The sequence below is a fragment of the Ranitomeya variabilis genome, chromosome 2, assembly GCF_051348905.1.
Source record: "Ranitomeya variabilis isolate aRanVar5 chromosome 2, aRanVar5.hap1, whole genome shotgun sequence".
NCBI classification, from domain to species: Eukaryota; Metazoa; Chordata; class Amphibia; order Anura; family Dendrobatidae; genus Ranitomeya; species Ranitomeya variabilis.
In genome coordinates this window covers 496,569,245-496,857,602 of record NC_135233.1, presented here as the reverse complement: position 1 = coordinate 496,857,602, position 288,358 = coordinate 496,569,245, and the positions used below count along the sequence as shown (strand labels likewise).

Sequence of the window (288,358 nt, the reverse complement as noted above, 5' to 3'; positions counted from 1 at the left end):
CACCACTTAGCTTTTTTGGAAGCCAGATGACAGATGTATGTGTAAACCTATGCATGCTGCTCAATAGATCTTCTCTTCTCATAGGACTGTCCCCTCTGTTGTACTGACACTCCCCTACTGCCTGTCCAGAGCTAAGTGCTTAAACTATCAGTATGATACTTACAGTCATGGCTGAAAGTGTTGACACCCTTGAAATTGGAGTAGCACAGCTGAGTTTACCTGTGTCACATTGCAATACCTTCTATCAGCTCTCTGTTGTGAATTCCGTTCTCGGGCTCCCTCCTGTGGTCATGAGTGGTACTTTGTGAGTTCTGTTCTTGGGCTCCCTCTGGTGGCTTTGAGTGTTACGGCTGGTCTGTAGCTGGACTCCAGCTGCCTCGTTTCCTGCTAGGCTTGCTGCCTATTTAACTCCACTTGGACCTTTACTTGTTGCCTGCTGTCGTTGTATTCAGTACTGGTTCAGATCTCTCTGGGACTTCCCTTGTGACCTGTCTCCTCGTGGAGAAGCTAAGTTCATGCTAGTCTATTTTTTCTCATTGCTATTTGAAAATGTTTCTCAGTATATGATGAGTTCAGTCCAGCTTGCTTATATGCTATTTGATTGCTAGCTGGAAGCTCTGGGGTGCGGAGTTGCGCCCCTCACATCGTGAGTCGGTGTGGGGGTCTTTTTGTATTCTCTGCGTGGATAATTTTTTGTAGTATTTTATACTGACCGCACAGATTCCTTGCTATCTTCTGACTATTTAGTTTTTAGCGGGCCTCATTTGCTAAAACCTGTTTTCATTTCTATGTTTGTGTTTTCCTCTTAACTCACCGTTATTATTTGTGGGGGCTGCTCTCACTTTGGGGAAAATTTCTCTGAGGCAAGTGAGGCTTTGTTTCTCTCTAGGGGTAGCTAGTTTCTCAAGCTGTGCAGAGGCGTCTAGGCCGAGTTAGGAACGCTCCACGGCTGCCTATAGTGTGTTTTGATAGGATCAGAATTGCGGTCAGTAAAGTTCCCACATCCCCAGAGCTTGTCCTATGTTTTGGTTTACCTATCAGGTCAGTTCATGTGTTCCTACCACCAGGACCATAACAGTACAGCAGGCCAGTAAAGTGTTAATGCATCGCAAAAGAGGGATAAGAGAAGCTCTGAGGTTTTTTTTTTTCCTCTGCAGTGTGTTTAGCCTCTCTCCTCCCCTTAATCTCTGGGTGGTTCAGGACTCAGCTGCAGATATGGACATGCAAGGTCTGTCCTCTTGTGTGGATCAGCTCGCTACAAGGATGCAAAGCATTCAGGATTATGTAATTCACAGTCCTATATTAGAACCTAAAATACCAATTCCTGAGCTGTTCTCTGGAGATAGGTCTAGGTTTTTGAATTTCAAAAATAATTGCAAATTGTTTCTTTCTCTGAAACCTCGTTCCTCTGGTGACCCTGCTCAGCAAGTTAAAATTATTATTTCTTTGTTACGTGGTGACCCTCAAGATTGGGCATTCTCCCTGGCGCCAGGAGATCCTGCATTGCTAAATGTGGATGCGTTTTTTCTGGCGCTTGGATTGCTTATGAGGAACCTAATCTAGTGGACCAGGCAGAAAAGATTTTGCTGGCTCTCTCTGAGGGTCAGGATGAAGCAGAGGTTTACTGTCAGAAGTTTAGGAAGTGGTCTGTGCTCACTCAATGGAATGAGTGTGCCCTGGCAGCGATTTTCAGAAAGGGTCTTTCTGAAGCCCTTAAGGATGTTATGGTGGGGTTCCCCACGCCTGTGGGTCTGAATGAGTCAATGTCTTTGGCCATTCAGATTGATCGGCGTTTGCGGGAGCGCAAACCTGTGCACCATCTGGCGGTGTTTTCTAAACAGAAGCCTGAGTCTATGCAATGTGACAGGATTCTGACCAGAATTGAACGGCAAAATCACAGACGTCAGAATGGGTTGTGCTTTTACTGTGGTGACCCCACTCATGTTATCTCTGACTGTTCTAAGCGCACAAAAAGGTTCGCTAAGTCTGGTACTGTACAGCCTAAATTAATTTTGTCTGTTACTTTGATTTGCTCTCTGTCATCCTACTCTGTTATGGCTTTTGTGGATTCAGGCGCTGCCCTGAATTTGATGGATTTGTCATTTGCCAGGCGCTGTGGTTTTATCTTGGAGCCATTGCAATTCCCTATTCCACTAAGGGGAATTGATGCTACGCCATTGGCCAAGAATAAGCCTCAGTACTGGACTCAAGTGACTATGTGCATGACTCCTACACATCAGGAGGTTATTCGCTTTCTAGTGTTACATAATTTGCATGATGTTGTCGTGTTGGGTCTGCCATGGCTGCAGGTTCATAATCCAGTCCTGGATTGGAAAGCAATGTCTGTGTCAAATTGGGGTTGTCAAGGGGTACATGGCGATGTTCCTTTGGTGTCAATTGCTTTTTCTACTCCTTCTGAAGTCCCTGAATTTTTGTCGGATTACAAGGATGTATTCGATGAGCCCAAATCCAGTGCCCTACCTCCTCATAGGGATTGTGATTGTGCTATAAATTTGATTCCTGGTAGTAAGTTCCCTAAGGGTCGACTTTTTAATTTATCTGTACCAGAACATACCGCTATGCGGACTTATATAAAGGAGTCTTTGGAGAAAGGGCATATTCGTCCGTCCTCGTCACCTTTGGGTGCAGGGTTCTTTTTTGTGGCCAAGAAGGATGGTTGTCTGAGACCCTGTATAGATTATCGCCTTCTAAATAAAATCACGGTCAAATTTCAGAACCCTTTGCCTCTGCTGTCTGATCTGTTTGCTCGGATTAGGGGGGCTAGTTGGTTCACCAAGATAGATCTTCGAGGAGCTTATAATCTTGTGCGTATAAAGCAGGGCGATGAATGGAAAACAGCATTTAATATGCCCGAAGGTCATTTTGAGTACTTGGTGATGCCTTTTGGGCTTTCTAATGCCCCTTCCGTGTTTCAGTCCTTCATGCACGACATCTTCCGAGAGTATCTGGATAGATTTATGATTGTGTACCTGGATGATATTTTGGTCTTTTCTGATGATTGGGAGTCTCATGTGAAGCAGGTCAGGATGGTGTTTCAGGTCCTGCGTGCCAATGCCTTGTTTGTGAAGGGCTCTAAATGTCTCTTTGGAGTCCAAAAGGTTTCCTTTTTGGGCTTTATTTTTTCCCCTTCTACTATCGAGATGGATCCAGTTAAAGTCCAGGCCATCTATGACTGGACTCAACCTACATCGGTGAAGAGTCTTCAGAAGTTCTTGGGCTTTGCTAATTTTTACCGTCGTTTCATCACTAATTTTTCTAGTGTGGTTAAACCTTTGACGGATTTGACTAGAAAGGGTGCTGATGTGACGAATTGGTCTTCTGCGGCCGTTGAGGCCTTTCAGGAGCTGAAACGTTGGTTTTCTTCGGCTCCTGTCTTGCGTCAGCCTGATGTCTCTCTTCCCTTTCAGGTCGAGGTTGATGCTTCTGAGATTAGAGCAGGGGCTGTCTTGTCACAGAGAAGCTCTGATGGCTCGGTGATGAGACCATGTGCTTTCTTTTCTAGAAAGTTTTCGCCTGCCGAGCGGAATTATGATGTTGGTAATCGGGAGTTGTTGGCAATGAAGTGGGCATTCGAGAAGTGGCGACATTGGCTTGAGGAAGCTAAGCATCGCGTGGTGGTCTTGACGGATCACAAGAATTTGATTTATCTCAAGTCTGCCAAGCGGTTAAATCCTAGACAAGCTCGTTGGTCGCTGTTTTTCTCCCGTTTTGATTTCGTGGTTTCGTACCTTCCGGGCTCAAAGAATGTGAAGGCTGATGCCCTTTCTAGGAGTTTTGTGCCTGACTCTCCGGGAGTTTCTGAGCCGGCTGGTATCCTCAGAGAGGGGGTGATTTTGTCTGCCATCTCCCCTGATTTGCGGCGGGTGCTGCAGGAATTTCAGGCCGATAGACCTGACCGTTGTCCACCGGAGAGACTGTTTGTCCCGGATAGATGGACCAGTAGAGTTATTTCCGAGGTTCATTCTTCTGTGTTGGCGGGTCATCCTGGGATTTTTGGTACCAGGGATCTGGTGGCCAGGTCCTTTTGGTGGCCTTCCTTGTCGCGGGATGTGCGTTCCTTTGTGCAGTCCTGTGGGATTTGTGCTCGGGCCAAGCCTTGCTGTTCTCGTGCCAGTGGATTGCTTTTGCCTTTGCCTGTCCCGAAGAGGCCTTGGACGCATATTTCCATGGATTTTATTTCGGATCTTCCAGTCTCTCAGAGGATGTCTGTCATCTGGGTGGTTTGTGATCGTTTTTCTAAAATGGTCCATTTGGTGCCATTGCCTAAGTTGCCCTCCTCCTCTGATTTTTTCAGAATGTGGTTCGTTTGCATGGTATTCCAGAGAACATTGTGTCTGACAGAGGATCCCAGTTTGTGTTCAGATTTTGGCGGTCCTTTTGTGCTAAGATGGGCATTGAGTTGTCTTTTTCTTCGGCCTTCCATCCTCAGACAAATGGCCAAACCGAACGAACTAATCAGACCTTGGAAGCTTATCTGAGATGTTTTGTTTCTGCTGATCAGGATGATTGGGTGACTTTTTTGCCATTGGCTGAGTTCGCCCTCAATAATCGGGCTAGTTCTGCTACTTTGGTTTCGCCTTTTTTTTGTAATTCTGGTTTTCATCCCCATTTTTCCTCGGGTCAAGTTGAGCCTTCTGACTGTCCTGGGGTGGATTCTGTGGTGGATAGGTTGCAGCAGATTTGGAACCACGTAGTGGACAATTTGACGTTGTCACAGGAGAAGGCTCAGCGCTTTGCTAATCGCCGTCGCTGTGTGGGTCCCCGACTTCCCCCGTGTGGGGGATTTGGTATGGTTGTCATCTCGTTACGTTCCTATGAAGGTTTCCTCTCCTAAGTTTAAACCTCGTTTCATCGGTCCTTATAAGATTTCAGAAATCCTCAATCCTGTGTCATTCCGTTTGGACCTCCCAGCATCTTTTGCCATTCATAATGTGTTCCATAGGTCTTTGTTGCGGAGGTATGTGGTGCCTGTGGTTCCTTCTGTTGATCCTCCTGCTCCGGTGTTGGTCGAGGGAGAATTGGAGTATGTGGTGGAGAAGATCTTGGATTCTCGTATTTCGAGACGGAAGCTTCAGTACTTGGTTAAATGGAAGGGCTATGGTCAGGAGGATAATTCCTGGGTTGTTGCCTCTGATGTCCATGCTGCCGATTTGGTTCGTGCCTTTCATATGGCTCGTCCTGATCGGCCTGGGGGCTCTGGTGAGGGTTTGGTGACCCCTCCTCAAGGGGGGGGTACTGTTGTGAATTCCGTTCTCGGGCTCCCTCCTGTGGTCATGAGTGGTACTTTGTGAGTTCTGTTCTTGGGCTCCCTCTGGTGGCTTTGAGTGTTACGGCTGGTCTGTAGCTGGACTCCAGCTGCCTCGTTTCCTGCTAGGCTTGCTGCCTATTTAACTCCACTTGGACCTTTACTTGTTGCCTGCTGTCGTTGTATTCAGTACTGGTTCAGATCTCTCTGGGACTTCCCTTGTGACCTGTCTCCTTGTGGAGAAGCTAAGTTCATGCTAGTCTATTTTTTCTCATTGCTATTTGAAAATGTTTCTCAGTATATGATGAGTTCAGTCCAGCTTGCTTATATGCTATTTGATTGCTAGCTGGAAGCTCTGGGGTGCGGAGTTGCGCCCCTCACATCGTGAGTCGGTGTGGGAGTCTTTTTGTATTCTCTGCGTAGATAATTTTTTGTAGTATTTTATACTGACCGCACAGATTCCTTGCTATCTTTTGACTATTTAGTTTTTAGCGGGCCTCATTTGCTAAAACCTGTTTTCATTTCTATGTTTGTGTTTTCCTCTTAACTCACCGTTATTATTTGTGGGGGCTGCTCTCACTTTGGGGAAAATTTCTCTGAGGCAAGTGAGGCTTTGTTTCTCTCTAGGGGTAGCTAGTTTCTCAGGCTGTGCAGAGGCGTCTAGGCCGAGTTAGGAACGCTCCACGGCTGCCTATAGTGTGTTTTGATAGGATCAGAATTGCGGTCAGTAAAGTTCCCACATCCCCAGAGCTTGTCCTATGTTTTGGTTTACCTATCAGGTCAGTTCATGTGTTCCTACCACCAGGACCGTAACAGCTCTCCTCCTCTAATAGCACTTTCACTTCTGCTGTGCTGTCCCTCAACCCCACACGCATGTTCAGAAATATGTCAGTATCACACTTATGTCTGCTGTGCTCTGGCAACTTGTAATCGCTCTGCAGTGACATCAGGGCTCACATTACATCTCACTCAAGAGTAGCCTGCCTGTTTTGGACTACTCTTGTGTGAGAAGTAATGACAATTCTGATCTCCCTGCTGAGCAAATACAAGTTGAACACAACAGATAAACAATCATGGCTGAAAGTGTTGGCATCCTTGAAATTGTTCCAGAAAATTAACTGTTTCTTCCAGAAAATTATTGCAATTACACATGTTTTGTTATACACTTGTTTACTTCCTTTGTGTGTATTGGAACAACACAAAAAAACAGAAAAGAGGCAAATTAAACACAATTTCGCACAAACCCCCCAAAATGGACTGGGAAAATTGCTGACCCCCTCAACTTAATATTTGGTTGCATACTCTTTGTAATAAATAACTGCAATGTGACATAGCTAAACTGAGCTATGCTGCCCTTTCCCCAGACTGACTCATACATGAGGTGAAACCAGGAGATCAGAGCTGTATCCTTATGTGAATATCTGAGGGTGTGGGTTGTATTATTCACCTAGGCAGGTTAACGATGGAATTTGTTTTATTTCTTATGACCAAGGTCATACAGCAATTCCAGGTAGACAGCCACCAAGAAATGCCCCAAGTCCACAAGATCCCAACCAAGAACTGGTAGTTCTACTGCCCCAGTACCAGGCGATACCCACTGTCTCATAACTATTGGTTGGTCCACAGCTTTTGTATCTCCCCCTGGTATAGTCTGCAGTCACAGTCTATGCTCCTCCAGATGACGGCTACCATGACCGTAGCATGTGTATCGAGCTCTAGCCAGCAACAACCCCCCATTTCCTCGTCAGTGTCTTAAATGCCTCAAACCGCCTGGTCCTCAGGAAACACTTCCCCCCAAAGCTAATTGTGATTTGGTGGAGGTATTTTCCTGATGCTGAGCCAATCACCTGGGACTGCATGCGAGACCTCCTATGGTGATGGCTCCACTGGGTCTACTATCCCCATCCACATAATGAGACTAGTGCCTGGAAGAGCAATTGCTTGAGGCCTCTGAGACACTAATGAAAGAAATGGAATGATTGCTTTACCTGATTACCAATCTTGTGCCTGGCCTTATGTATGTGGAGCGCCCCCACTGCCGCAGGGCCGAGGGGCACCCGGTACCGGGCCCTTGCATCTCGGTTCTGGGGTTGTCACGGTGGCTGGGCCCGGTCCGTGACCCTGCTGAGGGGCGTCCAGTGAAAGTTGAGAATGTGATGATGTTGCGGTGCGGTGCAGGTCGCAGTGAATAACGGGGACACCAGGTTGCAGTCTCTTTACCTCTTTACTGAAGGTCTCGAGGTGTCCAATCCAGGGCACTGTTAACCGGGCTGTCTGAGACCGGCCAGTCCGAAGGCACATCAGAAGTCCCCTTAACAGGTGGGAATCAGCATCTACCTTCTAGCGCCTGTGTGTTGTAGTTCTTCCCTGCTGAGCACCCCGGGATAGTCCTCACAACTGATTCTGTCTGTCTCTGATGGTCGTTCTCTCCGTCCCCCAGATCATATGGCTAGGACGCACCCGTATGACGGGGTAGGCCTGGAGTTCTTCCGGGACCCTAGAGTCGCCCCTCTCCCACAGCTGCCTCCGTTGTCTGCTTAGGTGTTTTGGGTGAGACAGCCAACCTATAATTGGCTATCCTGCCGTGGTTTGCAGTAATGCTTAGAGTCTCTTACTTGCTCGGCGTTCCGGCCATCGACTGTTTGCGCCTCAGAAGGATGTTGCCTCGATCTTACAGCACGACTCCTTCTGGTCCTATCGCCTCTTTGCTGTATTCCCGTTTTCTCACTTTTTGTCCTTTCTTAGGAATCTGTCAGGATCCCATCCCTGACAGGTCCTCTCTCTAGCTCTTCCCAGCTACTTCTCCCTGTCTTCCTGTCCAACCCCCAGTTTTACCAGAGTGTGAGGAGTGGCCTACTAGATAAACCACTCCCCCAGGTGGCCGGAGTGTGAAATGTAGTATGTGTGTTACCTGGTCAGGTCAACTCCTTTAGTGCAATCAGACGTAACATCACTCCCCTTAGTGGCAGAGCGACGTTACTGCAACAACCAGGACTCTGGGGCGCTGCATATGCATAAGATCCAGCGATCACATCTTCTTCTGTTTGCTGTAACTGAATGGAAACATTGATTCCTGAGGCTGAACACTTTCCAGGAGAGATTTGTGCCCTTAAACTGATGAGCAAGCAAATCTCTAAACAATCAGAGCAAGATCTGTATAACCGGTGCTCCGTGCTTAGAAAAAGTCTGCATCCTTTAGAACCATGGATTCTGCTCTTTGTTCATTGGTCCAATAGTCTTTAGTACAAGGCCAGATCCTCACACCTAACATCTCACGCACTGAGAAACCTGCCCTAAAATATGGTGGGGGAAATGTGTTCTTTCCTTTGAGTGTTACTGCCTACTAATGATTGGTCAGCATCATGCAGTGAGAAGTATAGACACCCAGTGATAACTGTCTGATATAACCCAACTGAACTTAACAAGAATTAACTCAATAAGAGCCAAATACTTTGATTGCTAATATCTCCGCAATAGGAGAAACAAAATTAAAATAAGAGAAATGATTTATTGCACTGTTCAGCCACTATTACATCCTGTATCTAGTTCAGCATGAGAAATGTTGATTGCTTAACAATTCACATTGGTTCCAGATTTACACTGGTGCAGTGTATTAGCAATGGATTCTGGCCAATAGTTGTGCTTGAAAGGACTGTAGGCAATTAGAAAAAAGAACTGATTCCACGGTTGTTCACAATCTGTTTCTGCTAATACAGTGGAGCCCTATGAATGATTCTAATAAGCAGTACTACCAGACATAGCCTGTACCTCATGCACAGGAGTGGCGCTGGCCCAGATACATTCTACTGAACCTCGTGGGTCAGAATGTTCAAATATGACGGATGAGCTCCTTCTACGAGAGCAGTGTAACTTGAGTTATTGATTCCATGGCTCTCCCATGTTATTAATGAGATGGACTTTCCACAATGATTGATTAAGTGATCCCACCAAGTAATGAATTCCCATTTCTTGTTTGCCTGAGGGAAGCTAATGGTGAACTGAAAATCTACATTTGCAGAAGTAAAGAAAGACGTCTTGTTGACCACATACATAAAAACAAAAGATTAATATAAAGATCACCTAGAAAGACTATACTAGGTAAATGCTCCTCTGTGTCTGAAGATTACTAAGTACCACCAGACCACCAGGACCTAACTCTGAAAATCTATACCAGACACCTCCCACACTGTATGCTACTCTATAAAGATGTCACTAGAGATTGCCATACACCGTGCAGTGAGACAACCCGACCAAGAACTGGACCATCCTGTGGAGCCAAAGTATAAGGCCGGAGACACACTGGTGCGAGATACGGCCGAGTCTCGCTGGTTAAAAGCAAGCTGTGGCACCTGCACTCCGGAGCGGAGCGTGCAGCTGCATAGCAATACATGGAACCGCACGCTCCGCTCCGGAGTGCCGGTGCCACAGCTTGCTTTTAACCAGCGAGACTCGGCCGTATCTCGCACCAGTGTGTCTCCGGCCTTACAGTGACTTTCTTCCATCTCATCACAATGCACTTGTTATTTATTTAATTCTCACTTGTATATAACCAATATACTCCATACTTCTGTATAGCATCATATTATTCACAACAATTACATTTCCCTGCAATTCAATTCCCCTATTTCAGACGCCACAGACGCCTTTCAATATGCTTGTAATGTGGAAGAAAACAGCAAAGGAACATAAAGCTCATACGCCCCTGGGGCAAAAGTTACATAAGTTATAATCTAGTCAGTCTTGCAATAAACAAACTTAATTATGCCACGTCTTATCAAATCATGCAGGTGATAATGTTTAACGTCAATGTGTTTGATTCTTGCATTAATTTTCTCAATCCATGACTGGAGCTCTGACTTAGGTAGTATTTTGACAAAGTAGGATAGACTTAGCTGGTATACCCTTGTTTGATCTCGATGATGTCCTGACTTCAGGCTTTACCTGATTTTTCTGTTCCTTCTTCAGTGGTTGCAGAACCTAACCAAACTTCTGCATCATGTTCCTTGTTATTTTGAAATTGTGACTGAAATTGTTGTTGCTTCAGGGGTAGTGATGAGCGAGTGTACTCGTTGCTCAGGTTTTCCCGAGCATGCTCGGGTGACCTCCGAGTATTTGTTAGTGTTCGGAGATTAAGATTTCATCGCCTCAGCTGAATGATTTACAGCTATTAGCCAGGCTGAGTACATGTGGGGGTTGCCTGGTTGCTAGGGAATCCTCACATGTTATCAAGCTGTCTAGTAGCTGTAGATAATTCAGCTGCCGCAAAGAAAACTTAATCTCCGAACACTAACAAATACTCGGAGGTCATGCGAGTGTGCTCGGGAAAATCCAAGCAACGAGTACACTCGCTCATCACTATTCAGCGGACCTTGTTGGTTTTTGGGTGTAGGGTTCTTTATCCTTTTTGGGTTTCACTGTAGCCCACCAGTATACCCTCTTTTGCACAAGATTCACACTTGCTACGTTTTTCTTTGGGAATATGTACAAAGACTTTACCTTTGAATATTCTTATGTGTTGTAGTTCAGGCTTATTTCTGTTCCATTGCTCAAATGGTGTTTTCTCAGTAGCTTTACCTGGTAGTCTGTTTTGAAGACAGCAAGCTGTCATGATTGCTTCATCCCAATATGTTGTTGGCAAATCTACGTCAAATAGCATACTTCTTCAACTTGCACAAAGTGTCCGGTTCCTTCTTTCCACTACACCATTTTGTTCAGGGTGGTATGGAACAGTGGTCTGATACACAATTTAATTTTTCCTTAAACCATTTTGTGTCTTATTACCTGTAAATTCAGTTCCATTATCTGCATGCAGAATTTTTGGCATTCTCTCAAATTTTTATATACTTCAGAAAATATATTTTCTTTCCAGGAGTTTGAGTATTCATTGGATTACAAACATCTGTGTGTATTAAGTCCAGAAGCTGATTACACACATCAACTGTAATACCATCAACAAGTTGTTTTTGAACTAATTTTCTTATTGCTTCTGGGTCTCTATGTGTAAGACGCTTGTGCCATACATGGATACAATTCTTGTGCTATTCATGTTTAGAAAAAATCAAGAGATGCGACGGTATAGTAGATTAACAGGCTAACATGTGTACTAATACCTAAAACCAAATTTTATTTCAACTATTTAAAACATAAAGACAAATTTCACAATTGCCTGCAGCCTGCAGACCCAATGGTTAGATTGTTTTGATAACATGAAAAAACCTACATGTCCCTACCGGACCCTATTGTGCCCTTCCTGACAGCGGAGGTTGGCAACCTAACTTATTTGCAATGTGGCACCTCCGCTCACAGACGGCTAACCCTGGATGCAACCTGGCAATCCCTAGATGTTACATGCAACCAGCAAATTACAAATATCCCAAAATACAAGGAATGATAGTGCCGCGATGATCAGGAGGAGACATAGGGGTGTGAAAAATCAGTGATCCCAACCTTCTCCTCCTCGGGAGCCCAAATCAGACAAATACAATCAATTCAAAACCAAGAAACAAAAAACAATAGGATACCCAAACAAATATTGCATAAAATCAAGGGTAGAGGTCGGGAAATGTGAAAGCCTGCACTGGCTCACCCTCCACTCTCCCTGATTTGATTGTCCCTACCTTGCTGCCAAGGTTGGCTCCCTAGAATATTATGCAAATTGGCGCCCCTGCTCCCTTCGGCTCACCCTCACTTGCCCTTCACACTTACCCTTTTAACTATCCAGACAGAAAGGTAGAAATTGATAGTAGAGAATAAGGGAAACCACGTGTGCAAGGGATATCAAAAAGGTGGGTGTTGGGGACAATCAAAAAGCCCAGATTTCACAGTCATATAGTAGTGCGCTCAAGGGTTAAAATAAAGTGCCATAGTTCTTACTATTCATCCTAAATCAGGGACTCACCATACATTCTTAGAGTGGACTTAGAGTAGACTTATCGCCTTAATAAGTATGGGGTACCACCGCCCCTATATCGGCGTTAGACTATGCCTGATTGCAGGATGTCCTGACTGCCGTATGTCATGCATCTTCTGACATTGGCTAATCCATTTGCCTCCTGATGAACTTGCATTGTGGAAGGGAAATGCGTTGAGGCATTCGTCTATCACCTGGATCCCAGATAAGATTTCACTTGTTATTAGGTACTGCTACGGGTATAGTGCAATAGGCGTATAGTGCAATCTGGGCATGGTGTCCTTTTCAATAGTTTTGGAGAACACATTAAAAGGGATTGTATTAAAGGCACCTATTGTGCTTGCTTCTGAGGCCTAAAAGGTGTCCCTGGTGCTGTTTAAAGTGCATGAATCATTGAGTAGTCTAACGCCGATATAGGGGCGGTGGTACCCCGTACTTTTTAAGGCATTAAGTCTACTCTAAGTCCACTTTAAGAACATATTGTGTGTCCCTGATTTAGGATGGATACTAAGAACTATGGCACTTTATTATAACCCTTGAGCGCACTACTATATGACTGTGAAATCTGGGCTTTTTGATTGTCCCTAACACCCACCTTTTTGCTATCCCTTGAACATGTGGCTTCCCTTATTCTCTTCTATCAATTTCTACCTTTCTGTCTGGAGAGTTAAAAGGGTAAGTGTGAAGGATAAGTGAGGGTGAGGCGACGGGAGCGGGGGCACCAATTTGCGTATTAATCTAGGGTGCCAACCTCGGCAGCAAGGTAGGGACAATCAAATCAGGGAGAGTGGAGGGTGAGCCAGTGCAGGCTTTCACATTTCCCAACCTCTACCCTTGATTTTATGCAATATTTGTTTGGGTATCCTATGGTTTTTTGTTTCTTGGTTTTGAATTGATTGTATTTGTCTAATTTAGGCTCCCGAGGAGGAGAAGGTTGATTTTTGTTTAAAATCTTGAAGGACATAACCTCCTTGGGATCACTGATTTTTCACACCCATATGTCTCCTTATGATCACCTCGGCACTATCATTCCTTGTATTTTGGGATATTTGTAATTTACTGGTTGCATATAACATCCAGGGATTGCCAGGTTCCATTCAGGGTTAGCCATCTGTGAAGGGGGCGCCACATTGCAAACAAGTTAGGGTGCCAACCTCCGCTGTCAGGAAGGGCACAATAGGGTCCGGTAGGGCCATCTAGGTTTTTTTTTTGTATGTTATCAAAACAATCTAACCATTGGGTCTGTGGGCTGCAGGCAATTGTGTTATTTGCCTTTATGCTTTAAATAGTTGAAATAAAATTTGTTTTTTTCTATTCATGTTTACCAGTGTATACATACACTTACCTTACATTTTAGCTGGTACAACTCATCTTTGATTTTTCCTTCTGTTAGTGTGTGACATTATTTTAATGATACAAATGTCATCTTTAAATGTAAGTTCATTTCCTTGTCTTGTGAGTTTCTTCACAGATAACAGATTGCTTTCAAGACTAGAGACATTTGCTTTACTGGAATCTTTCTGCTTTGTGTTGGGGAGACTTGACAATTATTGTAACTATTTCTTATTCCATCTGAATTCACATACTGACCATTAGCCAATGTCACTTTCTCTGACTTACTTTGCACAAAGTTAGAGAAGATGCTTCTGTCATTAGTCATATGACTAGTTGTCTCAGAGTCTATACACCATGCATGCTTTGCTGTACTTCCATTAACATTAAATGAAGCGTCAGTACTTTAAGTGTCATATTCTTCAATAATGACACTTTTAACCCTTTAATTATTTTGCTTTTTTAGCTGATTCATTCTAGCTTTCAAGATTCTGCAATCAGCCTTTAGGTGCCCTGATTTCTTGCAGACAAAACACTCACATGTTTCCTTCAAATGACCTGCAAATTGTCTCTTCAGAGAGGAAGAGGACTAGAACTCTAGTGCCACCTATTGGAAGTAGCAATCCTAACAGTCAATGTCGACCCTTTAATGAGCCTTGTCACATGACTAGGATAAAAGCAAACCAGAATCTCAATTTGCAGACACTGTGTTTCGGGGTACTGCCCCTCGTCAGTGCAAAGTGGAGATCTGGTTTGGCTGATTGAGAGGCATCTGACCGGGATCCAAGAAGTATCGTTTCTCCTTGTGGAGAGTGACATGTTAAGCATGTCTAGGTGAGGAGACTTAAAGCCACAATGCTCCTCTGGGAAATATGAAAATTGTCTCTTCAGAGAGGAAGAGGACTAGAACTCTAGTGCCACCTATTGGAAGGAGCAATTCAAATTACCTATAATTTTTGGGTATATCTTGGGTTTTTAAAGCTGATTCTGCTTTGGATACCTCACTGCTGCTTACTTTTTTTTAACTTTCACTTATACTCACCTACAAGCATTCCTCTGACATACTCCAATGTAAGCTCAGAATCTGGGCCCGCATCTAGTGCAGTTACAAGTGTGTGATAGATTTCTGGTAGATCGCTTAGTAGTAGTGCAGTGACATGAAAATCCATTAGATCTTCCCCAATGCCCTGCAGGCGCTCCACAATTTCTAGAGTATTTCTTATATAATCCTGCAAAGCTTAGCACTTATTTAGCTTAGACTGATACAACTTTCTCATTAAATAGTTTGTTGCTGAGATTTATCCTTTCATGTCCCTTCTGCAGCTGTTCCCACATTTGTTTTGCAGTTTCACTTTTACATACATGCACAATCTGATGATCATCTATACTGAGGGAGATAGTGCTTTGTGCTTTAAGAACTGTATCTGTTACCCAGTCCTCTGGTAGTGGGCCATGTCTAGACTCCTGTATGTATTTCCACCTACCTTCTCTTATCAGCAGCATCTTTAACTCAAATTTGCAGGATTGGCAGTTCTGGTTAGTCAGATTTGGCACTGTGAACTTCAGAGTTGCTTCTGTCGGCCATCTTTGCTTCTTCTTAGTACATTGTTGTTCTCTTTCCTCAGGGCTATTCTCTGAATCTTTGGGATTCTGGGCCCATAATCTTTTGGATTAATCTCTGTACTGTTCAACAGTGAATATACATTCATTCAGGAACAAAGATAACACAGCTTACAACTGGTATTTCTTATAGCTTAGGATCTTATCATCTTGTCTGTCAGCTTTCAAAGTGAAAGAAAAAATGTGCTCCAGCTACACACACCAAGAGTGAACAGGAACTTTACTGGCAATTTAACACTATTGTGGGAGGAAAAAACTCATGCACTATTAACCCCTTCCCGACATTTGACGTACTATCCCGTCGAGGTGGGGTGGGCCCGTATGACCGCCGACGGGATAGTACGTCATCATCGATCAGCGGCGCTCACGGGGGGAGCGCGGCCGATCGCGGCCGGGTGTCAGCTGCATATCGCAGCTGACATCCGGCACTATGTGCCAGGAGCGGTCACGGACCGCCCCCGGCACATTAACCCCCGGCACACCGCGATCAAACATGATCGCAGTGTACCGGCGGTATAGGGAAGCATCGCGCAGGGAGGGGGCTCCCTGCGGGCTTCCCTGAGACCCCCGGAGCAACGCGATGTGATCGCGTTGCTCTGAGGGTCTCCTACCTCCCTCCTCGCCGCAGGTCCCGGATCCAAGATGGCCGCGGCATCCGGGTCCTGCAGGGAGGGAGGTGGCTTACCGAGTGTCTGCTCAGAGCAGACACTTGGAAAGCCTGCAGCCCTGCACAGCAGATCGTCGATCTGGCAGAGTGCTGTGCACACTGCCAGATCAATGATCTGTGATGTCCCCCCCTGGGACAAAGTAAAAAAGTTAAAAAAAAATTTTTCCACATGTGTAAAAAAAAAAAAAAAAAAAATTCCTAAATAAATAATAATAAAAAAAATATATTATTCCCATAAATACATTTCTTTATCTAAATAAAAAAAACAAAACAATAAAAGTACACATATTTAGTATCGCCGCGTCCGTAACGACCCAACCTATAAAACTGCCCCACTAGTTAACCCCTTCAGTAAACACCGTAAGAAAAAAAAAAAAAAAACGAGGCAAAAAACAACGCTTTATTACCATACCGCCGAACAAAAAGTGGAATAACACACGATCAAAAAGACGCATATAAATAACCATGGTACCGCTGAAAACGTCATCTTGTCCCGCAAAAAAAAAGCCGCCATACAGCATCATCAGCAAAAAAATAAAAAAGTTATAGTCCTGAGAATAAAGCGATACCAAAATAATTATTTTTTCTATATTTTAGTTTTTATCGTATAAAAGCGCCAAAACATAAAAAAATGATATAAATGAGATATCGCTGTAATCGTACTGACCCGACGAATAAAACTGCTTTATCAATTTTACCAAACGCGGAACGGTATAAACGCCTCTCCCAAAAGAAATTCATGAATAGCAGGTTTTTGGTCATTCTGCCTCACAAAAATCGGAATAAAAAGCGATCAAAAATGGTCACGTGTCCGAAAATGTTACCAATAAAAACGTCAACTCGTCCCGCAAAAAACAAGACCTCACATGACTCTGTGGAGCAAAATGTGGAAAAATTATAGGTCTCAAAATGTGGAGACGCAAAAACTTTTTTGCTATAAAAAGCGTCGCTGGTTTCACACTTGCGTTTTTGTCTGCAGCGTTTTTTGCACAAAAAAACGCATGCGTTTTTTCCCTATATTTGACATTGAAAACGCATGCGGTTTTTTTGTACGCGTTTGGTCGCGTTTTCAAACGCATGCGGTTTTTTTCTGCATGCGTTCATTTTCAGAAATACAACCTGCAGTATTTTCTTGCGTTTTTAAGCACATGCGTTTGTTTGCGTTAAAAACGCATGCATTTTTATCGAAAAAAAACAGAAAACACACTGAAAAGCCACCCACCACCATCAAGGTGATAAAGGGATCCAAACCCTAACCCTAACTCTACCCCTAACCTCACCCCTAACCGTTTAATGAACATTTTCTGACAGTCATAGTGCCACGTATTTCAGTGCCACGTATTTCAGTGCCACGTATTTCAGTGCCACGTATTTCTGTGCCACGTATCACGTATTTCAGTGCCACGTGTTTCAGTGCCACGTATTTCAGTGCCACGTATCACGTATTTCAGTGCCACATATTTTAGTACCACGTATTTCAGTGCCACGTATTTCAGTGCCACGTATTTCAGTGCCACGTATTTCAGTGCCACGTATTTCAGTGCCACGTATTTCAGTGCCACGTGTTTCAGTGCCACGTGTTTCAGTGCCACGTATCACATATTTCAGTGCCACGTATTTAAGTGCCACGTATTTCAGTGCCACGTATTTCAGTGCCACGTATTTCAGTGCCACGTATTTCAGTGCCACGTATTTCAGTGCCACGTATCACATATTTCAGTGCCACGTATTTAAGTGCCACGTATTTCAGTGCCACATATTTCAGTGCCACGTATCACGTATTTCAGTGCCACGTGTTTCAGTGCCACGTATTTCAGTGCCACATATTTCAGTGCCACATATTTCAGTGCCACGTATTTCAGTGCCACGTATTTCAGTGCCACATATTTCAGTGCCACATATTTCAGTGCCACGTATTTCAGTGCCACGTATTTCAGGGCCACGTATTTCAGTGCCACGTATTTCAGTGCCACGTGTTTCAGTGTCACGTGTTTCAGTGCCACGTGTTTCAGTGCCACGTATTTAAGTGCCACGTATCACATATTTCAGTGCCACGTATTTAAGTGCCACGTATTTCAGTGCCACGTATTTCAGTGCCACATATTTCAGTGCCACATATTTCAGTGCCACGTATTTCAGTGCCACGTATTTCAGGGCCACGTATTTCAGTGCCACGTATTTCAGTGCCACGTGTTTCAGTGTCACGTGTTTCAGTGCCACGTGTTTCAGTGCCACGTATTTAAGTGCCACGTATCACATATTTCAGTGCCACGTATTTAAGTGCCACGTATTTCAGTGCCACGTATTTCAGTGCCACGTATTTCAGTGCCACGTATCACGTATTTCAGTGCCACGTGTTTCAGTGCCACGTATTTAAGTGCCACGTATCACGTATTTCAGTGCCACGTATTTCAGTGCCACGTATTTCAGTGCCACGTATTTCAGTGCCACGTATTTCAGTGCCACGTATTTTAGTGACACGTATTTTAGTGACACGTATTTCAGTCACGTTTAGGGTTAGGGTTAGGGCTAGGGTTGGAGGTAAAGTTAGGGTTAGGGTTTGGATTACATTTACGTTTGGATTAGGGTTGGGATTAGAATTATGGGTGTGTCAGGGCTAGGGGTGTGGTTAGGGTTACCGTTGGGATTAGGGTTAGGGGTGTGTTTGGGTTAGGGTTTCAGGTAGAATTGGGGAGTTTCCACTGTCCAGGCACATCAGGGGCTCTCCAAGCGCGACATGGCGTCCAATCTCAATTCCAGCCAATTCTGCGTTGAAAAAGTAAAACAGTGCTCCTTCCCTTCCGAGCTCTCCCGTGCGCCCAAAAAGGGGTTTACCCCAACATATGTGTTATCAGCGTACTCGGGACAAATTGAACAACAACTTCTGGGGTCCAAGTTCTCTTGTTATCCTTAGGAAAATAAAAATTTGGGGGGCTAAAAATCATTTTTGTGGGAAAAAAAAGATGTTATATTTTCACGGCTCTGCGTTATAAACTGTAGTGAAACACTTGGGGGTTCAAAGTTCTCACAACACATCTAGATAAGTTCCTTGGGAGGTCTAGTTTCCAATATGGGGTCACTTGTGGGGGGTTTGTACTGTTTGGGTACATCAGGGGCTCTGCAAATGCAACGTGACGCCTGCAGACCAATCCATTTAAGGCTGCATTCCAAATGGCGCTCCTTCCCTTCCGAGCTCTGTCATGCACCCAAACAGTGGTTCCCCCCCACATATGGGGTATCAGCGTACTCAGGACAAATTGGACAACAACTTTTGGGGTCTAATTTATCCTGTTACCCTTGTAAAAATACAAAACTGGGGGCTAAAAAATCATTTTTGTGAAAAAAAAAAAGAATTTTTATTTTCACGGCTTTGCGCTATAAACTTTAGTGAAACACTTGGGGGTTCAAAGTTCTCAAAACACATCTAGATAAGTTCCTTGGGAGGTCTAGTTTCCAATATGGGGTCACTTGTGGGGGGTTTGTACTGTTTGGGTACATCAGGGGCTCTGCAAATGCAACGTGACGGCTGCTGACCAATCCATTTAAGTCTGCATTCCAAATGGCGCTCCTTCCCTTCCGAGCTCTGTCATGCGCCCAAACAGTGGTTCCCCCCCACATATGGGGTATCAGCGTACTCAGGACAAATTGGAAAACAAATTTTGGGGTCCAATTTTTTCTGTTACCCTTGTAAAAATACAAAGCTGGGTGCTAAAAAATCATTTTTGAGAAAAAAAATAAAAATTATTTTCACGGCTCTGCGTTATAATCTGTAGTGAAACACTTGGGGGTTCAAAGCTCTCAAAACACATCTAGATAAGATCCTTAGGGGGTCTACTTTCCAAAATGGTGTCACTTGTAGGGAGTTTCAATGTTTAGGCACATCAGGGGCTCTCCAAACGCAACATGGCGTCCCATCTCAATTCCAGTCAATTTTGCATTGAAAAGTCAAATGGCGCTCCTTCCCTTCCAAGCTCTGCCATGCGCCCAAACAATGGTTTACACCCACATATGGGGTATCATCGTACTCAGGACAAATTGGCCAACATTTTTTGGGGTCCAATTTCTTCTCTTACCCTTGGGAAAATAAAAAATTGGGGGCGAAAAGATCATTTTTGTGAAAAAATATGATTTTTTATTTTTACGGCTCTGCATTATAAACTTCTGTGAAGCACTTGGTGGGTCAAAGTGCTCACCACACATCTAGATAAGTTCCTTAGGGGGTCTACTTTCCAAAATGGTGTCACTTGTAGGGAGTTTCAATGTTTAGGCACATCAGGGGCTCTCCAAACGCAACATGGCGTCCCATCTCAATTCCAGTCAATTTTGCATTGAAAAGTCAAATGGCGCTCCTTCCCTTCCAAGCTCTGCCATGCGCCCAAACAATGGTTTACACCCACATATGGGGTATCATCGTACTCAGGACAAATTGGCCAACATTTTTTGGGGTCCAATTTCTTCTCTTACCCTTGGGAAAATAAAAAATTGGGGGCGAAAAGATCATTTTTGTGAAAAAATATGATTTTTTATTTTTACGGCTCTGCATTATAAACTTCTGTGAAGCACTTGGTGGGTCAAAGTGCTCACCACACATCTAGATAAGTTCCTCAGGGGGTCTACTTTCCAAAATGGTGTCACTTGTAGGGAGTTTCAATGTTTAGGCACATCAGGGGCTCTCCAAACGCAACATGGCGTCCCATCTCAATTCCAGTCAATTTTGCATTGAAAAGTCAAATGGCGCTCCTTCCCTTCCAAGCTCTGCCATGCGCCCAAACAATGGTTTACACCCACATATGGGGTATCATCGTACTCAGGACAAATTGGCCAACATTTTTTGGGGTCCAATTTCTTCTCTTACCCTTGGGAAAATAAAAAATTGGGGGCGAAAAGATCATTTTTGTGAAAAAATATGATTTTTTATTTTTACGGCTCTGCATTATAAACTTCTGTGAAGCACTTGGTGGGTCAAAGTGCTCACCACACATCTAGATAAGTTCCTTAGGGGGTCTACTTTCCAAAATGGTGTCACTTGTAGGGAGTTTCAATGTTTAGGCACATCAGGGGCTCTCCAAACGCAACATGGCGTCCCATCTCAATTCCAGTCAATTTTGCATTGAAAAGTCAAATGGCGCTCCTTCCCTTCCAAGCTCTGCCATGCGCCCAAACAATGGTTTACACCCACATATGGGGTATCATCGTACTCAGGACAAATTGCACAACATTTTTTGGGGTCCAATTTCTTCTCTTACCCTTGGGAAAATAAAAAATTGGGGGCGAAAAGATCATTTTTGTGAAACAATATGATTTTTTATTTTTACGGCTCTGCATTATAAACTTCTGTGAAGCACTTGGTGGGTCAAAGTGCTCACCACACATCAAGATAAGTTCCTTAGGGGGTCTACTTTCCAAAATGGTGTCACTTGTAGGGGGTTTCAGTGTTTAGGCACATCAGGGGCTCTCCAAACGCAACATGGCGTCCCATCTCAATTCCAGTCAATTTTGCATTGAAAAGTCAAATGGCGCTCCTTTCCTTCCGAGCTCTGCCATACGCCCAAACAGTGGTTTACCCCCACATATGGGGTATCAGCGTACTCAGGACAAATTGTACAACAACTTTGGGGGTCCATTTTCTCCTGTTACCCTTGGTAAAATAAAACAAATTGGAGCTGAAATAAATTTTGTGTGAAAAAAAGTTAAATGTTCATTTTTATTTAAACATTCCAAAAATTCCTGTGAAACACCTGAAGGGTTAATAAACTTCTTGAATGTGGTTTTGAGCACCTTGAGGGGTGCAGTTTTTAGAATGGTGTCACACTTGGGTATTTTCTATCATATAGACCCCTCAAAATGACTTCAAATGAGATGTGGTCCCTAAAAAAAAATGGTGTTGTAAAAATGAGAAATTGCTGGTCAACTTTTAACCCTTATAACTCCGTCACAAAAAAAAATTTTGGTTCCAAAATTGTACTGATGTAAAGTAGACATGTGGGAAATGTTACTTATTAAGTATTTTGCGTGACATATGTCTGTGATTTAAGGGCATAAAAATTCAAAGTTGGAAAATTGCAAAATTTTCAAAATTTTCGCCAAATTTCCATTTTTTTCACAAATAAACGCAAGTTATATCGAATAAATTTTACCACTAACATGAAGTACAATATGTCACGAGAAAACAATGTCAGAATCGCCAAGATCCGTCAAAGCGTTCCAGAGTTATAGCCTCATAAAGGGACAGTGGTCAGAATTGTAAAAATTGGCCCGGTCATTAACGTGCAAACCACCCTTGGGGGTGAAGGGGTTAAATAGTAGGAACTAGTAGTTGATGTAATATATACAATAATAAGCATTATTCCATTAAATATTAAATTGGCACTTGTGGGTCATTATTACTTTAAAGGGAGCAATGAGGGTATTATAACTTTCAAAGCAGCACACAGGGGGCATTATTACTTTTTAGGGGTCAAAAAGATGGCACTGTTACATGTGATTTTTTAGGGTGCACACATAATGTAATCTGCATTATTGTTTTCTAGCGGGACAATTTTACCATCTGGGGTATACAAAGGGGGCATTGCTACTATGTAAATGTCACTGTGGTGGTCATTATTGATGTGGGGCAGTAAGAAGATATCACTGTTACCTTGCAACACCGAAAGTGCAGTAATAGGGATAAAAAGGGCAACAGCGGGCTCAGCATCGGGATATCAGCTGGATAGAGTGTGTATATGTTGGGTATAGGTGGGGATGGTGCTGGAAATGGGAGAAAAGAACAATGTTTGGGTTGTATGCTCTGCAGACGAGACATGGCTGGAAGAAATGGTCTTGGCTGCCAGATGGAAAAGACTGGAAAAGTGAAAGACTCTTTCTGAACACCTGTAAGTCACTTTATATAAGTGTACTGTAGTCTTATGTTCTGTAAGACTGATATGTACCACTGTATGGTCACTTTATGGCGGTAATATACGCATTAGTCTTTGTATAATGAATTTTATTCCCAATAATACCCACTATGATTAGATTGTACATCAGTACTTGCAAACATGGTGACATAGGCCCACTCGGATGGGTGTTCTCACCCTTCACCGTGCCCTCCCCGTGTTGAACCCCTTGTTATGCTTCTGCTTTCTTGGCTTCATTAATTTAGGTTTTGATGGTGACTGCAGTAAACCTCTTGGGAACATGATACCCTAACTACTAGAATATGTGGAAGAGTAATTTTCTAATTTATTATTATTGTTTTTGCTACAGAGCTCCAAATCCTCCTTCCTAGACAGAGGCTAACATTTTTACTGCTTTCAGCCACCACTAGATGGAGCTTCACAGCTTACTGAACTCTGTTATTATCGAGTTATATACAGTAGGCTCCCACTAGTGGTGTCTGCAGGTGGTGGACTACCCTCAGCAGTTACGTACCATATTACTGCCATCAGGGTCAGTCTGTCCTGGCGGGGAGCCGGGGAAATCCCCAGTGGGCCCTTGCAGTGGACCAGGGAGATGACAGTATGAAGGAGAGGAGAAAAAAAAAAGTCTGTGATTTTTAGGGGCCCAGGCCCTTTAAAAGCGCAGGCATAGTCTGTTCATTACCTGAACCACTGCGGCGCGCGTCCCGATCAACACTGACTAGTGTGGGCCTGTCGTCACCGGCAGTCCTTCACACTCCTTTTTGATAAAGTTTTTTTCACTAGGAATTTTTGGCTATTTCTTGGATGCATTATCCTGTGAAGTGTGATAGCCTCTTCATAACGTGGTGGCTTCCTGGTGTCAATTTTTTGGTTTCCCACTTTTTAATAACATTGTCTTATCTTTTTGGTTCTTTTTTTGTCAATAAAATGTTGTATTTTTATTATGATTAGTTCCTGTTTACATTTTTTCTTTTTCTGATTCTACCATATTGTACTGAACCCTATATATGTCCATTTTTGTTTGGCACTTTATCATTATTTCTTACATATTGTATTTAATGTATTTTGATTTGATGCCCTAATTATTGACCCATCTCCCCCATATAGGAGAAGTGGTAACTTATTGATTGGTTGGGGGGTCTGACTGCTTGGACCCATTCAGCAAAATGTGGAACTTTTTATCCCCATTAGACTGGAGTGGCATGTCCGACTTGACCACTGATCTATTCATTTCCTTAGTGGCTGCTCTTGTTTTTTTTCTTGAAGTCCCAAAGAGAATGAATGGAGCCGCGGTCAGACATCCCACCTGCTGCTCCATTTTAACCCCTTCCCGACATTTGACGTACTATCCCGTCGAGGTGGGGTGGGCCCCCATGACCGCCGACGGGATAGTACGTCATACGCGATCGGCCGCGCTCACGGGGGGAGCGCGGCCGATCGCGGCCGGGTGTCGGCTGCATATCGCAGCTGACATCCGGCACTATGTGCCAGGAGCGGTCACGGACCGCCCCCGGCACATTAACCCCCGGCACACCGCGATCAAACATGATCGCGGTGTACCGGCGGTACAGGGAAGCATCGCGCAGGGAGGGGGCTCCCTGCGTGCTTCCCTGAGACGATCGGTACAAGGTGATGTACTCACCTCGTACCGAACGTCTTCTCCCTGCAGGCCCCGGATCCAAAATGGCCGAGGGGCTGTATCCGGGTCCTGCAGGGAGCACTTCCGGGTCGGAGCAGGCTGCAGATGAAAGCTGCAGCCTGCTCCGATGAAAGGATGATCGCGGATCTCATAGAGTGCTGTGCACACTATCAGATCTGCGATCTGTGATGTCCCCCCCTGGGACAAAGTAAAAAAGTAAAAAAAAAAATTTCCACATGTGTAAAAAAAAAATAAAAAAATTCCTAAATAAATAATAATAAAAAAAAAAATATTATTCCCATAAATACATTTCTTTATCTAAAAAAAACAAACAAAAACAATAAAAGTACACATATTTAGTATCGCCGCGTCCGTAACGACCCGACCTATAAAACTGGCCCACTAGTTAACCCCTTCAGTAAACACCGTAAGAAAAAAAAAAAAAAAACGAGGCAAAAAACAACGCTTTATTACCATACCGCCGAACAAAAAGTGGAATAACACGCGATCAAAAAGACGGATATAAATAACCATGTTACCGCTGAAAACGTCATCTTGTCCCGCAAAAAACGAGCCGCCATACAGCATCATCAGCAAAAAATTAAAAAAGTTATAGTCCTCAGAATAAAGCGATGCCAAAATAATTATTTTTTCTGTAAAATAGTTTTTATCGTATAAAAGCGTCAAAACATAAAAAAATGATATAAATGAGATATCGCTGTAATCGTACTGACCCGACGAATAAAACTGCTTTATCAATTTTACCAAGCGCAGAACGGTATAAACGCCTCTCCCAAAAGAAATTCATGAATAGCTGGTTTTTGGTTATTCTGCCTCACAAAAATCGGAATAAAAAGTGATAAAAAATGGTCACGTGTCCGAAAATGTTACCAATAAAAACGTCAACTCGTCCCGCAAAAAAAAAAAAACCTCACATGACTCTGTGGACCAAAATGTGGAAAAATTATAGGTCTCAAAATGTGGAGACGCAAAAACTTTTTTGCTATAAAAAGCGTCTTTTAGTCTGGTTTCACACTTGCGTTTTTATCTGCATGCGTTTTTTAAAAAAACCACATGTGTGAAAAAATGCATGTAAACGCGGTAAAACGCATGCGTTTTTATAGAAAAACACAAGAAAACAAGAAAAAAACAAAAAACCCTAACCCTACCCCTAACCCTACCCCTAACCTGAAATACGTGGCACTGAAATACGTGGCACTGAAATATACGTTTATATACGTATATAAGTGCCACGATATTTCAGTGGCCACGTATATAAGTGCCACGTATTTAAGTGCCACGTATTTAAGTGCCACGTATTTAAGTGCCACGTATTTCAGTGCCACGTATTTCAGTGCCACGTATTTCAGTGCCACGTATTTCAGTGCCACGTATTTACGTGCCACGTATTTACGTGCCACGTATTTACGTGCCACGTATTTTTCAGTGCCTGAAATACGTGGCACTGAAATACGTGGCACTGAAATATCGTGGCACTGAAATATCGTGGCACTGAAGTATTTACGTGCCACGTATTTTTCAGTGCCTGAAATACGTGGCACTGAAATACGTGGCACTGAAATATCGTGGCACTGAAATACGTGGCACTTAAATACGTGGCACTTAAATACGTGGCACTTAAATACGTGGCTCTTAAATACGTGGCACTTATATACGTGGCACTTATATACGTGGCACTTATGACTGTCAGAAAATGTTCAGTAAACGGTTAGGGGTGAGGTTAGGGGTAGGGTTTCAGGTAGAATTGGGGAGATTCCACTGTTCAGGCACATCAGGGGCTCTCCAAACGCGACATGGCGTCCAATCTCAATTCCAGCCAATTCTGCGTTGAAAAAGTAAAACAGTGCTCCTTCCCTTCCGAGCTCTCCCGTGCGTCCAAAAAGGGGTTTACCCCAACATATGGGGTATCAGCGTACTAGGGACAAATTGAACAACAACTTCTGGGGTCCAAGTTCTCTTGTTATCCTTGGGAAAATAAAAATTTGGGGGGCTAAAAATCATTTTTGTGGGAAAAAAAATATGTTTTATTTTCACGGCTCTGCGTTGTAAACTGTAGTGAAACACTTGGGGGTTCAAAGTTCTCACAACACATCTAGATAAGTTCCTTGGGAGGTCTAGTTTCCAATATGGGGTCACTTGTGGGGGGTTTGTACTATTTGGGTACATCAGGGGCTCTGCAAATGCAACGTGACGCCTGCAGACCAATCCATTTAAGTCTGCATTCCAAATGGCGCTCCTTCCCTTCCGAGCTCTGTCATGCGCCCAAACAGTGGTTCCCCCCCACATAGGGGGTATCAGCGTACTCAGGACAAATTGGACAACAACGTTTAGGGTCCAATTTATCCTGATACCCTTGTGAAAATACAAAACTGGGGGCTAAAAAATCATTTTTGTGAAAAAAAAAAAATAATTTTTATTTTCACGGCTCTGCGTTATAAACTGTAGTGAAACACTTGGGGGTTCAAAGTTCTCACAACACATCTAGATAAGTTCCTTGGGGGGTCTAGTTTCCAATATGGGGTCACTTGTGGGGGGTTTGTACTGTTTGGGTACATCAGGGGCTCTGCAAATGCAACGTGACGCCTGCAGACCAATCCATTTAAGTCTGCATTCCAAATGGCGCTCCTTCCCTTCCGAGCTCTGTCATGCGCCCAAACAGTGGTTCCCCCCCACATAGGGGGTATCAGCGTACTCAGGACAAATTGGACAACAACTTTTAGGGTCCAATTTATCCTGATACCCTTGTGAAAATACAAAACTGGGGGCTAAATTTCATTTTTGTGAAAAAAAAAAAAAAATTATTTTCACGGCTCTGCGTTATAAACTGTAGTGAAACACTTGGTGGTTCAAAGTTCTCACAACACATCTAGATAAGTTCCTTGGGGGGTCTAGTTTCCAATATGGGGTCACTTGTGGGGGGTTTGTACTGTTTGGGTACATCAGGGGCTCTGCAAATGCAACGTGACGCCTGCAGACCAATCCATTTAAGTCTGCATTCCAAATGGCGCTCCTTCCCTTCCGAGCTCTGTCATGCGCCCAAACAGTGGTCCCCCCCCACAAATGGGGTATCAGCGTACTCCAGACAAATTGGACAACAACTTTTGAGGTCCAATTTATCCTGATACCCTTGTAAAAATACAAAACTGGGGGCTAAAAAATCATTTTTGTGAAAAAAAAAATAATTTTTATTTTCACGGCTCTGCGTTATAAACTGTACTGAAATACTTGGGGGTTCAAAGCTCTCAAAACACATCTAGATAAGTTCCTTAGGGGGTCTACTTTCCAAAATGGTGTCACTTGTGGGGGGGTTTAATGTTTAGGCACATCAGGGGCTCTCCAAACGCAACATGGCATCCCATCTTAATTCCAGTCAATTTTGCATTGAAAAGTAAAATAGCGCTTCTTCCCTTCTGAGCTCTGCTATGCGCCCAAACAATGGTTTACACCCACATATGGGGTATCGTCGTACTCAGGACAAATTGCACAACAACTTTTGTGGTCTAATTTCTTCTCTTACCCTTGGGGAAATAAAAAAATGGGGGTTAAAAGATCATTTTTGTGAAAAAATATGATTTTTTATTTTTACGGCTCTGCATTATAAACTTCTGTGAAGCACTTGTTGGGTCAAAGTGCTCAACACACATCTAGATAAGTTCCTTAAGGGGTCTACTTTCCAAAATGGTGTCACTCGTGGGGGGTTTCAATGTTTAGGCACATTAGGGGCTCTCCAAACGCAACATGGCGTCCCATCTCAATTCCAGTCAATTTTGCATTGAAAAGTCAAATGGCGCTCCTTCCCTTCTGAGCTCTGCCCTGCGCCCAAACAATGGTTTACACCCACATATGGGGTATCAGTGTACTCAGGACAAATTGCACAACAATTTTTGGGGTCCAATTTCTTCTCTTACCCTTGGGAAAATAAAAAATTGGGGGTGAAAAGATCATTTTTGTGAAAAAATATGATTTTTTATTTTTACGGCTCTGCATTATAAACTTCTGTGAAGCACTTGGTGGGTCAAAGTGCTCACCACACATCTAGATAAGTTCCTTAGGGGGTCTACTTTCCAAAATGGTGTCACTTGTTAGGGGTTTCAATGTTTAGGCACATCAAGGGCTCTCTAAATGCAACATGGCGTCCCATCTCAATTCCAGTCAATTTTGCATTGAAAAGTCAAATGGCGCTCCTTCCCTTCCGAGCTCTGCCCTGCGCCCAAACAATGGTTTACACCCACATATGGGGTATCAGCGTACTCAGGACAAATTGCACAACAATTTTTGGGGTCCAATTTCTTCTCTCACCCTTGGGAAAATTAAAAAATTGGGGGTGAAAAGATCATTTTTGTGAAAAAATATGATTTTTTATTTTTACGGTTCTGCATTATAAACTTCTGTAAAGCACTTGTTGGGTCAAAGTGCTCACCACACATCTAGATAAGTTCCTTAGGGGGTCTACTTTCCAAAATGGTGTCACTTGTTAGGGGTTTCAATGTTTAGGCACATCAGGGGCTCTCCAAATGCAACATGGCGTCCCATCTCAATTCCAGTCAATTTTGCATTGAAAAGTCAAATGGCGCTCCTTTGCTTCCAAGCTCTGCCATGCGCCCAAACTGTGGTTTACCCCCACATATGGGGTATCAGCGTACTCAGGACAAATTGTACAACAACTTTTGGGATCTATTTTCTCCTGTTACCCTTGGTAAAATAAAACAAATTGGAGCTGAAATAAATTTTGTGTGAAAAAAAGTTAAATGTTCATTTTTATTTAAACATTCCAAAAATTCCTGTGAAACACCTGAAGGGTTAATAAACTTCTTGAAAGTGGTTTTGAGTACCTTGAGGGGTGCAGTTTTTAGAATGGTGTCACACTTGGGTATTTTCTATCATATAGACCCGTCAAAATGACTTCAAATGAGATGTGGTCCCTAAAAAAAAATGGTGTTGTAAAAATGAGAAATTGCTGGTCAACTTTTAACCCTTATAACTCCGTCACAAAAAAAAATTTTGGTTCCAAAATTGTGCTGATGTAAAGTAGACATGTGGGAAATGTTATTTATTAAGTATTTTGTGTGACATATGTCTGTGATTTAAGGGCATAAAAATTCAAAGTTGGAAAATTGCGAAATTTTCAAAATTTTCGCCAAATATTCGTTTTTTTCACAAATAAACGCAAGTTATATCGAAGAAATTTTACCACTAACATGAAGTACAATATGTCACGAGAAAACAATGTCAGAATCGCCAAGATCCGTTGAAGCGTTCCAGAGTTATAACCTCATAAAGGGACAGTGGTCAGAATTGTAAAAATTGGCCCGGTCATTAACGTGCAAACCACCCTTGGGGGTGAAGGGGTTAAAATGGGATAAGTGTCCTATCAATGATAAAACTTCCTCATTTTTCTGATCGGTGCTGTTCCTATTGGTCGGACCTAAGAGATCACCTATTCTGTGGAGCCAAAACCAAAGAACCCCAATAATGTAAACTACCGTAATTATACATCCCAGTTTTGGGGGCGCACAGGAGATGTGCAGGAGCCGCCTGTGCTTTACAGTCGATGCTCCACTATAATGGGGTTAACGACTGACAGATATTTGCATATACAGTGGGGCAAAAAAGTATTTAGTCAGTCAGCAATAGTGCAAGTTCCACCACTTAAAAAGATGAGAGGCGTCTGTAATTTACATCATAGGTAGACCTCAACTATGGGAGACAAACTGAGAAAAAAAAATCCAGAAAATCACATTGTCTGTTTTTTTATCATTTTATTTGCATATTATGGTGGAAAATAAGTATTTGGTCAGAAACAAAATTTCATCTCAATACTTTGTAATATATCCTTTGTTGGCAATGACAGAGGTCAAACGTTTTCTGTAAGTCTTCACAAGGTTGCCACACACTGTTGTTGGTATGTTGGCCCATTCCTCCATGCAGATCTCCTCTAGAGCAGTGATGTTTTTGGCTTTTCGCTTGGCAACACGGACTTTCAACTCCCTCCAAAGGTTTTCTATAGGGTTGAGATCTGGAGACTGGCTGGGCCACTCCAGGACCTTGAAATGCTTCTTACGAAGCCACTCCTTCGTTGCCCTGGCGGTGTGCTTTGGATCATTGTCATGTTGAAAGACCCAGCCACGTTTCATCTTCAATGCCCTTGCTGATGGAAGGAGGTTTGCACTCAAAATCTCACGATACATGGCCCCATTCATTCTTTCATGTACCCGGATCAGTCGTCCTGGCCCCTTTGCAGAGAAACAGCCCCAAAGCATGATGTTTCCACCACCATGCTTTACAGTAGGTATGGTGTTTGATGGATGCAACTCAGTATTCTTTTTCCTCCAAACACGACAAGTTGTGTTTCTACCAAACAGTTCCAGTTTGGTTTCATCAGACCATAGGACATTCTCCCAAAACTCCTCAGGATCATCCAAATGCTCTCTAGCAAACTTCAGATGGGCCCAGACATGTACTGGCTTAAGCAGTGGGACACGTCTGGCACTGCAGGATCTGAGTCCATGGTGGCGTAGTGTGTTACTTATGGTAGGCCTTGTTACATTGGTCCCAGCTCTCTACAGTTCATTCACTAGGTCCCCCCGCGTGGTTCTGGGATTTTTGCTCACCGTTCTTGTGATCATTCTGACCCCACGGGGTGGGATTTTGCGTGGAGCCCCAGATTGAGGGAGATTATCAGTGGTCTTGAATGTCTTTCATTTTCTAATTATTGCTCCCACTGTTGATTTCTTCACTCCAAGCTGGTTGGCTATTGCAGATTCAGTCTTCCCAGCCTGGTGCAGGGCTACAATTTTGTTTCTGGTGTCCTTTGACAGCTCTTTGGTCTTCACCATAGTGGAGTTTGGAGTCAGACTGTTTGAGGGTGTGCACAGGTGTCTTTTTATACTGATAACAAGTTTAAACAGGTGCCATTACTACAGGTAATGAGTGGAGGAAAGAGGAGACTCTTAAAGAAGAAGTTACAGGTCTGTGAGAGCCAGAAATCTTGATTGTTTGTTTCTGACCAAATACTTATTTTCCACCATAATATGCAAATAAAATGATAAAAAAACAGACAATGTGATTTTCTGGATTTTTTTTTCTCAGTTTGTCTCCCATAGTTGAGGTCTACCTATGATGTAAAGTACAGACGCCTCTCATCTTTTTAAGTGGTGGAACTTGCACTATTGCTGACTGACTAAATACTTTTTTGCCCCACTGTAGCTGTAGGGTGGGCCCCTAGAGTCCATTCCCCTGGTGGGCCCCAGACACCCTTGTCGGACCCTGACTGCCATTATTACTGCCAGAGATCACCCACACCCAGGATCTGTCTGCCAGTCGGAAGCTTGTCCAAGAGCATACTTCAGTCTGAATGATTTGTTCACAGTAGTGAATATACAGTATTGCAAAGTTATTTCCATTATTTTTATATATGCTGGATGAAATATTTTTGAATAAATTATGAAGAAAAAAATAACTTGTGCCGTTTTTTGTTTTGCATGGACTACAGTCAGATGATGGGAGCAACTGCTATGCGGCTGTTATAGATGTGGAACTCTAATATTTATTAAGCCATTTTTTTTATTTTTAGTAGCAGCAGACAGAAGCCTCAGTGGTGATGTAAAATATTACTGGTATCATCCAACAGCAAAAAAAAATTGAAAAATTAAGAAGAAAAAAACTTGTGCCATTTTCTGTTTCGCATGGACTGGCTGCATCTGTAATGTGCCAACCACTTGTAAACAAAACAATGGGAGCACCATTGGGGCTTCTGCACCGAATTACCAAGTATAGCTTATTTTGCTATTTATAAATGTCTGTTGCAATTTTGAAAGATATTTCTAGATTGAGCATAAATTGGGTTTAACAGTCAAATAGGCGGGTCTAATCAGTGATCAGCATTCTTCCCTGTATAGCCGTCAATCACAGACTAGGACGTCCCCTTGCACCTAAGCCTAGAATAAGCAGGAATTTCAATGAGCAAAAGACAAGTTGTACCAAATCTTTTTCAATCAATCTATATATCAATGTAATAATATATAATTATGGCACTCCAGCTAGCAGATCAGACTGCACGCTCAATGTGACAGGTTCCCTTTAAATTGGGATCTGGGTAGACTTCTGTGTAAAGTGACATTCTAATAATAGGAGGGAAGGGAACACTTCCCTTCATAAATAATGAATCAGCAGCAGCCCTCGTAAATGTAAAAATATTTGGGGCATAAACTTGCCAGTACTGATTTGAACTCATGATGTTTCTACTGTTGAGCTTTTCCTCCGGAGCTGTGTGATGCATCCATGTTTAATCAGTAGTGACAGACCGTCAGCCGCATGGCGGAGAGATGTCTTTGTAGCTTTGTCAGAGCTGTTATTTTCATTTTAATACTCAGGAAGAGAAAATAGTACAGATTTTTAGGTCTTTTACGGTCATTGGACTGCAGAGTACATCTCCATGAACCTCGTCATCACCGCTAACGCTTTAGTATAGCAGGGGTGTTATTAGATATTGTATATTCATCTAAGCAGAATATTTTTTGATTATGATTTATCAGCTGGTTTGAAAAGAGGGATAAAGGGTGTAAACTAACGCATTTTCTACCTAGGATGAAAAAATACAAAATAGCACCATCAGTTAATACATGGTCAGTAGGGATGAGCGAATTTAAGTCCAAAGTTCGTTCATGTACCAGAATTTGATTCTGGACCTGAACCCCATATAAGTCAATGGGGACCCGAACTATGGTGCGGTAAAATGGCTGTAAAATGGTCATAGTAAGGGCTAGGGCTGTAAAAGGAAGTAAAATGGAGGTAAGAGCAGGGAAAGTGCCCTGTAAACGAATGTGAATAGGGAAGTTACTTAAAATAATGGAGAAAAAGAAATACCGTATTTTCCGGCGTATAAGACGACTTTTTAACCCCTGAAAATCATCTCAAAAGTCGGGGGTCGTCTTATACGCCGGGTACAGCGTGTGCAGGGAGCGGTCCTGTATGGTTCCCAGGATCTGGAGGAGAGGAGACTCTCCTTCAGGCCCTGGGATCCATATTCATGTAAAAAAAAGAATAAAAATAAAAAATATGGGATATACTTAGCGGTGCTAGCGGTGGCCTCCGTTCCTAAGGATGCATTGAGCGAAGGACTTTCGATGACGTCACGGTCACGTGATGAGGGTGCCTGACAGATGCCTCTCCATTACTAACCCCTGGGCTTGATGCCAGCTGATATTACATAACTGACATCAAACCCAAAAACTATTATCCCGATTGCCACTGCACCAAGGCAATCAGGAAGAGCCAAGGCTAAGCACCAGAATTGCAGCATGTAAGGGGGCATCTAATTGGCCATTTCTGGGGCAGTTGAGGGCTGGTCTTATTAAGCTGAAAAAAAGAGCCAATATCCATGGCCCTTCCCAGTCTATCAATATCAGCCCCCATCTGTCTGTTTTGCCTTAGTAGGTTATTAAAAATAGCGAGAATCCCAAGTCATTTTTTGTGCTCCCCCAATTTTTAATAGCCAGTGAAGGAAAAGCAGACAGCTGGGGGCTGATATTAATAGGCCGGGAAGCTCCATGGTTATGTTGCCTTTCTCAGCATAATAATACCATCCTGCAGCTGTCTGCTTTCCCTTGGCTGGGTTATTAAAATAGTGGGGTCACAAGGTGCGACAGCCAATTACAGCCATGCCATTACTTGGCATGACTGTTATGAGGCCTGGAGTGCTCACAGCCTTAAAGCTTGTTAATTGGCTGGGCTGCAGCCTTTCAGCAAGCTTTTTTATGCTGCGGAACCTAACAGTAACAGAGATGTCCAGTAACAAGTCCATGTTCGGGGTTCTGCACTGGACACTAGGTCCAGTGGACACTAGGTGTCCAAATATGAAACCTGAACTTTACTATTTGGGCTTGCTCATACCTAGGGGCCAGAAGATGTCAAGCATGGGATAACACTAGGAGTTACAGGTGCTTCTCCCAAATTAGAATATCATCAAAAAGTTAATTTATTTCAGTTCAATACAAAAAGTGAAACTCATTTATTATACAGAGTCATTACAAACAGAGTGATCTATTTCAAGTGTTTTTTCTGTTTATGTTGATGATTAAGGCTTACAATCAGAAAACCCAAAAGTCATTATCTCAGTAAATTAGATTATTTAACAAAAAACATCTTCAAAGGCTTCCTAAGTGTTTTAAAAGGTCCCTCAGTCTGTTTCAGTAGGCTCCACAATCAAGGGGAAGACTGCTGACTTGACAGATGTCCAGAAGGCAGTCATTGGCACACTCCACAAGGAGGGTAAGCCACAAAAGGTCATAGCTAAAGAAGCTGGCTGTACACAGAGTGCTGTATCCAATCATATTAACCCCTTCATGACCTTGGGATTTTCCGTTTTTCCGTGTTCATTTTTTGCTTCCCTCCTTCCCAGAGCCATAACTTTTTTATTTTTCTGTCAATATGGCTATGTGAGGGCTTATTTTTTTAGAAACAAGTTGTACTTTTGAACGACTTCATTGGTTTTAGCATGTTGTGTACTAGAAAACGGGAAAAAAATTCCAAGTGCGGTGAAATTGCAAAAAAAGTACAATCCCACACTTGTTTTTTGTTTGGCTTTTTTGCTAGGTTCACTAAATGCTAAAACTGACCTGCCATTATGATTCTCCAGGTCATTACGAGTTCACAGACACCTAACATGCCTAGGTTCTCTTTTATCTAGGTGGTGAAAAAAATTCCAAACTTAGCTAAAAAACCCAAACAAACAAAAAAAAAAAACTGCGCCATTTTCCGATACCTGTAGCATCTCCATTTTTTGTGATCTGGGGTCGGGTGGGGGCTTATTTTTTGCGTGCCGAGCTGGCATTTTTAATGATAACATTTTGGTGCAGATACGTTCTTTTGATCGCCCGTTATTGCATTTTAATGCAATATTGCGTCGACCAAAAAAAACGTAATTCTGCCACTTCGATTTTTTTTCTTGCTACGCCGTTTAGCGATCAGGTTAATCCTTTTTTTTATTGATAGATCGGGCGATTCTGAATGCGGCGATACCAAATATATGTAGGTTTGATTTTTTTTTTTATTGATTTATTTTGAATGGGGCGAAAGGGGGGTGATTTAAACTTTGATTTTTTTTATTTTTTTAACTTTTTTTCACTTTGTTTTTTTACTTTTGCCATGCTTCAATAGCCTCCATGGGAGGCTAGAAGCTGGCACAACTCGATCGGCTCTGCTACATCAGATCATCAGATCATCAGATCGCTGCTATGTAGCAGAAATGCAGGCTTGCAATGAGCGCCGACCACAGGGTGGCACTCACAGCTAGCCGGGATCAGTAACCATAGAGGTCTCAAGGACCTCTATGGTTACTCTTCTGATGCATCGCTGACCCCCGATCATGTGACGGGGGTCGGCGATGCGCTCATTTCCGGCCGGATGGCCGGAAGCACCGGTTAAATGCCGCTGTCAGCGTTTGACAGCGGCATTTAACTAGTTAATAGCGGTGGGTGAATTGCGATTTCACCCGCCGCTATTGCGGGCACATGTCAGCTGTTCAAAACAGCTGACATGTCCCGGCTTTGATGTGGGCTCACCGCCGGAGCCCTGCATCAAAGCGGGGGATCTGACCTCGGACGTACTATCCCGTCCGAGGTCAGAAAGGGGTTAAAGGAAAGTTGAGTGGAAGGCAAAAGTGTGGTATAAAAAGGTGAACAAGCAACCAGGATAACCACAGCCTTGAAATGATTGTTAAGAAAAGGCCATTCAAAAATTTGGGGGAGATTCACTAAGAGTGGACTGCTGTGGAGTCAGTGCTTCAAGAGCCACCGCACACAGATGCATCCAGGACACGGGCTACAAGTGTCACATTTCTTGTGAGAAACCAAGGAGAAAAAGAGCTGAACTGTTGCTTAGTGGTCCAAAGTGTTGTTTTCAGATTAAAGCAAATGTTGCATTTCATTTGGAAATCAAGGTCTCAGAGTCTGGAGGAAGAGTGGAGAGGCCACAATCCAAGCTGCTGGAGGTCTAGTGTGAAGTTTCCACAATCAGTGATGGTTTGGGGAGCCATGTCATCTGCTGGTGTAGGTCCACTGTGTTTTACCAAGACCAAAGTCAGTGCAGCTGTTTACCAGGAGATTTTAGAGCACTTCATGCTTCCCTCTGCCGACAAGCGTTTTGGAGATGGAAATCTTATTCTCCAGCAGGACTTGGCACCTGTCCACACTGCCAAAAGTACCAATACCTGGTTTACAAACAGTATCACTGCGCTTGATTGGCAGCAAACTGGTCTGACCTTTACCACATAGAGAATCTATAGGGAATTGTCAAGAGGTGAGCGACACCAGACCCAACAATGCAGATGAGCTGAATGCTGCTATCAAAGCAACCTGGGCTTCCATAACACCTCAGCAGTGCCACAAGCTGGTGGCCTCCATGCCACGCTTCATTGGTGTAGTAATTGATATAAAAGGAGGCCAGACAAGTATTGAGCGCATTTACTGAGCATACATTTCACTAGGTCAACATTTCAGATTTTGAAATCATATTTTCAAGCTGGTGTTATAAGGTATTCTAATTTACTGAGATAATGACTTTTGGGTATTCATTGGCTGTAAGCCATAATCATCAACATTAACAGAAATAAACACATGAAATAGAGCACTCTGTTTGTAATGGCTCTATATATATATTGGAGTTTCACTTTTTGTATTGAAGAACTGAAACAAATTATCTTTTTGGTGATATTCTAATTTTGTGAGAAGCACTTGTATGTGCTGAATTTCTAACTATTTGACATCAGTTTTTCTATATCCTCCATGTCATAGAGATTTGTTATGACTGAACTGAGAATCAAGGCCCTCCTCAAAAACAAACTGGAATTGAGCACAAGGAACATGTTTGTGGTTGCCACTGGACCAATCCCTGATGGTGACTCAAACAAACCAAACATTCCGGGCATGAGCAAATATTTGAAGTCAAGACAAGCTAGGGTAAGATATGAAATATTCAGAATCAAGAGTCAAATCAAGGGTCCATTATAAAAGTAGGATTATAGAATAGTGACAAAATAAAGAACAGAAGATTAAAAAAAAGAAAATAGTTGCTTTACAGAAATGGCTACAATCTCTGTCTCTCTGCTTTCAAGTCCTCACATACAAAGACATCAAGAAGCAGTTGGAAGTTAAAGTTTCAACTGCAAAACCACAGATTTCGGCTATACTTTAAAGGGAATTTGCCACCAAGTTTTTTCTACCCCATCTGAGAGCAGCACAATGATTGTCAGCTTTCTGTGTACACTGTGCATAGGCAGAGCGCTGCCAATCATTGGTGGGGGCATGGTTGGACTACTTGGCAGCAAGCTTTCTAGTCCTCTAATAGTAATATCCCACTTGTAAAACTGTGATATTTTTTAAAAAAAGCTACAGCAAGCAGACCAGTAAATGACACCTCACTGGAATCAGGGTTATTGTCCCTTCATTCATTGCTATCAGATTAGGTAGCAAAAACCTGGTGGTGACAGATTCCCTTTAAAGGACCTATTTAAGATATTGAGGTGCAAGTAAACATCAGTTCATCTGAATGTGTCGGTATTAAAGGCAAACACCTGGATTTCTCTAACTGAGGCTATATATACACAAACGAACTTTCAATCTGAGCACTATAAATGAAAATCCGACGGTACTCTGACTAATGTCACTCAATAGGGCTGTTCAGATGATTGTGTTTTTTCACTGACCAAATGTCCATTAAAAAAATATCAGCATGCACTATTCTCTTCTGTATTTCAGGTAAGACTCGCCTATTTCAGTCTATGGGTGCGCACAAAATATCGGATCCCATGCGGATCATTTGTATAGCTTCTGAGTTTTATGAATACGTTGCAATTTTTTAAAATGAGAAACTGTAGTTGTTCTTGTAATGTTTAATAACTGCTGATATATAAAAATGGATCCTATGTGGATTGCATACTGATGACAATACAAAATCATCAATTTTTTTAAATAAAAATTTGTATGTATGACTATGGGCTGTGCATTATACAACATGGATGACTATGGGCTGTATATTATACTACTATGACTATAGGCTGTGCATTATACTACATGTATGACTATGGGCTGTGCATTATACTACATGTTTGACTGTAGGTTATACATTATACTACATGGATGACTGGGCTGTGCATTATACTACTATGACTATAGGCTGTGCATTATACTACATGGATGATTATGGGCTGTGCATTATACTACTATGACTAAAGGCTGTGCATTATACTACGCGTATGACTATGGGCTGTGCATTATATTACATGGATGACTATGAGCTGTGCACTATACTACTATGACTAAAGGCTGTGCATTATACTACATGTATGACTATGGGCTGTGCATTATACTACACGCATGACTATGGGCTGTGCATTATATTACATGGATGACTATGAGCTGTGCATTATATCACATGGATGACTATGGGCCGCACATTATACTACATGTATGTCTACGGCCTGTGCATTATACTACATGTATGACTATGGGCTGTGCATTATACTACATGTTTGACTATGGGCTGTGCATTATACTACATGTGTGGTGCCCCTGAGGGTCCAGTTGCCATAGAGGTACTGCACCTCAGCCAGAAGTATGGTACCCTGCTCTCGGGGAAGGAGGGGACACTGCCCTGTACCCACATGCTAGCACCCAACACTAGACCTCTCCAGGCCAGGGAGGGACTAGGTCGAAGGTGTGGATGGAGAGAGTGGCAGTTGTGAGGAGCTGTCATGGAAACAAGAGGGAGGAATTAATTTGTAAATTAGTCAGTTGGAGCTGGGGACTTGAGCAGTGAGGAGCTCACCTCAGCACCAGAGGACAGAGAGAGAGAGAGAAGTTCCAGAGAGTGAGAGAAAAAGAAGGGGTCCTAGGGGCACAGGTAGTGAGGAATCCACCTGTGGGGCCCAAATCCACGCCGACCGTAGTTCGGTGGAGGGACCAGGTCACAGTAGGGGACCGACACTAACCTAGTGGAGAAACTGAGGACTCAGTTAGTAAACCGGAGGCTGTGGTAATTGTATGTGCCACAGCTACAACCACACACATTCGCTGAAAAGGCAGCCGCATAGGATCAAGGGGACCAGGACTACGCCGCCCGACAAGACCCAAGGCTGGTGGCTTGGGACACTGTGTGTGAAGGCGCAGGGCAGGAGAGGCGGGAGCCAGCGCAGTGAGACGGTCAGGGAAGGAACATAAGAAGGGGGTTCTGGCAAAGTGTTCTCTGATTTACCTTAGAGCTGACTGGACCACAGACCCGGAGGACACGGAACACGGCTGGGGATTGCATAAAGAACTGTGAGTAAAGTGTGGAAACTGCACCATGCTGTGTCCTCTGAATTATTGCTGCACCACCTGCCCTGCGCTACGACCACACCATCACATTTAACACCATCACTGCCCTGGGGCCTAGCTCTACCCATGGAGAGCTGTACCAACTCTGCTGTGTCACCAACTGCCTCAGTCAGTGGACCTGAACCGCAGCATCGGCCATCCATTGCCTAACACCACGGGTGGCGTCACAAACTCAATCTCCCCATAAACTTTATTCCTTTTTAATTTCATTACTTTTATTGGATGCCCAGGGCCACGGACCGGGTCACTGTTGCTGTGACACACCTCCTTAAGAACCGTTGGACCGGGCCCAAGTACAACACGGCCCTGGCGGGCGCTCCATATGTATGACTAGGGGCTGTGAATTATACCACATGTATGACAATGGGCTGTACATTATACTACTATGTCTGACTATGGGGGATGCATTATAGTATATGGAGTACTATGGGCTGTGCATTATATTACATGTATGACTATATTTTTATATTGGTGTATCAATTCTTTGTTGTAGACAGTAGTATAATTAAAAACAGCTGAGGCATCACATTTAAAAATATTGGATGCTTTTGTTTGCAAGGACTATTCCCTAGCTTTCATATCCATAATAATGTATATAAAGAGACCGTCTGTCCTAAACAGAAAAAGATAATATTAAATCAATATAGATGAACCCAAAATTCAAATAAATTGTCACATAATTAATATGAAATCAACTTGCAACCCCCAAAATCTCACAACTTCGGTGGTAGGTAAGCAAGAGTGAACACTTGAGATAATTTAAATATCAATTTTTATTTAAATGCAACAGGTTAAACAGACAAAAATTAGTAATAGAATAACAAAGATGCCTCAAATGTGAGGGACCGACTGACAAATGAGACTATTTAAGGCCAGCCCATAAATATAAGCAAAATAATAGCTCAAATGTGGTATATGGAAAGAAAGTATATATACTTCACATCAATACACAGTAATGCTGTCACAATAAATAACATACTATATATGCCATCTGCCTTCAAAGGGAAGTGCTTAATAATAAACTTTATTCCACTATCAAATCCATATTGGGGTAGAAGCTATAGAAGGTGCACGTGCATATGAAGTTGACTAAGATATTCCTCTAATATCTGCCTGTGGATAATAAAGGGTCAGTGCATTAGGAGAAATAGCTTGCTGAACAAGAAGATATTGGTGAGAGGTTTTATCTGTGATATGAGCTGGTGCGGGGTAATGGCCAGAGCTGTAAGACGTCCCTCTACCCCAACACACGTTTCGAGCACACTTCTTCAGGGGACGTGTCAGGGAAGGAACACCGGACATTATAAAAGGGTTAAAGTCCAATTAGAGTGAGATATATTTAACCACATGATGTAGGGAGTGGCTTATGCTGGGCTATGGTCAGAATGATGTGGCGAGCGCACACTACTGCCTCAAGTCGCAGCATGAGAAAATTATGGATCTGACTAATAATGGCTTAGTATACTAGGAATGATACAAAAGATATATAAATGTAAAGCGAAAATGAAGATGTGGACTAAAAAAATAGGTGAGATTGTGTATGTGAAGCGAAAAAAAAACTGTAATAACATTAATTTGCAGAGTGGGTTTAGTTAACCCATGTCAAAGCTGGCTAGATGATTAGGATTAAGGAATATGAGTATATAAATAATGATATGTGAGTGTGTATCAGTGGAAAAAATATCAATAAGAGCCATGATGGTATATGAGACTCCGAAAAATATTAGTAAGAATGTTGTGAGCTCTTGTGAGTTACACGTTTCTATCCATCAAAAACATTCTTTTGTTTAATAGATAGGTAATTTTAAGAAAATTTCACTATGAATCCGACCATTCAGACATTTTTTCTATAAAAAAGGGCCAAGAAGTACTTAATGTCTTGGAATCTCTCTTGGAAGAGAATGAAACTCCCACCCAGGTAAGCAATTTTCCAATACATCTACATGGTAAATCCAAAAAATTGACTGTCCTCAGTATTTGCCCTGCGGTGGATATTTTCACTAAGTTGGTCACAAAAGATCTTGACCAATTAACACGTACTAAGAAATGTTCGCATAACTTCAGTAAAAATGAACAAGCAGCAATAAAAGAACTACAAGGCTGGAGTGATGTTGTTTTTAAATTGTCCAATAAAGGGAGCAACTTAGTAATCTGGTCGAATACCATGTATGAAAAACACAAGCTAAAAAATTACTGAATGATGCTAATTGTTATAGGAAGCTGCCCTCTAATCCTATTACTATTTTCCAGGCCTAATTATACTCTATTTTGGAAAAAGCAGTCACTCACTGAAGGAATCATTCCAAAACAAATGCTTGACAGAATCCAGTCTTTAAATCCACGGTTGCCCACATTCTATCCGATTCCGAAGATCCACAAAGACCCTCTGGACCCTCCTGGGAGACCAATAGTAGCAGTCAATGGTGGCCTTTGTGAAATGTGACACCATCAATTACTTTTTTAAGCCACTTGTAACTAGTCTCCCATCATATATCAAAGATACAACGGCTGCACTATACAGGTTGGATAATATGTTCTTTTCAGATAATGATTATGGTTACTGCCAATGTAGAGTCTCTGTATACATCCATCAGGCATTCTGATGGTCTTGCAGCGACTTCCTGGTTCATCAAACTAGCAATATCGAACCTCGCCTTGCTGAACTTCTACTTATTTTGCTTGAATTTGTGCTAACGCACGGCTGCTTTATTTTCAATAAACAGGTGTTCTTGCAATTACAAGGTACCGCCATGGGTGCTTCTTGCTCACCATCCTATGCTAATATGTTTATAGGAGCATAGGAGAGGGAAATCTTCAGAAGTAATCCTGTGCCCAGTATTGAAAATACTCACCACTGGATGCATTACATTAATGATGTCTGGTTCTTGTGGGAGGGATCGGTGATGGATCTAGATCTATTAATGGTAAGGCTGAATAACAATGATTGCAACATCAAATTATCATACAAAAGTGGAAGAAAATGTTAATTTTTAGACATCCAAATTGACACCTTCAGTAAAGGCAATATTTCCACAGATGTCTATCAAAAACCCACTGCCACCAACTCATTATTGCACGCATGCTCCTCAAACCCATCTTCTACTATCCATGGCATACCGATTGGTCAATTTTTAAGAATTAATCATGTATGTTCAGACCAAGAACTCTTTGAAAATCATTCTAAAAATTTGGGTAGGAGGTTTAAAAATAAAGGATATAATCAAAATAAATTCCGGAATAGGTACCATAGAGCTCTAAACATCACCAGAGAAGAGCTCCTATACAACAATGATAGAAACAGCAGGGCTGGAAATACCAACCCAAATTCAGCTTATTGTAAGAGGGTGGTGCTGTTACGGACAGTAACACGCTGCCATTTTAAGAGACAGCACCCCCTTGTCTGGTGTGATGGAATGTCCTGCTTCCCCCTGCTATAGGCTGTGAAGATGAACTGCCCTAGAATTAGGGGAGGAGTTGAGCCTGAACTGTGTGTGAGCTGAAGCTGCTAGAGAGAACATTGTGCTGTTTGCTACAAGGAAGGTCCCACAGCCTGGGACGGAGTGTACGTGTGAAATTTGCAAGACTTTTCCGGGTACAGCAAAGGTGGCTGTTCTGTGCTAGCTCGTGAAGCCACGAAGATACTGAGAAAGGGACTTACAGTTTCCAGGAGCATCCCTAGGATCCAGAAGCAAGGAGAAGACCACGCTTCACAGAGCTGACAGAAAGCCGTGTGCACCACCATATTAGACTTCTGGTGGCCCCCTGGGACTGGACCTGAGTCCCCAACATCACCGTGAGTCTGTTCCTGTTTGGTGCGCCTGTTAGGGCCTAGTGCAGGCTTAAGTAGTCAGTACACGGGAGCCGTGTGGCCTGCTTAGTAAAGGCCAGGGAGGTTATATGTAGAGTAGCATCGTTATTTGTGTATTGTTTAAAGTTGCTTGTGAGACATATTCTGAGTCTGTAATAGTTGGAGCACCATGCTATTTTACGGACAAGCTAAAGTTTATAACTCTTGTAAAGTGTCTCTTGCCATTGCATACCCCTGTTTGCATCTTCCTCACCCACTTCATTCCTTGCCTCCCAATAAATCTACCCTTTGTTGTTTTCACCTTATCTTGTGTACAGTAGTCTTCCTGCACCGTGGTGGTCCCCCGGCCATCGCTTCATTATCACAACTTACAACAACCTGCCATGGGTTTTCCGTGACCGAGAGGAGCCAGAAGACCACAGCGTCTGATTTGTCCTACTACTGCACTGATTCAAAGCACTTCACCTTCATATTAAACAGTGCAGGTTTATTTTAGCAGTTCAGGGGTTGTTCTGCTCAGTTGAGAGCTCTTGGAAGCTTTCCTGCATTAAGGCTCTCTCTGCTGTTCACTGTTAGCCACTCCCATCTCTTATATAATCTGGGCCCTGGCAAGCACTCATTGCCAGAAATAGTTTCATGTTAGTAGATGGTGGTTTGTGGTTGTTGTTTGAGAAGGCATTTGGTTGATTTATCTGAGACAGTTGCTAGATTTTGGGTGTGTAGTATTCCACCTCCTTCTCCTACTTTGGTTTTACCCCATCCTCCATTCCCCGGTGTTTACCTCTGTTGTCTGTGTGAGTATATTTGTAAGATTGGTATTTTCCTTTTCCCTGTTTGTACTATCTTGTTAGTCTGGTTGGTGTATTAAGGTACACTGCTACTCCCCTTTTTCCTGGGTGGGGGAAGGGTACAGACTAACGGCGGATTCAGGAGGAAAGGCAAGGTACCTGGCCCAATGTGTTCACCATCAGAAGTAATTCAGGGTACAGGGCAAGCTAGGGCGCCCCTAGCATTAGGGACAGGGATGGAGCCTCTGGCCAAAACCATTTTTTGATCCATTATGGATTCTATCACTGCTTTGACAGGGCAATTGCAGCAACTCAGCTTTGAGGTGGCAAATCTTCACACTGTCACTTTGCAGCACCCTAAAAGATCAGGTTTGTGGACCATGACTTCCAGGCAACCCTTAGTGGAGCCCAATATCGCTTTGCCTGACAGCTTCACTGGGGGGCATGGCAAATTTGTTGCTTTTATTAAGGCCTGTAAGCTATACTTCAGGTTACGGCCCTGTTCCTCAGGAAGCGAGGAACAACGGGTTGGGATAATGATCTCTCTCCTTCAGAGTGACCACAAGCATGGGCATTCTCTCTCCCTTTTGACTCCCAGTCGCTTCGGACAGTGGAGGAATTTTTCCTGGCACTGGGTAATATATATGATGATCTCAACCCCGTCTTCCTGGCTGAGTCCACACTACATCAGCTTCAGCAGGGAGACTGGCTGGCAGAGGAGTATTTCTTTGATTTTCAGAGGTGGTCTACTGACACCAAGTGGAATGACCCCGCACTCCGTAGCCAGTTCTGTCAAGGGCTATCAGTAAGGGTAAATGATGCATTCACCTTGTATGAGACTCCAGTTTCCCTTGAGGCGGCCATGTCTCTAGCTAACTGGGTGCATCGCCGTCTTCGCCAGAGACATAAAGAGACACCCCAATGTGCGGGACCAGAGGAAACCTAGTCTGAGTCATCTGGGGAACCCATGCAGTTGGGTGGGGTGCCTCATTCTGGGAATCAAACTGTAATTCGGCGTAAAGGTGGAGTGTGTTTTTACTGTAGGAGAAAGGGCCATTTCGTAGGTGCATGTCCTTCCCTACCTCACTGTAAACAGCCGGCGTAAAACTAGGGAGCCCGGGTTGAGGGGAGGTTAGCAACCCGGGTGTACATATGTACTCCGTGGGTAGGACACAATTTTTTCTACCTGCTGAAATCCATCTGGGCAAAAATAAGATGGTTATTCCTGCCTGTCTGGCCGTTGGGGGGGGGGGGAATTTGATCGATGCCAGGTTCGTCCAGGTCCAGGGTCTCAAACCACATACACTGTCCAATACCCATAATAGCTATCGACTCTGCACCCTGGAGACAGGGGTAGTTTACTCAACCCGTCTGAGGGTTACATCTACAGGTAGGAGCCATGGACTCAGAAGGTATTGACTGTTATGTGCTGGAGGATCTGCCCTCTCCTGTGGTTCTTGGACTTCCTTGGCTCACTCTGTGCAACCCTGTGGTAGATTGGCAGACTCGGGAAATGGTAAAGTGGAGTGAGTATTGTCAAGGACACTGCTTGGACACCCGGGTATTTAGGCCATTCTGTGCCTAAATACCTATCTGACTTTGAGGATGTGTTTTCGGAGCAGGGGTGCCAAGAACTTCCTCATCATCATCCTTATGACTGCGCCATTAATCTTGTCCCTGGGGCCAAGCTACCAAATAGCAGACTGTATAATATCTCTGGTCCATAGAGGCAGGCCATGAAGGACTATATATTGTGGAAAGTTTGGAAAGGGTCATATTAGACCATCCTCATCCCCCATTGCAGCGGGGTTTTTGTTTGTAAAGAAGAAAGATGAGGGGTTACTCCCCTTGCCTAGATTTCCACAAACTCAATCAGATCACGGTCCAGGATCCGCATCCGCTCCTTCTCATTCCAGACCTCTTCAATCAGATTGTATGGGCAAAATGGTTCTCTACACTAGATCTCAGGGGGGCATATAATCTCATTCGTATTAAAGAGGTGGATGAGTGGAAAACAGGTTTCAATATGCCTGAGGGACACTATGAGACCATTGTGATGCCATTTGGGTTGTGCTAACCTAATTTAGTTGTGTATATACTTAATTTCCATGACTTAAAAAATCCAGCTGCTGCAGGTCCAATGAATCATCAGACTGGGAAATCACAGATAAAGGGAATTTGGGGATAAACTGCGCTGCTGGTGTCACATCTGTTAGATCCAAGTCCAGGAAGACAGTATTTGCATTTTTTTTCTTCATTCAGTCAACTCATTTTGAAGTACTAAAGACTTCTTGATCAGGACAAGAAAGCCATCTTTGGGTAGGACTGCCTACCTTCCCTGCTAATCACTGGGTACTACTGCCTCCTGGGCTGCTAATCACTGGTACCAGGGGTGGTAGTATGCTGCATCTAGACTAAAAAGCACTGGGCACTTTGTAAGTATACTTATCTACTTTCACTTGAATTATTTCTCCCTGCACCTTCTCTGACAGCATTTTAACACAAAGGTGTCAAAAAAATTACATAAATGGCACTTCAAAGTCAAATGTAATCACAACTTTTGGTACCACATAATGCCAAAAATCATGAAGAGATCCACAGGACAATATTAAAATAATTAAACTTTATTGATAATAAATAAAAAAATTATTAAAATACAGCAGAGCAGGCTCGGACTGGCCCCTAGGGTAACAGGGGAATTCTCCGGTGGCCCCCTGTGCAGATCTGTGCTCCCAACCCCACTGTACGGTCATTCATTAACCAAACTACCCAGTTTATTATTATATAGAGATATAGGTAAATTTGGGAATGACGGCAGTGTAATTCAGGTGAAAAGTGGGCCCCTTCCCCCCCCCAAAGAAAATGTTACTGGTGGGCCTTGGCATCCCAGTCCGAAACTGCAGCATAGTGCCTCATAGGGGAGGTCCACAATAATAAATAAATAAATAGGCTAGATTAGCTCAGGAACCATATGTCACTATGGATCAAGTAAAATGAGAGTGCAGAGGACTATGAAAGATGAGGTCAGTAGAAATTAAAAAGGATGCAAATCCACATAAGGGGGGGATACATGAAACAAATCCTAAAACTCCTCACTATAAATAACCCCAAATCATAGCCATAAAAACCTCAAAGTCATGACACTGCCAAACAGATGTCAATCTCCACAGCCAAACGTATCAATTTAGTCATGATGGAAGTATAAAAATATCAGACAAACGGTGCGAAAGTACAATACCTCAGATAAGTAGAAGCGTGGACTTCCCACACCCCCTTGGGGAGTCCACACTTTGCCTCTATTCTTTACAATTAACCTATGAGCAACCATGCATTTTTTTGTACTGTGACTTGGGTGATAAAATCTTTAGTCAAATTATGTTTAGCCAACTGAATTGAACAATCAACTTTGCCCTATATGAAAGCTCTACACAGGATGCATTCATTTTGATCATGTCAGCATGTTACTTTATGATCTACCTGCTTGACTTTTTATTATTACAGTTTTTAATATAATTCATAAAAAATGTAATCTATCTTTAAAAAATTAATTTTTGCAATGGACCCTCTTTTCTCTAAATAAGTATTTATTTAAGGGTTGTTATCATCACCGGGTAGGACTGCCTCCTTGGCTGCTAAACAGCTGGGTAGGACTGCCTCCTTGTCTGATAATCACTGGATATGACTGCCTCCTTGGCTGATAGTCAATGGGCATGACTACTTCCTTGCCTGATAGTCACTGGGTAGGACTTCCTTCTTGGCTGCTAACCCTTGGGTAGGACTGCCTCCGTGGCTGCTAATCACTGGGTAGGACTACCTCCTTGTCTGCTAATCACTAGGTAGGACTGCCTTCTTTGGATTCTAATCACTGGGTAGGACTTCCTCCTTGTCTGCTAATCACTGGGTAGGACTACCTCCTTGTCTGCTAATCACTGGGTAGGACTACCTCCTTGTCTGCTAATCACTAGGTAGGACTGCCTTCTTTGGATTCTAATCACTGGGTAGGACTGCCTCCTTGGCTGCTAATCACTGGGTAGGACTGCCTCCTTGAGCTCCGATCCTAGGCCGGTGCCTAGCAACACCAGCGTCACCAGGGCCAGCTCTGATTGGTGGGGTCGATGTGATCATCGATCCCACCAATGACAGGTCACAGCAGCGGTATAACCGCTCTGTGACTTGTCTCTGACCTGTGTGTGACCTGTCTGTGACTGCTCTGCAGGTCCTCACACTAGCTGAGGATTCCTGCAGAGCGGTCACACTGCCATATCTCTTCCTGTGCTTGGCCTTGTGGTGCTACAGAGACCTGTAACATCACAATCCCTGCTGAAGAAGACAGAAGAAAGAAGACAGAAGAAAGAAGAGAGAGTACAACCTTAAGTGTTGATCACTGATCCCTGCCCAATCTCTCTTCTTCCACCTTAACTCCCCTTCCCTTTCCCCCTCTTTTTACTCCCCTCCACCCCCCTTTGCGCCACCTCCGTGCACACATTTAGCATCCGCCGAGCGTTGACTGGTGACGCAGTTCACCGATCAACACTCGTGCTCACTTTTCTTTCCCACCCCGATTTGCGCCACCTCCGTGCGCACATCCAGCAGCCACCAAACTTTGATAAGTGACGCAGTTCACTTATCAGAGCTTGTGCCTGCTGTTTTCCATTTTCCTTTTTCACCCCCCCTGCGCCACCCCCGTGCGCACATCCAGCAGCCGCCGAACTTTGATAAGTGATGCAGTTCACTTATCAGAGCTCGTGACTGCTGTTTTCCATTTTTCTTTTTCATCCCCCCCTTGCGCCACCCCCGTGCACACATCCAGCAGCCGCAGAACTTTGATAAGTGACGCAGGTCACTTATCAGAGCTGGTGCCTGCTGTTTTACACTTTTCTTTTCACAGGCATTTTTTTTTATACCTATTTGCTTTTTTTCTTTTAGCTTTTTCTTTTCAGATAAAAGTTTTCACCAAGCACTATCCCTCCCCCCACACATACAGTTATAAATAAAGTACACACAAGCACCATACTCATAAAAAAATGTCCCGCCCGTCACATTCGTCCCAACAGCGCTATTCAGTGAAGGAGGCATATGCTTTCTGTCACGGTCAGCTGCAGCCGCTGAAGCGGCCCAGCCCATAGACGCCCCCACGCCTAACGACCACGAGGGCGTGGGCCGCGCGGCCCCCCACGGACGCAATACGGACCCTTTATACCGCAGAGGGGGACCCGGGCCTACCCAAACTAGGGGAGGGCAGAGACCGGGGTTCTGTGGCAACTGAGCATGTGGACAAGGAAAGAGACACGTAGGACTTGATTACACCGCACAACTTCAGGTGTAGAGAAAGTAAAGTTTACTAAAGTAAAGTCATAAAGAACATAAACGAAACAAGACTATAGCAGGCACCCGATTCCACACCTCCCAGAAGGGTACCACCCAGTGGACCCCAAGGCACCAACGGATCACCAAGGCACACATAGGCGGGACATCAGGACAAAGGCAGGACATCAGGGTACACGAGATCATCAGGACGCAGGCAAGACATCAGGAGACACGAGGACATCAGGACAACAGGGAACACAAGGTCATCAGGACATCAGGGTACACGAAGTCATCAGGATATCAGGGTACACAAGGTCATCAGGATATCAGGGAACACAAGGTCATCAGGACATCAGGGAACACGAGGTCATCAGGACATCAGGAAACACGAGGTCATCAGGACGCAGGCAGGACATCAGGGTACAGACAGGACACCAGGACATCTGGACTCAGGGTCACCGGCAGACATCAGACAGGAGTCGTTTGGTTCCGGACATCCGAAACGACCTACAGGCACCACCACAGTCATCAGGCTCCAAGCTCCAGACAGCGGTCATCAGGTTCCAGACTGCGGTCGTCAGGCTCCGGGCATTGGACCTAGGAAGGAACTCAAGCGGGATGGTGCTAGATCTGCAGGATTGCTGGGCCTGCCAGGAGCTAGCACCGCATGGTATCCAGAGCACAGAGTAGATGCTCAGCAGAAACACCGGTTCCAAGATACTCAAAGTCACTGGGTGCAAGGCTCCAGGCGCAGAGGGATTCCAGGAACGTAACACAGCAGACACAGTTCAGACAGGGTCAGGTACAGGACAGGTACAGGATCAAGGATTCAGGCCTGGATATACTGCCTCCAGGACAGGTGCCAGAACAGGACATAACAGGAATCAAGGCAAGGACTTTGGTACCAAAACATAGATAGGAGAGGTGCAGGAACACAAACACACATAGCAACGTTCAGGAGCTTTGTGAGTAGCTCAGGCCCCGCCCATAGGGCAGGGGAACTTTATATAGGAGCTGTGCCTCAGTAATTGGCTGGGGACAGCATTTCATGTACACACACTAACCCTGATAAAAGCAGGGGAGGTGTGGCCGCGCACGCCCTTAGCACAAACAAAAACCATTACAGCACAATCAGTGCAGGAACTGAGGCTCAGGGCACCTGGCTGTGACTTCACGCACTGACACACGTGGAAAGTCATGCACCAGCTGCAAATGACCTCGCAAACTGCGGACAGCTTCCAAAGCGGCAACCAGGGATCGCACATGCGGATGGTCATGCAGCACGGCAAAGACCTAACCACCCATATACGGCTGCACAGCAGAGCGGGGAACTGGGAAGGCTCCATCCAGGTAACAGCCAACAGTATCCCAGCTCAAATTAGGGGGAAAGGAGTAAAGGGTTAAAGCAAACATATGCATTGTCACACCGAAAACCAGATACAGACAGAATGGCGTGACACTTTCCTTGCCTCCAACACTGATAGAGGGAGAAGATCTCGTATTTCCTTACTTTTTGGATTCTTCATCCTCATCCTCTTCCTCCTCAGGTCCTGTGGAACCGCCATGCAGATGTCCCAGGACAGAAGATGAGGCAGCACCCACTCCTGAAGATGAACCAGCGCACCCCCACTGCGTACCCAGTGTGGACCTCACCCCCTGAAAATTATGAGCTGCTGATTCCTGATTTTGTGGCAGAATCAGGAATCAAGATTGACACCACCGGCCTCACAGAACTAGACTTTTTCAAAGTCTTTTTCGCTGAGGATTTTGTTAACCTCATGGTGGATCAAACTAATTTGTACACGTGTCAATTTTTGGCACAAAACCCCGGTTCATAATATTCTAACTGGTCTCCTGTAGATGCAGTTGAAATGATGCAGTTTTGGGGCCTGGTCTGTTGTGAATTCTGCTTTTGGGCTCCCTCCGGTGGTTGTAGGTGGTAATGCAGTTGCCTCTGAGTTGCAGTCCTGGTCAGGTGTATCTGCTGATTGCAGCTCTGACTGGGGTATTTAGGCGTGCAGGATTCATTAGTCCTTGCCAGTTGTCAATTGTTGTTGGGAGGTGTAGGACCTCTGCCTGGTTCCTCCTGCCTTTCTGCCAAATCAGCAAAGATAAGTGTCTGGTTCTTTTTCTCTGTGGCACACATGTTGTGTGCTTCACAATTCAGTGCTATTCTTTGTGTTTTCTTGTCCAGCTTAGATTGTGTCAGTATTTTCTCAGTCTTGCTGGATTCTCTGGAGTGGCAGATATACTGTACATTCCATGTCTTTAGTTAGATTGTGGAACTTTTTGTATTATCTGCTGTGGATATTTTTGGAAGGGTTTTAATACTGACCGCCTAGTTATCTGTCCTATCCTTTCCTATTTAGCTAGAGTGGCCTCTTTTGCTAAATCCTGTTTTCTACCTGCGTGTGTCTATTCTTCTCCTACTCACAGTCATTATTCGTGGGGGGCTGCCTATCCTTTGGGGGTCTGCTCTGAGGCAAGATAGCATTCCCATTTCCATCTATAGGGGTATTTAGTCCTCCTGTGAAGGAAGAAATTAAGAAAGAATCTCCATTTTGTGCTTTTCGACTCCATTTTGTTGTTTTGATATAAATTTTGTTAGTAGGCTAAAGGTTACAGTTGTTATGAGATTTTGATGAGACCTTGATTGTTGCAACCTCGGTAGAACATGAGACTGAGGGTGTATTGTTCTACAAAACTTTGACGCACAGATTGTTCCTGCATTCTTATAGGCTAAGAACTGTGAGCATGTTCTTATGCTGATTGGTTGAAGTCCTGCATTCTTATAGGCTAAGAACCGTGAGCGTGTTCTTATGCTGATTGGTTGAAGTGTAATTTCTATGACTATGATAAAGTCATACAGAATAAACGGGGGCCAGAGATCTGCTCGATCCCCCATACAGAGACACACGTCTCCGTCTGGTCATTTTCAGTTGCCGGCAACACCTTATATATTAATTTGGAAATCACTGGGTTAACCGTGAAGGATCACTTTAAATCCTCCCTCAACAGTTGGCGCCCATTAACGTGGGGCTCCAAGCAGGAACGCTTCTGCCGCCCGGAGGACAACAAGACAAAGGACCCTCGGACCGGACGCAGGCACTGGAAAATTGGGACTGATCATCCCCCACAACAACCACGGTAAGTTGGCAGTTATACTGTTCAGACTGACCGTTTGATGTGGTTTTCCTGTGTTTGTTGCTGCAAAGAGGATCTGAGGTTTGTCCCCGGAGTGGGATGATTCTTGGGTGGAATCATATAGAGGTGTAGTTCCGTTGGAAGCCCAGTGCTCGAACCGTACCTCATAAGGGACGGACACCCCGGATTAACCAGTGATGTAATTCTCTTTACAGTCAAAATATCCTGAATTCCTGATCACTGTTAGAATCAGGCGCGGTGAGGTGATCGAAGATTGGGTAGGATACGTAACTCAGGTTTATATTGATTTAAATATATCCAGAGGTGTCCGGAGGGTTGAGTCTAAGACGCCCTCCTCCTTTCGCTGAGTACCGCGATTTTGGGTTGTCCCAGCGGGGGACAGGTAAAAACCCTAGTGGAATAGACTATACGGCCGCTCTGGTATCTATACACGACTAAGTAGGGGTATTTCGCTTTAAAGGAGAATCAGTCCGTGGAAGAAGAAGACTTTGAATTGTGTGATGAAAATTTGATATTGTTAGCCCAAAGAAGGGAAAAGAAATCTGTCAGGAATGCAGGGAAAATATTCTCAATTTGGCATGTGAAATGTGTGATGAAGATTTTGTTGAAATTAATTAAGTCTAAGAACTGCTGTATTTTTTGTGTCTGTGTTTGTCTTTGGAATATCCGATGGGAGGGGTTGAGCAGCTGCGCTGTGGTTTTTTTTTTCCTTTCTGCACTGAGGAATGCTGTGATTTTTCTTATCACTGTTTCTGAAAAGGGAGGGCGCGCGCGCGTCGCTGCGCTCTTGAGTCTCTCTGTGTTTTCTTAGTGTTGTACGCGCTGGTAGATCTGTGAAATATTGTAAATTGAAAGTGAAATTTAGTGTTTAGTTTTAGAAGGAAACTTGTAACCCTCAATCCCAAAGCACCAATATATACTGGGTTGTCAAAACTTAGTGCGCCTCCATCCTATGATCCGGCTGCGTGGATCTGTGATGTATGCGGAGTTACTAATTCTCAGTGTAGAGAGGTCTGTTACAATTGTGGAGCGAGGAGATCCGGGGTTGTAGCCCCCACCTTTCCCTTGCTAAACGCTGACGGCACCTATTATCAGCCACCGCCAGCACAAGCTCCTGTTATGCCTAGTATTGCTAGTGATTATGAGTATCCGCCCCCACTTATCTTAGTCACTCGGTCAGAGACGGGATATACAGAGGAGATAGATTTTCAGGAAATGTATTCTAATGTTATTCCTGGACCCCACCGTAATGATGTGCTTTTTAGGATAGGGACAGGGGATCTCACAAAACAATACAGTGGGGCAAAAAAGTATTTAGTCAGTCAGCAATAGTGCAAGTTCCACCACTTAAAAAGATGAGAGGCGTCTGTAATTTACATCATAGGTAGACCTCAACTATGGGAGACAAACTGAGAAAAAAAAATCCAGAAAATCACATTGTCTGTTTTTTTATCATTTTATTTGCATATTATGGTGGAAAATAAGTATTTGGTCAGAATCAAAATTTCATCTCAATACTTTGTAATATATCCTTTGTTGGCAATGACAGAGGTCAAACGTTTTCTGTAAGTCTTCACAAGGTTGCCACACACTGTTGTTGGTATGTTGGCCCATTCCTCCATGCAGATCTCCTCTAGAGCAGTGATGTTTTTGGCTTTTCGCTTGGCAACACAGACTTTCAACTCCCTCCAAAGGTTTTCTATAGGGTTGAGATCTGGAGACTGGCTAGGCCACTCCAGGACCTTGAAATGCTTCTTACGAAGCCACTCCTTCGTTGCCCTGGCGGTGTGCTTTGGATCATTGTCATGTTGAAAGACCCAGCCACGTTTCATCTTCAATGCCCTTGCTGATGGAAGGAGGTTTGCACTCAAAATCTCACGATACATGGCCCCATTCATTCTTTCATGTACCCGGATCAGTCGTCCTGGCCCCTTTGCAGAGAAACAGCCCCAAAGCATGATGTTTCCACCACCATGCTTTACAGTAGGTATGGTGTTTGATGGATGCAACTCAGTATTCTTTTTCCTCCAAACACGACAAGTTGTGTTTCTACCAAACAGTTCCAGTTTGGTTTCATCAGACCATAGGACATTCTCCCAAAACTCCTCTGGATCATCCAAATGCTCTCTAGCAAACTTCAGACGGGCCCGGACATGTACTGGCTTAAGCAGTGGGACACGTCTGGCACTGCAGGATCTGAGTCCATGGTGGCGTAGTGTGTTACTTATGGTAGGCCTTGTTACATTGGTCCCAGCTCTCTGCAGTTCATTCACGAGGTCCCCCCGCGTGGTTCTGGGATTTTTGCTCACCGTTCTTGTGATCATTCTGACCCCACGGGGTGGGATTTTGCGTGGAGCCCCAGATCGAGGGAGATTATCAGTGGTCTTGAATGTCTTCCATTTTCTAATTATTGCTCCCACTGTTGATTTCTTCACTCCAAGCTGGTTGGCTATTGCAGATTCAGTCTTCCCAGCCTGGTGCAGGGCTACAATTTTGTTTCTGGTGTCCTTTGACAGCTCTTTGGTCTTCACCATAGTGGAGTTTGGAGTCAGACTGTTTGAAGGTGTGCACAGGTGTCTTTTTATACTGATAACAAGTTTAAACAGGTGCCATTACTACAGGTAATGAGTGGAGGAAAGAGGAGACTCTTAAAGAAGAAGTTACAGGTCTGTGAGAGCCAGAAATCTTGATTGTTGGTTTCTGACCAAATACTTATTTTCCACCATAATATGCAAATAAAATGATAAAAAAACAGACAATGTGATTTTCTGGATTTTTTTTACTCAGTTTGTCTCCCATAGTTGAGGTCTACCTATGATGTAAATTACAGACGCCTCTCATCTTTTTAAGTGGTGGAACTTGCACTATTGCTGACTGACTAAATACTTTTTTGCCCCACTGTATGTTGGGGCCATAGTAAATGCCGCAGATAACCAGCTCTGCCATGCTGGAGGACTGGCTGCAGTGATTTCACAGAAAGGTGGACCCATGATACAGGAAGAATCTAATTCATATATACAAACTTATGGCCAGGTAGAAACAGGACAGGTCGCAGCAACCAGAGCAGGACAGCTGCCGTGTCAATATGTAATACATGCAGTGGGGCCACGGTATAATCCTACCAACATTCCCAGGTCCAAACAGTTACTTACTGAGGCTGTCCAGAACGCAATTCTGTAATGCTTTAAAAGTTTGGGCACAAGATAGATTAGCGGACCAAGCTACCTCCCTCACAGATGTCACACAGGACAAGGGGGAGACTGCCGAGAAGTTTTATGGGCGTCTTATGGTAGTGTTTAAAGATTTGGGATTCTCATTGTATAATAAAGCCTATTCACACCTTTTTGTAGTAGCTTTAATGTCCGGCCTTAAATCTGAATTGAAGGAGGCAATAATGTCGGTCAGACCCGATATTGAGATTTCCACTCCGGATGATGCATTAAAAGTAATTAAAAGTTTTCAAAAGAATTTAGCACGTTCTGCATCAACAGGAAGATCAAGGGTTAAAACCAGCCACAGCAGTCTCTGCTCCAATTCCAGCCCCCACCCCAGGTACAAGAATGCAGCTGGCTCCTTATCAGTGGCCTGCCCAGCAGCAAATTCCAACTCCAGCCCTCCCACCTTATACAAATTCAGTCCCCTACTCAAATATTTCTTTTAACCCTATGTCTGGAGGTATTGCTCCCCAGCCCCGCCGCACCAGTTCTCACTTGCAGTGTTGGCGCTATGGCCGGCCCGGTGACTTTCAAAGAAATTGTCACACCCCTGCTGACAGATGCTACCCTCAAGTTCCCCTTTCCAGTTACAACCTAGCCATATGTCCATGACCAGACAGCTGTGACTTCGGTGTGCTATTCTCATGCCTACCAATGTGATCTTGAAAAGGTGCACTGGATCCAAAGGGGGAGGAGTAGGTGACATGAAAAAGGACACTCTTTTTCTTTCTAGAATGGATCCAGAGGAACAAGATTAGGTTTCCAAACCACATGATTGTCTAGAATTGATGTCTCAGGAAACGGCTGGTCTCTAGTGTGCCTATTCTAATGCTGATTTTGAGCTTTTTGTAGATGGATCCCGTCACCAAGATGACCAAGGACGCTTCTGTACCAGATATGCTGTGGTCTCAGAACATGAGGTAATCAAGGCAGAGTCAATGCCAGCTCATATGTCTGCACAAGAAGCAGAGCTCATAGAAACGTGCAAACTAGCAGAAGGTAAGACTGTAAATATCTACACTGATTCCAGGTATGCTTTTGGCATTACACACGGTTATGGGCCTATCTGGAGAGCCAGGGCTTTCCTGACAGCAAATGGCCACCCCATTAAACGTGCTGAGGCAGTCCAGCAACTTATGAATGCACTACAGCTTCCCACCCAAGCAGGCATCATAAAGGTAAAGGCACATACCAAAGGCACTGATGGACGGACAAAAGGGTAACGCACTGGCAGACCAGGCTGCCAAGAAAGCAGCAAGCACTCCTGTAGCCTCTCAAGTACATCACCTAGACACCCCACCATCTCCACTTGTGTTGAAAGACATCTTAGCCCGGTTACAAGAACAGGCAAGTAAGGAGGAGAAAAATAGGTGGTAAAAGATAGGGGCTTGCTCTGATACCGTCACTGGACTATGGGGGAGGGGTGAAAAGGTCTGCCTACCACAGGTACTGTACCCAATGATGGCACAGGTTCTGCACGGGAATGTGCACCACTTGAAGACGGCCATGTGTGACACCCTACAGAAACAATGGATTGCCCCCGGGTTTTCCACCTGCGCAGAAAAGCAGGTACAGAGCTGCATGATATGTGCCACACATAATCAGAGTAGGACAGTGAAAACCCCATCCAAGCACACTCCCCGGCCCTTTAACCATTCCAGAGACTGCAGATTGATTATATTCAGTTACCTAGGGTAGGGACGTATGAGTATGTGTTGGTCTGCATTGATTTATTTTCAGGTTGGCCAGAAGCCTACCCAGTTGCCAAAGCTACGGCTAAGACAACGGCGAAGAAACTGATGGCTGAGATCATATGCAGGTATGGAGTTCCTGAAGTCATCAAAAGCGATCGGGGTTCCCATTTTACTGGAGAGATCATGTCAGAGGTAATGGCAGCACTGGGGGTAAGTCAAGCATTGCATACTCCATCCACAGAGCAGTGGAAGAGTGGAGAGATTAAATGGAACTCTTAAGCTTAAAATCCAGAAGGCAATGACAGAGACTGGTAAACCATGGACAGAATGCCTTACTCTAGCTTTGTTTTCAGTAAGATATACCCCAAACAGGAAGACAGGACTGTCACCGTATGAGATTCTGTTTGGCAGGAGCCCCAATATTGAATGTTTCTTTCCACAACAGTTGCAGCTCAAGTACCAGGACTTGACTAGCTATGTGCAGGCCTTACATGGACACCTTGCCAAAGTGCATTTAACTGTCTTCAGTTCTCTTCCAGACCCAGACAAGGTTCCTGGACACCATCCCTTTGTGCCAGGAGACCTGGTGTATGTGAAAAAGTTTGTGCGCAGAGATTGTCTCCAGCCGAGATTTGAAGGACCTCACACGGTGATCCTGGTTACCCCCACTGCAGTAAAACTTGAAGGAAAGAGCACCTGGATCCACGCTTCACACTGTAAAAGAGACCGAACTAGTGTTTAGTCACAGTAGTGACTGAAGGGAAATGTTGCTGTTGTTTTTGATCCTGGAACTGAGGGCCATCCTCGCCCCTACCTCTTCGGCCCCTATTGTAAATAAGAATTCTGGTCCCACTATTCTCTGGGTAAACCTGACAGCCCCGGCGAATATCTGGCGATTTGATTTCTCTAATGTAGTCAAGTGCCCCGAGACTGAACGGGTGGTAGAGGAGATCATCCAGTTTTATATGTGTGTTACCAGAAATGACAACAATAACTGTTATTATTGGTCAGATGCTGCTTGGAATACGGGAGATGATTGGGGATATAAATCTAGTGAAGCCATGTTCCCAAGGATGGGACGGGTAGGAGTCTTCGTGAGAGAATGCATCTAACAGCCCTTCTGCAACCACTTAGGGGCTGTAAATGGGGTAAAAGTTGTCACCCCCTCCTCCTAAATCTCGAAAGCCCCCAATCTGCTGACCTGCAGACATTTGTACTGGGAAGGCATTATAATTATGTATTTAGTAGTGGATACTATGGGAATTTAGGCCATATACAGCTCCAGGATATTAGTTTCAGACCAACCAAGGCCCCTGTTACCAGTACAGCTAAGACAGGCCCAGGTGAGCGTTTGCAAAATGTAGTCAATGAAGTAATCCCCATTCCAGGTCTCAGTTGGCAAGAAGTTTTCTCCATAGAAACACAAACAACCCCAAGGAAAAACCTATGGTTAGAATGGGTGAGATACAATGTAAGAGTCCAGAATATCTCTGTAGGATGTATTGCTTGTGCTGCTGCGAATACACACCTATACACACATGCATTGCTTTTCCCTGATGACAACACCACTGCCTGTGTCATGAATCGTTTGAAATGTCTGAAGTCCACTGATTGTCCAGATTATGTCTTACTAATTCATGAGAAACCCAAACTAAAGGTTCCAGGAGAAGTAACCGTATTAGCTGACAATTATACCTGCTATAATTCCCACGACACCACAGGTACACCAGTAGGGATCTTCGAGACAGGTTTCTGCAAAGGGAACAGTTCTCTAGATACTGATTTGCTAATCAAACATACAGAATATACTGTATGTATGATATTTATTGGTTATGTGGAGATGGTATGCTCCGTCCTAGGTTGCCTAATGCCTGGATAGGCCAATGCACCCCTGTTAAACTAGCTATGCAGTTCAAGATTTTACCTTGAGATCCAAAGACACCTGATGAACCTACCAGAAAGAGAAGTTTTGATCAGCGCCACATGAGTTATGAAGAAGATCCACTAATATATATTGATACCATTGGAGTGCCAAGGGGGGGTGCCTGACCAGTTTAAAGCCCAGAACCAGATTTATGCCGGCTTTGCTTCTATAATCCCACAGGTGCAGATTAATAAAAATGTTGAATGGATCAAATATATATATATATATTACAGTGAACAAAGATCTGTCAATTATAGCTGTGATGCCTTTTAGGGTATAGTTGAGGATTTGGGCCCTAATACTTGTATGACCCGTGCTGCAACCCGACCTAAGAGAATTACACTGAATCCTGTCCAGACAAGATCACATGCAGTGATATAAACAGCTGACACAGGATTGTGGTTGGTGGATAGTGGGGACATTAACTTTTGGGAGTAGGCTGACAGTAATCCTTTTGGGAAGGAGCTGTAGACCAGCATGTCATGTCACTCCCACCACCAGAGAACCAACCACATCAGGTAGGGTAAGACAGATACAGGAGTATTATCCCTGGAGGCCCTCTGACTAGCTAGCTACGCTAAAACAATTGGCTGACCATGAGAACCAACCTTTCTTATTTTACAAACAAATAATGATAATATGATGGACGTATAAGTACACCTGGGCAGGCCTAGGTAGTTAGTGAAAGCAATCCCGACTGGCACCTTCCTCAATCAAGAAGTAGACCCACCAGAGTACGATGGTACTGATCCAAGGGAGATCCCTAAGTATGTCCCCCTCAAGAGAGTAAACAAAACCCCCCTTTCTCAAATGATGTTAAGAGATTTAGTTTAGGGACAGTGGGAGAACTCCATGTGAGGTTAGTGAAGGGTTCAGCTGCCTGGAGACCTTTCGCTAGGGGAGAGTTTCTGAGGTGTCTGGATGAAGAAATCCACCTCCCCTTTCCCATCACATGGACAGTCTCGAAGGATCTTTCTTTAGGGGAAAAACTTAGTATTTAGGGGGAATTGTCAAGGTGAAAATATATATATCATTATAACTTTTTGTACTGCTATACTTATACTGTGAAACAATAAGTTTTTCCTATGCTTGCAGATATAACTGTATTTAAAATGGCTGCCAGTATTCACCTTTATCCTTGTCATGCATGTAATACTAAAACTTGTTTTTTGGTGTATTTCTGTGTGTATTAGGAAATTCTGTACTAGGATAACTACTGATGAAACCAAAAGCGTTGCCACCCCTGCTCTTCTCTACACCGATTTCACAAAGTTACCTGATGAAGATGTTGAAGCCAAGCGCATGGCTATCTTCAAAAGATCCCCACTACTGTTATCAATAGTTGTTATTCGTAAATTCTAGTATACAGGGGGGACGGGTACGCCGCAACAGCCATGGCTGGTAACATGGCACCAGTTATGTGAAGACCAGTATCCCTCGAGCTTATAGCTTGGGATAGTACCTCTGATGCTGGACATTAATTAACAAAATTTATCTAGGGGGGAATGTGAAGGAAGAAATTAAGAAAGAATCTCCATTTTGTGCTTTTCGACTCCATTTTGTTGTTTTGATATAAATTTTGTTAGTAGGCTAAAGGTTACAGCTGTTATGAGATTTTGATGAGACCTTGATTGTTGCAACCTCGGTAGAACATGAGACTGAGGGTGTATTGTTCTACAAAACTTTGACGCACAGATTGTTCCTGCATTCTTATAGGCTAAGAACTGTGAGCATGTTCTTATGCTGATTGGTTGAAGTCCTGCATTCTTATATGCTAAGAACCGTGAGCGTGTTCTTATGCTGATTGGTTGAAGTGTAATTTCTATGACTATGATAAAGTCATACAGAATAAACGGGGGCCAGAGATCTGCTCGATCCCCCATACAGAGACACACGTCTCCGTCTGGTCATTTTCAGTTGCCGGCAACACCTTATATATTAATTTGGAAATCACTGGGTTAACCGTGAAGGATCACTTTAAATCCTCCCTCAACACTCCGGCTGTGTCGAGGTGTCTAGGGAGTGTTAGGCACACCCCATGGCTACTTCTAGTTGCGGTGTTAGTTCAGGATTGCGGTCAGTACAGGTTCCACTGACTCCAGAGAAAGTTTCATGCGGCTCTAAGGTCACCAGATCATAACAGTACAACTGGCCCATAATGAGTTAAATGCATCTCAGAAGAAAGGAAGAAAAGTGTTGAGCCATTTTTTTTTCTGCAGTCTGTTTTGTCTTTTTTTCCCTCTTTATTTATGGGTGGCTGAGGAGTCTTGTGCCAGCATGGATGTTCAGGAATTAGCTTCTCGTTTAGACCAGCTTGCTGCTAGGGTACAGGGTATTTCTGATTATATTGTTCAGACTCCAGCTTTAGAACCGAAGATTCCTACTCCTGATTTGTTTTTTGGTGATAGGTCCAAATTTTTGAGGTTTTAAAATAATTGTAAATTGTTTTTTGCTCTGAGACCGCGATCCTCCGGTGATTCCATTCAGCAGGTTAAAATTGTCATCTCCCTGCTGCGTGGTGATCCACAGGATTGGGCATTTTCCCTGGAATCTGGGAATCCGGCCTTGCTTAATGTAGATTCCTTTTTTTCAGGCTTTGGGTTTATTATATGATGAACCTAATTCTGTGGATCAAGCGGAGAAAACCTTGTTGGCCCTGTCTCAGGGTCAAGAGGCGGCAGAATTGTTTTGTCAAAAATTTAGAAAATGGTCTGTGTTGACTAAATGGAATGATGATGCTTTGGCGGCAATTTTCAGAAAGGGTCTTTCTGAATCCGTTAAAGATGTTATGGTGGGGTTTCCCACGCTTTCCGGTCTGAGTGATTCTATGTCTCTGGCCATTCAGATTGATCGGCGCTTGCGGGAGCGTAGAACTGTGCGCGCTGTGGCGTCGTCCTCAGAGCCAATTCCTGAGCCAATGCAGTGTGATAGGATTTTATCTAGAACGGAACGACAAGGATTCAGACGTCAGAATGGGTTGTGTTATTATTGTGGCGACGCTTCTCATGTCATTTCAGTCTGTCCTAAGCGGACAAAGAGGATCGCTACCATCAGTACTGTACAACCTAAATTTCTGTTATCGGTGTCCTTGATTTGCTCATTGTCATCATTCTCTGTCATGGCGTTTGTGGATTCAGGCGCCGCCTTGAACTTAATGGATTTTGAGTTTGCCAGGCGTTGTGGTTTTCCCTTGCAGCCTTTGCAGAACCCTATTCCTTTAAGGGGGATTGATGCTACACCTTTGGCTAAAAATAAGCCTCAGTTTTGGACACAGGTGACCATGCACATGGCGCCAGCCCATCAGGAAGATTGTCGATTTCTGTTGTTGCATAATTTGCATGATGTTATCGTGCTGGGTTTCCCGTGGTTGCAGGTACATAATCCTGTATTGGATTGGAAATCTATGTCTGTGACTAGTTGGGGTTGTCAGGGGGTTCATAATGATGTTCCTTTGATGTCAATCTCCTCTTCTTCCTCTTCTGAAATTCCAGAGTTTTTGTCTGATTTTCAGGATGTATTCGATGAGCCCAAGTCCAGTTCCCTTCCACCGCACAGGGACTGTGATTTTGCTATTGACTTGATTCCAGGCAGTAAGTTTCCTAAGGGCCGACTTTTCAACCTGTCTGTGCCTGAACATACCGCCATGCGGAGTTATGTTAAGGAGTCTTTGGAGAAAGGGCATATTCGGCCATCTTCTTCACCGTTGGGAGCAGGTTTTTTTTTTGTTGCTAAGAAGGATGGCTCCTTGAGACCTTGTATTGATTATCGCCTCTTGAATAAGATCACGGTCAAGTTTCAATACCCTTTACCTTTGCTTTCCGATTTGTTTGCTAGGATTAAGGGGGCTAGTTGGTTTACGAAGATTGACCTTCGGGGGGCATATAAATTGGTTCGTATTAAGCAGGGTGATGAATGGAAAGCTGCGTTTAATACGCCCGAAGGCCATTTTGAATACCTTGTGATGCCATTCGAGCTCACTAACGCTCCATCTGTTTTTCAATCCTTCATGCATGATATCTTCCGGACTTATATTGATAAATTCTTGATTGTATATTTGGACGATATTTTGATTTTTTCCGATGATTGGAAGTCTCATGTGGAACAGGTCAGGATGGTATTTCAGATCCTTCGTGACAATGCTTTGTTTGTGAAGGGGTCTAAGTGTCTCTTTGGGGTGCAGAAGGTTTCTTTTTTGGGCTTCATTTTTTCTCCCTCATCTATAGAGATGGATCCGGTTAAGGTTCAAGCCATTCATGATTGGATTCAACCCACATCCGTGAAGAGTCTTCAGAAATTTTTGGGTTTTGCAAATTTTTATCGCCGTTTCATTGCTAACTTCTCCAGCGTGGTTAAACCCTTGACTGATTTGACAAAAAAAGGCGCTGATGTGGCGAATTGGTCCTCTGCGGCTGTCTCTGCCTTTCAGGAGCTTAAACGCCGATTTACTTCTGCTCCGGTGTTGCGCCAACCAGATGTTTCTCTTCCGTTTCAGGTTGAGATTGATGCTTCTGAGATTGGGGCAGGGGCTGTTTTGTCTCAGAGGGATTCTGTTGGTTCTTTGATGAAACCGTGTGCCTTCTTCTCCCGCAAGTTTTCGCCTGCTGAACGCAATTATGATGTCGGCAATCGGGAGTTGTTGGCTATGAAGTGGGCGTTTGAGGAGTGGCGACATTGGCTTGAGGGAGCTAAGCACCATATTGTGGTCCTCACCGATCATAAGAATTTGATTTACCTCGAGTCTGCCAAACGGCTGAGTCCTAGACAGACTCGATGGTCCTTGTTTTTTTCCCGTTTTGATTTTGTGGTTTCGTATCTTCCGGGTTCTAAGAATATTAAGGCTGATGCCCTTTCTAGGAGCTTTTTGCCTGATTCTCCTGAGGCCCTTGAACCGGTCGGCATTCTGAAAGAAGGGGTGGTCCTTTTCTGCCATTTCCCCTGATTTACGGCGGGTTCTTCAGGAATTTCAGGCTGATAGACCTGACCACTGTCCTGTGGGGAAATTGTTTGTTCCTGACAGATGGACTAGTAGAGTGATTTCTGAGGTTCACTGTTCTGTGTTGGCTGGTCATCCTGGTATTTTTGGTACCAGAGATTTGGTTGGTAGGTCCTTTTGGTGGCCTTCGTTGTCACGTGATGTGCGTTCTTTTGTGCAGTCCTGTGGGACTTGTGCGCGGGCCAAGCCTTGTTGTTCCCGTGCTAGTGGGTTACTTTTGCCATTGCTGGTCCCTGAGAGGCCCTGGACGCATATTTCTATGGATTTTATTTCTGATCTTCCGGTTTCCCAGAGGATGTCGGTTATCTGGGTTGTTTGTGACCGGTTTTCTAAGATGGTTCATTTGGTGCCTTTGCCTAAATTGCCTTCCTCTTCAGAGTTGGTTCCGTTGTTTTTTCAGCATGTGGTTCATTTGCATGGTATTCCGGAGAATATTGTGTCCGACAGAGGTTCCCAGTTTGTTTCTAGGTTTTGGCGGGCCTTTTGTGCTAGGCTGGGCATTGATTTGTCTTTTTCTTCTGCATTCCATCCTCAGACAAATGGCCAGACCGAGCGAACTAATCAGACTTTGGAGACTTATTTGAGATGCTTTGTGTCTGCCGATCAGGATGATTGGGTGGCCTTTTTGCCATTGGCCGAGTTTGCCCTTAATAATCGGGCTAGTTCGGCTACTTTGGTTTCGCCTTTTTTTTGTAATTTTGGTTTTCATCCTCATTTTTCTTCTGGGCAGGTTGAACCTTCTGACTGTCCTGGTGTGGATTCTGTGGTTGACAGGTTGCAGCAGATTTGGGCTCATGTGGTAGACAATTTGGTGTTGTCTCAGGAGGAGGCTCAACGTTTTGCTAACCGTCATCGGTGTGTTGGTTCCCGGTTTCGGGTTGGGGATTTGTTTTGGTTGTCTTCCCGTCATGTTCCTATGAAGGTCTCTTCCCCTAAGTTTAAGCCTCAGTTTATTGGTCCTTATAGGATTTCTGAGATTATTAATCCGGTGTCTTTTCGATTGGCGCTTCCGGCCTCTTTTGCTATCCATAATATCTTCCATAGATCTTTATTGCGGAAATATGTGGTGCCCGTTGTTCCCTCTGTTGATCCTCCGGCCCCCGTGTTGGTTGATGGGGAGTTAGAGTATGTGGTTGAGAAGATTTTGGATTCTCGTTTTTCGAGGCGGAGGCTTCAGTACCTTGTCAAATGGAAGGGTTATGGCCAGGAGGATAATTCTTGGGTTTTTGCTTCTGATGTCCATGCTGCTGATTTGGTTCATGCTTTTCATCTGGCTCGTCCTGATCGGCCTGGGGGCTCTGGTGAGGGTTCGGTGACCCGTCCTCAAGGGGGGGGGGGGGGTACTGTTGTGAATTCTGCTTTTGGGCTCCCTCCGGTGGTTGTAGGTGGTAATGCAGTTGCCCCTGAGTTGCAGTCCTGGTCAGGTGTATCTGCTGATTGCAGATCTGACTGGGGTATTTAGGCGTGCAGGATTCATTAGTCCTTGCCAGTTGTCAATTGTTGTTGGGAGGTGTAGGACCTCTGCCTGGTTCCTCCTGCCTTTCTGCCAAATCAGCAAAGATAAGTGTCTGGTTCTTTTTCCCTGTGACACACATATTGTGTGCTTCACAATTCAGTGCTATTCTTTGTGTTTTCTTGTCCAGCTTAGATTGTGTCAGTATTTTCTCAGTCTTGCTGGATTCTCTGGAGTGGCAGATATACATTCCATGTCTTTAGTTAGATTGTGGAACTTTTTGTATTATCTGCTGTGGATATTTTTGGAAGGGTTTTAATACTGACCGCCTAGTTATCTGTCCTATCCTTTCCTATTTAGCTAGAGTGGCCTCTTTTGCTAAATCCTGTTTTCTACCTGCGTGTGTCTATTCTTCTCCTACTCACAGTCATTATTCGTGGGGGGCTGCCTATCCTTTGGGGGTCTGCTCTGAGGCAAGATAGCATTCCCATTTCCATCTATAGGGGTATTTAGTCCTCCGGCTGTGTCGAGGTGTCTAGGGAGTGTTAGGCACACCCCACGGCTACTTCTAGTTGCGGTGTTAGTTCAGGATTGCGGTCAGTACAGGTTCCACCGACTCCAGAGAAAGTTTCATGCGGCTCCAAGGTCACCAGATCATAACACTGGTCCTTCACATAGAGATCCTGAAGAAGCCGGAAATTCGGCCAAATTGGAGTGTTGATATATTACGGTATACAATACTCCAGTGTTCAGAATTGGTCATGGCCCGGACGCGTTTTGAGGCCATCCACAAATTCCTGCATTATACCGATAATGCACAGTGTCCCCCATGAGATGACCCAAACTTTGAACGTCTATTCAAAGTTCGGCCGGTCATCAAACACTTCAACAAAAAGTTTGGTGAAGTGTATGTGCCCAAAAGGGACATCTGTGTGAATGAGTCCTTAGTTCATTTTAAGGGAAGGCTCGGATTTCATCAGTTCCTGCCCAGCAAGAGGGCCAGGTACGGACTCAAACTCTATAAGCTGTGTGAGAGTATCTCGGGTACACCTAAAGCTTTAGAGTATACAAAGGAAAGTGGAGCGCCCCAGGGCAGGGTACTCGGAGCCGGGTTCACTCACTATTAAAGGTGATGTCACGGTGGCTGCGACCCGGTCCATGGCCCTGGGACTCAAATAAAGGGATTTGGTATGATGTAGTCTATACATGACGCCACCTGTGGTTTTCGGCCCGTAGTGGGACTGCGCTGCATTAAAGGGGTCCCCCTGGGGGATGTTGAGGCAGCATGGGTGTTACGTTTCCCACAAGTGAAGCGGGGTCCCCAGGGGTCCTATTGTGTGTGGCCGAGACTATGGTATGTGCCGATGAATAAATGGAGGAGACAAGTAGTAAGTCTTTACCTGGTTTACTGTAGTTGGCTGGGCACAGTCCAGGGCACTAGGCACGGGTGGTAGTATGGCCCGGCTGTCATTATTCCCCAATGGCATGGGAACATCAGAAACACAAAATAACAGACTAGCCCTCGGGTGATGGAAACTCAAGCTGACCGTGACCTAAATCTACCACACAACTAACAGTAGCCAGGAAGCATTCCTACGGCTGCCTAGATGCCATGCGCCAGCCGGAGAACTAACTACGCCTGGAAGAGGAAGGAACAGACCTGGCTTACCTCTAGTGAAATTCCCCAAAGATGATAGTAGCCCCCACATATATTAACGGTGAGTTCAGAGGAAAAGACATACACAGTATGAAGGTAGATTTAGCAAAGCGAGGTCCACTTACTAGATAGAGGAAGGATACAAAAGAGGACTTCACGGTCAGCTGAAAAACCCTTTCAAAAACCCATCCTGAAATTACTTTAAGACTCCTGTGTCAACTCATGACACAGGAGTGGCAATTTCAGTCCACAAGAGCTTCCAGTAACAGGAAATGACAAACTGTAAACTGGACAAAAAATACAAAACAAAAAGGACAAGAGTCCACTTAGCTGATCAGCAGACTGGTAGCAGGAACATGCAACTGAAAGACTCAGGTTACAATGATGACCGGCAAGGAAGTGACTGGAGAGCAAGGCTAAATAGGGAACTCCCAAAACTGATGGAAGCAGGTGAGCTGAGGCAGAAAAGAACACACAAGTCTCCAGTACCACCAGCCACCACTAGGGGAGCCCAAAAAGCGGATCACAACACCCGGCCGACCCAGAGGCAATGGAGGGTTCCCTCTTTCCAGTAGAAGTCTGTGAGCCTTTCCAACTAGTGCCGTTAAAGGTGATGTCCCTGCTGCCTGAAGCTTCCTGCAGAGTCCTCTATTCCCCCTGTCCTGAGACAGGTACCTGCATGACGGGCAGCTTGAGCCTTTTTACAGGGACTCTATCATGCCCCGGGCTCCTCAGGTGCTGCTGCGTCTCAGATGTTATGTGGGCAATGTCTGTATGATTTTATGCCCTCTGGTTCTGCCAAGTGTCGTACAGTTCCACTAAGACCTCGGGCTCCCGATACCCGGCTTCTGCGCTATCGCTCGGAGGGTGCCCGGTCACAGTTCCCCTCTGAGCTCTGTTCCTCTCCTTTGCCCCTTTTCTCTTCAGGTACTCCACATCCAACCCTCCAGGTTGTTTCTCCTTTCCCAGAGGCTGCAGCTCCCTTGTGGCTGCCAGGCCTCTCACGTCTGCTCCAGACGTCCTTCCACTTCAGTGTCTCTCAGTAACTCTCTAACTCCTCCTACAGACCAGAATATATATGCATACTTGAGGGAAGCTCCCCTGAATCTGGGTTCTGAGCTCCCCCTCCTGGCCTGGATTCAGAATGTGTTGCATGTGTGTGCCTTACCTGGTGAAGAGAACTCCATTGCCTCTGAGCATGACATTACCCTCCCCGAAGGAAAAGCAACATCACTGCAGCAACCGGTTACCTGGGGTGCTGCTAAAGGACACCAGGATTGAACCCCCTGAATGTCCCCCTGTCCTGGGAGTGAGTGGGAAAATTGTGTGGGATTTTGTGCACCCACTGCTGGATAAAGGTTATCACGTCTACACCGATAACTTTTACTCCAGCATCCCACTCTTCAAATCCCTCTCTGCGCGAGGTACCACAGGCTGTGGTACTGTCCACAAAAATCATAGAGGCCTCCCAAAAACGCTACTTGGGCAGATGCTCAGAAGGGGTGACAGCAGAGCCCAATGTAGCGACCACCTGCTGGTGGTCAAGTACAAGGACAAGAGGGATGTCCTTCTCTTGACCACCATACATGGTGATGGCAGTACCCTCAGCATTGTACGAGGTACCTCTACACAGGTCAGAAAACTGGACTGTGTACTGGGGTACAACAAAAACATGGGGGGCATTGATCATTCTGATCAGGTCAGCATTTCCCAGGGGTGGTCCCGCCAACTGAAAAAGATGCTGAGTGTGTTACACAAGGCGAATACGCAAGGACTCCACTTATCAATGCGCCTGCCCCGACAACACCTCCATGCACTACTAATTTACTTAGATTTACAGGAAACAGTAGATTAGTTCCAAAAAGGGGGAACATTTAGATAAGTTCCTTGGGGGGTCTAGTTTCCAAAATGATGTCACTTGTGGTTTTTTTTTTTTACTGTTTAGGCACACCAGGGGCTCTGCAAACAGAACATGACACCCGCAGACCATTCCATCTAAGGCCTCTTTCACACTTCTGTCGTGGGGCCTCCATTGCAATCCGTTGTTTTGGGCAAAAAAGGCCCATAGACTTTTATTAGCGACGGATGGCCACACGTCGCGTCTATCGTGCAACGGATCCGTCGTGTTTTGGCGAACCGTCACAAAAAAACATTCAATGTAACGTTTTTTTTGTGCGCCGCGTCCGCCATTTTTGACCGCGCATGCTCGGCCGAAACTCCGCCCCCTCCTCCCCGGACTGCAGAATGGGCAGCGGATGCGTTAAAAAACTGTATCCGCTGCCGACGTCATGCAGTAATTTCACAACGTCCGTCGGTACGTCGGCCCGACGCATAGCGACGGACCCGTACCGACGGAAATGTGAAAGAGGCCAAAGTCTGCATTCCAAAACGTCACTACATCCCTTCCATGCCCCGATGTGTGCCCTAACAGTTTTTTTTTCCACATATGGGGTACCAGCATACTCAGGACAATTTGGACAACAACTTTTGTGACCCAAATTCTCCTGTTACCCTTGGGAAAATAAAAAATTGGGGACTAAACGATCATGTTTGTGGAAAAAATGGGATTTTTTATTTTCTCGCCCGGGCGTTATAAACTTTAGTGAAACACTTGGGGTTTTAAAGTGCTCACCACACATCTAGATAAGTTCCTTAGGGGGGTCTAGTTTCCAAAATGGGCTCACTTGTGGGGGGTTTACATTGTTTAGGCCCACCTGGGGCTCGCCAAACGCGACATGGCGTCCGATCTCAATTCCAGACAATTTTGGTTTGAAAAAGTCAAACGATGCTCCTTCCCTTTCAAGCCCTGCCATGCGCCCAAACAGTGGTTTACCCCCACATATGGGGTATCAGCCTACTCAGGAGAAATTGCACAACAACTTTTAGGGTCCATTTTCTCCTTTTACCCTTGTGAAAATAAAAAAATTGTTGCTAAAAATAATTTTTGTGGCTAAAACGCTAAATGTAAATTTTTTCCTTCCACGTTGCTTCTGCTGCTGTGAAACACCTGAAAGGTTAAAATAAACTTCTTGAATGTGGTTTTGATCAGCTTGAGGGGTGCAGTTTTTATAACGGTGTCACTTTTGGGTATGTTCTATCATATAGACCCCTCAAAGTGACTTCAAATGTGATGTGGTCCCTAAAAAAAATGGTTTTGTAAATTTTGTTGGAAAAATGAGAAATCGCTGGTCAACTTTTAACCCTTATAACTTCCTAACAAAAATAATTTTGTTTCCAAAACTGTGCTGATGTAAACTAGACCTGTGGGAAATGTTGGTTATTAACTATTTTGTGTGACATAGTTCTCTGTTTTAAGGGCATAAAAATTAAAAGTTTGAAAATTTTCCAAATTTTTGCAACATTTCTGTTTTTTACACAAATAAACACAAGTTATATTGAACAAATTTTACCACTAATGTGAAGTACAATATGTCACAAAAACAGTCTCAGAATCACCAAGATCTGTCGAAGCGTTCCAGGGTTATTACCTCATAAAGGGACAGTGGTCAGAATTGTAAAAATTGGCCCGTCATTACGTGCAAACTACCCTTGGCGGTAAAGGGGTTATTAGCGTTCTCTCCAGGGATTGCACAACATTTCCAAGCTGGCACGTTGGATGGTGGGGGGCAGCGGATCCGATCCAAGTTATAGATCTATTAATGGCATGCTTTAATAGCATATTACATTGAGATAAGGTATTTTAATGTGTTCATATGATGGTGGTCCCTTTAAATCGCAAGCTATTGTAAAATAAATGTATGCTTTAGATGCAAAACTGCAGTGAAAATACAGGAAATCTGCAGTGTGGGTAATGAGTAAAATCAGTCTGCAGGGCATCCCATAGATGTCTGGATGCTGATCCTTTGTTACCCTGACACAGATAGAGGCTCCACATTCCATATGGTAGCAGCACTCTGCAGTAGTGGTCCCAGTGTGGTTCCCATTGTGCAGCAGTGTGATGGGAATGTCCCTGTACAGTGTTTTCCTGAGGATGCTCCTCTCCTGAGCTTCCCTACATTAGTGCTTTCAGGGGTGGGACTCCTGCAGTCAGTAGGAGGGCTTGAATGAATGCAGTGAGAAGCATCATCATCATCATAGTCTCCAAAATACAAGCATCCTGGTGGATGGACTTTACCATTCAGCCCCAGTCTCCAGGATGCACATATGAGAGCTGGGACCGATCAGGACATCTCTAGCCTCTGCTCCAACATGGGTGTTTACAGGAGAGCAGCTTGTCACTTGGGCAGGGATTACATGTAAGAAGACAAGAGCAGCTCTGTACTTTAATTGTTCCTGCAGCAAACTAAGCAAGGTAACCCCTTCAGTGTCTCTGTGCTCTTTCTGGGTCAGTGTGAACTTGGGCTGTTGTCAGGCTCCTGTGAATATGACTGTTACATACTGTGCAGGGTGCACGACCTGGAGGATGGCAATGACAGACTCGCCTCATGGAGTTAGGTGCTTTTGGTGCAGTGTCATTTAGTTTATATAATGTTTACAAAATATGTATATGATGTAATTAATCAAGGCTGACTGTGCCCTGGATCTGCAGGGGTCCTATATATGCACAGTGCACAGTATAACGTGGAGCATGGTGCTGACAGAGCAAATCTATATATATATATAATATATATATATATATATATATATATATACACATTAATGAAAGGTATGTACACACATATAACATCTGCACATCACTGTGAGTGCGCACCTGTGTGTGTCTCTATACCAGTGTGTGTATGTATACCTGTGTGTGTCTATCTGTGTGTATGTGTATACCTGTGTGTGTATGTGTGTGTATGTATATAGCTGTGTGTGCGTGTGTGTGTGCGTGTGTGTGCATGTGTGTATGTATATACCTGTGTGTGTATGTGTCCCTGTACCTGTGTGTATATTTGTGTATGTTTATACCTGTGTGTGTTGTGTCATTTTTACACTGCATCTGATCATCTTCAATGATTGTCTCTTTAATTAACTTCAATTTGATCATATCCCCTATAGAGGCATTAGGGTGATAATCTCGTTGACTTGGTTAATTGAAGGGTTATCGGCCCCTTTTTACATAATAATTCTACCATGCCACAGGCTTCTTCTGTGGGGGTGTCCAGTTGCACCTTTGTAGTTGTTGGGGGATCCTCAAAGTTATTGCTTTCCCTCTGGAAACCAAAGCATTGCTCTGTGACTGTAGAAATCAATGAGAGTCCATTGATTTTGATGGATGCCTGGAAGCCTCCCAGAGATGAGAACTATCCTTCATGTAGGCTCCAGAATATGGGGCTCTCGAATATGGGGCTCTCCTCTGGTAGCCCAAGATGCCCCCTCCGTGCACTATACTATATATATGTTTATATCAGGATCAATCTAGCTATCTGAATTAATGCAAATTGATTAAATACAAACAGCTGTTATACTATTGCCTATTAACTGTAAACCAGTGATACTAATTAATGCACCGTATATGTCTAGCACAAAGCACCGCACTTTATTTGTCACTAGTACTAAGGGACTTTCACGCATTCCGAATATCTGAATATGCTGTTGTATGTACCTCTATTATTCTCCTTACACACGATTGTAGTTAAATGCTGCTAATCATGTGCACAGCTTAATATCATGTGTGTGCACCATTGTATTGCTTGAGAAAGGTTCCCACTAAGGAACCGAAACATCATCATGTTCGGCCATTAAATAAGAAGCTTTTTTCACTTGAATGGTGTGCTGCCTCCAATCTTTGGATTTATATTAGAGGTTTGGTAATTACTTGGGGGGCTCTGCACCCAAATAGCTCTTATCTGTGCTGTTCTTATTTTGTCTATTATCTATCCATCTATCCATCCAACTCTATCTATCTATCTATCTATCTATCTATCTATCTATCTATCTATCTATCTATTATCTACAGCTGTGGTAAAAATTAAGAGAACACTGCAAAATGTTCAGTTTGTCTGATTTTTCTCTTTATAGGTATATTTTTGAGTAAAATGTAAATTGTTCTTTTATTCTATAAACTTCTGACAACGTCTCCGAATTTCTAAGCAATAAATTTTGTATTTATTTTCTGAAAGTGAGAAATGGTCAAAATAACAAAAAAATGCATTGCTTGCAGACCTCAAATAATGCAAAAAAAAAACAAGTTCATAATCATTTAGAAACAACAATACTAATGTCTTAACTCAGGAAGAGTTCAGAAATCAATATTTTGTGGAATAACCATGATTTTTAATCACAGCTTTCATGCGTCTTGGCATGCTTTCCACCAGTCTTTCACGCTGCTTTTGGGTGACCTTTTTGCCACTCCTGGTACAAACAATTAAGCAGTTCTTTTTTGTTTGATGGCTTGTGACTATAGATCTTCCTCTTGATTACATTCCAGAGGTTTTCAATGAAGTTCAGGTCTGGAGATTGGGCTGCCCATGACAGGGATTTGATGTGGTGGTCCTTCATCCACACCATCATTGACGTAGCTGTGTGGCATGGCGCATTGTCCTCCTGGAAAAACCAGTCCTCAGAGTTGGGGAACATTACTTGAGCAGAAGGAATCAACTGGTTTTTCCAGGATGAGCTTGTATGCGGCTTGATTCATACATCCTTCGTAAAGAACAACCTACCCAATTCCAGCCTTGCTGAAGCATCCCCAGATCATCACCGATCCTCCACCAAATTTCACAGTGGATGCAAGACACTGTGGCTTGTACACCTCTCCAGGTATCCGTCTAACCATTTAATGACCAGGTGTTGATCTGAAGATGCTTCAGCAAGACTGGAATTGGGCAGGTTAATCTTTGCAAAGGACGTATGAATCAAGCCGCATACAAGGTTATCCTGGAAAAATAGTTGATTCCTTCTGCTCAGGCAATGATCCCCAACGTTGAGGACTGATTTTCCAGCAGGACAATGCGCTATGCCACACAGCTAGGTCAATCAAGGCATGGATGAAGGACCACCACATCAAATCCCTGTCATGGCCGCCCAATCTCCAGACCTGAACCCCATTGAAAACCTCTGGAATGTAATCAAGAAGAAGATGGATAGTCACAAGCCATCAAAGAAGAACTGCTTACATTTTTAAATATACATATAAAGAAAAATATCAGACAAACTGAACATTTTGCTGTGGTCTCTTCATTTTTGCCAGAGGTGTGTCTATCTAATCTATCTATCTATCTATCTATCTATCTATCTATCTATCTATCTATCTATCTATCTATCTATCTAATCTAATCTATCTATCATCCATTATCTATCTATCTATCTATCTATCTATCTATCTATCTATCTATCTATCTATCTCTCTATTATCTATCTATCTATCTATCTATCTATCTATCTATCCATGTCTATCTATCTATCTATCTATCTATCTATCTATCTATCTATCTATCTATCATCTATCTATTATGTGTCTATTATGTATCTATCTATTATCTACCTATCTTTTCTATCTCTTATCTATTCTCTATCTATCTGTTTATCTATCTGTCCCATATCTATCTATCTATCTATCTATCTATCTATCTATCTAATTAGAAAAATCCCTATATTTTAACTGTTTTAGGTATATGCTCATTATGTGGGAGAACATGGTCGCAGGAGGACGGAGAATTTTGATATGAAATTAATTGATAATAAATTCATGAAAAAGACCTTCAGAGATTTAAAATTTAAAATTTATTTAAAATTTATTTAGATATGGTGGATTGCTGACACAATTTATTGATATGAAATAAAAAAAAATTTTCCTATTAATTTTGTTGCTTGAATATGTTGGGGCTTGATTTATGAATATCTAATGGAATGAGCAGATAGGGTTGTACTACCTTTAGCTGTCCAGTCTGTAACTGTTGACCCGGAGGGGCTAGCGGGGGCATCTGGACGCTATGTGGCGCCCGGAGACAGCCTGAAAAAGGTGTCGTCCGGGTTGACAGGGTAGTGTAAAACACCCATATAAAGGTAATTGAAATATAGATATCTCCAAAATATGCCCCAGCACAAGTAATGTATAAAATACATAGGACAGTGTGTAGATGATCGAATAGATCACAGATATAATGGATTCGTATGGCCACTAAGTCCAATATATGGGCAAAACAGTGTGTCACAAGCAAGATGATGATTATTAGCGCTTATGCATAAGCGCAGCGCTGTGATACGGAGCTATTAGGCGCTTAAGCGCAAGTGTTACAACACCTAATTGGTCGGCAATCCACTACTTCCAGTATGCGCCTTGACATGCGCAGTAACTATACCGATGACGCGCTTAGACATGCGCAGTAGGTATTAGCAGACGCTGAGTACGGGGAATGGCGTCCTACATGCGGCACATGAGCTCATCACCGTCTAAGTATGTATATATGAAATATGAAGCTGTATTAGCTGGATACACTATGAAAAGTGAATCAAATATGGGGATTTTAAATGTGAAATAATATATGAGCACAGAGCACACAGCACTTTATATATAAGCACTTTATAATATTGGTTCATGATTATGAACTAATCTGCACATGTACTTGGATCTGCACAATATATGAAGTATTTACTGTATGATATACATATTCTCTTTGGCTATAATTATTGTTGGGAGTACTATAAATAGACACTTGTTTGTAACACCCATTGCTTGAGAAAGGCTCAGTCTGAGCCGAAACGTCGCCCAGACCAGTGGGTTGATTAAAATCCTGCACGTCTAAATACTGCAAAGATGGAGTGCTGCCTCGTTTTTTCTAATTATTAACTTACCTGGATATATGGACTGGTATCCTGGGGGCTGTGCACCCGAAGATAAGTAGAAAGTGTGCTGTTCCTTTTCTTTTTGTCTATCTATCTATCTAACTATGTATCTATCATCTATATACAGTATTAGTGATGAGCGAATATATTCGTTACTCGAGATTTTTCGAGCATGCTCGGGTGACCTCCGAGTATTTTTTAGTGCTCGGAGATTTAGTTTTCTTCGCCTCAGCTGAATGATTTACATCTGATAGCCAGCATAAGTACATGTGGGGGTTGCCTGGTTGCTAGGGAATCCCCACATGTAATCAAGCTGGCTAACAGATGTAAATCATTCTGCTGCAGTGATGAAAACTAAGGAGGACACCAGAGCGTGCTCGGGAAAGCTCGAGTAATGAGTATATTCGCTCATCACTATCTGTCTATTTATCTATCTATCTATCTATCTATCTATCTATCTGTCTATTATCTATCTATCATCTATCTATCCCTGTGTCCATCTGTCTCGTATCTCGTTAGCTACCTTCTATATATCTGTCTCTAGCCATCCTTCCATATATTATCCATCTATGCACTGGATCTATAGTCACAGTGTAATGCAGCCTGTTATATAAGCACATATATATATATATTATATAATACACAGTGCACTGCTGCAGTTCGAGGTCAGTAAATCCATTAAAATACACGTATCCTGCAAGAAGTTGGAGAAGCTGAGCTTGTTATTGTGACAGTAATTTGCTGTGTTCATCCGGCTGGATTGTCCCATGTTCCCCGTCTGATAGCTGCACTCTGTTGGATACTTGTGTTCTTGTCTGCCGCCACAGATTCTATGGGAGCCCATCCTGCTTTGTAAAGTCACAGGAGCTGATCTGTGATACATTCGCTTTGCTGCACAATACCAGGCAGATTAGCTGCTCCGGAGTCAGGACTGTAAGAAAGGAGGTAGAGCTTCATTGTGAGAGGCAACAGCTACTATACATTACATTACGTCACATTATGTTACATTACAGCATTTGGTATGTAGGTCATACTCCTAGACAATGTCGGAATGGGGTGCCAAGGGCCCACCAGTAACCAACTCCAGGGCCCCACTTTTCAGCTACATGCAAGTGTGACATTATCCTCAATCACAAATTTATATAATAACTGGGTAGATTGTTAAGTGAATACGATGCTGCCTTTGTCTTTACATAGTGATCCAAGTAAACAGTGCAAAACACTGCTTATATAAGAGGTTGGTGGCCCACTCTTGCACAGCGGCCCACCGGAGGATTCCCTTGTTCTCCTGAGGGCCAGTCCAAGCCTGCTCCTACAACACGAGGGACCACTAGGGTGAACTGTAGCCAAACACGCGCCTCATAAGGGTACATGATATTAGGATTGCCTCAGGTAAGGGCGGCACGGTGGCTCAGTGGTTAACAGCGCTTTGTGCTTTGCAGCGCTGGGGTTTTGGGTCCTGAGGTCCGATCTGCAAGGAGTTTATATGCTTTCCCTATGTTTGCATTGGTTTCCTACACACACCAAAGACATACTGATGTCCCATTGGGGACAGTGATGATGTCTGTAACGTGCTGCGGAATTAATAGCGATATATAAGCAAAGTATGACAATAATAGTAATGTAGAAAACTCTACCAGGTCTTTGGATCACTTAAATCCCAAAGATGAGATTGCTTAGTATACAATGATTATCTATCAGCAAGCATGTAAGTTGTAGGAGCAAGTGTCGCCGCTGGACATATTAGCAGGGAGCATAGACTTGATTGCATTGGTTCTTGTTGGAATCCTGCTTACTATTATTGGATATAGGGCAACAGCTACTATTTACTAGTGCATGGTGTCCTGTCTCCAGCAGTAGTGTATTTCCAATAATACATTGTAAAGCAAAATCAGGAAGTTCCTTTTCACTGTGTGTGTAGCTGAAGCACATTTTACTTTCATTTTTCAAGCTGACAGACAAGATGCTATGATTCTAAGCTATAAGAAATACCATTTGTAAGCTGTGTTATCTTTGTTCCTGGATAAAAATATATTCACTGTTGAATGGCTGGACGGTACAGAGATTTATCCGCTGCCAGCAGGTTATGGGCCCAGAGACCAAGGGACCCAGAAGCCCAAAGATCCAGAAAACAGCCCATAGAAGTGAGAACATCAGTGTACTAACAAGAAGAAGCAAAGATGGATGCCAGGAGCAACTCTGTGAAGTTCACAGTGCCAAATCTGTCTAACTAGAATTACCAATCCTGGAAAGTCAAGGTAAAGATACTGCTAATAAGAGAAGGTACGTGGAAATACTTGCAGGAATCTAGACCTGATCCACTACTAGAAGATTGTGTAGCGAAGGATCAAAAAGCACAAAGCACTATTTCCCACAGTATACCATAGGTAATGATCAGATTGTGCATGTATGTAAATGTGAAATTTCAAAAGAAATGTGGGAACAGCTGCAGAAAGTGCATGAAATGATAAATATCAGCAATTAGCTTGATTTAATAAGAAAGCTGTATCAGTCTAATCTAAATAAGGGCCAAGATATGCAGGATTACATAACAAATACTCCTGAAATCATTTAGCACCTGTGGGGCATACATTAGAGTACGACAGAGAAAAGCTTGTAGATGATTATACGCGACAGATACAAAGTGTAATCAGTAGTGGGGTATCCAAAGCAGCATCTGCTTTAAATACCCAAGATCTACCAAAAAATAAAAGTCATTTGAAGGAAATAAGTAAGTGTTTTGCCTGCAAGAAATCAGGGCACCTAGAGGCTGACTGCAGAGTCTGGAAGCCTAGAATGAATCAGCTGGAAAAGCAAAATAATCATCAAAGGGTTAAAAATGCCATTATTGAAGGATATGCCACTTCAAGTACAGAAACTGTGTTTTGTCTGTTAATGCAAGTACATTAAAGCATGCATGGTGTATAGACTCTGGGGAAACTAGTCAAATGATTAATGACAGAAGCTTCTCTAACCTTCTCCAAAGTAAGTCAGAGAAAGTGATGTTGGCTAATGGTCAGTATATAGATTCAGAGGGAATAGGAGATGTTTATATTAATTGTCAAGTCTCCCCAACACAAAGCAGAAAGTTCCCAGTAAAGTACGTGCTCTATGTACCTAGACATGAAAGCAATCTGTTATCTGTGAAGAAACTCACAAGACAAGGAAATGAAGTTACATTTTAAGATGACATATGTATCATCTCAAAAGGTCACTCACTAGCAGAAGGAAAAATCAAATATGAGTTGTATCAGCTAAAGTGCAAAAACTATATACACTGCTCAATGTTACAATTCTTGTGCTGTTTATGTAGCACAGGCATCTTGCACATAGAGACCCAAAAGTAATAAGAAAGTTAATTAAAAAAAAACTTGATGATGGTATAAGAGTCGATGTGTGTAATCAGACAATGAAATGTACTGACTGCATTAAAAGAAAATGTCGAAAAACTCCTTTCATAAGGATAGAAATACAAAATCAGAACAGCTTCTGGACTTAATGCACATAAATGTTTGAGGTCCAATGAGTACTCACACTCACATTTATCGATGATTATTCAAGATATACAGTTGTCTATCTGCTTGTCAGCAAATATGATTTTCCAGGAAAAATTGAAATATATCTCGCTGAAGTATATAATAAATTTGGGAGAATGCCAAGAATATTTGTAATTAAAATATTTGTACATATTCCCCCCCAAAAAATGTACCAAGTGGGAATCTTATGCAAAAGAGGATATTCTGGTGGGATACAGTGAAACCCATAAAGGATACAGTATATAATCCTGCACCCAGAAACGAACAAGGTCACAATAAGCAGAGATTCATGGCATCATATCAGTAGTCCAGCTGAAGCAACAACAATCTGTGTCACAATTTCAAAATAACAAGGAAAAGGATGTAGAAGTTTGGTTTGGTTCTTCAACTACTGAAGAAGCAACAGAAAAATCAGGTGAACCTGAAAATAGGAGATCGTCAAGATCAAACAAGGGTATACCAGCTAAGAGTCTATCCTAGTTTGTCAAAACACTACCTGAGTCAGAGCTGCAGTCATGGTATGAGATGCAACAATTACCTGTTCATGAAAAACTGAAGTGGATTAATGTTGCTAATGGGGAAATGAAGTCCTTTCATCAAACTCAAACTTGGAAATGCACCAAATTGCCACAAGGCAAGAAAGCAATCAAAGGCAAATGTTTTTTAAGACCATGTATGAATCTGAACGCAAGGTTCAAAGATTTAAAGCAAGATTGATAGGCAAAGGATATTCTCAGAAATATGGTGAAGATTATGATGCTGCGTTTTCTCCAGTTAAGCAGACCATGTACAGGACTCTAATGGCCACTGCTGCTGTACAAGAGACGTTTGTCAGACATTTGGAAATCAAAACTGCCTTTTTAAATGGTGACATTGAAGATGACTTGTACATGACTCCACTTGAGGGTTAAATCATTGTGAAGAGAATCTTGTTTGCAAACTGCAAAAATCTCTCTACGGTCTTAAGCAATTGGCTAAAGCATGAAAAAACCAAAATGAACAAAGTCTTACTACGAAGAAGGATTTAAAAGAGGTCAAGCAGATCTGTGTTTATACACAAAATGTACAGACGGAAACTGGATGTATTTTCTCTTATATGTGGATGGTTAATTAAGAGGAAACAAAAATTGCAAAGGTGGCTAAAATTCTAAATCAGCATTTTGCAACTAAAGACCTTGGAAATGAGACATATTATCTAGGAATCCAGGCCAAAGAGAATATGATGGAAGCTATCTTCTAAACCAAAGTGTTAAAATCAACTTAATTCTGAATCAGTTTGGAATGTCAGAAGCTAAAGGTACAGTGGGGGCAATAAGTATTTGATCCCTTGCTGATTTTGTAAGTTTGCCCACTGACAAAGACATGAACAGTCTATAATTTTAAGGGTTAATTTTAACATTGAGAGATAGAATATTAAAACTAAAATCCAGAAAATCACATTGTATAATTATATAAATTTATATGCATTTTACAGTGAAAAATAAGTACTTGATCCCTCTGGCAAACAAGACTTAAGTTACTTAACCCCTTTCTGACCTCGGATGGGATAGTACGTCCGAGGTCAGAACCCCGCTTTGATGCAGGCTCCGGCGGTGAGCCTGCATCAAAGCCAGGACTTGCCAGCTATTTTGGACAGCTGACATGTGCCCGCAATAGTGGCGGGTGGAATTGATATCCACCCGCGTCTATTAATTAGTTAAATGCCGCTGTCAAACGCTGACAGCAGCATTTAACTAGCGCTTTCGGCCATCGGACCGGAAATGAGCGCAACGCTGACCCCCGTCATGTGATCAGGGGTCAGTGATGCATCGGCATGACAACCAGAGGTCTATTGAAGACCTCTATGGTTGTTCATGCCGGATTGCTGTGAGCGCCACCCTGAGGTCGACGCTCATAGCAATGCAGTAAATCTACTACACAGGGGCGATCTGATGATCGCTGCTATGTAGCAGAGCCGATAAGGCTATGCCAGTTTCTAGCCTCCCATGGAGGCTATTGAAGCATGGCTTAAGTAAAAAAAAGTTTTAAAAAATATTAAAAAAGATTATAAAAAATAAAAGTTTAAATCACCCCCTTTCTCCCCATTCAAAATAGAACAATAAAAAAAAATCAAACCTACACATATTTGGTATTGCCGCATTCAGAATCGCCCGATCTATCAATAAAAAAAAGGATTACCTGATCGCTAAACGGCGTAGCGAGAAAAAAATTTGAAAAGCCAGAATTACGTTTTTTTGGTCGCCACGGCATTGCATTAAAATGCAATAACAGGTGATCAAAAGAATGTATCTGCACCAAAATGTTATCATTAAAAACGGCAGCTCGGCACGCAAAAAATAAGCCCTCACCTGACCCCAGATCAAGAAAAATGGAGACACTACGGGTATCGGAAAATTGCTCTTTTTATTTTTTTTTTATTTTTTTTTTTTTAGCAAAGTTTGGAATTTTTTTTACTACTTAGATAAAAAATAACCTAGACATGTTTGGTGTCTATGAACTCATAATTTACAAGTGACTAGCACACTCCAGAAATGTTGTGATGCAAAATGGGGGGTTTATTTACATACAGTAATCAAACGTTTCGGTCGATACTGGACCTTCATCAGTGTGCTAATTATACCAGTATGCTCGGTGAAGCCCCAAAGAAATAAATTAGATTGCATCCAAAAATTAGGCCTGAATTATAGGGGCCACAAGGCAGTGGAGACTGTCCACTGAAACTGGATACACGCGGTGTCCACCGCAAGTGTAACTCAATTACTTGTACGCGTGTATCCAGTTTCAGTGGACAGTCTCCACTGCCTTGTGGCCCCTATAATTCAGGCCTAATTTTTGGATGCAATCTAATTTATTTCTTTGGGGCTTCACCGAGCATACTGGTATAATTAGCACACTGATGAAGGTCCAGTATCGACCGAAATGTTTTATTACTGTATGTAAATAAACCCCCCATTTTGCATCACAACATTTCTGGAGTGTGCTAGTCACTTGTAACTTACTCATCAAGGTTTGGGAACCTATGACTGTGCACCTCCCCTTTAGGCTGTGCTGAACATTTTCTATACAACTATGAACTCGTAATGACCTGGACAATCATAATGGCAGGTCAGTTTTAGCATTTAGTGAACTTAGCAAAAAAAGCCAAACAAAAAACAAGTGTGAGATTGCACTTTTTTTGCAATGTCACCGCACTTGCAATTTTTTTCCCATTTTCTAGTACACGACATGCTAAAACAAATGATGCCATTCAAAAGCACAACTTGTGCCGCAAAAAATAAGCCCTCACATGGCCATATTGATGGAAAACTAAAAAGGTTATGGCTCTGGGAAGGAGGGGAGCGAAAAACGAAAACGCAGAACCGAAAAAAGCTGAGGTCATGAAGGGGTTAATACTTGGTGGCAAAAACCCTTGTTGGCAAGCACAGCAGTCAGATGTTTTTTGTAGTTGATGATGAGGTTTGCACACATGTCAGGAGGAATTTTGGTCCACTCCTCTTTGCAGATCATCTCTAAATCAGCCTTGGCTGTATGTTTTTGGGTCATTCCCTTGCTTGAAGACCCAGCCACGACCCATTATTAATGTCCTGCTGGAGGGAAGGAGTTTGTCACTCAGGATTTTACGGTACATGGCTTCATCCATTTTCCAATTGATGTGGTGAAGTAGTCCTGTGCCCTTAGCAGAGAAACACCCCCAAAACATAATGTTTCCACCTCCATGGATTGCTACTTCCTATAGGTGGCACTAGAGTTCTAGTCCTCTTCCTAAATGAAGAGACAATTTGTAAAAGTCTCTGGAGTCACCCCTTTTGTCATAATTTCTTAATCACTACACGATTACTTATCTGGATTTCTGTGCAGTGGTAATGCGGAGATATCCTTCTCTCTGACAACCATCATTGTCATTAGGTGCTAAGCCATCTCCATGGGAATTACTTCCTTTCAAGGATAAAGTGAGTTTTCATGCAGTTTGTCAGGTAGCTCATGACAGTTCTTCCTGGTAGACAAGATAGAACCCAGATATCTTTATATTTGGGAGCTCAGATAAGTAGAAAGACAGACACCTAAGAATAAAAAAATGAATGTCCAGTTTAATTTGAAAATTTCACTTTTAATTAATAAATGAATGTATTTTTACCGCCTTCGCCTCGATCTCGAGTTATGGCGACTTACTGCTTTTTAATAAAGACGTCACATGTGGCTTATTCATATACTGAAGTTTTCCGTTCTGATAATGTGATCAAAGATGGTCCCACTGCTAAAATCTCTAGCATGCAACAGTAAACTTGGATTGGACCACAAGTGTTTAAAGGAGTTGTCCACAGCTCGGAGAACCCCTTCTCACTTGCTATATTCCCCCATGTAAAATAAAATCAGGCTATACTCACCTCCAGTGCTGGCACCATTCCAGCAATGTTCAAGCCGACTCTCCTGGGGCTCATGTGACTTTGTTATGCCATGTGAGCCCTGGAGCTAATCACTAATTCGGAGGAAGTTATAGAGCAGCAGCTCTCACTTCTTCTGGGTATGAGTCGTCAAAAGGAAGTGAGAGTGAAGCAGTCGCTGATTTGCTGCAGGGCTCACATGACATAATGTCACACGAGCCCCAACATTACTGGAATGGCCCAAGTACCAGAGTATAGCCTGTTGTACGAGTAGCACACAACCCCTCTAACTTCCCTGCTGTGCCACCACAAAGTCAATGGTGCTAGGTCCTCTACGGGCACCAACTAATTCATGATAATCCAGAATGAGTGACTGCCCTTTGGAAACTCTTAATGCCCCAGTATGGCTTTTATAAGATGGTAATCCTTTAATAGAGCAAGTGAGAAGGGGCAGTCTGAGTAGTGGACAGCCCCTTTAAACATTTCCTTTCTGTTCCACACTAGTTTACTGTTGAATGCTAGAGGTCTTAGCAGTGGGACCATCTATGATCAAGGGATTGTCCAGGATGTAAAAATGTTTTTTTTTTTTTTGCAAAGGCAGGGAATTCTTTTAAGGAGGAGCAACAAATAGTACTTACCCAATTAATGCCCTGCCACTCCAGCATTGCTACTCCAGTGGTCCCCACCTGTCTCTGTTTATCTCCTTACAACTAATCAAATGCCGTCTACCCATGAAACCACCGCTGTAACTAAAAATCAGTCACGTTTCTATATAATATCTGTTATCTAAGGTTCTGTATTATAAGCTAGTTGCTGAACGACTAAAAGCTTGTCTTGCAGATGTAGGTTGCCAACAGTGTTTGGGCACTTACCCAAATTCTATATTTCCAATTAATATGGCACAGCCAGGGATAACATGCAGTAAAATTAATTGTGCTCCATCTTCTCTGAAGCCTTATTGTAGACATAGGAGTAAGTGACATCACCCACACAATTAGCAGTGCGGGGCTCATCTCATTTCCAGTTGGGTAATAGTTTACATGCGTGCTAATCTGTCAGCACGATGGTTCACTTCTGCAATATGAATCACTTGAATCATGGTTAAATTATAAATTGTGCATTGGTTCCAATATTGCAATTTGCTTAATTGGTCATTCATTAAGACTTCTCTTCCCAATCAACACAACGCTTATTAATTAACTGGTATCGCAGAAGGTAATTGTCCTATAAAGGATGGCAATATTGTGTTTTATGCTGAAATGCAGAGGTGTTTCCCATCCATTCAAACATTTTAAAAAAATGCAAATTAAAAAAGTATGCAAAAAACATTTCACAGTGTCAAAAACACACATTTTACTCAGCAATTTTTCTGCAAGCACTCTGGTTTTTGGTGTAGAAAAATCTGCTGCAAATACTCAAGGTGTGCCCATAATCTCAAAGAGAGCTTTAAAATATTCCCGATAAATGTATGAACTTTGCACAAAGAATGCCCAAGTTGTGTCCCCAGAGGGGTTGCTAGGCACCACCACCAACTTGCAGCTGAACATCTACAGCTAATATTTCAGAGTTTTTAATTCTCTGGTAAATGCCTTGAGGGTATGAAGTGACCAGAATTTACTGTAAGACGCAGCTGAGCATCTCAAATTATTCCTTCTGTATCTTAGCAGTGACCTAATTAAATCAAATATACATTTTGCCGGAGAAGGAGAATAAATGAGAAGCATAAAGTCGTGTCTTCCTGTATTCATGCACTGGAGATAATGTAATAAAAGGTGAGGTGAAGCTTCCAAGCACAGGAACTATAGAAATCCCTTGGTGGTTCAAATCCGCAAGAAAAAATAAGCAGCATATGCATGAGATTTCAGAAATCTTATTCACTTTGCAGGTACTGTAAAACACTGCATTATTTACTCTGCAAAAATGCAACGTGTGAACAAGCCTCTAATTCCAAGGCCATTACTAGTTTTTAGAAGATTAGGGTGTAAGTCGTGTACCAGGTTGTGTTCCTCATGATGCAGAACAGTCACGGGCGAGAAAACTGACTCCCACACCAGTTTATCCACCATAAATATTTTACTTAGTTATGTGAATGACTCAACCAGAAAGTAGGAAACATTCAAAACATTGTACAAATTTTCAGCCGGGAGGCTCTGAGTCCCTTGTGCTGTACAGCATTACACCAAAGCAATTTGTACCTACTATATTTTCTATATATCTACCTACTTGCGTGCCTGTCTAAACTGGCCGCCTGTTACCTGTTAACACCCTTGAAACTGGAACAATTATATGAGTGTAAAGTACAGGTTTGCCTGCAGTACAGCACAACAGTTTACAATCTTACAATAAATTACCTCTACTCCCCAACCAAATATCTCTCTCCCATCCCTATGCGACTTCAATGAACTCAGAGGAATAGTCTGTCAACAGCTATACTAAGAATACCCTATTGATTAACCAACTGCGACGACTATTTAGCTGGAAACTAAGTCTAACGAAGTTGAGCAATTATCTCGTGCTATAATGGTCTTCAGAAACTCTCTTCTGAAACCAGTAAACTTCAAGTTTAGTCTGAAGTCCATGGTGTTCCATGTCGGCACCTAGGCGTGAGTTAGAATTCTTAATTATGGAACAAATACGAAACGTAGCAGCAAAACCAGAATTTCCGGATGCTGATCTTGGCAATACATTTGGCCTGAAACAGTTAATATGCCTATGTAACTACAGGCCATATCTCAGTCTGGAGTATTTTCTTACTGACCAGTGTCTGCTCCAGACAAACAATCAGTGAATGCAGACGGATGTGGGAACCCTCCAGCACGTGGGAACCCTCCAGCACGTGGGAACTCTATGTGAACATACTCAAACCTAACTTTTTTACTCAACATCATCCACATTTAGATGTGGATGCCAAAATGAGACCCTTCCCACCACATACATGTACATGATGATGAGGAAGGGAAGATAACAGTCCTCAGAAATCCTTAGGTTTGAGAGCAAGCAGTTCAAAAATGTATTTGAACTTTGCTGCGAGTCCAGTTTTCTTGACTAGTTAAACAAACATCTTGGTAACTTGATATCAGACTAGTTAGTCTTGTCCAAGTATCACCATCAAGACACTTGGGAGCTTTGCTTTTATTCATAGATGTTTTGACCTGAATTTCACAGGTTAACTTTCTATAACTTTTTCTTTCGTCGTGTTTCAGGGATTGGCCTAAGGCCCATTTGTTCCAATGAAACATTTTAAAGGGGTTATCACCTACTAGGACAAACCCTTCTCACTCTGAAACACATATACTCCCCTCCGATGCAGGCATTACAGCAGTGTTGGCACTCGCCTTCCCGTGGCTCATGTGAGGTTGTTATGTCAAATGAGCATTGTGTCCAATTAGTGCTGGTGTCACTGACCTTCGTATGTATAAATAATCAAGAAGAAGTGAGCAGCCAGAAATAACGGAAGTAAAGCAACTTTGCAAACCATTTTAATTAAAAATATTCTTCTATCTTGAATATAGCTGTCCTATGCAAACCTTTGTGTCTCCATGATAATAGACTACAAATAAATTCTCTACATAATCTGTTATGACCGTTATTACTCCATTTTCTTAATTTATCTGTAGTTTAGTACAAGGATCGGGCAGATGGAAAAAAAAATGACTACACAGAGTTTGTAGTCTGTCACCATGCGGACCTGTAGGTCACCAATTGTGGGTTATTTTCAATTAGGAAAATTTGTTGAGTAGTTTCATTTCCTATTTCATATTAATTGGTGCCATAAAAACGGTTACAAAAGTGCACAAGTCATCAAAGCTTTCACTCTAGAATTTTGGTATAAAAGATTTGAACTCAGTTATATTACAATTTTGTAACGTTTGGCATTTTCACACCAATTTCTGCCAGTTCCAACAAAATATGTGGTACTGGGGAACCACGGAGGCGGGATACCACAACTGGTCTAATTCATACCGAGCTGTGGCATTCCCTGACTGGAGTGAGAATTCTGGTGGGGCACACAGAGGCGCACAGCACTCGTCACACACTCCAGATTCATGAAGAGACATGCACCTCTTCATGAATCAAGAACGTCTGACTCATCGAGATCGGTGTGAGCGAGTCGGGGTCATAGTCTTTTGTTTGTGATTAGAGAAAGGCCAGTCTTGGCATTCGTGTAATAGATTACCCAATGGTTACAGCTACTGTTGGCAATTTCCAAGACAAACCACCGCTGTGCCATAACTTCTTACCGCCACATGAGCTTGTGCCACCATTGCCTCCAGATACTGCAGCAATAAGACCGCATGGCTCACTCTGAAGACACAGAGACAACCATTAGGAAACAAATTTCATATGAAGCATTTTTAGAAGATAAGGCTTTTACAGCCTGCAACGATTCTCCTGCATTCATTAATCAGTTATTATGTGCATTGACTTCGTTGCACAATCTCCTTAATTTACATGGGTTAGTGGTTCAATAAGAACCCCAACTTAATGTCATCTTCCAGAGTTGACTTCCAAAGAAGTGGTATTGATGCATGGAGCGGTAATGTCTTTTCAGCTAATCTCTCCGGACGTGGTATGGATCAGTTCATTTCTCAAAATGTCATTTCGAAATACCCAAGAGGATTCTGGGGGAGAGCTGGGAGGGAAGATCTGGGATATCCCTTATTAGACATGCTGTACGCAGAGCTTAATGCAATTTATGTGTTTGTTTTAGGTCTCCATGTTGGCTTAGATGTAATTGATCATGATGTCAAAGGCTTCTTCAACCGCTTAGCGCAGTAATGCAAATGCAGCAATGTAGCAGTACCCTATTGGATTAATTTATGAAGTGCTATGAAAAAGTGGTCCAAAAAAGCACAAAAAAGCTACTTTTTAGTTTTATGTAACTCTTGTAAACTTGCCAGATATACTATCATTTAAACAAGAAACTGGCTTTATTAATAGGGAAAATTCATAGACTCATAAATTTCAATTTGTAGTTTCTTAAGAGTCATGCACCTCTTAGGCTATGTTCACACGCGGCAACGTTTTTTTCAGCAAACAAAACCTGCTCTCTTGGCAGTAAAAACGCTGTGTTCAAAATGCCGTTTTTTTTCAGCATTTTTGCATCTTTTTAGTTGCATACTACTTGTGGGATTTGTCTACAGCACATGGTTAATACAGTTAGTTTTATTCACCAAAAACACTACAAAAATGTTATTTGCGTTCTGCACTTTTGATTATTACTTTATACTGGTGAAAAAACACTGCAAAAAACGCTGCAAAAACTCTGAAAAAATTGACATTTCATAGTTAAGAAATGCTACAGTTTTCCCATTCAGTCAGGAAAAAAACAAACATGTGCATGAGATTTCAGAAATCTCGAAGCTTTCACTCGTTCTGTAGAAATCAGGTTTTAATTTGTATTATAAATAGTTGCAAAACAAATGCAAAAAAATTGTAAAGTGTGAACATAGCCTTAATAAACAAATTGGGTGCTTCTTTAGGGTACCGTCTCACAGTGGCACTTTTGTCGCTACGACGGCACGATCCGTGACGTTCCAGCGATATCCATACGATATCGCTGTGTCTGACACGCAGCAGCGATCAGGGACCCCGCTGAGAATCGTACGTCGTAGCAGATCGTTTGGAACTTTATTTCGTCGCTGGATCTCCCGCTGTCATCGCTGGATCGGTGTGTGTGACAGCGATCCAGCGATGCGTTTGCTTGTAACCAGGGTAAACATCGGGTTACTAAGCGCAGGGCCGCGCTTAGTAACCCGATGTTTACCCTGGTTACCATCGTAAATGTAAAAAAAACCAAACAGTACATACTCACATTCCGGTGTCCGTCAGGTCCCTCGCCGTCCGCTTCCCGCACTGACTGTGAGTGCTGGCCGGAAAGCAGGGCACAGCAGTGACGTCACTGCTGCGCTCTGCTTTCACTTTACGGCGGCACTCAGTCAGTGCGGGAAGCGGACAACGAGGGACCTGACGGACACCGGAATGTGAGTATGTACTGTTTGGTTTTTTTTACATTTACGATGGTAACCAGGGTAAACATCGGGTTACTAAGCGCGGCCCTGCGCTTAGTAACCCGATGTTTACCCTGGTTACCCGGGGACTTCGGCATCGTTGGTCGCTGGAGAGCTGTCTGTGTGACAGCTCTCCAGCGACCACACAACGACTTACCAACGATCACGGCCAGGCCGTATCGTTGGTCGTGATCGTTGGTAAATCGTTTTGTGTAACGGTACCCTTACTGCAGCAATCTGTTGTATAAGTCCTTACCAACAGAAGATTTACATATCTGTACAACCAACGGGGCACATTTATGGAGCGAGCTCAAGAACTGAGCCTGCTTCATGTAGAACGCCCGCCAGGGCAGTGGGGTACTCGGCATCGAGTCCAGTCATTATTAAAGGGGATGTCATGGTGGCTGCGACCCAGTCTGTAGTCCTGGGCGCCCAATTAAAGGGGAACGGTCTTTAAAGGGATATTGCAAATGAGTCTGTCGTGACGCCACCTGTGGTGTTCGGTCAATAGGGGGGACCGATGCTGCTTTAAAGGGGTCCTCTGGGGGATGTTGTTGCAGCAAAGATGGTAACGCTTCCCACAGGTGAAGCGGAGTCCCCAGGGGTCCTATAGTGTATGGCAACGATGGTGTATGCCGGGAAATGAGTAAAGTGCACATTTTGTAAAGTCTTTACCTGGTTTACTGTACTTGGCAGACCACAGTCCAGGGTACCAGGCATAGATGGTGATGCGGCCCAGCCGAGTCAGTGGCAATGGGAGAATCCCTTTTCCAGTTGAGGTACGTGAGCCTTTCCAACTAACGCCTTCTATGTGAGGTCCCTGCTGCCTGAAGCTTACTGGCTGTTATGCTGTAAGAATCGGGCTGCACTCAGATGTCACCCGAGTGCAGTCCTATTTAAGTGTGACGATTCAAAGAGGGAAAACGGAGAATGGACCCTCTAGACCATGACGACGAACCCCTCATGGACGAGCTGACCAGATAGACCGCCCCCTATACAGGGAGCGTTAGGGGCAGGCCCGTGAGGGACTATCGCCACGGAAGCTGGAGGACCAGGACGGGAGAGGACCAAGAAGAGGCGGAGATAGTAGAACCACAGGATAGGTGAGTACTGCAGAGAAACAGGACTGATGGGAAAAACAGGGCTGATGGGTAAAACAGGACTGATGGGTAAAACAGCAGTACAGGGACTGGCGGAGGAACTGAGGAAACGCAGAGGCTAGCAGGATACAGGAAAGACAGGATAAACCCAAAGTCAGAGGGAAAATGAACTTCACAGAGACTAAGAGCGGCCAAGAACACCTGAAGGAACAAATGATAACCAGGCACAGAGGGATGGCAGGAAGCAGTTTAAATACCTAAAGGCAGGGTAGCACTTCCAGGTAACAGACCTCCAGAACCATAGATAGGACAACAAGGAGGACCGACTTCCGAGTACTAGTCCTCCAGGACCATAGAGGAGACGAAGAGGAGGAGCGACAGAAGATCAGAAGTGCACACGCGCAGCGCTGAACCTGGTATGCGCGCGCACGAGAAGCAGAGGCCGGGAGCGAGCGCGGAGGGAGAGATGCTGACTGGGAAGGCGGCAGCAGTGGTATGATAGTACCCCCGTCTTTACATCCCTCCTTCCTCTTTAGGCTAGAAAGAAACTTAGCTAAAATTCGAGGAGCCTGAATATTCTCCCGAGGCTCCCAGGATCTCTCCTCAGGACCGAAACCCTTCCAGTCGACCAAAAACAAAGTTCTACCTCTAATTTTTTAAATGGCCAAAATGTCCTTAACCTCAAAAACATTGTCTGCGGAAACAGGCGAAGGTGAAGAAAGAGTCGAGGTGTGAAACTGATTAAAAACTACAGGCTTAAGGAGAGATACATGAAAGGAATTAGGGATACGAAGAGAGGCAGGTAACTTAAGTTTGTAAGAAACGTTGTTAATACATGCCAAAACCTCGAAAGGGCCAATATAACGGGGACCCAGTTTATGTGAATGGATTTTAAGGCGAATAAATCTAGAAGAAAGCCAGACCTTATCCCCAGGATGGAACACAGGAGAATCGAGATGCCTTTTATCTGCATGCCTCTTCATCCTATGCTGAGCTAGTTCGAGAGCAGACTTGGTCTCCTGCCAAACCCTGGAGAATTCTCTAGACAGAAGATCTGCCGCCGGCACAGTAGAGACAGGAGGAACTGGTAGAGGAAGACCAGGGTGTTGTCCATAGACGACAAAAAATGGAGATTTGGTAGAAGCTTCGCTGGTGTGGTTATTATAAGAAAACTCTGCCCATGGTAGTAAGTCTGACCAATCATTTTGATGAGCGCTGGAGAAATGCCGGAGATAAGTAACCAGGATCTGATTGGTACGCTCCACTTGGCCGTTGGATTGTGGATGATAGGCCGAAGAAAAATCAAGCGAAATGTTCAGTGACTTACAGAGAGATCTCCAGAAACGAGCCGTGAACTGAACTCCCCGGTCAGAAACAATGTGCTGTGGAAGACCATGAATGCGAAAAATATGTTGAACAAAAATCTTCGCCAGTTCAGGAGCCGAAGGCAGACCAGGAAGAGCAATGAAATGTGCCATTTTAGAAAAACGGTCCACAACCACGAGGATGACGGTACAACCACAGGAACGAGGCAGATCAGTTAAGAAATCCATTGCAATATGTTGCCACGGAGCAGTAGGCACTGGAAGAGGAAGAAGAAGCCCGGAAGGAAGCCACCTGGGTACTTTGTTCTTGGCACAGGAAGGACAAAAGACCACGAAAGCTTGGACATCCTTCAAAAGAGTCGGCCACCAGTAGTAACGAGATATTAGATCAAGGGTTTTCTTGAAACCGACATGTCCCGCTAGCTTGGAAGCATGGCCCCAGAGTAACACTCGTCTCCTGTTCCTCTCAGAAACAAAAGTCTTACCCGGAGGTAAAGAGGTCATAGATACTGGAGCAAGTGTGATGATTCTAGCGGGGTCAATGATGTGCGATGATTCCTCCTCAGTGTCCACCGACAAGAAGGACCTGGATAGAGCGTCAGCTTTGAAGTTCTTTTCTCCAGGCAGGAAGCGAAGTTCAAAGTCAAATCGGGCAAAGAACAAGGCCCACCTGGCCTGTCGTGGATTCAGTCGGTGCGCTGAACGGATGTATGCCAAATTCTTATGATCTGTAAAGATGACAAAGGGATGTAAGGCTCCTTCCAACAGATATCTCCACTCCTCTAAGGCCAATTTAATGGCCAAAAGTTCTCTGTCGCCAATGGAATAATTTCTTTCAGAAGAAGAGAAACTCTTGGAGAAGAAACCACAGGGCCCAAGATGACCAGTAGAAGACTTCTTAGAAAGCACAGCTCCGGCACCGACAGCAGAGGCGTCAACCTCTGGGAAGAAGGGTTTATTAGCTTCAGGGCGATGGAGTAAAGGAGCGGAGGCGAATGCTTCTTTGAGAGAGTGGAAAGCTTTTTCAGCCTCTGCTGGCCAAAGACGAGGATTGGCACCTTTCTTTATCAAAGAGGAGATGGAAGCCGACAAGGAGGAGAAATGAGGAATAAATTGCCGATAGTAATTCGCAAATCCAAGAAAGCGCTGAATCGCCTTAACCTCAAGCGGACGTGGCCAGTTGAGTACGGCAGAAACTTTAGCCGGGTCCATACACAGACCAGAATCAGAGATGATGAAGCCCAGGAACGGCAGGGACGACTGTTCGAAGGCACACTTCTCAAGTTTAGCATACAGACGATTCTCCCTCAGACGGAGAAGAACTTGCCGCACATGTCTCCTATGAGAAAACAGATCCGGTGAAAACACAAGGATGTCGTCCAAGTACACCACTACACAGGTGTAAAGTAGGTCCCGAAAAACATCATTCACCAACTCTTGAAAAACTGCAGGAGCATTACATAAGCCGAAAGGCATCACCAAATACTCATAATGACCGTCTCTGGTGTTAAACGCAGTCTTCCATTCATCTCCCGAACGAATTCGGATCAAGTTGTAAGCTCCTCTGAGATCCAGTTTAGTGAAGATTCGTGCTCCACGCAGACGATCAAAAAGTTCTGGGATGAGAGGAAGTGGATACTTGTTTTTAATGGTGATGTTATTGAGGCCACGGTAATCAATGCAGGGACGAAGGGAACCGTCCTTCTTCTTGATGAAGAAAAAACCAGCGCCTGCAGGTGAGGAGGATTTCCGTATAAAGCCTCTGGCAAGATTCTCTTGAACGTATTTAGACATGGCTAGAGTCCCGGAGGGTGACAGAGGGTAAATACGACCTCTAGGAGGAGTAGAGCCGGATATATCGGACAGTCGTAAGGGCGATGCGGAGGTAAGACCTCTGCTTCCTTTTTGTTGAAAACGTCCGAAAAAGAGTGATAAGCTGCGGGTAGATTCACTAGTTCCGGAGCCGAGGGAGAGAGACTAGCAGGCTTGACGGGAAGCAGGCATCTGTTTTGACAAAACTGTCCCCAGGATAGGACATCCCCAGTACGCCAATTCAGAATAGGTTCATGGTTTCTTAGCCAGGGGAGTCCTAAACGAAACGCATGGGATAAAGACGGTAAAACATAAAATGCCAACTTTTCTCGATGTAAAGCTCCAATTTGAATCTCAATCTCCTCTGTGACAGAAGAAACGACCTCCCGCAAAGGCTGACCGTTGACAGAAGCTATTTGCCTAGGAACCTCCAAGGATCTGACAGGAATCCCAAGCCTCTCGACCAGCTCAAGTTGAACAAAATTCCCAGCCACACCAGAATCTACATAAGCCTCAAGAGAGAAGCGACTGGAACCCAAGTGTAAAATGACAGGCAAAATTAAAGGTGGAGAGGAATCATGGCTACCTAGGGAGGCCTCTCTTACCTGACCTAGGTGGAGGCGTTTCCCGGCTTCTGGGGAAAAGAATGCAGAAGGTGGGAAGCGCTGCCACAATAAAAGCATAAGCCCTGTGCAAGTCTCTCCTTTCGGCGTTGTTCGGCAGGCTTGAGGCGATCAACCTGCATAGGCTCAGGGGAAGAAGCTGCGGTGGTTTGGGAAAGAGAAGTACCACGTGTAATGGAGGATAAACGAGGAGGTCTTCTCTCTCTGACAACCTCACGAGAACGCTCCTGGAACCGTAAATCAATGCGAGTCGCCAAAGAGATAAGGTCATCTAAAGCAGAAGGAGTATCCCACCCTGCCAGCTCATCCTTAATACGGGAGGACAAACCTCGCCAAAATGCTCCCACCAAAGCCTCATTATTCCAACCTAAATCAGAGGACAGCCTCCGGAAACGGATGGCATATTGAGCTACAGAAAGAGTCCCCTGACTAAGGTTGAAAAGAGACTCAGTAGTCGATACCAGACGACCAGGTTCATCAAACACCTTGCGGAAGGTGTCTAACAAGAGATCAAGTTGAGAAACCACAGGATCATCTTGCTCCCAAAGAGGGTTCACCCAAGCCAAAGCCTCGCCCTCCAAATGGGACACCACAAAAGCCACCTTAGCACGGTCAGTTGGGTACAGTAGTGGGGATAATTCAAAGTGTAGTTGACACTGGTTGAGAAACCTGCGACATAATTTAGGAACCCCACCATACCGAGGTGGCCTGGCAAGACGGGGCAAGGGCTGTGGAGTGGATGCCTGTACAGGAGCAGAAGCGGCAGTCTGAAGAGAGAGAAGTCGATTACCGACAGAGGCCATAAAATTCAAAATATGGGACTGAGTGTCCCGTTGTTGACTTAACTCTTGCTGAAGAGACGCCAACTGAGTAGCGTTACCAGGGTCGGTAGACTGTAATGTCGCGAGACGAGACTCAATGTTCTTGAGAAAGGACATGATTCTAGTCTGGTTCTCCCGCAAAAAAAGTAACTCCTTTTGAGTGGCAGAGACACCAGCGGGGTCCATGGCCTGGTTATACTGTTATGCTGTAAGACTGGCAAAGTCCTCTTTTCCCCTGTCCTGGGACAGGTACCTGCATGACGGGCAGCTTGAGCCGTTTTACAGGGACTCTATCATGCCCCGGGCTCCTCAGGTGCTGCTGCATCTCAGGTGTGGTACAGGTCATTCACTTAAAGTTCTGAACCCTCCGGTTTTGCCAAGTGTCCTACAGTTCCACTATAGCCTCGGGCTCCCGGTACCCAGTACTGCGCTTCGGCTCTGAGGGTGCCCGGTCACAGTTCCCCTCTGAGCCTTGTTCCTCTCCTCTGCTCCTTTCCTCTGAAGCTCCACTACATACAAACCTTTGGGTCTTTCTCCTTCCAGAGGCTGCAGCTCCAACTTGGCTGCTGGGCCTCTCTGTCTGCTCTCTCAGACTTCCTTCTACTTCTGTGTCTCTCCCAGGCTGGCTAACTCCTCCTCCAGACCAGAGCATATATCCGTATTTGAGGGAAGCTCCCCTGAATCTGGGTCCTGAGCTCCCCCTCCTGGTCTGGATTTGGAATATGTTGCATGTGAGTGCCTTACCTGGTAAAGGGAATTCTATTGCCCCTGAGCATGATATCACCCTCCCCGAAAGGATGGCAACATCACTGCAACAACCGGTTACCTGGGGTGTTGCACATGTATGGCAGGAAATCAGCAACCAATGCTAGTTTTGATTGATGTTGTTCAACAATAAAGATGCCGCTGTCAATCTCTGATAGTGACATTGCCCCCTGCAATGCAATCTTAAGGTGCTGGGAGGTCTACTGAAGTTATTTCCATTAATGTTCTTCATTTTTAGGATATATTGTGGTGATCAGCTACGTATTACAGTGTATAGTATAACCAGTCCCCTAGGGGGACTTAAAAATGAGTGCAACTTAATAAAAATGTATTTAGAAATATTAAAAGAGATAAAACATTAATGTTTGAATACCCCTTCCCTTTTTCCAATTAAAAAAAAAAAAAACATACGGTACTTGGTATTGCTCCATCCAGAAGTCCAATCCATGAAAATATAAATTAACAGTAATTGGCATGAAGAAAAGTAAAATTGAACCGTGCTGTCCACAGATTGGTCTGCCTGCGTGAAAATGTTCATAATAATAATTTTATTTCTATAGCGCTAGCATATTCTGCAGCACTTAGGCGGTGACATGTACGGAGAATAAAAAGTATCACATAGATCACCAGTTACAGGAGGAGTGAGCCGTGCTGCTCGCTAGCTACAAATCTAAAATGAAATGGGGGACACAACAGGTAGAACGTGCTGTCTCGTATGATCCAGCCATCATTATAATAAGTTGGGGCTATGATATATAGCTGCGTGATCCTTTCATCAGCCAGAATCTGGCTCACTACAGTTACCAAGTGCTATTGGGTACTTGGAGGATGTGGAGACATGAGTAGGGGAGACCAGACTCTGAGGAATATTTAGAGAGAGGGAACAGAGGGAGAGTTAGATTAGTGAAGTGAGATGATAGGCTTGTCTAAAGACATGTGTTTTTAAGGCACACTGAAAAATGTCGGAGCTAAGTATTAGTCAGATCGTCTGGGGTAGTGCATTCTAAAGAACTGGGGCAGCACGAAAGAAGTCTAAAGGTACCTTCACACTGAACAACTTCACAACGATATCGCTAGCGATCCGTGACGTTGCAGCGTCCTGGATAGCGATATCGTTGTGTTTGACACACAGCAGCGATCAGGATCCTGCTGTGACATCGTTGGTCGGAGCTAGAAGGCCAGCACCTTATTTCGTCGCTGGATCTCCCACAGACATCGCTGAGTCGGCGTGTGTGACGCTGATTCAGCGATGTCTTCACTGGTAACCAGGGTAAACATCGGGTTACTAAGCGCAGGGCCGCGCTTAGTAACCCAATATTTACCCTGGTTACCAGTGTAAATGTAAAAAAACCCAAACACTACATAATTACATTCCGATGTCTTTCACGTCCCCTGGCGTCCGCTTCCCTGCACTGTGTCAGCGCCGCTCTGCTTTACGGCCGGCGCTTACAGTGCAGGGAAGCAGAACATGTAAGTATGTAGTGTTTGTTTTTTTTTACATTTACACTGGTAACCAGGGTAAACATCGGGTTACTAAGCGCGGCCCTGCGCTTAGTAACCCAATGTTTACCCTGGTTACCCGGGGACTTCGGCATCGTTGGTCGCTGGAGAACTGTCTGTGTGACAGCTCTCCAGCGACCACACAGCGACGCTGCAGCGATCGGCATCGTTGTCTAGATCGCTGCAGCATCGCTAAATGTGACAGTACCTTAAGAGATGGAGGTGTAAAGTTCATATTATGGAGGACGTTAGTCTTAGATCAGTTGCAGAAAGGAGAGCGCAGGTGGGGTTATAGACAGATGAGGGAGGAGATATATAGTGGGGTTCAGAATTGTGGAGAGCTTTGTAGCTGAAAGTGATAAGTTTATATTGTACTCTTTAGCAGATGGGTAACCAGTGCAATGAATAGCACAAGGGGAAGACACTTGTGAAGTGGCTAGACAGTTAATTTTAAAATATTTTGAGCTGTTTTAAAAAAAAAAAAAAAACCTTATTTGTCGGACTATAAGATGCACTTTTTTCCTTCAAAAATTTGGAGGAAAATGGAGGGTGTGTCTTATAGTCCAGATGTACCTGCTGTGGATGTGGAGGTGTTGCAGCAGCAGAGCAGCGGGTACACAAGGCAGGAGCCGCCTGCTGTGGCTAACCCTTGTGCCTGCTGCTAAAGAGAAATGAATAATCACTGCCATACACTCCCTGACAGAAGTTATGTCGCTTACCCATGTTATGTAAATACAAGTTTATAACCTGACATTAAATTAATCCATTAGTTGTATAAATTATTCTTTTGAAAGCTGAAACCCTCCGAAATGTGGTTTAGGTTAAGAAAATAAATTGGCATCAATGCAGAAATATTGATCGGTTAATGGACATAGAATGGTCAGATTTTGGCAAGACAAATGTTTGGTCGCCCACAGAAAGTAATGTGATATTCAAACAAATAATTAACTTAAAATACAAATACATGTTGCATAACATTGGTGAATGAAGTTGTGGTGCTAATAGAGTCATATTTAATATTTTGTGTGACTTCCATGAGCTTGAAGGACTGCATCCATACGTTTCAATAATGATTCATACAATTTATTAATGAGGTAATCAGGAATAGCAAAGAATGCAGTCTTACATGCCTCCCAGAGTTCATCTAGATTATTTGGTTTTGTCATCCAAGCTTCCTCTTTCATCCTACCTCAAACATGCTCAATGATGTTCATGTCTGGTGACTGGGCTGGCCAGTCCTTGAGCACCTTGATCTTTTTTGCCTGGAGGAACTTTGTTGTAGAGATGGATGTATGAGATGGAGCACCATCCTGCTGTAGAATTTGACCCCTTTTATGATTTGGAATATAAGAGGTAGCTAATACTTCTTGATATTTTAGGCTATTGATATTGCCTTCCACCTTGCAAATGTTTTGCACACCCCCATACAGAATGTAACCCCAGACCATGATCTTTCCACCACCAAATTTAACTGTTTTCTGGGTGTATTTTGGATCCATACGGGCTCCAGTAGGTCTTCTGCAGTATTTGCGCCAGCTGTGGTGTAATTCTACTGAAGATTCATCAGAGAAATCTACCTTCTGCCACTTTTCCAGCATCCATCTGTTTAGCAGGCTGTGGGACTTTGCAAATGCCACACGGTTTTTTAATTGCCATTTGTTTAATGCTGGCTTCAGGGTACTGATTCAACCATGGAGGCCATTTCGAGACAGAATCCTACAAACTTTTCTAGTTGACACAGGGACTTGAGGTGACCAGGCCTGTTGGGGCTCTGCTGCAGTGGAAGAGGGGCTTGCTTTGGATTTTCTAACCAACAAACGTTCCTCCTGAGCAGTTGTCTTGCTGGGTCTGCCGGACCTGGGCTTGTCAAACACATCTCCAGTCTCCTCAAATCTTTTTTTAATTCTTTGTACTTGACACTGAGACACATTAAAGGTGCCAGCCACCTCTGCAGTGGATCTTCAGCCTCTTGATAATCCAGACTTTGGTCGCATGGTGGATTTTTGGCATGTTGTCAGAGCACAAGTTGCAGTTCAAGTGAAGGTCTGGGGTGCTGGGATTCTTTTAATACACACACACTAATTAACCGATCATTTACTGAGCACAGGTGAGGATGTAAACTAGGATTGGGTGCATTATATGACCAGGCGACAAAACTTTTGTCTTGCCAAAAAATCTGACCATTCTGTTTCCATTATCTGATCAATATTTCTGCATTGATGCCAATTTATTTTCTTAACCTAAACCACATTTCAGAGGGTTTCCGCTTTCAAAAGAATAATTTATACAACCAATAGATGAATTTGACGTCAGGTTATAAGCTTTTATTTACATAACATGGATAAGCGACATAACTTCTATCAGGGAGTGTAGTCCTGCCCACATTCATGCACTGAAGCCAGCACCAAGAGGTGGGTGAGGCTATGGTAAGACTATGGGCTTGTTAAGCAGTGAATATTAATTTCTCTTTAATAGCAGGCACACTGTTAGCCACAGCCGCTGGCTCCTGTAGTGGCTGGGTTATCACGTGTGCCTGCTACTAAAGAGAATGAACATTCACTGCTTAGAAGCATTAGCTGCTGGCATCGGAACAGGAGCACAGGGAAGGTAAGTAGAATGGTTTATGTTTTTGTTGTTTTATCGATGGGGAGCATGTAAACCAGGATGGGGATGAGGGGGCCATGCATACCAGGATGGTGATGAGGGGACCATGTATACCTGGATTGGGGACATATATATACCAGGATGGGGAATATTAGTACAGAATTGTCCACATTTTTTGCTTCAAATTTTTCCCTATTTTCCTCCTCTAAAATCTAGGTGCGTCTTATGATCCTGTTCATCTTATAGTCCAAAAATTATAAAACTTGCATTCACCATAAAAATAACTGCCTTTTTTCAGATCTGTATGTTGTACTTTTCTCTTATTTTTCCTGGAAATGTATGAATACATTTACAATTGGTTATTACCATTTATTGGGGGGAATGTCCTTACGTTGTCTCACATGGTCCATTCAATGTTGCGGTAAGACCACTTTTTTGTCCAGTAGAATGGCATTGCCCAGTTGTTAATGTAGTAATACATTTCGAAGCGGAATAGGAGGGCAATAAAATATTACAAAGTTATAAACTAAGATGCTGTAGAATTATTATTTCATCTGAAATACAAATATTTAATAAAATAGACATGTTGGGATAGATGGTGGGACCTCTTTAATGTCTCTTTTTTTGCAGACGTTAGTTGTTGGTTTCTGAAGGACCTTACCAATGGGTAAGTAATGGCATATCTTAGTGATGCTCTTAGCTGTAAAGACCCTTTAAATGGGCTTCCTAGGTATCCACATAGATGACCTGTCCATAGAGTATGCTGTTAATAAGTCTTCTCATGTGTTAATTGCTTTAAGACTGTCTGGATCCCTGATAAATAAGGTGCATGCTTTCTGTAGCCCTTGTATCTGGGAACCTTTTACTTACTTTCGAGTGCTTGTTTTATGATTACTTCACGGTACAGAATAAAAACCAGGCTGAAGGCGTTAAAAGAAGACTCCTGGCTGGTGCTTCGATTGCATAAATCTGTACTGGTGTATCGGCATAAAACTCCACATCTATTCCTTTTGAGACTACAGAGTTTTGTGAATTTTTGTTGCTTCAGCTGCTGGATAATAAGATTTTCTTGTATGGCTCTAAGAAAAAAGTGTCACTTTTACAACTCTGCGATAAATGTCTATTTTATTGGATTTGAAATAAGGGGCAAATCTACACTGACTGCATTTATTTCACACTTTACAAATTAAACACCACCACCATCAGAGTGAGAAATGCTGTATGATAGGTAGCTAAAAGCATTAAGGGAATCCAATTAGCCACTGCAGTAATAGTAGCTTAACTGTAAAAGTCTGTAGACCAACGCCAGTCTGTAGACAAACAAGGTAAAACCTGGAAAAACCCTCCAAAAAAATAAAAAGATACCCCATTGTAAATACAAGGTGGCCTGTCTTCAGCTGTTTATGGCGCCACTTCAGTCCAGCTCCTCCATCTAATGGATGAAGACAGGCGGTTTGCTAATATCCAGCCTTCTAAGGTTTGCTTTGAGAGGTTGTATCAGCAAAATCCACACCATAACTGGCACCACTCAATCTCCACATGACTGCATCAATCCTATATTATCCAAGAGACTTGTGACTCTGACCTGTTCAGAAACTAAGAGGTTAATCCTGTTTATTTGGGCTTCTATCAGCTGTCAGCACTGTATGAGGCTGTTACTATATAAACCCCTCAGAGTCAGTTCCCACTGCCAGTCAATGTGTGTGCTTCCTGGCTTTACCATTATGCTATGCATCTGTTGTTTCTTGTTGACTTATCCTGTCTCCTGACCTCGGCTAGTTTATTGATTTTCCTCCTGCCTGATGATTTTGCACCTCCCATGCCTCCTGGATCTAATTTTCCAGCTACCTGATTATCTTTTTGCCAACTTGTACCAGCAAACAACAATTGACTCTGTGTTCCTTGCCCAGGGAACCCTGTCTAAGTCCAGATCCCTGTACAGGGGTTAAACAGTGAAGGTCAGGGCAATCCCTGGGTTCTTGGAAACAGAGTAGCTTATTGTAGAATGTTAAAGTTGGAAGGGACCTCCAGGGTCATCATGTCCAACACCCTGCTCAATGCAGGATTCACTAAACTATCTCAGACAGATGTCTGTCCCGCCTCTGTTTGAAGACTTCCATTAAAGAAGAACTCACCACTTCTCATGGCAGCCTGTTCCACTCAGTCATCACCCTCAATGTCAACAACTTTTTTTCTAATATCTAATCTGTATCTTCTCCCTTTCAGTTTCATTCCATTGCTTCTCGTGTTTGCATGTGCCATTTAGAATAGTGGTGATCCCCTACACTGTGATATCCATTCAGATATTTGTAGACAGCTATTAAGTCTCCTTTTTTCGCAGGCTAAACTTTCCCAGATCCTTTAATTGTTCCTCGTATGACATACTTTGCAGTCTGCTCAGCACCCTGGTAGCTCTTCTCTGAACTTGCTCCAGTTTTTCAATGTCTGTTTTAAAATTTGGTGCCCAAAAGTGGACCCAGTATTCCAGATGAGGAGGAGTAGAGGGGTATAATTACTTCACGTGATCTAGACTCTATGCTTCTCTTAATACATATCAGAACTGTGTTTGGCTTTTTTACTTCTACATCGCATTGTTGACTCATGTGCGGTCTGTGATCTATTAGCATACCCAAGTCTTTTTCACACGTCCCGTTGCTTAGTTGTATTCCTCCAATTCTGTAGATGTCATTTTCATTTTTCTTGTCCAGATGTAGAATCTTCCATTTCTCCCTGTTAAATACCATTCTATTAGTCACTTCCAATTGGATGTACAACCATTTACCACCACTCTTTGAGTTATATCACTGAGCCATTTGTGAATACTCCTAACCGTAGCCTTGTCAATCCCATACTTTGTCATTTTTTTTCAATAAGGATAGTATGAGATGTTTTATCAAAAGATTTTCTGAAGTTGAGATATACTATATCTACCATATTTCCCTGATCCACCCTGTCAATGATTCTATCATAGAAGTAAATTAGATTAGTCTGGCTTGACTTGTTTGCTACAAACCCATGCTGGCTCTGGTTAATTACTGTATTCTTATCCAAGTAATACATGTTGTTTAATAATTTGTTCAAATATCTTTCCTGAAATAGAAGTAAGGCTTACTGGTCTGTAATTTCCTGGCTCCATCTTCTTTCCTTTTTTTAAGATTGCTTGCTCCAAGCCTGTTCTTGGTAGCCATTTTGGAGCTGCTAGGTGACTACGAACAGTGCTCACATGGCAGTCAACCATCAATCAGACACTGGTGGCATTGCCTGGTAGTGTTCCCAATGTGTATGCTGAGAGATGTACCATAATATCATTTTTACTACCCAGTTATTGAGTTTACCAGCTAAATATAATTTCAAAAAGTTTCCTGTTCTGATGAATCTTCAGATTTTTGATTGACAGGTTTATGATTTATATACCGTATTTTCCGGCGTACAAGACGACTTTTTAACCCCTGAAAATCTTCTTAAAAGTCGGGGGTCGTCTTGTACGCCGGGAATCGCCTTGTACGCCGGGTGTATATGGTGGGTGGGGGGGGGGAGTGATCCTGATGACGACGAGGGGGCGTCTCACAGAAAAGTGAGTATCCCCCATTACCTTATCATAGCGCTGCAGCGTGGGGTCTCTGTGCTGGGAGCGGCGGCGGCTGCTGTGCTGTGCTGTGGCGGCTCCTCTTCTGCAGTGTGGGGCCTCTGGTGCTGTGGGGCGGTGGCGGCGGCGGCGTATCTTCATGCAGTAGGGGCTCCTCCGGCATCTCAGCCTGGAAGCCCCGCCGGCAACTCCGGTAAAATGCGCTGGCCTCCGGGAAAATGGCCGCTGCTTAGATTCAGATCTCGTTGAGATCTGAATCTGAGCATGCGCAGCCCCCAGCGGCCGGGCCACCGCATCGCACCTATTGAGCTGCCTCCGGGAAAATGGCCACTGCTCAGATTCAGATCTCGTCTCCCGAGATCTCGGGACGAGATCTGAATCTGAGCAGCGGCCATTTTCCCGGAGGCCACCTGACCGCATTGTACCGATGGAGTTGCCGGCGGGGCTTCCAGTCTTTGAGATGCCGGAGGAGCCCCGACTGTATGAAGATACGCCGCCGCCACCGCCCCACAGCACCAGAGGCCCCACACTGCAGAAGAGGAGCCGCCACAGCACAGCACAGCACAGCAGCCGCCGCTCCCAGCACAGAGACCCCACGCTGCAGCGCTATGATAAGGTAATGGGGGATACTCACTTTCCTGTGAGACGCCCCCTCGTCCTCATCAGGATCACTCCCCCCCCCCCAAAAGGCACATATTCACCGGCCCTATAAGACGACATAGGGTGTATAAGAAGACCCCCGACTTTTAAGAAGATTTTATTTTTTAACTGGTAAAGTTGGGGGGTCGTCTTATACGCCCAGTCGTCTTATACGCCGGAAAATACGGTACTTACATCCATCTACATTTTTGTTGACCACCCTCTTTCTATTTTATCTCTTAGAAACAATGATATTCACTTTCCAGAGAACTTGCTCTTCTAGTTTTTGTAAAGTTTTTGTTTCAATTTCCCCCTTGTGTGTTAAGCATTAAAGAATGGTTTACACACCCACGCATTATTGAAACAAATTTCTGAGCTAAAATCTATTTTTTTAATTGAGCTGAACGTAATTGAATCAGCGCTGACATTTTGTGAGGGCGCTTTTCTAAGCAGAACAAAACCACTGCAGACTCAATTGGCAGTTTTATTAGCATATGCAATTGTAAACTTGAACATAATAGGATTTTAAAATTAAATGCTAACGGAAAGATTCTTGAAAATGCTTAGAATAAAATGCATTTATTTTACTGGACGGGAAATTGAGAACTTAGCCTATATATATATATATATATATATATATATATATATATATATATATATATATATATATATATATATATATATATACATATATATATATCTAATATATAAAGCTGAATGTGTGTATGTGTGTATGTATGTATGTGTGTATGTCCGGGATTGGCATCTGAACCGTCGCAGCTACAGCCACAAAATTTTGCACAGTCACACGTCTGGACCCCGAGAGCGTCATAGGCTATATTGTGAGGTGAAATTTTAACCCCGCACTTTCCAATTCACCAAACAATTTTGCCCCTATCTACATAATGGGGAAAATGTGAAAGGAAAAGTGTTGGAGGCGTCGCAGCTACAGGCACAAAATTTTGCACAGTCACACGTCTGGACCCCAAGAGCGTCAAAGCTATGTTGTGAGGTGAAATTTTAACCCCGCGCTTTCCAATTCACCAAACAATTTTGCCCCTATCTACATAATGGGGAAAAAATTAAAGGAAAAGTGTTGGAGGCAAATTAACAGCTACCAGTTGTGAACAAGGGGGACTTAAAGAATGAGAGCGATGGCGCCAAAGAGTATATACTGTACAGTTGCTAAGGTGGGGCCCCGACATGGGATAATCACCACACCACCACGGGGATATGAACACACACACAAAATGCGCCACACACTACCACGTGCTCGAACACATATACCACCCTCAGCACACATTTCACCACACATACACCAACCTCGCCACATAAAAGTTGAAACACAAAAGTCGCCGCTCAAAACTCGCCACGCGCAAAACTCTCCACATGCAAAACTCGCCACACGTGCAGAAATCACCTCATGGAAAACTCGCCACACGCAAAACTTGCACACGCGGAAAAATTGCCACATTCACAAAAGTTGCAACACATGCAAAAGTTGCCTCACACAAAACTTGCACATACTCAAAAGGCACCACACATAAAACTCGCCACGCGCAAAACTCGCCATGCGCAAAACTTGCTGCACACAACTTACTACACTAACCTGTCACATGCAACTCGACACACAAACAGTTGCTACACGCATGTCGCCACACAAAACTCATCTCACAAAAGTCGCTACATGCATGTCGCCACACGCAACTCAACACACAACTTGACACACGAAACTCGCCCTAAAACACACACAAGTCTGGTATTATCCTTCAAAAATAAAAATCTGATTAATAAGCTGACAAACTACAAGAGCAACAAATGTACCATATAGGAATCCGGCAGCTGTCAGTCACATGACCAGTCTATTATGTGTATGTGTGAGCTAATATATACTGCCAGGGGGTGGGCTTACTGTTGGCTGGGGATTTATCAGGCTGCCAATTTAGCTTACAAATACTGAGGTAAAAATACTGACCAAATAACGTGTGAACGAGGTCTAATACAGGAGGAGATGACATACAGATATATACTATATACAGGAGGAGATGACACACAGGTATATACTATTTACAGGGGAGATGACACACAGGTATATACTATATGCAGGAGGAGATGACACACAGATATATACTATATACAGGAGAGATGACACACAGGTATATACTATATAGAGGAGGAGATGACATACAGGTACATACTACATACAGCAGGAGATGACATACAGGTATATACTATATACAGAAGGAGATGACACACAGGTATATACTATATACAGGAGCAGATTACCTACAGGTATATAGTATATACAGGAGGAGATGAAATACAGGTATATGCTATGTATAGGAGGAGATGACATACAGGTATATACTATATACAGGAGGAGATGACACACAGATATATACTATATATAGGTGAGATGACACAAAGGTATATACTATATACAGGAGGAGATTACATACAGGTATATACTATATATAGGAGGAGATGACATACAGGTATATACTATATACAGGGGAGATGACACACAGCAGGTATATACTATATACAGGGGAGATGACATACAGGTATATACTATATACAGGAGATGACATACAGGTGTATACTATATATAAGGGAGATGACAAACATGTATATACTGAGGTGAAAATGAGAGGTGTGAGGTGAAAATGAAAAGGTGTGAGTGCAAAATGAGAGGAGTGAGGGAAAATAGTGGAGTGATCTGAAAATGACAGATGTGAGGTCGAAATGACACGTGTTAGGGGGGAATGAGAGGAGTGAGGGGGAAAATGAGAGGTGTGAGGGAGAAAATGAGAGATGTGAGGGGGAAAATGAAAGATGTGATTGGGAAAATGAGAGGCGTGATGGGAAAATAAGAGAAGTGAGGTGCTATAACTAACCACAGATATTTACTATGCCCAGGCAACGCCGGGCTCTTCAGCTAGCTTAGATTTACAATCTCCATGCTTTTCTCATGGTCAACTTTATGTGGCCTGTTCAAGAGTTGGAACAGCCAAAAATCTGTTTGTCTTTGCACCTGAAGGAAAAACTAAGAATGTCGTTTATCAAAAGGCTCTCGAATAAGTAGTAGAAGATTACTTCACATTACTTGGCCAATTTAGTTAAATCTGTGTGGAATATCTCTGGTGTTGAAATATATGTTGTAAAATGCTTCTATTAGCTTAGTTTTTGCCTTTTAATAACTACATTTCTATCTATTTGTTTTGTGGTTTTTTTGTGCAGAATAAATTTTTGTTAACACATTCTATTTTGCTAACAGCAGTTATTACCCCGGGCGAAGTCGGGTAGTACAGCTAGTATATATATATATATATCCTCCAGATATTTAGGAGATAATGTCTTATTTCTTTGGCTGTTAACATAGGATGTTTAGCTGTGCAAAATATATACAATGATGCTTGAAAGTTTGTGAACCATTAAGAATTTTTCATATGTCTGCATAAATTTGAACTAAACCTACTTCAGATTTTCACACGAGGTCTGAAAGTAGATAGAGAACCAAGTCAAACAAATTAGTCTAAAATTTAAGGAAAATGATCCAATATCACATGTCTATGAGTGGCAAATGTATGTGAACCTGTGATGACAGTGGGCACGGATCCAGTGCGCCACTGACAGGGCTTACCCTTGAGAGGCGTGACTAAGTGACTACTTGGTCTGCACTAGAACCTCTGAGGATAGGCTTGGGCCATGGAGAAGCTACCAGGTGCCACTCCAGGGCAGTGCCCGGAGCTGCAGTAGCTGACTAGTGGGTAAAGGCAGAGATACCTGGTACTGAGGGCAGAGGCAGAGATGTAGTCAAACAGTCTGAGGTCGGGACAAGCAGCACAGGATCAGAATACATAGTCGGGGTCTAGAGCAGAGAGGTCAGATAGAACGGTTATACAAGCCAGGTAACGAAAGAATGAATACAAACATGTGCTACACAGGAAAATGGGAGAGGAACTACCCTAGGAACCTAAGTGTAGAGGGCGGAGCTGCCTAATACATACTCTGGTTGCAGCAGATAGGCCAGGGAAGTTAAATTCTGCAGGACACACAGCTGTTAAATTCATGCAGAGAATGACCTCACCTCCTTATAGCCATGTGGAGTTCCTCAGATTCTCAGATTCATCTCACTAAAACATAGAAAACTCTGTCAAAATGTCAACATCTTAAACTACCAGATCAAGGGAGGGAGGGAAGCTTAGTCAGAACTGGTTCTGGTGAAGAGGAAGATCGGGCCCATTAAGGGGGTATTTATTATGGGGCAGTGCCAACATAAAATCCAGAAGGAAGGAGGAACAAAAACAGGAAAATAAGTTACTTACCAATGGCCATATAGAACACCTGGTGGCAGGATCCATTGGGAAACTGACCACCCATCTTAAAGCTAGCTGGACCAGAATTTAACTCCTCTAAAACCAGCCATCAGGGGAAGGTGGGAGAGCAAGCAATGAGGGTGGAACATTAAACCTTTTCCTTCTTAACACATAAGCTCTAAAGTCAGGGACCCTTTCACTATTTGGCTTGTGGTGGTCAAGACTGCCATAACACTAAACACTTTAAATAAGCAGATTGCCTCCCTCCCAGTATTAAAACGCTCCAATTAGGCACAGGTCACAGCATTTATTCCTTTTCTAACAACTCGAAACAATTCTATTAAAACTGTAAAACATGTATAACATCCGGAATATGAAATGATATGCACCACCTGCTCTCATTGGGCAAGTTTGTCTTCATCTCCATACTCTCCAAACTGATAAATTTTACCACCACGAAAGGGCTTGTGTAAACCTACAATGAGCCCTGAGCCCACTCAACAAAAACAAAGCCTACTCAACCCCGTCCTGGAGGCCCGATAAGGATGTGTCCACACCTATGTCATTCAAATAAATTCCATCCTGCCGCATCAATCGGCAGTTATCCCCTTCCAATTGCTTATTGCATACCACTGCATGGAATTTGGATAGTACAAAACAGGAAATGCCGCAAATAACCGTTGTACATGTACAGGCTTTCTCGACTGTGTCTGCGTCCCTGGCTTCCTGCCATGTAACCCTCAAGATTTTCTGAAACCATACTAATATTACCTCAGAGAAAAAACCTCTAATTTAGTCAAAGTCCACACGCATAAGCGTCATCAGTTCAACAGCTGTGACCATTGTAGTGTGGCTAATGGTTGCATAGTCGATGGAAGGTATGTGTCACGGAGATGGCTTGTCTCTCAGATGTAACCCGGAGTATTTTTCTATAGTGCATGAAAGCATTAAGAGGTTCATTTGTTGCACCTGGGTCCGGGTTGCTGGTAGCTATGAGAGATGGGTGGGTCTGTCTACCCACATAAATCACCTCTGTGTGTGATTACAACCTATTTAATGGAGGCTGTTGTTTGTCACATGGTCTGTGACTGGAGACATGGAGGCTTCCAGTGTGTGTTTTGCTGAGACACTGAGCGGACGGACCCGGTGTGCTATATGAACTGCTTGTTTTTCTGTTTGTTTCCATTTTGTGCTACAGAAGACCATCTTTAGTTTGCTTAAACTTAAGCAGGTTTATGGAGCAAATAAACCTGAGGGATATTTTTATGAAAACCGCTTCCTGTGCTTACCTCAACCCGCAGTCGAGTGAGTAAAACCTTACACTACACCATGTAAGACCGTGGATCTATCTCCACATCACCTCGATATCCCAGAAGCCTAAGTTCCTTCCACCAGGTCTGCATGGGGCTCACTGTGCTGCCCAACTTGTACGAATGCCCCACTAACCACACAGTCAGGCGCCAAGAACCTGAAAAAAAACACAATTAGTTCAACATCTCAGGGTGAACATAACCCGCAAAACACTCTGACCTCCTGTGGCTGCTACGCTTAAGCTCCTCATTTAGACATACCCGCCTTTGCTTCCTCCACAGCCATTCCAATCCTAAAGGAATGGGTACCAAATTCCGCTGCCAGGACACCCATCTTCCTAAAACAGCTCTTAACAAACGTAAAAACGGACTGAAACTGATAACGGATAAATAGGGTGCCATCACAATGTGCTTAATTTTTTTGCCATTCTGCTGTATAGCTAAATAGGCAGAAACAATGTAAAAAATACAAACTACTCTGTGTACCTGTCTCAAAGAAACCCACGCGCGCGTTGTCCGAATTGGTCCATTTTAGAGCTGCGACTGCAGACTGAACCATTTGTAGTTAAAATTTTGTCCTTCAACAGATCCTCTTCAGTTTCAATGGAGCCACCAACTTGCTCACCCATAATGCACCGAAAAATGCTAAACAAGCTGTGCTGCTTAAAGTGGCACTGAAGACACCGGAACAAACTACGTCCGTCGCATAAATCAAACATCTCAACAAGCTAATAGAGATGGGACAGCGACTATCCCTTCTAAGGGGTAAGATTTCTCCTTGTGGAGAGTGACATACCAGCTTTGGCTTGTCAAGGTAAGGAGGCTTATTCGCCATGCAATGCTCCTCTGGGAAATTTAATATGCAAATTGCCTCTTCAGAGAAAAACAGGACTAAAACTGTATAGCGCCACTTGTTGGAAGTAGCGATCCTACAAGTCACAATCAACTCTTTAATGAGTCATGCAATATGACTTAGGATAAAAGCCAAATCAGTATCAGTATCATCACAGGTGGCGCTATAGAGTTTAAGTCCTCTTTTTCTCTGAAGAGGCAATTTGCATATTAAATTTCCCAGGGGAGCATGATGTGGATTTGGAGAGAGTGTCTTCCCCTATGTGTGGTGCCATTACATATGATAGAGTGTCGGGGATAGTATACCTCATCTGCTGGAGGTGCACCTGAGTGACCCTGCATATGGCAAGATGGGACCTCAAGACCATCTTAGACTTTATAAGTGAGTAAGGCAGGCCTCCAAATCAGCTACATAGCGGAATCGTGTACTGAAAAGTGGTGCTAGCAACTGCAGGAGGAGCTGAATGTTAGGATCTATATGACAGCCTTTAGAAGCCGTTGAAAAAAATCATGGGGTCGAGGAAGGATCACCAAGTGGTGGAACGAATGACAGTCTACTGAGGAAATGCACAAAAATACCATACAGGTGGAAGTGGAAGATCTGCACCTGCTGCTGGAAAAGACAGTTAGCATCAGAATGTCTACAGATTGGGAAAGTAACTGCAGCAATGTTTAGCTGGGGAATAGAGAGCAAGGAAGGAGAGGGAAGCTATCTCCTTGCTAGTGTGCCAGCGGGCCAGGCCAAACGAGACCTTAGTGCAGGATGGTTGTGTATGTAGGAATGACAATTAGCCAGCGAGATTCCTAAGCTACGGCATCAGCGCTTGTTCTTCCCACACCGAGTAGGTTCTGCTAAAAGTTCTGCATAGAGAAGAACTGATCTGATTAGGGCACTGATTTTCTTCGGTTTTAGAGTGCTGTTGTTGAGCCTGAGCCAGTGAGAAGTGGTCATGTTGGCCGGTGGCTAGAGTTCCACTGGTTTAGCATGAAATTTCAGGACTGCCACATCCACCTGTGAACAGAATTTTGAGTTTCTTGTGAGCAATATAAAAGTACCGGTAACATACCCTTTTATTGAGAGACTAAAAATGCCACATGTATACAGTGGGTACGGAAAGTATTCAGACGCCTCTAAATTTTTCACTCTTTGTTTCCTTGCAGCCATTTGGTAAATTCTAAAAATTTCATTTTTTTCTCATTTATGTACACTCTGAACCCCATCTTGACTGGAAAAAAACAGAAATATAGATTTATTTTTGCATCTTTATTAAAGAAGAAAAACTGAAATATCACATGGCCATAAGTATTCAGACCCTTTGCTCAGACACTCATATTTAAGTCACATTATGTCCATTTCCTTGTGATCCTCTTTGAGATGGTTCTACTCCTTCGTTGGAGTACAACTGTGTTTAATTAAACTGATAGGACTTGATTTGGAAAGACACGCATCTGTCTATATAAGACCTCACAGCTCACAGTGCATGTCAGACCAAATGAAAATCATGAGGTCAAAGGAATTGACCAAGGAGCTCAGAGACAAAATTGTGTCAAGGCACAGATCTGGCCAAGGTTACAACAGAATTTCTGCAGTACTCAAGGTTCCTAAGAGCACAGTGGCCTCCATAATCCTTAAATGGAAGAAGTTTGGGACCACCAGAAGTCTTCCTAGACCTGGCTGTCCAGCCAAACTGAGCAACCGTGGGAGAAGAACATTGGTGTGAGAGAGGTAAAGAAGAACCCCAAGATCACTGTGGCTGAAATCCAGAGATGCAGTAGGGAGATGGGAGAAAATTCCACAAAGTCAACTACCACTGCAGTCCTCCACCAGTCAGGCCTTTGTGGCAGAGTGGCCCGACGGAAGCCTCTCCTCAGTGCAAGACATGAAAGCCAGCATAGAGTTAGCAAAAAAACACATGAAGGACTCCCAGACTATGAGAAATAAGATTTTCTGGCCTGATGAGATGAAGATAGACCTTTTTGGTGAAAATTCTAAGCGGTATGTGTGGAGAAAACCAAGCACTGCTCATCACCTGCTTAATACAATCCCAACATGGTGGTGGCAGCATCATGCTATGGGGTGTTTTTCAACTGCAGGGACAGGATGACTGGTTGCCATTGAAGGAAACATGAATGGGGCCAGGTGCAGAGATACCCTGGATGAAAACCCTCCAGAGTGCTCTGGACCTCAGATTTGGCCGAAGGTTCAACTTCCAACAAGACAAAAATTACTTTTTTGAATATAGCAAATGGCTGCAATGAAACAAAGAGTGAAAAATGTAAAGGGGTCTGAATACGTTCCGTACCCACTGTATATATCAACCAAGTGGAGCCATTCATGGAGAACCTATTGGAGGTCCACCCAGCAAATACTGCTCCCCATGCCCTGCTCTTTTTCTTGCTATATTTTCTGTGAAATGCCTCGGAGTTTAAGAAACAAACTTGTTTCGGCAATAATGGAGCCTTTCTGTCATGGGTGTGTCAGGGGTGACTGACACTCATCTTGGGTCCGGCTGTAGAAGGTCTTTGCAATTAGCTTAAGCACCTTCTTGAGTTTTGTATCTCTGTTGTGGAGTGATATCCTCCCTTTAGGACCCAATGGTTACCTCCACCTTCTGCTGCTAATTAGACACCTTTGCTGAAGGTTTATATTCATTCTGTGCCTGCAGCATGTTTCTGGTGTTAGCTCTTAATTGTCTCTGTCTAGTTGGAAGTACTAACAGTCAGTTAGTACCTTCTTAGAAGACTCTTGGAGGATTGCTGGCGTGATATCTCAGTTGTCTTCTCAAGCTAAGTGTTCCCCTCTTTCGTCTACCCTCTATCTCTTAAGTTGTTTTGGGGCTTATTAGTGCTCACCTTGGCACTAACCAGGGCCTATTGCTAGGGTCAGGCAGGGATTAGGTTCCTGCACACCGATAGGTGCAGAGCCTATATAGGGACGTTTAGGGCAGACAGGGTGATTTTAGATCTGCCTAGGGGTCTCCACTCCCCACTTCCCTAGTGTTTGGACTACACCCTCCTCCCAGTTGTTGTGCACTTATTCCTTCCTTAGCCAGCGTGACACTTTCTACATTTCATGCAGCCCATGGTTAGGTCAGCATTAATCTCCTGACATATTCCCTTCAAGAAATATTCCCAGCCATATATGCGTGCTACCACATACAGAACATGAAGATATTAACCTGTGTAGTCCTGACTAGTGGTGGTGTATACTGATTATACCTGTCAAGCTTACAAGCCAACTGTTATGATTTTTCTGAAACATTCCCAGGAAATTGCACCATCCTGGGATGAAATGGATAGGATTTACACAAAACATGCCCACAAAAGGGTGTTTCTTGGCATAATTGGAGTAGTCTCAGGCAGGACTGGAGGGTGAAGATAAAGTGTCCCTAAATTGCCAACACCAATGTTAATAACTGTGATTTTAGCATTTCAATCCCAATTAATTGGTGTAAAGTAGGAAGTTCCTGTTACACCAGCCCACTGCTGTCCATGTTGCCTGGCTTGTTATCAAAAATACAGGGGAACCCACTCCATTTTTTTTAAAATTAATTATTTAGAGCACAGCGCCAGCTGATGAATACTCCCATCAATTGCCACCGGCTCTTGCTGTTAGTAACTGCAGCAGGAGTAGGCTAATGGAAGTAGTAGTCCCATCAGCTGATGCCAATGACCTCCGAACGCAGCTGCGGGCTCACGCTGTCATCTAACAGCGAGGGAACCACGGCTCTCTGACCGGTGGTAATGACCTTACCGCTGATCAGAGGCAGTGTTTGCTCTCTTGTGCATGTCTGTTATGATCCGGTGACCTTGGAGCCGCATGAGAGACTTTCTCAGGAGTAGGTGGTACCTGTACTGACCGCAAACCCTAAACTAACACCGCAAGTAGAAGTAGCCGTGGGATGTACCTAACACGTCCTAGACACCTCGACACAGCCGGAGGACTAAATACCCTTATAGATGGAAATGGGAATTCTATCTTGCCTCAGAGCAGAACCCCAGAGGATAGGCAGCCCCCCACAAATATTGACTGTGAGTATAAGAGGAAAAACACACGCAGGCAGAAAAACAGGATTTAGCAAAAGAGGCACTTCTAGCTAAACAGAAAAGGATAGGACAGAATTCTAAGCGGTCAGTATTAAAATCCTAAAAATATCCACAGCAGATAATACAAATATACTACATCTAACTAAAGACATAGAAAGTATATCTGCATCTCCTGAGAATCCAGCATGAGTGAAAAATCCAAACAAAGTCTAAGCTGGACAAAAACACAATGAATTGCACTGAATTGCAAAGCACACTGCATGTGTGCACAGAGACAAAAAACCAGACACTTATCTTAGCTGAATTGGCAGCAGGGCATGAGGAGCCAGAGAGAGATGCAATCCCTCCAAGTACAATGGACAACTGGCGAGGACTCATGGATCCTGCACACCTAAATACCTAATAGAGCTGAAATCAGCAGAAACACCTGCCCAGGATTACAACCCCAAGACAACTGCACTACCACCAACAACCACCAGAGGGAGCCCAAGAGCAGAATTCACAACAGTACCCCCCCCTTGAAGAGGGGTCACCGAACCCTCACCAGAGCCCCCAAGCCGATCAGGACGAGCCAGATGAAAGGCACGGACCAAATCAGCAGCATGGACATCAGAGGCAAAAACCCAAGAATTATCCTCCTGGCCATAACCCTTCCATTTGACAAGGTACTGAAGCCTCCGCCTCGAAAAGAGAGAATCCAAAATCTTCTCAACCACAAACTCCAACTCCCCATCAACCAACACAGGAGCGGGAGGATCAACCGAGGGAACAACGGGCACCACATATTTCCGTAATAAAGATCTATGGAAAACATTATGGATGGCAAAAGGGGCCGGAAGGGCCAAACGAAAGGACACAGGATTGATAATCTCAGAAATCCTATAAGGACCAATAAACCGAGGCCTAAACTTAGGGGAAGAAACCTTCATAGGAACATGACGGGAAGACAACCAGACCAAATCCCTAACCTGAAGCCGGGAACCAACACACGGACGACGGTTAGCAAAACGCTGAGCCTCCTCCTGAGACAACACCAAATTGTCCACCACATGAGCCCAAATCTGCTGCAACCTGTCAACCACAGAATCCACACCAGGACAATCAGAAGGTTCAACTTGCCCCGAAGAAAAACGAGGATGAAAACCAAAATTACAAAAGAAGGGCGAAACCAAGGTAGCCGAACTAGCCCGATTATTAAGGGCAAACTCGGCCAATGGCAAGAAAGCCACCCAATCATCCTGATCAGCAGACACAAAGCATCTCAAATAAGTTTCCAAAGTCTGATTAGTTCGCTCGGTCTGGCCATTTGTCTGAGGATGAAATGCGGAAGAAAAAGACAAATCAATGCCCAGCCTAGCACAAAAGGCCCGCCAAAACCTAGAAACAAACTGGGAACCTCTGTCGGACACAATATTCTCCGGAATACCGTGCAAACGAACCACATGCTGAAAAAACAACGGAACCAAATGAGAAGAGGAAGGCAATTTAGGCAAAGGCACCAAATGAACCATCTTAGAAAACCGGTCACAAACCACCCAGATAAACGACATCCTCTGGGAAACCGGAAGATCTGAAATAAAATCCATAGAAATATGCGTCCAAGGCCTCTCAGGGACCGGCAAAGGCAAAAGCAACCCACTAGCACGGGAACAACAAGGCGTGGCCCGCGCACAAGTCCCACAGGACTGCACAAAAGAACGCACATCACACGACAAAGAAGGCCACCAAAAGGACCTACCAACCAAATCTCTGGTACCAAAAATACCAGGATGGCCAGCCAACACAGAACAATGAACCTCAGAAATCACTCTACTAGTCCATCTATCAGGAACAAACAGTTTCCTCACTGGACAGCGGTCAGGTTTGTCAGCCTGAAATTCCTGCAGAACCCGTCGCAAATCATGGGAAATGGCAGAAAGGACCACCCCTTCCTTCAGAATGCCGACCGGCTCCAATACCTCAGGAGAATCAGGCAAAAAACTCCTAGAGAGGGCATCAGCCTTAACATTCTTAGAACCCGGAAGATACGAGACCACAAAATCAAAACGGGAGAAAAACAGGGACCATCGAGCCTGTCTAGGATTCAGCCGTTTGGCAGATTCGAGGTAAATCAGATTTTTATGATCGGTCAAGACCACAATACGGTGCTTGGCTCCCTCAAGCCAATGTCGCCATTCCTCAAACGCCCACTTCATAGCCAACAACTCCCGATTGCCGACATCATAATTGCGTTCAGCAGGCGATAACTTACGGGAAAAGAAGGCACACGGTTTCATCAAGGAACCATCAGAATTCCTCTGAGACAAAACGGCCCCTGCCCCAATCTCAGAAGTGTCAACCTCAACCTGAAACGGAAGAGAAACATCTGGCTGACACAACACCGGGGCAGAAGTAAATCGGCGTTTAAGCTCCTGAAAGGCAGAGACAGCCACAGGGGACCAATTCGTTACATCAGCGCATTTCTTCATCAAATCGGTCAGGGGTTTAACCACACTGGAGAAGTTAGCAATGAAACGGCGATAAAAATTAGCAAAGCCCAAAAATTTCTGAAGGCTCTTCACAGATGTGGGCTGAATCCAATCATGAATGGCCTGAACCTTAACCGGATCCATCTCTATAGATGAGGGAGAAAAAATGAAGCCCAAAAAAGAAACCTTCTGCACTCTAAAGAGACACTTAGACCCCTTCACAAACAAAGCATTATCACGAAGGATCTGAAATACCATCCTGACCTGTTTCACATGAGACTCTCAATCATCGGAAAAAATTAAGATGTCATCCAAATATACAATCATGAATTTATCAAGATAATTCCGGAAGATATCATGTATGAAGGACTGAAAAACAGATGGAGCATTAGAGAGCCCGAATGGCATCACAAGGTATTCAAAATGGCCTTCGGGCGTATTAAACGCAGTTTTCCATTCGTCACCCTGCTTAATACGAACAAGATTATATGCCCCCTGAAGGTCAATTTTAGTAAACCAACTAGCCCCCTTAATCCTGGCAAACAAATCGGAAAGCAAAGGTAAAGGGTATTGAAACTTGACCGTGATCTTATTCAAGAGGCGATAATCAATACAGGGTCTCAAGGAGCCATCCTTCTTAGCAACAAAAAAAAAAATCCCGCTCCCAACGGTGAAGAAGATGGCCGAATGTGCCCTTTCTCCAAAGACTCCTTAACATAACTCCGCATGGCGGTATGTTCCGGCACAGACAGGTTGAAAAGTCAGCCCTTAGGAATCTTACAGCCTGGAATCAAGTCAATAGCACAATCACAGTCCCTATGCGGTGGAAGGGAACTGGACTTGGGCTCATCGAATACATCCTGAAAATCAGACAAAAACTCTGGAACTTCAGAAGAGGAGGAAGAGGAGATTGACATCACAGGAACATCATTATGAACCCCCTGACAACCCCAACTAGTCACAGACATAGACTTCCAATCCAACACAGGATTATGTATCTGCAACCATGGAAAACCCAGCACAATAGCATCATGCAAATTATGCAATACCAGAAAACGACAATCTTCCTGATGGGCTGACGCCATGCACATGGTCACCTGTGTCCAAAACTGGGGTTTATTTTTAGCCAAAGGTGTAGCATCAATGCCCCTTAAAGGAATAGGGTTCTGCAAAGACTGCAAGGGGAAACCACAACGCCTGGCAAATTCAAAGTCCATTAAATTCAAAGCGGCGCCCGAGTCCACAAACGCCATGACAGAAAATGACGACAATGAGCAGATCAAGGGCACAGATAACAGAAATTTAAGTTGTACAGTTCTGATGGTAACAGAACTAGCGATTCTCTTTGTACGCTTTGGGCAGACTGAAATGACATGAGAAGCATCGCCACAATAAAAACACAACCTATTCTGACGTCTGAATCCTTGTTGTTCCGTTCTAGACAGAATCCTATCACACTGCATAGGCTCAGGCATCTGCTCTGAGGACAACGCCACAGCGCACACAGTTCTGCGCTCCCGCAAGCGCCGATCAATCTGAATGGCCAGAGACATAGAATCACTCAGACCAACAGGCGTGGGAAACCCCACCATAACATCTTTAACAGATTCAGAAAGACCCTTTCTGAAAATTGCCGCCAAAGCATCCTCATTCCATTTAGTCAGCACAGACCATTTTCTAAATTTCTGACAATACAATTCTGCCGCTTCTTGACCCTGAAACAGGGCCAACAAGGTCTTCTCCGCTTGATCCACAGAATTTGGTTCATGATATAATAATCCTAGAGCCTGAAAAAAAGCATCTACATTATGCAAGGCCGGATTCCCAGATTCCAGGGAAAATGCCCAATCCTGAGGGTCGCCACGCAGCAGGGAGATGACAATTTTAACCTGCTGAATGGGATCACCAGAGGAACGAGGCTTCAGAGCAAAAAACAGTTTACAATTGTTTTTAAAACTCAAAAATGTGGACCTGTCCCCAGAAAACAAATCAGGAATAGGAATCCTAGGCTCTAAAAGCGGAGTCTGAACAATATAATCAGAAATACCCTGTACCCTAGCAGCAAGCTGGTCTATACGAGAAACTAATTCCTGAACATCCATGCTAGCACAAGACTCCTCAGTCACCCAGAGGAAAAGAGGGAAGAAAAGACAAAGCAGGCTGCAGAAAAAAAAATGGCTCTTTCTTCCCTTCTTCTGATATGCATTTAACTCATTGTTGGCCAGGTGTACTATTATGATCCGGTGACCTTGGAGCTGCATGAGTGACTTTCTCAGGAGTAGGTGGTACCTGTACTGACCGCAAACCCTAAACTAACACCGCAACTAGAAGTAGCCGTGGGATGTACCTAACACATCCTAGACACCTCGACACAGCCGGAGGACTAAATATCCCTATAGATGGAAATGGGAATTCTATCTTGCCTCAGAGCAGAACCCCAGAGGATAGGCAGCCCCCCACAAATATTGACTGTGAGTATAAGAGGAAAAACACACGCAGGCAGAAAAACAGGATTTAGCAAAAGAGGCACTTCTAGCTAAACAAAAAAGGATAGGACAGAATTCTAAGCGGTCAGTATTAAAATCCTAAAAATATCCACAGCAGATAATACAAATATACTACATCTAACTAAAGACATAGAAAGTATATCTGCATCTCCTGAGAATCCAGCATGACTGAAAAATCCAAACAAAGTCTAAGCTGGACAAAAACACAATGAATTGCACTGAATTGCAAAGCACACTGCATGTGTGCACAGAGACAAAAAAACAGACACTTAGCTGAATTGGCAGCAGGGCATGAGGAGCCAGAGAGAGATGCAATCCCTCCAAGTACAATGGACAACTGGCGAGGACTCATGGATCCTGCACACCTAAATACCTAATAGAGCTGAAATCAGCAGAAACACCTGCCCAGGATTACAACCCCAAGACAACTGCACTACCACCAACAACCACCGGAGGGAGCCCAAGAGCAGAATTCACAACACATGTCATGACAAGTGAATGGGGTCCAGGATTGGGTAGTGTTCTAGTACCTGAACCAAACTTTTTTTAACAGTTCGTCTGAGCCCACTAGAACCGAACATCCAGGGGTTCACCCATCACTAATCAGGACATAGCCTTCTTGCTTGCGGTTTCCAGTACGTCTTCCTTGCTGTCTACGTCTTCCAGTTACCTACCTGCCTGCAGTTTCCATTATCAACCTGCCTGCACTTTCCAGGATCTCTTCCTGTCTGTCTACGGCTTCCAGTTCCAGTTACCGACCATACCAGGGTTTCCAGTTTTGTTACCTACTTGCGTGTGGTTTGTAGTATCAACCTGTCTGCGTTTTTCAGGATCTCTTCCTGACGGTCTACGACTTCCAGTTCCAGTTACCTACCCGCCTGCGGTTTCCAGTCTCGCTATCAACTTGCATGCAGTTTCCAGTATCAACCTGCCTGTTTCTAGAACGTCTTCCTGGCTTTTCCATGGTATTAGAATTTCTTGTCACTGTGGACATCTGTTTCCTATCTGTTCCCAATCTTCTGGGACCTCTTCTATGGGTCTGCCTGCAGTTTTCAGGGTGTCTTCCTGGCTGTGTGTGGCTTCCATGCTATTACGCTGTCTTTTTATTCCGTAGTTTTGTCTGCTACTTGTCTGCTTCTCCATGATGCCTCCTGTCTGCCTATGTTTTTCAGTAACTCTGTTATCTGCCTGTGTTGCTGATCAACTCTGCAATGTGCCCAAGGTGTTCAGTACCTCTGCAGCCTTCCAGAGGTGTTCAGTACCTCTGCTATCTGCCTGAAGTGTTCAGTACCTCAGCAACCTGCCCGAGGTGTTCAGCAACTCTGCTATCTGCGCAATATGTTCAGTACCTCTGCTATCTGCCCAAGGTATTCAGTACCTCTGCTATCTGCCCGAGGTGTTTAGTACCTCTGCTATCTGCCCGAGGTGTTTAGTACCTCTGCTATCTGCCCGAGGTGTTCAGTACCTCTGCTATCTGCTCGAGGTGGTCAATACCTCTGCTATCTGCCCGAGGTGTTCAGTACCTCTGCTATCTGCTCGAGGTATTCAGTACCTCTGCTATCTGCTCGAGGTATTCAGTACCTCTGCTATCTGCCCGAGGTGTTTAGTACCTCTGCTATCTGCCCGAGGTGGTCAGTACCTCTGCTATCTGCCCGAGGTGTTCAGTACCTCTGCTATCTGCTCGAGGTATTCAGTACCTCTGCTATCTGCCCGAGGTGTTCAGTACCTCTGCTATCTGCTCGAGGTATTCAGTACCTCTGCTATCTGCCCGAGGTGTTCAGTACCTCTGTTATCTGCTCGAGGTGGTCAGTACCTCTGCTATCTGCCCGAGGTGGTCAGTACCTCTGCTATCTGCCCGAGGTGTTCAGTACCTCTGCTATCTGCTCGAGGTGGTCAGTACCTCTGCTATCTACCCGAGGTGTTCAGTACCTCAGCTATCTGCCCGAGGTGTTCAGAACCTCTGCTATCTACCCGAGGTGTTCAGTAACTCTGCGATCTTCCCAAAGTGTTTAGTAACTCTGCAACCTGCCTTAGGTGTTCAGAACCTCTGCGATCTGCCCGAGGTGTTCAGAACCTCTGCGATCTGCCCGAGGTGTTCAGAACCTCTGCTATCTGTCTGTGATTAACAGGACTTTATTTAACTTCTAGTTTGCATTCTACATGTCCCTGTTCCATATGCTCCATCTGGCTGCTGCACCGATTCCGGTGGCCCATGTGCCTACTCGGACCTTGGACTTAGAGGGTCCGCCTCGCCGTGTAAGCCCGCTGTATGTAGCTGTTACTAAAACATTACAGCTGACCTGATGACAGAAAACTATAAAGGATACTTCATGTTGTGCCCGGATCGAGCGACGCTCCTTCCAATATGCTCTCGCTTGTGACAGAATGTGTTTAGTCATCTATTCAGCAGTAGGATTTGGCTAAGCGGAAAGCTTGTATATTCTTGGCCTTTTTGTAGGAAGCAAGGGGCAATCTGTCATGTCAATATTTTATCTCTTGTAATGTGAGAGTCTGTTAATGTCACAACGATTCTTCTTACTGAGTGTGAAGGGGAAGTTGAGGTTTGCCGGGATAACACGCACAGTGAACGATTCCGCTCCTAGATCTATTACTGTACTGTGCTTTGTGGCATTGAAGGCAGTAAGGAAAGAATGGAAGCGAGAACATAACCATCCATAATTCCCAACATGGGACTATCCCCCACATACATAAATGTGGGCGAATGTAGGTGTAGCGCATGTGCCGCCATTCTCTGCTGCTGGCTGCACAGGGAGTGTGCACGGGTCTGACTGCTGAATGTGCGCATCTCCTCACTGTCTGCTGTGCTCGGCTGGTGCCAGCTCCGCACAATGAAAACTTTTTCTAAAGAAGCTCAAGGAAATAAAAAGGAATAAAGCTATGCCCCCCATCTGCAATCGCCCCTAGAACCCATGCAAGCGCTGGTCTCTTCTTCCTGGCCCGGTCCTCAAAACACAGGAAATGTCAGTGACTCGCCTTAGCCATTGATAGGCTGGTTGGGCTTTTTCTGTGCATTTTCAACGTGTCGAGGACAGAACCAAGACCTACAGCAGTGACAATCGGATTAATATTACTTTTATTACTTTGGACCAATCCAAGCCCTTGTAAGAATAAATGACCCTTTTCCATAACACTGTTCATGTTCATCGCAGCTTTCCAGGCTTAAATCAAACTCAGCTGTTGTTTTCCGGCCTGATGGTAACCCTATTCATACACTATACCACAATTTATGCTTATGTTAATGGCGCCTGAAATCTTCAGAGCTACAGCTCTTTTATAGAGTTTATTTCATTTTTTAAAGGGAATCTGTCACCAGGATTTTGACACCTAATCTGAGAGCAGCATAATGTCGGGGCAAAGATGCTGACTCCAGTGATGTGTCACTTACTGGGCTGCTTGCTTCAGTTTTAATAAAATCACAGTTTTATCAGCAGGAGATTATCATTAGCGGACTAGTAGACCTGCTGCCATGTAGTCCTCCATATTCATGAGCTCTGTATAACCCCGCCCCCGCCACTGATTGGCAGTTTTCCGGCTATGTACAATATACAAAGAAATCTGCCAATTAGTGGTGTGGGCGGGATTATACGGAGATCAGCATGCATAGGACTGCTAGATCTGATGCAGCGATAACAGGGATTTTATCAAAACTGCAGAAAGTAGCCCAGTAAGTGATACAATTCTGAAATCGGGGTCTTTTCCCCTTCATTATGCTGTTCTCAAATGAGCTACCAAAAACCTATTGACTGATTCCCTTTAATAAGATATTTCCAGCGTACACTTTTATGACATATGCACGTGGAAGTGTGGCTCTTCTTTATTCAATTCTGTGGGGACAGTGATGGACGGGATTCAGCAAACCGAAGTTACAGACGTTACAGAACCCAAATGGTGAGAGATCCAGAGGTGGGAAAGTCTCATAAGAATTAAGGGAAGAAGCCCTGCCATTAATATTTTTTTAATTAAATGTGTGTATGTGCATATAATGTAGCGTGAGTGTATTACTACAGTCACCTCCCGCTGCTCTCTCCGGTGTCCAGCACTGTTCTGCTCCTCTTCTCAGTGACGTCACTGTTCTTCAGACTGTACGGATTACTCTATGCTCTATGTGAGAGACGGACGTTTCTTGTACAATGAAAGTCTACGGGGCCTTGTTCTAGTACTCCATAGGTTTATACTGTAAAGTCACTTCCGATCACGCAGAGTCTGCAGATCATTGATGTCACTGAGAAGAGAAGCAGAACAGCACTGGACACCGGAGAGAGCGAGGGTAGGTGAGTCCATCAATACACTTATATTAGCCACACAAAAACACATTTGATGAAAAAATATTCACGGGAGGGCTATACACGCACGTGTATCCTTATCCTCATATGGAAAGTAGCAGATATACTATTGCCTCCATGTTTCCTGTGCAGATGTACAGTAGATGATGTATAGGGCAGACACATCAATGAGACTTATCCGGTAACATCCCTTCTTTTACCTCAAGCTATAAGTCAAAAACATTTTTAATGAGAGTAAATTTTAAAAAATCCAAAACCTATTGGATTTTTATTCTGTTTGGAAAATATAAACTTCTGGATTCCACAGGAAATTGGAAAGTGCTTGTGTTGTAAGTCACTTTTAGCTTTGGACACAAGAGAATGTAAATGAAACAACCCATCTTGTCTTATTGTATGTTGGGGAATGGTCTCGAATAATTAAGGTTGCCGATTAAAATCACAGAGAGAACATAAAAAGTGAAATGGATGGTAATAATTAACAAAATGTATCAAAGTTCAGATTCTAAAGATGACTTTTTAATTACTAAGTTATATCAGTCACTGATTTCAATAGCAATTAATTTTACTGCTGTGAATTTAATAGACGTGTAATTCCAGGATCTCTGTAGAAGGTTGTAACAAAAACATTTAAAAGTATGTAAGAACGGGACACAGACACACTCACGGACACAGATATGGACATACATACGGACACACACCGACACACACAGACTAACACATGGACACACACACGGACACACACATGGGCACAGACATGGACATACACATGAGCACAGATATGGACATACACACGGACACACACAGACTCACACATGGACACACACACGGACACACACGGGCATAGACATGGACATACACATGAGCACAGACATGGACACACACATGGGAACATACATGGACATACACATGAGCACATACATGGACACACACAGGGACACACGTGGACACATACACGGGGACACACAAGAGCACAGACAAACACACGGGCATAGACATACACATGGACACACACGGACATGTAGTACACATGAACACACATACGGGCACACACATGAACATACAATACACATGGACACATACGGCACACACATGGACACACTGAGACACATGGACATACAGTACAGACGGACACACATGGACACACTCACGGACACACACATGGACATACAGTAGAGACAGACACACATGGACACACACCCGAACATACACATGGGCACAGACATGGACACATACACAGACACATAAATGGACACACAGATATACACATGGTTGCACACAGATACATACAGTACATGGACACACACATGGACACACACATGGACATACACATGGACATACACATGGACATACACACAGACACACACACGGACACACACATGGACACATGAATGTACAATACACACAGATATACATATGGATACATGGACATACAGTACCGACTGACACACATGGACCCACACATGAACAGACACATGGACACACGGACACACACATGGACACATGAATGTACAATACACACGGACATACATATGGACACATGGACATACAGTACAGACTGACACACATGGACCCATACATGGACCCATACACACGGACACACACAGACACACACGGACACATGAATGTACAGTACACATGGACATACATATGGACACATGGACATACAGTACCGACTGACACACATGGACCCACACATGAACAGACACACGGACACACACATGGACATATACATGGACACGTGCAAACAGGAGCGCCCCTATTGAACCCTGACCATTCCTCACCTAATCCCTTAGGTTGCCTTCTGGAGCCACATGTGTTACACATCTTTTCTCTTTTCCATTTAGGTAGAAACTAAATTAATGAGATGGAGAGTAAAATGATTGACTATCGCATTAGTGGTAAGTAATATTTCATGTTTTTATAGGGGATTTGTAACATAAAAGTCTGAACTACTTGGGATGGTTTCCATTGCAATTAACTTGAGAACATAAAGACAATAAATGCTATAATACTATATAATATTATACACTCCTCAACATTGAAATTGCAATAACAAGAAGGAAAAGTGGTGGGATTATGGAAATTGCAGATCTATAGAGACGTTAATGATATGCAAATGTTAAAGAGTTGGAAAACATTTATTCAAAGCATCTTGGTTTACTCAGTTTTGAGTAAAAGCGTCACACAGAGATACACATGCACTTACTACACACATTGGCTGCTATCGGTGAAGTTATTATTGGTTGTCTGAGGAGTGTCCTGCCGTTCAGAAAGCACTTGGGCAAATTATCAAGCTCCGCTGCTGGCAGCTCTTTTTGCAATTGATGACCAATATAGTCCCAGATGTGCTCGATGGGAGACAAATAACGGATACACTGCAGACCATGATAGCATATTTATGCCACACGCTGCTCACAGTAGCAAGTGCAACATGTGGCCTGGGGTTGTCATATTGAAAGATAGATCCTGAGACCCTTTGGAAAAATAGCTGTACCAATGGATCCAGGGCCAAACCAATGTAACACCGAGCTGTTAGTGTAGCTGGAATGAAGGCCAGAGGGGTCAGGCTGTACCATCCACACTATAATCCCGTGAGTAGGACCAGTCAAACGTTCTCACGTAAAGGTCTCAATGTCACTTACCAAATCCAAGGTGACAGACATTGTCAACATAAACCATAAGAAGACATTTGCATGACACTGGGCTACGAGCCAGATGTCCATCTGCAGATGTTAAATTAACCTCATACCAACCATCTCAAAGGCTATCACGGTGCGGAGTAGGGCAAAGCTGGCTGAAATAGAGGTCTGTCTTCTTCAGCAACGAGTCTTGCTTTTGTCCTGGATACAATGATAGCTGTAAATCAGTCTGGAGACAACATGGGCAATCCCAGGAAAGTATCCCAAGAGCCGTTTTCAACCCAACAACACCAGGCCGCATGCTGCACATGCTACCGCGAGGAGCCTCTGGACATCTCGAGGGACATCATTGGTCAGCAGTTAAAAAGAGGAAGCTGCCAGCAGCAGATCTTGATGATTTGTGTATCCAAGTGTGTCAGAACAGTCCTCAGAAAACCATTACATTAATAACTTAATTGATAGCAGCCAAGGCTGTAAGTGCGGGAATTTCTTTACACAATGTTTATAGTTTATGCAAATTAACTCAAAATGTTTTGACAAATTGGTTTCCATTTTTCATCATTTGCATATGATTAACATGTCTATCCATCCTGTGAATTCCACAACTTTAACTTTTTGATGCTGCAATTTTAATATTAAGCAAGGAAATATTATAATACTATGATGCTAAAAAGTAAAAAAAAAACTTGTATACTATGTGATATAATAGACTGAACTCATAAAACCAAAGGGGAAGAGGAGGAATTGCCACTGGAAGTGATTGCTGGTGCAGTATTGGTGCATTTTAGTAGTTGTATAGTGCATTGACTAAAATTCACTTAATAGTTGGTTTCTGTAGATGCAAACCATATATTAACACCAGGCTTCAATTCAGAACTGTCCAATTTTCGGGTGTTGAACAGAGTTTCATACCTGGTTTGCTAAATGCTACACCCATAAGATAGAAACTTGTCTTGGGATTGAAGCTGATAGAAATATGTCCGAATCTGAAGTCCGTAAAAACATTAAATGTAATGTAGAATATTGTAAAATCTACATGCTGAGCGCAGCTTTAGATCCCATTCAGAGAGCTGTGCACATTGATTGCTGCCAACTGAATTTTATTGGTCCTTTATGCTTCTACATAAAACTCTTCATGGGTATTTTATGGACTTGTTTTGCAGTCATCACAAGCCCGCCCGGATGGGAAATAGGAATATACATTGCTGGCGCGTTGACTTTGCTAGGAGTAGTGGGTCTCTATTTATGGAAGCTGTACACATCGGGCAACTACCCGTCTCCTTCTCCGTTCCCCAACTATGACTACCGATATCTCAAGCAAAAATATGGGACATCATATACAGAGGTTAAGAAGGTAAGCTCATCGCTGGACATGTCCAGAGCTAAACACAGTTGTTCTGGTGGTTAAATGTCATAGACAATATTTGTAGGATCATCCTCCAAAGTCCAATCAAGTGGGATTCCAACCACTGGGACCCTTGCTGGCTGCAATGATGAAGCAGCTAGAAAACTGTAGTGACCCTTGGCCTTCATGTCAACACATATTGGTAGAATAATCTATCAAGCTTTGCAGGGTCTGACTTTTCTACCCCTATTGACTGCTAGAACGTTACTTGGTTCTTTCTAGGTAGTCATCAAGAAGAAGCCAAGCAGAGCCAACAGGAACTTAGCGCCAACTCCGATTTGTTTCGGCAGTTAATAGGACATTCAGCAGTCAGACCCTGCCTGTTGGACCTTGATGGCATGCCCTTGTGTTATAGGTAAACAGGAGAGAAAATGAAAGTTACTCTTCCATCTGAATTGTAGTATTCAGTTGTCAGACCCTCACCAGCTGCATAGTGGTGGAATATCCCCCCAAAAAGGTAGAAGTTAAAGTGAATGTCACAGGCAAAAAGAGACAATTAACTTATGTGGCAGCCATACAAAACGACACCACGTAAAAAAAAAAACACAACTGGGCCATCCATACACTTGAGAAAGACCCATTTATGGCTCACTATGTGGTGTCATGGGTATCAATAAGACTCGGTATTAAAATAATTTTCCAATATTGAGTTACTATGACCTATCCTTTGGGTTAGGTGATCAATATCTGATGTAATCGGGCCTGACAACTGACATCCCCACCAATTAACTGTTACCAGCTTCGTCAGCCGGCCAGTTGTAAGCCGCATACAGAGCGGAACACCACAGCTCCATCACGCTGCTTAGTGGCTGCTGCCGGTGGTGGAGCTCAGCTACGTACATTGTGTACATTCTGCCGCTCTCAGAGCTGATTGATGCGGATGCTGGGTGTCAGACCCCCACCAAACAGATATTGCTGACCTGTCACAAGAATAGATCATTAATAACCCTAGAGTGGAAACCCCCTTCAAACTAAATGCTGGAATGCTGGAGACCATTTTTCCTTTTTTTGGATATTTAAAAAAATAAGCCACCAATGTTTTTTTTTAATTTAGTGCAGAGTTATAACTACAGTAGTAAGGGCTATAACGAATTAAATAAGATCTGTTTTTATACCAAGACATCTTGTTAGATAAATCAAACATAGCCGTGACGTTTCCGATAATGAAAAATAAAATGAACTGTACGGAAAATAATGCAGCTATTTCTTCCTAAGTAAATGATCTAGTCCTGGTTATCTGTAAAATTATAGCATACATTAGTGATGTGTAGAGATAAATCCAATACTGTCTTATAAAAGGAAGCACTCCGAGATGATGTTAGAGACTGGAAAGCAATATGTCTAGTGCCGCACACCAGAATAAGGAGTCTTCTGCTGTCAAAATGAAGACACAAATATTGACTGGCAGCCCAGACATGGAATTACTATAATGACCCAATAAAGTATGCATGATGTTCTATTAGTGGAAGCCGGAAGCCTCCAATATACATGGCTGCATTGCATTCTGTACATGGACAAAAAGACTTCCATCTATGCACAGCAAAGCAGTATGTTTCAATGCATAAATAAATCCTGGGCCATCTCGCTACCTATTATGCATCTTAAAGGAAACCAGTTTATCCATCCTGCCCAAACTACGGGCGGCATGGATCACAGCTTGACTGCACGTTTGCAGCTAGGTATATTTTTCTCTGAATCACTCCAACTGGGGATGAGACTAGTCCAGCACCGCCCCTGGGCGACTATTCCCAGCGCCGCTGTAGGTGATTGGCATGTCTCTCCCTATGTACACACATGACAGAGACCTACCAGTCACCTGAGTCAGGATGGGGAGAAACCTCAAACTTTAGTCGGAATTCAAACCATAGTTTCTCTGAAAATCTTGAGCATTTCATAGAAAAGTATACAAGTATCAAAAGACTTACCGTCATTTCCTAACAATACAGGTGTGTACAGGTGCTTACTAAGAGTAGCCATCTCCATATTACCAATAAATTAAGTAGCACTCTGTAGAGCTGCATAGCATGCAAACATAAAATATATGAAATTTCAATTGCATTACTGCTCTAGAAAATTGTAAAAATTGAGAAAATGTAACGCATAAATTGGCCAATTCATGTGTACCCAGCAGCCACAATAAGACAATTCTCGTTGCTGGGAACCTGCCTAATTCGCTGCTGGAAGCCTATCTCATTAGCCAGGTTCCCAGCAACAAGAATTGCCTTATTGCCTCTGCCTGGGACAACTCATAAGGTCCTATGGCTTCCAGTACCATCTATGTGCCAATGACACTCAGATCTACCTCTCTGGCCCAGATGTCACCTCTCTGCTCTCCAGAATCCCACAGTGTCTATCAGCCATATCCTCCTTCTTCTCCTCTCGCTTCCTCAAGCTCAATGTGGACAAATCTGAACTAATTATCTTTGCTCAATCTCGCATATCTTCCCTACCTGATCTATCTATCAAAATAAATGAAATCACACTTTCCCCTGTCCCCAAAATCCGCTGCCTCAGAGTAACCCTTGCCTCTGCCCTGTCTTTCAAACCACACATCCAAGCTCTCGCCACCTCCTGTCGCCTCCAGCTCAAAAATATTTCCAGAATCCGTCCTTTTCTCAACCCACACTCTACCAAAATGCTTGTACATGCCCTAATCATCTCCCGCCTCGACTACTGCAACATCCTCCTTTTGTGGCCTACCTTCTAACACTCTTGCACCCCTCCAGTCCATCCTTAACTCTGCTGCCCGACTAATTAATCTCTCTCCTCGCTACACTCCTGCTTCCCCTCTTTGCAAATCCCTTCACTGGCTCCCAATTTCTCAGCGTATCCAGTTTAAATTACTAACACTGACCTACAAAGCCATCCATTATCTTTCTCCTCCGTATATTTCCACACTAATCTCTCAATATCTTCCCTCACGTAATCTTCGGTCCTCCCAAGACTTCCTCCTCTCCTCCACGCTTATTCGCTCCTCACCCAATGGCCTCCAAGACTTCTCCCGAATATCACCCATCCTCTGGAATTCAGTGCCCCAACACGTCCGGTTATCCACTACTTTTGGATCCTTCAAAAGAAACCTGAAAACCCACCTCTTCAAAGAAGCTTACAGCCTGCAAAGACCACACGGCCTCCTCAACACCATTGGAGCTACTGCAATCCCCGACCTACTGTCTCCTTCCCCATAATCCTGTAGAATGTAAGACCACAAGGGCAGGGTCCTCTTCCCTCTGTACAGTCTGTCATTGTTAGTTTTGTTTACTGTAAGTGATATTTGTATTTTGATGTATCCCCTTCTCATGTACAGCACCATGGAATTAATGGTGCTATATAAATAAATAAATAATAATAATAATAAATAATAATAATAATAATAATAAAATTGTGGCTGCTGGGTACACATGAATTGGCCAATTTATGCGCTATGTTTTCTCAATCTTTACAATTTTCTAGAGCAGTAATGCAATTCATATTTCATATATTTCATGTTTGTATGCTATAGCACTACAGAGTGCTACTTTTTTTGTTCATAGAAAAGTATACCTTTTTGCAATCATGCAGCCAGTCTCTGATTCATGTTGCACTTGGTTTGGGTAACATAACTCATCTGACAGGTTCCCTTTAATGACCTATGCAAACTCCGTCTCTGAGTCTAATATTCAACACCTCAAAACATATTTCACACCATTTATCACAGAGATGACTCCCAAAGACCTTGGCCACAGCCGATTATGTCCTAGACTTGGAGCAATTGTGTGGGCAAAACACATTTTATAAATTAACTATTGCCTTGTTGCAGAATAGACGTAGACAAGAAAGTAAAAAAATCCTTCAAATCCATCTTAGTGGTGCACATGCTGTTTGATAGACCTATAATATAGTATTTGGTAGATTTGGCACGTGTTGACTTAGATTTCCTTTTTTAGACCACCTCTTGAGTGTTACATTTTGGGCCACTGTTTGCCCTGAAAAATGGTGCACATCTTTAAAATTTGCAAATTGTGTCATAATCAGTTAATAAATTTGTCTAAACTTGTGCCAAAATTCTTTCAAAACTATGATAGTATATCTGCCCCACAGCATCATCTCATCAGATACCTGTCCTAAGACTAGCTCCCCCTTCCCGTTCTGATTCTGCCCCTTCAGGGGAAATGATGCTCTCAAGAAAGAGAGAAATTCGGTGTTTGGCAGTATTACATTTTATATATTTCCGTCTGGATCACAAAGTTCCAGTTAAATTCTTCTGTTAAACTTTATGATGTTTCTTTTCTTCTCTAGAGAGCCGTCCAGGGAAACGCAATGGTGGCAAATCTCAATGATACCTATGAAAGTATTAATGAATTTGGTCCAATGGAATTGATCAACAGAGACATGGAAATGACTCCCTATGGGATGTTAAGGAAATCTGTCTCAACCGATTCCCTCAGCTCCATCTCTTCCATTGGAAATAACTTTGGCTCGGACTTTACTGTGGGACAGATTGAAGTCACTATGGACTATGATGTCAATTCCAATACATTGCATGTCTCCTTAATACAAGGAAAAGATCTGCTGGAGAAAAAGGAAGATGGAAATTTTGAGTCCTGCTTTGTGCACATTAGCCTCCTTCCAGATGAACAAATCGTTGGCATTTCCAGAGTAAGTATACCCGCCCGGTGCATGCCAATATATGGGGTCTGTAACTTCATTTATTTCTTGGTCTTCTCATCTCATTGGGGAAATGTTCATAAACAAAATATAGTTTATTATATTGTAGCTATTGAGACCTCAGAAAATGTATACCACATGTACTAACTGGTTATCTAAGGGGTAATGTTTCTCCTTGTGGAGAGTGACATGCCTGACATGCCAGGGTAAGGAGGCTTATAGGCCATGCAATGCTCATCTGGTAAATTAAATATGCAAGTAGCCTCTTCCGAGAGGAAGAGGCCGTGAACTCTAGTGCCAACTATTGGAAATAGCAATCCTAAAAGTCTAAGTCTATATTGACTCTTTAACGAGTCTTGCCTCATTACTTTGGATACAATTCAAACCAGAATCTTAATTTTGCAGGCATGGTATTTCTGGGTGCTGCTCTTTCTCAGTGCAAAGCATGAGATCTGAGTTGGCTGTGTGAGAGGCTTAGACTGGGGTCTCTAAGTGTTAACATTTCTTCTTATAGAGAGGGACATGCCTGACATGACAGAGTGAGGAGGCTGATAGGCCTTGCAATGCTCTGCTGGGATAGTAAATACACAAGTTGTCTCTTCTTCTCTGAATAGACAATTTGCATACTAAATGGCTATATTTATTATTAGTCATACATGTTGCAATGCTGCAACTCGGCTTTAGCAACCAAATACCCGTTGAGTTTTACCATACATGTAGATCTAAGACTTCTCAGTTATAGTCAATCACAATACTGCAGGGAATTTACTCACAAATAGAGAGGTAGATAGATAGATAGATAGATAGATAGATAGATAGATAGATAGATAGATAGATAGATAGATAGATAGATAGATACAGTGGGGAAAATAAGTTGATACACTGCCGATTTTGCAAGTTTTCCCGCCTACAGAGAATGGAGAGGTCTGTAATTTTTATCGTAGGTACACTTCAACTGTGAGAGACAGAATCTAAAAATAAAAATATCTGAAAATCACATTGTATGATTTTTACACAATTAATTAATTTGCATTTTATTTCATGAAATAAGTATTTCATACAATAGAAAAACAGAACTTAATATTTGGTACAGAAACCTTTGTTCGCAATTACAGATGTTTTCTGTAGTTCTTGACCATGTTTGCAGCAGCGATTTTTGCCCACTGTTCCATACAGATCTTTTCCAGATCTTTCAGGTTTCGGGGTTGTCGCTGGGCAACATTGAGTTTCAGTTCCCTCCAAAGATTTCTATTGTGTTCAGGTCTGGAGACTGACTAGGCCACTCAAGGACCTTAAATGGTTTCTTACAAAGCCACTCCTTAGTTTTCCTGGCTGTGTGTTTTGAGTCATTGTCATGCGGGAAGACCCAACCATTACCCATCTTCAGTGTTCTTATTGAGGGAAGGAGGTTGTTGGCCAAAATCTTGCGATGCATGACCCCATCCATTCTCCCTTCAATACAGTGTAGTCGTCCTTTGCAAAAAATCACCCCAAAAGTATAATGTTTCCCCCACCATGCTTCATGGTTCATGGTTGGGACAGTGTTCTTGGGATTGTATGCATCCTTCTTCCTGACACGGCGAGTGAAGTTGATACCAAAAAGTTCTATTTTGGTCTCATCTGACCACATGACCTTCTACCATGTCTCCTCTGGATAATCCAGATGGTCATTGGAGAGCTTCAAATAGGCCTGAACATGTGCTAGCGTGAGCAGGGAGAGTTTTCGTGCCCTGCAGGATTTTATTCCATGATGGCACACAGTGTTACTATGACTAATGTTTGAGACTGTGGTCCCACCTCTCTTCAGGTCATTGACCAGATCCTACAGTGTAGTTCAGGGTTGATTCCTGACCTTTGTTAGAATCATCCTTAACCCACGAGGCAAGATCTTGCATGGAGCCCCAGACCTTGTGTTTCTTCCATTTTCTAATCTTCCATCAGTTGTTTCTTTCTCACCATACTGCTTGCCTATAGACCTGTAGCCCTTCCCAGCATTGTGCAAGAATGAAGTGCTCTAAAATTTCCTGGTAGACGGCTGCGCTGACTTTAGTCTTGATAATACACAGTGGACCTACACCAGCAGATAACATGTCTCCCGAAACCATCATTGGTTGTGGATATTTCACACTAGAACTTGTAAATCGATGTCCCAGAGTCTGGAAGAAGAGTGGAGAGGCCACAATCCAAGCTGCTTGAGGTGTAGTGTGAAGTTTCCACAATCAGTGATGGTTTGGGAAGCCATGTAATCTGCTGGTATAGGTACACTGTGTTTTATCAAGACCAAAGTCAGCGCAGCCGGGAAATTTTAGAGCACTTCATGCTTCCCTCTGCCGACAAGCTTTTTGAAGATGGAAATTGAATTCTCCAGCAGGACTTGGCACCGGTAAAAGTACCAATACCTGGTTTAAAAACAACAGTATCACTGTGCTTGATTGGTCAGCAAACTGGCCTGAACTTATCCTCATAGAGAATCTATGGGGTATTTTAAAGAGGAAGATGAGAGACACCAGACCCAACAATGCAGACAAGCTGAAGGCTGCTATCAAAGCAACCTGGGCTTCCATAACACCTCAGCAGTGCCACAGACTGATCACCTCCATGCCACGCCACATTGATGCAGTAATTGATGCAAAAGGAGCCTCGACTAAGTATTGAGTGCACTTACAGAACATACATTTCAGTAGGCCAACATTTCGGATGTTAAAATCATTTTTTCAAGCTGGTGTTGTAAAGTATTCTAATTTACTGAAATAATGACTTTTGGGTTTTCATTGGCTGTAAGCCATAATCATCAACATTAACAGAAATAAACACTTGAAATACATCACTCTATTTGTAATGACTCTATATAATGTACGAGTTTCACTTTTTGTATTGAAGAACTGAGATAAATTAACTTTTTGATGATATTCTAATTTTGTGAGAAGCACCTGTAGATATGGGATAGATAGATGATATATAATAGCTAGATAGATAGATAGATAGATAGATAGATAGATAGATAGATAGATAGATACAGAGATAAATAGATGATAGATAGATAAATCGATAATTGATAGATGAAATTTCAACCTCATCTGTCCTGCCAAAGTTGGTGGGTTCGGCTTCTTTTCGAATGTGTATAAGGGCCTTAATATGTTCGACATTTCTGTGTTAGAAGAAGACGCAGGACAAATAATCCTGAAGCCATGTTCAAGCAATATCTATTAATAAACCTTATTATTTTTGGTGATAGTTTACAGAATATGCTTCTGTCTTGTATGAAGCTGGTTGCATAAATTATTATCCAGTCCAAGGTCTGCAATAAAGACGAGGACGACGTGTAAGACAAGTCATTTACCCGCCTTACATTAGGATTATCAGACTATTACACGACCCTCCTTCCATGTTGTAAGACATTGCAGTAACGTAATATAGGAAGGTACTGGCTCGTACAGTGAAGCAGAGAAGAGGCAGGCTCATCATCCTTGGGGGATACTGCTTGCCAAGCTTCCAGCATCTGAGTGCACTGCGTGGGTGTATGTGCTACAAGTTTAATATGGTAGATGCTCATTAAAATATGACAGCAGAAAATCTTGTCCAGCTCTGTCTCGTCACTGCAGGATTTTTTCTAAGATGGTGCTCTTCATTTTAATAAATACAGCAGCGCTATGGACTATAAAGCAAGTCTTGCAGACAACAGACTAATCACTTGTGGTTTTTAACTCATTACAATAGAGAATATTTTAATAAAACAGAATACCTAATGTTCCATTAATAGGGACAAAGTCTTAGCTTGGTATATTAACTACTGACTAATTCATGGCTTCTAGGGCCAGGTCGTATGCCGAAAAATGTATTTCAAACCCCTTTAATGCATATAATAAAAAACCCTGAAATCTAAGGGGAAGGAGATCGAGTCTTGCTGAGTTCTTCAGCAATGTCCCTCATTAGGCAAGAATGCTTTGTTCGTTCTTTATGCAACATTGATAGTGTGGTCCCTGATGCATTGTAATTCTCAAAATTTCAGTGCCTGTGTTCTTTCTAGGGAGTGCTTCCCACATTCACTTGCTGTGTACCCCTATCAATCTCGGTGTAGAGTTTGGAAAGCAAGTGAATACAGAATGCACCAAGTAGGAGAGGAAGCAGCCACCGGAATATTGAACCACACCGCGGCCAAGATAAGACCTATGGTGTAAAATAGTCCCTTGATACCTAAAGAAAAATATTGCAGAGGTGGCTAATATATCTGTTACCTGAAACAAAGATTCAGTTTGCTGTCTTCGCCCTTCATATACATTCCCTGGCAAAGGCAGTGTGGCTTGTAAGCACCCAAGGCAAGTCCTCTACCGGCTTTATCCTATCTCTCCACCCTACTCAGCAGGGTGTGTTCTGAACACTTCTGGATTTTCAATTGTAACCAAAATGGTTCCATTTTATAATTTAATTATTAGAACTGGTCTTTTGGGAGCCATCAGCAGAATACAGGTTGCAGATAAATCACACTTCCTAACTCTTCAGAGACATCTGGAAAAATGGGATATCACCTTAGACTTCAAGAAGAGTCGGTGAACCTTCTGGGTCCCACTTGAAACCTTTCTGATATAAACAGTTCTAGAAGGTTTACTTGGTCCTACTAAATTCAGAAAGACAAAGACCAAGACCTTCTTGAGGTACAGAATGGGCATGGAGTGTGCAGAGAATGTGTACTGAGGCCTGTGAAAAGGGATGTGACCAGGGCCAAAAATTTCCACGGACCTCCAGGTACACTGCAAGACTAAGCCTCACTTAGATGCCAAATTCCAAAAGTTGGCAAGCCGAACACTATAAATACCATGAACTTGGCCATACGTATGGAGCGCCCCCATGGGGCCGTGGGGTACTCGGTACCGGGTCCTGTAGTTCACAGGGGGATGTCACGGTGGCTGACCTGGTCCATGGCCCTGGGACGTCCGTGTAAAAGGGAAAGGTCTTTAAAGGGATAAAGTTTGTGTTCGTGACATGACCTGTGGTATTCGGTCAGGGTGACCGACGCTGTTTTAAGAGGTCCACTGGGGTGATGTAATGGCAGCTAGATGGTATACCTTCCTACAGGTGAAGTATATCCCCAGGGCTTCCCAGTGTGTAGATGGTGGATGGTGAGAGGCGCAGAGAAGAACAAGGACACAAGGTTGCAGTCTCTTTACCTTTACTGAAGACTTCAGCATCCACAGTCCAGAGCACCAGATCACAGGGCAGGCAGAGTCGGTTTGGAGGCAAGTCCAGAGTCCCCTTGTCCAGGTGGAAATCAGTAGCCTTCCCTTGCCCTACAGTGTTGTAGTTCCTTACTGCCTAAGGCTTCACATAAGGTCCTCACAGATGTAATGTCTCTCTCTCTGTCCCCCATATAGGATAGGACAAACCCATATGACTGGTGGCTTGAGGCTGTTTATAGGGACTCTAGCATGCCCCGGCCTCCAAAGGTTGCCACCGTGCCTCCTGGGTGTAGGGCGGACAGGTAACTTGCAATTAGCTGTCCTGCCGGTCTCTGGAGCAAGGCATAAAGGTCGTTACTCCCTCGGTGTTCCGGCTACTGGGATTCTACGCCACAGAAGGAGGCAGCCTGTGTAGGGCTGGTCCCCTTCTGGTATCTTCTTCTTTGCTACAACTTCCTTCACGCTCGCTGCAATACAGTTCTGCCTTCTGTATGTCTCCTTCTGGGAGCTGCAGCTCTGAGGGCATGCACAGCTCTGTGTCCTTTCTCCTTCGTTCACTGACAGGATCCCACCCCTGTCAGGGACCAACTAACTGAGCTGAGCTCAGCCAGCAACTGACTCACTTTCCCTACAGGCGACCAGTTTTACCTATGTGGGGAGTGACCCAATAAATAGGAGCGAGAGCTCCCCCTGGTGGCCTGGAGTGTGAAATGTGTTGCATGTTTGTGATACCTGGATGCAGTTATCCTTCTTTGCCTCCAAACGTGGCATCACTCTCCCCGAGAGGAAAGCAATACCACTGCGACGACCAGGACCCTGGGGCGCCGTACATAGTTCAAGATGATGACTATATGTGGTCAAAATGATGGAAGATGATTGGACCTACTTTGTGCTAATGATGGTGTAAGAACCAAGCGATACTGCAGAAAGCATTTGAAGTATTATTATTATTATTATTATTATTATTAATAATTTATATAGCACCATTAATTATTATTGACCCACAGTCAATTTATTGACTGTTATTATTACCATTAAGTATTATTGACCCACAGTCGTCATTGTTATGACTCGCTCACACTTGCAAATAAATCGGGCGAATGCAATCTGATAAAAAATTGGATTGCATTTGGTTTAATGTTAATCTGTCATGCTGTGCTCATCTGTAATTTCTCCGTCTCCTCCGTACCTGTGCTCATATTCTCTGATGTGATAGGATCGACGCTCAGAGCACGGACACTCGGATCATGCTCGCAGCAAAGCTGGTGTGTCTATAGCATATCACACCCAATGATCTCATGAGATGCCATTCACTAATGTGACTCTGGCCTTAGAGCTCCAGTTCTCACCGGTTATTGAACATAAACCTCCTCTGATGTTTTTTGGTCTTCATGGTCTATGGACTTTTCCTGTTTTGTTGTTATGATTATATGCGATGGTGAAGAAATAATTGGATGAGCAGTGAGTATAGTAATCATGATGATAAGCATAGTAGCAAGTAGCATGTTAATTAGGTGTGGGAGGCATGTATTCAAGCCAAATTGGATAAGTCTGCAACACCAGGGAAAGTAAGGAAGCTTAGAATATGTATTATTCTGAAAGATGATTCCCTTGAGGAATAACCTACTTTCTTCCTGTGAGGTGCAAATTGGTTTACAGATTCTGAGTTAAGCTTAGCTCCTGAATGAACATATGTAATTAATGAAAGAAATTTAAATCAAGCACACCGGTGACTGAGAAATTTTGCTTGATATGGGAAGGGGTCTCCTGAGTATAGATATCTAATTATGTCAACATGATGTCATAAAAGATGAGTGGCTGTAGGGGTGTGCAGAGAAATCAATGGGGTCCTAGAGAAAAAGCCCTAATTGGGTGCCCCTACCTCATTTCCCCGAAAAAAATATTCAGTGGAGTTGGCAGGGTCACTGGACTTAGGCACAGTAATATAATGGCATACCTTCCACCTTTTACAGACAGGAAGAGGGACATGTATTGTAACACTAAGTTATTTTGCCCGTTTTTGTCCATTTTGAAGCCCTGTAGCATTATATACCCACAGTGAATTCCTCCACTGGACCCCATCACTTGCACAGTATGATGCCCCACAGTGCCGCTAATGAAGTATAATGTTGCCGCAATGTCCCAATAGAGAATGATGCCTCCACCATGCCCCTCAACACAGTATGATGTACCCACAGTGCCACCAACACAGTATGATTTCCCTACAAATCCTCTGCACACATTTTGAGGCCCCCCACTCCACAACATTATTCTCTCACATTTCTCCCACGCACATTATGAGGCCCTTAATGACCCCAAAACAGAAGGATGGTCTCCACATCTCCCCATTCAGTTTCATATCTCCCACAGCCCCCCAATATCATGATTCCCATAGCCCCTGAACAGTTTGATGGCCCACACACATACATTGTAATTCCCCCATAACCACCCAAACAGTATGATGGCCCTCAGAGTCCTCCCACACAGTATGCTGTCTCCACAGCCCACCACACAGTATAAGGCCCCCTGCATACGCTCACAAAGTATGATGCACACACAGCCACCTTACATAGTATGAGCCCTCATGCAGTACAATGGCCCCAACAGCCTGTGCCCCGCCCCACACAGCATGATGGGACCCACAACCCCCACACAGTATAGAGGTTCCTATAGTCCCATCCAAGTACTGACTAATAAAAAATGAAAAAGTACTCACCTCACGCCATTTCCCTGATGTACTGATCCAGTCTTGGCAGCGTGTGGACTAAGGTTCTGCACAGCAGGCGCAATCTAGTAATATCAATGAGCTTGCTGTGCTGATACTCAGATGAACACAATGTTTTACCACTGATGCACACTCTGTTTTACCACTGTATTCAATGGTATCTGCATCGTTCAAATCGAGATGTTGGGTGGGAGAGCCCAGGTACTGAATGGCACTGTTCCCTCCAAATCATGGGCTCCTCAGTTGCGACTTGGTCTGCCACTCTTAAGGTACCGTCACATTTAGCGATGCTGCAGCGATCTAGACAATGATCCCGATCGCTGCAGCGTCGCTGTGTGGTCGCTGGAGAGCTGTCACACAGACAGCTCTCCAGCGACCAACTATGCGAAGTCCCCTGGTAACCAGGGTAAACATCGGGTTACTAAGCGCAGGGCCGCGCTTAGTAACCCGATGTTTACCCTGGTTACCAGCGTAAACGTAAAAAAAAAAAAACACTACATACTTACATTCTGGTGTCTGTCCCCCAGCGCTGTGCTTCTCTGCACTGTGTAAGCGCCAGCCGGAAAGCACAGCGGTGACGTCACCGCTGTGCTCTGCTTTCCGGCCGGCCGGCGCTTACACAGTGCAGAGAAGCACATCGCCGGGGGACAGACACCGGAATTTAAGTATGTAGTGTTTGCTTTTTTTTACGTTTACGCTGGTAACCAGGATAAACATTGGGTTACTAAGCACGGCCCTGCGCTTAGTAACCCGATGTTTACCCTGGTTACCAGTGAAGACATCGCTGAATCGGCGTCACACACGCCGATTCAGCGATGTCTACGGGAGATCCAGCGACGAAATAAAGTTCTGGCCTTTCTGCTCCGACCAACGATGGCACAGCAGGATCCTGATCGCTGCTGCCTGTCAAACTCAACGATATCGCTAGCCAGGACGCTGCAACGTCACGGATCGCTAGCGATATCGTTCAGTGTGAAGGTCCCTTTAGTGGTACATCAGTGAGGGGTAGTCAAGCAACTGGAACCTCCACTTGTTCTATATTATTTTTCCTATTTTCATTGGAGAAGTGGCGACACATGAATGATCTATCGAAATGTAATGTGATGCAATTACACCCTGTAAAGTATTGATGTCATGTAATGAAACCCTTGAGAGTTATTTTTATTTTATTTATTTTACTCACTTATATAGTACCATTAATTCCACAGCGCTTTATATACATTATCATCAATGTCCCCACTGGGGCTCGCAATGTAAATTCCCTATCAGTATGTCTACTGGTCTTTTTTTAGTGAAAGTCTCACCTGGCAGACCACGATAGATTAATGACACCGAGGTTTCAAAAAAGTAAAAAATGCTTCTAAATGTGGTTAAATCCATTATTGTATCATTAACAGAAGTGAATTGTTGAGAATGCTTGGATATAGTGTGGACGTTTATTGCAATTAAAAGGAACAAACCATCCAGGTTAAACATGAAGGAGACTCACTGTTTTCACATGTTACATAGTTACATAGGTTGAAAATAGACCTGGGTCCATTAAGTTCAACCTTTCTCCACCAATTGTTCATTTTGTCACTATATTATCTATAACCAGCAATGTTATGTATATCAAGGAAATCATCCAGCCCTTATATAAAAGCTGTTATTATCTGCCATTACTATCTCCTGTGGTCAGCATTCCACAGTCTGACTGCTCTAACTGTGAAGAACCTATAACACCCCAGGTTCCTGGTTGTTACAGTGACATTGCTTTCCTCACGGGGAGAGTGATGTCACGCTTGGAAGCGATGAAGGATTCTTTTTATCAGGTAATCACAATCATGCAACATGTTCATACTCCAGGCCAGAAGGGGGAGCTCTGATCCAGCTTGTGGGTGGCTCCCCTATATATATTCTGGTCTGGAGGAAAAGTCAGTCAGTGAAAGGAAAGGGGCCGTGCAGACGAGAGGATCTACAGCTCCTCTGAGGAAAGTGAGGGGCCGTGCAGCTCCTGGAAAGAGAGAGAAAGGAAAGCAGAACAGATTGTAAGGTGAAAAGAAGCACAGGCAAAGTGAAGAGCTGGAGAGAAGCTGCGGCTGAGCTTCTTCCATGCTGAAGTGCATGAAACCGGTAGCCGGAAGACCGAGGTTGTGGGGGTAACTTTATGCCCCACAGCAGAAACCGGCAGGACAGCAGATTGCAAGTTACCTGTCTACCACATACCTGAAGACACAGTAACGCATAGAGCCCAGGTCATGATAGAGATCCTGTAAAAAGGCTCAAGTTACCTGTCATACGGGTTTTGTCCTACCTAAAGGGGGACAGAGAGGACACGTGAGGACTTTGTGTGAGGCCTAAGGCAGCAAGGGACTACACAACAGCACTAGAAGGAAGGCTTCCAACTCCACCTGGTAAGGGGGATTCCGGATTAGTTTCCAAGCCGGCCACACCATCGACACCTGTGATCCGGTACTCTGGACTGTGGCTGCCTTGCATCAGTAAAAAGGTAAAGAGAATACAACCCTGTGTCCTCCGTTTCTTTCTACACCACCTACCACCTGTACCTACTACACTGGGAGCCCTGGGGACCCAGCTTCACCTGTGGGAAGCTATACCATCCCTGCTGCCACAACATCACCCCAGAGGACCCCTTTAAGCAGCGTCAGTCATCCCTGACCGAATACCACAGGTGGTGTCACAGACAAACTTTATTCTCAAAATCCCTTTAATGACTGTCCCTTCTACTTGGGCGCCCAGGGCCATGGACCGGGTCGCCGCCGCCGTGACAAATCCCTTTAAGTACCGGACCCGGTACCGAGTACCCCACGTCCATGGCGGGTGTTCCAAACCCTTTCCTATTTAGGCCCCTGGTCCTCAGTATGGTCTTTGGAAGGAATAAGTCATGTGCCAGTGTTTTGTACTGGCCACACATATATTTATACATGGAAATGAGATCTCCTCTGAAACATCTTTTTTCTAAGGTAAACAAGCCCAACTTTTCTAACCTCTCCTCATATGAGAGGCCTCCATTCCTTGTGATAATCTAGTTGCCGCCTTTGAACTGATTCTGACTTCTGAATGTCCTTTTTTAAATGAGGAGCCCAAAACTAGATCCTGGATTCTATATGTGGCCTCACCAGTAATTTACAAAGAGGTAATATATGCTGGGATCGCAAGATTTTATCTCTTTTTATACACGTTAAAATCTTGTTTGCTTTTGCTGCTGCTGCTTGACATTGAGTACTGCTGCTCAGCTTATTTGTAACGAGAATACCCAAGTCCTTCTCTTGATCTGTAGTCCTGAGTATACTCCCATTTAATGTACAGTGCCTTGCGAAAGTATTCGGCTCCCTGGAACTTTTCAACCTTTTCCCACATATCATGCTTCAAACATAAAGATACCAAATGTAATTTTTTGGTGCAGAATCAACAACAAGTGGAACACAATTGTGAAGTTGAATGAAATGCATTGGTTATGTTACATTTTTGTGGAAATTCAAAAACTGAAAAGTGGGGCGTGCAATATTATTCGGCCCCTTTAACTTAATACTTTGTTGCGCCACCTTTTGCTGTGATTACAGCTGCAAGTCACTTGGGGTATGTCTCTATCAGTTTTGTACATCGAGAGACTGAAATTCTTGCCCATTCCTCCTTGGCAAACAGCTCGAGCTCAGTGAGGTTTGATGGAGATCATTTGTGAACAGCAGTTTTCAGCTCCTTCCACAGATTCTCCATTGGATTGAGGTCTGGACTTTGACTTGGCCATTCTAACACCTGGATATGTTTATTTGTGAACCATTCCATTGTAGATTTTGCTTTATGTTTGGTATCATTGTCTTGTTGGAAGACAAATCTCCGTCCCAGTCTCAGGTCTTTTGTAGACTCCAACAGGTTTTCTTCAAGAATGGTCCTGTATTTGGCTCCATCCATCTTCCCATCAATTTTAACCATCTTCCCTGTCCCTGCTGAAGAAAAGCAGGCCCAAACCATGATGCTGCCACCACCATGTTTGACAGTGGGGATGGTGTGTTTAGGGTGATGAGCTGTGTTGCCTTTACGCCAAACATATCGTTTGGCATTGTTGCCAAAAAGTTCGATTTTGGTTTCATCTAACCAGAGCACCTTCTTCCACGTGTTTGGTGTGTCTCCCAGGCGGCTTGTTGCAAACTTTAAACGACACTTTTTATGGATATCTTTGAGAAATGGCTTTCTTCTTGCCACTCTTCAGGCCAGATTTGTGCAGTGTGCGACTGATTGTTGTCTTATGGACAGACTGTCCCACCTCAGTTGTAGATCTCTGCAGTTCATCCAGAGTGATCATGGGCCTCTCGGCTGCATCTCTGATCAGTCTTCTCCTTGTTTGAGATGAAAGTTTAGAGGGAAGGCCGGGTCTTGGTAGATTTGCAGTGGTATGATACTCCTTTCATTTCAATATGATCGCTTGCACAATGCTCCTTGGGATGTTTAAAGTTTTGGAAATCATTTTGTATCCAAATCTGGCTTTAAACTTCTCCACAACAGTATCACGGACCTGCCTGTTGTGTTCCTTGGTCTTCATGATGCTCTCTGTGCTTCAAACAGAACCCTGAGACTATCACAGAGCAGGTGCATTTATACGGAGACTTGATGACACACAGGTGGATTATATTTATCATCATTAGGCATTTAGGACAACATTGGATCATTCAGAGATCCACAATGAACTTCTGAAGTGAGTTTGCTGCACTGAAAGTAAAGGGGCTGAATAATATTGCACGCCCCACTTTTCAGTTTTTGAATTTCCACAAAAATTTTATATAACCAATAAATTTCGTTCAACTTCACAATTGTGTTCCACTTTTTGTTGATTCTTCACCAAAAATTTACATTTGGTATCTTTATGTTTGAAGCATGATATGTGGGAAAAGGTTGAAAAGTTCCAAGAAGCCGAATACTTTCGCAAGGCACTGTATATGCAGTAATTGGATTACACCGTCCTGGGTGCATTACTTTACTTTCATCCGCATTAAATCCCATTTACCAAGTGTATGTCCATTCAGTCATCTTATTCAGATCGTTTTGTAATATTGCAATGTCACAGTCAGATTTTAATATCCTACATAGTTTGGTGTCGTCAGCAAAGACTGACTCTTTACTCTCAGTCCAATCCACAAGGTCATTAATAAAGAGGTTAAAAAGAATCGATCCCAGTACAGATCCTTGCGGTCCCCTCTGCTCCCACTACAGATCCCAGTTGTGCCCACTGCTCTTAGTACAGATCCCTGTAGTTCCCACTGCCTTCAGTACAGATCCCTGCGGTCCCTTCTGCTCCCAGTACAGATCCATGTGGTCCCCACTACTGACTATATCCAATTTAGAGAAGGTATCATTTACGACCACTCTGTTTCCTGTCATTTAGCCAATTCCTTACCCATCTGCATATAGTTTCCCTCAGTCCTTGCTTCTGTAGCTTCAGTATAAGGCTGTTATATCAAACAGTATCAAATGCCTTTGCAAAGTCCAGATAAATTATATCAGCCACATTACCTACATCCAGATTTGCACTTACCTCCTCATAGAAACCCAACATACTTTTTTGGAAGCCCCTGCAATGCTCTATTACTTACCAAAATACCCAGCACCTACCAGATATGTAACAAGCCACCATAGGTCCCATTTGAAAAACTCAGAATACATTCCCTGACAGAAGTTATGTCGCTTATCCATGTTATGTAAATAAAAGCTTATAACCTGACATTAAATTCATCCATTGGTTGTATAAATTATTCTTTTGAAAGCTGAAACCCTCCGAAATGTGGTTTAGGTTAAGAAAATAAATTGGCATCAATGCAGAAATATTGATCAGTTAATGGACACATAATAGTTAGATTTTGGCAAGACAAAAGTTTTGTCGCCTGGTCATATAATGCACCCAATCCTAGTTTACATCCTCACCTGTGCTCAGAAAATGATCGGTTAATTAGTGTGTGTGTATAAAAAGAAACCCAGCATGCGAAACATTTGCATGGTGGAAGGCAATATCAATAGCCTAAAATATCAAGAAGTATTAGCTACCTCTTATATTCCAAATCATAAAAGGGGTCAAATTCTGCAGCAGGATGGTGCTCCATCTCATACATCCATCTCTACAACAAAGATCCTCCAGGCAAAAAAGATCAAGGTGCTCAAGGACTGGCCAGCCCAGTCACCAGACATGAACATCATTGAGCATGTTTGGGGTAGGATGAAAGAGGAAGCTTGGAAGACAAAACCAAAGAATCTAGATGAACTCTGGGAGGCATGTAAGACTGCATTCTTTGCTATTCCTGATAACTTCATTAATAAATTGTATGAATCATAGTTGAACCATATGGATGCAGTCCTTCAAGCTCATGGAAGTCACACAAAATATTAAATATGACTCTAATAGCATCACAACTTCATTCACCAATGTTATGCAACATATATTTGTATTTTAAATTAATTATTTGTTTGAATATCACATTACTTTCTGTGGGTGACAAAACTTTTGTCTTGCCAAAATCTGGCCATTCTGTGTCCATTAACTGATTAATATTTCTGCATTGATGCCAATTTATTTTCTTAACCTAAAACCACATTTCGGAGGGTTTCAGCTTTCAAAAGAATAATTTATACAACTAATGGATGAATTTAATGTCAGGTTATAAGCTTTTATTTACATAACATGGGTGAGCGACATAACTTCTGTCAGGGAGTGTATTATCAGAAAATGAAAGGTTTACGTTTATGGTGGTCGCCAGATCTGCAGTTTCCCATTCTTAACTTTCATCCATTATCTGGATAATTTACTAGCTGCAGCTTTACATCTAAGTGGAGGTAAAAATACTAATTTGCTGGGCTTTGGGGACTCATTCAGATGAGCTTATTACACGGACGTGCCATGATTGAGTAAAGATCAGTCAATAGACTTACCAATGTATTTCAATAATGCTGTTCAGATACACTTGCTCCATGTGTAAAAAAAGGCACAGCATACAATATTTCCCTTTGTATTTCAAGTGAGACTTCCCCATTCAAGTCTATGGGCATGCAAAAAATATTATGGATATGCCTTTTCTGGGGTGAATGAGAGCTGATGTTTTTAGTCTGGGAGGGAGCCAATATCCATAGTCCCTTCCTAGGCTATTAATATCAGCCCGCAGCTGTCTGCCTAGCATTAACTGGTTATTAATTATAGGGGGACAATACATAATTCTTGGGGGATACCCCATTTAATAACTAGGAAAGGCTAAGTATACAGCTGTGAGCTGATATTAACAACCTGGGAAGCTCCACGTGTATTACCTCCTTCCCAGGCAATAAACATCAGCCCCCAACTGTACGCTTTCCCTCTGCTGGTTTATAAATATTTTGAGAGCTCCTACTCCATTTTTTTTTCCAGAAATTTATTTATTCATCACTAAAATATAACATCAACTACAAAGCACTGATTCTATATGTCACTCACATATTTATAGCTATCTACACACATGGTCAAAATTGATGGTACCCCTCGTTTAATGACAGAAAAACCCACAGTGGTCACAGAAATAACTTGAATCTGACAAAAGTAATAATAAATAAAAAATCTGTGGGATTGAAAAATTGAAAGTCAGACATTGCTTTTCAACCATGCGTCCACAGAATATATATAAAAAAATAAAGCTCATGAAATAGGCCATGGCAGAAATGATGGTACCCTTAACTTAATATTTTGTTGCACAACCTTTTGAGTTAATCACTGCAATCAAGCGATTCCTGTAACTGTCAATGAGAATTCTGCTCCTCTTGACAGGTATTTTGTCCCCCTCCTCAAGAGCAAACTGCTCCAGTTGTCTCGTGTTTGAAGGTTGCCTTTTCCAGACGGCATGTTTCAGCTCTTTCTAAAGATGCTCAATAGGATTTAGGTCAGGGCTCATAGAAGGCCACTTCAGAATGGTACAATGTTTTCCTCTTAGCCATTCTTGGGTGTTTTTAGCTGTGTGTTTTGGGTCGTTATCTTGTTGCAAGACTCATGACCTGCAACTGAGACTAAGCTTTCTGACACTGGGCAGCACAGTTCTCTCTAGAATCCCTTGATAGTCTTGAAATTTCATTGTGCCCTGCACAGATTCTAGACACCCTGTGCCAGATGCAGCAAACCAGCCCCAGAACATAACAGAGCCTCCTCCATGTTTCACAGTAGGGACAGTGTTCTTTTCTTGATATGCTTCATTTTTCCATCCATGAACATAGAGCTGATGTGCCTTGCCAAAAATTTCCATTTTTGTCTCATATGTCCATAGAACATTCTCCCAGAAGCTTTGTGGCTTGTCAACATGTAGTTTGGCAAATTCAAGTCTGGCTTTTTTATAATTTTTCAACAATAGTGTCCTCCTTGGTCTTATCCCATGAAATCCACTTTGGCTCATACAATGATGGATAATGCGTTCTAACACTGATGTTCCTTGAGTTTGAAGTTCAACTTTAGTCTGTTTAGAGGTTTTTCTGGGCTCTTTTGTTACCATTCGTATTATCCGTCACTTTGATTTGTCATCAATTTTTCTCCTGCGGCCACGTCCAGGGAGGTTGGCTACAGTCCCATGGATTTTAAATTCCTGAATAATATGTGCAACTGTAGTCATAGGAACATCAAGCTACTTGGAGATGGTCTTATAACTTTTACCTTTAACATGTTTGTCTATAATTTCTTTCTAATTTCTTGAGACAACTCTTTCCTCTGGTCCATGTTGAGTGTAATACACACCATGTCAAAATTTAGACACCTGTGATGCTACTTAGTGGACACACCTTGATTTAACATGGCCCTTTTGTCACATTATTTTCAGGGGTACCATCATTTCTGTCCAGGCTTATTTCAGGAGTTTTATTTTTTTTTAATTTTGTGGAAGCATGGTTGAAAAACAATGTCTGACTTTCATTTGTTCATTTTCATAGATCTTTTATTTATTATTACTTTGGTCACATTCAAGTTGTTTCTGTGACTATTGTGGGCTTTTTTGTCATTACCGAGGGGTACCAACAATTTTGACCACGTGTGTAGAGGAGGGTCTGAAGCAAGACCTTCAGTGACATCAGCACACAGTTGCTAATAAGGCAAACGGAAAGGAGTTGTCATGAAAAGCCTTAGGCCGGCCTCACACTAGCGAGTTTTACGGACGTATGAGCGCATAAACTACGTCCGTAAAATACGCATTGCACACGGCCCAATGATTCTCTATGGCCCAGCTCCTATCTGCCGTATATTACGCATCCGTAATATACGGTCTTGTACGGCCGTAGAAAATCGCAGCATTCTGCATTTGTCACCGTATTGCGCAAAAAAATCGCCAATGAAAGTCTAGGGGGTGAGAAAAATACGGATTCCACAGGGACCAGCAGTATGACTTGCGAGAAATACGCAGCAGTGTTAGTGAAAAGCCGGTAATTCAATTGCCGGCTTTTCATTTCTCCTTCACAAACGCGACATGATATGAGACATGGTTTACATACAGTAAACCATCTCATATCCCTTTTTTTTGCATATTCCACACTACTAATGTTAGTAGTGTGTATGTGCAAAATGTGGGTGCTGTAGCTGCTAAAATAAAGGGTTAAATGGCGGAAAAAATTGGCGTGGGCTCCCGCGCAATTTTCTCCGCCAGAGTGGTAAAGCCAGTGACTGAGGGCAGATATTAATAGCCTAGAGAGGGTCCATGGTTATTGGCCCCCCTGGCTACAAACATCTGCCCCCAGCCACCCCAGAAAAGGCACATCTGGAAGATGCGCCTATTCTGGCACTTGGCCACTCTCTTCCCACTCCCGTGTAGCGGTGGGATATGGGGTAATGAAGGGTTAATGTCACCTTGCTAAGGTGACATTAAGCCAGATTAATAATGGAGAGGCGTCAATTATGACACCTATCCATTATTAATCCAATTGTATGAAAGGGTTAAAAAAACACACACACATTATTAAAAAGTATTTTAATGAAATAAACACACAGGTTGTTTTAATATTTTATTGCTCTCTCAATCCACCTGAAGACCCTCGCTCTGAAAAATAATAAACCAACAATATACATACCTTCAGATGATCTGTCATGTCCCACGAAGTAAATCCATCTGAAGGGGTTAAATCATTTTACAGCCAGGAGCTGTGCTAAAGCACTCGCTCGTGCCTGTAAACCCCCGGGTACTGAAAGGAAAGCAGGATGATCTGTACTTACCTTGAGTTGCGGTGATGCACCCTCTGCTGGATGTCCTCATATGAACTCGAGCGTGGGAACTTTTAAAAGGAAAAATAAAAAAAACAATATCCCATACCTGTCCACCATACAGTCATGTTCCACGATGTAAATCCATCTCAAGGGGTTACATACATTTACGACCAGAAGCAGTGCTAATGCAGCTGCCCCGGCTGTAAAAACTGGGGAATGAATGGAATGCAGCTTTGTTGACTTGCGGTGCTGCGCCCCCTGGTGGCATAAACTCATATGAACTCTAGCGTGGGAATTTTTTTGCAAATAGTTCAGTATCCCCTCTCACCAAATGCCCCACAGTAGCAGGTCAAATGGCCAGCACAATGTTCTGGGTAAAAGAAGGTGTTCCTTATATCTTCACCAACACATTGAAAGCATGCACAATCAATGTGGGGAAAAAAATGACTTGCATTCCTAAGGCTACTTTCACACTAGCGTCGGGCACTGCACTTCGTTGTGGAGAAAAAACGCATCCTGCAAAGTTGCCCGCAGGATGCGTTTTTTCTCCATAGACTTTTATTAGCGACGCATTGCGTCGGGCATTTATTTCACAGTATGCATCGGTACGTCGGGCCGACGCAGCGCGACGGCCCCGTACCGACGCTAGTGTGAAAGCAGCCTTACTCATAGGAGGATTCCAATCACAGGTTGATCCATATATGTACACTGCTCAAAAAAATAAACGGAACACTTACACAACACATTGTAGCTCCACATCAATCACACTTCTGTGAAATCAACCTGTCCGGTTATAAAGCAACACCGATTGTGAATCAATTTCTCCTGCTGTTGTGGAAATGGAACAGACAATGGGTAGAAATGATAGGCAACTAGCAAGACAACTCCTATAAAGGAGTGCTTCTGCAAGGGTGACCACAGACCATTTCTCTGTTCTCATCCTTTGTACCTGTTGTTTGCTTACTTTTGCATTTTGTCATTGCTCTTGTAAGGGGTTACAAGGACTAAGCTATGTTGCACCCCTAACCCCTTAAACATGTCTTCATTTGTAATGTATTAATGTATGCTGATGTATTCATACATATGTGTATCTTTTAGGTACAGTGCAGTTTAGACACGATGACTAGTGTTAGGGGTCGAGTTCCCGCCTCTGCATAGGGGGAATCTCACGCCATCTCTGCTGCGGTCTCCCATTCTTCTCCTGCCGCAGTGGAGCCTGCTCAGTGGAGGCGTCAGTCCCAGCGTCTTGCTCAGTCTGACACTGTGCAAAGGGTTACTGCTGCCTTTCCAGCTTCTGCCATTGTGGCCAGTACTGGTCAGCAGCGAGCGGACATCTTTGGGACTAAGTCTTACTTTTCCCCTTCTGAGCATGCCCAGGGTAAGATCTCTCATTGGAGATCAAGGGTCACATGCTCAGGCACTGCAGCAACTCCCATTGGTCCTCTAGGAAGGTCCTGAAGTTGCTCAAGTTCTGTGGCAGCCTCCCATTGGTCCTTCTGGGAAGGTCCTGTAGTTGCTGCAGCTATAAAGGGTTCGTATGACCGCACGGCCATGCGCTAGTATCAATCTAAGTTATGTGCTTTGCGCCAGTGTGGTTATGTGTGTATGTATTCAGGGACCTGGCTGAAATAAGCCCCTAGAATACCGGCATCTCCGGTGAGGAGATTGTGTGTTTGCATGACCACTGACTGCTATCAGCTCGGCAGTTAGCTTGTGCTCCTGTGAGTCTAACAGGGCGCAGTGCTTTACTTTCACTGCAACTCTGTGAAGTAACAGAGCTAGCTTATACCGCCAAATAGTGCCACCATTCACTAGCAGCAGGTTCCTCCTACACGATGGACCCCGGGCTGCGAACGCACCAATAATAAACATCTATATTTACTCGGTGCGTTCCGCTTGCCCTAACAACTAGTTCTTGAGTGTTAGCCTCCCTGTAGATAGTTAACATAGGAGGGGCTAGCTAGGGAGGAAGATAACAGGACTTCCTGAGTTCTAGTAAGTCAGGGCGGGTAGCCTTTAGTGCTCGGGTGGGCTATATGCCCGAGCCACCTAGCACCCCGTAATGTTAAGCAGAAGCCCAGCCTTCCAGAGACAGTGAGTAACCTAGTGAAGTGACAGATACAGAAGAGATTGTGGGAACAAAGGATTGAGTTTTCCCAGGAAGAATACTGCAGGACAGAACATGGCAGAACAGACAGGCGGGTCACTCAGGATGTGGAGATTGCTAGCATGGGTGGACTCCCTTGGTGTCGGGGAAAAACAGATAAGGGACCCCCTGCATACAGTGAGAGTACACAATGAGGACAACAGGCAAATTTACAGCGAGGTTCAACCCGATCTCGAGCCATGTGACAGAGAGAGGAGGGAAGGGAGAGATGCAGTATTGTGTAACATGGAAACTATTGTTGATGGAATGTATCTGGATGTGCTGCGAAGATCCAAAAGTAAAGCTTTGCAAGATGAGTTATACTTGGACTGTGACTCTGTTCATTCAAAAAAAGCCAAAGGTGACCCCACAAAAAGGAGGGTAAGCCCTGCTGGTGCCAGCAATGAAGAGGCAAGTAGAGTACCAGAGAAGTGTGAATTTCCTGTAAGGGGAGGCCAGGGTATATCTATCCAGAGAAGCTTAGCCACAACTACTACCCTGACCAACCTTTACACTCCCACCCCTAGAGGTACAGTAACATGAAGCGGTGTCTACAATATAACCCACAGAAGTTGCTCAGGTAGCGCAGCTCCTCCAGGATGGCACATCAATGTGAGCTGTGGCAAGAAAGATTGTTGTGTCTGTCTGCACAGTGTCCAGAGCATTGAGATGATACCAGAAGACAGGCTAGTACACCAGGAGACATGGAGAGGGCCATAGGAGGGCAACAACCTAGCCTCAGGACCACTTCCTCCTCCTTTGTGCAAGGAGGAACAGGAGGAGCAGCGCCAGAGCCCTGCAAAATGACATCCAGCAGACTACTAACATCTATGTGTCTGCTCAAACTGTCAGAAGCAGACTCTATCAGAGTGGTATGAAGGTCTGACGTCCTCAAGTACAGGGTGATTGGCATTTGCCAGAGAACACCAACATTGGCAGATTCGACATTGGCGCCTTGTGCTTTTCACTGATGAGAGCAGGTTCACACTGAGCACATGTGACAGATGTGACAGAGTCTTGAGACTCCTTGGAGAGCGATCTGCTGCCTGCAACATCCTCCAGCACAACCAATTTGGCAGTGGGTCAGTAATATTGTGGGGAGACATTTCTTTGGAGGGCCGCACAGCCCTCCATGTGGAGAGGTACCCTGACTGCCATTAGGCACCAGGATGAGATCCTCAGACCTATTTCAGTTCCTTATGCAGGTGCACTGAGCCCTGGGTTCCTTCTGATGCATGACAATGCTAGGCCTCATGTGGTTGAAGTGTGTCAACATTTCCTGCACGATGAAGGCATTAATGCTATGGACTGGCCCGCCCATTCCCCAGACCTAAATCCAATCGAGCACATCTGGAACATCATATCTCACTCTATCCACCAACACCACATTGCACAACAGACTGTCCAGGAGTTGACTGATGTTATTCTGGATTATCTCAATAAGAATAACTGTTTAACTCCATCTCAGCATGGGTTTATGAGGAATCGCTCCTGTCAAACCAATCTAATCAGTTTTTTGAAGAGGTAAGCTATAGGCTGGACCACGGTGAGTCATTGGACATGGTATATCTTGATTTTTCCAAAGCATTTGATACCGTGCCACACAAGAGGTTGGTACACAAAATGAGAATGCTGGGTCTGGGAGAAAATGTATGCAAATGGGTAAGTAACTGGCTTAGTGATAGAAAGCAGAGGGTGGTTATAAATGGTATATTCTCCAACTGGGTCGCTGTGACCAGTGGGGTACCGCAGGGGTCGGTGTTGGGACCTATTCTCTTCAACATATTTATTAATGATATGGTAGAATGTTTACACAGTAAAATTTCAATATTTACAGATGATACAAAACTATGTGAAGCAGTCAATACAAGAGAAGATAATGTTCTGCTAGAGATGGATCTGGATAAGTTGGAGACTTGAGCTGAGAGGTGGCAGATGCGGTTTAACAATGATAGATGTAAGGTTATACATATGGGAAGAAGGAATCAATATCACCATTACACACTGAACGGGAAACCACTGGGTAAATTTGACATGGAGAAGGACTTGGGGATCCTAGTTAACCACTTCAAGATGCAGCCCTTTTTCATTTTTGCGTTTTCGTTTTTCGCTCCCATCCTTCCCAGAGCCATAACTTTTTTATTTTTCCATCAAAATATGACCATGTGAGGGCTTGTTTTTTGTGGGACAAGATGTACTTTTTAACGTCACCATTGGTTTTACCATGTCTTGTACTAGAAAACGGGAAAAAAATTCCAAGTGTGGTGAAATTGCAAAAAAAGTGCAATCCCACACTTGTTTTTTGTTTGGCTTTTTTGCTAGGTTCACTAAATGCTAAAACTGACCTGCCATTATGAGTCTCCAGGTAATTACGAGTTCATAGACACTAAACATGTCTAGGTTGTTTTTTATCTAAGTGGTGAAAAAAAAATTCCAAAAAAGAAATTCCAAACTTTGCTAAGAAAAAAAAAAATTGTGCAATTTTCCATTTTTCGGGATCTCGGGTCGGGTGAGAGCTTATTTTTTTGCGTGCCGAGCTGATGTTTTTAATGATACCACCTTTGTGCAAATACGTTCTTTTGATTGCCCGTTATTGCATTTTAATGCAATGTCGCGGCGACTAAAAAAACACAATTCTGGCATTTTTAATTTTTTTCTTGCTACGCCGTTTAGCGATCAGGTTAATCCTTTTTTTTTTATCGATAGATCGGGCGATTCTGAATGCGGCGATACCAAATATGTGTATGTTTGATTTTTTTATTGTTTTATTTTGAATGGGGCGAAAGGGGGGTGATTTAAAGTTATTTATTTTTTAGTTTTTTCATATTTTTTAAAACATTTTTTTTAAACTTTTGCCATGCTACAATAGTCTCCATGGGAGGCTAGAAGCTGGCATAGCCTGATCGGCTCTGCTGCATAGAAGCGATGCTCAGATCGCTCCTATGTAGCTGAATTCCTGCATTGCTATGAGCTCCGACCACAGGGTGGCGTTCACAGCAGGCCAGCCTCAGTAACCATAGAGGTCTCAAGGAGACTGCTGGTTGTTATGCCGACGCACCACTGATCTCCGATCATGTGACGGGGCCAGCGATGCACGCATTTCCGGCCTGATGGCTGGAAGCGGTAGTTAAGTGCCGCTGTCAGAGTTTGACAGCGGCATTTAACTAGTTAATAGCAGCGGGTGGATCGCGATTCCACCTGCCGCTATTGCGCGCACATGTCAGCTGTTCAAAACAGCTGACATGCCATAACTTTGATTTGGGCTTAGTGCCGTAGCCCACATCAAAGGGGTAGACACGACATGCGCTGTACTAGTACGGCACATGTCGTGAAGGGGTTAAGGTAATGAATATGGACGCGTTTCCACTCCCATAGGGATGGAGCGCATATTCATCAACTTAATGAGCGGCACCACGTGACCACTGAGCACAGGAAGAGTTGCAGGCAGGCACCAGCGGCTGGAACGAGATGCAGTGTGAGCACCCAGGGTGCGCAGGTAGGTGAATATGATGATTTTTTTTTCAATAGGAAACATGCACACAGGGACGGAACTGGGAGGCATGCATTCAGGGACAGAACGGAGGAGGCATTCATACCAGGACAGGGAAGGGGGAGGCATGCATACAGGGAAGGAATCGGGGAGGCATTCATACCAGGACAGAGGACCGGGAGGCATGCATACAATGACGTGGACAGGGGAGGCATGCATACAATGGCAGGGACAGGGGGAGGCATGCAGACAGGGACGGGGAGGAATTCATACCAGGACAGGGAAGGGGGAGGTATGCATATAATGACATGGACAGGGGTGGGGAGGCATGCATACAATGACAGGGACAGGGGGAGGCATGCGGACAGGGACGGGGAGGCATTCATACCAAGACAGGGAAGTGGGAGGTATGCATACAATGACATGGACAGGGATGGGGAGGCATTTATACCAGGACAGGGAAGGGGGAGCTATGCATAGCAGGACAGGGATGAGAGGACAACGCATTCCCAGCTTATACTGGAGTCAATAAGCTTACCCAGTTTTCCGTGGCAAAAGTAGGTGCCTCGGCTTATACTCGAAGTTATACGGTATTGGCCTTGCGGCCTCGAACTGCGCCTGTGCAAGTGACATTCATGTCACCGCTATTCCCGCGCATGCGCAGTAACAGACAAAACTGCGCGCTCTACCCACTCTACCCGCACATGCGCGGTAACGACGCGGCTGTTACTGCGCCTGCGTGGGGAATTGCATACACAGATGTTAATTTCACCGCACTCTCGATGCGATAGCCTATTTCTAGTTTTATATAATGATTGGATGCACACCTGTGATCTCAATATGTAAGGCCTTTTAAGGCTGACTTAGGCAGCTGTGATCCACCTAATTATTCATTATTCATAATAAATCCTAGTTTCCATGTGATCATGCTAAAGGTCCATATTCCATCCAGACCATGATGGCTGACCAAATGTCAACATATAACCAACAAAGCATTCCCTCACATTGTGAATGACGTATTTACAATATGGAACAATTTATTATAACATAATCCATTGAATCCATTCTGTTTATAATATATCTTGATTATCTCTCCGTTGGCAGCAACCATTCAGGGGCTTTATCTTGGATACTTTGGACATCTGAGTCATCCCATTCATTATTATTGATATTTGTACTTTTATGGCGCATTGGATAATATAATCCTCATCGATATCCAAACATTGTAGAATATCTCTCCCTATTGTTTATACACAAACAGTGTCATCCAGATATGTAACGTGTTCCTTCAGCTGAGTTTACCACAGTAGGAGTCAGTAATCATTGCTTCATTACAAGCTTAGCTCAATCAATACAGTAAATGGACAGGCAGGCTGATGTAGCATTGTTGCATAAAACGGTTCCATCTCAGGGGGGGAATTAATTAAACTGACCTTGTGTTCTTCAGAACAAAGCAATTAGAGAGATGAATTTACTACTCAGGCTTAAAGGGAAACTCAGAGAATGACGGAGCTGTCACATACGTGTATGTACGTTAGAACAATAACACTTAGTGCGGAGCTATCATGTACATGGGAACATTAATTGTATGGGATGAATTAGTGTGTGGATAACTTATTTTACTTGGGCCCTATTAGCTCTAGAAAAATTGTATCCATTGTGCTACATTTGGTAAAGAAACTAGTAAAAATTAAACATTTGAAAAACCGTAGTTAATAATCATCGACCACACAAATTAGACTAAACTCTAACTGTCTTATGTGTAGGGGCTCTGACTCTTCCCTAATGCCAAAGCTGGTGAAAAAAGGATCAGATATGTTTCCATATGATGCATAATGCTGCTTTGTTTCCATGAGGTATATGTAGGGGATGCTATCAGAGGGCACGGGAACGAATGCAGGGAGTGGGGGACAAGGCATGCAGTGCACAAAGACCTGAGACTAAGCAGTGAGCACAGGACCTGGAGCAAAGCAGTCACGTGATGACGGGGTGGAGTCACCGTGCGTGTGGCCAGGAAAGGCAGCTGGGAGCGTGGAGTACAGGGCACAGAACGTAAACGTAGTCAAAGGAGAGCCGAGGGTCAAAAACCAGATGATAGCGAGGTACCTAGGGATAAGACAGAGAGTAAACCGAGACGAGCCAAGGGATCAGATAACCAGGAAGGACAGGGCAGTACAATGCAGGATACAGAGGCAAAAGTCAGGGGACAAACTGGGTCTTACACAGCAAAAGTTCACATGCACAGAGGCACAACGATTACGGATGAGTAACCTGGGTCAGCAACTACAACCGAGTATACGGAAGTATCACCGACACCAAAGCCAGGAACTACCAACATTAAATAGCCGCCCCAGAATCAAAGACAGGCGGACTAGAATTAACCCTGACCTGACCAGGATGGAGATGGAACCATCCTGAGTAATGACAGTACTCCCCTTTCAATAGGGGGCCACCGGACCCCCAGGTTTCCCAGGAAACCGGGAATGAAAGGAGCGCACCAGATGATCGGCATGAACTGATTGGGCAGGAACCCTTGATCCGTCCTCAAGCCCATACCCCTTCCAGTGCACAAGATATTGGAGGGAACGGTGGACCAACCGGGAATCCACGATGCGCTCCACCTCGAATTCCTCCTGACTATCCACCAATACAGGCGGCGAGGGACCTAATGTTGCTTCTTCCACAGCCCCCAATGGTTTCAGCAGGGCCCTATCGAATACACTGGGAGTCTTAAAAAACACTGGGAGGCGCAACCGAAACGCCACTGGGTTAACCACCTCCGTGATCTCATAAGGATTAATAAACTTAGGCCCCAATTTCACTGAAGGAACCCTAAGCTTAATTTTCCTAGTAGACAGGCATACTTTATCCCCAACCCGAAGGTCTGTCTCCTGTCCGCAAAAATCTTAAACTTCCAATGAGCCTCCCCAATATTCTTCTGGACCTCCCGCCATAAATTCCCCAACTGCTGTACAGCTAAATCAGTCCCCGGGCAACCAGAGTCCAGACGAGAACTCCCCAAAGTGTGGATTAAACCCATAATTACAGAAAAAAAGGGAGGTACCGGTAGAGTGGTTAACACAGTTATTGAACGCAAACTCTGCCAAAGGCAAGGCATGGGGCCAATCATCTTGACTGGAATTGTAAAAACAACACAAAATTTGCTCTAACGACTGATTGGTCCGTTTGGTCTGACTATTGGACTCCGGATGGTATGCAGATGAAAAGGACAACTCAATACCCAACCTTTTACAAAATGCCCTCTAAAACCTGGACACAAACTGCACACCACGGTCAGACACCACATTCAAGGGTACACCATGCAAATGAACCATATGTTGAATGAACAACCTAGACAAAGTTTCAGCAGAGGGCAGTGCCACTAAGGGTACAAAGTGTGCTTGCTTAGTAAACCTAAGAAAGTCAAGAAAGTTAAGCATGTCCACCTGATGAAGACGGTACTTCAATTGAAACGCGTTGTGGCTTAAACCCCATTCTGGTGTCAGAGTTTCCTTTCGGCACTCCTTTGACCGGGTTTCACCCTTTTCCTGCTTAGTAAACCTGTCCACCACCACCCAGATGACAGTATTAGCCTTGGAAGGAGGAAGATTGGTGATAAAATCCATGGACATTTGTGTCCATGGTTTATCAGGAACTGGCAAAGGCACCAATTCCCCAGCCGGCCAGTTATGAGAGCTCTTAACGCGGGCACACACCTCACAGGCAGACACAAATGTCTTCATATCAGACGTAAGCGATGCCCACCAAAAAACTCTCACAATGGCCTCTCGAGTAGCCGAAATCCCAGGATGTCCACTCAGCGCCGAATCATGGAACTCCTAGAGGACTCTGAGTCAAAATTGAACGGGAACAATTTTTCCACCAGCTTGGACGGGGTAGCCTGAGACTGGGCTTCCCGAATCTCCCGTTCCAAGCCTGCCGACACATCAGCCACCACCACCCCGGGTTGAAGAATGGAGGATGGAGGCTCGGGGGGAAACTGGATCCAGACTCCGAGACAAGGCATCGGCATTCACATTCTTGGATCCCAGACGAAAAGTGATCGAGAACTGAAACCAGGAAAAAAAAAGTGACCATCTATCTTGCCTAGGGGTCAACCTTTTAGCAGACTCAATATAAGCCAGGTTCTTGTGATCAGTAACTACAGTAATGGAATGAACCGCCCATTCTTCAAAGGCTAACTTAACCTCAAGAAGTTCCTGATTACCCACATCATAATTTCTTTCCGCCGGGGAGAACTTCTTGGAGAAGAATGCGCATGGCCTAAGATTGATCAAATTGACGGGCCCCTGGGACAACACCGCCCCCACCCCCACCTCCGAGGAGTCAACTTCTACCACAAAGAGTTCAGATGGATCAGGTTGAACCAGAACTGGGGTCATGAAACATTTTTTCAGGGTCAGAAACTCCGCTACCGCTGAGGCAGACCAGTTCTTAACATCAGCCCCCTCCTGTGTCAAGTCAGTGAGGGGCTTGACCACCTGAGAGAACCTTTTAATAAACCTCCAGAAATAATTGGTGAATTCCAAGAAGCGCTGAAGGCCTTTCAGGTCCCAGGGCTGCATCCAATCGATAATGGCCTGCATCTTTTTGGGATCCATATGAAACCCCTCACTAGAGACAATGAACCCCAAGAAAGGCAGTTCCTGGACAAAAAAGAGCATACCTCTAGTTTAGCAAAAAGTTGGTTCTCCCTGAGTCTTTGAAGAACCGCCCAAAGGTGACCAATATGTGTCTGCTTATCAAATGAATAAACCAGAATGTCATCTAAGTATATAACCACAAACCACCCAATAAAATCAGAGAACACATGATTGATGAAGTTTTGGAAGACCGCAGGAGCATTGGTCAAACCAAAGGGCATAACTAAATGTTCAAACAGTCCTTCTGAGGTGAGAAATGCATATTTCCACTCATCCCCTTCCCGCACCCGGATAAGGTTATATGCCCCCCGCAAGTCTAGTTTTGAAAACCATTTGGCCCCAGACAATTGATTACACAAATCGTGAATCAGTGGGAGGGGATATGTGTTTCTTACAGTAATCTTGTTAAGTTCCGGAAAGTCAAGGCATGGGCGGAGACCACCATCTTTTTTTCTTACAAAAAAGAAACCTGCAGCAACAGGAAACATGGAAGGGCGGATATACCTCTTGCGAACACTCTCAGATATGTACTTCTTCATGGCGGCCCGCTCAGGATCAGAAAGGTTAAACAATCTGGCCTTAGGCAATTTAGCCGCAGGAACCAGGTCGATGGCACAATCAAAAGGGCGGTGCGGTGGTAACTCCTCGGCCTGACTTTCGGAAAACACATCCTCAAAGTCCTTCAAGTACTCTGGAATACCCTCCAGACTGATGGATGACACAGACACAGAATTCAGACACTTGTTTTCACAGTTGGGTCCCCATTTAACAATCTCCCGGGCCTCCCAGTCAATGACTGGATTATGACATTGTAACCAAGGAAACCCCAAAACCAAACTTGCAGGGAGGTTGTCCAGAACAAAACAGGCTATATTGTTATGACCCCAATGGCGAGGGTCTCAGAGGAACAAGTAAGTCTGTGAAGTACAAAAATCCAGCTCATAGGGCAGTGGTAACTGGGTTGACCATATATCTACTCCTAACGCCAACACTAGAAGTAGCCGGGGAACATGCCTACGTTGGTCGCTAGATGTCTCGCGCCAGCCGGAGGACTAACTACCCCTAGAAGAGGAAAACAAAGACCTCTCTTGCCTCCAGAGAATAGACCCCAAAAGTTGGATACAAGCCCCCCACAAATAATAACGGTGAGGTAAGAGGAAATGACAAACACAGAGATGAACTAGGTTTAGCAAAGAGAGGCCCACTTACTAATAGCAGAATGTAGTAAGATAACTTATATGGTCAACAAAAACCCTATCAAAAATCCACACTGGAAATTCAAGAACCCCCGAACCGTCTAACGGCTCGGGGGGAGAACTCCAGCCTCCATAGAGCTTCCAGCAAGGTTAGGATACAGATTATGTACAAGCTGGACAAAAATGCAAACAAAAACAAATATCAAAAAGCAAGAAAGCAGACTTAGCTTAATCTAGCAGGAACCAGGATCAGTAGACAAGAGCACAACAGATTAGCTCTGATTACAACGTTGCCAGGCATTGAACTGAAGGTCCAGGGAGCTTATATAGCAACACCCATGACCTAACGACCCAGGTGAGCATACAAGGGATGGCAGACATTCCCAGAGTCAAATCACTAGTAACCACTAGAGGGAGCCAAAAAGGTAAATTCACAACAGTACCCCCCCCTTAGTGAGGGGTCACCGAACCCTCACCAAGACCACCAGGGCGATCAGGATGAGCGGTGTGAAAGGCACGAACCAAATCAGCCGCATGCACATCAGAGGCGACCACCCAGGAATTATCCTCCTGACCATAGCCCTTCCACTTGACCAGGTACTGAAGCCTCCGCCTGGAGAGACGAGAATCTAAGATCTTCTCCACCACGTACTCCAACTCGCCCTCAACCAACACCGGAGCAGGAGGCTCAGCAGAAGGGACCACAGGCACAACGTACCGCCGCAACAAGGACCTATGAAATACGTTGTGAATGGCAAACGACACTGGAAGATCCAGGCGAAAGGATACAGGATTAAGGATTTCCAATATCTTGTAAGGACCAATGAAGCGAGGCTTAAATTTGGGAGAGGAGACCTTCATAGGAACAAATCGAGAAGACAGCCATACCAAATCCCCAACGCGAAGTCGGGGACCCACACCGCGGCGGCGGTTGGCAAAACGCTGAGCCTTCTCCTGTGACAACTTCAAGTTGTCCACCACATGACTCCAGATCCGCTGCAACCTATCCACCACAGAATCCACCCCAGGACAGTCAGAAGGCTCCACATGTCCCGAGGAAAAACGAGGATGGAAACCAGAGTTGCAGAAAAATGGCGAAACCAAGGTGGCGGAACTAGCCCGATTATTAAGGGCAAATTCAGCCAACGGCAAGAAGGTCACCCAATCATCCTGATCAGAAGAGACAAAACACCTCAAATAAGCCTCCAGAGTCTGATTAGTTCGCTCCGTTTGTCCGTTAGTCTGGGGATGAAAAGCGGACGAAAACGACAAATCAATGCCCATCCTACCACAAAAGGATCGCCAGAACCTGGAAACAAACTGGGATCCTCTGTCCGACACAATATTTTCAGGAATGCCGTGCAAACGAACCACGTTCTGGAAGAACACAGGAACCAGATCAGAAGAGGAGGGCAGCTTAGGCAAAGGAACCAAATGGACCATCTTGGAGAAACGATCACATATCACCCAGATGACAGACATGCCCTGAGACACCGGAAGATCAGAAATGAAATCCATAGAGATGTGTGTCCAAGGTCTCTTCGGGACAGGCAAGGGCAAGAGCAACCCGCTGGCACGAGAACAGCAAGGGTTAGCTCGAGCACAAGTTCCACAGGACTGCACAAATGACCGCACATCCCTTGACAAGGAAGGCCACCAAAAGGACCTGGCCACCAGATCTCTGGTGCCAAAAATTCCCGGGTGCCCTGCCAACACTGAGGAATGAACCTCGGAAATGACTCTGCTGGTCCATTTAGCAGGCACAAACAATCTGTCAGATGGACAAGAGTCAGGCCTACCAGCCTGAAATCTCTGCAACACACGCCGCAGATCAGGAGAAATAGCTGACAAGATAACTCCTTCCTTAAGAATACCCACAGGTTCAGCGACTCCAGGAGCATCAGGCACAAAGCTCCTAGACAGAGCATCGGCCTTCACATTCTTAGAACCTGGTAAATACGAGACCACAAAGTCAAAACGGGAGAAAAACAATGACCAGCGGGCCTGTCTAGGATTCAGGCGTTTAGCAGACTCGAGATACATCAGATTTTTGTGATCAGTCAAGACCACCACACGATGCTTAGCCCCCTCGAGCCAATGACGCCACTCCTCAAATGCCCACTTCATGGCCAACAACTCCCGATTGCCCACATCATAATTTCGCTCTGCCGGCGAAAACTTCCTGGAGAAAAAGGCACAAGGTCTCATAGTAGAGCAACCAGGGCCTCTCTGCGACAAAACGGCCCCTGCCCCAATCTCCGAAGCATCCACCTCCACCTGAAAGGGAAGTGAGGTGTCAGGTTGGCACAAAACAGGCGCCGAAGTAAACCGGCGTTTCAACTCCTGGAAAGCCTCCACGGCAGCAGGAGCCCAGTTAGCTACATCAGAGCCTTTCTTGGTCATATCAGTCAATGGTTTAACAACGCTAGAAAAATTTGCGATAAAACGACGGTAGAAGTTAGCAAAACCCAAGAACTTCTGAAGACTCTTAACTGACGAGGGTTGAGTCCAATCATGAATAGCTCGGACCTTGACTGGGTCCATCTCCACAGCAGAAGGGGAAAAAATGAACCCCAAAAAGGGAACCCTCTGTACACCAAAGAGACACTTTGAGCCTTTAACAAACAAAGAATTTTCACGCAAAATCTTAAAAACCATCCTGACCTGCTCCACATGCGAGTCCCAATCATCAGAAAAAACCAGAATATCATCCAGATAAACAATCAAAAATTTATCCAGATACTTCCGGAAAATGTCATGCATGAAGGACTGAAAAACTGAAGGTGCATTAGAGAGCCCAAATGGCATCACCAAGTACTCAAAATGACCTTCGGGCGTATTGAATGCGGTTTTCCATTCATTGCCTTGCTTAATGCGCACAAGGTTGTACGCACCACGAAGGTCTATCTTGGTGAACCACTTGGCACCTTTAATCCGGGCAAACAAGTCTGACAACAGCGGCAAAGGATACTGAAATTTGACAGTGATCTTGTTTAAAAGCCGATAGTCAATACAAGGCCTCAAAGATCCGTCCTTTTTGGCCACAAAAAAGAATCCCGCACCAAGAGGGGAAGAAGAAGGACGGATATGCCCCTTCTCAAGAGACTCCTTGATATATGAACGCATCGCGGTATGTTCAGGTACCGACAAATTAAACAGTCTCCCCTTAGGAAACTGGACAAGTATAGAGATGGCTAGCACACGATCAAGGGAAGTAAGGTGCTAGTGAACGGGAAGTAATCCCATCAACATAAATAAGTCTATAATCACTGCACACTTTGCAACAAGGTTTATGCTTCCAAATAATGTGTGTTTTTATTATAAATGAAAAGGCGACAAGTATAGACGTTTCGGCCACTCTGTGGCCTTGATCACTGAGTCGCTAGAAAAAATGAAAACAAATATACATAAGACATATAATATAAATACAATATTTACAAAATTTACATTAAACATGATATACAGCATATCAGGCATCATAAAGGGTAGAGGACATGTCAACATAGCCTCTGTAGGGGTCTTTTGACAAATATGGGACACTCGTAGGGGACATGAGAGAGAGATATAGATGTTATAACGAAGAGACCTAATTGAAATGTTCAGGTCAGTGGGTGAACAGACAAAAACTACAGAATACAGAACAGTAAAAAGACATACCGTAGTCTAAATGTGTCACTGAGTGATGTTCGAGCGTCCTGGACCAGTAAGGGTCAAACTCTGGATAACCTGGTAAAAGTTAGTCACAGTGAGCTACACGTCATGCTGCAGTTTTAAGGGGCTATCATGCAGTGTAGTGAGGACCAGGTATGTGGGGGTACTCAGGTCAGGGTGCAGTTGGTGCTGAAGTGTAATATAGCCAGAGGGGTATGTGACTACATATCAAATAGTGGTGCATGATATGGAAAGGCATAGTAACTCCTGATTGTATATTGCACCAGCCCATAGGTCATGTGACATAATGGGGCAAAATATCGGAGAAAGAGGTGTATACTTACACCAGCAAATATGGTGAATGCACTTTCTTTGGTAAGGTGCAATAGTAGATCTGTATGAGCCCAGATAGTATAGATGCCACTATAATGGGAGAATATATGGACTTGAGTGACCTGACACCATAAATAAAGTATATCAGTGACATCAGAGTGTACTTACACCGGCAAATATAGTGGATGTGCCCTCTTTGCGCAATAACGGAGCTGTATGAGCTCAGAGTCCGGGTAAGGCAGGTGCCGCTATAATAGAATCAAATGTAAGAAATATGGCTTTGTGGGCAAAGCGTGTTGATAACGCAGGGGTGTACTTACATAAGGACCGGATACAGGGTTGTAGGGGTGCTGGCACAGCTGTGCCTTAGCAGTGGGACGCCTGGAGTAACGCAGGTTGAGCGCTCATTTGTAGCGCTCCTGGGTCAGGTGACCGGAAATGAATGGCCTGCTAGTGCATGCGCTGTGCGGTCATGATAGTTTGTTTGGGAAGTTGCCGGGCAACGTTGGCAGCTGCGTCGTGTCCCTTAGGAGAGACGACGAGGAACATCGGCGCCTGCGCCGTGTGCGGTGGGCGTACCTGCTGTGCGTTCATGATTGTTTGTTTAGGACGTTGCCGGGCAACGTCGGCAGCTGCGCAGTGTCCCTAAGGAGAGACATGACGAGGAACGTCGGCGCTTGCGTAGTGTGCGGTGGGCGTACCTGCTGTTGTGATGCTGGTAGCTGCGGTAATGTCAAATAGTAGTAGGAAGAAGAACGGAAGAATATTAAAGAAAAAGGGGTAAATGCATGTCCATGTAGTAGTGCCTCATTGATTCAACCACTTGTGTCTATTACTGGATGCATATGGGAAGACGGGGTACTTGATACAGAGTTGTATTTACTATAGTCATAACATCCAGATAGTGGCTAAAGCTGTGCAGATGAAACGCAGACATGCAGCAAAGGTTGAGGTAATTACAATGGTAGACATATACAGCATAATTGAAGCAGTTGAAAACACTAAATCATGCAGATGATCTACACAGAGCTCGAACATAAAATATAGAAAATGAATATAATGAATCCAATAAATCATAAAAGTAATATAATGTTGTAAGAGTTGAAAATAATAAATCATAAAATTAATATAAACAGAGCTTGAAATGCAAAATCCATAAATAAACATAATAAATCATAAACGTAATATAATGTTGTAGGAGTCCAAACCATAAAATTAGAGATAAATGACGGATGGGGAAAGGAAGGGAAAAATGAACGAGAAAAAAAAGGAAAAAAAGAAAAAAGAGAAAAGAGCAGAAAAGATCTGAAGTTCCGTCTTACCCAGTCAGAGTTAATTGCAAGAATGCGTAGATTAGGGAGAGTTAGTTCATCTAGGGAGAAAAGACAAGATATTAGACTAGCCAATCTATATCGCGGTTGAGGCCTTTAGGGTGGAGTGTGTCGAGGGTATAAATCCAATATGTTTCCCGCTGCTTCAACATTTGGATATGGTTCCCACCCCTCCTCGGTCTGGTGACCCTTTCAATCACCTGAAACCTGAGCTGGGCTACATTGTGCTTAGCCTCCTTGAAGTGTGCTGGTAGGGGCAACCACGTTTTTTCACACCTGATTGTGGACTTGTGGGCAGAGATTCGGTCCCTGATGGCCTGGGTAGTTTCACCTACATATAGTAGGCCACAGGGACATTTAACAATGTAGACCACAAAGTTTGACTCGCAGGTGTAATACTCCCTTATCCGATACGATTTACCCGTTCTTGGGTGGACCACTTCGTTTCCTTTAATTATATTGGAGCAGCACATACAACTGAGGCAGGGGAATGTACCTGTTCTTATCTGACCGCTCAAGGTTCTGGTACCCATCGCTCTCCCTGGGCCTAGGTCAGCCCGGACCACCCTGTCTCTAATGTTTTTAGGACGTCTTGTACACATCAGGGGAGGATTCCTGAAGATGTTAATGTTGGGGTATGCCCTGTGTAGAAGGGGCCAGTGTCTCCGAATGAGGTTATGGACCCTAAGCATAGAGGGGTGGTGATAGTGGACGAATGGTATCCTGGGGGTTTTGTTGGTCACTGCTGGACTAGTTGTGCTTTCATTGAATGCTCTCGTGGATTCTGTTTCAAGTAATTGTACCGGATAGTCACGGGCCCTGAATTTCTTTGACATTTCATTTAGTCTCATTTCCCTTGTGGTGGGGTCAGAGACTATCCTAGAGACCCTCTTGAATTGGGACCTAGGAAGACTGTTTTTGGTGGCCGTAGGATGACAGCTGCTGTATAGAAGTAGGCTATTACAGTCTGTGGGTTTGGTATAAATGTCAGTGCTTAGAGTGCCCCTATGGTCCTTGATGACCTTGGTATCCAGAAATGCGACCGTATCCGTCTGGTAGGTAATGGTAAATGATAACTCAGGTCACCATCAGACCTGAGTTATCATTTACCATTACCTACCAGACGGATACGGTCGCATTTCTGGATACCAAGGTCATCAAGGACCATAGGGGCACTCTAAGCACTGACATTTATACCAAACCCACAGACTGTAATAGCCTACTTCTATACAGCAGCTGTCATCCTACGGCCACCAAAAACAGTCTTCCTAGGTCCCAATTCAAGAGGGTCTCTAGGATAGTCTCTGACCCCACCACAAGGGAAATGAGACTAAATGAAATGTCAAAGAAATTCAGGGCCCGTGACTATCCGGTACAATTACTTGAAACAGAATCCACGAGAGCATTCAATGAAAGCACAACTAGTCCAGCAGTGACCAACAAAACCCCCAGGATACCATTCGTCCACTATCACCACCCCTCTATGCTTAGGGTCCATAACCTCATTCGGAGACACTGGCCCCTTCTACACAGGGCATACCCCAACATTAACATCTTCAGGAATCCTCCCCTGATGTGTACAAGACGTCCTAAAAACATTAGAGACAGGGTGGTCCGGGCTGACCTAGGCCCAGGGAGAGCGATGGGTACCAGAACCTTGAGCGGTCAGATAAGAACAGGTACATTCCCCTGCCTCAGTTGTATGTGCTGCTCCAATATAATTAAAGGAAACGAAGTGGTCCACCCAAGAACGGGTAAATCGTATCGGATAAGGGAGTATTACACCTGCGAGTCAAACTTTGTGGTCTACATTGTTAAATGTCCCTGTGGCCTACTATATGTAGGTGAAACTACCCAGGCCATCAGGGACCGAATCTCTGCCCACAAGTCCACAATCAGGTGTGAAAAAACGTGGTTGCCCCTACCAGCACACTTCAAGGAGGCTAAGCACAATGTAGCCCAGCTCAGGTTTCAGGTGATTGAAAGGGTCACCAGACCGAGGAGGGGTGGGAACCATATCCAAATGTTGAAGCAGCGGGAAACATATTGGATTTATACCCTCGACACACTCCACCCTAAAGGCCTCAACCGCGATATAGATTGGCTAGTCTAATATCTTGTCTTTTCTCCCTAGATGAACTAACTCTCCCTAATCTACGCATTCTTGCAATTAACTCTGACTGGGTAAGACGGAACTTCAGATCTTTTCTGCTCTTTTCTCTTTTTTCTTTTTTTCCTTTTTTTTCTCGTTCATTTTTCCCTTCCTTTCCCCATCCGTCATTTATCTCTAATTTTATGGTTTGGACTCCTACAACATTATATTACGTTTATGATTTATTATGTTTATTTATGGATTTTGCATTTCAAGCTCTGTTTATATTAATTTTATGATTTATTATTTTCAACTCTTACAACATTATATTACTTTTATGATTTATTGGATTCATTATATTCATTTTCTATATTTTATGTTCGAGCTCTGTGTAGATCATCTGCATGATTTAGTGTTTTCAACTGCTTCAATTATGCTGTATATGTCTACCATTGTAATTACCTCAACCTTTGCTGCATGTCTGCGTTTCATCTGCACAGCTTTAGCCACTATCTGGATGTTATGACTATAGTAAATACAACTCTGTATCAAGTACCCCGTCTTCCCATATGCATCCAGTAATAGACACAAGTGGTTGAATCAATGAGGCACTACTACATGGACATGCATTTACCCCTTTTTCTTTAATATTCTTCCGTTCTTCTTCCTACTACTATTTGACATTACCGCAGCTACCAGCATCACAACAGCAGGTACGCCCACCGCACACTACGCAAGCGCCGACGTTCCTCGTCATGTCTCTCCTTAGGGACACTGCGCAGCTGCCGACGTTGCCCGGCAACGTCCTAAACAAACAATCATGAACGCACAGCAGGTACGCCCACCGCACACGGCGCAGGCGCCGATGTTCCTCGTCGTCTCTCCTAAGGGACACGACGCAGCTGCCAACGTTGCCCGGCAACTTCCCAAACAAACTATCATGACCGCACAGCGCATGCACTAGCAGGCCATTCATTTCCGGTCACCTGACCCAGGAGCGCTACAAATGAGCGCTCAACCTGCGTTACTCCAGGCGTCCCACTGCTAAGGCACAGCTGTGCCAGCACCCCTACAACCCTGTATCCGGTCCTTATGTAAGTACACCCCTGCGTTATCAACACGCTTTGCCCACAAAGCCATATTTCTTACATTTGATTCTATTATAGCGGCACCTGCCTTACCCGGACTCTGAGCTCATACAGCTCCGTTATTGCGCAAAGAGGGCACATCCACTATATTTGCCGGTGTAAGTACACTCTGATGTCACTGATATACTTTATTTATGGTGTCAGGTCACTCAAGTCCATATATTCTCCCATTATAGTGGCATCTATACTATCTGGGCTCATACAGATCTACTATTGCACCTTACCAAAGAAAGTGCATTCACCATATTTGCTGGTGTAAGTATACACCTCTTTCTCCGATATTTTGCCCCATTATGTCACATGACCTATGGGCTGGTGCAATATACAATCAGGAGTTACTATGCCTTTCCATATCATGCACCACTATTTGATATGTAGTCACATACCCCTCTGGCTATATTACACTTCAGCACCAACTGCACCCTGACCTGAGTACCCCCACATACCTGGTCCTCACTACACTGCATGATAGCCCCTTAAAACTGCAGCATGACGTGTAGCTCACTGTGACTAACTTTTACCAGGTTATCCAGAGTTTGACCCTTACTGGTCCAGGACGCTCGAACATCACTCAGTGACACATTTAGACTACGGTATGTCTTTTTACTGTTCTGTATTCTGTAGTTTTTGTCTGTTCACCCACTGACCTGAACATTTCAATTAGGTCTCTTCGTTATAACATCTATATCTCTCTCTCATGTCCCCTACGAGTGTCCCATATTTGTCAAAAGACCCCTACAGAGGCTATGTTGACATGTCCTCTACCCTTTATGATGCCTGATATGCTGTATATCATGTTTAATGTAAATTTTGTAAATATTGTATTTATATTATATGTCTTATGTATATTTGTTTTCATTTTTTCTAGCGACTCAGTGATCAAGGCCACAGAGTGGCCGAAACGTCTATACTTGTCGCCTTTTCATTTATAATAAAAACACACATTATTTGGAAGCATAAACCTTGTTGCAAAGTGTGCAGTGATTATAGACTTATTTATCCCCTTAGGAAACTTACTGCCAGGAATCAAATCTATTGCACAGTCACATTCCCTATGAGGAGGCAGTGCACTGGACTTAGACTCGCTGAAGACATCCTGATAATCAGACAAATACGCCGGAACTTCCGAAGGCGTAGAAGAAGCAATAGACAAGGGCAGGGAATCTCCATGAATTCCATGGCAGCCCCAACTTGACACCGACATTGCCTTCCAGTCCAAGACTGGATTATGGGTCTGTAACCATGGCAAACCCAAAACAACCAAATCATGCATCTTATGCAGAACAAGAAAACGTATCACCTCCCGATGTTCGGGAGTCATGCACATGGTAACCTGTGTCCAAAACTGCGGTTTATTTTTTGCCAAAGGCGTAGCATCAATACCCCTAAGCGGGATAGGATTTTCTAATGGCTCCAGAACAAAACCGCAGCGCTTGGCAAATGACAGATCCATCAGACTCAGGGCAGCACCTGAGTCTACAAACGCCATGACAGGATACGATGACAGTGAGCAAATCAAAGTTACAGATAGAATAAATTTAGGTTGCAAATTACCAATGGCGACAGGACTAACAACCCTAGTAAGATGTTTAGAGCATGCTGAGATAACATGTGTAGAATCACCACAGTAGTAACACAAGCCATTCTGGCGTCTATGAATTTTCCGCTCATTTCTAGTCAGGATTCTATCACATTGCATTAAATCAGGTGCCTGTTCAGACAACACCATGAGGGAATTTGCGGTTTTGCGCTCCCGCAACTGCCGGTCGATTTGAATTGCCAGGGCCATGGAATCATTCAGACCTGTGGGAATGGGAAAACCCACCATCACATTCTTAATGGCTTCAGAAAGGCCATTTCTGAAATTTGCAGCCAATGCACACTCGTTCCACTGGGTCAGCACGGACCATTTCCGAAATTTTTGGCAATACACTTCAGCCTCGTCCTGGCCCTGAGACATAGCCAGCAAGGCTTTTTCTGCCTGAATCTCAAGATTGGGTTCCTCATAAAGCAAACCGAGCGCCAGAAAAAACGCATCAATATCAGCCAATGCTGGATCTCCTGGCGCCAGCGAGAAGGCCCAATCCTGAGGGTCGCCCCGTAAAAAAGAAATAACAATTTTCACTTGCTGAGCGGAGTCTCCAGATGAACAGGGTCTCAGGGACAAAAACAATTTAGAATTATTCCTGAAATTTCTAAATTTAAATCGGTCTCCGGAAAACAGTTCAGGAATCGGTATCTTAGGTTCTGACATAGGATTTCTGATAACATAATCTTGTATGCCCTGCACACGAGCAGTAAGCTGGTCCACACCTGTAATCAAGGTCTGGACATTCATGTCTGCAGCAAACACAAGCCACTCAGTGGTAAAGGGGAAAAGAAAAAAAAAATGAGAAAGAGAAAAAAAAAACTCAGAATTTTCTTTCTTATAATCCCGCTTCTGCAATGCATTTAACATTTAATACTGGCCTGGCAAACTGTTATGACCCCAATGGCGAGGGTCTCAGAGGAACAAGTAAGTCTGCGAAGTACAAAAATCCAGCTCATAGGGCAGTGGTAACTGGGTTGACCATATATCTACTCCTAACGCCAACACCTAGAAGTAGCCGGGGAACATGCCTACGTTGGTCGCTAGATGTCTCGCGCCAGCTGGAGGACTAACTACCCCTAGAAGAGGAAAACAAAGACCTCTCTTGCCTCCAGAGAATAGACCCCAAAAGTTGGATACAAGCCCCCCACAAATAATAACGGTGAGGTAAGAGGAAATGACAAACACAGAGATGAACTAGGTTTAGCAAAGAGAGGCCCACTTACTAATAGCAGAATGTAGTAAGATAACTTATATGGTCAACAAAAACCCTATCAAAAATCCACACTGGAAATTCAAGAACCCCCGAACCGTCTAACGGCTCGGGGGGAGAACTCCAGCCTCCCTAGAGCTTCCAGCAAGGTTAGGATACAGATTATGTACAAGCTGGACAAAAATGCAAACAAAAACAAATAGCAAAAAGCAAGAAAGCAGACTTAGCTTAATCTAGCAGGAACCAGGATCAGTAGACAAGAGCACAACAGATTAGCTCTGATTACAACGTTGCCAGGCATTGAACTGAAGGTCCAGGGAGCTTATATAGCAACACCCCTGACCTAACGACCCAGGTGAGCATACAAGGGATGGCAGACATTCCCAGAGTCAAATCACTAGTAACCACTACAGGGAGCCAAAAAGGTAAATTCACAACACTATATGCTCCAGATGAACAGACCCCACCTTTAAGGATGAATTCTTTGGTAACGGAATGGATCCCATCCTTGGTGAAAGGGGTCGAGTCAGTAGCCACCACTCTCATGGGCTTGTCCAACCTGACTGTCCCTATCTCACAATGGGCTACCAATCTTGAGTCAATCAAGTTTACTGAAGACCCGCAATCCACAAAAGCAGAAGAGGTAAAAAAAACAATTGTCCACACCAACTTCCACTTTTAACAATAGTTTGAAGACTGAGTAAAAAAGTACCTGTGGGTCTGGGTAACTTCCTCAGCAGTTACCCAGACCTAGTCGTTTCCCGAGACCTTGGAATCCGGGGGCAGGAGGGACAGTCCTTTATCCAATGACCTGGGGCTCCACAATAGAAACAGTTTATTCTCTCTGTGACGTCTCCTCTCTTTTTCCTTCATGGAGACAGCCCCCACCTCCATGGGCTTAACCGATGATAAAGGTTCCGGTTTCATAGGCAACAGAGGAGCTTCTTCACGTTGCACGACTCCTCTCTCTCTCAGCCTGCGGTCCATTCGGACAGTCTGGGTCATGTCCTCCTCCAGAGAATCAGGTGGTGGATGCAGGACCAAAGCATCCTTTAAATGCTCAGAAAGACCCCTTTGGAATAGCCCCCTGAGTGCCAAGTCGTTCCAGGATACTTCTGGTGCCCATCGCCTGTACTCAGAACAGTACCACTCAGCAGAGAGCTTTCCCTGGGTAAGATTCATAATTGTATCCTCTGCCAATCTCACTCAATCAGGTTCATCGTAAATTAGGCCCAAGGCCTCGAAGAACCGATCGACATTCTCTCAGGGGAGGTAGGGGATAGGGAGAAAGCCCAGGATTGTGGCCCCTCACGTAACTGGGAAATAACTATCCCCACCCTTTGACTCTCATCACCCGAGGAGCAAGGACACAGGAAAAAAGTAATTTACAGCTCTCTCTAAACACTTGGAATTTTCTCTTATCCCCAGAAAAGGTATCCGAAAGCTTGACAGAGGGTTCAGGAGAGGATAGGGAAACATCAGATACAGTAACCTCCACATTGCCAGACGAAGAAGAGACCCCTCTAACAATAGTAACTGTATCTGCCAACTCCCTCTGAACCTGTTGGTGAGAACCAACACTCTTTTCTCAACTGACAGGTTCAACATCATTTCAGTCAGGTTAGATACCTGCTCCGACAGAGCACACATCGGGTCCCTAACACCCAAACACACAAACCCCCTGAAAAAATGTAAACGGTCGGTGCTAATGTACTGACACCGATGGTGTCACTGACGCAGCCTAGGGGGCGCTATCAGAGGGCACAGGAATGAACACAGGGAGTGGGGGACAAGGCATGCAGTGCACAAGGACCTAAGACTAAGCAGTGAGCACAGGATCTGGAACAAAGCAGTCACGTGATGACAGGGTGGCGGAGTCACCATGCGTGCCAGGGAAGGCAGCTGGGAGCGTGGAGTTAAGGGCACAGAACGTAAACATAGTTAGAGAGCCGAGGGTCAAAAACCAGATGACAGCATGGTACCTAGGGATAAGACAGAGAGTAAACCGAGACAAGCCAAGGGGTCAGATAACCAGGAAGGACAGGACAGTACAACGCAGGATACAGAGGCAAAAGTCAGGGGACAAACCGGGTCATACACAGCAAAAGTTCACACGCACAGAGCCACAGCTATTACGGACGAGTAACCTGAGTCAGCAACAACAAACCGAGTATACGGTAGTATCACCGACATCAAACCCAGGAACTACCAACAGTAAATAGCCGCCCCAGAGCCAAAGAGAGGCAGATTAGAATTAACCCTGACCTGACCAGGATGGAGACAGAACCATCCTGTCATGACAGATAATTTGCTTCTAAAGAGTCCGGAATTTGCAAAATTTAATTCTACCCCTCCTCAAAAAAAAAAAAAAAACACGCATGCTTACCAGACAAATGTCAGAACAAGAAAAACTAAATATTTTTGGAACAAAATCTTTGAAACAATTTGCACATTTTTCTTCCACAGTTTGCACGTATTACAATACATTGCATGCTGCTCCATGCCAGGAATCTGTCACCCCAAAAAGCATTTAAATGGACTACACAGTGCTGTTAGGGGACTTAGCCCCTGTAACAACAATACTGGCACTGTACATGTTACTGGTAGGGTGCCTGAGAAAATAAGTTTTAATTCATATGCAAATGTGGAGACTTTGCTCCACCTTTGGCATGGCTAAGAGTATGGTGCACTGTCATGCCTCCTTATTTGCATATTGTGGCCCTTCCCCACCTCTGATTGACAGATGAGAGAACTTCCTGTCTCTCTGACCAAGGAGTCTGATCATCTAACATGACTGTACTGGTTACAGAAAATATTTTAGCTGAGAGAACAGCATAGGAGACTTCCCAACTTTTGAAGCTAGTATAGAGTGACATGCACACGCTAGTGGTGGGAATTTTTATTTTACAATAACCATACCCCTAACCATGCCCAATTTCTTTTGCACTCCCACACTGATACAGTGCCAGTACTGTGTCAAGCATCCCTATTGTTCCCTCCCACGACAATATCGCCTTCATGAGCTTCACTACAAAGTTTGATGCCCCCTCAATGCCCTTCCCCCCACAGACACAGTATGATGCACCCTCAAAGTAAGAGTGTTCATTCCCCCACAAACAATGATGTCCTGAAAGTCCCCCCTCACACACACACACAATATAATCCTCCAGTCCTTACAATACCCCCCACACAGTGTGATGACCTCACAGTGCCGCTCCACAAACTATGATTCTATCAGAATGTCCCCACAGTACCCTCCACATGGTATGATATCCCCATAGTGGCCCCACAATTATAGTGACACCCCCCCCCCCCCCACAATGGATTCTGCACAGAATGATGCCCCCATAGTGCCCCCCATACAGTGTGATGGTCCAAAGTCTCAATTCACATATCACTCCCACAGTGCCACCCACAATGTTTGATCCCCCAAAAAGTTGCCCCATGCAGATTGTAATGCCCTCCAAACATTATAATTCCCCACTATATTAAAATGAATCTTTATTTTTATATAGCACTAACATATTCCGCAGCGCTTTACAGTTTGCACACATTATTATCGCTGTCCCCGATGGGGCTCACAATCTAGAATCCCTATCAGTATGTTTTTGGAATGTAGGAGGAAACCGGAGAACCTAGAGGAAACCCATGCAAATACAGGGAGAACATACAAACTCCTTGCAGATGTTGTCCGTGGTGGGCACTTACAGTGCCCTGCACACACAGTATGATGCCCTCACGGTGAATCTACACAGTATGATTCCTCACCAGTGCTCTCAACCCACGGGATGATGCCCTCATAGTGAACCCACAAATTATGATGCCCTCACAATATGGTGCACCTCATACCCACTCAGAATACTGCACTGACTAGAACAAAAAGACTACCCGCCTACCCAGTCCCCACAATGAGCTACTCCGTTCTGTGTTGTGTGAGGCTCTACAACACCGGTGCAGTCTTCTTGTAGATGCAGTGCTGCGTAGGGCAGACAGACCATATACATAACATATGCGATTGTCCAGGGATTTAGTGCTCTCTGTGTTGGATCTGACATAATGTATATTCCTGTGCTCATTCTGTGCCGAAATTTGCATCAGATCCAATGACCATCTGCACGTTTATGAGGTTTCTGAGAATTTGCACAAGGATTATTTTGGCTGCAGGTCAGAAATACATCTGCCACAGAAAAGTTTTATGCTACTTATTCCCACAGATTCTGTATGAAAAGGCCAAGGATTAGCCCCACTGAATGGCAATCGGGCTAATCCCTCTGATGATCTTCTGCAGCACTCGCAACACATCTGTGCAGAAATCACAATGTTAAACTCCATTGCTGGTCATATAGCAGTTAAATGTTGGATTTGCAATATAGACGTGAATACTTTTCTGCCCAATGATGACAAAAGTATTCTCGGAGTGATACCTTTTTTGGCTAACCAGAAATTAATATATGTTTGCAGCTTTCAGAGCACAGTGGCTCCTTCTTCAGGCAGATTACAAATAAATTAATTAAAAAAAAACATTTAAGGGATACTACAGTAGGATATTTGTTCATGAGGTGGGAGGTGTGATGCCTCCTAAAGATAAGCCAAGGAAATCAAATTAGGCATTTTCTTACAAATGGAGAGGCAGTGGGAATGATGTTCCTAGTTATCTGGAGTCCCTCTGCTGGAGGAGTGAATTGTATTCATGTGACTCATAAATCCAGGCGTTAAATTGAGTCCTAGTGTCAAAGAATTGAGCATCTTTATCAGTTTCAATTCCCAAATTTTTCTTTCTCTGTCATCCTTAAAATGACCTTTTAGTGTTAAGACTTTTAAGTCTGTCATACAATGTCCAGTTCCTGAGAAATGTTTTCCCACATGTGTGTCCATTTAATTCCTGATTGTGTGTCAGTGTAGATTCATCCTTGTTTGTAGTTTTTGCATGGTTTCTCCAATATAGATACCTCCAGGGCACCTCGTACATTGTATCATGTACACCACGTTGGAGTATGTACATGAGAAGGAACCCGTGACCTTATAGTCCTGATTTGTTTGATATGCGGACTATATTTTTTGGTAATATGTGAGTACAAGTTTTGCCCTTTTTATTTTTACGTCGGATTGTGCCAGTCACTGATGGTGATAAGAGGACACTTCTGACAAGGAGATTCCTTAAGTTAGGGGGCTGTTTATAGGAGAGAAGTGGTAGTTCTGGGAATATGTCTTTCAATTTGTGGTCTCCGTGGAATATGGGTTGGAGATCAGCATCAATTTTCCTTAGGACACACAAAAAAATCCATCATCTACAGTTACGCTCTGAGGTACATTTGGATTTGTGGAGACAGTAAAGACAGGGAACTACAGCTGCGATCACTGAGGAACACATTCCTACAAGGATACCATCCACTGCATCCAATGGTAATAGATGAGCAGATCCACAGAGCTACAAGGATCCCAAGAAGCAGCCTCCTGGATTACAGAGAGAGGGAGGACAACAACAGGGTACCTCTTGTGGTGACATACAACCCCCACATGAGCATCCTAAGGAAAATTGATGCTGATCTCCAACCTATATTGCACAGAGACCACAAATTGAAAGACATTCCCAGAACTACCACTTCTCTCCTATAAACAGCCCCCTAACTTGAGGAATCTCTTTGTCAGAAGTGTCCTCTCATCACCATCAGTGACTGGCACATTCCCATGTAACAATGCAAAAAAAATGCAAAACTTGTCCCCACATATTACCAACAAATATAGTCCGTGTACCAAACACAAATCAGGACTATGAGGTCATGGGTTTCTTTTCATCTACATCCTCCAGTGTGGTGTACATGATACAATGTACGAGGTGCCCTGGAAGTATCTATATTGGGGAAACCATGCAAAATCTACAAACAAGGATGAATCTACACAGACACACAATCAGGAATGAAATGGACACACCGGTGGGAAAACATTTCTCTGGACCTGGACATTGTATGACAGACTTAAAAGTCTTAATACTAAAAGGTCATTTTAAGGAGGACAGTGAGAGAAAAAATTGGGGAATTCAAAGATGTTCAATTCTTTGACACTAGTACTCAATTTAACACCTGGATTATGACTCACTACATGGACACAATTCACACCTCCACCAGATGGGCTCCAGATAACTAAGACAATCTTCATTCCCACCGCCTCTCCATTTGTAAAGGCTGAGTCACACATAACGATATCGTTAACGATATCGTTGCAACGTCACGCTTTTGGTGACGTAAGCAACGATCCCGCTAACGATCTCGTTATGTGTGACAGCAACCAACGATCAGGCCCCTGCTGGGAGATCGTTGGTCGATAGGAATGATCAGGACCTTTTTTTGGTCGCTGATCACCTGCTGTCATCGCTGGATCGGCTTGTGTGACGCCGATCCAGCGATGTGTTCACTGGTAACCAGGGTAAATATCGGGTTACGAAGTGCAGGGCCGCACTTAGTAACCCGATATTTACCCTGGTTGCCATTGTAAAAGTAAAAAAAAAAAAACAGAACATACTCACATTCTGATGTCTGTCACGTCCCCCGGCGTCCACAGGGTTGACTGTGTCAGCACCGGCCGTAAAGCAGAGCACAGCGGTGACGTCACGGCTGTGCTCTGCTTTACGGCCGGCGCTGACACATTCAGTGCATGGAAGCTCTCCGCAGCAGCGCGTGCATTACCAGCGCTCCTGCCGAAAGCAGTTTTAACCCTGTGGACGCCGGGGGACGTGACAGACATCAGAATGTGAGTATGTACTGTTTTTTTTTTTACTTTTACAATGGTAACCAGGGTAAATATCGGGTTACTAAGCGCGGCCCTGCACTTAGTAACCCGATGTTTACCCTGGTTACCCGGGTGCTGCAGGGGGACTTCGGCATCGTTGAAGACAGTTTCAACGATGCCGAAGTCATTCCCCTGATCGTTGGTCGCTGGAGAGAGCTGTCTGTGTGACAGCTCCCCAGCGACCACACAACGACTCACCAACGATCACGGCCAGGTCGTATCGCTGGTCGTGATCGTTGGTAAGTCGTTTAGTGTAACGGTACCTTAACAAAATGCCTAATTTGATTTCCTTGGCTTATCTTTAGGAGGCATCACCGCTCCCACCTCATGAACAAATGTCCTACTGTAGTATCCCTTAAATGTTGTGCCTTTTCATGTTAATTTATTTTTAATCCTGCCAGAAGAAGTAGCCTCTGTGCTCTGAAAGCTTGCAAACATATTATTTTCTAGTTAGCCAATAAAAGTATCACTCGAGAATACTTTTGTCATCATTAGGCAGAAAAGTATTCACATCGATTTTTCTGGCTAACACGGTACCACAATATAATTTGTTATTGTACATCTCGATTTACAATATGCAAATCCTATATGTGTGGACATAGCCTAAGACAGTCCATAATAATAATTGGGGTAGTTATTGTATATACAGTTCTGGCAAAAATTAAGAGACCACTGCAAAATGTTCAGTTTGTCTGATTTTTCTCTTTAGGCCGGAATCACACTAGAGCGTAATTCGGACGAGTGCTATGCGATAAAAAATTGCATAGCACTCGGACCAATGTTAATCTATGGGGCAGCTCCTATCATCCGTTGTTTTCTCGGCCGTATTATATGTGCGAGAGAAATCGCAGCATGCTGCGATTGTCACCGTATTACACCCGAAATACGCCAATTCAAGTCTATGGGTGCGAGAAAAACTCACACACCACACGGACCATCAGTGTGACTTGCGAGAAATACGCACCGGTGTTCTATAGAAAAGCCGGCAATTCATTGCGGTGTACAGTAAAATCACACTGACAGCTTACAATAGAATAGATAAAATAAATGTCTACACATAGTATAGGTGTATATATATATGTCATTTACACATATATATATCTTTATATTTCATAGAGAGTTAGATAGCAGAATAGACGATAATTCAATTGTCGGGTTCTATAAAATCATTGCAGAACCCGACAGGATATAAGACATGGTTTACACATAATAAACCATTGTATATCCATTCGATTTATATATGTCCCTCATTAATAATGTTAGTAGTGTGTGTAAAAATTTGGAGCTGTAGGTGTTAACTTAAAGGATTAATTCACAGAAAAATCTGGCATGGGCTCCCGCGCAATTTTCTCCACCAGAGAGGGAAAGCCAGTGACTGAGGGCAGATATTAATAGCCTAAAGAGGGACCATGGTTATTGCCCCCCCCCGGCTAAAAACATCTGCCCTCAGCCACCCCAGAAAAAGGCGCCTATTCCATCACTTAGCCTCTCTCTTCCCACTGCCCTGTAGCATTGGCATATGGGGTTAATGTCACCTTGCTATTGTAAGGTAACATTAAGCCTGGTTAATAATGGAGAAGTGTCAATAAGACACCTATCCATTATTAATCTAATAATATGAAAAGGTAAAAAATACACACACATTAAGAATAAAGTCTTTTAATTAAATAAATAAACACACAGGTTTTAACGTCTTTATTGTACGCTCAATTCAAGCGAAGCCCTCATTCTCCTGTAAAAAAAATGCAAAATAAAAAAGCAACAATATCCCATACCTGTCCGCTGTACAGTCAAGTCCCACGCAGTAATCCATATCTGGGGGCATTTACATTTTACTACCGGGAGCAGTGCTAATGCGGACATTCCTGGCTGTAAACGACTGGGGAATGAATGAAATGCAGGGAGCGGAGCTTCGGTGACGGCACCCTCTGGCGGCATGAACTCAAATGAACTCTTCAGCCTGGGAAAATGCCAGCTGATTTTCCCACACGATACGGATGCCATACAGATACTTTTTTGAGAAAAAAAATCGCATCCTTGCATTAAATGACATGACATACGGATCACTGTTCATGAACACTTCTGCAGACCGTATTTTTATACGCTAGGTGTGACGCCGGCCTTATGGGTATATTTTTGAGTAAAATGTAAATTGTTCTTTTAGTCTGTTAACTTTTGACAACATGTCTCCGAATTTCCAAGCAATAAATTTTGTGTTTTTTTTCTGAAAAGTAAAAATGGTCAAAATAAAAAAAAACAACCGTGCTTTCAGACCTCAAATAACGCAAAGAAAACAAGTTCATAATCATTTGGAAACAACAATACTAATGTTTTAACTCAGGATAGGCAAAATACACTTTTTTTACGAAGTCTGTTATGTTTCTTCTATGTTTTGGCAGTGTGTATTCACCACAAATGTAACAGAATGAGTCTGGATCGTTAAGACAACTTCTTCTTGATGAGTTCATGCTTTTCACTGGAAAACAGACAACAACATAAAGTTAGTGCAAAAATCAAGCTATGAACAAACTTTTAGAACACTAATTAACACAAAACTATATTGAGAACTACTCAGTTCAAGTACTAATCCAAAGAAATTAATGAGATGATGCGTCGCATTTACCAACAAGTGCTATAAATAAGATACCAAAAATGTCAAAAACTTGAGCCAATCTGGCAAAACTGATAGCATATTCAGAATCAGCACCCCAAAAATACCCCAAATTCATTAAAATATTTTGGACACCAGAAAAAAAATTTTTTTTTGTTGACCTGTGTAATTCCCCATCATTAGTGATTACACAGTATCAGGTTCTTTTAGAGGTTTTCCACAGTTGCACTCATTACATATCGCCTCATTTGTCTTCTGTATTCCCTTTACAGCAATTTCTTGTCTTCAAAAGTATGCTGGAGCCACTGAGACCTAAGTAGTGGACAGAAGCATAGCAAAAACCCGGCAACATATGACAGATAATCCCCCATCTCTGCAGGAAATCCCACTTGCATCAATTTGTTCCTTTTGGAAATGTTCATTGCTTGACTGAGTTTGCTGCATCAGATGCTGATCTCTTAAAAATGAGAATACAAAGGCTGAGAAATACCGAGCGCACCGAGCTTTAGCTTTTAAAGGGAACAAGCGTGGCTTATTCAAAAGTCATTTTTAGGCCCACAATTTTGTGCTGAATAATGTCTTAATATATTTTTATGATCGTCAGAGCTGTATTCTTTAGGCAAAACTAACTGAATGATGTGTGCAGTATCTTACAGGGAAGCTCTCACTAGATTTATGCTGCCCGAATTATAGACAGCATGAATCGCAGCTCGGCTTCACAAATGCAGCCAGGTATTTTGTAGCCTGAAACGTTGTGGTGTTTCAAAGACAATATAGTTTGAAGAGCTATTCGGGGACAGAGAAATATGATTAGTATGATACAGTCCCTGGCCAACTTCGATGATTGACAAATCTCTCTATGTACACACTGTGATGCAGTGACCCCTGTTACAGCTAGGGGGCGCTGTATGTTCTCCACAGAATGCACATGGAGGCGTATTGAGGCCATGGAATGCATTGCAGTTTCATGCATAACTGTGAAGATGAGACAACGTCCGGTATTATTGTAAATGGTCGATATGTGTCGCAGAGGAAGATACTCTGTGCTGTAAGCCTGAAGTAATGTTGCTCTGGGATCTGTAGTCCTACGAGCCTTGTGTTTGTTTTCTTAAAGGGAGGCTTACAGGGTTAGTCGGAGAGCTGGGCGGTTCTGACTAACCACACACACCTACCACCTGTGGGAGTGGTTACAGATATATAATGTGACTGAGGACTGGTCACATGGGGAGAGTGTGTGGACCTGAATGGTCTGTGATGAAAGGTCCTACGAGTGGACTGAACTCCTAAAGGGCACATGGAGGTGCTTGTGTATGAGACGGGTGCTGGCTGGAGCTCCGGAAGGTTCAGGAAGTTCTGAGAAACTGGACTTCTGACAGGAGTCATATGAAGCCCGTCTGGGAAAACCTGAGGTGCTGTCAAGCAGGTAACTCAGACTGAGCATGTCTGTGAATATTGGACTCTACCAAGTATGGTCACAGTCCTGATGGAGCAGAGCCCTGTTATGAACACTGTTACTTTGTTTTGCCTGATCTAAAGGCTGTTACTTTGTGTTTGTGCCACTGGGGTTTATGAAGTAATAAACCCAGTTGAACCTTTTACAGAAAATACAGTCTTGGTGTGTGTTTTATCGCTGCCAAGCTAGTATTCCCCAACCCGCTAGTGATCGCTGCATCACAACACATGGGAGAGACCTGTCAATCATGTGGAGCTGGGTGGGGAGACCACATTGGGCTAGTCTAGTGATGAGCGAGTGTGCTCATTACTCGAGATTTCTGAGCATGCTTGGGTGTTCTCCAAGTATCTTGGGCATGTTCGTAGATTATATTTCAGTCCTCGCAGCTGCATGATTTGCGGCTGCTAGACAGCCTGAATACATGTGGGGATTCCTTAACAAACAGGCAATCCCTGAATGTATTCACGCTGTCTAGCAGCTACAAATCATGCAGCTGCAGAGACACAAACATACTCTCCGAGCACGCCCAAAATACTCGGAGATCACCCAAACATGCTCGGAAATCTCGAGTAACGAGCACAGTTGCTCATCACTAGTCTAGTCCCATCTGTCCCTATGGTCTCCAGAAGGCTTTTCAAACTTGTTTTTTTCTGAAACGCCAAGAGTAAAACATACCTTGCTTCAATTATGCCGCCAGGATCTGATTCATGTTGCATGTGTTTCGAGCAGCATGAATCTAGTGACAGGTTATTTTTACAGTTCTGCCGATCGTTATTGGCACCCATGAAGTTTAAGTACATAATGTGGAATATTTCCTGAAAAAAAAAGAATCAAGTGAAGCAGTTTTTTTTGTATAGATCACTTCTGTTATATACAAAAGAGCAAATGATAGACAATAATTGCAAACATAAAGCAATTGGAGGGAAAACTACAAAAACCTAAATCTTGTTGTGACACTGGTATTGACTGGTATTGACACCCTTTACATTAAATTAGTATGGAAACACATTTTGACTCGCCTGTGGTAAATCACAAATGAAAATCACCTGTGATTAGTTGTCGGTGCCCATGTGACATGAATTGGCCAATAAATGATGACTTCAGCGTTTTAAAAAGCCATATGGTAGGCCCTGTTCCTTTGTCACAATGGTGAAGACAAAGGAGCTGTCTGAGGACATCAGAACTGCTATTATTAGCAAACAAGACTTCCAAAGGCTATAAGGCCATCTCCAAAGACCTTGGTATCCCAGTTTCAAGAGTATGCAATGTTATTAAGAAGCTTGTCAAGCATAGTACCCACAAGAACCTCCCTGGACGTCGGGGAAAGAAGAAACAAGAGATGTCTTTGAAGGTTGAGTGAATGGTGGAAAAAAAAACACGTCAAACATCCAAAGACCTAAAGGCCAACCTGGAACAGTCTGGGGTCATGGTTTCAACAAGTACCATGAGCCACACACTAAACCAAGCAGAGCTTTATGGGCGAAAACCAGGGAAGAAACCATTGCTGAAGAAAAGACATAAAAGGGATACAAGGGAACTACTGATCTTTGCTAAAGAGTACCTTAACAAGCCACAATCCTTCTGGGAAAATTTTCTGTGGAAAGATGAAACAAAATTAGAGCTTTTTGGCAATGCAAAGAATCAGTTTGTTTACAGACAGCACAATTAAAATTATAAGCAAAAGAATACCTTACCAACAGTTAAGTATGGTGGAGGATCCATAATGCTGTGAGGTTGCTTTGGTGCAGGCCTTGACCATACCACAGGAATCATGAAATCAGAGAATTATCAAAAGATTTTAGAGCGACATGTCCTACCCAGTGTAAGAAAACTTGGTTTGAGTTGAAGATCATGGGTCCTCCAACAAGACAATGACCCAAAGCACACATCCAAAAGTACACAGGAATGGTTGAAAAAGAAAAAATGGACTGTTTTAAAATGGCCAGCAATGAATCCTGACCTCAATCCCACTTACAATCTTTGGGGTGAGCTGAAATCTGACTTTGGGAAAAAGAACCCTGAAAACATTCAAGACCTTGAACAAACTGCAAAGGAAGAATGGGAGAAAATACCATCTGAGAAGTGCAAGAAGCTTATAGATGGCTACAAGAAACGTATGGAGGCTGTCATCAATGCCAAAGGGTGTGCAGCCAAGTACCGTATTAATTAGGGGTGCTTTTATTGCTGCCCATGCTTCTTATTCTATTTCTTCTTTGAAATTGCAACATGTAAGTTGAAAAACAATGTTTTATTGTTGTATTACTTTGAACCACTAATTAAAAACTCCTGAGGATATAACTGTGATACATTTATATTATTTCTGAAGATATTGTACAGTCTATGAAAAAAATAAAGAGGTGCCGATAATGGTGAGCAGGTCTGTAAGTCCCCAAAATTCAAAAACAGTGCAAAATGAGAAGTAGAGGAAATAAAGTTCCAGCACTTATAAGGTGGACAGAATACTGATGAAGGAGGAACTGCTCAGTTAAGAAGAGAAGATATTAAGTTACAAATCATGAGAATATGGTCAGGTCATCAACTTATCAGGCTGGTATGTGCACCAAAATCAATATAATTTATTGGGGATGAAGGCACCAAGAAGACCTTGTTTTTCTACATGTATTTTGTAAAAGATTACGTATGATGTAATTGTTAGGACTTATATAATAAAAAAGTCTCATAATTAAGCATATGAGAAGAGGATTTACATTGAGGAAACTGGGCTCTAGAACTTGATTGTCAGCATTTAATATTTCCTATTGATTATATAGCGCTAGCATGTCATGTTCCACAGCATAGTATAAAGGTGTTACCTTTCTTATCCTTATCCCGAGCGTGACTTACAATGTAGTGTCCTTATCTCTTCATACACACAATACCGATTTCATAGTAAACTAGTAAAACAATCAAAGGGAATTTGTCAGTGGGACCAACCCTCCCAAGCCGTCTATATGGGCATGTAGGTCATAGGAAGCTGAATAACATGATACCTTCATATCTACAATCTGATGTCTTATTCCAGGTAAATCCATGTCTGTTTATTAATAATGTAAATGGGCTGTTAAGATCTATGGGCCGGACATAGATTTCCGTGAGAATCTACCTCCAGAGATTACTGTAAATGAAAGGTGAAGTTACCAGTGTGAGACATGTAATGACTGACAGCCTGCTCTCCTGGTCTACATGTCTCACACTGGTAACTCTCATTTCATTTACAATAATCTCAGATTCTCAGGGAGATCCATGTCTGGCCCATAGATCTTAACAGCTCATTTGCATATTATGAAAAATGTGGATTTTTCTGATGTAAAACATCAGATTGCAGATTTCAAGGTATCGCTTCATTCAACTTTCCATGGCCTGCATGCCTATATAAATGGCTTATTAGGGTTGAGCCTACTGACAGATTTCCTTTAACGTCTCTAAGTTTTTTGGGGTGCTTTAGTACCTGGAAGAAACTCATGTAAATACAGGGATAACATCAGATATACATGAAGATCACGCCCTTGGTCCTATTCAAACCCAGGACATTGCAAAGCATTGACCATGGAGCCACCATACAACATTTACCCTTGTCAGCATCGCTCTCCACTTCTCACCCATACCCCTGAAAAGTCCCTGAAGAGTTGATATTGCTTTGTACTAGACATATCTTACATTATCCTTCTATTTAATCTGAATACGTTAACTGCTGTAGTTTCAGAAACATTGCTTCTTGTAAAATGTTCCGTTCTCATCCTCATGTTTTGGGGGCTCAGGAACCCTCACTGGTTTAGTGTCTCAATAACAAGAATGTGCCGTTTCCTTACACTGCGAGAGATGCAATCTTTATTTCATTTCTTTATATTAGTCCGATAAAGAATAAACGAAGCAATATAATTTGTCGTTAGTTTGTGTGTTTGTTTCTAAACACTGCAGAATATTTTGAATACTTCATGGACATCTTGTATTTTCCTCCAGCAGAATTTCCATAAAGCGTCTCCTATTAACATACGCATACAATTTTTGTTTTGACAGATACAGAGAAATGCATATTCAGTTTTATTTGATGAGAAGTTTTCCATTCCTCTCGATCCTCTTGCACTAGAAGAAAACAGCCTGCGGTTTTCTATTTTAGCAATAGATGGGGATGAAAGAAATGTCAGCACAGGAGTAGCAGAATTAAAACTATCAGACTTGGATTTAACTGTGCGACCTTTCAATACATGGATATACCTCCAAGACGTCAACAAGGTCAGTTATCTTTAATTTTGTACTTTTTAGTATTGACAAAGTAAAGTAAGAAATTATCAGTCATTTGACCTAAATATGTCACAAGGAAGGGTTTTATGTGTTTTGCTAAAAATGTTTAGTTCTTTTGTTCTGACAAAAGCCTTTATACAATGCTTAGAGGGAATCTGAAAACCACCTCCCATCTCATCATTGGCTCAGACTGTTCCTTTGACCCAACTCATTATAGCTCTGCATGCTCAGATTAGATACAAAGGCACAAACCCATCCCAAACTGACTAGTAAATAAAAGCAAATACGACTGAGTTAAAGGGATTGGCCGCAAGTTTTTTATGGGCCACTTCTTTCTTATAGCTATCCTATCCATAGGCACCTGGCAACACCCGGTACCCCCACCAATAAGCTGTTTCCGGAAGTTCAAGAATGTTGCCAGAACATAGAAGCTCCATTGTTTCTATAGTTGCAGTTGCCAGGTACTGCAGATCAACCCTTTAATCAAATGAATAGGGGTGGATCTGCAGTACCTGGCCTCGGCCACCATGGTTTTGACGGAGTTGGAGGGTTCCGGCAGCATCCGAGAGCTTCCAGCTTAAAAGTCCTGCTAAAAATAGTAGTGGACAACCTCTTTACACAGGACCTTTCACCAGTTTTAGCATGTTGAACTGGCCACATCATGGCTACATGGCTACATTTTAATTTTTCATCTCTGTTGAGGAGACATTAGATACTAAAGTTTAGATTCTAATTTCCATTAAGACCAAGGGGATGCTAGAAGAGATACTTCTCCGAGGGCGTTGAATCTTTTCCTCTGCATGACATTGACCAATCAAAAGCAGTAGGCTTTATGGAGGGGAAAAAAAGAACATGTCCAAAGAGAATGTCATATATGGCTTTTTCTGTGTAAGACATGTAAAGCCCCACAGCCTCGCTCTCCTCACTTAGCCCACTTCTAGCATCTACTGTGTTTAATAGCAGGGGAGGGAAGTAGAGCAGAACAATGTATCATTAGAAACACCTTTGCATCTGCAGCTTTCAAACTTTGGCTCTGTCAGCTCTGTTCTACTCCTCCTCACCTCACATTGACCATGTCATGAGATGCCAGCTGCAGATATAAAGGTGTTTGTTATGGCACACAGCTCAGATCTACTCCCCTCCTTCACAATAGCCACTGGTAGTGGGATCATGGGAAAGAGCAGGGCTGTGTGTCATAAAGGTACCGTCACACTCAACGATGCTGCGGCGATATAGACAACGAGCCGACCTAAACTAGATCGCTGGAGCGTCGCTGTTTAGGTCGCTGTAGAGACGTCAAACACAGCAACTCCAGAACGATGCAGGAGCGATCCAGTGACGTAACGGCGACTCACTTCTCGTTCTCTCTGGTTGTTAGCTCCATTACATCCATTGTTAGCGTCGTTGCTTTTGATGTCAAACATGACGATACACGCCGACCTGGCGACTAAATAAAGTTCTGGACTTCTAGCTCCGACCAGCGATATCACAGCGGGACCCAGATTGCTGCTGCGTGTCAAACACAACGAGATCGCTATCCAGGACGCTGCAATGTCACGGATCGTTGTCGTTCTCTTTGCAAAGTTGCTGAGTGTGACGGTACCTTTACTCGTCTCACACAGAGAAAGCTGGGTCTGACACTCTATGGGGGTGTGTTCTTTTTTACTCCTGCAACATACATCCTGCCTATCATTGGTCAATGTCATGCAGGAGATAATGTCCACGCCCCCATGAATGAATCATTGCTAACACCCCTTTGGTCTTAGTTGAAATTAGAAATTAAACTTTAAAATCAAATAATCTGTATTCATGTACAAAATAAGCCTGAGCCACAGAGCTACATATGAATAAATAAGTACTATTAGTGTAGTAACAAAAACAAAATCAATAAGCCTATAAAAATGACTACCACTAACAAAATGCAATACAATAATCAATCTTTATTGTAGCATTATTTATATGAGTAAAACCAATTTAAAATATAGAAGATCATCATATTCTCAGGAATCAAAAGGGAACATACATAATTATATTTCATACATGATAGTAAAGTTAATATGTCATGGGCTCTATAGGTGATAAATATGCTGGGGACGTTGATATAATTAAGAGCTTCCTCAGTGGTATATACAGTAAGATATTTAATACAGTATAGATGCATACATGTAGATTATAATAAATAGTATAATCCACAAGGAAATATAAATTAGGTGCCAAATCCTTAAATATATACAAATTATGAAAGCAAAGGAGAGCACGGGGGAGTATGATCCATAGTCAGGTCTGGTAATTATGATACACTTTATCCACCCTGCCTGTGAATCTTTTGTGCCCTGGTTTTGATGTCAAACATGACCCATATGTAGTGATTTATTATTAAACTACCATTGTGGCTCATATATCCTAGCACTCCTTGCATCTTTTTAATGGAGCTTAATTTAAAGAGGAGCCTTCATTAAATTTATCATAGTGAGCTGGACACACCATGTAATAGTGCCTGCAAAGCAGAACAAAATGTGCATTTACAGCTGTCATTACATGTCACAAAACAGGAGAAGCCTGCTCTGAGCTATTTTGGGGACATGTTCCTTTTCGCCTGTGTGTTGCTGCCTAGTTATGATTGGTCAGCATCACATAAGGAAAAGAAGTAAATTATAAAGATTCTTAACTTTCCAAAAGTTCATCTATGAACACATTAACACAAATTAACATTTTCATTCAAAATTAACAAAAAAGGTTTAGTTGTTTTATGGGAATACAATTAATTGTATTGTTAATTTATAAATATAATCCCAGTTATAAGTGCAATGTAACTCTTTAGATAATTGGAAAAAAAGCTAAACCATCTAACCACCATGTAAAAGAATGAAAGGAAAAGAAAACATAATCATTTTCTTTTTCCATTTTTTCCTTTTCTACATGGGCTTCACATTTGCTGAGCATGATCTTTGAGATGACGTATACTACTCCCAAGGCCTAATTGGGACGGGGACAATGCTTTGTTCCTATATTCGATCTAATACAGGAACATAAAATTGGCTCTTGACCCAAACCTGGTTTTGTGTCTGATTTATATTGGCAAACACAAGATTATGTAAAAATCTATTATGTAAACCACATTGTTGTGTTTTTAGGCCGCAGATGCTGTAGGAGAAATTCTACTATCTCTTAGCTACCTTCCTACCGCTGAACGTCTTACCGTGGTCGTGGTTAAAGGAAAGAACCTACTGTGGACAGAAGGAAAGACCACAGCAGGTAAGATCATAGGGCCACTAGACTTTATGGCTTTTGGCCATTGCATATTTATAATATATGTCCTCTGAGAATTAGCACTGACTTATTTAGTACCAACTTTTAACCTGTTTGCAGGTCACTCCTGTATCCAAGGTGGCCATAGATGAAGAGGCAGCAACAAAACCTGTCTAAGTAGGATCTCTTAAAGAAAACACTGCACCCAATGGGTAACTAGCACATACGCTATGCCATGCATAGTGCTTGTCGCTTGGTAGACTGGTCTTTACACAAGCCTCTACATCCCTTCCCATATTAAAAGGGATATGCAGGACTTTAAAAATAAGGCATGCAGTTGCTAACAGAGGCAACTACCTGCCTGTTGTACCCGGCACCGGTTACTGACCGCTCCTGTCAGCAGAGCAGCAGTTTCTCTTCCTACTGACAGGGTGGGACTATGGCTGTCATGCTGATTGATAGTCGACTTCCACCAGTTAGGCAGCGGGAGTCGACTGTCAATCTGCATGACACCAGTAGTCCCACCCTGTCAACAGGAGGAGAAACTGCTGCGCTGTTGACAAGGAGCAGTTGAATCTCCAACAGGAGCTGTTAATGACCAGCACCAGGTACAACAGGCAGGTTGTTGCCGCTGTTAGCAACAACTACATACCTTTATTTTTAAGCCCCAAATATCCTCTTTAAAGAACAGAGTAGCTTGCAGACAGGAAAAAAAGGCTGGACTAAATTAGGGGGTATCGCTGAACCTGTAATAACTATATATTTAATAAGCATACTACCCATGCCCATTAATCCTACAAGAGGATAGGCAACACTCCTTAATACATATTTGAACATATAGATCCTATAGTATATTAACCATATTCGAATCAATAAGTGTCTCTGAGCAACAATATATAAAACAAAATAAATGTATTCAACATCAAAATGAAATACAATACAAATAAAACAAATTGGTGCCTCAAACCAAGCCAGCAGAGGCCAGCAGCAGGGGAGGGTCAGGGCCGGCTCCAGGTTTTTGAGGGCCCCGGGCGAAAGAGTCTCAGTGGGCCCCCCCTTTAACACATACCACGATTCATGATCGCATATAAACACAGCCATGTAGTATATAACACAGCCCACGTAGTGTATAGCACAGCCACGTAGCATATAACACAGCCATGTAGTATATAACAGCCCACGTAGCATATAACACAGCCACGTAGTATATAGCACAGCCAACGTATCATATAACAGCCCATATAGTATATAGCACAGCCACATAGTATATAACAAAGCCCACGTAGTTTATAGAACAGCCATGTAGTATACAGCACAGCCCACATAGTAGTATACAGCACTGCACACACAGTAGTATACAGCACAGCCCACACAGTAGTATATAGCACAGCCCACACAGTAGTATATAGCACAGCCCACACAGTAGTATATAGCACAGCCCACACAGTAGTATATAGCACAGCCCACACAGTAGTATACAGCACTGCCCACATAGTAGTACATAGCACAGCCACATAGTAGTATACAGCACAGCCCACATAGTATATAGCAGCCCACGTAGTATATAGCAGCCCAGGTAGCATATAGCTGCCCACGTAGCATATAGCAGCCCACGTAGTATATAGCAGCCCACGTAGTATATAGCACAGCCCACGTAGAAGTATATAGCAGCCCACGTAGTATATAGCAGCCCAGCCCACGTAGTATATAGCAGCGCAGCCCATGTAGTATATAGCAGCCAACATAGTATATAGCACAGCCCACATAGAAGTATATAGTAGCCCACGTAGTATATAGCAGCCCAGCCCATGTAGTATATAGCAGCGCAGCCCATGTAGTATATAGCAGCCAACGTAGTATATAGCACAGCCCACGTAGAAGTATATAGCAGCCCACGTAGTATATAGCAGCCCACATAGTATATAGCAGCCCACGTAGTATATAGCACAGCCCACGTAGTATATAGCAGCCCACGTAGTATATAGCAGCACATCCCACGTAGTATATAGCAGCGCAGCCCATGTAGTATATAGCAGCCCACGTAGTATATAGCAGCCCAGCCCACGTAGTATATAGCAGCGCAGCCCATGTAGTATATAGCAGCCAACGTAGTATATAGCACAGCCCACGTAGAAGTATATAGCAGCCCATGTAGTATATGGCAGCGCAGCCCACGTAGTATATAGCAGCGCAGCCCATGTAGTATATAGCAGCCAACGTAGCATATAGCACAGCCCACGTAGTATATAACACAACCCAATCAGTATATAAGAGCCCATACCTTGTCCTCCCAGCCAGGCTCTGCATCCCCCGGCCCCCGCAATCCTTTGTTCCAGGTGGCAGGTGCTGCACACTTCCTGTTTGGCGACGCTCGGCTCATTCTCCAGGCACTGGACAGTCGGAAGTCACTCTGCTCTGCTGCGTATCCATGGCGACGGATTGTGGGCGGCTCTCCAGCATCTGCAAAAGTCCCAGAGCTCCGTGCTGCCTCTGCCTCCTCTCTTCTAGCTTGCACCTCGGACCGCAGATGCCTGCCTCAGGGGCCGCATGCGGGCAGCCTGCCCCTAACGCCGGCCCTAAATGAGCCCCCCTGTCTTGCCAGGGCCCCGGCACTTGCCCGGGTACGCCGGGTGCTGACGCCGGCCCTGGGGAGGGTACACAGATGCTTGAATGATTAAACCTGTCTGTTATATCACGAGATGAGATCTTTATGCTAATAGCTAGGTAAATATATGGTTAAAAAAATATTGCATATTCTCACTCAATAATTATCTTGTGTTTGCACTTATGTCCATCTACAATAATAGTGCAGCAGATATAAACGGGCATGGAGACACAGCAACAAATCCAAAATGAACTAAAGGCATGGTTTTGCCCACAATTGCCCTTCATGTACCCAAACACAACAGACAGCGTTATGCTCATCCCTCCACATGTTACCTAGGCTCGTGTCCACCGAGAATTTTTTCTGGCAAGTGACAAGCTGAGCTTCCGAGCCCCTCACTGGCCCGGCTGTCTCTAGAAAGACCGCAAAGGACAGGGTTCATTCCACTGAATGCCGGCACTCCTTCCCCATGGACAGAGCACTACCCAGACAACACACAAGAATTTATTAGATTACCAACAGTCAACAACATATAATACATTCCCAGCAAGTACACAAGATGGTAAAAATGACAGACAAAAAGGCTTATACACATAAAAGCTTACATACATAATTGTTTACTGATATAAAAGCATACATACATTAAAGATTACATACTGTATATACATTAGATCACAAAAGTGAGTACACCCTTCATATTTTTGTAAATATATTATTATATCTTTTCATGGGTCAACACTGAAAATATGACACTTTGATACATTGTAAAATAGTCAGTGTACAGCTTGTATAACAGTGTAATTTTGGTGTGCCCTCTAAGTAACTCTCCACGCGGCCATTAATGTCTAAACTACTGGCAACAAAATAGTGCACACCCTTAAATGAAAATGGCCAAACTGTGCCCAAAGTGTCAATATTTTGTGTCACCATCATTATTTTCAAGCACTGCCTTAACTCTCTTGGCATGCAGGTCACTAGCGCTTCACAGGCTACCACTGGAATCCTCTTCCACTCCTCCATGATGACATTTCATAGCTGGTGGATGTTAGAGACCTTGCTCTCCTCCACCTTACGCTTTAGGATGCCTTACAGATGCTTCATAGGGTTTAGGATTGGAGACATGCTTCCAAAGGGAGGGGATCATGCTTTGCTTCAGTATTTCCCAGTGCATGTTGGCATTCATAGTTCCCTCAATGAACTGTAGCTGCTCACAGATGGCAGCACTAATGCAGCCCCAAACCATGACACTCCACCACTATGCATGACTGTAGGCAGGATACACTTGTCTTTGTACTCCTCACCTGGTTGCTGCCACACACGCTTGACACCATCTGAACCAAATAAGTTTATCTTGGTCTCATTAGGACACAGGATTATGGTTCTAGTAAGCCATGTCATTAGTCTGCTTGTCTTCAGCACATCACCTTTTTTTTTACATCACCATTAGAAGAGGCTTCATTCTGGTACTACAGCCACGCCGACCAATTTGATGCAGTGTGCGGCATATGGTCTGAGCACTGACAGGCTGGCCCCATCCCTTAAATCTCTGTAGCAATGCTGGCAGCACTCATATGTCTATTCTGAAAAAAACAACTTCTGGATATGATGCTGAGCAAGTGCACACAACTTCTTTGGTCGACCATGGTGAGGCCTGTTCCGAGTGGAACCTGCCTTGTTAAACCGCTGTATGGGATTTGCCACCTTGCTGCAGCTCAGTTTTGGGGTGCTGGCAATCCTTTTATAGCCTAGGCCATCTTTATGTAGAGCAACAGTTTATTTTTTTCAGATTCTCAGAGAGTTCTATTCCATGAGGTGCGGCCATATTGAACTTGCAGTGACCAGTGTAAGACTAATGAGTCACATGACACCGAGGAGGGAAAATAGCTAAATGACACAATTTGGCCATTTACACTTAGGGGTGTACTCAATTTTGTTGCTAGTGGTTTAGACATTACTGGCTGTGTGCGGAGTTATTTAGAGGACACAGCAAATTTACACTGTTATTCAAGCTTTAGGCTATGTGCACACGATGCGGATTTACTGCGGATCCGCAGCGTTTTTTTCCCGCGCAGAAACGCTGCAGATCCGCAAAGTGATTTACAGTACAATGTAAATCAATAGGAAAAAAAAATGCTGTGCTAATGGTGCGGAAAATTCCGCATGGAAAACACTGTGGATCAAAAGAAGGAGCATGTCACTTCTTTTGTGCGGATCTGCAGCGTTTCTGCACCCTTCCATTATAGAAATCCGCAGGGGTAAAAAACACATTAAATCCGCATAAAATCCGCAGCAAAACGCACAAAATCTGCATAAAAACGCATCAAATCTGCACCTGCGTTTTCTGCCAGGAGATGCAGATTCTGTGCTGAAAATTCTGCACCCCAATCCGCAACATGTGCACAAAGCCTTACACTGACTACTTTACATTGCCTCAAAATGTCATATTTTCAGTGTTGCCCCATGAATAGATATGATAAGATATGTCCAAAATGCGAGGGATGTACTCACTTTTGTGATATACTGTACATGTTTACATATGTAAAAGTTTACATACATAAAAGATTACATGCACGTTGACATACATACAAGTTTACATGGATAAAAGCTTACATACATAAAACTTTGCATACAAAAAATGTATACACATATAAGCTTGCATATATGAAAAATTATATACATAAAAGTTTAGATAAATGAAAGCTTACATACATTAAAGATTACATAAATAACATTTACAATGGCATGTAAAAGTTTGACAGACTTTGGAGTTGTGGTACATTGTTCAGAGACACCTGCACAAATATGGCCTTCATGGAAGAATCATCAGAAGAAAACCCCTCCTGCATCATCACCATAAAATTCAGCATCAAAACTATGCAAAAGAACATCTAACAAGATGCATTTTGAAAACAATCCTGTGGACCTATGGGGTTAAAATAGAAGTCTTTGACCGCAATGCTCAAAGTTATGTGTGGAGAAAAAAAAGTGCATAGAATTTCAGGAAAAGAATATCTCGCCCACATTAAGCATGGGGGTGGATCAATCATGCTTTGGAGATGTGTTGCAGCCAATGGCACCGGGAACAATTCACAGGTAGAGGGAAGAATAGATTTAAAAGGAACCTGTCACCCTGTTTTTTCAATATGAGCTAAAAATAGTGTTCAATTGGGCCTGAGCTGTGCTTTACAATAGTGCCTTTATTATCCTCTGATTCCCCACCTTTGGTGCCAAAATACCTTTGTAAACTCGACGTTTTCGGCTGTCAATCACCCCGGTCCGGTCCGATGGGCGTTGGCTAATCTTCGATTCTCACCACCTCCAGGTTTTCACTAAGAAACTTCTTCCCGCCGTTGGGGTTGTATTTCGCGCCTGTGCATTACAGTGTAATCTCGCGCCTGCACATTATGCTTTGCCCAATTGTGGGCATAGCATACAGCACATCATTGCGCATGCGCGGGTTTACACTGTAACTTCTGTGCCCCGGAAGTCAGCATATGCAAATTGTGCATATGCTGACTTCTGGGGCACAGAGGTTACAGTGAAAACCAGCGCATTCGCAATTATGTATTGCATACTTTGCCAACAGTTGGGCAATACATACTGTGCATACGCTAGTGCCTAATGCACTGCGCAACCGCCAAAAATGAGCGTGATCTGTGCTATTCACAGTTCGTGTTACGTCTGTCACGCCGAGGACCGGGGGGGAGACAGCGATTTGGCAACGCCCATCGGACCAGACCAGGGTGATTGACAGCCAAAAACGACGCGGTTACAAAGGTATTTTGGCAGCAAAGGTGGGGAATCAGAGGATAATAAAGGCACTATTGTAAACCACAGCTCAGGCCCTATTGAACGCTATTTTTAGCTCATTTTGAAAAAACGGGGTGACAGGTTCCCTTTAATGACATTTCAAAAAATTCTTGATGTAAACATAACACCATCTGTAAAAATGCTGAAGTTGAAAGAGTATGATTTCTACAAATGGATAATGATACTAAACACAAGTCGAAATCCGCAATAGACTACCTCAAAAAGCGCAAGCTGAAGGTTTTACAATGGCCCTCACAGTCCACTGATCTAAACATCATTGAAAATCTGTGGCTAGACCTCAAGATAGCAGTGCATGCAAGACAACCCAGGAATCTTACAGAACTGGAAGAATTTTCCAAAGAGGAATGGATGAAAATCCCTCAAACAAGAATTGAAAGCCTCTTGGCAGCCTACACAAACCATTTACAAGCTGTGATACTTTCAAAAGGACGTGCTACTAGGTACTAACCATGCAGAGTGCCAACATTTTAGCAACGGCTGAGTTTCCTTTATGGAATTTTTAAAAAGTAAAAAATGAAAGTACTTTTTTTCCACAACACAAAGAAAATGTGTCATCTTTAACTTTAGCCCTTTTGGAGATCATTTAATCTGCAACTTGCTTAAAGGGAATCTGTTAGGTCCCCATGCCCTCCAATCTAGCAGCATTCAGCCATGTGTGTTTACACTCCCTCTCTAACCAGCCCTGTATTATATAATTCAGTTAAATAAATGCTTTAACCCCTTTCTGACATTGGACGTACTATCCCGGCGAGGTGGGGTGGGCCCGTATGACCACCGACGGGATAGTACATCCAGCGCGATCGGCCGCGCTCACGGGGGGAGCGCAGCCGATCGCGGCCGGGTGTCAGTTGACTATCAAACATGATCGCAGTGTGCCGGCGGTATAGGGAAGCATCACGCAGGGAGGGGGCTCCCTGCGTGCTTCTCTGAGACCCCCGGAGCAACGCGATGTGATCGCATTGCTCTGAGGGTCTCTTACCTCTTCCTCCCTGCGGCAGGCCCGGATCCAAGATGGCCGCGGCATCCGGGTCCTGCAAGGAGGTGGCTTCACAGCACCTGCTCAGAGCAGGCGCCGGGAAGCCTCCAGGATCTGTGCACTTCAGATCGCCGATCTGACACAGTGCACAGCAAAGTGTCAGATCGGCGATCTTACACTATAACATCATGCCCCCCGTGGGGCAATGTTATAGTGTAAAAAAAAAAAATTTCACATGTGTAAAAAAAAAAAAAAAAAAAATTCCCCCAAAAAATGCAAAAAAAAAAAAATATTGTTCCTATAAATACATTTCTTTATCTAAATAATAAAAAAAACAATAAAAGTACACATATTTAGTATCGCCGCGTCCGTAGCGACCCGACCTATAATACTGTCCCACTAGTTAACCCCTTCAGTTAACACCGTAAAAAAAAAACGAGGCAAAAAACGACGCTTTATTATCATACCACCAAATAAAAAGTGGAATAACACGCGATCAAAAAGACGGATATAAATATCCATGGTACCGCTGAAAACATCTTGTCCCGCAAAAAACGAGATGCCATACAGCATCATCAAAGAAAGAAGAAAAAAGTTATAGTCCTCAGAATAAAGCGATGCAAAAATTATTATTTTTTCTATAAAATAGTTTTTATCGTATAAAAGCGCCAAAACATAAAAAAAGATATAAATGAGGTATCGCTGTAATAAAATAAAACTGCTTTATTCATTTTACCAAAAGCGGAACGGTATAAACGCCTCCCCCAAAAGAAATTCATGAATAGCTGGTTTTTGGTCATTCTGCCTCACAAAAATCGGAATAAAAAGCGATCAAAAAATGTCACGTGCCCGAAAATGTTACCAATAAAAACGTCAACTCGTCCCACAAAAAACAAGACCTCACATGACTCTGTGGACCAAAATATGGAAAAATTATAGCTCTCAAAATGTGGTAACGCAAAAAAATATTTTTTTAAATAAAAAGCATCTTTCAGTGTGTGACGGCTGCCAATCATAAAAATCTGCTAAAAAAACCACTATAAAAGTAAATCAAACCCCCCTTCATCACCCCCTTAGTTAGCGAAAAATTAAAAAATTAAAAAAATGTATTCATTTCCATTTTCCCATTAGGGTTAGAGTTAGGGTTAGGGCTAGGGCTAGGGTTAGGGCTAGGGTTAGGGCTAGGGTTAGGGTTAGTGCTAGGGTTAGGGTTAGGGTTAGGGTTGGGGCTAGGGTTAAGGCTACAGTTAGGGTTGGGGCTAAAGTTAGGGTTAAGGTTGGGGCTAAAGTTAGGGTTAGAGTTTGGATTACATTTACGGTTGGGAATAGGGTTGGGATTAGGGTTAGGGGTGTGTCAGGGTTACCGTTGGGATTAGGGTTAGGGATGTGTTTGGATTAGGGTTTCCGTTATAATTGGGGTTTTTTCACTGTTTAGGCACATCAGGGGCTCTCCAAACGCAACATGGCGTCCGATCTCAATTCCAGCCAATTCTGCGTTGAAAAAGTAAAACAGTGCTTCTTCCCTTCCGAGCTCTTCCGTGCGCCCAAACAGCGGTTTACCCCAACATATGGGGTATCAGCGTACTCAGGACACATTGGACAACAACTTTTGTGGTCCAATTTCTCCTGTTACCCTTGGGAAAATACAAAACTGGGGGTTAAAAAATAATTTTTGTGGAAAAAAAAAGATTTTTTATTTTCACGGCTCTGCGTTATAAACTGTAGTGAAACACTTGGGGGTTCAAAGTTCTCACAACACATCTAGATAAGTTCCTTGGGGGATCTGGTTTCCAATATGGGGTCACTTGTGGGGGGTTTCTACTTTTTAGGTACATTAGGGGCTCTGCAAACGCAATGTGACGCCTGCAGACCAATCCATCTAAGTCTGCATTCCAAATGACACTCCTTCCCTTCCGAGCTCTGTCATGTGCTCAAACGGTGGTTCCCCCCCACATATGGGGTATCCGCATACTCAGGACAAATTGGACAACAACGTTTGTTGTCTAATTTCAACTGTTACCCTTGGAAAAATACAAAACTGGCGGCTAAAAAATAATTTTTGTGGAAAAAATAATAATTTGTATTTTCATGGCTCTGCGTTATGAACTGTAGTAAAACACTTGGGGGTTCAAAGCTCTCACAACACATCTAGATGAGATCCTTAGGGGGTCTACTTTCCAAAATGGTGTCACTTGTGGGGGTTTCAATGTTTAGGCACATCAGTGGCTCTCCAAACGCAACATGGCGTCCCATCTCAATTCCTGTCAATTTTGCATTGAAAAGTCAAACGGCGCTCCTTCCCTTCCGAGCTCTCCCATGCGCCCAAACAGTGGTTTACCTCCACATATGGGGTATCAACGTACTCAGGACAAATTGTACAACAACTTTTGGGGTCAAATTTCTTTTCTTACCCTTGGGAAAATAAAAAATTGGGGGCGAAAAGATCATTTTTGTGAAAAAATATGATTTTTTATTTTTACGGCTGTGCATTATAAACTTCTGTGAATCACTTATTGGGTCAAAGTGCTCACCACACATCTAGATGAGTTCCTTAGGGGGTCTACTTTCCAAAATGTTGTCACTTTTGGGGGGTTTCAATGTTTAGGCACATCAGGGGCTCTGCAAACGCAACATGGCATCCCATGTTGTGAACTCTGTTTTTGGGCTCCCTCTTGTGGTCACGGGTGGTACTGTGTGAGTGTTGTCTTTGGGCTCCCTCTGGTGGCTCTTTTGTCATTCTGCAGGTCTGAGGTTGGATCAGCTGTCTCGTTATCTGTTAGCTGGTTCCTATTTAGTTCACCTGGACTCTCAGTGGTTGCCGGCTGTCGTTGTGTTTAGTGCTATTCTGATTGCTCCTGTCTACATCCATTATCAGTCTCTCCAAGTGAAGCTGGGTTTTGTTTGCTTATTTTTGCTCATCTGTGTTCAAGATGTGTCCTAGTGTGTGATGTGTTTGGTCCAGCTTGCTAATATGTGATTTCCCTGCTTGCTGGTGCTCTGGGGTGCTGAGTTGCTCCCCCCGCGTCGTTGGTTGGTGTGGGGGTTCTCGCATTCTCTGCGTGGATATTTTTGCATAGGGTTTTTTACTGACCGCACAGATCCCTTGCTATTTTATGCTGTCTGGCGTTGGCGGGCCTCATTTGCTTAACCTGTTTCATCTCTGCGTTTGTCTTTTCCTCTTGGCTCACCATTGTTATTTGTGGGGGGCTTCTATGTCTTTGGGGTGTTTCGCTGGGGCGGGTGGGGTCTTTGCTTTCTCTTTGGGGGTGGTCGGTTTCTCAGGCCGTGAAGAGACGTCTAGGATTTCAGGAAACGTTCCACGGCTATCTTTAGTGTGTTTGGTTAGAATCAGGTTTGCGGTCAGTCCAGTTACCACATCCCCAGAGCTTGTCCTATTATCTCTGACTTAGTTGGTTAGATTTGTGATCCTAAGCCACTGGGATCATAACAGTCCCATCTCAATTCCAGTCAATTTTGCATTGAAAAGTCAAATGGTGCTCCTTCGCTTCCGAGCTCTAGCATGCGCCCAAACAGTGGTTTACCCCCACATATGGGGTATCAGCGTACTCAGGACAAATTGTACAACAACTTTTGTGGTCCATTTTCTCCTGTTACCCTTGGTAAAATAAAACAAATTGGAGCTGAAGTAAATGTTTTGTGAAAAAAAGTTAAATGTTCATTTTTATTTAAACATTCCAAAAATTCCTGTGAAACACCTGAAGGGTTAATAAACTTCTTGAATGTGGTTTTGAGCACCTTGAGGGGTACAGTTTTTAGAATGGTGTCACACTTGGTTATTTTCTATCATATAGACCCCTCAAAATGACTTCAAATGAGATGTGGTCCCTAAAAAAAAATGGTGTTGTAAAAATGAGAAATTGCTGGTCAACTTTTAACCCTTATAACTCCCTAACAAAAAAAATGTTGGTTCCAAAATTGTGCTGATGTAAAGTAGACATGTGGGAAATGTTACTTATTAAGTATTTTGTGTGACATATCTCTGTGATTTTATTGCATAAAAATTCAAAGTTGGAAAATTGCGAAATTTTCAAAATTTTCTCCAAATTTCCATTTTTTTGTACAAATAAACGCAGGTAATATCAAAGAAATTTTATCACTATCATGAAGTACAATATGTCACGAGAAAACAATGTCAGAATCATCGGGATCCGTTGAAGCGTTCCAACGTTATAACCGCATAAAGGTACAGTGGTCAGAATTGTAAAAATTGGCCCGGTCATTAACGTGCAAACCAGCCTTGGGGGTAAAGGGGTTAAAAATGGTCTATAACCTCTGCTTTTCCTATGCTAATGAGGGCTTTGACTAGTCAATGGGGAGTTAGTTTTCCAAATTAGTCAGCCCTATTTCCATGTTATCACGCCCCTGTGGACTTGATAACATAATTTGCATGAGCCGGCCTCATTGCCAGCTCATGCAAATCTGTGCACATGCGCTGCTCGTTCAAAGCAGATGGATTTCACATTCCGCAGGAAAGCAACCTTTGTGACACATATCTCCCCTCATGTACGGCGCAAGTGACCCTGTCACATATTCCCCTACTCTGCCCAAAGCTGGGGGCTTTGGCACCTTCGGACACCAAACAGGGAATTCGGGAGAGGGCATCTACGTTCCTGTGTAACTTCCTGGGAACCTGAAATCCTGGAGGCCTAAGAACCAACTAGTCACCCGGGCATGCTTACCCTTTTTCTCCCTTAACTATCTCAGATGGGCATGATCGGACACAAGTTTGAACCTCTGACCTAGTAGATAATACCTCAATGTATCCACGGCCCATTTTATGGCTAGACACTCCTTCTCCACAATGTCATAGTTTCTTGCATGACAATAGCTACCGCCTCAGATACAGGATGGGATACTCTTCTCCATTTACTTCCTGAGACAGCACGGCTCCCAACCCGACTTCTGAGGCATCCGTCTGGACCACGAACTCTTTGCTGAAGTCTGGTAGGACCAAAACTGGATGTTTACATAGAGCCATCTCTGTGTCAGCAGTCCATTTAATTATTGTCGACTTGGTGCCTTTAAGAAGGTCCATCAATGGTGCGACGATTATAGCAAGACTTGGGATGAAACACCGGTAATAGCCCTCAATCCCAAGAAATGCCCTCACTTGCTTTTTGGAAAGCGGATGCGAACACTTCTGAATCCCCTCGATGTTGTTTATCTCCGGTTTAATTTTGCTCCTTTCAATGAATAACCCAGATACTTGGCCTCTCCCTTCTCGATGGCACACTTTTTCGGATTTATGGATTTAAAGCATCAAGAACCAAGGAAGAAGGAGGGATGTTTCCAGCACGTCCATCCAGTTTACATAAAATTTCTTTTTATTAGAACATTTTAAAAAACAATGATATAATTGATAGAGAGACTCTCAGCCTGATGCATTTCTGGTGCACCTCAGCACCCTTAGCTATAGGATATAGTGCAAGACAAATAGACAAGGTGGCCAGAAACATGTCAGCCTGAGAGTCTCTCAATTTTATCATTGTTTTTTAAAATATTGTAATAAAAAGAAATTTTATTTAAACTGGATGGACGTGCTGGAAACACCCCTCCTTCTTCCTCACTTCAGCTGAAATCACCAGCAGGTACGGCACCCACCAGAAATATTCATTTGCAACGGTCTGTTATATATGTCTCAGCGTGTCAAGCTCCAACCTTTCACTCTCCCCGCCTCTCCCATAGACATATCCAGAACCAACTGTACCTTTGGCAGATGACTATCCCAAAGTCCGCAATGTCATCGAGGTACACTGCAGCATACTTTTTAGGCGGAGCCAGGATCCGATCCATCGCCCTCTGGAAGGTGGCCGAGGCTCCTTGCAGACCGAAGGGCATCCAGATGTATTGAAAACACCTATTAGGTGTCGAGAAGGCTGTCTTCTCCTTGACACTTTGGGACATGGAGATCTGGCAATAGCCCTTTGTGAGGTCGAGGGTTGTAATGTACCTCGTTGGTCCAAGTCTCTCAATGACTTCGTCCACACAAGGCATTGGGTAAGCATCAAAACTTGAGACTTAATTCAGCCTGCGGTAGTCATTACAAATCCGCCACTCAACGTCCCACTTCGGCACGAGGATGATGGGACTCGACCATCCACTTTTCGACTCCTCTAGCATCCTCTTCACCTCATTTGATATCGCCTCTTACCGTGCTTCCGAAATTCTATAGGGCTTGAGGTTCACCCTTACATGCGGTTCTGTCAACAAGTCATGCTCCATCACCTGCGTATGCCCCGGCAACTCTGAGAACAGGTCATGGTTCCGCTGCAACAGCTCCTGACACTGTTGCCTCTGGGCCGGTGTCAGAGTCTCTGCAATGGTGACATCGTCCACTGTGACTTTGGGACTGGCTCCAAGGCAAGGGGTGTTCACCATTTCTCGATCTAGCCAGGGCTTGAGCAAGTTCACATGATAGACTTATTGTGGCTTCCTTCAACCCGGCTGCAAAACTGTGGATACCTGGTGTCAGCCCCCGACTCTTGACAACACCATCAATCACAGACACATTTTCAAAGGCCCTTTTAGTGTAAGATCTCGCATTTGAGCAGTCCCAGAAACCCCCAGTTTAGGAACCCCAGCTTCACTGGTCACCATTAGGGTTGAGCGAAACGGATCGTTCATTTTCATAAGTCGCCGACTTTTAGCAAAGTCGGCGTCTCATGAAACCGACCCGATCCCTGTGTGGGGTCTGCCATGCGGTACGCGACTTTCGCGCCAAAGTCGCGTTTCAATGACGCTAAAAGCGCCATTTCTCAGCCAATGAAGGTGGACGCAGAGTGTGGGCAGCGTGATGACATAGATCTCAGTCCCCACCATCTTAGAGAAGGGCATTGCAGTGATTGGCTTGCTTTCTGCCGCGTCACAGGAGCTATAAAGGGGCGTTCCCGCCGACCACCATCTTACTGCTGCTGATCTGAGCGTAGGGAGAGGTTGCTGCCGCTTCTTCAGAAGCAGGGATAGTGATAGGCAGGGTACATAAAGCGACAAACCGCTTGTGCTGTAGCGATTTCCACTGTCCAACACCACCTTTTGTTTGCAGGAACAGTGGAAGCTACATTTTTTTTTCCTCAGCGCTGTAGCTCATTGGGCTGCCCTAGAAGGCTCCCTGATAGCTGCGTTGCTTTGTGTGTACGCCGCTGTGCAAACCAACTACTTTTTTCAAAGCACAAATCCTGTTGTTCCTTCCTTTCTGCACAGCTATCTTGTGTGTTTGTCCCCACTTTTGTGTGCAGCAGTCCTTTTTATAGCTGCCTGCCATACTTTCCTGAGATTACTGCAGGGAGATAAAGATTGGCAAGTCTGCCTCTGTGCCAGTCCTGTGTGTGGCATCTGTCTCTCATTGTGTGCCACCGAAAACCACTGTGTAATACTGGGCCTTTTTTTTTTTTTCTAAATTCTCCCTTTTAAAAAAAAAATAATTAGTGGGAGATAAAGATTGGCAAGTCTGCCTCTGTGCCATTGCTGTGTGTGACATCTGTCTCTCATTGTGTGCCACCGAAAACCACTGTGTAATACTTGGCCATTTATTTTTTTGGGTAAATTCTCCCTTTTAAAAAAAAAAACATTACTGGGAGATAAAGATTGGCAAGTCTGCCTCTGTGCCAGTCCTGTGTGTGGCATCTGTCTCTCATTGTGTGCCACAGAAAACCACTGTGTAATACTGGGCCATTTATTTTTTGGGGTAAATTCTCCCTGTAAAAAAAAAAAAATTAGTGGGAGATAAAGATTGGCAAGTCTGCCTCTGTGCCAGTCCTGTGTGTGGCATCTGTCTCTCATTGTGTGCCACCGAAAACCACTGTGTAATATTTGGGCTTTTTTTTTTTCTTTTCTAAATTCTCCCTTTAAAAAAAAAATAATTAGTGGGAGATAAAGATTGGCAAGTCTGCCGCTGTGCCAGTCCTGTGTGTGGCATCTGTCTCTCATTGTGTGCCACCGAAAACCACTGTGTAATACTGGGCCATTTTTTTTTGGGGGGGGGGTAAATTCTCCCTGTAAAAAAAATAATAATTTGTGGGAGATAAAGATTGTTAAGTCTGCCTCTGTGCCAGTCCTGTGTGTGGCATCTGTCTCTCATTGTGTGCCACCGAAAACCACTGTGTAATACTAGGCCATTTTTTGGTGGGGGTAAATTTTCCCTGTAAAAAAAAAAAATTAATAGTGGGAGTCGGGGAGATAAAGATTGGCAAGTCTGCCTCTGTGCCAGTCCTGTGTGTGGCATCTGTCTCTCATTGTGTGCCACCGAAAACCTAGTGTGTAATATTGTTTTTTTTTTGTTTTGTTGTGGTTTTTTTTTACATTCTCCCATAAAAAAAAAAAATAGTGGGAGATTAAGATTGGCATTTCTGCTTGAGTGCTGGTCCTGTGTGTGCCATCTGTCTCAAATTATTGGGGCACAGAAAACCTAGTGTGTAACATTGGGCCTGATTTTCCTTTCAGTGTCAGGCACCTATAAAGGTATATATAAATCAAACAGAAGTTTGAGTTCACCTTATAAGTTGTTTTACAGTAACAAATACCGTTACTTTGGTTACGTTTTGCAAACAATGAGGAAGTCTAGTGGAAGAGGTCGTGGCCGTGGGCGGTCATTGTCAGCTGGTAATGATGGTAGTGGTGGTGGAGCATCAGGTGGTCGTGGTAAAAGCAGTACAGCACCTAAGTCTCGAGTTGTTGAGCCAGGTTCGTTGTCTGGCTACACAAGGCCTCGAACGCTCTCTTTTCTGGGAGTAGGAAAACCACTTTTGAAGCCGGAGAAGGAGGAACAAGTATTGGCTTTCATTGCTGACTCTGCCTCTAGCTCTTTCGCCTCCTCCTCCGAAAGTGCAAAATGTCAGAGCAGTGCATCGTCAGTGGATGCTCCCGGTCAGGAACAAGTCGCTTCCTTGTGTCCTTCACCCAGAACAACAGTGAAGGATGCGTCAGTCGACAGAACAGGTTACTCCATGGAGCTCTTTACACATACCGTTCCTGGGTTAGACAGTGAAACAGTTAACAGGCCATGCCGATTCGAAGTTGAATCGGACATGGAGTGCACAGATGCACAGCCACAGCCAGATTACTATGCTGTTCCTTTGACTCAGGCCAGAACATTGCCCTCGCAGTGTACTGAGGCAGAATCAAACCCAGCGGAGACTATGGTGCCCCGTCACGAACGCAATACCACCGGCTTACACGGTGACACAGACGAAGTTGCACACGACATAGAAGAGGAGGTCATAGATGGCCCAGTTGTTGACCCCGATTGGCAGCCATTGGGGGAACAGGGTGCAGGCGGCAGTAGTTCTGAAGCGGAGGAGGAGGAGTCGCAGCAGGCATCAACATCACAACAGGTTCCATCTGCCGGGCCCGTATCTGGCAAAAAACGCGTGGCAAAACCAAAAGCAGTTGGAGGACAGCGTGGCCATCCGGTTAAAGAAGCTCAGTCTGCAATGCCTGAAAAGGTATCCGATAGTAGAAAGAGTGCAGTCTGGCATTTTTTTAAACAACATCCAAATGATCAGCGCAAAGTCATCTGTCAAAAATGTTCAGCTACCTTAAGCAGAGGTCAGAATCTTAAAAGTCTAAATACAAGTTGCATGCATAGACACTTATCCACCATGCATTTGCAAGCCTGGACTAACTACCAAACGTCCCTAAAGGTTGCAGCACCCTCGGCCAATGAAGCTAGTCAGCAACGCTACATCCCTTCCCTCACTGTCAACCCACCATTTCCCGCACCACCTGCAGTATCTATGCAGCTTTCGTCGCCAGGCCAAAGCAGTCAGGGAATCACCAGGTTTGCAGTAGGAAACACTGCATGTAGGGCACCGGCAAGAATACCATCTCCAACCCTCTCTCAGTCACCCATGTCCACCGGCACCACCGCTAGTTCCACGATCTCCAGCTCTCCAGTCCAGCTCACCCTACATGAGACTCTTGTTAGGAAAAGGAAGTACTCATCCTCGCATCCGCGTACACAGGGTTTGAACGCCCACATTGCTAGACTAATCTCATTAGAGATGATGCCCTACCGGTTAGTTGAAAGCGAAGCTTTTAAAGCGCTGATGGACTACGCTGTACCACTCTACGAGCTACCCAGTCGACACTTCTTTTCTAGAAAAGCCATCCCAGCCCTCCAACAGCATGTTAAAGACCGCATCGTCCATGCACTCAGGCAGTCTGTGACTACAAAGGTGCACCTGACAACAGATGCATGGACCAGTAGGCATGGCCAGGGACGTTACGTGTCCATCACGGCACACTGGGAGAATGTGGTGGATGCAGGGTCCAAAGGGGACAGCAATATTGGGACAGTTCTGCCTAGCCCACGGTCAAGGAAAGAGTTGGCTGTAGGCGTTCGCCCCCCCCTTCCTCCTCTTCCTCCTCCTCCTGCAGAAGTGAGAGCTCGTCCACAGACCGCAGTCGCACATCCACTCCATCCGCAGCTGCCACTGTTGCACACCAGGTGTGCCATGATGGGACAGCTAGTGGCAAGCGTCAGCAGGCTGTATTGGCAATGAAGTGTTTGGGCGACAACAGACACACCGCGGAAGTTCTGTCCGAGTTCTTGCAGAAAGAAACTCAGTCATGGCTGGGCACTGTACATCTTGAGGCAGGCAAGGTAGTGAGTGATAACGGAAGGAATTTCATGGCTGCCATAGCCCTTTCCCAACTGAAACATATTCCTTGCCTGGCTCACACCTTAAACCTGGTGGTGCAGTGCTTCCTGAAAAGTTATCCGGGGTTACCCGACCTGCTCCTCAAAGTGCGCAGACTTTGCTCGCATATCCGCCGTTCGCCCGTACACTCCAGCCGTATGCAGAACTATCAGCGTTCTTTGAACCTTCCTCAGCATCGCCTAATCATCGACGTTGCAACAAGGTGGAACTCCACACTGCACATGCTTCAGAGACTGTGCGAACAGAGGCGTGCTGTTATGTATTTGTGGGAGGATACACGGGCAGGCAGTTGGATGGCAGACATGGAGTTGTCAGGTGTGCAGTGGTCGAAGCTACAAGACCTGTGTCAAGTCCTTCAGTGTTTTGAGGAATGCACACGGCTGGTTAGTGCAGACAACGCCATAATAAGCATGAGCATCCCCCTAATGCGTCTGCTGATGCAAAGTTTGACGCACATAAAGGAGCAGGCGTCTGCAGCCGAGGAAGAGGAAAGCCTTGATGACAGTCAGCCATTGTCTGGTCAGGGTCGTGTAGAGGACGCGGTAGCGGGCGAAGAGGAGGAGGAGGACGAGGAGGATGATGGGATGAGTACTTTTTGAATGAGGAAGCTTCTCCTGGGCCAACAGAAATTAGTGGCGTTGCAAGGCCGGGTTCTGTTTTTTTAAGGGAGACAAGTGACGTAGATTTGCCTGTAACTGCCCCTCAAACCAGCACAACCGCTGATTTGACAGCTGGAACTTTGGCCCACATGGCGGATTATGCCTTACGTATCCTCAAAAGGGACTCACGCATTATTAAAATGATGAGCGATGACGATTACTGATTGGCCTGCATCCTTGACCCTCGCTATAAAGGCAAATTGCAAAATATAATGCCACATGAGAACCTAGAACAAATATTAGCAACCAAACAAGCAACTCTTGTAGACCGTTTGATTCAGGCATTCCCAGCACACAGCGCCGGTGATGGTTCTCACACGAGCTGCAGGGGGCTACAGGGCAGAGGTGTTAGAGGTGCACAAATCAGAAGTGGCGTTGGACAGAGGGGTTTTCTGACCAGGTTGTGGAGTGATTTCGCAATGACCGCAGACAGGACAGGTACTGCAGCATCTATTCATAGTGACAGGAGACAACATTTGTCCAGTATGGTTACTAACTATTTTTCATCCCTTATCGATGTTCTCCCTCAACCGTCATTCCCATTTGATTACTGGGCATCCAAATTAGACACCTGGCCTGAATTGGCAGAATATGCATTGCAGGAGCTTGCTTGCCCAGCAGCTAGTGTGCTATCAGAAAGAGTATTCAGTGCTGCTGGATCAATATTAACCGAAAAAAGGACTCGTCTGGCTACCCAAAATGTGGATGATCTCACCTTCATTAAAATGAACCACTCCTGGATTTCAAATTATTTTGCCCCACCTTTCCCGGCTGACACCTAGCTTTCCTATAAAAAGGTCTTGCTTGTGGACTGGTCTTACTGAGTGTTCCAATCTCTTAATTTGCAGCAGCTGTTTGTCCAGCATACGACATGTTTACACCTCCCACAATGGGAAAATTCCCCCCACGGGGCCGTGGTCTCGCCACTTGGCGCAAGCACACGTTACAGTGCTGTTTGTCTGAAGAGGTGGGTGTGCCCGCTTTTGGTCGACGGCACTGCCACTGGGTCCCTCATAGTACAATGAAGTGTCTCTGGCGGTGGTGGTGCGCACCCAACGTCAGACACACCGTTGTAACATGAGGGGCCCTGGGACGGTACCGCCGGCCACAAGAGAGTTCCCCCCCCAGCTCAAATTGTGCTCTAGCACGTGCAAAATTATCTCACTCAGCTCCACCAATGTTTAGTCTATGCGCTGACATCATTCAATGCCTGGCACTGACAATACCAATTTGTTGACATCTATGATGCTAGTTAAAGTAGTCTGGGTCAGTGTCCTATATTGACACCAGTAAATACTTACTGCCAAATTACTTTGTCAGAAACTCAGCAGATGAGCCCACCCCTGTACCTAAGTATGCCACACATTTTTTTTTTGTTGTTTTGCGAGACATTAACATCTATTTATTTTTTGTGAGTACTAACTGTGTCAGACACTCCTTGCTATCCTCCTCCGCTGACCACAATGCTGCCTGTGTATCCATGTAACCGATTTAAAACTGCCATGAGCCTAATTTTTGTTATTTTAGGCCTTCGTTAGCCTGTCTGCGGGCCTTCATTAGCCTGTCTGCGGTCCCTCCTTGCAATACTCCTCCACTGACCACAATGCTGTCTGTGTATCCATGTAACCGATTTAAAACTGCCATGAGCCTAATTTTTGTTATTTTAGGCCTTCGTTAGCCTGTCTGCGGTCCCTCCTTGCAATACTCCTCCACTGACCACAATGCTGCCTGTGTATCCATGTAACCGATTTAAAACTGCCTTGAGACTAATTTTTGTTATTTTAGGCCTTCATTAGCCTGTCTGCGGGCCTTCATTAGCCTGTCTGCGGGCCTTCATTAGCCTGTCTGCGGTCCCTCCTTGCAATACTTCTCCACTGACCACAATGCTGCCTGTGTATCCATGTAACAGATTTAAAACTGCCTTGAGACTAATTTTTGTTATTTTAGGCCTTCGTTAGCCTGTCTGCTGTCCCTCCTTGCAATACTCCTCCACTGACCACAATGCTGCCTGTGTATCCATGTAACCGATTTAAAACTGCCTTGAGACTAATTTTTGTTATTTTAGGCCTTCATTAGCCTGTCTGCTGTCCCTCCTTGCAATACTCCTCCACTGACCACAATGCTGCCTGTGTATCCATGTAACCGATTTAAAACTGCCTTGAGACTAATTTTTGTTATTTTAGGCCTTCATTAGCCTGTCTGCTGTCCCTCCTTGCAATACTCCTCCACTGACCACAATGCTGCCTGTGTATCCATGTAACCGATTTAAAACTGCCTTGAGACTAATTTTTGTTATTTTAGGCCTTCATTAGCCTGTCTGCTGTCCCTCCTTGCAATACTCCTCCACTGACCACAATGCTGCCTGTGTATCCATGTAACCGATTTAAAACTGCCATGAGCCTAATTTTTGTTATTTTAGGCCTTCGTTAGCCTGTCTGCTGTCCCTCCTTGCAATACTCCTCCACTGACCACAATGCTGCCTGTGTATCCATGTAACCGATTTAAAACTGCCTTGAGACTAATTTTTGTTATTTTAGGCCTTCATTAGCGTGTCTGCTGTCCCTCCTTGCAATACTCCTCCACTGACCACAATGCTGCCTGTGTATCCATGTAACCGATTTAAAACTGCCTTGAGACTAATTTTTGTTATTTTAGGCCTTCATTAGCCTGTCTGCTGTCCCTCTTTGCAATACTCCTCCACTGACCACAATGCTGCCTGTGTATCCATGTAACCGATTTAAAACTGCCATGAGCCTAATTTTTGTTATTTTAGGCCTTCGTTAGCCTGTCTGCGGTCCCTCCTTGCAATACTCCTCCACTGACCACAATGCTGCCCGTGTACCCCTGGAACCTATTTAAAAGTTCATAGAGCCTATTTATATATTTTATTTAATATTAATAAAGCCATGATGGACTACGCTGTACCACGCTACAAGCTAACCAGTCGACACTTCTTTTGCGAGAAAAGCCATCCCAACCCTCCACCAGCATGTAAAAGACCGCATTGTCCATGCACTCTGGCAATCTGTGAGTACAAAGGTGCACCTGACAACAGACGCATGGACCTGTAGGCATGGCCACGGAAGGTTACGTGTCCATTACGGCGCAATGGGTTAATGTGGTGGATGCATGGTCCACAGGGGACAGCCTACTAAGTCTGTCTGCAGTCCCTAATTCAAATTGTCCTCCACTGTCTAAATCTGAGCTTCAACCTTCTGGCTCTCATTAAGTGCTTTTTTTAAAAAAAATTGGTGTTTGGGGCCCAATACCTCTGTTTGCCGCTCACTGGTGTTCTCCTCAACTGAATAAATCTGAGCTTCAACCTTCTGGCTCTCATTAAGTGCTTTTTTAAAAAAAAAAATTGGTGTTTGGGGCCTAATACCTCTGTTTGCCGCTCACTGGTGTTCTCCTCAACTGTATAAAGCTGAGCTTCAACCTTCTGGCTTTCGGCCTATAGTATCAGATATTAAACAGCATTTGGCCTTCAACTTTGGTTGCGGCCTACTAACGGTGTCTGCCGCTCCCTGGTGTTTGTCCTCAACTGTATTAAGCTGAGCTTTAACCTTCTGGCTTTCGGCCTATAGTATCAGATATTAAACAGCATTTGGCCTTCAACTTTGGTTGCGGCCTACTAACGGTGTCTGCCGCTCCCTGGTGTTTGTCCTCAACTGTATAAAGCTGAGCTTCAACCTTCTGGCTCTCATTAAGTGCTGTTTTTTAAAAAGCTTGGTGGTTACGGCCTACTAACGGTGTCTACCGCTCCCTGGTGTTCTCCTCAACTGAATAAATCTGAGCTTTAACCTTCTGGCTCTCATTAAGTGCTTTTTTTAAAAAAAAAAATTGGTGTTTGGGGCCTAATACCTCTGTTTGCCGGTCACTGTTGTTCTCCTCAACTGAATAATTCTGAGCTTCAACCTTCTGGCTCTCATTAAGTGCTTTTTTTAAAAAAAATTGGTGTTTGGGGCCTAATACCTCTGTTTGCCGCTCACTGGTGTTCTCCTCAACTGTATAAAGCTGAGCTTCAACCTTCTGGCTTTCGGCCTATAGTATCAGATATTAAACAGCATTTGGCCTTCAACTTTGGTTGCGGCCTACTAACAGTGTCTGCCGCTCCCTGGTGTTTGTCCTCAATTGTATAAAGCTGAGCTTCAACCTTCTGGCTTTCGGCCTATAGTATCAGATATTAAACAGCATTTGGCCTTCAACTGTGGTTGCGGCCTACTAACGGTGTCTGCCGCTCCCTGGTGTTTGTCCTCAACTGTATAAAGCTGAGCTTCAACCTTCTGGCTTTCGGCCTATAGTATCAGATATTAAACAGCATTTGGCCTTCAACTTTGGTTGCTGCCTACTAATGGTGTCTGCCGCTCCCTGGTGTTGACCTCAACTGAATAAAGCTGAGCTTCAACCTTATGGCTCTCATTAAGTGCTGTTTTTCAAAAAGCTTGGTGGTTACGGCCTACTAACGGGGTCTGCCACTCCCTGGTGTTGTCCTCCACTGTATAAAGCTGAGCTTCAGTCTTTAGGCTTTTGGCCTATAGTAGCAGATATTAAACTGCATTTGGCCTACTAGTGTGGTTGGGCCCTTAAAACAGTGTCTGCTGCTCCTGGGTTTGCTACTCCACTGAACAAAGCAATGCCGCCTGTTTAGTCCTGTTACCAATTTTGAACTGCATTTAGCCTACTTTATTCTTTGGCCCTATATCTGTGTATCCTCCTCATCCTGCCCATTGCCCAGCCACTGCTAGATGAGTCTGCTGGTATATTGACCTAGACCACTACATTCCCCTTGCACTCTACACAGCCAGAATCTGACCCTACTGAAAGTAAGGTTCCCCTTCCCACATGTTATGTTATTTTTACGGCTGTGCATTATAAACTTCTGTGAATCACTTATTGGGTCAAAGTGCTCACCACACATCTAGATGAGTTCCTTAGGGGGTCTACTTTCCAAAATGTTGTCACTTTTGGGGGGTTTCAATGTTTAGGCACATCAGGGGCTCTGCAAACGCAACATGGCATCCCATGTTGTGAACTCTGTTTTTGGGCTCCCTCTTGTGGTCACGGGTGGTACTGTGTGAGTGTTGTCTTTGGGCTCCCTCTGGTGGCTCTTTTGTCATTCTGCAGGTCTGAGGTTGGATCAGCTGTCTCGTTATCTGTTAGCTGGTTCCTATTTAGTTCACCTGGACTCTCAGTGGTTGCCGGCTGTCGTTGTGTTTAGTGCTATTCTGATTGCTCCTGTCTACATCCATTATCAGTCTCTCCAAGTGAAGCTGGGTTTTGTTTGCTTATTTTTGCTCATCTGTGTTCAAGATGTGTCCTAGTGTGTGATGTGTTTGGTCCAGCTTGCTAATATGTGATTTCCCTGCTTGCTGGTGCTCTGGGGTGCTGAGTTGCTCCCCCCGCGTCGTTGGTTGGTGTGGGGGTTCTCGCATTCTCTGCGTGGATATTTTTGCATAGGGTTTTTTACTGACCGCACAGATCCCTTGCTATTTTATGCTGTCTGGCGTTGGCGGGCCTCATTTGCTTAACCTGTTTCATCTCTGCGTTTGTCTTTTCCTCTTGGCTCACCATTGTTATTTGTGGGGGGCTTCTATGTCTTTGGGGTGTTTCGCTGGGGCGGGTGGGGTCTTTGCTTTCTCTTTGGGGGTGGTCGGTTTCTCAGGCCGTGAAGAGACGTCTAGGATTTCAGGAAACGTTCCACGGCTATCTTTAGTGTGTTTGGTTAGAATCAGGTTTGCGGTCAGTCCAGTTACCACATCCCCAGAGCTTGTCCTATTATCTCTGACTTAGTTGGTTAGATTTGTGATCCTAAGCCACTGGGATCATAACAGTCCCATCTCAATTCCAGTCAATTTTGCATTGAAAAGTCAAATGGTGCTCCTTCGCTTCCGAGCTCTAGCATGCGCCCAAACAGTGGTTTACCCCCACATATGGGGTATCAGCGTACTCAGGACAAATTGTACAACAACTTTTGTGGTCCATTTTCTCCTGTTACCCTTGGTAAAATAAAACAAATTGGAGCTGAAGTAAATGTTTTGTGAAAAAAAGTTAAATGTTCATTTTTATTTAAACATTCCAAAAATTCCTGTGAAACACCTGAAGGGTTAATAAACTTCTTGAATGTGGTTTTGAGCACCTTGAGGGGTACAGTTTTTAGAATGGTGTCACACTTGGTTATTTTCTATCATATAGACCCCTCAAAATGACTTCAAATGAGATGTGGTCCCTAAAAAAAAATGGTGTTGTAAAAATGAGAAATTGCTGGTCAACTTTTAACCCTTATAACTCCCTAACAAAAAAAATGTTGGTTCCAAAATTGTGCTGATGTAAAGTAGACATGTGGGAAATGTTACTTATTAAGTATTTTGTGTGACATATCTCTGTGATTTTATTGCATAAAAATTCAAAGTTGGAAAATTGCGAAATTTTCAAAATTTTCTCCAAATTTCCATTTTTTTGTACAAATAAACGCAGGTAATATCAAAGAAATTTTATCACTATCATGAAGTACAATATGTCACGAGAAAACAATGTCAGAATCATCGGGATCCGTTGAAGCGTTCCAACGTTATAACCGCATAAAGGTACAGTGGTCAGAATTGTAAAAATTGGCCCGGTCATTAACGTGCAAACCAGCCTTGGGGGTAAAGGGGTTAAAAATGGTCTATAACCTCTGCTTTTCCTATGCTAATGAGGGCTTTGACTAGTCAATGGGGAGTTAGTTTTCCAAATTAGTCAGCCCTATTTCCATGTTATCACGCCCCTGTGGACTTGATAACATAATTTGCATGAGCCGGCCTCATTGCCAGCTCATGCAAATCTGTGCACATGCGCTGCTCGTTCAAAGCAGATGGATTTCACATCCCGCAGGAAAGCAACCTTTGTGACACATATCTCCCCTCATGTACGGCGCAAGTGACCCTGTCACATATTCCCCTACTCTGCCCAAAGCTGGGGGCTTTGGCACCTTCGGACACCAAACAGGGAATTCGGGAGAGGGCATCTACGTTCCTGTGTAACTTCCTGGGAACCTGAAATCCTGGAGGCCTAAGAACCAACTAGTCACCCGGGCATGCTTACCCTTTTTCTCCCTTAACTATCTCAGATGGGCATGATCGGACACAAGTTTGAACCTCTGACCTAGTAGATAATACCTCAATGTATCCACGGCCCATTTTATGGCTAGACACTCCTTCTCCACAATGTCATAGTTTCTTGCATGACAATAGCTACCGCCTCAGATACAGGATGGGATACTCTTCTCCATTTACTTCCTGAGACAGCACGGCTCCCAACCCGACTTCTGAGGCATCCGTCTGGACCACGAACTCTTTGCTGAAGTCTGGTAGGACCAAAACTGGATGTTTACATAGAGCCATCTCTGTGTCAGCAGTCCATTTAATTATTGTCGACTTGGTGCCTTTAAGAAGGTCCATCAATGGTGCGACGATTATAGCAAGACTTGGGATGAAACACCGGTAATAGCCCTCAATCCCAAGAAATGCCCTCACTTGCTTTTTGGAAAGCGGATGCGAACACTTCTGAATCCCCTCGATGTTGTTTATCTCCGGTTTAATTTTGCTCCTTTCAATGAATAACCCAGATACTTGGCCTCTCCCTTCTCGATGGCACACTTTTTCGGATTTATGGATTTAAAGCATCAAGAACCAAGGAAGAAGGAGGGATGTTTCCAGCACGTCCATCCAGTTTACATAAAATTTCTTTTTATTAGAACATTTTAAAAAACAATGATATAATTGATAGAGAGACTCTCAGCCTGATGCATTTCTGGTGCACCTCAGCACCCTTAGCTATAGGATATAGTGCAAGACAAATAGACAAGGTGGCCAGAAACATGTCAGCCTGAGAGTCTCTCAATTTTATCATTGTTTTTTAAAATATTGTAATAAAAAGAAATTTTATTTAAACTGGATGGACGTGCTGGAAACACCCCTCCTTCTTCCTCACTTCAGCTGAAATCACCAGCAGGTACGGCACCCACCAGAAATATTCATTTGCAACGGTCTGTTATATATGTCTCAGCGTGTCAAGCTCCAACCTTTCACTCTCCCCGCCTCTCCCATAGACATATCCAGAACCAACTGTACCTTTGGCAGATGACTATCCCAAAGTCCGCAATGTCATCGAGGTACACTGCAGCATACTTTTTAGGCGGAGCCAGGATCCGATCCATCGCCCTCTGGAAGGTGGCCGAGGCTCCTTGCAGACCGAAGGGCATCCAGATGTATTGAAAACACCTATTAGGTGTCGAGAAGGCTGTCTTCTCCTTGACACTTTGGGACATGGAGATCTGGCAATAGCCCTTTGTGAGGTCGAGGGTTGTAATGTACCTCGTTGGTCCAAGTCTCTCAATGACTTCGTCCACACAAGGCATTGGGTAAGCATCAAAACTTGAGACTTAATTCAGCCTGCGGTAGTCATTACAAATCCGCCACTCAACGTCCCACTTCGGCACGAGGATGATGGGACTCGACCATCCACTTTTCGACTCCTCTAGCATCCTCTTCACCTCATTTGATATCGCCTCTTACCGTGCTTCCGAAATTCTATAGGGCTTGAGGTTCACCCTTACATGCGGTTCTGTCAACAAGTCATGCTCCATCACCTGCGTATGCCCCGGCAACTCTGAGAACAGGTCATGGTTCCGCTGCAACAGCTCCTGACACTGTTGCCTCTGGGCCGGTGTCAGAGTCTCTGCAATGGTGACATCGTCCACTGTGACTTTGGGACTGGCTCCAAGGCAAGGGGTGTTCACCATTTCTCGATCTAGCCAGGGCTTGAGCAAGTTCACATGATAGACTTATTGTGGCTTCCTTCAACCCGGCTGCAAAACTGTGGATACCTGGTGTCAGCCCCCGACTCTTGACAACACCATCAATCACAGACACATTTTCAAAGGCCCTTTTAGTGTAAGATCTCGCATTTGAGCAGTCCCAGAAACCCCCAGTTTAGGAACCCCAGCTTCACTGGTCACCATTAGGGTTGAGCGAAACGGATCGTTCATTTTCATAAGTCGCCGACTTTTAGCAAAGTCGGCGTCTCATGAAACCGACCCGATCCCTGTGTGGGGTCTGCCATGCGGTACGCGACTTTCGCGCCAAAGTCGCGTTTCAATGACGCTAAAAGCGCCATTTCTCAGCCAATGAAGGTGGACGCAGAGTGTGGGCAGCGTGATGACATAGATCTCAGTCCCCACCATCTTAGAGAAGGGCATTGCAGTGATTGGCTTGCTTTCTGCCGCGTCACAGGAGCTATAAAGGGGCGTTCCCGCCGACCACCATCTTACTGCTGCTGATCTGAGCGTAGGGAGAGGTTGCTGCCGCTTCTTCAGAAGCAGGGATAGTGATAGGCAGGGTACATAAAGCGACAAACCGCTTGTGCTGTAGCGATTTCCACTGTCCAACACCACCTTTTGTTTGCAGGAACAGTGGAAGCTACATTTTTTTTTCCTCAGCGCTGTAGCTCATTGGGCTGCCCTAGAAGGCTCCCTGATAGCTGCGTTGCTTTGTGTGTACGCCGCTGTGCAAACCAACTACTTTTTTCAAAGCACAAATCCTGTTGTTCCTTCCTTTCTGCACAGCTATCTTGTGTGTTTGTCCCCACTTTTGTGTGCAGCAGTCCTTTTTATAGCTGCCTGCCATACTTTCCTGAGATTACTGCAGGGAGATAAAGATTGGCAAGTCTGCCTCTGTGCCAGTCCTGTGTGTGGCATCTGTCTCTCATTGTGTGCCACCGAAAACCACTGTGTAATACTGGGCCTTTTTTTTTTTTTCTAAATTCTCCCTTTTAAAAAAAAAATAATTAGTGGGAGATAAAGATTGGCAAGTCTGCCTCTGTGCCATTGCTGTGTGTGACATCTGTCTCTCATTGTGTGCCACCGAAAACCACTGTGTAATACTTGGCCATTTATTTTTTTGGGTAAATTCTCCCTTTTAAAAAAAAAAACATTACTGGGAGATAAAGATTGGCAAGTCTGCCTCTGTGCCAGTCCTGTGTGTGGCATCTGTCTCTCATTGTGTGCCACAGAAAACCACTGTGTAATACTGGGCCATTTATTTTTTGGGGTAAATTCTCCCTGTAAAAAAAAAAAAATTAGTGGGAGATAAAGATTGGCAAGTCTGCCTCTGTGCCAGTCCTGTGTGTGGCATCTGTCTCTCATTGTGTGCCACCGAAAACCACTGTGTAATATTTGGGCTTTTTTTTTTTCTTTTCTAAATTCTCCCTTTAAAAAAAAAATAATTAGTGGGAGATAAAGATTGGCAAGTCTGCCGCTGTGCCAGTCCTGTGTGTGGCATCTGTCTCTCATTGTGTGCCACCGAAAACCACTGTGTAATACTGGGCCATTTTTTTTTGGGGGGGGGGTAAATTCTCCCTGTAAAAAAAATAATAATTTGTGGGAGATAAAGATTGTTAAGTCTGCCTCTGTGCCAGTCCTGTGTGTGGCATCTGTCTCTCATTGTGTGCCACCGAAAACCACTGTGTAATACTAGGCCATTTTTTGGTGGGGGTAAATTTTCCCTGTAAAAAAAAAAAATTAATAGTGGGAGTCGGGGAGATAAAGATTGGCAAGTCTGCCTCTGTGCCAGTCCTGTGTGTGGCATCTGTCTCTCATTGTGTGCCACCGAAAACCTAGTGTGTAATATTGTTTTTTTTTTGTTTTGTTGTGGTTTTTTTTTACATTCTCCCATAAAAAAAAAAAATAGTGGGAGATTAAGATTGGCATTTCTGCTTGAGTGCTGGTCCTGTGTGTGCCATCTGTCTCAAATTATTGGGGCACAGAAAACCTAGTGTGTAACATTGGGCCTGATTTTCCTTTCAGTGTCAGGCACCTATAAAGGTATATATAAATCAAACAGAAGTTTGAGTTCACCTTATAAGTTGTTTTACAGTAACAAATACCGTTACTTTGGTTACGTTTTGCAAACAATGAGGAAGTCTAGTGGAAGAGGTCGTGGCCGTGGGCGGTCATTGTCAGCTGGTAATGATGGTAGTGGTGGTGGAGCATCAGGTGGTCGTGGTAAAAGCAGTACAGCACCTAAGTCTCGAGTTGTTGAGCCAGGTTCGTTGTCTGGCTACACAAGGCCTCGAACGCTCTCTTTTCTGGGAGTAGGAAAACCACTTTTGAAGCCGGAGAAGGAGGAACAAGTATTGGCTTTCATTGCTGACTCTGCCTCTAGCTCTTTCGCCTCCTCCTCCGAAAGTGCAAAATGTCAGAGCAGTGCATCGTCAGTGGATGCTCCCGGTCAGGAACAAGTCGCTTCCTTGTGTCCTTCACCCAGAACAACAGTGAAGGATGCGTCAGTCGACAGAACAGGTTACTCCATGGAGCTCTTTACACATACCGTTCCTGGGTTAGACAGTGAAACAGTTAACAGGCCATGCCGATTCGAAGTTGAATCGGACATGGAGTGCACAGATGCACAGCCACAGCCAGATTACTATGCTGTTCCTTTGACTCAGGCCAGAACATTGCCCTCGCAGTGTACTGAGGCAGAATCAAACCCAGCGGAGACTATGGTGCCCCGTCACGAACGCAATACCACCGGCTTACACGGTGACACAGACGAAGTTGCACACGACATAGAAGAGGAGGTCATAGATGGCCCAGTTGTTGACCCCGATTGGCAGCCATTGGGGGAACAGGGTGCAGGCGGCAGTAGTTCTGAAGCGGAGGAGGAGGAGTCGCAGCAGGCATCAACATCACAACAGGTTCCATCTGCCGGGCCCGTATCTGGCAAAAAACGCGTGGCAAAACCAAAAGCAGTTGGAGGACAGCGTGGCCATCCGGTTAAAGAAGCTCAGTCTGCAATGCCTGAAAAGGTATCCGATAGTAGAAAGAGTGCAGTCTGGCATTTTTTTAAACAACATCCAAATGATCAGCGCAAAGTCATCTGTCAAAAATGTTCAGCTACCTTAAGCAGAGGTCAGAATCTTAAAAGTCTAAATACAAGTTGCATGCATAGACACTTATCCACCATGCATTTGCAAGCCTGGACTAACTACCAAACGTCCCTAAAGGTTGCAGCACCCTCGGCCAATGAAGCTAGTCAGCAACGCTACATCCCTTCCCTCACTGTCAACCCACCATTTCCCGCACCACCTGCAGTATCTATGCAGCTTTCGTCGCCAGGCCAAAGCAGTCAGGGAATCACCAGGTTTGCAGTAGGAAACACTGCATGTAGGGCACCGGCAAGAATACCATCTCCAACCCTCTCTCAGTCACCCATGTCCACCGGCACCACCGCTAGTTCCACGATCTCCAGCTCTCCAGTCCAGCTCACCCTACATGAGACTCTTGTTAGGAAAAGGAAGTACTCATCCTCGCATCCGCGTACACAGGGTTTGAACGCCCACATTGCTAGACTAATCTCATTAGAGATGATGCCCTACCGGTTAGTTGAAAGCGAAGCTTTTAAAGCGCTGATGGACTACGCTGTACCACTCTACGAGCTACCCAGTCGACACTTCTTTTCTAGAAAAGCCATCCCAGCCCTCCAACAGCATGTTAAAGACCGCATCGTCCATGCACTCAGGCAGTCTGTGACTACAAAGGTGCACCTGACAACAGATGCATGGACCAGTAGGCATGGCCAGGGACGTTACGTGTCCATCACGGCACACTGGGAGAATGTGGTGGATGCAGGGTCCAAAGGGGACAGCAATATTGGGACAGTTCTGCCTAGCCCACGGTCAAGGAAAGAGTTGGCTGTAGGCGTTCGCCCCCCCCTTCCTCCTCTTCCTCCTCCTCCTGCAGAAGTGAGAGCTCGTCCACAGACCGCAGTCGCACATCCACTCCATCCGCAGCTGCCACTGTTGCACACCAGGTGTGCCATGATGGGACAGCTAGTGGCAAGCGTCAGCAGGCTGTATTGGCAATGAAGTGTTTGGGCGACAACAGACACACCGCGGAAGTTCTGTCCGAGTTCTTGCAGAAAGAAACTCAGTCATGGCTGGGCACTGTACATCTTGAGGCAGGCAAGGTAGTGAGTGATAACGGAAGGAATTTCATGGCTGCCATAGCCCTTTCCCAACTGAAACATATTCCTTGCCTGGCTCACACCTTAAACCTGGTGGTGCAGTGCTTCCTGAAAAGTTATCCGGGGTTACCCGACCTGCTCCTCAAAGTGCGCAGACTTTGCTCGCATATCCGCCGTTCGCCCGTACACTCCAGCCGTATGCAGAACTATCAGCGTTCTTTGAACCTTCCTCAGCATCGCCTAATCATCGACGTTGCAACAAGGTGGAACTCCACACTGCACATGCTTCAGAGACTGTGCGAACAGAGGCGTGCTGTTATGTATTTGTGGGAGGATACACGGGCAGGCAGTTGGATGGCAGACATGGAGTTGTCAGGTGTGCAGTGGTCGAAGCTACAAGACCTGTGTCAAGTCCTTCAGTGTTTTGAGGAATGCACACGGCTGGTTAGTGCAGACAACGCCATAATAAGCATGAGCATCCCCCTAATGCGTCTGCTGATGCAAAGTTTGACGCACATAAAGGAGCAGGCGTCTGCAGCCGAGGAAGAGGAAAGCCTTGATGACAGTCAGCCATTGTCTGGTCAGGGTCGTGTAGAGGACGCGGTAGCGGGCGAAGAGGAGGAGGAGGACGAGGAGGATGATGGGATGAGTACTTTTTGAATGAGGAAGCTTCTCCTGGGCCAACAGAAATTAGTGGCGTTGCAAGGCCGGGTTCTGTTTTTTTAAGGGAGACAAGTGACGTAGATTTGCCTGTAACTGCCCCTCAAACCAGCACAACCGCTGATTTGACAGCTGGAACTTTGGCCCACATGGCGGATTATGCCTTACGTATCCTCAAAAGGGACTCACGCATTATTAAAATGATGAGCGATGACGATTACTGATTGGCCTGCATCCTTGACCCTCGCTATAAAGGCAAATTGCAAAATATAATGCCACATGAGAACCTAGAACAAATATTAGCAACCAAACAAGCAACTCTTGTAGACCGTTTGATTCAGGCATTCCCAGCACACAGCGCCGGTGATGGTTCTCACACGAGCTGCAGGGGGCTACAGGGCAGAGGTGTTAGAGGTGCACAAATCAGAAGTGGCGTTGGACAGAGGGGTTTTCTGACCAGGTTGTGGAGTGATTTCGCAATGACCGCAGACAGGACAGGTACTGCAGCATCTATTCATAGTGACAGGAGACAACATTTGTCCAGTATGGTTACTAACTATTTTTCATCCCTTATCGATGTTCTCCCTCAACCGTCATTCCCATTTGATTACTGGGCATCCAAATTAGACACCTGGCCTGAATTGGCAGAATATGCATTGCAGGAGCTTGCTTGCCCAGCAGCTAGTGTGCTATCAGAAAGAGTATTCAGTGCTGCTGGATCAATATTAACCGAAAAAAGGACTCGTCTGGCTACCCAAAATGTGGATGATCTCACCTTCATTAAAATGAACCACTCCTGGATTTCAAATTATTTTGCCCCACCTTTCCCGGCTGACACCTAGCTTTCCTATAAAAAGGTCTTGCTTGTGGACTGGTCTTACTGAGTGTTCCAATCTCTTAATTTGCAGCAGCTGTTTGTCCAGCATACGACATGTTTACACCTCCCACAATGGGAAAATTCCCCCCACGGGGCCGTGGTCTCGCCACTTGGCGCAAGCACACGTTACAGTGCTGTTTGTCTGAAGAGGTGGGTGTGCCCGCTTTTGGTCGACGGCACTGCCACTGGGTCCCTCATAGTACAATGAAGTGTCTCTGGCGGTGGTGGTGCGCACCCAACGTCAGACACACCGTTGTAACATGAGGGGCCCTGGGACGGTACCGCCGGCCACAAGAGAGTTCCCCCCCCAGCTCAAATTGTGCTCTAGCACGTGCAAAATTATCTCACTCAGCTCCACCAATGTTTAGTCTATGCGCTGACATCATTCAATGCCTGGCACTGACAATACCAATTTGTTGACATCTATGATGCTAGTTAAAGTAGTCTGGGTCAGTGTCCTATATTGACACCAGTAAATACTTACTGCCAAATTACTTTGTCAGAAACTCAGCAGATGAGCCCACCCCTGTACCTAAGTATGCCACACATTTTTTTTTTGTTGTTTTGCGAGACATTAACATCTATTTATTTTTTGTGAGTACTAACTGTGTCAGACACTCCTTGCTATCCTCCTCCGCTGACCACAATGCTGCCTGTGTATCCATGTAACCGATTTAAAACTGCCATGAGCCTAATTTTTGTTATTTTAGGCCTTCGTTAGCCTGTCTGCGGGCCTTCATTAGCCTGTCTGCGGTCCCTCCTTGCAATACTCCTCCACTGACCACAATGCTGTCTGTGTATCCATGTAACCGATTTAAAACTGCCATGAGCCTAATTTTTGTTATTTTAGGCCTTCGTTAGCCTGTCTGCGGTCCCTCCTTGCAATACTCCTCCACTGACCACAATGCTGCCTGTGTATCCATGTAACCGATTTAAAACTGCCTTGAGACTAATTTTTGTTATTTTAGGCCTTCATTAGCCTGTCTGCGGGCCTTCATTAGCCTGTCTGCGGGCCTTCATTAGCCTGTCTGCGGTCCCTCCTTGCAATACTTCTCCACTGACCACAATGCTGCCTGTGTATCCATGTAACCGATTTAAAACTGCCTTGAGACTAATTTTTGTTATTTTAGGCCTTCGTTAGCCTGTCTGCTGTCCCTCCTTGCAATACTCCTCCACTGACCACAATGCTGCCTGTGTATCCATGTAACCGATTTAAAACTGCCTTGAGACTAATTTTTGTTATTTTAGGCCTTCATTAGCCTGTCTGCTGTCCCTCCTTGCAATACTCCTCCACTGACCACAATGCTGCCTGTGTATCCATGTAACCGATTTAAAACTGCCTTGAGACTAATTTTTGTTATTTTAGGCCTTCATTAGCCTGTCTGCTGTCCCTCCTTGCAATACTCCTCCACTGACCACAATGCTGCCTGTGTATCCATGTAACCGATTTAAAACTGCCTTGAGACTAATTTTTGTTATTTTAGGCCTTCATTAGCCTGTCTGCTGTCCCTCCTTGCAATACTCCTCCACTGACCACAATGCTGCCTGTGTATCCATGTAACCGATTTAAAACTGCCATGAGCCTAATTTTTGTTATTTTAGGCCTTCGTTAGCCTGTCTGCTGTCCCTCCTTGCAATACTCCTCCACTGACCACAATGCTGCCTGTGTATCCATGTAACCGATTTAAAACTGCCTTGAGACTAATTTTTGTTATTTTAGGCCTTCATTAGCGTGTCTGCTGTCCCTCCTTGCAATACTCCTCCACTGACCACAATGCTGCCTGTGTATCCATGTAACCGATTTAAAACTGCCTTGAGACTAATTTTTGTTATTTTAGGCCTTCATTAGCCTGTCTGCTGTCCCTCTTTGCAATACTCCTCCACTGACCACAATGCTGCCTGTGTATCCATGTAACCGATTTAAAACTGCCATGAGCCTAATTTTTGTTATTTTAGGCCTTCGTTAGCCTGTCTGCGGTCCCTCCTTGCAATACTCCTCCACTGACCACAATGCTGCCCGTGTACCCCTGGAACCTATTTAAAAGTTCATAGAGCCTATTTATATATTTTATTTAATATTAATAAAGCCATGATGGACTACGCTGTACCACGCTACAAGCTAACCAGTCGACACTTCTTTTGCGAGAAAAGCCATCCCAACCCTCCACCAGCATGTAAAAGACCGCATTGTCCATGCACTCTGGCAATCTGTGAGTACAAAGGTGCACCTGACAACAGACGCATGGACCTGTAGGCATGGCCACGGAAGGTTACGTGTCCATTACGGCGCAATGGGTTAATGTGGTGGATGCATGGTCCACAGGGGACAGCCTACTAAGTCTGTCTGCAGTCCCTAATTCAAATTGTCCTCCACTGTCTAAATCTGAGCTTCAACCTTCTGGCTCTCATTAAGTGCTTTTTTTAAAAAAAATTGGTGTTTGGGGCCCAATACCTCTGTTTGCCGCTCACTGGTGTTCTCCTCAACTGAATAAATCTGAGCTTCAACCTTCTGGCTCTCATTAAGTGCTTTTTTAAAAAAAAAAATTGGTGTTTGGGGCCTAATACCTCTGTTTGCCGCTCACTGGTGTTCTCCTCAACTGTATAAAGCTGAGCTTCAACCTTCTGGCTTTCGGCCTATAGTATCAGATATTAAACAGCATTTGGCCTTCAACTTTGGTTGCGGCCTACTAACGGTGTCTGCCGCTCCCTGGTGTTTGTCCTCAACTGTATTAAGCTGAGCTTTAACCTTCTGGCTTTCGGCCTATAGTATCAGATATTAAACAGCATTTGGCCTTCAACTTTGGTTGCGGCCTACTAACGGTGTCTGCCGCTCCCTGGTGTTTGTCCTCAACTGTATAAAGCTGAGCTTCAACCTTCTGGCTCTCATTAAGTGCTGTTTTTTAAAAAGCTTGGTGGTTACGGCCTACTAACGGTGTCTACCGCTCCCTGGTGTTCTCCTCAACTGAATAAATCTGAGCTTTAACCTTCTGGCTCTCATTAAGTGCTTTTTTTAAAAAAAAAAATTGGTGTTTGGGGCCTAATACCTCTGTTTGCCGGTCACTGTTGTTCTCCTCAACTGAATAATTCTGAGCTTCAACCTTCTGGCTCTCATTAAGTGCTTTTTTTAAAAAAAATTGGTGTTTGGGGCCTAATACCTCTGTTTGCCGCTCACTGGTGTTCTCCTCAACTGTATAAAGCTGAGCTTCAACCTTCTGGCTTTCGGCCTATAGTATCAGATATTAAACAGCATTTGGCCTTCAACTTTGGTTGCGGCCTACTAACAGTGTCTGCCGCTCCCTGGTGTTTGTCCTCAATTGTATAAAGCTGAGCTTCAACCTTCTGGCTTTCGGCCTATAGTATCAGATATTAAACAGCATTTGGCCTTCAACTGTGGTTGCGGCCTACTAACGGTGTCTGCCGCTCCCTGGTGTTTGTCCTCAACTGTATAAAGCTGAGCTTCAACCTTCTGGCTTTCGGCCTATAGTATCAGATATTAAACAGCATTTGGCCTTCAACTTTGGTTGCGGCCTACTAATGGTGTCTGCCGCTCCCTGGTGTTGACCTCAACTGAATAAAGCTGAGCTTCAACCTTATGGCTCTCATTAAGTGCTGTTTTTCAAAAAGCTTGGTGGTTACGGCCTACTAACGGGGTCTGCCACTCCCTGGTGTTGTCCTCCACTGTATAAAGCTGAGCTTCAGTCTTTAGGCTTTTGGCCTATAGTAGCAGATATTAAACTGCATTTGGCCTACTAGTGTGGTTGGGCCCTTAAAACAGTGTCTGCTGCTCCTGGGTTTGCTACTCCACTGAACAAAGCAATGCCGCCTGTTTAGTCCTGTTACCAATTTTGAACTGCATTTAGCCTACTTTATTCTTTGGCCCTATATCTGTGTTTCCTCCTCATCCTGCCCATTGCCCAGCCACTGCTAGATGAGTCTGCTGGTATATTGACCTAGACCACTACATTCCCCTTGCACTCTACACAGCCAGAATCTGACCCTACTGAAAGTAAGGTTCCCCTTCCCACATGTTATACCACCTTACACAGGGACAAAGAGGAAGGTGCAGATGAAAGTGCAGGTTCCTTCATCAGGTGGGGGGGCATACTCGTTGGTGACGTCACTGGCACAGAGCCCCTCAGAGTACGCAAAAGTGTCGCTGCTAGTGGGAGGCGCCCCCGCCGTGCAAACACACCGCTGTACTTTGAGGGGCCCTGTGCCAGTGCCAATGCCAACGAGTGGGCCCCCCCTGCTTGCTAAGGATCACAGCACTTGCAAACTTGACATACTTACCTCTCACTGTTCCACCGCCGTGACGTAGTCCACGTTTCCTGGGCCCACTAAAACCTTGAACCAGCCCTACCCCCCACAACTTTTGCCAAATGACCCCCAATTTTCAATGCCCAACTATTATTATAAAGTTAATTAAGATTGACAAGCTTCAGAAACAAGAATGGATGTTTTTGGCATTAAAATGGGCACTGTAGGTGTTTTCCTAGCCTCCACTCACTGCCGACTATGCTTCCCCATTGACTTGCATTGGGTTTCGTGTTTCGGTCGACCCCCGACTTTTAGCGATAATCGGCCGACTGCACTCGACTCGACTCTGGACAAAGTCGGGTTTCGCAAAACCCGACTCGATCTTAAAAAAATGAAAGTCGCTCAACCCTAGTCACCATTTCATCCTCATCACTTGCTAGGACACACAAGGGTTGCACTGGCTCCTGCCTGAGTCACTTGGCACCCCTGCATTTAGCCACAAGTTCCAGAGCAGGCTGAAGTCCTGCCCGAGTATCACGGCGTCTATCAAGTCTCTGACTACCCGACCTCATGGAACTCCATACCACGGCTTGTTTTTTATGAACACTTTGGCAACAGGGTAGTCTTTGGCATCCCCATGGATACAGCGGCAGACACCCACATGCTTTCTTGGGATCAACTGTTGGGGAAGCGTGGCCCTTATCAAGGTCACCAGACTCCCAGAGTCCAAGAATCCTGTGTCATGTCAGACGCTGTTCATACTAGGGCGTTCGACAGACAGCGGTAATTCACCTTTTGTCCACTATGCGCTCAGTGGCGTCGGCTAGATTTTGTCTAGCTGGTCCGGGGTTAATTTAGCTGGTGCTCGGATTGGAAGCTGGGTCACGCCCACTGCCTTTAAATTGTTCTTCTGAACATTGGGCGTCGCCGATTATAGCTTCTGTCTTGTGCTTGGTTATCTCGGTCTGGAGTGGTGGTCTAGGAAAAGGAGTATCGTATCTGGTGGTGTATATTTCCCTTTGTCATATTTTCCTCCTTCCTATATTTGTATTTGTTTTGCCCTGTGCACTTATTGTGTGTTCCTGAGTGACTGCGGCGTGGTGTATATTTTCCGTTATCCTTGTCTGTGCTAACTGTGGGTATTGGTTAGTGGTCTCTTCACTGGGTGGTGGGTGGAGGTTTCAGCCTAGGGTTGAAACAGGAGACAGGGTGAGGGTGGAGGCCCAGACATGCACACCATCAGTGTAAACTCTGGGAGAGGGTCAGTCAGGGTTTCCCAGAGTTGAGGGAAATCGCAGGGGCCTGGGTTATTAGCTCTTGCCTACCTAGGCTTCCCGTGACATCCTGACACTAGTACTCCGTTTATGGTCTCCGGGCTGATAATCCACACTGCAGTTGGGATAGGCATAATATGAGCAGGGTCTGCCTAGGTTACAGTCCTGCTTGGCAGACATAGGACAACGGGCTGCTATGTTTCCAGAACCGTGATACCGCCAGCAAATCGGGTCTTTACCAGCAGCGTTTGGTAGCCCCTCAGCAGCTCCTTGGGACCTAAGTAAGAGGGGCCAGGCGCCCCTACCCACATTGCGCATTCAGTTTATCGGCATCAAAGATGCCGATATAGCAGAAAGCAGTGATGGAGGAGAAAGCTGCATTATATTGTGTGTGGGGGGACTGCACTATACTGTGTGGGGGGCTGCATTATACTGTGAGTTGGGGGCTGCATTATACTGTGTGTGGGGGACTGCACTATACTGTGTATGTGGGGGGCTGCATGATACTGCATGTGGGGGCTGCACTATACTGTGTGTGGGGGCTGCATTATAATGTGTGTGAGTGGGGTGCTGTATTATTCTGTGTGTGGGGGCTGCATTATACTGTGAGTGGGGGGCTGAATTATACTGTGAGTAGGGGGGCTGCATTATACTGTGTGGTGGGCTGCATTATACTCTGTGGGGGGACTGCACTATACTGTGTGTGTGGGAGGGCTGCATTATACTGTGGGTGGGGGGCTGCATTATACTGTGTGTGTGGGGCTGCATTATACTCTGCTGGGGGCTGCATTTTACTCTCAGGAGGCTGCTGTATACTGTGTGTGTGTGGGGGGGCTGCATTATACTGTGTGTGGGCCTGCATTATACTCTGAGGAGGCTTCATTATACTCTGAGGGGCTGTTTTATATTCTGAGGGGGCTGCAATATACTCTGAGGGAACTACATTGTACTCTGCGAGAGGACTATATTATACTCTATGAGGGGGTCTGCATTAAACTGTGTGTGGGGGCTGCACTATACTGTGTGTTTGTGGGGTGGCTGAATTATACTATGTGGGGGTGGACCCTGCAATATACTGTTTGTGGGGCTGTATTATACTCTGAGAGGGCTGCATCATACTGTGTGTGGGGGGCTGCATTACACTGTGTGAAGGGGCTGCACTATATTGTGGGGGGGGCCTGCATTACACTGTGTGTGTGGGTTTGCATTATACTCTGAGTGGGCTGCATTATACTGTGAAGGGGCTGCACTATACTCTTGAGTGGGCTGCATTATACTCTGAGGGGGGCTGCAGTATACTCTATGAGGAGGGCTGCAGTATACGCTATGAGGAGAGCTTCAGTATACTCCATGAGGGGGGCTGCAGTATACTCTATCAAGAACCATGGGGAGTGCATTCTACTACTGTATATGTACTATATGGGACCTGCATTATACTGTATCGAGAACTATCTGTACCCATCATTCTTCCTCAGCCCGAGTAAGGTTAGGTGCACACAATCAGTAAACGCTGTGGTTTGGACATTGCGTACTTGTGCAGCGTTCAACCCACAGATGTTACAACATAGTGGATGGGATTTCAAGAAATCGCATGCTCATTATAGGTGCACAGACGCCAGCGGCTCACCCGCGGAGACGGGCATGCGCACGTCTTTCCAGACCGTAGCATGTCTACTTATCTTGCATTGATGCGAGCCTCAACAAGATAAATAACACCTGTACAATGTATTGGACGCGGTGATTCTGCACGGTTCAATCAACGCATGCAGATTCACCTGTGTTCAATAGTCAGCAGCGCTTTGGACGCAGTGAACATGTACTGCATCCAAAGCGCTGCCAATTACTGAACGTGCGCACCCCCCCTCAAGATGCTGGCAAACAAGCGTCGAACGACTTCAATATTGTCGATCATGCTCTTTTAATGGCCTGAACTCAGTGCATGTAAATACAACAGAAATGTTTCTCTGTGATAGTGCAATATGTGAGCATTTGGGGCGCCAATTTAAATTTTTGCCATCTCTCACCTACCCACAATGAAAGCCAGCACATATCATGCTGGAGGGAAAACTTATGGCTTTCACATCATATCTCCTCTCATGTACGGTGCCAATAATAAGCTTGCACATATATAAAAGCTTCTATACATACTGCATGGAATACATTCCAGAACATCCTTGCTTATTTTAATAGAAGGAGCTACAAAACATTTTAGACTCAAAGCAAGCTAGCCCGCGGGCAGTAAAGTCGCTTGGTTACATTAGTATGTGGATGCTGTGTTTTGTTCTGAAATATTGTGTGATTTTAAAAATAATCACCTCCTAATGTTGAAGCTTTGAAAAATAATGCCGGCCTAAAATCCCCCATGAAAGGTAATCTTGGGTATTCATCACCATGCAGAAGACGTTTGGTCAGCGAATATTTCACAGTTTTGCTCCTGGCATATAAACGTGCCACCTCTGTAATAGCAATGAGCAAGAAGAAGCTTTGTATTCATAAGAATTACAGCCGTGTCAGGACGGCCATTTATCTTTACCTTACAATAAGAAATGAGAAAAGCAAATATTTTTTAACCTGCTGGGACCCCAGAATGAAAGCTCCGATATAATGCACTGTAAAAGCCAAAGTGTGCTGTGATTAGACCCGCAAGACCCAATGAATCTGATGTTTCATTTCAGACGTTAAGGCTACGTTCACACGTGTATTTTTCTTTTTGCCTCATTTTTTTCTGCAGAAAAGAAGCTGCCTTTTCTAGAACCAGCAAAAGCAATGAGATTTCAGACATCTCATGTCCATGCTTTTTTTTTATTAACTGAATCTGAGAGCTGCTGCCTTTTTGTAATCTGCAACATGTTAATTTTTGCAGCATTTTTTACATCCATAGAAAGCAATGAGAAAATGCAAAAAATAGCAGTGTTTTTGTTGTGTTTTAGTGAATAAAATTAACTTTATTAAACATGTACAGTAGACAAATCACATATGTAATCCACACAAAAAAAAGGAACAGAAACGTAGAATTGTATTTTTACATCCAAAAACTGTTCTCTTGGCAGAAAAAAATGCTGCATGTGAACGTATCCCAATGTGACATAAAGTATTTTACATTGTACATGCATGCTAAATAATGGAATGTTGTTGTGTTGCCAAATGTTGTCTTTTTGTTTTCCTGGTCCTTTGAACAATTTGTATTTTCATTACTTTTACGCCCTATACAAATCAAGTGTTTGGTGGGTGAACCCTCAGATTACCGCAATATTGGCGGCGTGTACATTGACTATAGGGGTGTACTGACTCTCCCCAGTGACGTATATTAGGAAGAATTACAGAGTCACCTGGTGTAATGGGGAGTCCTGCATCACTGGATGTCGGCCATCAGACCTAGGGCCATCACTATCTCAGTTCAAGGAGCATCCAAACCAGAAATGGCTGCTATAGGCCCAATTCCAACAGGTGCCAGGATGGGGTGAATAGCAGCAGAAATATTTGATTTAGAACATTTTCAGCACACAGAGAAAAAATAAAACTAAGTGACATAAAATCTGGATAAACTCAAGTATGACTTACTGTATTCCACTGTTGGGGTAATAGATACTACTTACACCCCTTTCGTGGATAGCTCATCACCCTAAGGCCAGTGTCACACTTGTGAGTTCAATGCGAGAAACTCGCATCAATTCCCGGCACTGCCGCCAGCGGTTCGGACCGGAGCAGTGCCGGGAATTGATGCAAGAGACTCGTGCGAGTTTCTCGCTTTGAACTTGCAAATGTGACCCCGGCCTAAGGGCTCGTGCAGATGACCATATAAATTGGACAAGTGCAATCGGTGGTTTTGTCGGATAACACTCGTCCCGGTGTTATTCTATGTGGCTGTGCACATGTCCGATTCTTTTCCTTGGACCAAGTGGTCTTTAATAAAAAAAATCACAGCCTCTGAGAATCATATGGCACTTGCCCATTTATGACTATGGGTCCACAAAAAAAAAATTGGACTGTAGTAAGATGACATCCGAGTGCAGTCCAATTTTCACGCACTAACAGAATGGAGAAAGTGGAGAAATGTTTTTGTTTCTCTCCACCTCCTAGAAAATCGAATCCCTCTCTGATCAACATCTGATCAGAGTGTGATTGGCATAATCGGATCTCACTTATTTTCCCGGATGGAGAGAAAAAGGTTGTCTGCAGCTAACCTAAGAGTCAAATAGTTTTGCTATCAGTTTTGAAGATGATTGTCCCAGTATGCATCATCAAAGTTCCACCAGTGAAGTGATCCTCCAAATTAGAGATGATCGAATCAAGCAAGATTCAAATTTGTCAAATCGCACAGATATTATAAGAATATTTAATTTGCTGTAGAGTTAATTGAATGTTACTTATTATCTTCTGGGGTTCCTCCGGACCCAAATGTAGGATGTAAAATATAAACAAATAATAATAATACTTACTTCATCAGTCACCTGTTCTGCCGTCACCGCAGCTTACTGTTCGGTCTTCCGCACCTCTTCTTTCCCCCTGTCAGGCACATTCTCTTGACCTCTTTACTTCAAGCTATTGTTTTTTGTTTTTCTTAAAGTCAATTTTATAAGTGTTTGTCTGTTTTGTTTTTATTATTCATTGACACAATTTGGGGTTTCCCGCTGTTTCAATAGAGTCATCAATTGCAAATTTTTAAAAAGTTGCAAAATTTCTACTCAAATGTACTCCAGTCGTCCCCTGGAGTGATTTTATATACGATTGCAATTTTTGCGCAAACTTTGTAATGTTTTAACATGCCACGCAACTTCTTAAACAGATGCGAAAAAGTTTAAAGACAAAAATAAAAACCATCTTTAATTATGTGCAAAATCTATGAGCCGCGGGCACCATTTTAAGAAACTGGTGCAAAAAAAACTTAAGGGTATGTGCACACGTTGCGGATTTGGCTGCGTATCCACAGCGGATTTGGCCCCGCAGATCTGCAGCAGTTTTCCATGCGTTGTACAGTTCCATGTAAACCTGTGGAAAACAAAATCTGCTGTGCACATGCTGCGGAAAATTTCACGCAGAAATGCAGCAGTTTATTTTCCGCAGCATGTCAATTCTTTGTGCAGAATCCACAGCGTTTTACTCCTATTCCATTATAGGAATCCGCAGGTGTAAAAACGCAGGCGAAATCCGCACAAAATCCACAGAAAACCCACAGGGAACCCGCAGGTAAAGGACAGGTCATTTTACCTGCGGATTATGCAGAATCCGAGCGGAAAAATCCACAATGGAATCCGCAACGTGTGCACATACCCTAATATTTTGAGACAAAAAAGTGACTTAAAGAACCTTGCAAACTATAAATCGTTTTTTTGTTTCCAGATATTTTAAACTGATGTCAGTTTTTAAAAAGTTGTAAACTTTTTGCCCAAATGAACTCCAGACCACCGTGGATTGATATTTTTTATGGACTACAGAAAATTTTGCTTATTATCTTTTGCTTTAAAAAGACACAGAAAAGGTTAAAAAGGACAAAAGTAAAAAACAACAGTCTAGTATTGTGCAAAAAGCTCACAAATAATGTCAGTCCACACAATCTTTTCTGCACTCATGTTGTCAATTTCCAATTCTTATTTACTCTGAAAGTTAAAAAAGTAGCACTCATGTGGGTCGCCTCACGATGATGACTGCTTCAAAATAACGTGCGGCAATCTGGCTTAGGCTGGTTTCACACTTGCGTTTTGATCTGCAGCGTTTTTACCGAAAAAAACGCATGCGTTTTTTCCCCTATGTTTAACATTAAAAACGCATGCGTTTTTTGTACGCATTTTGCCGCGTTTACCGACGCATGCGTTTTTTAGCTGCATGCGTTCTTTTGCAGAAATGCAACATGTAGTAATTTTCAGAGGCGTTTTTTTGCCGCAAAAAACGCATGCGTTCATTTGCGTTTGATTTGCGGCAAAAAATACATTGATGTCTATGGAAACGCATGCGTTTTTGCGTACATGCATTTGCTTGCGTTTTAAACGCATGCGTTTTTATAGAAAAAAACAAGAATACACCCTGATAAGCCACCCCCCACCATCAGGGTGATAAAGGGATCCTAACCTTAACCCTACCCCTAACCCTACCCCTAACCCTAACAATATGACAGTGAATACTCTCCGAGTTTATATTTTTAGTACTCTATAGCAATACCGTATATCTTGGGGTGTCCACATTGAACAAAGCTTTTTATTAGAAGAATGTCCTGGTCTCCAGGTCAACATAATAGCCAATCCCTGTGGATCCCTAGGATCCCTAGGGTTAGGGGTAGGGTTAGGGTTTGGATCCCTAGGGTTAGGGTTAGGGGTAGGGTTAGGGTTTGGATCCCTAGGGTTAGGGTTAGGGGTAGGGTTAGGGTTAGGGTTTGGATCCCTTTATCACCTTGATGGTGGGGGGTGGCTTATCAGTGACCTGGTGACCAGGACATTCTTCTAATAAAAAGCTACCCCTAACCCTAACCCTAGGGATCCAAACCCTAACCCTACCCCTAACACTAACCCTAACCCTACCCCTAACCCTAAACCTAACCCTAGGGATCCTAACCCTAACCCTATCCCTAACCCTAACCCTAGCTAATTCTATTAATAGTGGGTTTTCTAGTTGATTTTGATGATTGGCAGCTGTCACACACTTCTCAGCATGCGTTTCAAAAACGCAAACGCAGGAAAAAACGCATGTAAACGTGTCAAAACGCCGCGTTTTTTTTTACTGCATGCAAAAACGCATGCGTCTAAAAAACGCAGCGTTTGCACGCGTTTACATGCGTTTTTTCACCACCTGCGTTTTTTTTACAAACGCTGCAGATCAAAACGCAAGTGTGAAACCAGCCTTATCTACCTCCTGGCTATTAATACTGGGAGAAACCTCATCTAGCTATTTTTTCTACAGAGGCCAATGCAGAAGAAAAGAAGTATTATGTGGTAGCCATCAAAATGAAGGACGGCAGACATAAAACAAATGCCATTAATTTTTGCTTAAATTTTGTGACATTTTGCTCTAAAAAGGTGCAAAAATCAAGAGCATTTTTTTTTTACTTTGCACAAAATTCCAAAACCACATGCTCCATTTTGAAGAATTTGATGCAAAAATACCAACCACTAATAGCACATTCTAAAAAAAAATTGCTTATAAAAAAATTATGATGATGATGATTTAGGGTCTAAAGCGTCTCCCTCACTCCTTTTAGTAGGATGAGGAACCAGAAATGGTAGAATGATGTTAGCTTTCTACAGACTATATCTCTACAGCGGCCTTCAGAAAATGTTTTACCCATTGGCAGATATGGATTCATGTCACAGTTGTACCAGCTTCTCTTGACTTCAGATATTTAACTAAACATTTCGACTGCCACAATAGTAAAGCTGATTGATCACCCTGATCCTGTTTCATTGATTTCACAGACCCATTTGTAAAAGTCTACCTACTTCAAGATGGAAGAAAAATCAGCAAGAAAAAGACGGCCGTGAAAAGAGATGATAGGAATCCTGTGTTTAATGAAGCCATGATCTTCTCTGTACCAGCCATAGTCCTGCAGGTGAGTCATGGCAAATGGGTCTAACTGGATTCATACCTAATCTGTGAACAGTCATCTGGGAGGGATATGTCATGATGACTTCAGGTCATCCCGGCTAATAAAAAGAAGAATCGAGAATGCCAAGAGGTAAGGAGATTGGCAGGTCTCGTGTCCAGCGGTCACAGATTACTCACCTGGTCGATGAACCAGAGCTGCTGCCAATTGATTCTCCCATCTCTATTAATCAGTATTATGCTGGGGTCAGACCTAACGTACTTTATAAAAATACGGTCCGTTTTTTACTGCCGAGATACGCAGAAAAGTTCCTGAACAGTGATCTGTATTCAATGCGAGGATGCAATTTTTTTCTCCAAAAAGTATCCGTGTGTCATCCATATGGCATCTGTACGGCGAGATTTTCTCGCCGGCTTGCAAAATGGACATATAATGGATCCATGGGCTCAAATATTCGGGAAACATATATACGGTCATTATATATATTTCAGTAAGACACATATATATATTTATACTTCATTCAGCGCTAGATAGCAGAAAAGTCAGTAATTAGTGTTGAGCGATACCGTCCGATACTTGAAAGTATCGGTATCGGATAGTATCGGCCGATACCCGAAAAGTATCGGATATCGCCGATACCGATACCCGATACCAATACAAGTCAATGGGACACCAAGTATCGGAAGGTATCCTGATGGTTCCCAGGGTCTGAAGGAGAGAAAACTCTCCTTCAGGCCCTGGGATCCATATTAATGTGTAAAATAAAGAATTAAAATAAAAAATATCAATATACTCACCTCTCCGACGCAGCCTGGACCTTACCGCTGTGAACCGGCAGCCTTCTTTGCTTAAAATGAGCGCGTTCAGTACCTTCCATGACGTCACGGCTTCTGATTGGTCGCGTGCCGCTCATGTGACCGCCACGCGACCAATCAGAAGCCGTGACGTCATCCCTCAGGTCCTAAATTCCTAGAAGGGAATTTAGGACCTGAGGGATGACGTCGCAGCTTGTGATTGGTCGCGTGGCGGTCACATGAGCGGCACGCGACCAATCAGAAGCCGTGACGTCATGGAAGGTGCTGAACGCGCTCATTTTAAGCAAAGAAGGCTGCCGGTTACTACCAGGGCGCGTCCGAGGGTGAGTATATCCCTATTTTTTATTTTAATTCTTTATTTTTTACATGGATATGGATCCCAGGGCCTGAAGGAGAGTTTCCTCTCCTTCAGACCCTGGGAACCATACACTGGGAACTTCCGATTCCGATTCCCGATACCACAAAAGTATCGGATCTCGGTATCGGAATTCCGATACCGCAAGTATCGTCCGATACCCGATACTTGCGGTATTGGAATGCTCAACACTATCAGTAATTCAATTGCCAGCTTTTGCTAACTCCTTACCAAACCCGACAGGACATGAGACATGGATTACATACAGTAAACCATTTCATATCCGTTATATTTTTACATATTCCTCACTAATAATGTTAGTAGTTTGTGTGTGCAAAATTTTGGAATTCTAGGTGTTAATGTAAAGGGTTAAATCACGGAAAAAACTGGCGTGTGCTCCCGCGCAATTTTCTCTGCCAGAGTGGGAAAGCCAGTGACTGAGGGCGGATATTAATAGCCTGGAGAGGGTCCATGGTTATTGCCCCCCCCGGCTAAAAACATCTGCCCCCAGCCACCCCAGAAAAGGCACATCTGTAAGATGCGCCTATTCTGGCACTTAGCCTCTCTCTTCCCACTCCCCTGTAGTGTTGGGATATCGGGTAATAAGGGGTTAATGTCACATTGCTATTGTGAGGTGACATTAAGCCTGGTTAATAATGGAGAAGTGTCAATAACACACCTATCTATTATTAATCCAATATTAGTAAAGGGTTAAAAATGCACACACAATAAGAATAAAGTATTTTAATGAAATAAATAAACACACAGAGTTTTATTATTCTTTATTGTACGCTCAATCCAACTGAAGACACTTCGCCTGTAAAACAAGGAAAATAAAAAGCAACAATATCCCATACCTGTCCGCCGTACAGGCACCTTAGGTGATTTATTGCCTTGTTAACTGATGACTTTTATTTGTGTGGGTCATATTTTGACTTATATATGATCGTTCTGTCCCCAGTTTCCCAGTGAACTGTGATGTTATGGTCCATATTGATTGTATAGGTCTGGGAGGTGACAGTTACCTTAAATTTTGCATTTTACTTGCTTCATGCCTATAGGGTATAGCTGACAGCAGACGGATACATATTAATGCTCATGTTCATACGTGTATACATGTATTATTTTGTTATTTAATGTTTTTTGAACTGTTTGGTGCTTGTCGGCATTTGTTTCCAACTGTCTGGGGAGGTGCATGTGGCTTATCAGCCATATGCTGTCTGTCCTTTTTTTGGTCTTTTAATTATTTTAAACGTATGTCATGCTCTGCTGTGCCTTTTTTGTACGAATAAAGTTGTAATTTCTTGATGGTTGATCCCATTGTTATGCATATCTTTCTTTTTTGATTGTTCTATTGTCCTTTTTATATGCATTTGGTTGATCCCTGACTCATTTGTGCCTGTGGTGCCCGCTACTCTCTTTGTGCCTCTCATAAGGTCCTCACAACTGTTGTAGATGTTCTAGATGTTATGTCTTTTTCTCTGTCCCCCAGATGGTAAGGATAGGACAAGCCCATATGACTGATGGCCTGAGGCTTTTTACAGGGACTCTAGCACGCCCCAGCCCCCACAAGTTGCCACCATGCCTCCTGGGTATAGGGCGGATCAGTAACTTGGAATTAGCTGTCCTGCCGGTCTCTGGAGCAAGGCATAGAGACTGTTGCTCCCTCAGTGTTCCGGCTACCGGATCCTGCACATCAGAAGGAGGCAGCCTTTTGCAGGGCAGAACTCCTTCTGGTTTCCTCTCCTTTTGCTATGACTTTGTTTCTCACCCTCTACAATACAATTCTCTACTGCCTGACGAAGCCGACGCGAAACGCACGTTGGGGCTCCGGTGGTGATCCCTGTGTGTCTGCGTAATGGGGAAGAGCTATTGAACCGGGTCGGGTATGGTATATGCCGAAATGTGTTCGGTACTCCACTGTGGGATTTATGTGGATTGACCGATAGTTACCCGGTCTGGGTAGTTTCTCTTGCCTTGATATGCACTTTTAGCACTTTATGATGGAAAACAAGCAGAGTTCCATAGGGGCTGCCATCGTATAGATTGTATCAGTGCTTTCCTTAGTTTCCCTTGCTGTTCAGATTATGTCTCTAATGATTAATTGTTACTAAGCAATGTATTTGTTGTTTTTTTCTATAAATAAAAAATGTGTATTTATACTTTTCTAAATGGGACTTATACTCCGTGTTTTTCTTTAGTTTATGTAATGCGTTGGTGGAGTGTCCTTGACTGCAATAGGTGATCTCTTGAAGTGTAATGTTACAAACACATGACTATGAGCATGTGTGAGAGATCAAAGGTATTTTTGTCCATTGTGGGATGTTTTTATTATATTATCTCAACTGATTAGTTGCAGTCGCACAGCCGAAAATTGTAGCCTTATCAAAGAGGAACCGCTAGCACAAAATAAGCAGGACCCAACTTCCACCCTGACAAGAGGATATTCTCACAACAGAGCAACCATTCAAAATTTCATCCCAGAGCACTGCAATGTTAATCAGTTTTGGACCTCTTCATAGTGAGAGTCACTAATACCATGAAATAGTAGTGTATTTCAGTGCCCTCATTTTTCCAATTCTAACATCTTTGGAAAAAGCAAAATGAAAATGCTATATAGAAAAGGTGATCATGAAAAGATGATAGACACAACATACCCATCGCCTCCAGTAACATTTCCAACAGCATTATGATACAAATAGTCGTTTCACAGCAACTTCCATTTTCAATCTTTTTCAATTTGGCTAAAACACAAGTTGTTTGCAGACACTGGAGAACCAGAAGCCTGACAAGAAGGAAAACCAACAAGGAACTAGAGAAACGTTGTTGGCCACCTAAACGACATCACCAGTCTTTTCAGTACAGAAAAAAACTTGTGCACTTGTCAGTCATCACTTTATCCCAAAACTTTTTCCAATGCCTGAGATGCGCCATTCCTCCAGCCACTCTTCCCATCGCCAACACTTGTGTATACAGTATCTCTAAATCTCCATTGGTCATATCAAGTTTTTGACATAAGGTTCTGCTGTTGTAACTTTCTAAGAAGGCATATGAGGCTAACAAATCTCAACTCAATTGCTTTGTGATCCTAGTGAAATGAAGAACATCTTTTGTAGAAAGTGACAACCTCCTAAGAATAGCTGTGTCTTCAGACAGGACTCTGCAAGTAATACCAAAGCTGGTGAGGAGACTGCATGTGCTTTAACGTAACTTTCTTTGCACCTCAAACAGGAAAACCTCTACTGTGTCTACTTTATATCCTAAAAAGCAATATGCAGATAGCCCCTTCAGTGTGGAAGATGACAGAAGCTCTAGTGAGTGCCCCCTACTGGATGTAGCAATCCTAAAAATCAGTATCTGTCACAGACGTGGTTAGTGGAACCACTGTGCCACGGACCGTGGAGAGCCTGGAGGGGCGTGACTAAGCAAACTCCTGACTGTTCACTAGAGCCTCTGATGGTGAGATTAGCCTTGGCTCCCGATGAACGCCAGGTGCCACTCCAGGACAGACCAATGGACGCGCAGCAGCTGGAGCCAGGGAACAGACTGGAGGGAGCATCTGGCATATTTTGATTTAGAGTGCAGCAGACAGAGTTCGCATCAAAGTGCAGCAGACAGAGTTCACATGAGAGTGCAGCAGAGTTTGCATCAGAGTTCAGCAGACAGCGTTCGCACCAGAGTGCCGCAGGCAGTGTTTGTATCAGAGTGCAGCAGGCAGGATCTGCATCAGAGTGCAGCAGGCATTATCTGCATCAGAGTGCAGCAGGCAGGATCTGCATCAGAGGGCAGCAGGCAGGATTTGCACCAGAGTGCAGCAGACAGAGTTCGCACCAGAGTGCAGCAGGCAGTGTTTGTATCAGAGTGCAGCAGGCAGGATCTGCATCAGAGTCCAGCAGGCATTATCTGCATCAGAGTGCAGCAGGCAGGATCTGCATCAGAGTGCGACAAGCAGGATTTGCACCAGTGTGCAGCAGGCAGTGTTTGTATCAGAGTGCAGCAGGCACTGTGGAAGGAATTTGGAATCTGAAAAAAAGGGAGGAGGCAGCTTCAGTTTACAGGAGACCTCGTTGATCCGCTTCAACATCTTGAAAGGCTCGATAAAACGAACTGCGAACCTCGATCGGACACAATATGACAAGGAAATCCGTGCAGGTGGAAAATATGTTTGATGAAGCTGTCAGTCAGTTCAGGAGTGGTCGTAAGAGTAGACAATGGGGCATAGTGTGCCATTTTGGAGAAGCGATCCACGACTACCCAGATGACAGTGGAACCCTCGGATACTGGCAAATCCGTAATGAAGTCCATAGGTATGTGCTGCCATGGACCAGATGGTACGGGTAACGGCAGGAAAGATCCGGCAGGAAGTCATCTGGAGACCTTATTGCGGGCACAAATTTGATAAGCAGCCACGTAAGCATAGATCTCTCTCATGGACGGCCACCAGTAGTGGTGAGAAATCAACTGTAGAGTCTTCCTTTGTCCCGCGTGACCAGCGACCTTGGACGAGTAGCCCAAAGACAAAACTCGCTCCTTCTCAGATTCAGCCACAAGAATCATCCCTGGGGGAATTTGTGACCGACTGACTGGAGCGACAGTGACCATCTTGGATGGTTCAATGATAAATTGTGGATCCTCCTCTTGATCCTCGGACAGAAAAGAGTGAGAGAGGGCATCGTCTCTGACATTCTTGTCACCGGACCTGAAATGTAAAATAAAGTTAAAGCGGGCAAGAAACAAAGACCACCTAGCTTCTTGGTGTGGATTATGTATCTGGGTGGACCGGAGATACGCCAGGTACTTATGATCCGTGTAGATGACCTCTGGATAGACTGCGCCCTCCAGCAGGTATCGCCACTCCTCCAGAGCCATCTTAATGGCGAGTAACTCTCGGTCCCTGATGGAGTAGTAACGTTCAGGAGTGGAGAAGGCCTTAGAGAAGAAACTGCAGGACATGCGGTGACCCGAATGACTTCTGGGTGAGCACAGCTCCAGCCCCTAACGGGGATGCATCCACCTCTAGGAAGAACTGTTTGTTCAAATCTGGGCGATGCAGAATGGGAGCGGTGGAGAACAACCGTTTAAGGGAGCGGAAGGCCTCTTCAGCCTCGGAGAACCAGTTCTTCGGATCGGCTCCCTTTCGGGTCATAACAGAGATGGGAGCAGTCAGAAGTGAGGAATGAATTGCCAATAATAATTAGCAAAACAAAGGAATCCCTGAATTGCTTTGACTTCCACGGGCAGCAGCCATTTAAGGATGGAAAACACTTTCTCAGGATCCATCCTGAGTCCGGTATCTGAGATAATGTAACCCAAGAAGGGAAGAGAGCACTGTTCGAAAATGCATTTCTCATACTTGGCGTAGAGGCAATTACCCCTCAGATGCTGAAGAACCTGCCAAACTGCTCATCTGTGGAGGCCAGATCCGGAGAAAATACCAAAATATCATCCAGATACATGACAACACAGGAATAAAGCAGGTCCCGGAAGATGACGTTGACGAATTCTTGAAAAACTGCCGGTGCATTACTGAGTCCGAAGGACATCACTCGATATTCATAATGTCCGTTCCTGGTGTTGAAAGCCGTCTTCCATTTGTCTCCCCGTCGAATGCGGATTAGATTGTAGGCACCTCTTAAGTCTAGTTTGGTGCAGATCCTGGCACCTCTTAATCAGTCGGACAACTCAGGAATCAGTATGATAGGGTATTTATTTTTCACTGTGATCTGGTTGAGACCTCGATAGTCAATACAGGGTCAGAGAGATCCATCCTTCTTCTTAATGAAGAAAAACACAGCCCGAGCAGGAGAGGAGGATTTCTGAATGAATCCCCTGGCCAAATTCTCCTGAATGTAGTCCGAAATAGCTTGAGTCACAGCTGGGGACAGAGGGTAAATTCGGCCTCTAGGGGGTGTAGATCCGGGAATCAATTCGATAGGGCAGTCATACGGCCTGTGGGGCGGCAAAGTCTCTGCTTCATTCTTGTCAAAAACATTGGCAAAGGACCAATAGACAGATGGCAAACCAGGCAGCGATGCCGGTCAAGACGGGGCTTAGCCGGACGTACTAGAGCCAGACACTTCTCATGACAGGAAAGTCCCCAGCGGAGCACCTCTCCAGTCCAACACAGGCCGTAGCCATGGTAGGCCTAAGAGAAAGGCATGAGACATGTGGGAAAGAACATAGAAGACAATCCTCTCAGTATGAAACATCCCAATACGGACCTGAAGCGGCTCAGTAGCCAGACGAACCATCTCCTGAAGAGTTCTCTCATCAAGAAATGTTATGGCCAGGGGGTTCTTGAGTGGATGAACTGGGATTTGGAACTGATCCACTGCAGCCTGGAGGATAACATTTCTGGCTGCCCGGGAATCCAAATACGCCGACTCAACAAACTGGGATTCACCTGTTGTCATGGCCACAGTAATTGTCAGGGGTAGGGAGATGTCTTTTCCGTCTAGGGAGGCCTCTCCTACTAACCCTAGTGTTGTGAACTCCGTTTTCAGGCTCCCTCTTGTGGTCACAGATGGTATTGTGTGACTTTGGTTTTTTGGCTCCCCCTGGTGGTTTGGTTTATTATCCTGCGGGTCTGCTGGATCAGCTGCCTCGTTATTCACCAGGGAGGCTCCTATTTAGCTCTGCTTAACTTCCACTTGTTGCCGGCTGTCAATGTATTCAGTGCTATTCTGATTACTCCTGATTATCTCGTTTTCTGCCTCTTCAGGATAAGCTAAGTTCTGTTTGAATATTTTTTGCTCATCTGCCTGCAATATGATTTCTGTGTATGATGAGTCTAGTCCAGCTTGCTAACATGTGATTTCTTTTTGCTGGTAAGCTCTGGGGTACGGAGTTGCTTCCCCCGCACCGTTAGTTGGTGCGGGGGCTCGAGCAATCTCTGCGTGGATATTTTGAATAGGGTTTTTTATTGACCGCACAGTTTCCTTCCTATTTTCTGCTATCTAGTATTAGCGGGCCTCATTTGCTAAATCTGATTTCATCTCTGCGTTTGTGCTTTCCCCTTAACTCACCGTTAATATTTGTGGGGGGCTATTCTATATCTTTGGGGTCTTCCACTGAGGCAAGTGAGGACTTACTTTCCCTCCAGGAATAGTCAGTTTCTCAGGCCGTGACGAGACGTCTAGGATTTTTAGGTAACGTTCCACGGCTGCCTATAGTTGTTTGCGGATAGGATCAGGTTGCGGTCAATCTAGTTACCACTTCCCCAGAGCTAGTAGTCTGTTCAGTTACTTAGCTACTCCGACCTGCGATCCTTCCCACTAGGATCATAACAGTACAGCCGGCCTATAAAGTGTTAATTGCATGGCAGAAGCAGGAGAAAAGAAGCTTGGAGATATATATATATATATTTTTTTTGCTGCCGTGTGTCTAGCTGCTGTGTGTCTGGCTTCTCTCCTCCTCTTAATCTTGGTGTGGCTCTGAGTTCAGCTGCTGATATGGATATCCAGAGTTTAGCCTCCAGTGTAGATCATCTTGCTGCAAGGGTACAAAGTATTCAGGATTTTGTTGTGCACAGTCCTATGTCAGAGCCTAGAATACCTATTCCGGAGTTGTTTTCTGGAGATAGATCTAGGTTCCTGAATTTTAAGAACAATTGCAAGTTGTTTCTTTCTTTGAAACCTCGTTCCTCTGGGGATTCTGTTCAGCAAGTTAAGATTATTATTTCTTTCTTGCGTGGCGATCCTCAAGATTGGGCTTTCGCATTGGCTCCAGGGGATCCTGCATTGCTCAGTGTGGATGCGTTTTTTTCTGGCCCTTGGATTGCTCTATGAGGAACCTAATCTTGAGAACCAGGCTGAAAAAGCATTGTTGGCCCTCTCTCAGGGGCAAGATGATGCAGAGGTGTACTGCCAGAAATTTCGGAAATGGTCGGTGCTTACTCAATGGAATGAGTGTGCTCTGGCTGCAAATTTCAGAAAAGGTCTTTCTGAAGCCATTAAGAATGTCATGGTGGGGTTCCCTACGCCTGCAGGTCTGAATGAGTCAATGACTCTGGCCATTCAGATTGATCGGCGTTTGCGGGAGCGCAAACCTGCGCACCATTTGGCGGTGTCTTCTGAACAGACACCTGAGTCTATGCAATGTGATAGAATTCTGACCAGAAGTGAACGGCAAAATTATAGACGGCAAAATGGGTTGTGCTTTTACTGTGGTGACTCAGCTCATGTTATCTCAGCATGCTCTAAGCGCGCAAAAAAGATTGATAAATCTGTCACCATCGGTACTTTACAGCCTAAGTTCATTTTGTCTGTTACCCTGATTTGTTCCCTGTCATCTTACCCGGTTATGGCTTTTGTGGATTCAGGTGCTGCCCTGAGTCTGATGGATTTGTCATTTGTCAGACGCTGTGGTTTTGTTTTGGAGCCTTTAAAATTCCCTATTCCACTAAGGGGAATTGATGCTACACCATTGGCTACGAATAAACCTCAGTACTGGACACAAGTGACCATGTGCATGACTCCTGTTCATCAGGAGGTGATTCGCTTTCTTGTATTGCATAATTTGCATGATGTTGTCGTGTTGGGCCTGCCATGGTTGCAGACTCATAATCCAGTCCTGGATTGGAAAGCAATGTCTGTGTCAAGTTGGGGTTGTCAGGGAATTCATGGCGACGCTCCTGTGGTGTCAATTGCTTCATCCACTCCTTCTGAGGTCCCTGCGTTTTTGTCAGATTACCAGGATGTATTTGATGAGCCCAAACTCAGTTCTCTACCTCCTCATAGGGATTGTGATTGTGCTATAAATTTGATTCCTGGTAGTAAGTTTCCTAAGGGACGACTTTTCAATTTGTCAGTGCCGGAGCATGCTGCTATGCGGAGTTATATAAAGGAGTCTTTGGAGAAAGGACTTATTCGCCCCTCCTCCTCCCCTCTTGGTGCGGGGTTCTTTTTTGTGGCTAAGAAGGATGGTTCCTTGAGACCTTGTATTGATTATCGCCTTCTAAACAAAATCACGGTCAAATTTCAGTATCCTTTGCCATTGTTATCTGATCTGTTTGCTCGCATTAGGGGGTCTAGTTGGTTCACCAAGATAGATCTTCGTGGTGCGTATAACCTTGTGCGTATTAAGCAGGGTGATGAATGGAAAACTGCATTTAATACGCCCGAAGGCCATTTTGAGTACTTGGTGATGACTTTTGGACTTTCTAACGCTCCTTCTGTCTTTCAGTCCTTTATGCACGACATCTTCCGCGAATATCTGGATAAATTTATGATTGTGTATCTGGATGATATTCTGTTTTTTTCGGATGATTGGGAGTCCCATGTTAAGCAGGTCAGGATGGTGTTTCAGGTCCTGCGTGCCAATGCTTTATTTGTGAAGGGCTCAAAATGTATTTTTGGAGTCCAGAAGGTCTCGTTTTTGGGTTTAATTTTTTCTCCTTCTGCTATTGAGATGGACCCAGTCAAGGTTCAGGCTATTCATGACTGGACTCAGCCTACATCTGTTAAGAGTCTTCAGAAGTTCTTGGGTTTTGCTAATTTTTACCGTCGCTTCATCGCTAATTTTTCTGGTGTTGTTAAGCCATTGACGGATTTGACCCAGAAGGGTTCTGCTGTTACTAATTGGTCTCCTGTGGCTGTGGAGGCCTTTCAGGAGCTGAAGCGCTGGTTTTCTTCGGCTCCGGTATTATGTCAGCCAGACGTCTCCCTTCCTTTCCAGGTCGAGGTTGATGCTTTTGAGATTGGAGCGGGGGCTGTTTTGTCGCAGAGAAGCTCTGATGGCTCTGTGATGAAGCCATGTGCTTTCTTTTCAAGAAAGTTTTCGCCTGCCGAGCGGAATTATTATGTTGGTAATCGGGAGTTGTTGGCTATGAAGTGGGCATTTGAGGAGTGGCGACATTGGCTTGAGGGAGCTAAGCATCGTGTGGTGGTCTTGACTGATCACAAGAATTTGATTTATCTCGAGTCGGCCAAGCGGCTGAATCCTAGACAGGCTCGTTGGTCGTTGTTTTTCTCTCGTTTTGATCTCGTGGTCTCATACCTGCCTGGTTCGAAGAATGTGAAGGCTGATGCTCTTTCTAGGAGTTTTGTGCCTGACTCTCCTGGTGATTCAGAGCCAGCTGGTATCCTCAGAGATGGGGTGATTTTGTCTGCCATCTCCCCAGATTTGCGACGAGTGCTGCAAGAGTTTCAGGCGGATAGACCTGACCGTTGTCCACTGGAGAGACTGTTTGTCCCGGATAGATGGACCAGCAGAGTTATTTCCGAGGTTCATTCTTCGGTGTTGGCAGGCCATCCTGGGATTTTTGGTACCAGAGATTTGGTGGCTAGGTCCTTCTGGTGGCCTTCCTTGTCGCGGGATGTGCGTTCCTTTGTGCAGTCTTGTGGAATTTGTGCTCGGGCTAAGCCTTGCTGTTCTCGTGCCAGTGGCTTGTTGTTGCCTTTGCCTGTCCCGAAGAGGCCTTGGACGCACATTTCCATGGATTTTATTTCAGATCTCCCTGTCTCTCAGAGAATGTCGGTCATTTGGGTGGTGTGTGATCGTTTTTCTAAAATGGTCCATTTGGTGCCCTTGCCTAAGTTGCCTTCCTCCTCCGAGTTGGTTCCTCTGTTTTTTCAAAATGTGGTTCGTTTGCACGGGATCCCTGAAAATATTGTTTCCGACAGAGGATCCCAGTTTGTGTCTAGATTTTGGCGGACCTTTTGTGCTAAGATGGGCATTAATTTGTCTTTTTCGTCTGCCTTTTTCGTCGGCCTCAGACGAATGGCCAAACCGAGCGCACTAATCAGACTTTGGAAACCTATTTAAGATGTTTTGTTTCTGCTGATCAGGACAACTGGGTGACTTTTTTGCCATTGGCCGAGTTTGCCCTTAATAATCGGGCTAGTTCTGCTACTTTGGTTTCGCCTTTTTTTTGTAATTCAGGGTTTCATCCTCGTTTTTCCTCGGGTCAGGTGGAGTCTTCTGACTGTCCTGGAGTGGATGTTGTGGTGGATAGGTTGCATCAGATTTGGAATCATGTGGTGGACAATTTGAAGCTGTCACAAGAGAAGGCTCAGCGCTTTGCCAACCGCCGTCGCTGTGTGGGTCCCCGACTTCGCGTTGGGGATTTGGTGTGGTTGTCTTCTCGCTTTGTTCCTATGAAGGTCTCCTCTCCTAAGTTTAAGCCTCGGTTTATCGGTCCTTATAAGATTTTGGAAGTCCTTAACCCTGTGTCATTTCGTTTGGACCTCCCGGCATCGTTTGCTATTCATAATGTGTTCCATCGGTCGTTGTTGCGGAGGTATGTGGTGCCTGTGGTTCCTTCGGTTGAGCCTCCTGCCCCTGTGCTGGTTGAGGGAGAATTGGAATACGTGGTGGAGAAGATCTTGGATTCTCGTATTTCTAGACGGAGGCTTCAGTATTTGGTTAAGTGGAAAGGCTATGGTCAGGAGGATAATTCCTGGGTTGTCGCCTCTGATGTTCATGCGGCCGATTTGGTTCGTGCCTTCCATGTGGCTCACCCTGATCGCCCTGGGGTTTTTGATGAGGGTTCGGTGACCCCTCCTCAAGGGGGGGGTACTGTTGTGAACTCCGTTTTCAGGCTCCCTCTTGTGGTCACAGATGGTATTGTGTGACTTTGGTTTTTTGGCTCCCCCTGGTGGTTTGGTTTATTATCCTGCGGGTCTGCTGGATCAGCTGCCTCGTTATTCACCAGGGAGGCTCCTATTTAGCTCTGCTTAACTTCCACTTGTTGCCGGCTGTCAATGTATTCAGTGCTATTCTGATTACTCCTGATTATCTCGTTTTCTGCCTCTTCAGGATAAGCTAAGTTCTGTTTGAATATTTTTTGCTCATCTGCCTGCAATATGATTTCTGTGTATGATGAGTCTAGTCCAGCTTGCTAACATGTGATTTCTTTTTGCTGGTAAGCTCTGGGGTACGGAGTTGCTTCCCCCGCACCGTTAGTTGGTGCGGGGGCTCGAGCAATCTCTGCGTGGATATTTTGAATAGGGTTTTTTATTGACCGCACAGTTTCCTTCCTATTTTCTGCTATCTAGTATTAGCGGGCCTCATTTGCTAAATCTGATTTCATCTCTGCGTTTGTGCTTTCCCCTTAACTCACCGTTAATATTTGTGGGGGGCTATTCTATATCTTTGGGGTCTTCCACTGAGGCAAGTGAGGACTTACTTTCCCTCCAGGAATAGTCAGTTTCTCAGGCCGTGACGAGACGTCTAGGATTTTTAGGTAACGTTCCACGGCTGCCTATAGTTGTTTACGGATAGGATCAGGTTGCGGTCAATCTAGTTACCACTTCCCCAGAGCTAGTAGTCTGTTCAGTTACTTAGCTAGTCCGACCTGCGATCCTTGCCACTAGGATCATAACACCCTAGATGCCGGAGTTTCTCCAGCTTTACCGGACAGACTCCAATGGAGTGGCCCATGTCTCCACAATACAGGCACTGGCCTTTAGCACGTCGATCCCTCAGTCGCTGTCTAGATGGGGTACATATGGACACAGGACTATAAGAGGGTTGCTGCTCCCTCATAGGGTATAATGCAATCAGGAGTCACTGATATATATTTTTATAAAAACAAACACAATACTCTCCTCTTCTCCTTGCTCCCACAATGGCGCACACACAACGGGTGCGCGATGAAGTGACATCATTGCGCACCGGCTGTGTCAGCGGCATAGGGGAATGATGGGAGAGTGAGTGTAGCCTGACGCTCTCTCATCCAATATTGCTTTCAACTCTATCAGTATCTATGATGCCAATACAGTTGAATACAGCATGCACTGGGGGGAGGCGGCGCTGGCGCCAGGTCCCCCTGACTTCTCCATAGCGGCCGCGTGGGCTGGGGGCCCCTGGGGGAGAGGTGGCCCTGGTCTGCCGGCCCTGATAGCAGGCAGCGTTAGCCAACTGTTGCAACTAACACTGCCCGCTATTAAAGTGAAATTAATATTCCCTCTCTTAACGCCCATGGGGGTGTGGGGAAAAGTGAATATTCATTTCTCTTTAGCTGCGGGGACAGGCTTTAGCTGCAGCAGCCGACTTCTGTCTCCTGTCACCTGCTGCTGCTTCGCTGGCACCGGGAGCCCCCATAGCAGCTGTATGGTGTGCCGTTATAAGCGACACGCCACTGGCTGGGGGCCCCAGGAGCAGCGGGGGCCCTAGGCAACTGCTGGCCCTGTATGCCAGCAGATGTCAGTGCCTGGGCCCATCGGAGAATCCTCTGGATCTCCGGTAGGCCAGTCCGACCCTGACGCAACTTCACACTTTAGTGAAAAAGAGAACTTGAACTCTATAGTGCCACCTATTTAAAGTAGATATCCTAAAAGTTAATATTCACCCTTTCACCCCTTTCTGCCAGCTGACGGAATAGTACGTCAGCTGGCAAATCCCCTGCTTTAAGGTGGGCTCCGGCGGTGAGCCCACCTTAAAGCCGGACATGTCAGCTGTTTTGTACAGCTGACATGTGTGCGCAATGAGCGCGAGCGGAATCGCGATCCGCCCGCGCCCATTAACTAGTTAAATGCCGCCGTCAAGCGCTGACAGGTGCATTTAACTAGCGCTCCCGGCCGCGCGGCCGGAAGTTCTCGCACTGCTGACCCCCGTCACATGATCGGGGGTCAGCGGTGCATTGCCATAACAACCAGAGGTCTCCTTGAGACCTCTATGGTTGTTGATGGCTGATTGCTTTGAGCGCCACCCTGTGGTCGGCGCTCAAAGTACACCTGGATTTCTGCTACATAGAGGTGATCTGTATTTCACCTCTATGTAGCAGAGCCGATCGAGTTGTGCATGCTTCAAGCCTCCTATGGAGGCTATTGAAGCATGCCAAAATTTAAAAAAAATGTGTTTAAAAATATAAAAAAAAAAATAAAAAATATATAAAAGTTCAAATCACCCCCTTTTCACCCCAATCAAAATAAAACAATTAAAAAAAAATTAAACATACACATATTTGGTATCGCCGCGTTCAGAATCGCCCGATCTATCAATAAAAACAAAGGATTAACCTGACTGCTAAATGGCGTAGCGAGAAAAAAAATCAAAACGCCAAAATTACGTTTTTTTGGTCGCCGCGACATTGCATTAAAATGCAATAACAGGCGATCAAAAGAATGTATCTACACCAAAATGGTATCATTAAAAACGCTAGCTTGGCACGCAAAAAATAAGCCCTAACCTGACCCCAGATCACGAAAATTGGAGACGCTACCGGTATCAGAAAATCGCGCAATTTCTTTTTTTAGCAAACTTTGGAAATTTTTTTCAACACTTAGATAAAAAATAACCTAGACATGTTAGGTGTCTATGAACTCGTAATGACCTGGAGAATCATAATGGCAGTTTAGTTTTAGCATTTGGTGAACCTAGCAAAAAAGCCAAACAAAAAACAAGTGGGAGATTGCACTTTTTTTGCAATTTCATCACACTTGGAATTTTTTTCCCGTTTTCTGTTACACGGCATGGTAAAACCAATGGTATCGTTCAAAAGTACATCTCGTCCCGCAAAAAATAAGCTCTCACATGGCCATATTGACGAAAAAATAGTTATGGCTCTGGGAAGGAGGGGAGCGAAAAACGAAAACGAAAAAACGGAAAAAGCTCCGGGGCTGAAGGGGTTAATGAGCCTTCCATATGACCTAGGATAAAAGCCAAACCAGAATCTCAATTTGCAGACACGTGTCGGGGTGTTGCGGATCCTCAGTACAAAGCACAAGATCTGATTAGGCTGTATGAGAGGCCTCTGACTGGGGTCTAAGGGGTAACGTTTTTTCTTGCAGAGAGTAACATGCCTGGCTTGTAGAAAAAATATTTGATGGCTCCAGAAATAAATGAAAAATTATCTGACAACCAAGAAAAAGTAAAACTAAAGGGGCGATTTATCAAATTTTTTATGCCAGTATTTTGGAGTAAAAAGCTTTGAAAGATCACACAATTGGCATCTATGCTTAAACTATGCAACATCTGGCGTCCTCATGCCATTTTCACCCAGCTTTGACAAAGTGTGTGGAGCTGAACTGGGTTTTCTGGCGACCGCACTTCACCTTCATGACAAGCGGCTTACCACATATCTCACTATAGCAGGGACTGGAGTAGGATTTGTGGTGAGGTGCACACAGAGGTGCACGACACTCGCCCAACACTCCTCATACATGAAGAGGCATATATCAGGAGTATCTGACTCCCGCACATCTCATCATCAAGACCAGCATTGACAGTGCTGGTTTTGACGAACAGGGGCGTGAACAGTGACCCTTGGTACGCCGCACGATGGGTAAGACTGGAGGATGTGGGTGGTGGTATCCAGTGTACGACATTTGTTTGCTATCCTGACTTAGGATCCTACTATAGGATTTATGATAGGCACCCGCTGCTCCTATCTTGCCTAGGGTTTGTTACTTGCACTATTTTGCACCTTATATATATGAAACAATTGCAGCTGTACCTTTGGGTTATCACTGTTTTTTCAGTGTTTCTATTGTGTTCCCTCATTGAACTATTACTTATTCGTTAAATTTGTGTTATATGTATATGAATTTTGTTCAATAAAAAGTAATTTTATACTCCTTTTTACAAAAAGGTTTTGGACGTACACTCTATTTTCTTTTGGTATCTATCTTTCCCCAATAAATGGGCGGTAGAATATATGATAAACCTTTATCATTAGTGTGTCACTGGTTAGCTCTTTTTTATCAGTCCATGCTTATATGTTTTACTTTGTGGTATAGTGGACAATTTAGTTACAGAAATAACATCCCTGAAGTATTCTAATAATGGTCATTAAAGGATTCTTAAAGAGGATTTAATGAGACTCACGTTGAAGGGAATCTGTCAGCAGGTTTTTGCAATGTAAGCTGAGAGTACCTTAATGTAGGAGCAGAGACCTTGATCCTAGTGATGTGTCACTTACTGTGCTGTGTTTTGCTGTTTCTATACAATCAGTGTTTTATCATAAGAAGATTATCACGACAGGAAAACTGCCTTAGTGCATCCTAGTCCAACCACACCCCCAGCACTGATTAGCATCTCTCTGTCACTATACAACATACACAGAAAGCTGTAGTGTGGGTGAGGTTATACACAGTTCAACACCTGATCTCTGCTATATCTGCAGGAGAGAAAACTGTGACTCTTTAATAACTGCAGCCTTAAGTAACTAAGTGATATATAGCCGGACTCATGGTCTCTGTTACTACCCTGCGGAGCCTGAACCTTGAAGCCACACCTGCAGTACATGAACCCTGTTCGGTGATTCCAAATCGTAGTATCTGAACAAGTTCCAAATCCAGTCCTGCCTGTCGCTCAGAGTCCAGTCGGTGTCAGCGAACCTGACGCTTGGGATCAGTAGCTTCGGTATCGCGGACTGCCTAGAAGTGATACCTAGCAGCTACCTCCAGCTGAAGAATAACTCCACCATCAGGCCACTTAGCTAAGCTCCTCCTGGGCAAGCCCGGCCCGCAGTGCAGTGTGTCCACGATCCATGTGTGCCACCCACGATGGTGACATTACCAATACTTAATAACACAAACATTTCAGCCTGGGATAAACTCTTATTTCAATTAAAATTTATAAAGAAGAGTAGCGGGGTATTCAGAAATATATTTTCAGCAAGCCTTCAGGATTCAGGATTTTTGGTATGTGGGTTATTAAACTTTCCAAACCATGGGGCATGTGGTCCTCACCAGCAGTGGACATCCATGGAGGACATGCAAAGCGCTTACAGTACCAGCTTCAAAATTTGTTGCAGATTTCAACTTTAATCAGAATCATCAGGACTCAAAGGTTGGGGGAGAACTAATTCAGAACTTGTCCAACAACCATTATCTTCATCGACTACATAGGCAATAGAGAAAAGAACCGACACAAACAAAACTAAGAGGTCATACAGTACAGTCTTCAGGATCAGGCACACACTAACGGACTCTAATGGTTAACACAGAGCCATCTGCTCAACACCATGCCTCTAGAACACACATGTCAAATTCTGGCCCCCAGGGTGATTATATTTGACATCGCCCCTTCACCCCGCATCCTGGATGCCTTGATGCCTATACAGTTGAAAGCAATGATGGAAGAGGGAGCCGTCAGCTGACGCTCCCACCGCCATCATTCTCCCTCTGCGTCTGATGTCTCAGCGCAGGGGGTGCGATGACGTCACTATTGCATGCCTGCTTTGCTGAGCAGTGAAAAGCAGCAGAGCACTTGCTGCCGGAACCAGAACAGTGAGGGAACGAGGAGACGTGACTATTTTTTTTTACTGTGAGGCCCAGTAGTCCCTTTCCAATGTTGGGCGAAATATATATATATATATATATATATATATATATATATATGTGTGTGTGTAAAAAAAATGGAAACAGCACAAGCTCACCAATGGGTGCCAAGCCTCCTGGGTAGGACGGTCCACTCATCCACCCAAATACCATACCAAGCGAAAAAGGAAGGCAGCACTCCAATTCTTGGAAAAGTGAAAAAGCTGTGACGTTTATTTCAGACCCACATCTCTATACGACGTTTCGGCTCACAGCAGTGGGAGGTTACAAATCATGTGCTTAAATACATGTGATCCACAATCATTTACATATCATATAGCCAAGTTTAGTGTTTACAGTGGTAATTGTAGAATAATTTATATATAAAATTCCGCATGTGATTCCTTAATATATAAGGTGCATTGTGCTAAGGTGCTCTAACAGACTACCTTGACTCCATATTCCCTCCAATATTATCGCTTTTGGTCTGCTTCATTTACGTTTATTATTACTCTATTTGCATAATAGTTCATATCCACAAATATCAGTAAATCTTGGTGCAGCGCCCCAGAGTCCTGGTCGTTGCAGTATCATGGCTCAGCCACTAAGGGGGGCCATGGTGCGTTCGATGGCACTGAAGGAGTTCTCTGAGCAGGTATCACAGTCACCAATACATTTCACAGCTGGGCCTCCGGGGGGAGCTAAGGGTGCTATTCATTAGGCCACTCCCCACCATAGTGGGTAAACTGGGGGTCAGGCAGGAAGTTAGAGAGAACGCTGACGGGATTGAACGGAGCAACACCCTGTGGCAGGGGGTGTTGTGAAGGGAGAGACTGTAGGGTCTCTGCCAGGGGTGGGATCCTGGCAGAGGCTTGGCATTGAAAGAACGTAACGGGTCCGCGCAGGCTCCTGGAAGCGGCGGGACTCAAGAAAGGACTAGAAGCGAGATAGATTGTGCTGAGTGAGAAACGAAGTCAAGCGAAAGGAGATACCAGTGAGGGTTGTGCTGAAAGAGGCAGCACCTTACTGAGGCGCACTACCGGTGGCCGGAACGCCGAGGAGGTAAAGAGTTTCAAGCCATACCTCAGACCTACGGCAGGGCAGTTAGCTTTAGGCGGACTGTCTCACGCATCACCCAGGAAGGCAAAGGGGGGTACCAACAGGAGAGGGGCGCAGATAGAGTCCCGGAAGATCTCCGAGCCTCCCCGTCATACGGGTGCGTTCCTACCATAGTATCTGGAGGGACGAGGAAGATCATTGCGAATTAAGTTGTTGTGAGGGAACACGAGAAACAGACACAACAGTTGTGGGGTACTTTCCGTAAGCACAGCAGGGAAGGACTGCAACACATAGCGCTAGAAGGAAGGCACCGATTTCCACCTGCAAGGAGAGCTCTGGAAGTGCCATTGGACCGGCCGGACTTGCGCAGCCTGGTGAGCCGTATTCTGGACTGAGGACCCAGAGAGCTTCAGTAAAGAGGTAAAGAGACTGCAACCTGGTGTCCTCGTTATTTACCGCGACCTGCACCCCACAACTGCACCGCTACACCGTTACTACACCACTTATTGCACCGGACGTCCCCCACTGACAGACAGGGCCACGGACCGGGTCTAGCCACCGTGACAACCCCAGGACTGAGACCTAGAGGCCCGGCTCCGGGTACCCCTCGGCCCTGCGGCGGTGTGGGGGCGCTCCAACTTGGCGTCACGAACAGGATCTACTTAAGCCTGAAGAATCAGGTCATGTGTGCCTAGAGACTGTGATTTACTGTGCTTTATTGCAAGATTGTGCTGCGCCATTAGCCGCCAAAAGTTCCCGCCAAAAGGCGCCGCCATTGCTACACCCCAGGAGAAGGAGGGTGTGTTATGGGCGGAGACTCCCAGTGTGGCGCGAGAAATGGCTACCGCCCCCTGCACTTCTGGCTGCAAAGAGATGACCTGCCCCAGAGCAGAAGAGAAACACCCCTTGATATGCAACGGCGAGAAGCTGGCGACGGAGAAGCTCGACCTCGGAGAAATGGCGGAGTTAGGTGCATGCACTGCCACCGACTATCAGGCAGCGATGATGAATGGCGAGTGCCTGAGCGAGGAAGAAGCGGTTCCGGCCTGCCTTTCTTCACCGGAGATGGACCGGAAGCCCGCGGACCCGACAGCAGAGCTACGTCCACCAATCCCGACCTCGGAGTTAGAGGAGGAGGAATCACAGCAAGCGGAGCCGAATCCGAGCATCCCATTGGAGGAGCCCCGGTCCGGGCTGCAGCCGACTCCAGTGTCCTCGTTAACGGACCGGAGCGACACCGATGGAACCACATTAGGCGCAGGTATGGCCGACGTCCCTGCTCCCCTCCACGAGCCCGCTTCCATGACCCACCTCCATCTCAGTAGGGAGCGACTTATCTCGGCAGGGCTAATGGTGCTATCCCCCGATGACCTAGGGAGGATGGTGCCACCGCTGTCGACTGGAGTGGGGGAACCCGTGGATGTGAGCTTAGATGGAGTAGTTCTTCGGTGGGACACCCCCTGGTTTAGAGCGGATGGATCCCGGGAGAACGGGTCCACTCTTGCGGTGCTTACATGGGAACAATATAGACAGTGCTTGATTCTGCAGTGGAAAGGACGGAAAGGAGCTGAGTCGATGGGCCCATCGAAAGTACAACAACCCCCCCCGGCATGGGATGACAGAGACGCGGTAAGGCGGGGCACTGTGTTGGCCTACCATGTAAAAAGGGGGTGGGGCCTCATACACGAGCCGGGACTGGATACTGATGTTTTTGTTGCACATTGTAATGTGAGGGCTCCCTGTTGTGGCCGAAGCGGAGAACCGTTACAAAAGGGGGATCCAGTGACCTACAGCCGCCACTTGAACCCCCTCGGGTGGTATGCACGGAATGTTCGGCGGTGTATGTCTGGAGCCGCAGCACTTGCTACCCCAGACCTGGTCCCGGGAGTACCCGATCTTGTCACCATTGCAACAGTACGCCTAGTAGCAGCCCCAGAGTTGGCCAGTCGAGTCCATCTGCATGTCCGGACCGCGGACACTGGCACCACGGCGGCTGGGTTCCAGGAACCCAAGCCACCAGAAGAAGAATAAACCTCGATACCATGAAAATGTAAATAGTTAACTGTTCATTCCTTTAACTGTTCCTGTTTGCTACTAAACCCGTCTAGGGTTAAAGGTGACCCCTTTGTTGACCCGGGGTCACTGTTGTTTCCTGAAGTTTATACAGTTTTAAAAAAAAGAGAACTGCAGAAATCATGGACTGTGCATGATTCGAACTTTCCTTTGTAAATAGTTGCACCTTCTTAAGGGTGCTCCCTACTGGTTTTAGCCAAAGACACTTTGCGAAGATATTTGCCCTATTGGTTTGAGCCAAAAGACACTTTGCGAAGATTCCTTCTCTACTGGTTTTAGTTAAAGACACTTTGCGAAGAAACCTTTCCTACTAGTCCTAGTTAAAGACATTTTGTGAAGATCCCGGGCTGGAACTTTGCATAAGACTGGTAGGCTGAGAAGACGAGCTACCTCAGAAAGACTTGGTCCCCTCTTAAAGGGGATGTGACGAAGTAAATTTGAAAGAGATACTGTTACCGAACAGTAATGTGATAATGATGCCTTGAAAAAGAAAACGTAACTGTTTTACATGCCGAGTTATATGTGTTGAAGTTGTTGAAATGTGAAATCTGAATAATGTTTTGTAGAAAGGAAAGATGCAGAGAGCCCGTAGGGGTAGATGTAGAAGCCTGCATAGTTGAAAGTAAAAGAAGTAATAATGAAGGTGAGGATAGAAGGTAAACCCCGCGTCCCCATTGAAAAGTTACTTTGTTACTAAGGACAGAGAGTGAACCCGTAGGGGTTAGAGAGTGAGTCCTTAAAGGAGCCGAGTAGAGCGGGCTCAGAGTTCTTTAAATGAAAGGAATGTTATGTCTATACTGTGTATAGTAGCGAAAGGCAGTAGGCCCTGGCTGAACAGGGCGGTCCTGTAAAAGAAAGGAGAGGCAGTAGGTCTGGTGCCGTAGGGACAGGCGGTCCTGCAGGTTCACAAGAAGGAGAATGTAAAGTTGAAATGCCTTATAATGTGATTATAGGAAGGCCTTTGATAGACTAAGAGTGTGAGTTTCTTAAAGGCAATGTTAAGTTATTGTTCCAAAAATTGCACTAAGTAGAATACCCGGTTGGGTAACAGAAGTTATTTATGCTCTGTAATTTATAATGTTGATTATGTTTGTAACGTTAAAAGTGTCCTCACCTCCCATAAAGGGAAGCTTACTTAAGTATACTTACTGTTATTTGCACTCAACAAAATTGTATGTCTTTTTGCTAACCTGTATTGTTGTTTTTCTTCCCAGTCCCGGAGTACTGTGTTTAACCAGGGGGGAGTGCAGCGCCCCAGAGTCCTGGTCGTTGCAGTATCATGGCTCAGCCACTAAGGGGGGCCATGGTGCGTTCGATGGCACTGAAGGAGTTCTCTGAGCAGGTATCACAGTCACCAATACATTTCACAGCTGGGCCTCCGGGGGGAGCTAAGGGTGCTATTCATTAGGCCACTCCCCACCATAGTGGGTAAACTGGGGGTCAGGCAGGAAGTTAGAGAGAACGCTGACGGGATTGAACGGAGCAACACCCTGTGGCAGGGGGTGTTGTGAAGGGAGAGACTGTAGGGTCTCTGCCAGGGGTGGGATCCTGGCAGAGGCTTGGCATTGAAAGAACGTAACGGGTCCGCGCAGGCTCCTGGAAGCGGCGGGACTCAAGAAAGGACTAGAAGCGAGATAGATTGTGCTGAGTGAGAAACGAAGTCAAGCGAAAGGAGATACCAGTGAGGGTTGTGCTGAAAGAGGCAGCACCTTACTGAGGCGCACTACCGGTGGCCGGAACGCCGAGGAGGTAAAGAGTTTCAAGCCATACCTCAGACCTACGGCAGGGCAGTTAGCTTTAGGCGGACTGTCTCACGCATCACCCAGGAAGGCAAAGGGGGGTACCAACAGGACAGGGGCGCAGATAGAGTCCCGGAAGATCTCCGAGCCTCCCCGTCATACGGGTGCGTTCCTACCATAGTATCTGGAGGGACGAGGAAGATCATTGCGAATTAAGTTGTTGTGAGGGAACACGAGAAACAGACACAACAGTTGTGGGGTACTTTCCGTAAGCACAGCAGGGAAGGACTGCAACACATAGCGCTAGAAGGAAGGCACCGATTTCCACCTGCAAGGAGAGCTCTGGAAGTGCCATTGGACCGGCCGGACTTGCGCAGCCTGGTGAGCCGTATTCTGGACTGAGGACCCAGAGAGCTTCAGTAAAGAGGTAAAGAGACTGCAACCTGGTGTCCTCGTTATTTACCGCGACCTGCACCCCACAACTGCACCGCTACACCGTTACTACACCACTTATTGCACCGGACGTCCCCCACTGACAGACAGGGCCACGGACCGGGTCTAGCCACCGTGACAACCCCAGGACTGAGACCTAGAGGCCCGGCTCCGGGTACCCCTCGGCCCTGCGGCGGTGTGGGGGCGCTCCATTGGCGCTTACCCCACCGGACGGATGAGGCCACATGGAGGACTCTATGAACTATGTATTATGTATTATTGCATGCTGATTCGTCTCACTTGCCTCAATTGAAAAAAATCAATACCGATAGGTCAATTTTTGAGAATACGACGTATCTGTTCTGACAATCTCGTATTCCACCAACAAGCTGAAACCCTTACCAGTAGGTTTAGAGAACTTGGTTACAAATTGAGGGATATCAAGAAAGGCTATCTTAGAGCTACCAACACTAATAGGCTATCCCTTTTAACCTACAAGTCAGACAGACCAAAATATGGAAATTATGAGATGAAACCTCAATTTATTTCCACTTTCAATACAAATTGGAGACAGATGAATGAGGTACTTGCAAAAAACTGGCCTGTCCTTCTTACAGATAAGGAGCTTAGGTTTTATCTTACCCGAACACCTTCAATTATGTCGAGAAGATCCTGTAATCTTGGTGACATTTAACTCAGAGCCATTATGTCCCTTCCAAGAACAGTCAATTTTTATTTGGCAGCAAAGGCCCACCATGGGGCTCATATGCTTGTGGTACATGTTCAATTTGTAAATACATTCCAAAAATCACTCAATTTTCAAATGCTAAGGGAGATAATTTTTTTAAGATCATTCATCATATCTCATGTAATACAGAATCTGTAATATGCCATCTTACATGTCCTTGTGGTCTTATTTATATAGGAATGACCACTAGAGCCCTAAAGGTTCATATACAAGAACAAGTAAGAGACATTCTAAACGCTAAAAAAGTGGATACAGACTTTGAAAATGTAAAAAGCATCCCCAGACACTTTCGTGAACTGCACGATTGTAACCCTAAAGGCCTGCAAGTCTGCGGAATTGATTGAGCCTATATGGGCAGTAGGGGTAGCGATGTCAAATGCAAGCTCCTACATTTGGAAACAAAATGGATGGTCACTTTGAATACTGTCACCCCCTTTGGCCTTAACGAATATGTTAGCTTCAAGTCTTTTCTTTGAACATCTGATATAGCGCTACTATTTTAAACGGTTCCCTATTTCTAATCGTTTTTTATCTTTTAGATTGTACATATTCTAATTATACTTTTTAATTAGTTTCTCAGATTTGGGGTTATTTTCCTCCATCATCATCACAAAAAATCTTTTTCTCACCTTGGTGTTTTTCTTGTTGATGTCCTATCCTGTGGAAGGCCGATGGATGTTTCGTTCTACTACATGCTATGGAACTGTGTCAATTAAAACTATATGGGAAGAAGAACAGTAAAGACAATAATAGTAACTTAAGATATATTGATAATGAATACCAATTTTCGATGTATTTTTTCCTATCGGTATTGTCTCATACTATTCAGAAGATATCAAAAGAAAACATTTTTTTGTTATTTTTTGTTATTTTGTATTATATTTTTTTAGTAATTCATTTTTTTCTTATATTGTTTTCTCTTATAATTATTATAGACATTTTGTTATTTTGTTAGATATTATTTTTATTATTTTTTAATACACAAACCATTGTATGAATCATCTTAGAGCCATTGTTATGTTTGTGTTTGTCTTCAGAAGGCTACTGTCTATAATCTATAATATATGCAGCATTTTTTGTACTTTAACTGTGATTGATAACTGCATACTTTTCATATATTTACCATGGTTCATTGCTGCCATCGGTTTTGGTTCTCACCGAGACGCGCTGCTCTTGTGCCTTGCCCCAGTCTCGTGCCCGGCTCGGCATCCGGTTGCTGTGGTAACCACGGGGATGACATTGTTCCTCCCTCTGGTCATGCGCAATGCCAGCTGCCCACGTCAGTCGATTGGGAGCGTGGCATCACAGTGCAGTGCGCCGATTGGTATATTCCCCTTTGATCTCATAGGTCTAGTCACAGGGTCAGTCCATGTGACTATATTTAAGTAGCTTTATTGGCTAATTTTCAAAGGTCCTTGTGCATGGATTTATTTTCTTCAGCTCACATGATCGCATTATGTGATTACATCTAAGCACCTTCTATTGGCCAAATATTTAGAATGTCCTTTACTATATGATGAAGGCTAGCGTAACTGATGCTTCTATTGGCCAATGATAGCTAGTAGAGCCCGCCTCCATATATGTTGCTTTCATGACACCATACACGGAATGTTACACACCGGTCTTCCATGTGTTGTATTTGTATGCACTATATAGGGAACCTTGTGTTCTGTGTAAGCCACACCTCCTGACGAATTCCATTGGGCAAAACGTGCGTCGAGGTGCTTGCTAGCGTGGCAGCAAAGGATACCCACCCTCCACTGATCAACCATGGCCACAGGTATTGCTTGAATGATTAAGATACTAAAGCTAGTTACTGTTCAAATATATTCAGGCTAGTGACTGAGCTTGGGTGTTGGTTTACCAGCGAATATATTTCTATTTCAGCAATATTTCACAATGCATTTAATACCCCTAATTCATTCACATCCTAAATGATTTATGGCCATATATATGTCCTTTTATAGATATACGGATCCTCATACTGAGGCCATGTATGCACGTTATTTATAAGACCTATGGGGGTGTGGATATCTTTGTGGTTTTGGTCTTTTTGCTTCTGTTTGTCCTCCGTGTGTCTCACGTGTCTATAGGAATTATAATTTTGTTTATTATATGATATATTTAAATAAAGTTTGATACTTTTGATATATACAGTTTATCTTTGTTGCTTCTCTTTGGCTATTTAGTCTTATATACATAAATACGCGATTATTATTAAGTATATCGGGAATCTGGACTATATTATTATATAACATAGTCTGTTGATGTTTTAGAAGCCACAACTCTATCTGGGAGAAAATATTATAGGCAGAATTCCTGTTCTAGAATAAGCCTGCAGCTGTTGCTATTTCTAAAAAAAAAGCCTTCAGAAGCAGAAATCCTACATACAGTCATCATATTATTTACCTTCTATATACTGTAGGTAGGAGGAAGGAGGAAGTAAATGTCTTACTTCATGTTCCTGTACTAATATGAGAATGCCTTCCTAAGTTGTTAGCTCATTTTCATAGTTGGACATGTCACACCATGGGGCCATATTGCAGAATGGAAATCACTTAAGAGCCTAATCTGGAATTAAGTGACCCTTCAACAGATAGCCCCTTTAGAGAAGCACTAGTTTAGATTATAATTTAAGGGATGAGGGGAATAACAGTGTGAACAAGTTCTTACTCTAGCCATAGATTGTTGATATTTGTCATCAGATCCCGCCAACATTTCCTTTCCCTGATGAAAGGATAAGACAGGTCGTAATTGATGCCCATCCATTCCTTAGCTCCATTAAAGGGTTTTTCACTTACGAGAAAGTGGATACCAAATGCTCTAAAATAACAAGCAGAGCAGGTACTCCCGGGTCCTACACTAACTCTCCATCACTTCTTGGGTCTCAGTATTTTGGTTACAAAGGTGACGATACGTTGACGATGTGGTAAATGGCATGAGCTGCTGAGCTCGGTGTGTGCATTCGCCAAAATTAGCCAACAGTAGTCCTGTTAGGGCATATAGATGAGGGTTATCCTATTTGGGAATATGTCCATACATACTGTCATCATACAAGGCATTCCCCTGCTCAGAGCTTCATCCTTTACAAGTTCTCCTATCTTCCCGAGACTGGATAAAGGACTTCCTTGTTCTGTGGATCTCCTTACATGAGGATATTGGGAATAGTCCGTGTAAAACCAGGCAAAGATGACATTTTCTTTCTATTAGAATTGATAAAAACAAGCAATTGTCAGTATGAAAATTGCAAGACGATGGCTTTCCTTTAAGTATAACCGTATAAATCGACGGAGTGCAATCAGATAAAAAAGGGATTTTTTTTATATGTATTCGATGTGAGAAAAAAATTACAGCATGCTGCGACTTCAATCCGAAATCGGATGGGTGCATCCAAATTTTACGGATACATTACAATTTTGAACTATAGGAAAGTGTAAATATTAGTAGCTGCTGCGTAGTGATGAGCGAGTATACTCGGGTGGTCTCCAAGTATTTGTTAGTGTTCGGAGATTTAGTTTTCATCACAGCAGCTGAATGATTTATAGCTATTAGCCAGCCTGAGTACATGTGGGGGTTGCCTGGTTGCTAGGGAATCCCCACATGTAATCAAGCTGGCTAACAGATGTAAATCATTCAGCAGCGGCGATGAAAACTAAATCTCCGAACACTAACAAATACTCGGAGACCACCCAAGCGTGCTCGGGAAAACCTGAGCAACAAGTATACTCGCTCATCACTACTGCTGAGTAAAGAACGGATTGCAAATGGATGGCAAGTAAGAAAAAAATCATCCCACTTTTCTGGATGAAAATTGGACTGATTTTTTTATATGCTCATGTGACCCTAGCCTAAAAGGGGTTTTCCTGGTACTTGGATATTAATTGTCTATTTTTATGATAGGCAAATAATATCACAATGGTGGTGGATCGAATCCGGGCAGCCTGACTCTAAGTTAATTGAAGGGTTGTTAGTGTCCCAGTGAGTATAATGTCCCTTCATTACTTTTCTGACACGCCTCCTTATGTTTTGTAGGGACTCTTAGTGGGACTGAGCTGCATTAAAGAGGTTAACAATTAACAGGACTATTATTTTTTTTTTTACTCTGGGCCTAAGAACTAACAGACAAATGGTTGTAAAGACCGCTCCTACGGGAGATTCAGCGACTGCTGCTGACGTCATGTCGACAGAACAGCGGCTTCTCCTCCGTACTGCTAATGGGGTGTGACTGCTGATGTCATGCTGATTGACAGACGGCTTGATGCAGTTAGGCGGTGGGGAGCCAGCTGTTAATCAGCATGACGTCGGCAGTCCGGCCCCATCAACAGAGCAGAGCGGAGGAGAAGCCGCTGTTCTATTGACATGGAGCAGCTGAGTCACCGGAGAGAGCAGTCAGTAACTGCTCTGAGCCAGAGACGGGGAGAACAGGTGGAAAGTTTTTAGGCTAAAAGTGAAAAAAATTAAATAGTCCTGGACAACCCCTTTTCAGGTACAGACACTACAAAATGTGCTGTTCTATTCTGGTAACAGTGAATTTGGGGGTGAATGTCCCCTTTGTTCGGTTAATCGGGTGTGATACCAAGTCTTGACCCACCCATCCCTGCAATGTTCTGCTTTTGCAAAGCATAGGCTACCAATATCACAGTTTTAGAAACCCCTTTAACACGTCAGCAGGATGAAACTATACAGGGTTTGTTCACAGTTGAGACACATGGGTCTACATATATGCTGGATACACAAGGATATTTTTAATTATTTTGTAAAATATTATTGATGCATTAGGGCAATTAAAACAAGCCAAAAGAGTACATATATAACCCTATTGTTGGTCAAGATAAAACCTGTTACTTTCTTGTCATTTTAGGACCTGTCTTTGAGGATTACAGTGGCAGAGTGCGGTGACGATGGGAAAGCGGAGAATATTGGACATGTAATCATTGGTCCGTCAGTTAGCGGAATGGGAATGACTCACTGGAACCAAATGTTAGCTACACTAAGAAAACCTGTGTCCATGTGGCATCAATTACGGAGAAATTAAGAAGCTGGTGATCACCAAGTGCAAAAGAACAAATCAATAGAGGTCGGGAAAGGGGGCATTTGGTAACATGTGAATATACCGAACCTCTTGTCATAGATATTCTGCATGGTACCTCCAAATTTCTATGACTCTCGTAACATTTCCAGCAGTAAGTTAATTGATAACTGCTGCAGTTATGATTTGTTTTATGATTTTATTACCAGGGGTTAGGAACAGACTGTGAATAGCAAAAAAAATATTATTATTGCTTTTAAGCGTTATTTGCCAAACAGTGATATGCTTTGCCGCACAAGTGATATTACTGACAGCTATATCTTATGGACAGAGGGTATAATATTTACAGTAACTACAACTAAGGGTCAGCTTTCCACCAACTGGATGGCAACTACTCTTGAATAAAGCCATAAATACATGTAATGCCGGAATAATGTGCTCACTATTGCAACGATGGATACGCAACGCAACTGAACAAATGCATCATTCAAATCCATGTCCGGTGGAATTCATTTATAGATTTTCTCCTGCCTAAATCCTTTAGGGCATGATGATTGAAGCCCTGCAATGATGGGCTAATTCGTCAGGAGGCATTGGAACTAACCTAACACATTTGTGGTGTTATGTTTAATCTGAAGTGTTAGTTACACTATGTATTTGAACAGAACTTTCACCATAAAACTTCTTTTGATTTGCCATAAAGATTTTATAGAATAACAGCAGAAAATAAGAGGATGCCCACAAGATTATGTTAGCTTAAAGTGAACCTGTCAGCAGGATTTTGCTAAGTAAACTACAAGCATTGTCATGTTGACGTTGTTACACTGATTAAAATGATACCTGGGGTGATGAAATCCGTCTTGTGGTTCTTGTGTAGTCAGTGTTAGAAGTTTTCAGTTAATGATATGCCCGTGCACCAGGGTGAGACTGTAGGCAGAGTCTTATCTTCCTGCTCTAAGCCAGAGAAACCAAGGAGAGACCTACCACAGGCCGCCCCGAAGCCCAAACGTGTTCCTCATCATAGAGACAGAGAGAGACACACAGTCTTTGTGCTTTGGGGCAGCCTGTGGGCAGGTCTCGCCTTGGTTTCTCTGGCTTAGAGCAGGAAGGTAAGACTGTGCCTACTGACTACCCCGGAGCACGGGCATCTCATTAACTTAGAACTTCCAACAGCCAAGAGCTGTTACTGTGCATGCGCGGGCGGCGCCATCTTGGAGGAGGATTTTTTTCTTCCCCAGTAAGATGGCGCCACCGGCGCATGCGCAGTAGCAGCTATCGGATCACAGCTATATAAACCGATAGCTGCTACTACACAGGTGCGGCGGGCGCCATTTTCAAATTCAAGAACATGAAGAACAGTTATTATTGGCACATACAACGTGATTATGCTGCAGAGCAGATGCCAAGTTTTTTTTAAGTATGTACCGACATTATGCAAACTAGGGGGTAGGTCAGTGAGGGATCAGTGACCTGTCAGAAGCCATCGGTATGAATACCTAATCAGAGCACCACATAAAGACCCCCTACAGGCCGCCCCGGAGTTCGAGCATATCATCAACACAAAACTGAAAATAAAGATTAAATAACCACTATGAGACGGATTTCATCAACCAAGGTATCATTTTAATCAGTATAACTGCTGACATGTTCCATTTAAAGGAAGTTTGTCAGCTCCTTTCTGCCCATTAAATGGACTCTGTCTGCACAGAATGACTGTTGAAACCAAGAACAGGTGCTCGGTATGTCATGGAGTGGCCAAACATTTAAGTACACCTACCCACCTGCTTGTTTTCCATCTATTTCCACTTTTTTTCTGACCCTATGAAGCCAAAAGAAGAAGGGGTGAAGATGGAAAACAAGCTGGTGGGAAGGTGTATTTAAAGGGCAAGTCAACACAGAATGACTGTTCACACCAAGTACAGGCGCTTAGTGCATCATGGTGCAGTCAAACATTTAAGTGCACCTTCCCACCTGCTTGTTTTCGCTCAATCTCCACCGTCCCCTTCTTTGACTGACAGCTCTGGCCTCATAGCTTCAAAGAAGAGTGAAGACATGAAGACAGTTGGAAAACAAGCAAGTGGGAAGGTGTTTTTAAATGATTGGCACCGCCGTGAAGCACCGAGCGGCGGGACTTGGTTCAAACAGTCATTTTATGCTGATAGAGTCCCTTCAAACCAGTAGTAGTGCCCAGTATGGTTCTTATACAGTCCTATACACTTTTCTGTAAAGAGGCCCAGTGGGCAATCCTGAGCCCAGAATGTGTTTGGTCCCTCTTTGAACCACCTTGCCTTGCACCGCTCCTTTCATCTTGATTGACTTCTCCAGCATTCATAGTTCTCTTCAATGCTGAAATTTCAGCATGAGGCACGAAATCTCGGATTGGTGCATGAACACTACTCTGTGCTCTTGGTATTTTCATCAATGATGTACCGTGCATGCTGAACATCTGGAAGATAGTGCTGCCCAGAGCAGGAAGAGTAGTGCCTAGTCATCTACCCAAACTACAGAGAGTCTGAGCACTTGCCATATTCAGTAACACACTAGACATTTGCAACTTCATTAGCATATTGGATGAAAGGTCAATGTCTCTTATTAAACCTCTCAAAGGCCACAATTATATGGTTTTACTTCTGTTTTATCTGCTGTAGCTCTGCTAGTTCTCTCAATGATGAGTTCCCTCTAACCTACCTACACCACTGGTTGACAGTTTTCTCTTACACTGTTCATAGGCAGAAAGCTGCCAATTAATGTTGGGGGCATAGATGTTATGAATACTGAGGAGATAGCAGGAGCTTATGATTGAGAGGACTTGCAGATCTGCTGCAGATAATACAGTGTTTTATTAAGACTATAGCGAAAAGTGCCAGTAAGTGACACATTCCTGGAATCAGGGTCTCTACTTTATGCTTCCTTGACATGGAACAGCAAAAAATTGGTGACCGATTTCTTTAAGGTACGTGGGGTTGCTGCTCTTTGGTAGTGGTTTAGGTAGGCAGAGAGCGAGAGTTCTTTCATTGACATAAAGCTAAAAATAAACAGGAACAGTTCTCTGTGGCACAGATGCGGACTCACCAATTTAGAGCAAATTATTTTCAGTCAGTCTCTTATAACAGACTGCCAGTGTAGCAAAGGTCTCTTCCTTCTTCCCCACACACAAAATCCCAACTGGGGCAGCTGAGCTGCCTTAAATAGACCGTTCAAAACCAGGAGGTGGTGATATGGGAACAGCCAGTCCCACCCAGCTCTTCTGGCTGTTCCTAGAACCCAGACCCAAAATTCAGGCCCATTAAAAAAACCTTTATCCACTATCTGTGCTGAAGTCTGCTTTTCCGGGTTTCACATTAGCGAGAATAACCACTTCGGTGATGCATGTCTCCTATCCAGGACTTGTCCAGTCGTCACCTTACAGGTAACACCCAGGTTCCTCTCTACTTAGATAGCCAAATCTGTATGTTTATGGGTAGCTTTCTTATGCCATAGTTTCCTATTTTCCACTGTTGTGAGCAAGCATCTTTTTAAAATCAGTTAATTCTTGGCTACGGAGCTGTCAGATAGCATATGAGCTCGATTTGATTACATGTAAATATATGTAAATGAGCAAGCTCTAGTTGGTGATATGCATGCGAAGTATGTCCTGATATTTTTATATTGTAAGGTAAGTTTGACAATATGGGATACTTTACTTAAGGCAATGCAACATTAGCAGAAAAAAATCTCTACTTACTCACTTTTCTCATTCAAATCAATATAATAAATTGTATTTTCTTATACACATTTGTTAAGTCTGCTAATCTTCAGCATTGGTAAAAACTAAATTAAAGGGGTTCTCCAGGATTAAAAAAAAAAAAAAAAAAAATGATCTGCTTTTTTACCCTTTGAAATCACATCAGTCTTAAGGGCTGTGTCTGGCACTGCAACTAATCCCCATTCAAGACCTTGGGACTAAATTACAATACCAGGCAAACACAAGGGCGGCACTCTTTCCAGTTCTTAGGAAGACCTTTCTTCCAAATTCCGGACAACCCCTACACTATTGTAAACCTGTCCTTAACTAATTGCATTTTCTTAAAACAGACACATTTATATTTTTCATAGATTTCATTTATGCAATTTATATTTTTCTACAAAAAAAATCATCAGATATATGTCCATTTATTATACCTTAGATAGTGCAGAAATATGGACAGCCGATTGTGATAATAAAGTTAATAGAAAAGCTTTACCATACAATTATTACTACTAATACTATAATACCGTATATTATACACAGTCTATATTACTACAATACAGTATGTAATCCAGCATATCCCATTAATATTGTGTCTGCTACTGGTTTATAGTGATGACTATATACAAAGTGTGATTTTACAATACATCTGTAAATAAGGTGTAATGCAAAAGTTTGAACCCTTCTGCCATGTATATTTTTTATATTATTCAAGGAACACTGGAGAAAAAAAACCTATAAACTTAAGCCATGTTCAGACGTAGTTTATCAGCAGTGATTGACAGTACAGGTGGATGCGATTTTTAAAACCCTATGTAGCGGAAAAAATCTGCATGAAAATAAGAACATTTAACATCTATAGAAAAAAGTACGGTAATCTGTTTTTATAATCATTCCTCCCGAAATTATCCCTGGAATGCAGATATTTTGGTATCTTGGTTATATTATATCACACAAAATTGTCTAATAAATCATTTTATTTTACTATAATACACATATAAATGTACAAATATTATTGAAAAAAAAATTACAAAAAAACTGTTCAATACATTATTTCAATCTTCAATAGATCTTTCTTTCCCATTGTAGAAAAAGCAAGTGCAATATTTTTAAAAGTACCAAGTACTTTTTTTTCTAATTTTACATAATTAGAATATTAAATGTTTCTGTTTATATAGTAAAAACTAAGCCAAGTATACGTCATCGTGCTACAGTTCTGCATTGGTTTTCAATAATATATTTATTTAAGTGATTACTGTCATTTCATCAAAATTATGTTTATTAGATTGACAATGTAGCCACTATCCAATGAGTAATTTACCTTCTATGTCAAAAGGGTTGTTTCCTGGATGAAAAACTGCTCTAAAAATGATGGCCACGAGGCACTTAATTTCCTTGCACTTTGTTGTCCACTGCCTGTTGTCAGGACTGATTCCTTTATAGCTACAGACAAGCAGGAAGTTGTGGTGTGTCCTTATGAGCCGCTTTCTCTGCCGGATCTTATACATACAGTAAGTAACAGCCTACTTACTGCAGGGAGATCACAGCACACAGAAGGTGCTGAACATTTATATTACCTGGATCTACATTCTCATGTTATCTTCACTACTAGCTTATCTAATCATGTCAGTACTTTAACTTCCTCTAATCTTCTCCGCCTTAATTTTGCCGTCACCTCTCTCCGTTTTCCCATTGACTTCTTGATTCTTATAGCGCATTAGCTCATCTGCTCTCCCCTTCTCTCTTCATCACAGAGTTGTTTGCTGTCTCTCCCCACCTATAGTCTACTTCCCTTTTTGTTTTGCATAGTACATCAGCATTGCAAATTCAAGCAGTGCATTGTTGGAACTAAGGAAAAGGAAGTTAGAGCATCTACTTCTGGTCCGCTCAGAAACACAACACATGCCTCCCTGGCTTGAGCAAACTGCAATTGTGCAGAATATCAAACTGAGGGAGGCATAAAAGCATCAAAGAGGCATAAAAAGTAGCAGAATAGCACAGGTAAATGATCTAGATAGTTTTTTTTATTTCCAACAAATTAACAGTTATCCTTTAAATTATATAATACATTAATATGTATAACTATTTAAATAATTAAACAATATTGGCTCATAACACATAACTGATTTTACATATCAGCTTATATAGTCCAGTAATTGTGTGTATGAATGAAAGCCTTGAAAACTTAGGGTTTACATTATGCCTTAAAGGGAACCTGGCAGGACATTAATGCTTCCCGAACTACAGGAAGCATGAATCAAACACTGGCTGCATTCTTTCAGTCGTGTATGCTTTATACTAAAATGCTGTGACGTTTCAGATAAAACATTCTTTGAAAAGCAGGCCTGGGACAATGATTCTCAGGTGACTAGTCCAAGAGGCTGATCCGAGGCAGCTTCTCCCCATCACATGCTGCTAGAATGAATGGTCTCTCATTATGTACACACATAGGGACAGTCCTGCCAGTCAATGGGAGTAGGGTGGAGAGAAGCCAGTAGGGACCAGCCTCTTAAACTAGACATCTGAGACTCCTTGTACTTGACTGGCCTTTCAAAATATGATCATTCTGAAATGCATGGCTGTAATAACACAGTCAGTGTCTGATTAATGCTGCCTGTAATTCGGGCATGAAACTCCTGTCATGTTGAAGATCTAGTAGGTCAATAGGTGAAGCTTATAAAGATCTCGCTGGTTTAGTAAACCCTACAGGCAATACTCTCTTGGAAAACAGGGCTGTGGAGTCAGTCGGTATCCATTTTGATGGAGTCAGAGTTGATTTAAAATGGACCGACTCCGAAAATATAAAACACACTGGTACAGTAGCAGGGCTGTGGAGTCCAAGTTCTGAAGTCAGAGTTGGTATAAAATGCACTGACTCCAAAAATATATAATAACTTGGGTACAGTAGTACAATGCAGGATGTGCTGTATATGTTTTCAGAAGAATTTGGGAAAGTTATTAAATATCCTTTAAATGTCTGTTCTGTTCCTGATCTAAGGATCTGGGCTTTTAGTTGAGATGAATCTATGCTGCACTTTATGAACATGTTCAGTAGTGACCAGTGTTGTGGAGTCGTAGATGAGATGAATCTGTGCTGCACTTTATATACATGCTCAGTAGTGACCAGTGCTGTGGAGTTGTAGATGAGATGAGTCTGTGCTGCACTTTATGTACATGCTTAGTAGTGACCAGTGCTATGGAGTTGTAGATGAGATGAGTCTGTGCTGCACTTTATGTACATGCTCAGTAGTGACCAGTGCTGTGGGGTCGTAGATGGGATGAATCCGTGCTGCACTTTATGTACATGCTCAGTAGTGACCAGTGCTGTGGAGTTGTAGATGAGATGAGTCTGTGCCGCACTTTATGTACATGCTCAGTAGTGACCAGTGCTGTGGGGTCGTAGATTATTATTATTTTATTATTATTTATTGTTATAGCGCCATTTATTCCATGGCGCTTTACAAGTGAGGAGGGGTATACATAATAAAAACAAGTACAATAATCTTAAACAATACAAGTCATAACTGGTACAGGAGGAGTGAGGACCCTGCCGCGAAGGCTCACAATCTACAAGGGATGGGTGAGAATACAGTAGGTGAGGATAGAGCTGATCGTGCAGCGGTTGGTTGATCGGTGGTTACTGCAGGTTGTAGGCTTGTCGGAAGAGGTGGGTCTTCAGATTCTTTTTGAAGATTCTGATGGTAGGCGAGAGTCTGATGTGTTGTGGTAGAAGGTTCCAGAGTAGGGGTGATACGCGAGAGAAATCTTGTATACGATTGTGGGAAGAGGAGATAAGAGGGGAGTAGAGAAGGAGATCTTGTGAGGATCGGAGGTTGCGTGTAGGTAAGTATCGGGAGACAAGGTCACAGATGTATGGAGGAGACAGGTTGTGGATGGCTTTGTATGTCATCGTTAGGGTTTTGTACTGGAGTCTCTGGGCAATGGGGAGCCAGTGAAGGGATTGACAGAGGGGAGAGGCCGGAGAATAGCGGGGGGACAGGTGGATTAGTCGGGCAGCAGAGTTTAGAATAGATTGGAGGGGTGCGAGAGTGTTCGAGGGGAGGCCACAGAGCAGGAGGTTGCAGTAGTCGAGGCGAGAGATGATGAGGGCATGGACTAGGGTTTTTGCAGATTCTTGGTTGAGGAATGAACGGATTCGTGAAATATTTTTGAGTTGAAGTCGGCAGGAAGTGGAAAGGGCTTGGATATGTGGTTTGAAGGAGAGATCAGCGTCAAGGATTACCCCGAGGCAGCGAGCTTGTGGGACTGGGGAGAGTGGGCAGCCATTTACTGTAATGGATAGGTTCGTTGGGGCGGTCGCGTGAGATGGGGGAAAGATGATCAATTCTGTTTTGTCCATAGTAAGTTTGAGAAATCTAGCGGAGAAGGATGAAATAGTGGACAGACATTGAGGGATGGGATGAATCCATGCTGCACTTTATGTACATGCTCAGTAGTGACCAGTGCTGTGGAGTTGTAGATGAGATGAATCTGTGCTGCACTTTATGTACATGCTCAGCAGTGACCAGTGCTGTGGGGTCGTAGATGAGATGAATCTGTGCTGCACTTTATGTACATGTTCAGTAGTGACCAGTACTGTAGAGTTGTAGATGAGATGAGTCTGTGCTGCACTTTATGTACATGCTCAGTAGTGACTAGTGCTGTGGAGTTGTAGATGAGATGAGTCTGTGCTGCACTTTATGTACATGCTCAGTAGTGACCAGTGCTGTGGGGTCGTAGATGGGATGAATCCGTGCTGCACTTTATGTACATGCTCAGTAGTGACCAGTGCTGTGGAGTTGTAGATGAGATGAATCTGTGCTGCACTTTATGTACATGCTCAGCAGTGACCAGTGCTGTGGAGTTGTAGATGAGATGAATCTGTGCTGCACTTTATGTACATGCTCAGCAGTGACCAGTACTGTGGGGTCGTAGATGAGATGAATATGTGCTGCACTTTATGTACATGTTCAGTAGTGACCAGTACTGTGGAGTTGTAGATGAGATGAATCTGTGCTGCACTTTATGTACATACTCAGTAGTGAGGCAGGGCTGTGGAGTCGTAGATGAGATGAATCTGTGCTGCACTTTATGTACATGCTCAGTAGTGAGCAGTGCTGTGGAGTCGTAGATGAGATGAATCTGTTCTGACCTTTATGTACATGCTCAGTAGTGACCAGTGCTGTGGAGTTGTAGATGAGATGAATCTGTGCTGCACTTTATGTACATGCTCAGTAGTGATCAGTACTGTGGAGTCGTAGAGGAGATGAATCTGTGCTACACTTTATGCACATGCTCAGTAGTGACCAGGGCTGTGGAGTTGTAGATGAGATGAATCTGTGCTGCACTTTATGTACATGCTCAGTAGTGACCAGTGCTGTGGAGTTGTAGAGGAGATGAATCTGTGCTGCACTTTATTTACATGCTCAGTAGTGATCAGTACTGTGGAGTCGTAGAGGAGATGAATCTGTGCTGCACTTCATGTACATGCTCAGTAGTGCCCAGTGCTGTGGAGTTGTAGATGAGATGAATCTGTGCTGCACTTTATGTACATGCTCAGTAGCGACCAGTGCTGTGGAGTCGTAGATGAGATGAATCTGTGCTGCACTTTATATACATGCTCAGTAGTGACCAGTGCTGTGGAGTCGTAGATGAGATGAATCTGTGCTACACTTTATGCACATGCTCAGTAGTGACCAGGGCTGTGGAGTTGTAGATGAGTTGAATCTGTGCTGCACTTTATGTACATGCTCAGTAGTGACCAGTGCTGTGGAGATGTAGATGAGATGAATCTGTGCTGCTCTTTATGTCCATGCTCAGTAGTCAGGCAACGCTGTGGAGTCAGAGTTGGAGGCGGAAGTCAGGGAAATTGAGGAGTTGGAGGTTTAACTTAACAACTCCACAGCCCTTTTGGAAAGTATGCAAATTACCTCTCTTCCAGAAAGCCTGTTTCTCTAGTATTGCCTGTAGGTAAAGTATAGGTATAGTGTCACCTGTAAGTTTATGTCTGACCCATCAAAAACACTTGACACGTGACCACAGACTTCAAAGATGCCCATCCATAGACAGCTGTTCCTAGAAAGAAAGTCTTCATCCAGAAGGAGAAAAATAAATTGCAGATCTAATAGGTGAGGCATGATTATAATTCTAGAGTGACTTTTGCATATTCAATTAAGGGGTACTTGGCTTAGAAACATTGAAAAATATTACGCTACATCATTTGCTCCTTGGCACTTATTTATTGGTCATTGAGTTGTCTACCCTGGGAACAATTGGCTGGTAGTGCACCCCACCAATCTGTAGATCCACTGTAACAGGACTGGCCTGAGTACGCTCGTCAGTCTACGAAATGTAACAATTTGTGGAATCTTTGGTGAAAATATGTGATTGATCGATCAATCCTACTATACCTTTCCTCTGAGTTTATGTGTGAATATAATACAATTTCGTAGTATCTGGTGACATATCTCTATGTACCTCTTTGCATATTTTATCTATAACAGCACTAGTGTTCTCGCTATGACCACTAATTTTGTACAATGGCCACCAGAATAACACTTCATGTCACAGTGTTTAATTTTATATCTTCTACTTTGTTAATTGGATTATATATCCAAACACACAAAACTATATTCAGTATTGATGGCAAATAATAATATATGTGCTTAATTCAATTTTGGAAAATAGATAAAGAGCAATAATTATTTTCAAGGTCACTATTGTACATAAATGTTTCTTTATGGCGCTCATATCCATACTTTATTTTGTAATATATATGAACACCATTTCTTGGTATTGATTATGAAGGTAAATAACAATTGTTCACTTCACATTTCTGTAATGTAAATGCAATAATGTGGAAGGGGAAAAAAAATGATTTACCACTTGCTTCTGTCATGTTCATTTCAAGGTTTTTTTCTGTAAAAATGTTTCTTCGAAATTTTATGAAACTCTATTAAAAACTTTAAAAAAAGACTTGGTTTGTCCTGATTTTTTTTTAATAAAAGTTAAAAAATAAAATATACTTGGGAAATGCAAAAATGAGGTATACAATAGGACTAATAAATAGTACTGCTATACACTATTTTTTTTATTGAAAGGCCAAGATCGTGCTGTTTTCACCCATGTGCTCTGAAAAATGTGAACGCAGCCACATAAAAAAAACCCACCAAAATATAAGAAATGGGGAGGCACCTGTAACGATCCATGTTTGGATTCGTGGCAGCTCTGGTTTCACTCTGTTTTAAATATAGCTTTTTCCTTTCAGGACCAGCGGGAGGATAATATCAGTTCCCCCCCCCCCCGGCAATGAGCTATAACTGCAGTGTGGTTAGGTCAGCTGATGTGGTGGTGACCACCCCCACCACCCTTTAAATGGAAATGGTCACCTGATGCATAAGCTGACTGTCGGTGATAGAGCAATCTACAGTGACCAAGCCTGGAGGATGGAGCTCGCTGGCTGCTGTGGGGTATCAGCTAGTTTCGTTAGCTTGTGATCCTGGTGCCTTTATTCTGCTGTGCGGTGCGCTGCAGCAGAGGAAGTTGAAGTTGATGCTAAGTTGCATTTTTTACCTCGTCCCTTTCGTGTTTGTCACTGTCCCCTGTGTGGTATTATCTGCAGTGGTGAGGCTAGCGCCCCTTGCCGACCAGTGCACTAGCCAGGGCAGTATTAGGTAACAGCAAGGGATGAGGTTTGTGACACCAACGGGGGGGAAGGACCCGCTTAGGGCGTTAGGGGAGTGCAGGGTCAGGCTCAAGTTTGAGCTCAGGTGGTGACCATCCCCCATTTCCCTATTAGTAGGGCCTTCCTCTCCCCATTTCCTTCCCGTTGTTAGTGTGTTGCGCTGTCCGCTGACCGGACCCCCGTTGGGTCGGTGTTATGGTTCTGGTGGTAAGAACACATGAACTGACCTGATAGGTAAACCAAAAAATAGGACAAGCTCTGGGAATGTGGGAACTTTACTGACCGCAATCCTGATCCTATCAACACACACTATAGGCAGCCGTGGAGCGTTCCTAACTCGGCCTAGACGCCTCTGCACAGCCTGAGAAACTAGCTACCCCTAGAGAGAAACAAAGCCTCACTTGCCTCAGAGAAATTTTCCCCAAAGTGAGAGCAGCCCCCACAAATAATGACGGTGAGTTAAGAGGAAAACACAAACATAGAAATGAAAATAGGTTTTAGCAAATGAGGCCCGCTAATAACTAAATAGTCAGAGGATAGCAAGGAATCTGTGCGGTCAGTATAAAATGCTACAAAAATTATCCACGCAGAGAATACAAAAAGACCCCCACACCGACTCACGATGTGAGGGGCGCAACTCCGCACCTCAGAGCTTCCAGCTAGCAATCAAATAGCATATAAGCAAGCTGGACTGAACTCATCATATACTGAGAAACATTTTCAAATAGCAATGAGCAAGAATAGACTAGCATAAACTTAGCTTCTCCACGGGGAGACAGGTCACAAGGGAAGTCCCAGAGAGATCTGAACCAGTACTGAATACAACGACAGCAGGCGACAAGTAAAGGTCCAGGTGGAGTTAAAAAGGCAGCAAGCCTAGCAGGAAACGAGGCAGCTGGAGTCCAGCTACAGACCAGCCGTAACACTCAAAGCCACCAGAGGGAGCCCAAGAACAGAACTCACAAAGTACCACTCACGACCACAGGAGGGAGCCCGAGAACGGAATTCACAACAGGTCGGGTCATATCGTGACAGCACCTCTGATTAAAAAATCTTCAAAACTTTATTTCATATCAAAAAGGAAGGGTGTTTTAATGCCAACATGTGGATATTTGACTCTTCCTTTTTGGTATGAAATAAAGTTTTGAAGATTTTTTTAATCAGAGGTTCCTTCCCATTTCGTATATTTCTGTGGAGCCATGGTTTCCATCCGATGACTATATAAGCCACCTGGTGTATTAACGAGCTCACCAAACCTAGTGTGCATAATATATCAATCTACTATGGCGGCCCAAGCCAAAGCCACCTTTTCAAAACATACCACACTTGATCTTAGCCAAAAGGCCGAAAAGCAATACCATTAGTGATACTGCTGGTGGAAATTCAGGCGCACATGGTCACCTGTATAAGCTGTGAAATTTTACTTCTATAATAGGTAAGGCTACACTCCAATAGAAAGACCACTTTGTTACAAGTTATGACTAGTGTTGAGTGAACGTGTTGGGATTAGGTGTTATATGAGCATGCACAGATGCTAACAGAGTGTTTTCAGCGTGCTCGAATACTATGTTCGAGTCCTCACAGCTGCATGTCTCGTAGCTGTTCAACAGCCGCAACACATGCAGGGATTGACTTGCCATATTACCAGACTCAAAGTGTAGCTGTAGTCTAAAACTGAGATATTTAGTAGGGTGCTGTTATGTCCCTAAGAACCCCAAGAACTTCCACCCCAACAAGGGCAGTCTACACCTTTTCCTAACAAAACGTGACCTAGGTGTCCCTAATGGAATCTCAAATCTTGGTCCCAACATCAATGAATGAGCCCTAAATAGCATTTATTTGCCCATTCCTTGAGAATCCACTAATTCTATATAATAAAGAGGCCTCAAGATCATATTCTTCTACATTTCAAAATCAGTGCGTCCTTATGATCGACAGGAAGAGCATTTCTGAAGTGCTCATCAAATTCAGTAGGGTGCAATATCAAGTACAGACATAAAGTAGCATCTTCAGCGGCCTTAAATTTTTGTTACTGTGTGGGGTCCAGATATTTCTGTCTATACAAACCTGTCTTCATGCATTTCATGATTGACTTTTAATACAAATCCCTAGTGTCCGACACAGCATGCAAAACAGAACAATTTCTTGACGCTTGTCACCAGAACGCAGTGATGAATCCACTGTGGCTGTGGTTGAACTGTGAAGTATTCAGAAAGAAAACGACAACCAAGAGATCTTAAAGAGAAACTCCAAGATATGTATAAAAAAAATCCAACATTCCTAATGTAGCCAACATGGTAACACTGATCTTATTTTTCCCTATGCCAACCCTAACTCCGTTTTTTAAGGAATAATCCAGCAAATGCATATCCCATGGTACCTTGTCCAGAGATTACACAGGTAACTGTGGCCAGACCAAATATAACACAAGCTAGCATCTTACGCATCATTTCAAGCTGTGAATAGGATGCTGGAGAGCGAACAGGTTCAGAGGAAAAGGCACAAGAGAGGCAACATATGCAGCAGCATGCCTGGCACAAGCAGGGTGTACCCTCTATCCCAATGCAGGGATGAGAAGAGCCGATTGCCTGGCAATAGCTATACATTACTTATAGGAATCCATTGACAACACAGCCCTAGGCATTTTTGCAGTTCTCAGACCAGACAGAGTATCCTTAGATTAATGCTATGTAATGTCCCCAGCACATTCTCTCTGATATTTTATTACTCAGAAACTACAAAATTTGTAAGACAGCAACATGATGACATGTGAGAATTCACGTAGGAACTAGCGTTCACTGGGATCTGTAAAAAGTTTTCATAAATATATGGTCCCAATTCTTCCTGCACTATATGCTACAGCTTGGTGTTTTATAGAAGATCTTGGAGACATTGGCCGTCCGTGGTTATGGACAGGTGTATAGTCTCCACGCTCATTTGTGCAACAGATGTGGGCACATTTCAATAAAGCTAAACTCGTAATACGGGTCCAAGTAATAAACTGCCTATTTTACTTAGTGTAATGGGTACCTTTTATTAAAGAGGTTGTCCACTACTAGGACGACACCTTCTTAAACTAAATGTTATGCCCCGATAAAACAATAAAGCCTATTACTCACCTCCCGTGCCGCCACCGTTCCTGCGGTGTTGGCACTCACTTTCCCTAGGGCTGTGATGCGGTGTTGTAACACATGACGCTGGCGCCCAACTTCAGACAAACAGAATGTGAAGAGGAAGTCTGGGCTACCACTGATCCTCGGCTACCTCTTCATGTCCAGGTTGTCCAAAGGTGGAGACAGTGACGCCAATGCTGATTGGGCGCCGGCCTCACGTGTCACAACGCCGGCATGGGAGGTGAGTATAGGCTTTATAATTTTATCGGGGCCTAACATTTGGTATAAGAAGGTTTTGTTCTAGTACTGGATAACCCCTTTAAGGAGAAGCTGTGAATTTAAGAAACTATGATAAGGATGTGTACTTTCATCAAGGTCTTCACATAATAACCATAATGTACCCATTTTTTTTTGTAAAGTTGGCCTATGTATAGGCTAAAGATCTCCAATACGCTGATAATTAAAGTCAGCTGATCAGAAAACTACCAGCATTAGTATAACCTGTGGGGAAACAAAGTAGCAGATTGTATGGTATTAACAGAAATGAACCTTCGCAATTGTGGAATTTATGCACCAACTTTAACTAGAAAGACTTAAAGAGGACTTGTCAATAGCTAAAAAGAAATTGAGTTAAACACCTAGTAAAATTTGTTGAGCTCCCCTGATTCTGCTGCTCTTTTACATTTTGCGCTGTATCTTTGCATGGCAAAGATATTTACATTTGTTGCTTTTGGAGTGCAGTATCTGAAATCTCTGCTTGCAGACCAAGTTTTCTCTAGAGTTGTGTGCTTTCAACCCACCATACCAAACACTACCAATCACAGCATCAGCAGCCACTAAGACTGCTAAATTAAATGCCGAGATGTGATTGGCAGCATCTGGGAGATAAAATAAATATCTAAATAAATGTCCAGTTGCACTACAAGCAGAGATTTCATATACTGCGTCCGAAAGCAATAAATATGATTATCTCTGCAATGGAGTGATACAATACAAAATGGAAAAAAGGGCCAGAATCATGGGAGCTTAGGGATTTTACAAGGAATTTAACTATATTTTTTGAACAAGTGACAGGTCTTCATTAAAGGAAAGGTATCACCCAATGTGCCACGAGGCGGGCATACCCAGGAGGAGCATGACTAAGCGGCTACCTGGTTTTCAATAGAGTTCCTGATGGTGGAGTTAGGCTTGTGCTGCCAGTAGCCACCAGGTACAACTCCTGGGCAGTCCCCAGTACAGCAACAGCTGACCCCAAGAGTCAGGATCGCAATCACGGGCACGGACTCAGAGTCACTACTGGACATGATTTGGATACTGGTATAACAGATATCGGAGCTGGTACAGATTCTGGATCACCAAACAGGACAGGAACTAGTCCCGGTTCAGACAACACGATTTCAGGAACAGGTTCTGGTTCAGACAACATGAGTTTCTGGAACAGGTTCTGGTTCAGAATGCACAGTTTTTCAGGGACCAGTTCAGGTTCAGACAACATGGGACTCAAGGACAGGGACCTGTCAACATACTAGTTGAACACACTCTAAGTAGGGAAACTACAGGAGTTGCTCAGGTACCTGCCTACGGGGGAGGGTGCCTTATATATTTGATGCCTCCCAGCTATTGGATGGGAGCATTTCCAAAGTGCGTGTGCTGTCCCTTTAAGAGTCTGGGAGTGCCCACGCACTAGGCGCACCACCGGGTGACCTGCGCTGTGTGCGCAGGCCCAGAGAAGCAGGAAGCCACAGCAGGGAACAGGGACACTGCCGTACAGCCAAAGAATATGTTGGCGTCCCTATGAGGAGGACGTAGAGGGACCATGCAGGGACACTGGCATTGGTGTTACAAAAGATTCACTTTCATATTTGTCATAATGCTTTTAAATTGTAATAAAATAAAGCAATGTTGTTCATATTCCTAATTTAAAAAAACTCATACTATTTGTGTATACAGCTCATCTGAAGACCTAATGTACGGTATACAGTACAGACCAAAAGTTTGGACACATCTTCTCATTTAAATATTTTTCTGTATTTTCATGACTATGAAAATTGTAAATTCACAATGAAGGCATCAAAACTATGAATTAACACGTGGAATTATATACTTAACAAAAAAGTGTGAAACAACTGAAAATGTCTTATATTCTAGGTTCTTCAAAGTAGCCACCTTTTGCTTTGATGACTGCTTTGCACACTCTTGGCATTCTCTTGATGAACTTCAAGAGGTAGTCACCGGAAATGGTCTTCCAACAATCTTGAAGGAGTCCCCAGAGATGCTTAGCACTTTGTTGGCCCTGTTGCCTTCACTCTGCGGTCCAGCTCACCCCAAACCATCTCGATTGGGTTCAGGTCTGGTGACTATGGAGGCCAGGTCATCTAGCGTAGCACCCCATCACTCTTCTTGGTCGAATAGCCCTTACACAGACTGGAGATGTGTTTGGGGTCATTGTCCTGTTGAAAAATAAATGATGTCAAACTAAACGCAAACAGGATGGAATAGCATGCCGCTGCAAGATGCTGTGGTAGCCATGCTGTTTCAGTATGCCTTCAATTTTGAATAAATCCCCAACAGTGTCATCAGTAAAGCACCCCCACACCATCACACCTCCTCCTCCATGCTTCACGGTGGGAACCAGGCATGTAGGTCCATCCGTTCACCTTTTCTGCATTGCACAAAGACACGGTGGTTGGAACCAAAGATCTCAAATTTGGACTCATCAGACCAAAGCACAGATTTCCACTGGTCTAATGTCCATTCATTGTGTTCTTTAGCCCAAACAAGTCTCTTCTGCTTGTTGCCTGTCCTTAGCAGTGGTTTCCTAGCAGCCATTTTACCATGAACGCCTGCTGCACAAAGTCTCCTCTTAACAGTTGTTTTAGAGATGTGTCTGCTGCTAGAACTCTGTGTGGCATTGACCTGGTCTCTAATCTGAGCTGCTGTTAACCTGCAATTTCTGAGGCTGGTGACTCGGATAAACTTATCCTCAGAAGCAGAGGTGACTCTTAGTCTTCCATTCCTGGGGCGGTCCTCATGTGAGCCAGTTTCTTTGTAGCGCTTGATGGTTTTTGCAACTGTACATGAGGACACTTTCAAAGTTTTCCCAATTTTTCAGACTGACTGACCTTCAATTCTTAAAGTAATGATGCCCACTCGTTTTTCTTTACTTAGCTGCTTTTTTCTTGCCATAATACAAATTCTAACAGTCTATTCAGTAGGATTATCAGCTGTGTATCCACCAGACTTCTGCACAACACAACTGATGGTCCCAACCCCATTTATAAGGCAAGAAATCCCACTTATTAAACCTGACAGGGCACACCTGTGTCATGATCTCAATGGCAAGAGAACATAGCATAAGCATATATAGGAACTAGCTCTTGGAAGATGGGAACTGAGCTGACCATGAACTAAACCTAACGCACAACTAGCAGTGGCCGGGTAGCATGCCTACGTTGATTCTAGATGCCCAGCCCAGCCGGAGGACTAAATAAAGCTAGCAGAGGAAAATATTAGTCCTAGCTCACCTCTAGAGAAATACCCCGAAAGGAGACAGAGGCCCCCCACATGTATTGGCGGTGAGTTGAGATGAAATAACAAACGTAGTATGAAAATAGGTTTAGCAAATTTGAGGTCCACTTACTACATAGCAGAAGACAGAAAGGACACTTTCATGGTCAGCTGAAAACCCTATCAAAAACTCCATCCAGAAATTACTTTAAAACTCTGGCATTAACTCATAACACCAGAGTGGCAATTCCCGTTCACAAGAGCTTTCCAGACACAGTAACGAAACTACAGCTGTGAACTGGAACAAAATGCAAAAACAAACATGGACAAGAGTCCAACTTATCTAGTAGTTGTCTAGGAGCAGGAACAAGCACAGAGAGGCTTCTGATAACATTGTTGACCGGCAAGCAACTAACAGAGCAGCAAGGTTATATAGCGACTCCCACATCTTGATGGGAACAGGTGAACAGAGAAGATGAAGACACCAGTTAAATTCCACCAGTAGCCACCGGGGGAGCCCAGAATCCAAATTCACAACAGTACCCCCCCCTCAAGGAGGGGGCACCGAACCCTCACCAGAACCACCAGGGCGATCAGGATGGGCCCTATGAAAGGCACGAACCAGATCGGAGGCATGAACATCAGATGCATTCACCCAAGAATTATCCTCCTGGCCGTATCCCTTCCACTTGACCAGATACTGGAGTCTCCGTCTGGAAACACGAGAGTCCAAGATTTTCTCCACAACGTACTCCAACTCACCCTCAATCAACACCGGAGCAGGAGGCTCAACGGAAGGCACAACCGGTACCTCATACCTGCGCAATAATGACCGATGAAAAACGTTATGAATAGAAAAGGATGCAGGGAGGTCCAAACGGAAGGAAACAGGGTTAAGAATCTCCAATATCTTATACGGGCCGATAAACCGAGGCTTAAACTTAGGAGAAGAGACCCTCATAGGGACAAAACGAGAAGACAACCACACCAAATCCCCAACAGAAAGCCGAGGACCAACACGACGGTGGCGGTTGGCAAAAAGCTGAGTCTTCTCCTGGGACAACCTCAAATTGTCCACCACCTGCCCCCAGATCTGATGCAATCTCTCCACCACAGCATCCACTCCAGGACAATCCGAAGATTCCACCTGACCAGAGGAAAATCGAGGATGAAACCCCGAATTACAGAAAAACGGGGACACCAAAGTGGCAGAGCTGGCCCGATTATTGAGAGCGAACTCCGCCAATGGCAAAAAAGCAACCCAATCATCCTGGTCAGCAGACACAAAACACCTCAGATATGTCTCCAGGGTCTGATTAATCCGCTCGGTCTGGCCATTCGTCTGAGGATGGAAAGCGGACGAAAAAGATAAATCTATGCCCATCCTAGCACAGAATGCCCGCCAAAATCTAGACACGAATTGGGTCCCTCTGTCAGAAACGATATTCTCAGGAATACCATGCAAACGAACAACATTTTGAAAAAACAGAGGAACCAACTCGGAAGAAGAAGGTAACTTGGGCAGAGGAACCAAATGGACCATCTTAGAAAAACGGTCACACACCACCCAGATGACAGACATCTTCTGAGAAA

The 288,358-nt window shown here is 44.0% G+C and overlaps 1 protein-coding gene and 2 long non-coding RNA genes across 4 annotated transcripts; 2 read left to right on the top strand and 1 right to left on the bottom strand.

Annotated features, from left to right (window-relative positions):
• Positions 1-71,772: 71,772 nt before the first annotated feature.
• SYT12 (synaptotagmin 12) lies at positions 71,773-268,881 on the top strand. 2 transcript variants are annotated; one of them, XM_077288022.1, is made up of 8 exons: positions 71,773-72,041; positions 126,815-126,868; positions 128,773-128,963; positions 133,293-133,652; positions 189,460-189,675; positions 192,819-192,939; positions 239,153-239,286; positions 268,567-268,881. In XM_077288022.1, the coding sequence occupies exons 2-8, from the start codon at positions 126,835-126,837 to the stop codon at positions 268,738-268,740; spliced, it is 1,230 nt and encodes a 409-aa protein (XP_077144137.1). In that variant the 5' UTR covers positions 71,773-72,041; positions 126,815-126,834; the 3' UTR covers positions 268,741-268,881. The 2 variants fall into 2 exon arrangements, with proteins under 2 accessions (XP_077144137.1, XP_077144138.1); XM_077288023.1 differs by lacking the exon at positions 71,773-72,041 and adding an exon at positions 78,611-78,742.
• LOC143809664 (uncharacterized) lies at positions 166,435-167,437 on the bottom strand. Its single transcript, XR_013222369.1, has 3 exons — positions 167,232-167,437; positions 166,894-166,962; positions 166,435-166,618 (listed from the first exon to the last, which is right to left on the bottom strand). It is a non-coding gene; the product is annotated as an uncharacterized LOC143809664 (long non-coding RNA).
• On the top strand, positions 171,841-172,781 carry LOC143809663 (uncharacterized). The gene is made up of 3 exons (XR_013222368.1): positions 171,841-172,046; positions 172,316-172,384; positions 172,660-172,781. It is a non-coding gene; the product is annotated as an uncharacterized LOC143809663 (long non-coding RNA).
• Positions 268,882-288,358: the final 19,477 nt, after the last annotated feature.

Coding starts and splice junctions, on each gene's coding strand:
- SYT12 (XM_077288022.1), top strand. CDS start 126,835: ATGGAGAGTAAAATGATTGACTATCGCATTAGTG. Junction 126,869..128,772: donor GATTGACTATCGCATTAGTG/GTAAGTAATATT, acceptor CTTGTTTTGCAG/TCATCACAAGCCCGCCCGGA. Junction 133,653..189,459: donor AAATCGTTGGCATTTCCAGA/GTAAGTATACCC, acceptor TTGTTTTGACAG/ATACAGAGAAATGCATATTC.